Genomic DNA, 288,358 nt, shown 5'->3' with positions numbered 1-288,358 from the left:
TCTCTCCTCTCTCTTCTTCTCCTCTCTCTCTTCTCTCTCTCTCCTCTCTCTCTCTCTCTCTCTCTCTCTCTCTCTCTCTCTCTCTCTCTCTCTCTCTCTCTCTCTCTTCTCTCTCTCCCTCCCTCTCTGAATTGCCTCTCTTGAGATTTTTCTTTTTTTACTTACAATGTAATAGTGTTTTTTGTTGTTGTGTTTTCCCTCTGTCCTTATGTAGACCTGGGGCTATGTTGGAAACTCAATAAAACCCCTTGATACACTGTATATGGTACTGGGCCCCACAAAATAACTGCAAGTAGGTAAAAGTTACTAATTTAAGATGTCATGATAGAAGTCTTAACTAAAACATGTGCCGAGTGGAATGGTTTGACATTTTGGAAAGTGAGATTAAGGTGAAGCCAGCAGCTTAAAGGGATAGTTGCCAGAAAAATTTTAAATTCACCCATTATCTACTCACCACTGTTCTGATGGAGGCACAAAACACTTCCTGAGTCTCAGCGGTAAACAGTGTTTCAACCAAGGCGACCTCTTCTGCAGACGTTATAAAATAACAGAAAAACACAACATGCCTCCATACTGCTTGTGCACCCCGCTCATGCCCTTGGGCGAGAGTGTGTGGGGGTTCCATGAGCCTGAGGGTACGTGAATGCGCCTACGACATTAATGCTAAAAACACAGTGTAAATGACGCCGCTTTTCGAGTTGAATATGAATGTCGGGACGAGCAGTAAGGAGGCATGTTCATTGTTTTTTGGACTCTAACACTTCACCAATTCCTCCGTCAGCATAGTGGTGAGTAGATAATGAGTGAATTTAACTTTTTTTGGTGAACTATCCCTTTAAAAGAATCAGCCTGCCACCACCTCTTATTTTGATTCTTGTACCATTTGTTATTTAATCATTAAAAAAATTGAAATGTCAAATTGTCTTTTTTAGACTTTAATTCTGATTTAAATAAACATGTCTGTCTTCTTCACACTGTCCAGTACATACACACAGACACACACCTACACACCTACTGCTATTAACACAAAGAATCAAGAATAGGTGAACACAGATAGTTGCGATTCAGGCTGCTAAAGGCATTCCCCATGGATTCTCTTCTCTTCTCAGAACTTTGAGTCCATCCCTGACTGCCTGCCGCTCAGATGGACAGGCCGAGGCTTCTGAAAGAGGAAGCCAAAACAGAGACGCAAAGACAATATCACTTCGTCCAAGCTTTTTGCACTTTGTAGCCCAAATTGCCCATGACAGAGCCCGAAAATTGCCTTTTCTTCCCAATATGACACTCTACCTGCCATCTTCCCCGGGTGACAGCAGATCAGTAGTAGAAAAACAACAACGTGATAACGTGTCAAAATCATCCTATTTGAAAAATGTCATGCCATTAGCTGCTGAAAAATATCGAATAACATCCAAGTTCTCGTCTCAGCAGGAATAAACTTTTGTAAAATGTGAAATAAAGATTTATTTTTAACTGGCACAAACATGCAGAGATGCTGTAGAGGGGTTGTCAGCCTTGAATTGACAAAATAAGACAAGTTGGGCTTTGCAGCCAGCCAGTGGTTGTCATATAAGACTAGGTGACTGTTGTTGGACCTATTTTGATGCTGTTCAAACGTTATTTACATCACACACCCTCCTGTCACGTCCTGTCCCTGGCATGTCTTGTGTGTGTGTGGGTGTGTACGGGGGGGTGGGTTACATATGTCTTCATTTGACTGTGTGTGTGTGTGTGTGTGTGTGTCAGTGTGTGTGTTTGTGCAGACAACTGTCTCCCTGATGTTCCATCAACCCAAATAATCATTCCACAGTCATCCGTGAGATGCGATTTCCTTTTAACAAAAGCAGGCCGGCTCGCCTCGGTGACCCCCCGACCTCTCAGGCTGCGGCAAAAGAAACACACACACATACACACGACACACACACACATACACACGACACACACGTGTGTCCTCTCAGCTTGCATTAACTCACATTTACACTTACATTTAAATACACACATACACAGCCTCCCGCAGCTCAGCCTCCACGGGGCCAGTCGTGATGACACAGTCTCTTTAGGTTGCTGCTCATTTAGCTGCCTTCTAAGCAGACTTAATAACCGGGGCCTACTGCTTGTCAGCACTGCCGGTCTAGTTAGACCTTAACTATCGGGTAGTTAGAAAGACGCAAACCAATACTATTGATTTCCCTGCCAAGGGAAAACAGGAAGAAGCTATTGTGAATGTCCCCAGACCTGTCTTTAACAGAAATTATTGTAATTAGGTTGAAGGGAGGGTCGTGATGAATTTGGTTGACTAACTTAAAGTGCCAGGGACAACAGATGCGGCTGGCTCCTCAGCCTGTTAACACAGACATGATGCATCACTGCAGCAGATGGACAAAATATTTACATTAGGCTTAAAATCTTTATGAAGTAATGATGTTCTTAGATCTGTGGTGTGTGTCAGATGTTTATCCCATTTTCTGCAGCTGAGTTTGTTACGTCCACCTGAGTCTCCAGATGCTCTGACGAACGGTTGTTCTAAGGCTAACTCCACACTACCACACATCTGTGTTTGGAAGTTTGGAAATGATGCTATCCACTGATTCAGTTTTAGTCTGGATGGGCAGAAACAGATATTTTTGGTAACGATGACGTTGAGACTTACAACTGTTTGCTGATTGAGTCTTTTCGGTCATGACATAGTCTTTGCTGATTCGTCAAAAACAACTGGCAGTAGCCCTGGCCACCAGCGTCTACCACAACATGGAATACCAGTTGCTCACCCTGTTGTCTTTGCTAACAAATGATTCAGTGTATAAATTTAGGCGAGATGTTAAAAGACAAAGACATGCGCCACATACCTGCTTTATATACCCAAAATGGAAATATTTCATTACGTGAGCAGTAATAACAAATCAATGATTTTGCAATGGGGAAGGTGACTTATGGCAACGGCTAAATCAATTAAAATGTTAAGACCAGTGTGAAACAGGAACCTGAATGTATGTGTCGCATGTGGAGACGCATTCTAATGCCGTGTTTGATCAGTTGTACTCAGAGCGGTGTGAACAAGGCCTCTACCTGCTTGTCAGTTTGATATAGACTGATATGTACTGTACACGTTGCTTTGTCTTTCTCAGTAATGTGAAGCAGTTCAGTTTACATGATCAAATACAGATTATTCTACCATATTAGCTGTGGTAGTGCATTTTCATTATCACACATCACTCTTACGCTGCCATCACAGCCGCCAGGGGGAGACTGAACTCCGAACTTCTGGTTGGCGGATGAACCGCTCTACCTCCTGAGCCACAGCCGCCCGTACTCAGATTGTTAGATGTAGCTTTTGACAACAGTAAAATGTAAAAAGTGACATATTAATGATGTGTCAGTAGTAACAGTCTAATAATGGGATATTTTGTAGTTTAGTGGTCACTGTGACCCTTTTCCTGCTGAATTGCCCCTAAGCACATTTTGCTGTGAACACCTGTGTAGCCTACTTTTTACTTATTAATAATTTCCCCCTTATTTGTAATGGAGAGATTTAAATTGTTAACGTGATGGCCCATTTTACTTTAGTAAAGGAATCTGAGTAATTCCATCATTATTATCTAATCTGTTCAACACAAACAAGGTTTACTAAAGTGGAATTATGATACAAAAAACCTTTACGGTCAGTGTAATGGTTGATGTTCCATATCTATATAGGGTGTATATATTGAATGCAGGATATTCTCTCCCTGAAGCATATTACACATTTCTATTAAAACAGTATGTGGTTATCTTTCTAATCACAAAACCATTTGAGTTAACATACTTGTGTTACATCTTATTGTTTCACATCATAGATGGTGGATCTTCTCTGTGCAAATTGAAGGGACACTTAGCGCCGATTAAATCAGAGAATTAGTGTTGAATTAGCGTTGCAGAAAAAGTCAGGACTTTCACAGCTGAGGTCCTTTTTGACTAATTATCGCGGCAGCATGACTGGCCTCTAATAAGAGTACACTGGTGCGATATGGACTCAAGTGATCCCAGAGGAAAATCTAACATCCAGCAGTCAACCAGAAATCACTTCCTCCAAGTAAAACAGGAGCAATAAGGCTGCAGACAGAAGCCGCGCTGCTCCAGTAACATGCTTTTAAATCCTAGCCTGGGAAAATTATGGATCAAACTAGTGTGTCATCCCTCTGTTGCCTCCATCGTGCGTGACCTCTCTGGCAGCAGTTAATGAGATAGTCAGTGAGCTGAAGGGAGCAATATGCTGGATCTACAGAGAAGGATAATATGGCACATCAAGCAGCCAAGCAGCAGCGACGAGTCCCCTCCATCATGCGCTGATTCAACCTCGACAGCCAAGTGATGGATGGCTACTGGAGATCCGACTTTTTCAAGGTCAACTATTCATCGGGGAGCGTCGGAGAAATTGGCCAATTTGGTGATTTTCAAGAAAAGCTCACGTAAATGCCATCCAATTCACATATAGAGAATGCAGCAGGAGATTCTCCGGGTCAGACGCCTTCACAACAACCGGAACAATCAGGCGAAGGGTGGCGTCTGGGCAGAGGATGCAGGAGGGAGATTATATTCCTCTGTGGAAATTACATTTGTGTTTAGGGCATGTCAATGGTCCTATCGCCAAAAGCTCTTGAATCTCTTCTTTCCAAAGTAACATCTTTGTCGGTGTTGTCTTCATGTATGGCACCTCTTTTTCATCTAAAGATATTTCTATCACACCCTATCACGCGCTGGGAATCTGAAGACCTATTCCCTCAGAGCAGTGCGACAAGGCCGTCACATTTCGAGGGCTCTGTCCTTTTGACCCAGAGAAACAAAGGATCAGGCGGGTAGATCCTTTCCCGGCCCAATCAATCCTAGGATTCATTGATCTTTACTGACAAGATGTCCAACGCTTGAGTATCAAGCTTCACCTCAACCGAACAGCTCATACTGCAAATGTTTTAAAAAACAAGGGGCATTAAAAGTTTTTCGTAGTGTCTAATTTCAGCTGTTGCAAGGAAACAGCAATAAGGACGGGACGCATTCGCGGTCTTCGCGGCCAAAAATGGAGGAAGTCCTTGAGGACCAGATTGAAGGATGAAATGAGCGACCGCTACTGAACATGCTCAGAAGGTTCATCTCTGGTATTTGACCGATCATTGATGTGGACTTTATCGATATCCTGCTCTGAAGCCGCATTCGCACATGGATCACAGCGGACATTTTGGCTAAAACATGACCGTTTCGAGAGTTGCATCTGTTTTGACTGCAACACGGTTTACCCCTAAACTCAAAAAGTGCTTTGTGGACACAAATACTCCACCCACCCCTCCATCGGCATAGTGATGAGTAGATAATTAATGCATTTTTTGGGGGGGGTGAACTATCCCTTTAACCCCCACCTCATAAAAAGACAAAATACAGAATAAATTAAAAAAACTAAAAAAAAAAAGAAGTGAATAATAGAATAGGATGTTCTCAAAAACAAACTATGATACAAATTACACAAATATTCAGTGCTTTGCGTTTGTAAAGTGTCGACGCAAGATTGAGTGATGTGATGCCTCTGCAGCGAGGTGAGGTTGAATGACTTCCTATTGGAACGTGTCCCGCAGGCGGATCAGTACCGTTTAGAGTGAGGTGCTCCTCTGTGCTCCTCCTCAGGTCCTGACAGACATGTTCCCTCTCCGGTCTCGTCTCCTCCCGGTGCTCAGGCTCTACCTGCTCGGGTTCAAGGTGCTACTGCTCCAGCTGTTCACCAGAGCGTTCCGGCTGCCAGGTCGGTTCCACTCCCGATAAAGTTGTCCGCTGTGCTGCTGCGTTCCTTCACCTCCACGCACAGTCTATGGTTCACCCACTGCTGTGTTGTGTCCCTGTCAGGTTGTACTGTGAGTGATGCACGGCCGTTAGTTACACATCGTAACGTTACTTTGTGCCTGTAGGAGCCATTCTTTAAACCGGGCTGTCACCGTGGTCCTGTAACGTGTGTCAGACGCTAAGCTAGCCGCGTTAGCTAGTTTTTAGAGAGAAAGGAGTCAAAACACTAGAGACATTAGCCTCTATTTGGTGTCTTATATCAGCCGAATTCACCAGAACAGCTTAACAGTTAATTTTAACATGAAGTGATCGTTTTCAAAGTGTCTGCGTTTGTCAGCAAGCTACGTGGGCTTAAATAACCACTTTTTATAACGTGGCTTGGTCTGTGGTGGCTGTTCACGAGAGGACAGAACGTATCACAGCCACAGGTCAATGATGAGGCTTGACAATGACGTCAACAAATCTAATATGAATTGTAGATTAAAAACTATATTTTGCAGCAACTCACTTCACATGAATGTTTAGGTTATTATTGTTTTTGAATGTTAGACCTACAGTGACAAATGCCTGTATACTGTATAGAACAGGTACACATGTCATGCAACATGGTCATCATCATATATATACATAAAAATATGACTTCATACTTATACTATTGATATAGAGTTATACTTGTAAATATACTTTTTCCATTAACTATAAGTATAAAGTATATACTTATACTATACTAGTTTTATTTATTCTATACTTATACTTATATAATATATAAAATGACGTCATACTTATAACTACATTTGAGTAAAAAAAATACAGGAGTTTGTGTTAAACATCTCTTACATACAGTGCACTCCAAAGACATTTAACCATACTGTGAGTGATATGAAGTGATTTAATATAGGGCTGGGCGATATTACCCAAAATGATATCAAGCAGTTATAATTTCGTTAGTGGGGGCTTAGACTTTTCTGTACAATCAGAAAATATCTATTGTGTGTTAAACCTCCTCACTGTGCTGGCACAATGCATAAATGAGCATGCCATAGATATTTATTGAAACTTTAATATATTGTTATAAATGAAAATTATATTTATGATTACTGATATTAATTTATTGCCCAGTCCTAAATATATTTTTCAGGAAAGAGGCAGGAAGTTAGCAGTTATACAAAATTATTATTCAGGTGATTTAAGAACACACAAGCGACTCCATTCATTCATCGTTTAAGAAAGCTAGGGAAAGTCCTTTCACAGTACAACCTGCATTAAAAAAACTAAATAAAGTCAGTTTGAGATTTGCACACTATCTACAAGTGTAACTACAAGGACTTCTCTTGTTTTGAAAAAGTGTCCCATCTTGAAGTAGCTTCCTTATCAAATGACATTCTCCCTGATATCTGTGTGTCCTCTTCTGCCTCTGCCAGAGATGCCCAGACAAGATGGCAAGGTTGCCATAGTGACAGGAGGGGGCAGGGGAATCGGCTATGAGGTAGTCCGCCACATGGCCAGACTGGGCGTGCACGTTATCATAGGTACAGTATGAGACCGCCACACAAATGAGACACACAAGCATGGCAGGAGATACAGGGTAAACACACGTGTATGTCAAAGAGATTTCCCCTCAGGCTTACTCACATTTGTTTTCACTCAAAAATGAAATGGTAATATTAATGATAACCTTTGGTGCTTCACAGTTATTAAACAGCTAATACAAAAAGAGAAAGCTATAAAACATGTAAGAACACAATAAATGATGGACAAAAATAAGCATGGAGATAAGAAGATAAAAGAAAAGAAAAAACGTTGGTTGGTGAGCACTGTTCTTCAAATGGCAGACTCTCAATTTTCTGAGTCACAAACCCTTTTGTAAGTTCTCTCTCATTCTCTCGTTGCTTTATAAAAGTTTCTTTGAGGAGGAGTAGCCTTCTTCTCCTTTGTAATGTATTTAGCCTTGAGAATTTATGAGGAGAAAATATTATATCGGGCTGAAAACCATGGATTTGTGTGGATGGACTCCAGCTTTTAAGACAAATAGATATGTCAACACTTTTGTAACTGTTGCAGCATTACACATAAAGCCTCAATAGATCTATATAATGGCGTATTAAACCAAACATGTGTTGGTTTCTGTCAGAAAGTTTATCTTTCTTTAGGCTTGGGACTAGAACAGAATAAAATTGTGATTTTGTTGAGCCTGCTGGATGATTTGATACGTTAATATATTCAGAATATTTTGACTTTACATCCATTAAAGTAAATTATGCACAGGTTATAACCACCTGCCCACAGCAGTGAGCTTGACAAGGCAATCTGTCAACGCACTCACAGCTTAAGCAGGTGTAAAGCTGGTGGCACAGCAACCTTAGAGATGATAGTGAAAACGCCCTTAATCACTGCTAAATGGGCCTAAATGAGTTTTCAGCTGGGTGATCAGCGGCAGCACAGGGAGAACCCAAAAGGCTTCTGTCAGGCTGTGTGTAGTAGGAAATGTCAGCACATTTAATTGAATCCCTGTCAATCAATTTGAAAAACGACACAGGAATTGTAGTTAGGAGTAATGACTTTTCGTAAACAGCACCATAAACACAATAATCCACTGTCATCACAGTGCCTTTTTTTCTTTTACCTTTACTCTAAAATAGATGCAGATGAAAGCAGTTGCAATCAAGGTCCTTGGAAAGTCTAGGAGGCAAATATTAACCCAGACAATCAAAGCAAATGCTCTATGGTCTGCATGAGGGATATCAAAAGGAAAACATGTCAAAATACCTATTTTTGTGAATCAATCAGTTGTATTTAAGGCTCCATGGGGTTAAAGAGTGTTTGGATGTTTTCATACCTGAAAGTCCAAACCAAGGTTTCTTTCTTTGTTCCATTTGATTCAATTAGTTTTGGTTTCAGATTGCAATTCAGGGATTTTGTATGACATACACCTTACATGGATTGTGTCTACCTACTTGACATTGATTGGTTTGTAGGCCGACGTGTTTCTGACAGTGTTGTGTGTTGTCAGTTTGACAGGTGATAGTCTTTCCCGCTTGAATGGAGAAAATTAATGAAATGGTTAATATCGTTAATTTCCTTGCCACTGTAATATCATGATGGTATTATTACCAGTATCACAATCTTCAGGTGCAGTGCAGTAGTCAGAACTATCAACCTTATTCGATGCAGTGCCTATCTTTGTATGGTGTCCTGGTGTATCATGTACTACATCCAGTTTAGTTGAAGGAGGATGGCTCTCTGTTGGTGGAGCGACAGCGAGGATAAAAGGCTTCAGAGATATACCCTTATCAAAAGCAATGCGTATTGTACAGTGAACCAAAATGTTGAAGGAATCATCTGTGTAAAAGCCTGTTGCTGACAGAAATCCTTAATTAGTATCAGAAGGTCAGTGGCACATTCAGATGCCTCTCGACGCCCCGCTGATCCGTTTCAAGGTTTGTCTTCATCATTAGAAAATATGTGATGCTAAACTGTGAGATGATTTTTGAGCTCTGTCGGGATTTAAAGGTTAATAACCAATTGAGTGTGAAATGCAAATTTACGTTTTGCATGAAACAAGGTCTTGTATTGTTCCATGGTTATTGTTAAATATTTAGTGGTATTTGCTTTTGGAAGAGACCCAGCGAAGTCTCAGAGTGGAATGGACTGAATTTCTTGTAGTATGTGAGAAACGTCATCATTTTACAGAGCACAAAAATACTGACTACCTACAAAGTATAAGTATTTATTTTTAAATGTGTTGGTAAAAAAGGACAGCTTTTATTTTAAATATAATAAATAAAGAAAGCCTGTGATAACCAAACTCTGGACATTGTTGCTCTTTTCAAAGGATTTGCGTAAAAGATTATAAAAAAACAGATGAAGAGCGTGAGATTGCGTGTGTGCGTGTGCGTGTGTGTGCGTGTGCGTGTGCGTGTGCGTGTGCGTGTGCGTGTGTGTGTGTGTGTGTGTGTGTGTGTGTGTGTGGGTACTGCGCAGACATTATCAAATGAATGAACCCCTTATGTCGTATACATTTATATGGTGCATCACTTTTTTGCTTTCCTCCTTAAAGTGCCACTTTGTACCTTCTCACCAAGGAAATGTTCTCCATTGATCACTCCCTCATCTTTTATTCCCCGCAGCCACTTCCTAAAATATGTTGATCAAGATCAGTACCTATGATGTCCTCCCTGTCTCCCACTTATATTAACAGTTCAGCTCATGTGTTTTGTTTATCATTTAGGGTTTGATGTTGATGCCAGTGAGCCGGAGCTGGAGCAATAATCCCACTTGTGATGTCAGTGGGTGTTTGTTGCCCTGTGGTGAAACTGATGAAAATAAATTCCACTGTTAAAGAGGGATGAATGCTGCGGTCATGTTCACATGTGTGCAGTTTGCTCTTTCCACACGCTCTGGACTATATGTTGATATTTTTTGTGCATTTCAAACTTTTCTTCTCAGTAACAGGTTTAGCAGAAATTTAAGTGTGAAATTATTATTACAGTAACAACCCTATTCGTCAAAGTTTTTCTTAAAACATTGACACTGTTTCTTTGATATCCTTTATCATGATCTACCAAACAGCTTCACACAAGCTGGTTATAGCTTTATCTTTGTTGGAGACACATTGGTGGTAAGATTCCACTGTGTTTAATTGTTTGTATTATTGTGCTTTGTTCTTTTTGTCTGGAGGGTTCTGTCATTGGAGGAAGTGCGTTTTCCCGTTTTTCCTCCAACATCTCTCTCAGCAACACCCCAGAACTGGCAGCTGAGCTAACTGCCATTAGCAACTCCTCAAACGTAGCGTCCCGTAGGGACTGGTGTCGTTTCTGCTGTGCCCATTAAGCTATCAGGATCCAGTTTGACTCTTTACTCTATTTGTACAGTCACTGGGTTTGGTTTCAGCTCAACTCAATCATCATGTTAAACCACTGAACTCCCTGTGGTAGCTGTGATGGGTTAGTACTTCACTTGTTGACAACAGCTACTTAGGGATTTAATATTTTACATTCTGTATAAATACCCACTTGAGTTTGATCACCTTATTTACACATTGTAGAGAGGTTGTACTCCTTGTCCAGAGACTGCAAATGCAAATTAACTGGAAGATAATGTTGCTCATGCACATTTGTTAATTGTGTATTAACAATTAAACAGTAAAGTAATGAAGGCTGGAGTTTAAGAGGCTTTCTGAAACAGTCTGAACTCTTGATTCAGCACCTTGGAGAGCGCATGGTCTCTGCTAATGACACAGAGGCCGGGGTCTTTCTGTTTGGAGTTTACATACATGTGCTCCCTGCGGCAGTGTGGGTTTTCTGCGGATTACTCGAATTCTTCCCACAATCTGACTGTTTGTCCTATGTTGGTCCTGGGATGTGCGGTGACCCGTGCAGGGTGTTTTCATCAAATGTCAGCTGGGATTGGCTCCATCCCCCACATACAGGCTCCACAATTTCTCATCACAGTTAAAATATGATAATATTTGCCAGGGCTTTGCAATATGAGTATACATGTTGGCTGACAATAGAAAAACTAAATGTTACCTTTAAAAAAATCTCTCTTTACAGCAATATGAATATATGATTTGTGTTCTTCTACATAGCATATGTTCAGGCAGAAAATGAGCCTTCAGGCAACAGAAGAAGCCTCTCTTTTAGAAGGGAGCTCTGTTGCCTGAATGTGACACACAACACACACATCACAAATCCGTAGTGGGCAATTTGTCCCCACAGTGGACTGAAACACTATTAACTTAGGTTGCATCTAAAAAAAAAACATGGCCCCAAAGTTTTTCTCGGTTAAGAAACTAATGAGTATCGATTTATGTCGATATCTGGATGTGACAGGATCTCTCATGGGATGTAAGGATTTATTGTCCAACCGTATTATGTGCCGATAATAAAATGTTAGTCTTGTTTTGTGGTATTTGTGTTGATGGAAGGGAGGTGGTCGAAGGAGTGGAGGGGGCTTGACTTTATGGGAGCTTTTCACATCACTCTGTTTTGCGATGATTCCTGAAATACAAATAAAATGGGTTGGCAGAGAATATTTTAAAATAAATTTTCTTAAAATACCCACTTAAGGTGCAGTACATTACTGCTTCAATATGCTGTGCACAGTACAGCAATATGTTTTAATGCGGTTTGGCTGCCAGGGTGAGACCGGTTTTTCCATTCAGTTCACGAGTTTGAAAACTTTGAAGAAAAGTCAAGCTTTATTCATTCCGAGTACACCGCAAAGTCCGTGTCAGAGTATATCCTTGGAGACGGTTTGAGCAGAAGATAACGAGACTTGAGAGCTGTGCTCTGTATGATTACACACACACACAGAATCAATACATGAAGAACTTCAAGTGTGCGTGATAGACACAGACAATTGCGTGTGTATTGAAGCTGATCTTGCAGGAAAGAGTCTATCTCCATTTTCAATTTCCCCCCCACCTCTTGAGATAATATTTGGTGGTAAAATAGATCCGACTCTCATAACGGAGTGGATGCATATTTCAGGTGGAGTGGGAGCAGAGTGCTTGCGTGAGGGGAGTTAATGGTTTGAGCCCGTGCACCGGCAAATGCCAGAGATGGAGATTTATCAGTGTGCAATTTGCCTTGAAGTGTTTTTGAGTAGGTTTTGATTGAAAGGGAATATATTTAAGAGAAACAATTACACTTAAATTATTCTGTGTTGGAAAATATTGTGCTCCTGCATAAACACCAGTACATCCCACTAAGATAATAAAATAAAATAATAATCTGTTTAATCTGAAGCTGTACTCTATCTGTTTATCTGTTTGAGGCTGTACTCTAATATTGTGTTAGTTTGTTAAGCGTTTACACACATTTACTTTAATGCAATGAGCTTTATTTTACCCAAAAAACATGGATAGATCCTTTATCATTCTCTCAGCTACTATAACTGATGTGATAAGGGTACTGATGGAGTTTTAAATCAGGTACATTTTTAAAAGTTATCAACATTTACAGATTTCTTCTTCTTCCATTTCCCCATTTTAATTCCTTCAAAAGTTCAATGCCGATGATAATAAATTCTTTAGCAGCCTCTCAAAGACGCCGGATAGCAGCTGGATTAGGTTTTCCATGAAATGACACATTGTGATATGTGGGATCGATAAACAGGACGTACAAAGGAAGCCATCCTTGTCTTCTGTTATCACATTTGCTTCCATGGAAAAATAATCCTCTGGAGGCCAAATTGGTTAAATGCGACTAAATTAAATTTTATCAGTGAACTATCAGTCAAGCTGCTGCATGATTGTTTTCCTGATCCATTACCCAAGAGGCAAGCAGGTTTGCAATGTTTTCCATGGGAACATTTTCTTATCCATTACAGTATAAGCCTAGTTTTGTAAATGCTGAGAAATTCACTCACAAAACACCCAGAAAAAAAGCTGCCTTTTTATAATCTTCGTCATTTAACAAAAAACATCTCATATCAGAAAAACTGAAACCGACTTTTTGTGGGACAAACTCTCATTAATCTGACCCATCATAAAAAATTAGTTATGAGTTATAAGTAATTTTGAACCTTCCAGCACAGTAGAAAATAATTCCGTCTTCTGAAAAATCATTCATAAATACATTTTTCATTCAAAGCAATCAGTCTGCTCCACCAAACCTGAATAATGTCTCACTGACAGACCCTTGTTTTTCTGCGTGATCCAATCATTCACGTATAGATTAGCAGCAGATTGATCAAAGCGCCAGACAAATGATTTCTCTGCTTTTGATCGCAGCCACAGCACACAACATGATATCCTGTCATAAAATGAACCCACTGTTTTATCAGAGTCTCTCTCGGGGCTAAACCAACCACAGCATTTTAAAATTCAAGGTTCTTCATCAGATTGTGTCACAGGACAGGAAACCGACACACCGCTAGGTCATTTTTATGTGGGGTTGTTATTAGAAAATATGTTTGGATGTCAGACTGTTTCGAACAAACGTCTGACACATGTTCTATAAGAGTGTTTTGGGCGTAACATGCGATAAACCAATTTGAGTGCCATCTCCTAGTAAGGTCAAATTGACTCACACTTAGACCTTGGCTTTTAATGATGGATTTCCAGGTATCAAGAGGGAATTTGACTTTGCTGAGGTGCAACAGTGCAAAACAGACATCTAGGTGACAGCCGCAGCCATAAATAAAGTCCAGAGAGGAAAAAAATACAAGATACTCAGTTAAATTGATCAAAAGCTGTCCAATGCCTTGATTTAGCAATGTGTCAAAAATGTACTAAGACCAACACTCCCATGTTCCTTCAGAAGGTTGCAAGTGCGTTCGCTATTTAAACAATGTGGGTGCAGGATGGGAATGCAACCACATCAGTTGGACATTTGCTCAGTGCACTTTGTGCTGCATGTAAGATTTGGTTTCAAGCTTTAGTTGAACTGATGCCTTAGCTAGTTTATAAATATGGGGAAGTTTACTTGTAACTTTCCTATTCTGTATCATGCTCAGCATTTTGCAGACATTTTGATGTGAAAAAATTAGGTTATGTTTTCAACCCCAAGCCCAAAAATATCTAGTAGGCAAATTATTTCCTCTGGGCATATTTTTAATCAGTGGCTATTTTAATAGAGAGCTTTTACCAGAAGCAGAAATGTAAGGATATGCAGCATTTTCATTGAGGGCCGGTTCCTGAGCAGAGAGGCCTTTTGAACAACAGCTATTTGTGTAAAGAAAGAAAACAGCTGTATGTGTGTGAAATCTGTGTGGGTCTGTCCTGAATATGTGTATTTGTGTTACCCTTGTAACACGTCATCCTGAAGAGCCACATCGAGCCTGAACCGCAGTGCATCAGGGTAAATGATGCTGTGCCCTTGAAAAGGCCTGCGTGATAATCCAAGATTAGTGTGTCTGTGTGTTTGTGTTTGCAAAGAGAAAATGAGAGTGAGGCTATTTGTGTGAATGAGTTTGAATAGGAAGAGAGTTTGCGTGTGTGAGTATACATTTTTATGTGCATTTATTCCCTACATTTGAGAAGTGAACAGTTTATATTTAACTGCTGTTTTGTAGATTGACTGAATTGACTGGAACATCTAATTGATTTATTGTCAGCAATAATTTGTTGGCAATAAAATAATAATTTAGATATAAGCCCCGTTATCTTCCTCATCCTCCTCTGTCTCTTCCCTATATTTGTACCTTGCTAATTTCTTTCTTATCCTATGTAATAGATGCGAAGTTCATTTGTATGCAGTCGTTCTCTGTAAACAGTCCAAGTCAATGACGGCATCTCACACCCGGGCATTTGCAGGTGTTAAAAATATTAAATGATCTAATGTACTGTATCTGATGTTAAAGTACAAACATATTTTTGTTACTTTAACATTTTAAATTTTTTCTAAACACTGAACCATTATATAATATACTTAAAAATCTGAGTGACAAAAGACACAAACACTATTATTGTATAAAAGCCTCTAAGGGCTTGTCAAACATTGTATTAATCTGTGTGTGTCTCTCCTTCAGGTGGGAGGGATGAGCGTGAGGGCCTGGCAGCCGTCAGAAGGATCTGTGAGGAGTATAAAGAGGCCAAAGGTAACATTGCGAACATCCCTAAGAACAAACACACAACCACCCACAGACACACTAAACCTTTGTGTACATGTGCGTTTGTTTTAGTATGCCAGTGTTTGAAGATAAAGGGCAGAGGTGCATCTGTGTGTCCCTAAGGCTTGTTTTTACAGTCTTTTCCAGACACAGACGTAATTGCACACTTGCAGGCTTACACACACACAAACACAGACAGCGCTTTCATGCCAAGTATACACTGTCAGGATTGTTGGTTGATGCACTGTGAGGAGAAGGAAAATATAGGGAAAGAGCTGAAAAGAACACGAGGGGAGAAAAGTAAACGAAAATGTGAGGGGAGTCGGGAGAGACGTAGAAATGGAGGAGGAGAGCATGAAAAATTTACAAATATAGGAAAAAATGACGGGAGATGGGTTAAGGAGGAAATGGAGGTGCAGACGAAGAGATGCATATGAGAAGAGACAAATTATAGCCACAAAGCGATGTACTACCATCCATTACCGAAACCTTAAAGTGTTCTCTGTAACTCACATGTTGAGGAATGGATGCAGCTGACCTTCACAGCATCATCAATTCCACCGTAGTCTCATGACTGAGATGCCTCGTGAGTTATCCTTCTGTGTACCAAACATCCTGGAGTCTGATCCACCTAGCAGGGTTTGTCTGCAGCTTCTTAACTCAGAGGATGCTCAAAGATTTATACCACTGCATTAATGAGGTATGATCATTACGTCTGAAGAGGTCCTTAGTTTAGCCTACTTCATACGTACTTTAATCGAACACTGTATTGTCTGTAGAGTCAACAGAGAACACTGTTCATCAGGTAACATTAAAACCACTGACACTGTGATCGTGAGACTGATTGGTGCATCCAAACCAAACGTGAGGCTACTTCTTTGCGTGATGAGATTTCATACAAAGTCAATACAAAGACACAAAAAGACACAACTTTAGGGTCTGGGCACGTTTACAGATACGTCATTGGTTAAAGTTCACCAAAGTTATACTCCATGCAAAGCTACACAGCGGATTTGCTTCACGACAGGAAGTCGATTTATTTGCCTCCCCTGATCCTGAGGCCACTTGCAAGTAAGTAAAGTGATCCTAATATCATTTTGCGTTTGGTGCGAACACACCAAGAATGACGTCTGCAAATATGGAGTATCAAAACACAGTTTAAAGGCCTAGTTAATTGGATTTGGGGGAATCTATTGACAGTAATTTAAGATAATATTAATAATTATGCTTTCATCAGAGTATCGTTGCCTAATTTGTTCTAATTTACTTAAATTAGAATGAGCTCTTCAAATCCTTGAGTCCTCCATGTTGCACCACAATGTTTCTGCAGCATCACAAAACAAACAACCAAAACACTGGCTTTAGAGCGGACCTTTTTCATTTTTACATCACTGGAATCTTTTTCACATTACCTTCCCCTCGCCTCCCAGCACTCCTCTTGCATCACTCTCTCCTCCCACAGGAAAGGATGAGTGATGGGAGGGCTTTTCAGTTCGTTGCAATCTGCAACCTAACCATTAAGATGCCACTAAATCCTACAAACTGGACCTTTGATGAGAAGCTCGGGTCATTGCCTGGCAGCAAGGAGCCGAGGCAGTGACAAAATGGCAAAAAGCCATTTCTTTACTATTATTACTTTTGTCACTATATATCAAAACTTTAAGCTGCACTCGTTCTCTTTCTTTGCTGTCGTCCTATAGACATACTGTAAGCTATTATAAACTCTCCTCTTCTTCACATTCTTTCCACTTGAGCCTCATGCACTTACGAACGCTTGTCCCTTATGCATCAATCAGACAGGATAAATACATGCTGTCATTCTTCCTGGTACAGTTGGATACAGGTTAGGTATGATGTAACGTGTAGTGCTGCCAATTGGGAAGCAAGCAGTGGTTTGTCTTGCCCGGCCTCGCAGTGGAGAGCAGCAGAAAGATGGGTGGCTGGGTCCCTGCTTGTGTGTAAGTGGCTGTCAGGTACAGAGACAGCAGCCATGTAGCTGGTGTCATTGAAGTCGATTTCCCTGGACGGGGCCGTGGTGGAATTGATTACTTCTTTTGTAATTGGCAGGCACTGAGGCATAGGGGACAAGAGGGGTGTCTGTAGCCAGATGCTTGTGCACTGAATGAGAATGTGTTGGCGTGTGGGTGTGCATGCGTGCGTGTGTGTGTGTGTATGTGTGTGTGCGTGCGCATATTTGAATGCAACAGTAATGGATTCTCATTAGTATGTGAAGCAGGAGCTTTAAACATCTCTGTCCATACACCCTTTGGCATCTTTCCTAGCATTTGCACATTAGTCCGTTATGAAATGGGAGACTGCTCATGATATACACCAGGGGCGTGGAACGCCTGGCCTACGGGCCATATGTGGCCCGTGACGCAGTTTGATTGTCCCGCAAGGCAATCCATTAATACAAAAAAGCAAATCAGTAATATGAAAAAAATTCTTATTAGCAATAACGTTTTTTTTTCTAGAATAGAAATAATGTAAAATAATAGAATATTTTACTTCCTGGCTGTATGCCTGGCAGGTCATGGTGAAAGACGAAACACACATGCAACTCTTCCGTCAATCATCATGGGGACTGGCAAGGAAACAAAAGTAGATTTGCACTTGGACTTGGAAAATGGACAAATTATTACTGATCACTGGCAGTGATGAAAAGGCCAATCTCAAGCATCATTACAGCTGTTAACGTGCAGCTAAACTGAATGAGTTGAGAGGACAAATGCTCTTGGATAAAAAAAAAACATTGAAGGACTAGCAAGAAGGTTTTTTCTCTCTGGTCACCAGAATCCATTTTTTGTCTTGCCAGGCCTTATGGACATTTGCAGAGGTCACTCAAGAGATTCCAAGTTGTCACTACACACACAGATTAATTTCACAAAGTATGCTTATATATTGTATACAATAGAAAATAGAGACTGGTCATTTGAATCACCTTTAATGCAATTAAAGGAAAAATCATTAGTCTTATTCTGTTTTGAACCCGGACAGGCCACCTTCGAGATTCAGGAAATGTAAGTCTAGTGAAAAAAAGCTTCCAAGCCAAGCCATGTTGATGTACAACCACACTAGCTGCCCAATCACCTCCACTTGCTGGTATATCTACATTTCCTATCAAAGAATTGGTATTTTGAGAACTATAGCATTGCACCATTCATCTAACTCAAGTGTATATATAGATATATACTTTTCATCTCCCCCTCTCTCTATCTAACAAACACTAGATATAAATATGTGAAGGTGTGTTTGGTACCATTTGGTGCCATAATGGAGTGAAACAAAGGTATAAGGCCCAGAAAACCTCAAGAACAATCTTGTGGAAATATGCTAATGACTTAAGACTGCAAGTGAGCTGTAGTCAATGAGGCTTTAGCTATTTCACGTAAAATTATAAATTCACACATTTGCACACAAATACACATCACATGCAGTTACTGGGTGTATTTTTGCCACAGGCAGTGCAGTCTGTCCACTACCTTTAGTCATGCTGCACTTGAAAGTAACACTTTGCCGCAAACTATAGGCCTAGATTAACGGTGTGAAGCAAGTCAACCTGTGTGTGTGTGTGTGTGTGTGTGTCTGTGTGAGTGTGCGTTTGCATGGTCATGGTCAGTGTTTCTGCATAGCACATTCAATTATTTTTCATTTCAGGTGCTGCTTCCTTCCACCAAAAGCTTCAGTTATTTTACCAAAGCCTTTTCACTCCAATTAACTTTTTCAGCCTCTGATTACTTACTTTTTTATAAAGACAAATTTTTATTTAAAAAGTAACACTATAACCCATTCAATCAAGAAATCATTATACCACTTAAGATCAAGGCAATATTACACATTACACCTGAGCTTTTTTTCTTTCAACTGCAAGTTTCATTCACTATTTTGGTCTAGTCATGATTGAGTCATCACCCCTGCAGTAAATGTTTGCAGGCTTATTTGATTTGCTCAAAATAGATAATAACCCAGACTGCAAACCCCCGGCAGACACTGAAGTCAGTGTAGGAACATATTGGTTTCATATTATGACCTATAATTCATTTAGTCTTGCCTTAAAACACAGTCTTTATGGCTCTATATTCTGTAATTTGTAGCATAGATTTATTGATACACTTGGACACATCATCAGTGATAGTGTCTTGGGTCATCAGGTGTTGTGGGTCTTTCAACTTCAGACATTAGACCACAGCTTGACCCTCCTGATCCACAGCCCTCCGGAGGATTTCCCTGCTGTCTCTGAAGCTCTGCTGCTGGCTTCTTTTTTTGTGTGCACCAGTGATGCCCAGGAGGCTGTCAGCTTTGCACAGAGATTTTCTTGCAAAGCTCCTGCTCGTCATTTAGATTGACATTCACCGTGCGTGCGGCTCTTCTGCAGCACTCCTCCACCAGTTCTGCATACTCAAAATTGTTTCACTCCTCTCAGGGCAGTGTAAGCTCCAGATTGACCACCTGTTTCTGTGTTTCTGAGGTCATCCCTGTCACTAAAGGTGGTGTCCTCAATTTTCTCAAGGAACCTGAGTGGCTTTCCCTACTCCACCTTTATCAACTAGTCATGTACTGTTCAAAGAAAGTCTGCTTGGGTTTTTTAGTGGAGATTTTAATATTCCTTCTGTTTTCACAAATGCGATTCCACACCTTGGTGTCCTGAGATGCTGAATTTGGTAAATTAGGCTACAGATAGACCCAAGATATACATTCACCTAATGGTCATGGTGCCGGCAATAGAGACCAATTGGATGAGGAATTTGCAGAAAGGTTCATCCTTACAAAGCTAAGACTATGAGATCCTATTATCCATTGTATGTTGTCCATGCACCTTGCTGACACATGCTTACCATCTGGCTTGGGTGTGAGTCCCATACCTTAATATCCATCTGGACCAAGTCCCACATCCCATTACCCTTGGTTTTGTTGGAATGCGGCCTGAACCTGCTGGGGCCAACTGTCACTGATCGCACCACATTTTTGCTGCCGCCGAGATTCTGCTCGCTCCACTGCCTCTCTTCACTACCAGTCTTCACCACAATGCCAAGGATCATGTCAACGAGTACGGGAAGAGTGTAATGATTACAGACAAAAGCACAGTCCAGCTTGGCCTCAGCAACATCAGCTGAAGTCTGTGGAATACTGGCTAAATGCCCAGACTTTAAATGTGCAGGTATCCCTATGTTGTTTATGAGACAGTTCAAAATGAAACGATTTATACTTTATTTTTCCGGGTCTCATAAGAGTTTGTTGCAGAACTTTTCATTCCTCCTTTTGCATTTCCCCTCTTTATATTTTGACAATATTATTATGAAGGAGAGAGATGAAGTGAGACACTGGTGTGATTCAAAATGTAATAGGAATACAGAATATCCTGTGACTTGTCTACCATTTCATACTGTGTTGGGTTTCAGGCACACAAAACACATTCAAACATTTCTGAATATGGTTGGACCATATTAAATTCACATATTATTTCTGTCAGATGCAGAGCATGTGAGTAATACAAGATCTCTGGCCTGTTGGGAAGCAGAGGAGGAATTCAATGGGATTTTCCAGTGATGCATTTTCATATCAGAGTTAGGTATAATCCGGCTTAATATTACCTGTGCTGACAATCAGGATGCATGATGCATGTTTAAGCCAGGTGGATTGAGGGGATTTCTGATAGAAGAAGCAGGAAGTTCTCCCTCATTATATTTTGTATAAGTTTTCGCAAAGAAGCACCAGCTAAAGCAGAGGATACTATTTATACCTTGAACATAATTGTGCCTCTTACCAATTCTTATCACCCAGATTAGTCAGTTAAATGCATTAAAATTCCTAAATTTATTGTCTAAATTTAACTGATGATTGTATTCGTTTTATTTGTATAACATGTATGACCTTCGTTAAATCTTACTTTTGTTAAAAGCTGGATGAATCTGGACGCTCAGTATAATGAGTTATAGAAGGAATCTCAGTTGGAACAGGATGTTCATTTTTTCAGTGTCTCTTTTGTCACTGTAGTTGCTCTAAATGTGCAATGATGTGGCAGGAGCCATTTGTAATCACATTAAGTGTCCACAATTATAAACACAGTTGTGAAACACTTGCGTTTGCTTTTCCATCCACACTGTTGCAAAACTCAGGTGAAGGCAAAAGGAAAGTAGTGAAGGCCGTTACCCCACTGTATGGCCAGATTGTGGTAAAATTTTGAAAACTGGTGCAATGTCATCAAACTAAAAGTGGAATCATTGTAGATTTTAGCTTGGTGTGAGAGAGAACAGTTAAAATAAAGATGCTAATCACAATGAAATAAGGGATATGTCAGTTAAGATGCATACAATTGAATAATATGGACATAAACAACCTTTTATGGCTGCTTATGGCTTATACCTAAACATACTGAAAGATCAAGTTGAATGTCATAGAAAACGTCTGCTTTCCAAGAAGTCAGGCCGACTTCAGATTACATAAAATCAACTCGAAATTGGTTTCAAATTCAATGATTAAAGTAACCCTTTAATTTGGTTTCCTCCCATGTTAAGTACGTTAACATGAAGTTTGATGAAATAAATGGAGACATGAATGGATTCAGTGCACGTCTCCATAGGCAGTTTCTGTCGACCAAAAACACAGTCAGGGTGCGTTTGGCTTTCGAGCTGAGGAAGCTGAGCTTTATAGAAGCTCCTGGGATCTGAATTCAGGGCTGACAGCAACGCCCCGATCGATGGCGTTTCACTCCCAGTGGGCTTTCTAGATATGACTGGCCTGTCAGATAGGGACTGGCCTCAAGGGAGCCCAGTGAAGAGGACAGGAAAGGAGCAGCATGCACCAAACAGACAAACGCACAAAGGCACGTCAGGCCAATGCACATGTGCAAACACTCAAATTTACTTTGTAGTCATTTTTAAATGCATACATATTCTGTTACAAACGTATTTTCATTGACATGAACACACATACTTCTCTGCTTGTGTTTCTTTCCTTTCTACGTCTGTGTTGCTCTCTCTCTCTGTCCTTATTTTTCTCACACACAGAAGCACGCGCACACACACACACACACACACACACAGAAGCCCACACACACACACACACACACACAGCAGGAGTTGAATGGCGTGGCTTGGAGATAAGGCGCTATCAAAGCTTCATCGGGGACGGCTGCACTCTCATCTGTGGTGGTGGCCTTTTCCTCTATCAGTTCGATCAACTCTCCTTCCCCTTGCTCCCTCTCAGGCCTCTTCCTGTCCTTGTCCATTATATTTGACCCTCTACACACTCACTCCAGTCATTGGGGGGAACAAGATATTATGCTCTCGATATATGAAAGATATGGCCCTTTTTGTATTCTTCCTGCAAAATGTTAGTGCCTTTGTGTTGCATGGTACCTGATAAAAGATTTCTCAAAATTATTGTATCCCAGCAAGGTTCATGTCGATCTATAAATATATAGCATATTCCCCCTGTCACCTGCCTATTCAGAAAATGGAATACAACGTTACTTTACTTGTGTAGAATAAATCGATGGTTACACCTGCCAACCTAAGAAACCACAGTAGAGAATGCGTTGTAAGAAATCATCAGTCAGGCCATACTGCAGGTTTCTTACTGTATTATTCAAATTTGTATATTATTCTACTGTTTTTATGTTTTTAGTTGCATTTCTGTGATCTAAAGAAAGAGATGAAATCTCAGTGACTGAAATGTGCTGTTATTACATCCGTGCTAAACACTAGGGAATGAACTAGGGGAGTAACACATGTGAAATGAATCCAGATCGAGAAGGAAGACGAAAAAAAGTGATGTTTTGTCATCAAACAAAAATAAGGTGAAATGGCAAATGTAAGTGAAGCTCTTCAAAAAAGGAGAGGCCAGTACCTGTAACTGATAAGAGTTTGTGCAAAGCCCGTAGTTAAACCAAAGATTTACTAATGTCTATGCTCCCAAAGGAAGTAGCCTAGCACAAAACCCACAATGTACTGGCTATGACTATGTCTCAAACCGACACAAAACAGTATATTGTGCGTGTCCACAATATACACACTTCTACAGGCTGGAGCAATCATGTGACAGACAGACACGCCCATAAATCCCACAACCCCATATAATTTGCTGGCCATAAATAAGAATATGTCTAATTGCTTTGCTGCCTTTATCTCAGTATATTACAATTGCAGTGCTTGTTTAATATGATTGGGGTTCAGGTAGAAGTATAAGGTTTTATAGGATGTAGAGAGAAAGTGTAGCACTGCCAGTGTCCTACTGTAAGGCCCCACCAAGTCTCATGATTAATACACTCTTTGATGTCGTACTGCCAAAACGACTAGCAGAAATAATCCGTTTGCAATGGCTCTAATGTATGTGCTTCTCTCTGTGTGTGTGCGTGTGTGTCTCTCCATATCAGTCGAGTTCAAGAAGCTGGACCTCGCCTCTTTGCAGTCTGTCCATCAATTTGTCCAACGCTTCAAGCAGCAGGGCCTGCCACTAAACATACTTATCAATAATGGTGAGTGATGGAAATGTCTTGTTCCCGCCACATGTGGATTGTCTGCAATGTTAGATTATAAAGTAATTAGTGAGGAAAATAGGGATCCTCGAAACAGCAGTGTAATTTAAATGCTATCACCTGAATTTGAAGTATTAAACTCGGCTTTGGACTCACTGACAAATCTATAACATATAGTATTTCCCATTTAAGTACTGGAAGAAGAACAATGCGGTTGTTTTTAATCAGTTAGTGACAGCTTATTGACCAATGAACTCTCCCGGCCGTGTCAGATGGCTTAAATATACAGTATGATAGAAACAGTATGATAGAAACAGTGTGATAGAAAAAGAAAATTTGATCGTCTACAGACAAATCAGTCAGACTCTGCCCTGAACTGAAGCCCTCTGGAAGGTCTGTGTCCTTATTGATAAGCAAGCCACAGAGGATTTTTACCGTCACCAGTAATCAAAGCTCATGTAAAACCTTAAACGGAGGGATTTCCATTTCATGTTTACCGACTCTTGTTTGAAAGCAACATGCCAGTTAAAGTTAATGTAAGAATGCGCTGTAAAGAACACACGTCAATAGCTGGGCTGACCACTCCAGGGATATTAGAGACTCTTAGGATTTAAAAATATTGATATATTAAACAATTTGTAAATTGTTTACATTTTATTCTGCACCATGCTTAAAATAAATGCTTATAAAAAAGCTGACTTGCCTCTTTGTCCATTTTCTATGTCTAGCGGGTGTCATGCTGGTTCCCGAGCGCCGCACTGAAGATGGATTTGAGCAGCACTTTGGGGTGAACTACCTGGGTCACTTCCTGTTGACCTGGCTGCTCCTGGACACACTCAAGGATTCTGGGAAGTGTGGTCACTTCTCTCGTGTGGTCAACGTCTCCTCCTCCGCCCACCGCATCGGCGAGGTCCGACTTAACGATTTAAACAGCCGGTAGGTTCAAACATACACACACACGCATTCACACGCCTCCACACACTCGCATGTTGTGGTGTTTCATTTGAAAGAATATTTTAAGCCCAAAATTTGATATTTGTGTTTATCTCTGGCTGAAAACTACATGAGAGAAATGTTCAGGGAACCTGTCAAGAAAAGAGAAGTGAGTGTTTGGGCTTCTGTACTGTTTTATTTGGTTAAAGATTTCCAGGGCAAACCTGTCGCGCTCACCTGCTCACGCTCTGTACTGGCATCACAAACACAAGCTCCTCAGTTTCTTCTGGCGTTAGTAGCTGTTGGCTCCAGTTGGTTCAGTATCCTGCCAGAGAGCAGCACTGCTGTCCGGAAATATCAGCAGCCCCAACGTCTTCATTGTGTTGTTTCATTTGCCATTGGGCTGGTCTGTGGATCATGGCTGTGAGCAAAGACTCTCACATGTTATCAAATCTGAACAAGTCTGTTGTAGTGATCTGTAGGATCTTTGGAAAAGGATAAAACAAACAAAACTCTCCCTGTATTTCTCCCCAAGTCCTGTTGTCACACAGGACTTGGACTTAGATTTCAACAGGCAGATCATCATGGTGGCTGTAGGTTGCTTGTTAAAGACAAGGACCCTTGCAAGATATAAAATATTTGGTTACCGGCAACTTCTGGAATATCTTAAGGAGGAATATCTTCCTGTGTGTTTTCTTGCATGAGTGGAAGAATGCACCTTATTACCTTGTTATTACTTTTCAGGGATGATCAGATCTTCAAAAAAAAAATGCAACTGATTATGCAAACTGCTTCTCTTCTGTTTTCTCACTCAAATTAAAATGAATCCCGAGTTGGGACATTGTCCTCAATTACCTTTCTAGTCTAGTTTGTGTATATTGTATCAGTGTTAAGTTTCCAGTGTAGGACAAACTCATCCTGCTGAACAAGGATAAGTTCTTATTTAATGAGAATTGTATTTCTATTGTGGCAGTAGCTTAATTGAATGAACTGAACAAAAGCGAGGCAGCTGTTTACCTGCCCTCTACCCTCTCATCCTTTCATACAAATGTCTGACATTCTGTCTTACTTCCTCTCTCTCTCTCTTCAGCCAGTGTTATTCAGCCCATGCTGCTTACTGTCACAGTAAACTGGCCCAGCTGGTATTTAGCTCCCACCTCCAGCAGGAGCTACAGCACGGAGGCTTCCCAGTGACTTCATGTGCTGTGGACCCTGGCATGGTGGACACTGCTCTCTACTGCCACCTCTGGAAGCCCCTCCACCTGGCACACAGCGCCCTTGCCCCCCTGCTTCTGAAGGTAAAACACTGGGGTGACTTTCATCTGCTTTATTCACCCATAGATCAACTTTGATTGACTTTTGTACTAAAAAAAATTCAGTAGCTTTGCAGCATTCATTGTCTGCATTCCTAGAAGGGAGCTGCGTCTGTCACTGCTGTTGTCACCACGGTGACCTGAAACACCGACTCGACTGCAGATGATATTCTAAATTTGAAACACAAACACTCATTCATGCGCACACAAATGCACACGGTCCCTCCACATAGCTAAAAATGGAAGTGCAAAAAAAAAAATCTAAGCAGGCTCTTCACTGTGTCGTATATATTTAAACATTTCCTGCATAGCTGAAAGCGCTGGCCGCAGGCTGCTGTTAATGTCTCTGGGATTTAATGGAAGGAGACGTGTGCGTGTTTGAGACCAAAACCACGATTGTCACAGGCATTTGTCTCCGAGCGCAACCTGTGGGAGGGTTCTGCCCCACATACACAAACACATGCATCACACAAACTCATGCATGTAAATCATCAGCACACACACACAAAGTAAAACAAATTAAATAAAACTGTAACAGGTGTTTATTTAAATGTCTGAGAACCACTAGACCTATGCTATTTTATTGAAATACAATGTGGAGTGCTCCTAAGGGCTTATATCCCCCCATGAGCCACCACTTGAGTGGGTCTTGTGTTGAAAAAAAAACTTTCCTTTTTTTCTGTGCAGCACTTTGCAACTTTCTCAAGAAAAGTGACATAAAAAATGATTTTATTATATTATTTATCTGAATGTGATGTGGCCACATGCTGCCTCTAATGTATAACTGATTAATGAAAGCTTTTTGATTTTCTGACGCTCTTTAAAAAGAATATGCAACCAACATGTGTCCTCACAACACCAACATGTTGTGAGAACACAGTCATTGTTATTGGTGAATATTGTTGAGCAGCATCTTTGGTAGTATCAGATACAACAATATAACAATATTTTTTTTAACAGATTTTGGGGAAATATTGAGGAGAACTAAGGCATATTTATTCAAACACACACACACACACACACACACACACACACACACACACACACACACACACACACAGAGTATGCCTTTGTCAGTGTTGATGCTCGCAGAATGTGATCCCCTCTCTGCTCTGAAACTGCTCCTGGTCTCACAGCTGACACTGAGATCATTGTTAAAAAGCATCAACTCTAACACTCACGCACACTTATGCATGCAGACACACGCACGCACGCACACACAGGCACACACACAGGCACGTACCCTGAGCCTTCTTTTCGCTGACACTAACAGACACTGACATTAGCCGTCCTCTGGCGTTCATACACACACACACAAACACGTTCTTTGTTTTCGCGGCGATAACTTGTTGTTGAACTTGTCATCCTGCAGACTCTCTCATTCCTTTTTTTATTCAGCTGGTGCATGTGTTTGTGTGTCTGTCGTCCACAGACCCCTGTACAGGGCGCTGCCACTGTGTTGCACGCTGCCCTATCACCAGCCCTGGAGGGGGAGTACGGAGAAGGCTACTGGTCCAATGGGTGCAGGGAGATGACAACACCCCCGACCTTTGACCCCCAGCTCAAGCTGAGCCTCTGGGAGACCAGCCTCCAGTTACTGGGACTGCAGTAGTACGATAACCTCGATAAGGACTCCTCCCCGAAGAAGACGTCAGACACAGACCTTCAACTCGAACAAACCAGCCGCTTTCCTCTTCCTCCCTTTTTTTCAGTTTTTTTTCGCTGTCCATAGCGTTTTATTTTGACAATCTTGCATCCACCACGGACTGTGATTGGTTATTTGGGAAGTCAAGACCTTGTTTTTGTTCCAGACCCGCCAAAGAAGGGCTACAGGGGACGGAAGACATGTTTTCTGTTTGTCTCTGTGAGCGAGCTAACATACGCACATGTGTAAACACACTTGAGGGTTAGATGGATATGTGATTTTGCGGCCATAGATACTTGGAAGTTGACATCAGATTATTTCCTGATTTTAGCAGATATCTATATAAAAAAAAAAAAAACACAATGACACATGCTCCACTTTGCCTTAATGTCATTAGTCTGGATTTCAATAAACAGTTTCAAAATACTTAAATAATTTTCTGAGGTTTTACAATGCAGTTATTGAAATATTATTACATTCAATTCTCTTTTGATAATGGAAGTAGATTAAAACGCTAAATTCTGGCTCTATACTAGCTGCAAAATCACATGTCGGTCAAACCCTCACATACACAAACACACACATACTCATACACCATGAAAATTATTAGATTCTTCAGATCTGAACCCAACTTGCTGTGGGCGGAGGAATATGATGTCATAACTTTGCTTTGACACATCGTAATGGTTTTTCGCAGCTCATGTTTCCATCCCCTCCCGTTTTACTGGGAGCACCTTGTTCCTTTTGTAACACCCTTGTGCTTTTACTGGTTACTGCTGTACTGAGTCCTCATGTTGACTGCTGGTTGTAGTTGTGTGTGATATGCTGTGTTTTGGGGATGCTGGGAAAACGTCATCATCAGCTCCTCCGTCCTTTGTCCCTCTTCAACTCAGCACACCAACAAAGAACATTCCTACAGACTGAAGGGGGATTCGGGAAAACCCTGGAATACAGAAGAGATCCCATGTAAAAGCAGGGCAGATTTGGAATGATTTCCTCTGTAGACTTAACAATGACACGTTTGTTTTTTTATTTTGGATTTGTTTTTATGGCCGTCTGTCCCAGTTTTCCTTTGTGATCGGTGTTAATCGGTTTTTACTGCGCCTGTGATAGATGTGTTTGTGCTTTATGCTCATCAGTGAAGCATCGACTCATGCTATAGACCCAAATCAGTTGAAAGATAGCACAACAATGGCCGGTCCAGGAGGAACAGCAACAGAAAGGAGAGCGAGGGAAATCACATTTTTTCCATTATTCAAGCTGTGATGGTTCCTCATTGCTGCTGCTGCTGCGTCTGCTTCTGCTTCCTCATTTGGCGCCGCTCCCAGTGCATTGTGGGATTGAGATTTCCCAGTGGTGAGAATCAAACTCCATCTGCCGAGCTGACACACTCACTCTCAAACATTGGATGCAGTACTGTATATCCAGGCACAGGCTTATCTAAACAAGCACACAGCACGTCTGTCTCTCATTCAGGAAAACACTCACCTACACACACACAAAGATATAACACACAGCCATAAAACCATTGCCACTGTGATTAACCATTTTAGCTGTGAAGATGAAAAGTTTTATCTCAAACTGACTCGATTTGGCTGAAAATCCTTCCACCCAGTGCCATCCCATCGCTGTGTGTGTTGGATTTTTGTGTTGTTGCTTTTTACACTGCCACAGAGCATCCAGCGTTCATTGTGATCTGCCGTGTGTGAAGCAATAGTATCACCGTGGTACTGTGGCTCCTTCAGCCAGTAGCACAGACCGGGACATTCAGACCCGGGACTATGAAATTCTATCAAAGAAAAAAAAAAAACTCACACAAATATCACGAATTCAGAATTTCTTTAGTGACAGTAACGTGCATGTCCCCAATTTCACAACCAGTTTGACGACCTGTAATTGGTCTGGTTTGTGTGATATGATTACCCTTGATGGCTCACATTAGCACGTGGACCTGGTAGAAATGACATGATCATATCATTTGACCAAGATAACCTAAAAGCTCCGTTAAGCAGCAAGACAATATTTAATGGACGGTAGGGTCGTGTGCTGTGATGTTTGAACATGGACTCTGTGGGTCCATTTTTAGACTAATGCATTGTCCATGTCATAAAGAGTCGAAGAGGGCAGTGTTGTTTATGACAGATCTAGGCTGGTAGGAGATGTCTGTTCTGGCTTTGAGACGTATTCAGGCAAATACATTAAATATTTATAATATATATATATATACAACAGCATCATTACTCAGTTGCTTGGATAATAATATGAATCAACTTGTACAAGTGGGAACCTGATAACTATGATGTCACATGAACGCAGCATAACTAGCAAAACACAACACACCTTGAATTGATTCTGATTGGCTCTCATTATAGAGCGAATACAATATGGCCAATCAGGACCCTGTATTGTTTGTTGGATGGGTGGACCTCCACCAGCAGATTTACCTCATTCTAATGAGAGTTAGATTTTTCAGCCAATCAGGGTTCAGTCTGACGAGAACTCCGGTTCAGTTAAATTCAGCTTTTAGTGTACTGGTACCTACGTTAAATATCACGAATGGAAATCCAAAAGAATAAAATGGGACATTTAAATTCTAATTTAAAGCAATCATGAGTTAGATTAGTTTTTCTATTGACGCAGTCATGTGGGAACTGACTGTAAATGCCAGCAATACTCTTCAGTTTTTAAGATGTTATTTTGTGGGTCGTCCAACTGCTCATTGCCCCGGTGCTTCCTTGTTTTACTGTGGATCCTTGAGGCTCCCGTAGAGTACTGACAAAATAAACAACAACCAAACCTAGTTCTCTAGTGAAACAAACGTGTGTGTGTCCCCTTCACACAAAGGACAAACACCAGCTTACCACTCAGCAGCACTCATTTAACGTACAAGGCTTCGGTGCGAGCTACATCACCGTGCTTTCCCACAATCCAGCTGCTATGATAGATGTTATTTAAAAAAAAAAAAAAAAAAACTAAGGGAGGGGGGAGGGGAGGGGGGGCATCTGCACACAAGATTTTCCAAAGAATGGGTTAGGAAGAAGTGTGAGGGTCTGTCTCTGTGTTGTTGTTGGGTCAGCGTGACGAGTAGAGGAGTGGGGGGGCTGCTAAATTATCGATGATTACCTTGTTATATATTTAGCGGACTTGTCGAGAGCTCTGCGCAGACGGAACAGCACACTGAACTTTCTGAACTTGAATTGCAAATATAGAAGAAGAGCAACAAAAAAAGTGACGTTCCGTGATATTGTCTGTATGTTATCTACTCGTAAATTTCAAAAAGCCGCTGGACTTGGACCAGTGGAGCTGTATGTCGACTAAAAACGCTCTAATAGCTTCTTTTCTTCTGACTGACCTGGGATTACATTTATATTAAATGTTCTGGTCCCAAGTTCTGCGATTCCCTAAATGTGTATATGTAAAGGAAGAGATCATATGAAGACGTACACAGTGGGAAGGTTTCCAGATGAACTGATTTCTTACTCTGGAGAAGATATGAGAAAACACATGCAGACATTTTTCTGTCCTTCCATCTTTTTACGCATGGGCCCGTACACCATTTTCTCCTTTTGCTATGAGTGTGACCTTTAGCTCGAGACCCTGCGGGGGGGAGCTGGAGAGGCAGATGTTCCCACCTCAAATCCAGTGTAAACATTCAGTCCATCTGGGAGCCAGAGGTTTTCCTGAAGATGTTCTTATTTTCTAAATCGTTATTTCGTCGTTGTTGAGATTTAATACATTTTATTGCTTTTGCTGTGCCTATGAAGAAAATCTCCCTCATATGTGTATACTGTGACATTTTTCCATGTAGAAATGAGCTCGTAGAAACTGTGATACTGTCTCGTCCTGTGCATTTTGCTGTAAGTTCTTTCTTCTCGTGTGAAGGGAATGAAGAGTGTGTGTGTGTGTCTGTGTGGGTGTGTGTGGTTGAGTGTGTGTGTGTGTGGTTGAGTGTGTGTGTGTCTAGATTAGGGAGTCCATGTCCATGTTTCTTGTCGATGGTTGTGACATTCCAGCAGCAGCCACCACCTTTTCTATTATCCAAAGCCTCTCAATAAACATATCATTGTGCCACTCGTGCTCTCTGTCCTTTGAGGCGTGTGTGAGTGAGAAACTGTTGGCCTGATGACGCTGGGCATGAGACGGCGAGCCCCGAGCACACGCTGAACTTTGGAGACATTCTCAGAACCATCAGTAGAACTCACACAGACACAAACACACTCTTACTAGGTCACCGGGATTAACTCTTATCACATTTTTCCTCTCGTTAAAAAAAAGATCTTTGCTCTGTTACAACCTGAGTGTCTCAAACCTGACGCCTTTAAATAGGATTATGTTGGCAGACACTCCGCGAACAAAGCAACCCCCCCCCCGACATCCGTCAGGACTAATTGAGGTTCGGTGTCTTGCTTAACAAGGACACTTGGACATGTGGACCACGTTTCTTGCAATTAAGGGCCAACCCGTTCTATGACCTGAGCTACAGCTGCCTCAATTTGTCCGTTAGGTTTTCAATCCGAGCCTCGGAGCCTCGCCCCCTAAATTGCATTTGCTCTGCCACCTTAAACTCTTTAAAGTCCTGAAAGACCTGATAGCATGTGTCCCTTCACTTTCAGACAGAGGCAGGCAAAAGCAGGTTTCTCCTTTATATTATGCAACTGCAACTCATCTTGCTGAAGCTAAAACTGCATGAAAACTCCACAAACGAATACAGCACTTTTTGAAATGAGAACAACTTTTAAACAAGTTTTGAACAACATTGCTCCCGAGTTTTATGGAAGAATAATAATACAAATTCCATCAGGTCCAATTCGGTGGCTGGTTTTATTATTATTATTTAACATTTAGAAGCAATAGTTTTTCGGGCTGGACTAATTTAGATGAGGCAGTTTTATTACTAAGCTCATTTCATACACAGACCTAAGTTCAAGAGGCTTGCAAAAACAACACAGAAACCAAATTAAAATAAAAGAATTTAAAATCAGACAGTATTGAAAGAGGTTAAACAAATAAAGTGGATACATCTGTATAAAAAAAATCTATTTATAAGGGAGAAACAAAGTAGATAATTACTGCATAAGTATAATAAAAAAAGTATTTGAGTGAAATATACTGATGGTAGGCTATAACCTCATAAAATAGCTAAGGCAGAAAAGGTAAACACAACTCAGAAAGTCCTGGAGAGGCTGATTTATGATCCAACATTCTCCCATCTGCCAGTAACTCATTCGGTTCACATCCTCCAACACCTCTGCTTATGTGATATATCTCTGTCTGCACCGGAGGGTTCTGATAAATTCACAAATTCATTCACATGAAGGTAAGAAAGCTTTTCACAGGTCATCTTACTGGGAAAGTACGTCCCTATAGTTTCACACAGGTATCTGTTAATTAATGTCAGATAGTGTGTCTCAACCGAGAGGTTAACGTCGTGTGGAGAAGCAGGAGCTTGATCTGGATGCATAAAGAAAATATCACCAATAAAATGAAATAAAACTACAGATTTACTTTCATCAATAATAGCTTCAAATGCAGAAATAACTACGACCTCTCTTTTCACTTATCTACCTTCTCTTTCCTGTCCTGCTCTGGCATTTAGCCTCAGCTTTGCCACATGTTTAGTCATTTCATATTTGCACAATTAAGAAATCAATAATCCTGTAAGTCCAATAAGATAGTAACATATAATAAAGGTAACAAGGAGAGGCAGATGTTAAACAATTTAGCAACCAAAATACTGTAGAAGAATTCATAGACTTAATATATATTTTCCTTTATATATATGTATGATCAATATTTCTGATAAAATCATATAACTGTGTGTTTATATTTTTTAATGATTTCACAGTTCACGATCTCTCCTCCTCTCTTCTCATTACAAGCCTCTCTGCATCGTAACAATGTATTTGAGTGGTGATACTAACTTTAGTTTATGACACACTCATGCCATCATTAACACAAGATAGAATGTACGAGGAGCAACTGCACCATCAGCCCAACATATTAAACTAGTGAGTTCTCTGTAGTGGACAGTTTATCAATCTGTTCATGGTCAGGTGGAGTTAATATCCTCCATCCTCTTCCATCAGTCTGTTCTTTCTGCTCGCTCTGCCCCGTTTTTCAGGCGGATCCGCTTTATCTCTGCAGCTGGGATGTTCCCTGTTGTGATTCTCTTTCCTCCCTCACACTGAAATCTGAAGCTATATGAAGCACAGACTGTATATAAAGATGGACAAAGCGTCTCCACTTCCTCCCACTATATGGAAGGGAAGCCCAATTATCCCAGATTTGAAAAACTGCCATCTTACGCCGATTACGCCATTTTCCACTGCAGATATATCAGGTAAATACACAAAAACAGAAAGCCTGTCGGGTTTGGGTCAGGCTTTGGTGTTTTTGGGGTTGGACACAAAGAAAGAGTCCCAAGCTGCAATCTAGTCCCATCTGCCAACATGGAGGAGGCAGGGTTTATGACCTGTACTGCATACACCAAACATAAATACATACATACATACATACATACATACATACATACATACATAAATGAAGAAATCCATGTCAAACAGTTGTTCTGTTCAAAGTTGGTTCTTTCGACACAGCTCATGTCTCAGCAGCAGAAACACAGGTCAGCTCAAAAAATTGAATAAACCATGATGAACAAACTCTACACCAAGATACACGTATACTTCTCAATATATTTGGTATTATGCAGCATTTCTGCTTCACTCCTGGGGCAAGGACACTACTTGAGGCATATCTAACCCTGCCAGACGCTCTAAAAGAGTAAACATAATCATTGTGTTAACCTTTGTTTGGAATGAGAGGGAGGTTGTTAAACCTGAGATGAGGCTGTGTGAGACACAGATTGAGGACGGACGCCCTCGTGGAGTCGATGTTTTCGCTGCTCAGAGGACGAACCCTCAGGGGGACATGATTGGACTAGTTAAGTTCAGAACCCCAAAAAGATCCCTGCAGGGAAAATGTTTTCTTACAAGCACTTAACATTCAGTTAGGATATTGGCATACGGGTCACGATTTGAACATCAAAGTAGATTAATGTTAATTTAACACTGAATTAACCAGATGTGCGAAGGTACATGGATACAAATGGAATATGGATGAAAACCTGATTCAATTTCAAGGATAACAGAAAAAGTTCCACATTTTTCTTTTATGAATAATGCGATGCACAAAAACTGACTGTGCAACAAGACAGAGGAGCAGCAGGCAAAAGACAAAGAAGATAAACTTCACAAAGCCTCAGAGGATTAAGGGAATAATCAAGGTCCAAAAACGGGCAGACGTCACACACAAGCTAGTCTGCAGAGCGAAGGCAATCTGTCCATCAGGAAGTGAACCAAAGGGCGGGGGGATAAATACACTGAAGTCAGATTGGATCATTGCAAACAGGTGACCAGAAAAACTGGCGGGAGACTGATCAATAGCAGGAAGTTGAACTAACTGAAATGCATTAGAAGAAGACTTAAAGGTTCAGTATGTAGAATTTAGTGACATCTAGTGGTGAAGCTGCATGCTGCTGCAAAATACCCCTCACCCTCCCCTTCTCAACATGTAAGAGAACCTGTGGGAGCCTTCTGTTGTCATACAAACTCAAAAGGTGTTTAGTTTGTCCAACCTGGGCTACTGTAAAAAAAACATGGTGGCCTCCGTAGAGAGGAGCCACTCCCAGATGTAAATATAAAGTACATGAATATAAATAGCCCATTCTAGGGTAAAGAAAATTAACATTCGTACAATTTAGATGAACCACACTAGTGAAAACATCACTAGGATTATTTATATTAAATTTCTGCCAATAGATCCCTTTCACCTAAATCTTACACACTGGACCTTTAACATAATAAAGTCATGAATAAAGTCAGTCCATAGTTTCCATGTGAGTCGGCGCTCTGGAAAAGCAAATCGCTGTGTATGAGGCCGGGAGACGTTTGTTGTCTATAATGGAGAGTTTGACCAACACCCTCCTGTCTGTGGCTTCAGAGGGTCCAGTTCTCCTCCTGCTCTCCCCCAGGACTTCCCAGGGTCCCCCCCCCCTTACCCCCCCACACACACACAGCAGACCACAGCGTTAGAAGTCAAAATTGCTTCATTCATGAATTCAAAGCAGTGAGCTCCACGGTTTAATTTGCAGCTTATGTCAAATTCTGATGAAGGAATACATATGGTTCACTTACATATGGACCCACATCGGGGAGATCTGAGGGACTTAAGAGTTCATGAAACGATCGCCTGTTTTAGTCAGGCTTGCATCACAATGTCTCAACTCACTGACTGACTGGAATGTAAATCAACTTAATCCACTGAGCTTCAAAAGGCTGAACACGATCCCAGTCTATAGTGGTTTTAACAGGTTTGATCTCATGTGCTTATTTCTCTAACTGCTGTGAATCTATTTCAGTCCAGCATCGACAGTGAAAACACGCTGACCCACAAATCTGCATTCAAAGGCAAGATCCAGACACTGACGTCAGACGTGTGTCTCTGATTTGTTCCCACTCCTGACATTGTCTGTGATGCCACCTGCATCAGACGCAACCATAAGCATTTTATTAAATGTTACCCAATCACCAGACAGTATAATATTCTTATATTATACAAATATTCAACTCTAAACCAGATATAACGTACATTATACCTAAAGCTCAACTTTGGTCAATCAGGCTCTTTTTGCAGAAAGTTTTTTCTTCCATCATATATTTACCGTTATAGTTTCTATCCCTTCACTCACACTACAAGATACTTTCATATTAAGCCCGATAGAATGTAAACATAAAAACATTTAGTAAATCATGTCACATCATATAAGAAAAAAAAAAGAAGACCAGTAATGGTGATACAGTAAATGAATCATGAACCTTTTTAGTTTTCCAGGAACCAAAAGATTGAAACAAAAACAAAACCGTGAAATTGAGAGCAGCAGTTGAAAAGTCACCATTCCAAAATGTTATATTTATAATATAATTTTAGTGTTTGAATTCGACAGAGTGAGACACTTAAGCGAGACTTACTTTCCACCGAGTAAAACTTTCCCTCATTGCGTCTGTCTGCACAGATATCAAATAGCTATTGTGTAGAACAACAGTTGTGTATCCAGCTAAACCTGGAGGATTACAGCTGAAGGATGTGTTGCAGTTTTACCCCCATTGTGATTAATAGAATGTTCGGGGGATTGCGTAACTGCAGAGACTTTGGTTGAAGGTTATATTTTATAAAAGGAAAACACACAAACCCGAGAATCATAAAACAAGTCTCTCTCCTCTGATTCCCAGCAGCCGAGCTATGAACTTGAATGCAGAAAAAAAATGTGAAAGATGAATCAGACATCTCCCTTTCCTGCACATGTAACAGCAGACTCCCTATTAGAACAGGCAGAGAGGAGCCGTCATGTTGTATTACAGAAACGACTCTCGATAAGGCGGCTGAGCCAACATGACTGAGCGACGCTGCAGGAATCAAAATGCAGGAAGAAATGTAAAACAACTCATCAAGGTGCAATTGAATGACAGGCGGGTTGTCTGCGGCGCCTTGTTAGAATAAGTATCTGACACGATGAGGAGAATGAGGTGGCTGCCTCCGCGGCGCTTTGTTACACGTGGACTCACAATACTGTGTGATTTCAAATTGACGGTCGTCTGAGCTCACTCGAGCAGAGAAGGAGAGAGGGAGGGAGCGACCTGAAATGACAAAACGATCATCCTCATTAAGTCAACGTCTCGGTAATTGACTGTCACATACTTGGGACAGATTATGCTTTATAACAAAGAGTATAATCCACAAAGCATAATTATAAACACACCTAATAGGCCCTTATTCAACCATTAAGAGGCAGCTCTCCCTCCGTAAATTCCTTCAGGGAGATTTAATGAACTCATTGCATGCACACTCAGAAACAAGGAGGTGGCTAATAAGCATTCATTTATTTAATTACTCCCAATTGACTGAGAAGACATTATTATTCATAGCATTATTCAAGAGGGACCTGGTCATACACAGTCACTCACCTGTGCCATACTGTCGCCAAATTACTAATCTCAAAAGTTATATTACTGCGTTAACTGTTGCTCCACGGGGGCAGTAAGTGATTACTTAAACAAATTAGTTGCCTGTTTATATCTCAGAAATCTATTAGCTGCCTCCCGAGGTGTCTTCTCACAGTCATTTTGTTTTGTGAATGAATATGACGGCAACAAACCAGAAGAGAATTCAAAAGGAAATATCAACCGTCTCATTTTGGCCATTTCTCCTCTAATCTAATATTGAGGTCAGACAATAGTCTTTATATAAATCTGGACAGCTCCAAAGTATCTCATCGCCCCCTAGCGGCTAGTTGTAGTATTGGTCATCAAGTGTTATTTTTGTCGTTAAGTTTGGTTTTAATTACTTATTTGCTAACCCTATGAAAATGGAGCATGACATCATGATTGACAGCTGAGGCTGACTTGTAATTGGTCGAGCACGGCTCCATTCCCTGATGGCTGCTGCACAGACTCTGGCTCCAAACGCGAGATAGCAGAGTTCATAATGGACATATTTAGGCTTCATTTGTGGATAGTGGGAGGACATGGACACCCGTTGTCCATCTTCATTTATCTACATATGGGTCACACCAATAACAAAGCAATTTTTTCCCATGAATTGATTGCATGCAAAGTAAAAAATGCAAATAGCTGTGAATCCACGCCAGACCTGTCACCCTTTGTGGAAAATGACTGATGCCTTGTCCCAAAATCCCATCACGGTTTCCGAAATCTAGGACAAATTTATTGTCCCAATCTGTTTGCAGCCAGACTCATGAGATTTAAAGGGGACATATTATGAAAATTCCACTTTTGTAGTGCTTCTACATGTTAATTTGGGTATCTGGCATGTCTACCGTCCCAAAAACTCTGGAAAAAATAACTCCCGCGATTTGTTGTGGGTGAGAGGGGGGGGGGGGGGGGAATCTCAAAACAGGTCAATCTGAGGAGGGCTGTTTAGACAGGGTAAAAAGGTGCTGTTTTAAATGATCCTTGTGGTATTTTGACCAAATTATGTTACAGACATTTCATTAAGACCCCAAGGAACCATATCAACTGTGGTAAAATGGGCATACGATGGATCCTTTAACTCCTGTAGCCTACTTAAAAAAGGAGGACTTGAAGAAAAGGCATACAAGGTAAGGTTCTGAAAATACGTATGCCGTAACGTTATTCAATCTATTCAAACAAATAAAGAGGCCATAATCACACAAATCATTTTTATGGAAAAAAGGGCTTCAAATTTGGCCTGAACAAACCGTAACATCCAAACTAGCTGGTCCATAAGCTGGACTTGGGCCCAGCAATGCTCTGGAAAGGCTGAGTGTTATTTACTGTGGTCACTTTTTTAGCTAACCGTGCTAGCATGCTACCAATCTGCAAATTTAAATTCCAAATTTTTACCAGATCACAGCTTCATGAAAACTAGCTAGTTAACCAGATTTACTATTTATTCCATAAAGAACATGAGTAAAGGTATCAGAGATTCAGCCCGACACAAACTGGTGGACCAACCAACAGACTGACATATAGAGCCAAATTCAGTTTTTTTACAAGATAATATCAACTTGATGTTAGATAATTAAAGGGTGAAAAAAATAAACATCTCTTCTGTTGGTGTACATAATTTTACTTTCAGACGTTAAATTGGAATCTGTTGCTAAGGGGCGCAGTGTATATTATCGCTTCCCACCCGCTGCATCCAAAACAGATGAGAGCTCAGTGTGTTGCCAGAAGGCAAGTAGCCGTCGAGAGCCGGATGAGGAGAACGCATTCGCTCATTTCCTTAATGCATTTTCAAGGATTCAGACCAATGACCCTCCAACCACGAGATGTCTCCACGACTTTTGCTTAAATATTTCAAACATCTTAGTTAATTCCTGTTTAAAGGTCAATGTGCTTAACAGATGTGTCCAACAGATGTCTAATTAATGCACTGATTAGTTTTTCTCAGTAGCCGGAGGGACGACCTTTGCTTTGACCTTCTTACAACAGGATTGAAAATCACTGTCACAGCACCGGAGTACACCGAGCAGGTGAAGTCTCTGTGCAGGGTTTCTACAGAAGGTGAACAACAAACATCCCAAAGCTACCGCAGGTTTTATTTTCCTGTGGATTCTGTGAGAGCCGTGTCTGCAGGCCCGGCTATTAGTGCGGTGTCAGTGTCACATTAGGGCAGCCATTAATCTTCCAAGCTGCAGTGGCTTATGGGAAAGGCCTGACAGCCCAGGGCTAAGTGATACATGTACCTTGTCAAGGCAAGATGATGACTTGATGGAGGGATGGATGGGGCGGACGAAAGGACACATACCCACGCCTGCTGCACCTGGTCTTCGAGGTGTGTATGGAAAAAAACACAGACTTTGAAAACATTGAGAATTGCAAACACATGTAGTCTTCTGCTGTTTCTTTATAAAACATCACAGGAGAGATACCTTAGATTTTAACCAAATCCAACCTTCATCAAGTAAACTGTCAACATTCTTTAAGTAATAAGGTAAGTTCAGGGTTGAGTGTGTATGGTTTGGTTTTGTACAAATGGAAAAGTCCCTCTCTAGAGCCCGTATTTGCTTTGTCCGTTCTAGGCTACTGTAGAAACATGGCGATGCAACATGGCCGACTCCATGGAAGAGGACCTACTTACAATGAAGATTTAAAGGGCTTATGCTAAGGTAACACAAATACCATTCATTTAAGGTGATTATACACAAATTAAAGCATAATAAATATCATGATCCTCTACATCCTGCTCACTGGACCTTTAAGTTTATTCATTTTCGACATTTCAAGAGCAGAGGTCACTATTTCAAAACAAATAATAAAAACGTAACAGATATTTGAGTAGTGACTTCCTCTTAAAACCAGTTTCTTCTGTGCAACATTTACCTTCAGTCCCCTGCCACTTGTTAGTGATGTAGAGATATGAAAAACAGGAGTTCACACTCCTACAGAATCTGGAAGAGGTTTTTGCACCACATCCAGTCACCTGAAACATATTTCTCATCTCCGTACAGAGGGCTCACAGTTTTTCCTTCTCTGAAGCCCTAGTTTGTTTGGGATGCATTTCAATTAATCTAGTTCTAATTATGGACCATTCTGTGCTTTCTAATTGTGTGGCCAGATTGATTTGGTTAGGACCCAGGTGTATGGTTGGCAGCGTTCTGGAGGGAGGCCAGTAGAAATACAGATGGCAGACTCTACTCTGTGGTTCTGAAATATGATTTGCCAGGATCAGAGGTATTTTGGGGTCATAGGAGTTTTTTTTATATATAGAGATTCACAATGGATTTCAGATGTGATACATATTAATATAACTGTGTATTTCTCTTAATATTTTTCTAAGAACCATGCAATTTACATGAAGTAGCTATGACATCACAGTGATTCTAACAAGTGCTTCTTTCCTGCATGTTGTGGTTTAAATCAAACAACCTGTTCTGTTGTTTTAGTTGTTGCTTTGCAAAGATACATCAATTGACACTTGTCTCCGATAGTGGTTATTCCGGTTGTACCTCAAATAGGTCTGATTTCTATAGAACCAGCATAGCCAGTAACAAACTGGAGGGGGACTTTTGAGCCCATACTGTCACCAACGCAAATGCCCTTTTCTCACAATGTTGAAGATATGGAAAGAAAATGCCAGATCTGCCAATACTGCCAGATCCTTATCTAATCTGTTCCAAAAATTAATGGGTTTTTCCTTGGCCCATACCCAACCTTAGTTTCAATAAAATCACTTTATCAGTTTATGCATATTCCTGGTAAAAGACAAACAGCAATGAAAACATCACCTACTTGGTAGAATTAAATATGCTTCATCTCATCAGGATGCATTTATGTGGGTAAATGGTCCGTGCTCGAAGAATAATTCATCTGTATTATGCATTGAAAAATGTCACGATGGGGGGTATTTCCGTGTTTCTTTGTCTTTCATGTACAGATGTAAATGAGGGTTAATGGGGTCGTTCTCTCGCTGCTGTTTGATAGCCAATGTTGTCTTTAGGCTTTTGAAGTTTGCCTGCGCTGTTTTTGCATCGAATTGAAGTCAACATATCCCATTTATAGAAGGAGTAGAATCCAGAGTAGAAAGAGAGATGGCACACCTTTAAAGTAAAGGGTTCAGATTGTGAGGCAGGTTGGCCGTAGCTGTCAATGTAAGAAGATTTAAAGTCGTTAAATAAACAAGTAGCTAAAATTGTGAATATAACAACTGATTTACGGTTTTATTTCTGACTTGATTTTTTGAACAAAACGTCAATGGGCATTAACACTGGATTAAGGTTAGGGTCGGGTAACGAGTATTGATTTGCATGGATTTAGGAAGATTTGATTGACAGATGTAATCATCTTAGATCAGTTAAACAAACCAGTGTAGTCACTAAAAATAAAAAAAAGGACACAGCCCATCAGCCAATTGATCAAAACAATGCAGGCGCTCCAACCACATCTCTGACCAGGCCGCTTGCTGTGGTTTTACTTTTCGGTTTAAATATTCATGTAAAAGACACGGAAAAAAATAAATATAGCTTCGGCAGATGCTGGTGTGTTTACAGTGGTGCACAAGTGATGGTGTCATATCACAGTCAGTGTGTTTAAGAATTTAAAGTATGAGGGTTGAGAAGGTGAGTGGCTCAGCTTTGGTGCCCCTGTGTGTGTGTGTGTGTATCCCATACTATCTCTTTCAACACACCCGTACTTACATACACATCCAGGCACTCACTGTAGGAGCGGATGGGATTTACGGTCTAAAAATGGCCAAAGAGGAGGAGGAGGAGGGGGTGGAGACGGAGAGGAGGAGGAGAGGGGGAAACAAGCAGGGTAAGTGAGAAGATACATGGTGGAGAGGCAAGGGGGATATAATTCTCTCTGAGCTGACATGGAGAGGATTGGAAGAATAAGAGGAAAAGAGGGGGGGGACGAGGGAAGAAAAGGAAACTTAATCAGAAAGAAAAATAAAAGAAATAAATGGCGGAAACAAAATCTAGAAACGCGAGAAAGTCGCTGAAATAGAAAATGAGCTGTCACGTTCTAAGTAAGATTTATATATATTTGCAGGGCGACGATGAACCAGTAACTTGGATCATTTATTTAAGCCCGGTAAAAGCGAATGTCCATTTTTCTCCTTGTGTAAGGGGCTCTGCAAGGAAACACACTCGCACACATACACACGCACACACACACACACACATGCATGTACACACAGTCTGCACACATGCAGGGTCTCGCCCGTCTGAAAAGCGGATGGCACAACAATCTCCAGGGCACAATGCTGTACTCCACCCACTCATCTCGGCTGAGAGATAGAGAGGGGAAGAAAGAAGTGGGAGAGGGAGAGTGGATGGAGAGAAAGAAAGAAAAAAGCCCACAGAGGGAGAAGAGGCACGCAGAGAAAACAGCAAGAAAGACAGGAGGGGGGATAGGGAAGGAGGGAAAGGAAAGAGGATGAAGAGGGGGGGGAGGGTGACACAGCGGTGTGTGGAGAAGGAGGAGTGCATGTTTGCATCACATCTGCAGTGGAGGCGAACTGCCTGACAGACATCAGACACCTCCTGAATGACAATCCCCTCTCCTCTGTCAGGTGGCTGCCGTGTCCCTCTTTAGCCTTTCTTTGTTTTCTGGGTAGAAATGAGCAACTCCGCCTTCCTCGACCTCCAACGTCCTTGAGACTGGAAGCGATGCTCTGACCGTGCTCCCAGCGGCCGGGGCGACCTCGCACCTGGCCGTCCATCGCCACTAAGAAAGAACGAGCTCCTGAAGCTCGTGTGTCGAAGCCGTGGCCGTGGCATCATGGTCGATACACAATTACAGCTGAATCAATGCTCGGTGTGAAACATGAATTGAGTACCTTCGAGGTGCACGTGCTGTGATTTACACTCAACAGCTGCCACTGTGTCCAAGCAAGGGAGAAGAAGGCGTCGTTACTGATGATGGGGATGTGAGTCCTCTAACAGCCCGTCTAGTCTCTGATGGGCATTAACAGTACAAGTCATTTTTACACAACAGGTGCCATTAAAAGCGACATGTTTTTTTGGACATCACTCCCAGAGACTAGTGAGAAGATCAATAATTGAAAGATTTCTATTCCTTATAGATTGAACCAAATATCTTTGTTCCCTTGTACAGATTTGTTCTGATCTGACTGCACTGTGTTTTCAGATCGGCAAGGATTAGGATTCTTTCAGTCTGAACGAAAATCAATGTTGTTGCCACTGTATTATCGTTATGATATTACTACCAGTATCACCAACCAAGTGCAGTACTAGTCCACATATACCTAATGAACATCCTCATTAGCATTTTCTCGTCAGGGCCCAATACTACAATCAATCCTGTGAGCCTGGCCAACTCAGTTTCTAATGTTTAATGATGTTTCAACTTCCTTTTATTTGGTTCGGAAAAAAAGAAGCTAAAATAAAGAACAAAAAAAATAAGGCTCACTCACTGATTCTAACCGTTTGTCCTTTCAAGGAAGTCAACTTTATTACCAACTGTGATGTCCTGCTGACAACTCAGCCACCTCTTTATTTCCATAACTGTCATCTGGCCGGGCTGGCGTGCAGCGGGAGGAGCCATGTTTACTTGAGTCTCATCACTGTTAATTAACGGGAGTAGCTGATGACGTGCTGCTCCGAAGTGGGTGCGACTATTCTTAACAAACTGGTGGACTGTTATCAACGTTCAGGGTGTTAATAAGTTATTTATTATGACAAATAGAATGCTTTCCACTTGGTTTAGATTGTTCTGTTGTCTGATAAATCGTACTAAGGCCCAGATTTTTATAATAGGTAAAAATCCTGCAGTGAACGTAGCAGAGAAAATGAGCTGCTGCCATGTTGATTCTGAGACTAAAGCTACAGAAAAGTTACACCACAAGAGACAACTCACCTCTGAGATGTTTGACAGCCACATGGTGTCAATTTGTAAAGTTATCATTGTGCAGCCAAAATTACAGAGTTTACACAGGAGCCTCTAGTGATCAGACTTCATCCTGAAATCAATTAGGAGCCTGTGAAGGAAGCAGACGACTGTGGTCCCCTGGTGGTGGAGGCTGAGAAACTACGTGCAAGTGGCCAGTGGAATAACTGCACAGTTTCAAACACTTGTAAAACACTTTATTATAGTTAGTTATAGCAGAAACTATCTTTCATTTAACTTTTGAGGTCAAGGGGACCTACACTGCCTTTACACTAATAAAAGGGAATCATTTAAAAATTCAATTAGACAAGCCTGTCTTGTAACAACTTTATAAGTATGCTAATAACCAGGGTCCTGGTTTAAATGTGGATTATTACTTACCTACGTCAATGTTAACATGCTCTAATGATCAGAACACATCACTTTCCTCTATGTCTATTGCTGCAGCTCCTCTTTTCAGCCTCTGTCTGAAACACTCTGCTTTAACACCTGTCTTTAATATATATTGTATTCTTCTCCTCTTGACTCCTCATACCGACAGACATCGCCACCTCCATCCAAAAGGCTACCATCAACTCTCGGTCAACTCTGAGCAACGTGTGTGATATGTATTCAGCAGCTACTTATTTTTTTATTTCTCCCAATTGAAGCTCCATATATCCCCCAGTGTTCTTTCCTTATTGATATGAAGCCTCTCTCAGTAACTTCAATCAGGAGGACTATCTCTGTGATTCATTCACGATTCTCTCCCCCTCTCTCCTGACCTAATCGAATCAGCTGACTGTTGGGTGTTTACGGTAATCCAATCGGATTTGGCCATGATCTCAATCAGCCAATCGTGTCGTTACTGTCAAACTTCAGAGCCGTTCTCCACTCGCTGGCTGTCAGCTGTCATTCCGGTGATTCACTTCGACCTTCCTCCGCCGTCACATCCAGTCTCCATATTAAGTGTCCACTCATGTCATTCCCATCCTCAACATTCTCCAGAATCAACACCCTCTGGGGGAATTACCTATACTGCCCCCCCCCCCCCCCCCCCCCCCTTCACCCTTGACGACACCACAAGGTTGCTAAGCGCCTAATGGACTCATTTACATCACATCACTTTAAATAAATGTTCTTTTTTTTTTTTACATCGAAGTTTCCCCTGATTGGAATAAACCATCTCAGATTGAAGGGTTAGGGCACATTACAATTCTTTGACTTTCATTACTCTCCTCTCCCCCGTTCACTTACTTTGAGAGGAGCCAGAGATTATGGAAAGATTGAGCAGATTAAGAGGAGGAGCGAGGATCAGGAGGAGAGGGGGTCTTTGAGATGAGATGGGGGGAAGCGGGGGGGCATCATTGGTGAGGGGAGTAAAGGAGCGAGAGAGGAAAACTGTGGGTGAAACAGTCGGAGGGAGCAGGGCCGTCCATTAAACAAGCCCTTTGTTTGGGTGGGGGAGTGCCGAGGTGTCCTTGAGCCTCGGGTCAATAAAACCATTACCTTACAGTTACACGGTTGCACACAAATACTGTGAAGGTTGTCTCCCTACCTGACATGTGAGCGTGCATGTGTGTGATAGACAAATGAGTGGCACCCTATGAACACGCAGTCTGCTACAGAGACAATTTGTCATCATGTGAACGCGAGCTCTACCTCTGACAGGGACTCACGACCCCCGGGGCTCCGGGTTTCCGATATGCTCCCATCAGAACCCATATGCTTTTAAAGAAACATTCTGCCATCTCTCATCTACAGCTCTGTGTGCCTGTGATAAGGACAGCATTGGATTAGCTGTCTCCGTGTTTCATGTCACCCAGCACGATCTGGGAAAGTGTCTCAACTGTGACATGAGAGAACTACAGGCACTTCTTATTTTAGACGTAGATGCTCAATTAAAACAGGAAGTTTGATGTTTTATTGTATTTCAAGTGGAATATCTGAACATACTTGGCTGATATGAGGGTGTGGTCGTCACAGACAGCAAAGAGTGATTGTAGAGAAATCCTCCTGATGTCAGATTAAAGCCCAATGCAGACATCGTACAAATGTTTGTATCAAATAGGACAACACAGTCCAAGAAGTTATCTACCATGATGATATGTCATGTTGGAGCCTGTCGCCTGCAGCGCTTCATTTCCTCCCTGTTCTCCCTCTCATTTTTTAAAACTGCTCTGCTGTGAGAATGGCACAGGGAACGTCAGAAGCTAGTTTGTAGTGTCGACCACCTTTTATTAAATTCTATTTATCAATATCAGTGTTTTGCTGAAATGAATCGGAGCCAATGAATGAGAAAACTAATAATATTGCAGCTTTTCATCCATCTCGAAGGAAATGTTGCATTTCATCAGTTCGTAAATAACATTTTGTTCGGTGTACACTTCGCTAAAGAGTTGTCTCGTAAATGCAAATATCAAGGAGAATGTGTTCTGTATTTATTACTCCATTCAGGCAGTGGAATGAAAACATTTACTCAAGTTCTGCACTGTCGTACCAAAAGATAGACAATGTTCACACAGGGCAGCAAATCAAACACCAAAAACGACAGACCAAAAAAATATATCAAAATACAAACATATTGTTATCTGTGAGTCAAGGCCAAAAAATCCTAAACATTTCTATCTAGCTGCTGTAATAGAAAAGATTTAAAGGAAAATGTTAGTTGATATACAGCAACCAATAGAACATTACATATCATTTAGCTGCAGCGTATATCCAAAGTGACTTACAATAATGTACATTCAACCATGAGGGTACAAACCCAGAGCAGCAAGAATCATGTAGCTACATTATCTTCAAAAAAGCCAAACTATAAAGTGCCACATGTAAGTACAACTAACTTTTTGGATTATAGACCCTCATCTATTTGACCAAGGTGTAGTCGGAAGAGATTGGCCGATGCAGAGTGAAGTGGACTGGCTGTGTTGTGAGGTAAAATACACATTTGCATATCTGGCACGCCTCCTAACAAAGCCAGGTAAAGTGAGAGCAGAGGCCATCATTTCCTACACTTGCTGGATGAGTTTGGCCATTCACAAAAGAGTTGGCCAGCTGGGCATCCAGAGTTAGAGCTTTATCAGGGGGGGACAATGGACAATATGAGGAATTAAGAACCTGAATGTGTATATAAAAAAGGCCATTTTAAATCGGATCAGTAGCCCTTTGTGTAATCCAGAAAGACATGAACACATAACGCCCTTGGTGACGGTAAATATAAAACAAATTCCAGTGAAAAAGGGGATTAAAACTGGATAAAAAGACAAATATGATAAAGCTAAATCTGCACGACTTCCTCAGGCATCGTTCCTGAGCCTTGGGGCCTTGGCTACAAACACTGTCCACTTCAGTGTGTAACTGAGTCTCTGGAACAGATAAAATACCTCGGAACCTCTAACTAACTACTCACCCATTTGGGAATAAAAGGTCATAAACGTATGAGGTTAAAGGTGATGAGGCGTCTTAAAAGTAAATCCGGAGGATCTTAAAAGCAGCTGAGCTCTGCCGGTCTGGAGTGAATCAATAGATTTTGTGAACTCCTTTAAAAAGGTATAAAATGTATCTGGAACTAAAAGAGGGAAGTGAGGGGCTGTGTTGGCCTGCACCTATTTTAATTACATTGAATCATTTGCTTTGTTTATTATTGTCTGGTAAAAAAAGGGCTTATTATATAAGATTATTCTTCTTTCTGCTCCTTCTCATTCAACGTTTGAAATTTTGTGTTTGCATTTAGCTCTATTTGGTCGATAAATGAAAGACACTTGTGTCTATGTGTACTTTCACAGAGCCTCTACTTTAGAAAGCAGTATTATACAGCTAAATCCATTTGGCTAAGGTTCAAGAAAAAACTCATAAATTTGATGGCTCTCAATTCATGAAAATGGACATTTGCTGCTTGAATGGCGATGTTTTGAAATGAATAGAAAAGAGAGACTGAACTCTGATCCTCACAGCGTATGAGCCCGAGAGTTATTGACTTATTTCACCTGGTGACACCTGCACAATCGTCTCACAGACACTTTTTTATTCCACTTCAACTTCTGTTACTTTAGTTTTGAAGCAGTTTTTCACAGGTGTGTGTGTGTGTGTGTGTGTGTGCAGAGGCAAGGGTGCGTGTAAATCTGTCAAACCTTCATGCCGCCTCACTTCTTAGACCCATTTCTTTTCCTCCAGAGTTTTTCTGTCAGTCACTGAGGCTCTGTTGTGTGTTTGTGTGCGTGTGAATGACGCGGCAACACATTTCTGAGTTTGTTTTTCCGAATTTGATTTGCTTGTGCGTGCCTGTCAGTATTCTTGTGCTCTCTTCAATTATCTTTGATCTGTGTGTGTGTGCGTGTGTGTGTGTGTGTGTGTGTGTGTGTGTGTGTGTGTGTGTGTGTATGTGTGTGTGGTCAGCCCCCTGTGGTGCAGTAATGAGACATATTGCCTAAACAGAGCTTTGGGAAGGTCATGCTAAACTGAGACACGGATTAAGAAGGGAAGGTGTGACTGCGAGCGCTTCATGACAAATCATAATAACCGGCACTAAATTAGCAGGCGAATTACATCCTACATTGACCTGGGGAGGAGATAAGAGAGGAAGATGGAGAGAGGATAGGAGGAGAGACGGACGAGAGAGGAGTCATTTAACGGCACGGCATATGACGACTCAACCTGTCGTCCATTAGTCACCGAAACCTTGAGGACTAAGCGTGTGGGTTGTGAAAGAGACCAGGAATATTGTCACATTATTATCGAGTAATTTGAATAGGATGATATAAAACATGATGCTGCCGTCATGATGGATTCCAACGCGCAAAGATCAACCAAAGTTTACTGGCTGATTTCCAGCCCCTGGAGCTCAGCCCTCCTGGCCCACATCCTTCTCCCACTGGGACAAGAGCCTTCACATTTCTTCTCCTGCTGGACTGTCGTCGAAAAAAGATGCACACGGAGATGACCACTGTACTGAACAAATACTGCCTGCAAAATGAAAAGATTATTTGAATCAACCCTTTTCATCCAAGTTTTTCTTCACCCTTTTCCAGAGTGTTTTTATTGCCTAGAACAATATGGAACTCAGAATGTGAGACTTGATCTCCAGTACAAAAGTCCCCCCCCCCCCCCCCCAAAAAAGTAATTTCTAGGGCATGAAAGTCTTATTAACTCTACCTCCTGGCACATCAATTACATTTATTTTCTTAAGGTAAGTTAAGATACTATAACAAAAGATAAAATAGAACATGCAGAATATGCAGTGTGGGGTTATACACAGTGAAATGGATTGCACAGACTGAAATCAATATTGCACATGTAAGAGAGTTATACAAGTGAGTTATATGACAGTTTTAAAGGAAAACAGGGAAGCACCCAAACACCCTTGTTGTAATGAGTCCCTTGTGACATGTGAAAACCCAAATCTCCTCCATGCAGCCCTGATTGTAATCACAAAGTAATCGTACTTCCCTAAGAAGTATTTTTTCAAAAAGTAAATGAGCTGTTTACATGTGTATTTGTGGTGGGAAGGTTTGGCTCCTGCAGTGTTTGGACCATCACAAACCTGCCTCCAGGTGGTGGTTTGTTGTCTCCTCGTCCGCTGAATGATTTATGAACTAATTCTATGAGTCATACCAGAGCTCCGTCGTGACCTTGGAGGAAACTGTCCGGTATGAGGGAATCCGACCGACAGCCCATCTTTATGTCACCCTCCTCTGTCATTTCTGTTTTTGAGGGGGGGGGGGGGGGCCCACAGCACTAGCATCCCGGAAAGGGACCTTGTAGAACCGTACGAATCAAGGGGGGGGGGGGGTGTAAATAACAGGTGGACCCTCTGCTCTGGTAAAATATCACCTCATCATCTTTTTTTACTTGGAAAAGTCCTCTCACTGTTTAACTCCGCTCACCTTCAAAGTACCCCCCCCCCCCCCCCCCCCCCCCCCCGTCGCGCAAACTGGAATTCCATCCGTGTGATATCCTCTGACGTGACGTTATTATTTGCAACTCATCGAGCGCTGCATTAGCATTCTCCTTACAGCTGCTGATCAGTGGCACACGATGCAGCTGTCGTTTAGCTGACTGGTGTCTCGCTGATGGAGGCTCAGTCTGTACTGGGGAAGGTGGTGGGAAGCGAACACGAGTTACATCAAGTGTTCATCTTTGTTCCTCTAATACAGTGGTGGGAAAACACTTTGCAGCTGAACATACATCGTCTGAATTTGGATTTTTGTATGGGTAATGAAAGTTTTTTATATTGTAACAAAGCCTTTTCGTAATGATATCATCATGACATCATTCAAACCATCAGACGACCACGTTTGTTCGATCTAAATAAGCCGTGGTTCTTGTTTCTCTGTTCATTGGTTTACTGCACAATATATATAAAGTCGTTTTTTTGACTTTATAGTGACGTCCCGGTGATGTCATTTCTACCGTATGATCCAAAAAAATGTCAAACTATTAAAGCTTTAGGTTTATAGTCCTATAAGATGCAGAGATGAATTAAAAAATGTGGAGTGATGTCTTTACGATTCCATTTCCTGATATATGAGCTTTAGAGTGTCTCTCTAACCGATTTGTTTGCCGAGTGACGGTCAACAGACGAGGACTCGGATGAAACACTCCACACAAGGACAAACACTCTTTAATTAGACTTGTGTCACGCTCACACACAATACAATCATTTTTCACACAATAAGATTACACACAAAGTCAGTTCAAAGACAGGAACGGACGTGGACTTCATTAAATTTGCCCTTTTACATTGAACTTATGGAATCAAGTTGCATTGAAAGGTAATGTTATCAAAATACAAAGTGGAGGTTTTAGGAGTAATTAAGATAAGACAGCATGAGAGCACCTCTCTCATCCCATCATCGGATACACCCTCCCAAGTGATAGAGCCAAGGCTGGTAAAAATCTATCTATTCAATGTACACACACACACACACACACACACGAAAACACACACACACACACACCCACCCACCCACACACACACACACACACACACACACACACACACACACACACACACACATACACACTCACACACACACAACAATACCCTGCCTCTGGCTAGACCGGTGAGCAGGGTGAGGATTTTCTTATCCCCACTTTTTATAAGAGACTTTTCCCATCTGATATGAAATGTAAAAAGACAAGAGAAGAGAAATTGCAAATGGAAAAATGCATTTGTTATTATCAGGCCTTATGTGAGCTTCAATTTGACCTGAAGCTTGGTCATGTGAATGACTTTTAGGGAACAAAGCTGCGAGGCGGTGCACAATATGATTGGTTTTATGTTACATTTTCCTCACCTAAGCAAAATATTCCTCATATATTACTGATAATTTGTCGACTGTTTGCAGACACACATTTGCCTTTGTGTGTTTAAAGCTACTGGATGCCTACATTTCCTTCAAGGTCTATTTATCTATTTTTTAAACTGTTATTTTTTTTTGATTGATGCTGGAAACACTGCATCAATTGAACTTCCGCAATAACCACAGTGACCTGAGGATTTGTACCACATTAGAAATCTGTGAATCTCTGTTGTTTTCAGAAGCAGTTTAATCTTCAGGGTGTAGAATTTACACTAATATGAAGCCATTCATCATCAGTGAGAGCAGCGAGCTTTGAGCGAAATCGATGATGAAAGGAAAAAAAAGGAGCAAAGCCGTGTGTGTGTCTGTGTGTGTGTCTGTGTGTGTGTGTGTGTGTGTGTGTGTGTGTGTGTGTGTGTGTGTGACATGGTAGATAGATAAAACAGATCTCGGGGGAGCAGAGATTCATACGGCTGTCAGCCAGGGGAGCAGAGGCACACACAGCGTGAAACTGAGTATCATGGGCATCGCCTGCTCTTCTTTCTGTCACTTTGCACTCATACCTCTCAACTCACCTTTTGTATCTGAAATCTGAATCTCTGTTAAACAAGTGACAGGAATCCTCTGAGGCTGCTCATCATTTGTTTGTCTTTGAAACATACATTTTCAAAATGTTTACTATAATGACCTTTCGGGACAAATCCTGATGCGAGGTGATCTGTGCTGGGATCAAGGAGAAGATCAACTGCAGCCCATTGGGTGTCAATTGTCGGCAGTTTAAATTGGGGTGGGGGTGTCGGACTGTATATGAGACTTGTTATGATTGATATTTTTTGCAGTGTGCCCCTCCCTCCCTGGTCTCTAGTTATTATTCTATCCCACTCCGCTCGGCTTTTACTCTGTGCAGTGGAGTGCCAATTATTATGGTAATGACTGAAACAGATATCAGATGGGTTTCCCTGCAATAAGCTTTTCATATTTCACACACACCACTCTGCTGCGTGTGCACAGTATGTGTGTGTTCATGTCTGCATGTGTGTGCGTGTGTGTGTTTTTATTGTGAGAAAGCAGAGGGAAGCGCGCTTGTTGAACAATTGAGTTTTCTCACCTCGCTGGGCTGAATTAAACCTTAAAGAATTCATAGTAAACAACTCAGCTCGTCACAAATACGATCCTGTGAACAGACTGACATGATTTGGAGGGATTGTTAAAGGAGCAGTTTCCAGGCTTGTGACAGAACTCGGACGTGAGACGTGGAGATGTGTTGACAGTCTCGGTTTCCAAGGTCATTGCTCCGTCTCGCTCTGGTTTCATCGTTGCTGCCTTTCCGCCGGCTCGTTGTGATCCTCACACCATTGTGGGATGTGTTTCATCAAATGTGTTGGTAAGTCTCAGAGATGAGAGTGAAGTCCAGGTCCATCATTTTGAGAGCAGGCTTTGTCGACCTTGGTTTGGAAGGGCAGGTGTGTGCTGCTGATCCACTGGATTTAGGAGCAGGGTGATGGCAAACATCGTAATCTACTTTTCTGACTATATATTCAGCACATGATCCTTTGCTGTGTTCATTGTCCACTTATTTTGAAAATATAAAGTAATTATTAGTCAAATTACAAGTTTACTCATTTGACAGTTGTTGATTTTAGTTGAGACAAACTGATATTTCATCTTTCTGTTCATAGTCAAATTCTAGTCAAATTTGTATCATCCCTTGTTATCTGCCCAGGAGGTTATGTTTCCGCCCCTGCCGGTTGGTTTGTTTGTTTATTTGTCAGCAGGGTTACGCAAAAACTACATTGATCAAGAAAGAAGCAGCAACACTTTGGCACATATCTGATCAAAGGGCTTGATTCAGGATGTTTGGTATGGATCGAAATTTACATCTGGATCAAACAGATTTAACCACGGTTTCAAAGAGGGGTAGCGTTTCTTTGGTTTGTCTATATATCAACCTCTCATATGTTTACAATGGAGATTTTGACTTCATGATCTGCATTTTGTTGGTTCAGTCTGTTCTGGATTCAATTTAAAGCAACTGTTTGACCTGGACAGAGGAATGTGCTCTACTAAGTGCCATTCTAGTTTATTGATTTCTAGAATATTTAATTTATTTAATGTTTTGATGAAATTCAATGCTCCTTTTCAATGTTGGCAAGTTAAATGGGATAAAAAACTATTTTCAGCCCAGTTCAAGGGCTCTGAGCTCCGATTTATTGCAAAAAATAAAAACTATAAAACTCCTACATAAAAAAAATTGATGTGAGAGACCCAGACACAGTGTGGGTTGTGAGGGATGTTACTGGAAAGATGACAGGAAGGTGCAGCACAAAGAGCGGTCCCACACTCAGACAGTCAAGGACATTGTGTTTTCATTCTACATCTCTGAGTCGTTGTGTTTGGAGCAAAACGATGACGTGCAGCAGAAGTTACGCTTTGTAACTGAATCATCACATCGAGTCGAACGTTCAAGTAAAATAATATAAGAGCTGCTGATCGCGTTGATCCAAAAATCAAGGCAGAGCTGAGAGAGTTCATGGAGGAGACATTCAAACACTGTCACGACCCTGCGTTCATTTTCGAGAACTCTCAAAAACTTTACCTCTGTTTAGCCTTCGGAGAGAATTCTTGTTGTCCTCCACATGAAACTTATTTCCTGCAGAAAAAAGAAGCAAAGCCTGATAATGAACTCTATCATCGAAGAACAACATGATTAGTGTCGGTATCTGATGCAACTGTCGCAACAACAGGCATAAAAGATGCACTATTTTCATAATGAGTTCGTTAAGCTTCTCCTCCTCCTTTCATTGAAATAGGCCACTTTGCATTCATAATACATCCGTGACTGTCAGTGTTAATAAACCAAGGCATTTGTTTTCGTTCCATTCACATCTAACACGTAGATCTGCTTTGGGAATGATCAGCTCTCAGATGGTCACAGCGCCAGCGATGATCAGAGCATACAAATGCAAAGAAATAAACAGGAAAACATATCAAAATGACTTCATTGGTAAACATTGATACAGAAAATCCGGAGCAGACTTATCAACAATGTCAATAGTGAACTTATTCTTACATTTCCCAGGAAAGTCTTAAAGACTGACAATAAAGACAAACAGTCCCTTTTATTAACATAGTCAAGTGTTGTCTTCTTTTGTTCCACCTTGTATTTGACTAAACCTGATTTCTTATGTCAAGTTCTCTGAATTGTTCCCAGGGAAAATCAGTCAAGATAAAAAATCCTGATGTAAATCATCTCCTGATCCAGATTCACATAGATTTATAAGAGTTCCGTGGTTAGCCTTCCTGTAGCTTCGTGTTAGCCTAACTGACATAAACACAACACCCAATCCTTGAGAGATGTAACGATCACTTTGAGAGAAAGTCAGAAGCTCAGTCACATCTATGTCCACTGCCGTCTGGTCTATTAAATTACATTCAAATACTTCAATCAGCAACAAACGCCTCTGATTTTGTAACAGAAGCTGTTCTGTTCAGTGTTCTCATTTCGAACAAGCACTCATCTTTCCCACCAACGATGTCACCTCATCCCTCGCTCACTAAATGCACTCCATTTATATCGAGATTATCTGGTGTGTCTCCCAGTCTAAGCACTTCAACTGTTATGTACACACACACACACATTGACATGCACACACTCCACATGCTGATGGGGATTTCGGCACAATAGGAGCCGGTAGGGACTCGGCGTCTTGTTCAAGGACACTTGGACACAATCTGGAGCAGTTGGCGACCGCTCTGTCTCCATTTATAGAGCTGGCTCTGCTGTTACAGCCCAGTGCAAAACCCATCACGGTGAATTACAGGGAAACGTGTATTGTGTATCATATATGCATTTTGCACATTTGATTTTCTGCCGGATCAAAATGTGTTTTTAATCAGACGTGATGGAGCCTCAAGGCGAACGCTGTGATTGCAGCTTTAAGTGTACATGAGGAGGAGGGTGATTTGCTTTGATCAGATTATCTTGTTATTTTCAGTGAGGTGCTGTGGAGGAGGCCTTAACCTGACACTCTCTATTGTACACACACACGCATTTCTGCCAAGAACTGATGGATTAGCTCCGCTACATGTATTCTGATTATTATTTGAATGCCAATGGCGCTTCATTACACGACTCTGTAAATTCTGTAAACATTTCAGTACATTGCATTAACGATGGCTCTGTCCTGTAGCAACATTTTTTTAGGGCACATCCAGAAGCAGAAACACACTGGATGAGAGTTGGCATTACATTTATATTTCATGAGCACATGGTGGAGCAGGCAGGTGTTAGAGAAGGTGGCTGGTAGGTGCAGCGTGGCTGTGGCAAAACAAGTGAGCATGTGTTGGTTGGTTGTAGCAGGCGTGGAGCTAGGAAACAGTAAACAGTCCCAACACCAGACGATCACTGACAGATTCAGGAGAGCACAGCGACGAGGCCGAGATCAAACGAGAAGCTGCCACCGAGGTGAAGAGGACAATCTGAAGATGAGCCGCTGGAGCTCTTATACTGCAGGTGATGAGACGATTAGAAGGAGGTGGAGGTAATCAGGGGAGTGAAGCTACGCCCACAGTGTGCAACAAAAAAACACACAAACACAGACATACACACACACACAAACACACACCTGTGCCTTCTTTGCTTTGTGTGATCACCATGTTTGGCATATCTGTTGATACTACTACTTAAACTATATTTGAAAGTAAGGTTGGACGATCTAGCCAAACATTATGTCAGAATCAAAATGTTCATGTAAGTCGCTTTCTATAATTATTATGATAAATGTCACATTGATCACATTGATAGATTTTGCTCCTGAGTGGTGTGGTGTTAAACTTTCTTCACTTGGCAAAATACTAAACATTTTACAAATATGAGATGAATCAATTATGTGTTGTACTTCCTCTGTGTGCTTACAAAATGTTTAATAAAAATAAACCTTTGCCATATTGCCAATATATATTATTGATTTCATATTGCCCTATATGACAGTACTACTGTCAGTCACAGATGTAGGTGGACAGTCTTACATATTTCACATTTAGATCATGTCCTTGAGAGCTCCTGAAATGTTCTGTGTAATTTTCCACTCTGCAGTTATCTGGCGTCTCTGTTGAATATTGTTGTTCTGATGTGATGAATGAGCCGAATGTGCACAGGAACAAAGAGTTGGTCTGGAGGTCAGCGATGTCCTGGGACATGTTGTGCACATCAGAGGACGTTAGACGCAGTTGGAACAGGAACTAACGGCACATAAAAAAAAAAAAGTGTTGCTCTTTTTTTACACTTGGCCATCTCTATCATGTCATACACATTCTTTCAAAATAAAAGTATTTTTTCAAAAATATTTTTAATTTTGTCCTGTTTTCGGAAAATACAGACTTTCTACTTTGTTTTCTTTGAGCCAATAATTATAAATTCCCCTCATTTTACCACAAACATATTACTACAAACAGTTATTATTAAACACTTCACTGACATGCTTTACATTAGCAGTACTCAGAATAGTACAGCAATGTTTTCATCAATGCGACACTGAAACAACAACGCTGCACAACAGCGTGTGACACTAATGTCAAATGCAAACAAGCTGCATGCAAATTAGTTCCCACTCACTTCTGTACGTTTGACTCTCGTGACTCCGACCTACTTCACCATCACGAGTCTCAACAAACTGAAATCATGCTCAACAAGTGAATGTTTTAGTCCTTACTGCATTTTGACAACAGGGGAAAAAGTTGTTCTCTTTCGCTTTTCTGAAGCAGTTGCTTGCCTCATGCTTTTATCTCGTTGTGTCACGGTTATCAGGGACGGATCCTTTTCTCCGAGCCGCTGCGATGATGAGTTACTCTGCCTCCCTCCATGTTCCCTTTTCTGGACTTTTCAATTGGGAGGGATGAGGATGTTTGCACATGACATGGATGTGGGGTAGAAAAATAAACTTTCTCCTTCCGCAGGAATAAAATATTTAATATTTTCGTTTTACGCAGCATGCAGTACACTTCATGTGTGTGCAACGTGTTCTCTGCAGATGACTGAGACAAAGTGTGTGCTCGTGTCGAACTGGGTGTTGTTCCCTGTCAACGCGGAGAATTTAATCTCCTAAATGTTGGCAGTTAATCCCGTCATTAATGGAGGCGGTTTTACAGCAGTGTAGCCCCGTAAATTAATAAATTTTGTTCCTTGTAGGGGAATGTGTCTGTGGGTGTAAATCATTCACCTCATATGTGATAGTTTAAGTGATACCAGTACAGATGATCGATTGCCAACCCTGTGACCTGTTAGCTACGACCACATTGATTTGTCTAACAGCTGACACTGTCTCATGTGTGAGATACGGCCCAGGGATGATAAGACAGATATATCTGACATGGGGAGGACAGAGTCAAGGACAGCACGGACTCCAATTTAGGCCTGGATGACAGCATACAGTGGTTTAGATGGGTCGGCCTAAGATGAAGGCATGCTCCCCTTCTTCCGGTTGTAGAGATGTAGGCAATAGAGGATAAGATGGGGAGGGGGGGCTCAGATGGTGCAACCTGCTCGCAATCTCCTTCTCATCACGGGGAAGATTACGGTGGTGTAGCTGGTTGCGGTCAAGGTCCAGGACCTGCAGTTTTCCAACCTGAATTTTCCACGGGTGAGAAACAACTTGTTTTTTCGAGGGCCTGTGGGAAATGATGGCGAGGCCTGGTATTGCAACCATGCTCCCCTTCTGAGAAGTCCTCCAAGCAGCAACCATATTTGGAAGATCACAGTTTCAGAGCTGGTTACCAAAAAGCCGGACCTGTAGAACCAGCACCAGAAGTTTCCGGATATGCTGATCATATTGTCTTCCATAGCCCACAGGCTCTAGAGGAGGGTAACAGAGAGTTAAGTTCGTAATGCAAACATTCATCAAGGACTTACATGGATACATCGTGAGTCATCCTCACATGACGTTTGACAGCAAGTGAAGACAAGTTTATTTCACCTCTCTGGGATTAAATTTTTTTTGGAAAGCAGCTATTTTTGAGACCCATAAAACCCACTTTCAGGAACATAAAGTTCCTCATTAAACTCTGTTGGTGGTATAACCATTATTCCTTGTTTTAAGATTGAACCAATTGGAGCCGACGGTTTCTCCGGCCTGATTTTAGGTTTTATTGTTCAAAGTTTTATATCCAGCTCATAAATAGAGCAGAAAATAGTTATTTATGTGTGAATCAATTTTTTTTGTTGCAAAATAGACAGAACTTGTGCTTTTAGATACAAAATGTGAAATTATTGAAAAGCCTGAGTACCTTGAATTTATGTTATGTCACATAAAGGATCCATTTCTCAATTGAAGAAATGCCCAAAAGAGGAACTACCTTCTCCTGCTCAGTTATGATTCACAGTGAGAATCCAATTTGGTTTGAAAACACAGAATGATGAATAATTTTCATGGTAAAATAACATATTGAATTAATGCTCAACAAGAATTAACCATTAGATCAATGATTCTACTGCTAAATAATAACTCCTTTCATGGAACATAATCTTCTAGTATTAATATGTAGAAATGCCTCTAACACTGCAGAAAATGTTGGGTCAGGGTTCAGAAAGGAAGGAAATCGATGTACCAATATAATTCATCAATTATTAAAAAAAAGAAAAAGGGTTAGTAGCATTTAACTGTTCAAATATGTTATGTAATATTTTTTTAAGTGCATTGGAATTGGATCGGTACTAAGTATTAGCAAAAACCCAAAGTTCAGGTATCGGAGGGGGGAAATATCTCTACATATGTTGAATGGTACAGTATGATAAGATATGATAGAGGAAACATTAGAAGATGTTTGCGAGGAATTCATTATTCATTCTAGTCTGGACACATTTGGATTTAATAGGAAGCAGAACACAGTTTGTCTCATTTGGTTTTATTTCAACACAATTTAATCACATTTTCTCATTGTTTCCCATTTTGCTGTTTTAACATTGGACGAGCTTTGTGTGCAGATTTACAAGATGCATTTGTTTAGACAGATTTTAAAAGTCACAACAGTGGATGTTGACTCTGTGGCTCATCACTTCAATCCTTCCAATCTGCTCTGCTCATACAAATTCCTTCATTTCGTGCTGGATCCTGTTTCTGTCTGCTGCTGCTGCACTGACCCACTTTCTCCTCAGCGATCTGTGAATCTCCATCGGATCTTATGTGCGCTCGCATACATCCAGTATGCATCCAGAGTGGGTTTTGTGTATTTTGCAGGATGCTAAATGTCTTCCGACAGCCCCCCCTCCCGCCCCCTCGGAACTGGGTCTTGCATCGGAGGGAGGCTGACTCGCCCCGGCTCCCCCGACTGAAGTAATGACAAACTCACCAGAGTGCCTCGCGATGCATGACTCATAAAGATATGATTTTTTCTTTAAATGCTAATGAGCTGAAGATTATACAAAGTGGAGGAGAAAGATAGAGCGAGGAAGAGTGAGCCAGAGACAATAAGACAGCGGGACAGATTAGCCAGGAGCTGACAGTCATGGTTTCCTGCTGAATGTATAGGAGAGTTTCTAAATAATCTCTATTTACTCTCGCTTTAGTATGACTTTGCGATGAGTCAGACAGGGAGAGAGGGAGAGAGAGAGAGAGAGAGACAGAGTCGGAATTAGGCAGGAAAGCCTGCAGCAGTGTGAGAACACGCTTCTTACTTTTTTCTCTCTCTCGCTCTCTCTTCATCGTGTGGGTGTTCATCTCCAGTGCAGTGAAACAGGGCTAAACAAGGATAAAGAGAAGGTCAAATACACATGGACACAGTTAATCTTCCTCCTGTCTTCCAGCCACATGAGACAGTGCTCCTGCAGGAAGGACTCAATTATCGGAACATTAAAACGACTGTCCCACGGTACTACCTGAAAATGCATTATGGGGTAAAGTCGGGGTGATGCTGCTCGACTGAAGCCAGATCAACAGGGCAAGTGTGCTCCCATTCCTCAATCGAACTCTCTCATCTAATTCCCAGTCTTCATCCCAACCTCTCCCTGTTTCTTCCCATTTAACGTACGATTTGTGATCGGCCACATATTTTCTCTCTCACCACCCTCCCACTATCCATCCCCTCACCCCACCATCCTCTCCCCCTTCTTTTCCTCTGTCTCTTCATTTGCCTCCCTCCTTCAAAACCGTCTCTCTCTCTCTCTCTTTTTCTCTCTCTCTCTCTCTCTCTCTCTCTCTCTCTCTCTCTCTCTCTCTCTCTCTCTCTCTCTCTCTCTCTCTCTCTCTCTCTCTCTCTCTCTCTCCCCGTACCACTCTGCTTCTGTCTTTTCCCCCGTCTTCCGGCACGTAGAGCCTAGTGAAGGTCATTTTAGTGTTAGGGATGGGGGGAGGGGATGATGCAGCTATATGCAACTGCTGCTCCGGATAACTGCGGGAAGATGGATGGATGGACGATAACAGCGGGAACATTAAAGCAGAGGAAAGGAAAGACAGAGGGTGATGGGGGCAGAGTTTCCTGTGACCTCTGTGTGCCTCCTGATGGGGACACGGGCTCGTGCATGCCTGCTACCCACATGAAATTGTACCTTTTACGAGCGCACCAATGCATGCGGCGGCCATTTGTTTTCATTAGTGGTCCATCATGATGGTAACTCCTTCAAATTACCTCAGTGTCAGGGACAGTATCATCTCCTTCCAGGGACGGTTCACTTGGAGATCTATTCACAGCAGAACTCAGAACACAATGAGTTGTTTAACAGGCGCATCACCAACAGCACATTAGTAGTACATTATTAGCTAATAATATTTTGAGTAAAGTGGTTGCATTAAACAAAAGACTTGATGGACAACATGGCAGTTACCCAAAGGTGAAGCCAAATCACCTTGGTCCCCCTGGTGGCTGGCTGCAGTATACATCATACACCACACCTCCTCCATGTTAGTGGATGGACCATTGACAAAACTCAAAAGAGAAAAAACTTTATTCTGTAAAATGGTTCATATCGTTCATATCACACTGATGTTTGTTTAAGTGTTCATTTTTCCATTGAGTTTGGTTTAAATGAATTGTTTGAAGCTATAAAAATGGGCTGAAATCGCGTGATTGACAGCTAAGACTGACTCATAATTGGTCCGTCTTACTCCTTACATCCTGTTCTGTTTCTTATGGAAGTTAAAAACTGTTTCAAAATCGGACAAACCAAGGAAAAGAAAAATAAATCAGTGTTTTCATTAACTGCTCAGAAGCTTTGTTGTCTACTGTACTTTAAAATAGACTACATCAATATAACACTTTCCTGACAAGTGCTATGGGTAAAATATGATGCAAGTGTAAAGACCCACTATGCGGAACACAGCTTTTACATACAAACACATTAATAAAACATGTTGTGCGACCGGGAAGCTGCTGCAACATTCATATTTCATTTAAGTCAGCATCACACCAATCTCCATGAATAAGGTTGTTGTTATCATCGCATGTTGACAGGCGCTTGTGGGATTGCACGCTGGATCCGTTTGTTCCCCTCTCAGATGAACAGCTGAAAAAAAGACCACAGAGTTGTTTGGATTTCACCAAAGATGTCACTTCCCCTGCTGTGTCATTGTCAGACAAACACAGCAGCTATCTCTCCTTTTACCCACAGGCGGTGAACAGCTCGGTTGTTACCGCAGGTTTATATTGGGCCGGTATTTTATATATATTTTTTGCAAAACTCGAAGCATTCCCTCCCGCCCTGGAAAAGTGAATAAAAGGGGATGGAGTTGAAAGAGTGTGGCAGCAGAGCCGGAGCCTAACCCCTATCCCCACTGCACAAACTGATGCACCGAATCAACATGAGTGGAGGCAGCTAGTAATCCGTGGAATTAAATGAATGGGAGTCACTTCCCCCTCGCGGATGTTGTAACTTGACAGTATAATACCGATCCGCGGCACTCTGGAGTAGGTGCATGTTTTTGCATATGGGATTTGGCTTAGAGATGAATACCTGTGGCGCAGTAGGAATATGCGTCTCCACCCCCTTGTCCGTCAACCAGGCGCCGAGCTTCTCCTACTCTCGGGGACAAGAACTAGGACGACCCTGGCATTTACACACTAATGAAAACAATCATGGGAAATTTGTTAATCTGCCTGACTGTGGTTGGCTGAAACAAACTGTGCTCTTTCAAAAAGGCCAGATGCTCCTGTGAGTAATCACCTATGGCAACTGAATCCATTTAACCATGACCGTTAGGGCTCTGCGTTTGACTCATGCATGTGATGCACTGGAGCATGTGCTGTGTTAGATAGATTGATGTCTGTGTGGGATTCTGGTTTTTCATCTGACAGAGATAAGATCATGCAGTAGCTTCTCTCACAGGATTTTTATTGACCTGAGTAAAACATTTCAAGATAACATACGAAAGAAATAAATGATGCATTGTTACAAAACTTGTAAGGTTATTAATACCTCATAGGAGTGACTCTGTACAACAGGACAAAGTGAAAAAATCATCAGTTTTGTACAGTGGACTAATCCTGGTAAACCCGAACGAATGATGAAATGAGCTGAGCTCTTCTACAGAGCAACGTTTGCTGCTTGAACTGGGCTGATAATGGCTGCGAGGGATGGAATTTGTCAGGCTGGCAGAGACCTAATATGGATAATCATAGAGGAATACACAGCAAGGTACGTGCACTGTATGGTGAGTACGCGTGTAACGTCCATGTCATGCAGATTTACATGAGAAAAAGAAAATGCCTGTGCACTTGAACTCTTGTACAGCCTGTAGGAAATGATGTGACTGTAATCCCATTTAGAAAAAGAATAATAAAGAGAGTCAGTGTTAAACACAAAATGACAGTTTCAAAACAAATACCAATGGTTTATAATGTTTACAATGAATACGATTTACACACTCCCAATATGAGTATCCACAGAAAACCAATTATATGAATCTAATTAAATATATAAAGGAAAAATGAACCTATCAAATATAAATATATATATATAAGTGTAATAGCTGGAAGCAGGGCCTTATTATTAAGTGTCCACAATAATAGAAAACAAAACTTAAGAAACACGCTAAGGAGCAGAGAAATTGGGGTTTGTGTCTTGAGTTAGATACAATTATCAACCAGAACTTTGTTTTAAAAAGTGTTAAGGTTAATTAATGAAAAGTTTTTAAAATGTTTACATGTTTGGCACATATTACAACGGTCACCTTATATGAGAGGTTCCTTCGGATATAACATCAAAACTTCATTGTCTTTATCTTTAATGTGATGTAAGTGCAGTGTAAAGTTTGAACATGTTCCTGTTGCGATCTCAGATATAATTTCCAGGTTCAGTGTTAACAAGTTTGGACGCCCCCTTCACTGTCACCAGTACAAATGCATTGGTGACATGTGTCATCCCGTCTGTTACTCTCAAATGTGAAATGTAATTTTAATAAAGACAAACAGTTGCCTGAGAGAGAAAGTGTGTGTGTATTCGTGTGTGTGTGTGTGTGTGTGTGTGTGTGTGTGTGTGTGTGTGTGTGTGTGTGTGTGTGTGTTTGCGTGTGTGTGTTCCTTAGTTTGGCCAACAGGACCAAATGACGTCAAAACCAGGATGAGGATGTATTTCTGTCCCCAGACTTTTTTGGTAGGGGGGCATGTGGGTGGGTGACATGTTGCCAGGAGCAGAAGTGACAACCTTTTGGCTGAATTATGTCTGCCAGACAGCCACAGCGTCCTGCTGTGTGTGTGTGCATGTGCGAGACAGACTCTATTTAGTCATGCTGAGGGGCAGGACAAAGATATAAAAAACAGAAGCAACAGTAAGTGACAGAGGAGGAAGGGCAAAATTGGAGAGCTTAGTCATTATCAAGTAGAGAAGTGTAACATGCACACACACTTTACCTTTTGTGTGCGTGCGTGTGTGTGTGTGTGTGTGTGTGTTTAACAGTGGCCCTCCTCATTGATGCACACAGTGGACCAGTGTGCCAAGAGGGAACATCCTGGCGGCCCACTCAAATTATGCCTTAATTATGTGTCAAATCCTCTGGTAACATTATTTTAACTTATCCCCAAGAGAAGACCTGCAGGTATTAGTCTTCTTTAATGGTTTTTGGGAAAGCAAATGAGAGGAACAAATTAAAATGCCCTTCTGAAGTGGATGTCCCAACAACTTTCAAGTTTCATACTCTATTAGGAAGATATGGGCAGGGCAAAAAGATCAAATCTAACAGAATAACAACAACACGAATAAGGTAAGGAAAAAAACACAGACCATTTATTTTCATTGGAATGAATCACTCAAAACAGGTTAACCTTTTTACTGTACAGATATAAGAGCAATAGACTTTATATGAAGATAAACAACTTCAAAGCTTCCAATAAGTGAAGCCAGAGCATCTCGGTCGCCCCCTGCTGGCTGGCTGCAGTATGAGTCACAAATCTTGCCTCCTTCATGTTATTCGATGAGAAATCTCAAGATACACTAAAAACTTAAATAAACTATCACACCGATGTTACTTCAAGTGCACAATTTTATGGTGAGTTCAGTTTTAATTAGTCATTTGATGCTACAGAAATGAACTGAAAGATAATGATTGACAGCTGCGACTGAGTTATGAATGGTCAAGCATGTGAATCGGTGGGACATTGGAGCTGCAGCTTCACCCCCAATCGCTACGGCTCTGGCTCAAAATGACGTTAGATGGCAGGAGGAAGTCAGGACTCAGCAAAGTGTCAATGCAGACCCAATCCTGCAGTGGAGGAATCGTGTGTGTTTTTATTCTTCACCTTGGTTGTTGCACTTTTAAAAATTCAATGAGCCTCCAGCACAAAAGGTTGAACTTACAGGTGCACGTCCCCCAAGCAGTCCCTCTAACACTGCGGGCTGTTTGTGGTGATAATCAATCTGTATTTCCTAGATCCTCTGAAAGTTGGCTTTAGATGTTGGACTTGACAGCAGATGAACAAAAGGAGAAAATTCCAGAGTAGTTCAATATACTCTATTTGAACAGAGAGGCTTCAGCTCAATTTTTTCTTCTTCATTGACTCTTTCCTTTGGATATCACACTTCAAAACTCAGTGCATCTCATGGGGTTCAAACTCACAACTCTAATTACCAAACAATCCTCCAGCTCCCCGTGCTATCTCACCTGTGAAGCTGAAGTTATTCCTTACGCCTTTGAGTCTTTCCTCTGGGTATGTGTCCCGGACTACAAAGTACGGCTGAACCCCACAACCTCAAAACTTCTGAATGGTCTCGTTAATCGAGTGGCTTTTCACATCACCAGCATGACGTGAAACGGTAACAACTTTTCCCAGAAGTTCTGCTATCCACACAGCTCATAAGTGTGTAATCAGACAGCTCAGGGTGTTACGTGTTGAGGTTGTGACTTTAATCCTCAGGCAACTTAGTGCATTTTGAAGTTGGATTTCCAAAGAATGGACACACAAGGTTGATATATACACATATGTGGAAACTGTTGGAACCTTCATTCCAGTAGTGGCACAGTATATAGTCTGTGTGGGTGGGTGGGGGTGGGGGAGCAGTGGAGCCAATAGTTCAAAGGAGACTACCAAAGGACATGAGAAACATATTTCAACAGAACTTTTTGAGGGGAGACTGAGAGCTGGTCAGAAAAGACAGGCTCTGTATGATGTTACTTAGGTAAATTATCACAAACTCGTTCGTAATGGCCATGTTTGCTATTTTCAGAAACTAGACAGAAACATGGCCCTCTAGTGGATGTGTTTTGATTAACAACAACGTTAGGATCCATGGAAGTACTTTATGTGGGCAGTGATGGGTAAGTAGTTGAAATGGACGCATCTCTTTTCACAAAGACTTGTTCCCAAAGGACAGACTAAAAAAGTGCTCAGCGAGAAGCTCCCAGTACAATCCACAGCATGGTGTTTTTTTTGTTTTTGTTTTTACCATAGGGCACCAGTGGTACAAATCCTGCCAGTGTTTGGTGCCTGGCCTTAACCCCACCCCCCATGGAGAGTCCGTTAGCATCGAGAGTGGAAACAACAGGCATGCTGGAAGATTTACCAACTAATTATAACCCTAACATAGCCACTATATTTTAGCCTTTTACATTAGCGGGTAATAACGTTATATAAACTACGCATAGTTATCATTTACCTTTGGGACACCCTAAGCTATAGTGCAACACTACATAACAATATAATATTATAGCATAGAGTTGCAAGTGCCCTCTTACCATTTTTAAAAGAAAATTAAATCACGTTTGTATTTCTTCATCTCTTTTTCCAAAATGATAAAGAATAATGGTCTCTACTTGGTGTTTGTAATCTCTCTCTCTGTGTGTGTGTGTGTGTGTGTGTGTGTGTGTGTGTAGCCTACAGGGTAGACGTCTTTGTCCTCCGTTCAATACTTGCTGTCACCGGCCCATGAATTATGGAAACGTTTGGAAGTGACAAAGCACGGCTTACAGCCAAGAGACACTTTTATTGAGTTGTGAGATGTGTGTTTGTGTGTGTGTGTGTGTGTGTGTGTCTGTGTGTGTGTGTGTGTGTGTGTGTGTGTGTGTGTGTATGTGTGTGTGTGCATCTGTATGTTTTGAACCCTTCCCCATGGTTGTGATAAAAACGACACAGATCACCCCCGTCTCTCTCTGTCTCTCCCTCTTCATCCCCGCGTTCCTCCTCATCTCTCTCGAGGCTAACGTCGCAACCTCTCTTGTTTCCACCATCGCCTGACATGCAGCTGTCGCAACAGAACAACACTGCTTTGTTCTTTACTGGCAGCGAGGAGCAAGAAGTCCCAGTCATTCAGGTGATAACGTCTCCATCCCCCGCTCTGTTTTCAAAGTTCATTCTCCTCTCATGATGGGAAAGTGGTTTGAGGAGCCACTCCTTTATTATCAACAAGTCTGCACGTTGGATTCCTGAGTCCTTATTGGTCCTGACTGAACAAAAACAGGTCATGTCACATAAGGTAAACTGTGGATGTCATTTCTGAAAGCACTTTGAGTCTTTTCTACCACAAAGCTGTGCCACATCGCGTTACTATAGCAACACGAATGGATAGAATTTTTAAGAAGAAACTCTGCAACGTTAATAACTTGATATGGAAACGAATTACGGGAAATGAGCATTTTTCTCCATCATTAAAGAACTTCACGCCAATAATTGATTATTTCCTTGTTCGTCACATTAATGCAGAGGTTGTTGACGATGGGCCCTATAAAGGCCAAGGAATGGTAGAGAAGGCATGTTTTAATGTGTTTTGAATACTGGATGCAAGATTTTAGTTTTTGTTAAATAACCTCTAAGATATATTTATATTCGCTTTTAATTTCCAGAGGGACATTTAGGAAACGCCAAAGTTAAATAATACAAAAACTTTATTCCTCTAGCACTTATCTAAACACTTTTACAAAGGCCTTCCCAAAATACCTGGCAAAACATGAATGAATAAAAGGTATTCAATTCAATTCAACTTTAAGGGCCAAATCAAGGTATATTGAGGTCGAGACCTTCAAATTTATAGAGAAATCCAACAATTCCCACAATGAGCAAGCACTTTGGTGAAAGATTGTTTTTCCCTGTTGCGTCGTCCAGCCACTGATCACATTGATGTTTTCCAGTTTTTTTCAAATTGCTGCTCCAAAAAGAAAAAAGCATATCTTAACTTTCTGTCTCCAGTGATAACTTTAATGAAAACATAACAACATCAATAAAGAAAAGAAAAAGAGCCAGGAGCCCTTATAAGCACCACACACACACCCACACACACACACATGTGCTCTGGGCATAAATGGAGTTTGTTCCCTGAAATGCCCTGAAGTTGTTATCTTAAAGTGGCATCCTGGAGCTTGAGGGTGGGAGGGTGCGTGACGTGTGGAGTAGATTTAGAGTGTCCCCAAAGAGTGTAGTACACACTCCACACACACACATAATTTCCTACATGCACAAGCAAATCTACACTTGCTGACGCACACTCATGGTTGGGCATGTACCATAATAAAGAGATACCCCTGAGAATTCAGTTTTTTATCATTCATACCTTTTCATCTATTTCCTGAGGGGGGGATGTGACACTGTAATTGATAATATATGCAGGAAAATCAAATGAAAAATATATTATGTAAATATTGTTCTGTTTTTGCTCAGTAATATAATATTTTTTGCATTTTTGCCCCTCATTTCATAGCTGACAGGCAGATAAGGAACATGAGGGGTCTAAGGGGGATTGTATGCACAAAGGTCAATGGCTGGAATCGAACCTGGGACACTTACGTCACCTTGCATTGTTTTAGAATTCTGAGTTTGCCCTGGTCAACGTCACACGTTCAGGACAAGGAGAAGAGCGGAGGCATGGACGTCCTCAGCTCACCTATCTCTCCTCGTCCCCGTCACAGCATTTATATTTTTATAGCTCTAACTTTCTAGAACCATCCATAAAAAACCCACTGAGGCTGAACCTGAGGATGGCACAATAATAGCCTCATGAGATGGAGCAGTAAATGGAACTGAAAAGACGAGGAGGGAAATGTATGCACCTTCTCTGCTGAAGTGGAAAACATTGACCCAAGTCTAAATCATTGACGAAAAGTGAGGGAAGAGCACTTGAAGAGAAACTTGCACAGAATTACAGCGGATTTTCTAGATTTGCTATATATTTAGGTTCTTATTTTAATTTTTCAATCTCAAGCTATGATTTCGATTGGTCTTTTCACTTTAAATTGCACACAGCAGTTATATAGGCTACTTTCACTACTTGCGGATAGCTACTTCCATTTTGAGTCTCAAAGTGTACCTGGGCAAGACACTGAACCCCAAATGTGCCGGCAGTGTGCACTGTATGAATGTGCGTGTGAACGGGTGAGTGGCAAAACTGAACTGTAAGGAGCTTTGAGAGGTTCAAGATTAGAAAACCACTTTAAGAATACAGCTCACTGTTTTATCTTTTTCATCAAAGAGACAGGGGAAAAACGTATAAAGCTCTTTCTTACCAAATCTAGTTTAAGCACGAGGGAAAGATGAATAATTACGTGAAAGTTAAATCAGGTTATAGACGTAATAGCAGATTTAAATTCAAATTCAGTCTCATATTTAAAAAGAACGATAAGGGGACTATTCTTCCCAGTGCGTTTGCTCATAATATCCATCTCTCAGTCCATTATCTATACCCTTATCCTTTGAGGGTCTGAGGGGGAGCCGGACCCAATCCTAGGGGACATTGTGCGAGAGACGTTCTACATCCTGCAGGGCCAACATATAACAATCAGAGCTCTCACATTCATACCTACATGCAATTATGAGAGTCTCCAGTTAATCTTAGCCCTATCAACATGCACTGTGGGAGGAAACCCGGAGAAAACCCACACAAATATAATATATATAAACTAAATAAATGTTTTATTTTCACATCACTAGGCACCAAGTGATCTGTAGCATCAGTTGACCACCGTGACATTAGGGATGCTGCACCACATCACTGGGCGTATGACCACTGTCACTGCACAGGTCAAAGCTGTCTTCAGCCTCTGCACTTCATTTCCCTTCATTAGGCCGTCTCTCTGTAAAGCTGTCCACAAGGATTTGACATCAATTCTAATTTGTTGCACTTTGAAGTCTCATTAATTCACAATTACAGGGAGAAAAAAGCTGGGGAGAGGAGGATGGAGAGGGCAGCGAGGACGAGTGGGCGTACGGCGGGGAGAGAGCCGGAGAAAGAAATATCGGTTTCTGAAAACTGATATTTTTTCGGTAAAAGATGCCCTCCACTGACATTTTTTGCAATTATCTTTTGTCATGCACAAAATAAATGACACTAACGGCACTGTAACTGAATGGAAATTAAACAAATAATGGGTGCAATTCAATCCAATATTATTTTCAAGCGAACCGAGTCCCATCAGAGGTGGAGCGCAATGAAAGAGCAGACTTTCCAATAAAAGGCTGATCTGAATACATCCTGTTCACAGAGTAGGGGTTGGGGGGGTGAACTAAAAGATGTGCCGGGCCATTGTGAAGGGGAATTACTGAGTCACATCCAACATTATGAGGAACACGGTACAAAGATTACTGTGCTGTTAAGAGGAGTGAGAGGCGAGAGGTTCATGCACGGGGCTTAGGACCGAGTGATGAGAACAGATATGCAAAGAAGTTCATCCTCCTTGCAATGAGACTGGAAGCTCACACTGCACAGCATCTAATAGAGGTTGACCTTTGCAATGTAGAGCTAATCATTTGCTGCTGAATCCGACACTGCAGGGTTAAGTCTCAAGCTGGATTTTCTGAAATCGGAACAGGCCAGAATGAACTGAAGTTGGCAGCTTGTTGGAAAAACGTTAACTCTCTATTCTCTGTATGTTCTTCATGCCAAATCCAGTGACAAAACAGAGGAGGAAATTGTCATAGGAATGGAGGAAGAGGAAAAGAGAAAGTGGCAGACTAACATCGACCTGGCCTTGAATTGTTGGCGTAAGCTAAAAGATGAGAAGACACAAGACAGATTCTAACCTGGACATATTTTCACATGATTAACTTTTAGAGACGACCGGGCAAAGGAAAATACACATGTAAGCGGATCCTGCCTGCCTGCAGAGGATGGTAAAACATTTAAGGATGTTTTAATGAGTAGGACCAAGACAGTATATGTTGTGGTGTGACAAGGCTCAAACCACTTGTATTTACGTATTATGCGTTCCAGCTGTGGGTGAGAACCGTTCTTCCAACATTACGCTTAAACTTTTAACTTTTTTTTGTTTAGCTTTTCTCCAAGATTATGATTTGTTGTAGATCATACAATTTTGTTAGATACAGCTCAGGGAATTCCCTTATGTGGTAATGAGGCTTCTGCTGCTTTAATAAGTCTTATCACCTTGTTGCAGTGGATACCATTTTGCTGTCAGTGATTTTTTTTATCACACTATGTGCTGTCCATAAAATTATGCACAATTATTCAGAATATACAGTATCGTAAAATTGAGCAGTAAAAACTGACTTTGTATTTGAACAGTTTACAACAATCTAAACAGCATGTACAAAAGCTTAACAACACTAGAATATTGTCAGAGTGTTAACAAGCATTTTTATTATTTTGTTATTTGTAGAAGTTTATGCTGCAATCTTAAAAAAGCCTAACAGAGTGCAGAAATAGTAACAGTGTTGACGTGACCTTTCTGTCGCGGCTCACAAGTAGCAGAGGTTTTGGCTCTTATGTCTTTTTGTGTCCCAGCACAGCGTCGTAGATCTTCCCGGTCAGACGATGCTGGATGTCGGTGAAGCCGGCAGCTGCCAGCAGGGCAGCGTACTGGGCAGCTGTCCTCTCCCTGCCCTCCGTCTGCACCAGCATGTTCAGGGAGTAGAGCTGCGCCGTCAGCGGGCCAGAGCCGTCCTCATGGAGCAACGCCTCCACCAGCAATACGCCGCCTCCTGCAGGATGATCCAAAAGGTCTAAGCTTTGCGTTTCTCTCTATATCAAATTAACAACAGGATTTTTGGCAACACTTACACAATCAACTGATTGTGGTGTTTTTAGTTGTTGAATGGAGGTTTCTCTGTGCATTTTCTGTTGTGTTAAAGTAACATGTCTGCTGTGAGTAAAGCCTGATCTTTGAATCCACTGAAAACGATGTATCACAACTTTATTTCTTTGTCTTTCTGCCTCATACAGACACATGGGAGGGTTTTCTGCATCTGCTGCTATTGAACGTGTGAGCGTCAGTAAGAAGGACTGATTTCTCGGGGATCAGCTGCATTGTGGGATACAATCTGCCATCTCAATGCAAGCAGGAAAAGGAAAAATAAACATTTGTCCCTTTAACACACAGACACACAGACCTGGTTTGCAGGCTTCATAGACTCGACTGAGAAGCTCTATGCAGCGTTCGTCTGTCCAATCATGGAGGATTCTGGCAAGGACGTAGAGGTCAGCCTCTGGCAGGGGGTCTTTGAAAAAGTCCCCTGAACACACACACAAAGACACACACTTCAATGCATTGCACTCCTAAGACACTGTTGTATTTGATTTAATTATTTCATGTAGTTATTAATTCTGTCGACATGTCTTCCAATAGTAAGACAATGATTATTTACTTACTCATACATAATTACTACAAACAGGTTATGTGATGTCTGCTCACCCAGCAGATGGTAAAATATTTCCATCAGCAGTGAACTAGTTAAGGCATAAAAAAGGTTTGTTTTTTTAGTATGGTTGATGGTGTGTATGAGTCGCCTCAGGCTTATCCAGACACCAGACAAATGGCGCCCCATTCTCTCCACCTGCCCACCAGCAACCTTGGATGCAAGCAAGTCAGCATAAAACACCCCAAGGACCAGGGCCGCAGTCACAGGAATGACAAAGTGATTTGGATCTGGCTGTAAACTGACATACCAGCTTCCTCGATGAATCAACCGTGCTCGCCCATGAAGCTCCGTCTGCATTGCTGAACGATAGGGACATGAACACGGAGACATGGCGTAAGAAGTGGCTCTGCATTGCACTTGTGCGTTGCACTGACATGACGCCACCGGCCTGGTTCCTTTGAAAGCGATTTCCCATCCTCTGGGGTGCGTTCTCTGCTTTGCCTCAGGCATTTGTAACAGCTTTGATTTCCAGTGCAAACACGTCAGCACGGAAGATTTCTGCAATCACCGCCATGCTCTTACTGAAAACACCTGCCTGACCCCGAGTGATCTCAAGGAGAGTAGCCCAGTTTGCATCTATCAAATCCGCCACCATTTTGACGATCTTTCTCGAGCACAGCCTCAAATTGTCTTAATCTAAAGCGGATGCTCCTATGGTTGGTTCCCATCTCTGTCAGAACCGCTTGGCGCAGACGAGTGGCCTGAGAGAATCGGCTCATTTAAACTGCAGCTAATGCAGCCAACTCAGGGGGATTTCCATGCTTCTATGCAACAGCTTTCGATGCCCTACGGACTTGGTTCCCTTCCTTCCAGGAACCGGCGTGCTCTCTGGGATTTGGCTCAAACTGTCACGATTCTGCACTGCAGCATGTCTTATGGTTTTAGTTTCTAATTTATCTCTATGGTCTTTTGACTTCCATGTGCACCTTGTTTTCTGGATTATAATCTCTGACGAACACCCCTCCTTGTGCGTCTCTAGCACAGTTAAATTACTTTCTTTTGATCGCTCATTTACATTTTGACAGTCTCTTTACTACCCATTCCACCTGCATCTCGTTGTTGGTCACTTTTATTATTGTGTTTCCCGCCCTTTTGGTTGTGTGAACCTATGTCCTAATACCTGTGGTCACTGATCCCTTTCAACATTTTTGTATTTTCCTTGCGTTCCTTTGTGAACATTCCTCGAGGTTCTTATGCTGCTGGCTTTTTCCCCCTAAGATTTCGTTATGTTTGAGTATCGGACTTTAAATTTGCTTGACTGCTTTATTGAAATTCCACACATTACACCAGCTTTGTCGAGTGTCATCTGCATTACGGTCCTCACCCATTTTCTGGACATAAACATTTGTTAGAGCTGATAAGATTTGGGGGTCAAGGTCACTGTGACCTTACAATGGATATTTTGGGCTAGAGCTCAATAATTAATTTCTTTTACAAAAACTTAAAACCTTGTATTAGACTCCTTTGTTATTATGTCATCGTTATTAGGTTATCGTGTCTTCTTTTCCTACATTAGATGTGGCTGCTATATTTTTGTAAAATTTTGTTTGGGAAGGCCAGAAAACTGCAGGTATTTATTTTAATGAAAACATGTGTGTGTGTGTGTGTGTGTGTGTGTGTGTGTGTGTGTGTGTGTGTGTGTGTGTGTTTGTGTGTGTGAATGTGTGTGCAGGGGTGAACTTGAACCGGCTGTATACGTTTAGAAATGTCAAGTGCTTTCAGACAGTTGTAAAGACGTATACCTTGGTGGAAGCTTATCCTCAGGTCGGCCTCGCTGACAAAGTGTTCCCTTGAGGTACGCACTACCTTGGGGAGGTCAAAGATCGTTACAGTGCATTCTGGGTAGGCTGACGTGCACTGTTTGGCTAATGCTCCACTGCAGCCTGGAGAGGGAGGGAGCGAGAGAGAATTACTTTTAGTTACAGCACAATTAATACACAGAGCCTTCACTAACAAGGTAGTGCATCACACGCACACACACACACACACACACACTTTTAGGTATGTTCCCGTTATTTATTTGCATGATTTGGAATCAGTTTTAGGAGGCAGCTTAGGGGATATTGTTCATCTACATTCATGCGAATAAGCCAGAGTGAATTGAACTTAATTTAGTGACAGAGAGACACGTGCTTTATATAGAAGCAGAGCTGCTGTCTAGGAATCCTATTAGGGAATCTAATATAAGGAAAAGTAAACAAGCACACACACGTGGACACAGCCGCACACGATTAGATTATCTTATCGTATCTTATCCTAAGCTAAAAATTATTTCATGTGCTTCTGAAGAAGCCTTACATTGAACCGCAGTTAAAAATCCTTGTGTTAGGTCAACATTATCGCTGTAGTGAAGGAAAATCAGTCCATCAGTTGTCATCACATTCTTGGTCCACACTGAAATAACTGAAACATGGTCACGCTCAGACCCTTTGAAGCATGGCAACATTAGTCGGAAATTCACACGATAAAGGATCCTCTGTTTTAGGAACTTCAATGGAGGCAATCATACCGGGGAGTGGATTCTAGCTTGGAAACAAAGGATCTCGTCTTTCATGATAGTCCGATTCAGTGTCAAATGAGTAGGGAGGAACTACTTGTGACCTTGAACTGCCGTTTAATATCTTGACTGCCGGCAAGACTGCCATGAACTTTTGTATGGACATTTCTGGTTCATAGAAAGAGGAGTTACAATCACTTTTGTGAAACCTTCTCTTTTCATCTAGCACCATCAACAGGTCAAAACTGCAATTTGGCTAATACTTTGGATTATGACCAAATGCCAGGAGATTTGCATCAGCCTTGCCTTTGCCTTCTGTTAAATGCAAATCAGCAAATCCCAGAACGCAAAAATGCTTCACAAAATGGCAAAGCTAAACATCAACATGCTAGAATTATAATTGTGCTTGTTAGAAATCTGATAAGATTATTTAGTTCAGCCCTATGACCTTAAATAAGGTGGATGACTTTACAGCAAAAACATCTTGATCGCCACCTGGTGGCTGGCTGCAGTATAGGCCATAAACTCTACCTCCTCCATGTTAGTAGATAATAAGGTACGAAGTAAAACGACCAAATGTGTTAAGGCCACACATGTCTGTGAGGGGGAACATTTGGATTCAGTGAGAACACGTACAAATTTGAATATGATCCTTTGGCAGCACTATCGTTGTAAATGGTTCATGACGTAAAAATGTATTGAAATCAGAGAAAGTGAGACAAAGTGACAGATAGTGATGGAGAGAAAAGGAGAGACGAGGAGGAGGAGGAGAGCAGTGGATGAAGAATTTATAAATGGAGCAGAGTGATTGAGAGGCAGTGAGGGGGAATACAGGATCAAAGGATCTGACCTAGACAAACCTACAAAGTGTGTGTGTGTGGGTGCGTGTGTGTGTGTGTGTGTGTGTGTGTGTGTGTCTGTGTGTAGGGGCAGACTGCCTCGCCCTATAGCGCCTTCTTCCTAACATGACCTGCAGCTACTCCATCAGCCAGTATTCTAACATGACCTTTTTCACACACATAAACACACACAAACAAACACACACAGTGGCTCTTACATCAAACAGGGGTCAAATGAGGTTGAAAATCAAAGCGCAGCAGGGAATAGGCAAACAAACAACACTGTGTACAAGACCCCGAGCTCACCCTACTGCCTCCCTTTGGTAATGAAACTGTTTGATGGGAGGTTTGTGATTGTAAAAGTGCAACTGTGTCCTAATTATGTTTTCTTTTTTTCTCATTCCAGCCCTTCGTCTGCACTTTGTTGAGGGTTTCAAGTATATTAAACTTATTTCACGGTTTTGTTCAATAAACATAGCAACATGAAGCAAATAGCAGCCGCTTACATTATAAAGACATTATGCGTCAGAACCATGAATGTAACCTTTAAGCGGATCTAATATTTTTAAACCTGTTCCACTGAAGTGTGACTGAAATGTCACATTCAAATATATTTAGATGCTTCCCACAGTCAGTGCACCTTCATCATATACAAGGTTAGTGTTGTGGCTGGACCAGTGTAAATGATTTACATTTTGAATGTGGACTCAGGCTTGGACTGAAGTCAGCGGGTTGGCAGAGAGCTGGACAGACTGAGGACAGAGAGATGGAGCACCTGCACAGCAGGTGCGTTCAGACACAACAGATGTTGCGTGAGAGACACACAAGTGTTAATGGGACAGGGCAGTCACGCCCTTCACCCTCCTGCTGTCCACTCGCACACACTTTATTTTGGGTGATGCACTGTCATGCATAAACATGAACAGTCAACACCATGCTGAGACAGTCACAGAGAGTGGAAGAGAGAAGACAGGACAGATGTGTGCAAATATCCACACCTGTGTATGTGTGGCTTCACAGCGCCACTGTGTGGTCAACCGAGGTGTCACACATGGATGTAATGCTGTGAACTCACGGTTTCTAACCTGACTGAAAGCAAAGTAGATGATATAGATTTTTTAATTATTAAACTGTAGAGAAATTTTGACATTTTAATTGGCTCTTTATTGATTTTGTAAAGAAAAGCCATTCAGTCTGTACAATGCCTGTATCTAAACCTTTAACCCTGATGTAATGCATTAATACGGGATTTTCATTGGTCATCTATTGGATATTTTTAAACCTGATCATCACTGAGCATAGTCTTGTGTGGCTACAGCTACAGATTCAATTAATTGTATTTAATTAATTTCATTATCATCCATTATCTGCTAGTTTGGACCAGTTGAGGAGAGAGACAAGAGACACGGTTAAGTTTTCAGAATTCAGGATAAGATGAAATGAGAAGCTCATCATTTCTCTGACAAAAGCCTCTTTCCTTTTAAATATCGTAAAGTTTTCAGTAGCAGATCAAAACTTCTTTTGACAGAAGACGATTAAGTTTATCTTTTTTCATCCCTTCTTTTTGATCCTGCTCTATTCTTGGCTTGTCTCTACATTTCTCTGGAAGCCCTGGCTTCGCATTGCGGAGTTCATGTCGTGTTTGTTCTATCTGTGTTTCTTTCCTCGTGCTTTTTGCTCTCAGGTGTAAATCATTTTATGAGGAAGGTGCTGTTCAAAGACGTTTTATAAATAAATCTGACTCGACAAAGCTGAACACGGAGAACAGCGATGAAAGCTACCTGTTTAAGGTCTAAGTATCTACAGAGGACTGACAGAGCTGCAACATTTCCCTGCAAGCAGACCTGAACGCAGCATTAATCTGCAGAAACCTACAGGTTTCTGGGGATAGGGTATTAACATCACTATCAGTCTGTGCAAAAAAAAAGAAAAAAAGAATCGCATCAAACTGGTAAGAAAATATGTCCACATTAATGCAAATTTATGACAAAACAGACAGTTAATTTCAGTGTCCACAATGAAAAGCCTCAAAATGTCTATATTCTCTTCTCTTGGCTGTCAAACTACAAAGCTAGAATGGCACACTCCTCTGCCAAGGCCTGACAGTCCCCTACAATTCAATCAGGCGGCACCACATTGGACATTTTGTTCCCATCAAGATTCACGTAAAAAACTAAATGTAAAAGAAGGTCAGAAAAAAAAAGATCCTGGACCCACCCCCTGATCTGGATCCACACCAAAATGTAACCAGTTCATCCCTCACCCAAACCACTTCTTTCCACCAAGTTTCATGGAAATCCGTTCAGTTGGTTTAGTGTAATCTGGTTCACAAACAAACCAAGAATAGAACAGAAATGTTTGTGGTCTTTCCCAGAGCTTAAGAAAGTGAAAATTGACTTTAACTGTTTTATTTATTCAAATCTGTAAGAAAATATTCAAATATATCATCATGACGTTTCACAGCGTATTATAATGCAACAGTGACACAGTGAGTGTGGCTGGTTAACAAGGGAATCTCCAGGTGGAGGAGTCTTGTTGTGAAGGTTGACTGATTTATGAAGCGTCATTAACTCACAGAGGCTGGGGGCAATACTGTAAAAGGTCACTATTGATGCTCTGCCTTTTTTACACACACACACCACAGACTCTACTGTAATGTGTATGGCCGGCTGTCACTCAGCTAACACGACACAAACAATTTGAAATGTTAACGACTGTGAACCCACAACCTTATGTAAATGACAAGCGATGACTTGATATACACACACACACACACACACACACACACACACACACACACACACACACACACACACACACACACACACACACACACACACACACACACACACACACACACACACACACACACACACACACACACACACACACACACACACACACACACACACACACACACACACACACACACACACACACACACACACACACACACACACACACACACACACACACACAAACTTACCTCCAAGGTCGCAGATAACCTTGAAAGGCGAAAGGTCAAAGGCTGTGACCACATCTTTACCGCAGATGTTCCAAATGGAGTTCATTAGCTGCATGAATTTCACCATCTCCTCGTCACACCTGTGCGCACACACACACACACACACACACAGTGTATGTTTACAAGTCATTGTTATTTTGACCTCTCTTTTATCTATGTCTTTCTCTATAGTGGCAACATTTTCTCAATCGTTTTCTGTAAGCGGTCAAATAAGGGGCAACTGGATCCACAGAAAAGATGCGTGCATGTGTTGTGTGTGTGTGTGTGTGTGTGTGTGTGGGTGTGTGAGTGATCGTCCATGAGTGTGAGACATGGTGAAACAGAATGGATGAGCCTGTAGTGACTGCTGCTGCTCTGCGGAATCTACACCACACCATGACATCTCTTCCCCCCCCCCCCCCACACACACCTTTACACATATACATATCCAAACCTAGAATGTCTTTAATCCAAACTCCTGAACTGTATGTAAACGATCCAACCCCTCACTTCCCTGTAGCAGAGCGATCAGCTTCAGATACATGAACTTTGAAAGTGACTCATTGCTGCGGCCTCAGACTCTGATTACATCAGAAGCGAAGAGATGAAATGACTGTGAGGCCAAACATCAGACTGCCAGCTTTAATCTGACAATTATAAATTACTGAATTGCCCCTCCCCCCAACGACCACAGCTGCAGCCCCGTTTGTCCATGATGAAGAGCATTTAAATGCACGCCTTCTTTTCCTATTTTCATATACAGGACTAGAAATACTGAGGTTGTTTGCCTTCAACAACCATTGCAGTTCATTGTACAGTACAAAAAAAAGTCCAAATTCATGAAAGGTCACAGTGACCTTGGACTTTTAAGTGCAAGGGACAACTGTTCGGAATTTGAAGATATTCCCTCAAGGCCCACTTGAGATCTCATGACCTTTGGCCATCCAAATATAATCAGTTAATCGGTGGGTCTAAGTATATTCCCTCTAAAGATGTTCCTGAAAAGGCTTTTTAACAAGACCGAAACGTGTTTGACCTACACATGACCCCCAAATTCTAATCAGTTCATTTTTGAGTCCAAATAAAGATTTTAATCATTTTTGAGGAAATTCTCTCACGGCGATCTTGAGATATTTGTTTACAAGGTCTTCGACCACTGGCTTTCTACGGCTGGGAGACATAAAAACAGACGTAGCCTGGTTATGTCCGTCCTTGTATGTGTCATTATACAACAAGATGTACAGTGTAGTCCTCAGCATTAATGTCAACTCTCTAGTGACCGAGTTACGGTTCAATGCTGGATGGTATCACTGCTGCTTGTTTTACAGCTCTCCTGTTGCCTTGGCCTCTTTATCAATGGAGGACCAGATTGACCCGACAAGCTGATTCATACCTTTGTCTTTTCACACCTGGACGACAGTAACAGACCATTTACACGTACCAGTCAGTCCTCAGTGTCCTGTCTTCACATATTACTGACATCTCTCCAATGGTTGCCAGTTAAATTCAGGATTAATTTTAAAAGATTCTTTTATATTCAGTTATATTATGGAGCCATCTCCCTGTGATCCAAGCCGCAATCCAAGATCTTCCAACCGGCACTGGCTCACAGTTTCTAAATCAAGGCTAGTAATTATGGGTGACCGGGCTTTTTCCCATTAGGGTCCCAATTCCCTGAAAAATCCTCGGCTGAGATTAAACTTGCCAGGACTCTACCTGTTTTTAAATCATAGCTTAAAACACATTTTTTAAAAGGAAATACTTGAAATCCTTTACTGGTTTTAAATAGATGTTGTTTGATATAAAACATTTGTTTATGTTATCATGTTTTGTGTTTTTATGTGCTGTTTAACTCCCATGTATTTTGTAAAGCACTCTGTAACCTTTTTAGATAAGTGCTACAGAAAAGCATTGTAGTAGTTTACTCATTGTTTGTTGAAAAATCTCATTAATATCAATGTCCCGGACTCAAACCAGTGTTCTGTATTGACCTGCGCTGATGTCAACCACAAGGCCTTCACAATTAAAGTAACAAATTTTAAAACTAAACATGACTTTCAGTTTCTACAGTTACGAAAGGCAGTAGTGTTAAAAATGCTGTTTGATCGATATTTGAAAGTGCCAAAATTATACATTATAGAGATTATTATAAATATATAGAGCACGCTTTACAGCATTAATATAACCCATGTTTCATAACCAGAATTAAGATTTTATCAGAGCTTGTCTGCAGGATTTATATTTCCTACTATGCAGTGCTTTGAAATCTCAAAACCTCCAAATCCTCTCTGCTGCCAGTTTCCTCAACAAATCTCTTCTGCTTTCTTGACTATGAGGAGGTGAGCTGAAGATGGGACTTGGCTGTAAATTATTCAGGTGCACTACATGGCTGGTTAAATGGCGATGAGTAAACAGGAGCCTGAGTCACCAAGCCAGCTTTGACTCATCCTACACCAAGAATGCAGCGAAGGATTTCACTATTCGTTTCCCCCTCTTTGACAATTTGCCCGTGGTATTCACAGGGGAAATCAGTGGGGACAAACAAGATATTCCACACATTAAATCAATTGTGCACAGGTGTTGAGTGTATGGGTGTATTACATTGTGTGCTTGGTTTGTATTCTGAATGTTCTCATTTTGCATACATCTTCTTTTAATGAGGCCCTTTCTGTGAGATCGGCAGGTGCTTTTTAAAAGAACACAAGAAGAATAATGTTAATTGAAAAAATACAGAAATACAGCGATACATGCACAAGCCCCAACCATCAGCGGCATACAAAAAACTAGATTGCACGATGTGTGAAAACTGGAAGATGACAAAGTGCATAGGAAAGCAAATGCAGAGACATTCCACATTTTTCTATTTTACTTTGACACTGGAGGGGGTGAAAGCTGAGATTCCCCACATCAAATAGGAGCTAATTCATACAGTACATCTGCACATTGGTTCCGGTACATTTCGTTTTATGATCAAGATGTAAAACAATGGAAATGTGCACTTCAACGTCTGTTTCATCTTCCGTTCTCCTTTCATCAGCATACAATAGTTTTTCACATCATGCCATAATGAGGATGAGGAAAGAAGTTATTCCAGCATGTTTCGGTTTTGATGGACTCTGCACCTTCCAGTCGGGCAGCACAGGGCCTCGGGCAGACGGATCAAAATCTATTAGCAATCAAAGTGGGAAACTTGAGCGTGTGACCTCTGAAAACTGCAGAGCAGCAGATCGGTGAAGCGTTAAAACTGTGGGCACCAGATACTATAAACACACAAGACCTCAAGGACACTGGCAGATGTATTCTTGCTCCCTGCCCCCGAGTTTCCTCACATCACTGCCCACACACTCACTTTCTCTCTCCATCACACACCCTCTGCCTCCTAATGAATCCTACAAGTCCGTTCTTTTTAGGAGGGACGAGAGAAAAGATTGACAGGCCAGCTTAAGATGGAGTGACAGGGAGGGAATGTAAATGAGAAAGAAAAAGTGTGTGTGCGTGTGACAAAGATAGCTTCTTACCTGTAGAGAGCTTCAAACAGATCCTTCGAGCCGACTCCAAAAGCCTTTTCATACTGGTTGCTTCCTTCTCTGGGACATAAGGGGGGGAAAAAACACACGTCTGTGACTTCAGAGAATTTTACTTGTACTTAAATTGATTTCCTGGACACTTACTCCTTAACCATAGTTACTACTTGTCTATCCCTAACCTTAAAATATGTCTTTACCTCAATATTTCATGATTTACATTGTGTGGACTTTATTTGTCCTCATAGACAAGTCCCCCAAATGCATAAACGGATTAAGGTCCCCATAAAACACATACACACACACACCTAAATGATGAGTATTGATGGTCTTAAAATGGGCTTGAGCTTGATCTCACAGCTACAGTTGAAGTAGTTATCATCAGGTGTGTTAATATAGATTCACATGTGTACACTATCTTACACAGATGAATTAGTAATCTGCTTTAAGATGCCTTTATCCTTCAGACATCCTCTGCACTGACGTTTGTTTCAGTGATTCTCACAGATGGACTTTACTTGTCAGCCTCGGTGAATCCAGTGCTGCTGTGAGAGAAGAGCTCGACTGAACATCCTGCCTCAGACATAACAATGAGACTAAAATCAATCTTTAAACAGAGGGATTCATGTCCTCGGGCGATGAATCTAACCTGCAGCTCCTCGCTGTGCAGCTGTGTGATTATTCTTTACTTTGCTGGTTCATTAAAGTGAAGAATTTCACTACTGCTACTGAGGCATTAGGTCCTTTATTATGACTGTGGTTGCTTTTAGTTTTACAAAGAGTAATGTAAATGTAGGCACTTTGTTTCACTTCAGTTATTACTTGTAAATGGAAAAACATCTATGGGAGCTTAGGGTCACTGATGGCAGAGCTGGGATATAAAACATTATCAATAAATGTAATATAATGTTTTAAAACCCATTAAATATATTCTATTGATCAAATAATTTCTGGTATTTGAAAAAAATAATCAACAGAATAATAAAAACATTTGTTGCAGCTCTCATCTTTCATCACTGACAAGGAAAAAAGGTAAAGATGTTCTAATGTAACAATCACAGCAATGTTTCCCACAACTTTCACCGAGAGCATCAAGGTTATAAAAACTTGAATGATGAACCTTTTAAATACTATTAAATATAAATAAGTAATACTTCACATCTAGCCAAGACAGCTCCTCTCGATATGAATACTAAATACATTCGTTCTATTATGAAATGTTTCCAGACTTCATCTGTGCTCTGTAAACTGACCTGACAGCGTCGGTCAGGTAGTGCCAGCAGAAGTAGATGGTTTTTGAGCTGTACTGGATGGACTGGAAAAGAGATACAGGACTGGAGCGGGTCAGGTAGACTCTGGCCTGCTCTGTGTTACTGTAAAGCACTGGACCAGGTGGTGGGAGGAGGAGGAAGAGGAGAGACAGAGGAAGAGTGACTGAGAATGAATGACTGCAGGTGACAAAATGTTAATAAAACTGTTCGATAATATAAAAAAACACTGCAACAAAATGTAAGAACATCATCACGGATGGTAGTCTTTGTGGTAGAAATACTTCTAAATTGTGTGTGTGTGTGTGTGTGTGTGTGTGTGTTAATGTGTGTATCGCTGACCTCGTCCATCGTCCTGGTGTGTGTTGAGCAGCTGAAGGCCCCTGCAGGCGGCCAGCAGCCTCTCTGTGCCATCCAGACTGGCTCCCACCTCCTGACTTATCTCCTCCACAGACAGGGGGCGCTCTGCAGCCAGCAGCACATCAAACACACCCAGCTCACAGGCTGTGAACAGAGTCTGGCGCAGAGAGAGACAGAGGAGTTCAGTGGGGTAGAGCAATGTTGAGTAGATTACAGAACCCCCGCACGTATTCAATTCTGTTTGTCAACACTTATTACGTGTTTACATTACGACAATTATATTATGATGCATCTAATAACAAAGCCGCCACAGTTTGTGGTCTTGTTTTTAATCAAACTGCTGAGTGACAATATCGATTACTGTAAAAAGTCACATGACCAGAGAACCTTAGGAACCTTTTTGCATCTATTTCATCTACTTAGTTTAGTTTCTTTTTGCACACACACAAAAATGCACAATGCAACAGGTAAATAACTTGACACACAGATTTGGTTTCGTGTAACATTCTCAGTTTTAATGGCAGGTTTTGATAATGGTTTCACACATTTTGTTGCTGTATTCTTCTCATTAACTAATTTAATAACTGAGTTAGTAGTACCGGGAGATTGCTGCTGCGGTTGTCTGAGAACAGGCTTAAAGGCTGCTGATTGCTAATTGGACTGCACCATGTTCCTCATATTCATGGGGAGGGACAGTGTTTCCGACTTGGATTTTTGTTGTTAATTCTTTGATATCTGCTTATTTACATTGATGTTTAGTTATTTTTCCTCAGTTTATATCAGGCAGCATTATACAGGCATGGTTTGTGGTTATTGACGTTTGTTTAAACGTTAGTATTTCTTAGTCTGCCTGCCTCTGTGTTTGGCCTGATGAGCCACCATGTATCAGTTTACCCTAACCCTAAAAACATATTTCAACAATAAATATTAATGAATGTATTTTAAAGATAGAATTCTTATGGCTTTGTCCTTGTGCTACTGCTGCAGGATTAATTCATATCTTTAAAACTACACTGTTACTTTTACAGAGCCACAGCGCCCTCTGCAGGCATCAATATTGTGCTCCGCTTCTGAGTGTTTTTTTCATGTAGAGAAAAAGTCTGTCAATGTGTTGAGTTCTAACTGGATGGTCCCTCTCGCTGAACTGAAACACAAACCAACAGTGGATATTCCCTCATGACTCTTGGCTTCCTGGAACCAGAAGAGTTGCCGATGTCACAAATACAGCCAACTCTGTAAGGATTTCTTCCATTTTAAAAGTTTCCTCTCTTAATATTGGAGTTAAACACGCTTTTTTAAGTATTTTTAACTGATCTTCAGTTCAGCATTACTCTTGAACCTGCTGGATCCGATCCGACAAGCTGTGATTGTCAGTCAGTTCCACACTCACACTCATGTGTCAGATAGAGCAAGAACGGACACTAAGGTTAGGGGTGGGAATGTGCCAAAATGCTATACTTACCCAAGTTAGTGAACCATCCAATTTATTTTAAAGGAGCTATCTTAAGGAAGAGGAAACTGTTTAATGGCTTCTTTATAACAGCTAGTATGACCCGGCATAGTAGGAAAAGTAAAAAGTACTTCATAAAGAATGAGTTTCTTCATGCTGTTCTCTGTTACTCAATCTTGCACACTTGAACAGAATGCAGCCATCACTTTTATGCTTCAATAAACACTTCAGCAGTGAAACAGGTCTAATCTATAACAGTGACATTAAACTGTCAACAGGTTTGCTAAACGATCCACCATGAAGATGTGTGCACCCTCTCCATATGCATGTTACCTTTGAGACAAGAAATCCTTCCATATATTCCATTATTTTTCTGGGATATGTGTCGGCAGCAGACATCCCCTCAGTGGAAGTCATCTCCTGACTTTCAGCCATGGCCTCAGCTTCGACAGGACACCCCGTAAAGAAAAGAGTTGTGGTTTGTCCAACTTCCCTTCAGGTCCGTCTCTCTGGACTTCAGGTGGGAGTGTGAATGGCAATGAGGACGAAAGCGGAGTAAAGCCACAGAAAGTGCCCACCGAGCTGGAGGCAGTCAGAGTAGCAGTGGGCTAAGCCGATTACAGCCAGATAACCCAGATTAGAGCAGGGGTTCAGTCTGTGTTAGACAAAGAAACAACTCTGTGGCAAAACACTGCCGCCTTGTTCCCCGTGTCCCACAAAGTTTTCGTGACCCCAAAAACACGTTCAACAATGAGGAATAGTCAAAGCTCTGAGGGAATCTGTCTTATGAAAGATGTGCCCCCCCCCTCCTCTTCTCCATAGGGCCTGATTGCACTTTCGCTGAGAGACTAATGGTAGAATCACATCTAATGATACAGCCTGCTGCGTCACCAGCCTTGATGAGATTATATAGACATTAATCACCGTGACTACTAATTATTCATCCACACTCTTCATTAGAGCAGCGTCGTACAGACAAGATACAGATATGACAGCTGGAGTCGTCACTTTGGTCCCTCACATAAGACCTAGGGGAGCTAAATTCACATGATGTATATAGATAAAGATATACAGAGAAGAGACCCTGGTTCCAACAGCATTAAACTATAGAAACTCTAAATGAATCCAAGAGTCCAGGAGAACATTAGTACTAAATTTCAAAGGTTACTCAAGAGGCAAATAGGGGTTTTGTGGGGTCATAGTGAACTTGACCTTTGACCAAATTCTAATCCAGTCACTTTTGAGGCCAAATCTGCATTTTCAACCAAAGTAAATGGAAAGGAATGTTTGCTAACGCAGTGATTCCTTCAGCCTGTTGTCTGTGATTCCATCTCAGTCTAAAGAGAAGAAACGATTATGTAAATGAGTCCTCTGATGTGTGACAAAGTGCCAGGTGGCGGGATTACCACGCATCATCATTTCTGCCATACTGGAAAATCCTGGAGGAAATTGACTATTATCAGTCATGCTGATGCTGCTGAAGTAAATGTTTGTGCCAGATATAATGCTGTTCCCAATACATCACGTTCAGAAGAACAACCACCAAATTTAAATCAGTTATGGGCGGGTTTTTTTTATCAACTTCCCAAGAAGGGGAGGGATAAATGCACCCATGAAGGCCCGACAGTCGCCGACATGGAAGCATAAGAACTCACATGCGTATTTGACAAATTATTCAAATGTTGAGTAGAGAAAAGAGATTTCAGAAACTGAATATTTTAACAATTGATATTTCAAAGCTTCTTATGACAGAGACAAAATGCACACATTTTTAAGAAAAGTACATCTTCATTCAAAAGTTGTCAGGTTGGATTTTTTATTATAACCACATGTATGCAAGACATTCGGTAGTGGCTCATGAGCATATACACATCAGAAATGGGATTTTCTATCACAAGTCACTGTGTCAAAGTACAAATGTCATCAAAAGGGAGACGGACTTCTCGTAATGTAATGTGACAAAAGTGAGACTGACTTCTCCCGCCCTCAAATCCAGTTTCAAGAAAAGTCTGTACAGCGACTAGAGCAAAAGAATCGTATCCAGTATTAGAATGTGGGCATAAGAGCAGGAGTTACATCCCAACATCTCATTTGTACTGAGCTGGTTTGACCTGAATCCCAGAGGCTGGTTTCCTAAAAAAATGAAAATCAAAAAAAGCTTTGTTCTGAACCTTTAAAAAAACAAAAGAAAAAGTAATGGGCAGCACTTGCATTAAAGATATTTGACCAAGGAAAGAGGGAGTGCACTGCTTCCTGAGTCAGGTTACTTATTAAGATCAAAATTAAAAGCCGTGTCTGAAATTCCCTCCTCATAAAGGACATTCATCCTTTTAGAGGATACATGAAGGCTACAGGCATAATGATGTTTCCTCTTAAAAACAGGGTTTTAAAACTAAAACGATCACTGTCCACACCAGCGTCTAAGCTCCACATCGGTAACCTTCCCTGTCCATATGAACACGTGACCATTCACGCAAAAACAGCATTGTCTCCTTTTTTGCGCATCCGGACTACGACGCAGCCCCAAAGTTTTAAATCTAGGACCGAGGAGTGTGGATGTAGCTTTACCCACATATAATATGGTCACTCAAAATGTCAAAGGGCCATAGGAGATGGAGCACAATATGGTAAATAGGGAGGGAGTTCAGACAAACTGACAAACTCAGAAAACTGAGAAGATCAGTCTTTTTTAATTGAAATTACGTGATTATCAAAAAAGTACGTCCAGGGTTGTAGTTGCGTGTTTATCAACATCGCCACTCCTGATGCCGAAAGCAGCTGAACGCGTCGCAATATCATCAGTTAATCACAGAGGTTCGAGTCTTTCAGCCTCTGGAACCGTCACGCTTGTAAATGAGAAGCTGCCTTTCACTTGAGTCCATCAGTTAACTGGTAAGTCTTCCACACCAGTGGCAGCCACGAGGAACAGATCAGATGCTTCATTCTGTCTTCAAGAAAATCTCTAGCTAAGTTATACATGCACAAAACTGGAGATATAAAAAGGTAATTGGTGTGTATGGAGGATCACTAAATCCAGAGCAGATTTTCAGAGTTGAGTTTTTCGTGTACTTCACAACAAATGACTGGTGAATAACACAAAAATCGTTCACACGCTGCAAAGAGCAACATTCTCATGAAAACCAGAAAGTAAAACTGTTTTTTCTTGTCATTAAACCTCAGGTTGGTTTATCCTGGAAAAACTAGTGAGAGAAGACTAAGACAAGTGCAACCGATAAATCCCCCCCCCCGATCGACGTGCTCATCGAAGCGCTGCCCCATAAACATATGAACATGCAACTGCCGTCAAATGCTAGAAGCAAACTTTTCTGTGACTCTCTGCTTCAGTGGTGTACGTCTCTCCGGCTGAAGAGTGCGGTCATGGCACAGGCATGCAGGTTGGTTTGTGACGCAGAAGTTCTCGAGCCAATCATTTCATTCGGTCCAAATAAAATGATTGGTTTAATTGTCCTGTGAGGGCCCTGGACACCTTCTTTTTTCCTTTTTGGACAACTGCATCATGGCTATTCGGACGTGAAGAAGATAAAAAGTGTTTCAGAAGCAACTAACTGGCCTGACGTTTAAAGTATGAATATCTGAACAAATTAAATTATCTGCAACAACATGAAATGTGGAGAAAAAAATTACTAAAACAATAAAAGCAGCTACGTAGACTGACTTGCATCTTCCATGCCTTTCACATACAATGGGGCCCGAAATACTTTCAAGTTGTCGAACATTTCTGCGCCCCATTGTATATGGTGTACATACATGATTCTGTTTGACTTATCGAATTTTGTCCTTTCATTATCTGGTGCAGAACCACATTGCTTAACTTACGGACCAAAAATATCTTAAAATATCAAAGACACAGACGACGCCTCTGAGTTTAGCGTCGTCTGGAATCGCTCCTGTCTCTACTGTTGCTGTGTCTCCTGCATCTTCGACTGTTACTTGTGTTGCTGCCCCTTGAACCGGCTCGGCTGTTTCTACGGTGACGGTGTCTGTGACTCCTCCCCTTGCTGTAACTCCTCCCACTACTGCTCCTGCTCCTGTCTCCACTGGAGCTGGTGCTCCTGCCGCTATGGCTACGCTTCCTGCTGCCGTTGTGACTGTAGCTCCTTTTTTGGCGACTGGAGCTCCTCCTGTGACGACTGGAGCTCCTCCTCCTCCTGCTATTGCTTTGGGAGCGCCTGCTCCTCCTCTCCCTACTGCGGGAACTCCTCTCTCTGTGGGAGTGGTCCTGGTCCCTCGCTTGCTCCCTGCCGTACCTGCTCCTTCCCAACTCCTCTTTCTTCTTCTTCTTTCCCTCCTTGCTCTTCTTCTTCTTCTTGTCCTGCGCTCCTCTTTTCTCGTGCATTGATCTGTTTTTCCCTAAAACATGGGCGTGCTCATTTGATTTGGACACACGTTTCTCTTTGCCCTCAGCTGCCTTTCCTCCGTTCACCCGCTCCAGAGCCCCCAACATCGCATCAGTGCCGCCAGGAGCAGAGACCTCCTCGGACGGTACAGGGCCGTCCTGGTCCTGCGTGCCTGGAGGTCTCTTCTTCAACATGTTGCAAAGCAGTTTCTCCCTTAGCTCCTTCTCTCTACGCTGGAGCTCCAGTGCTCGCTGCTTCTCCACCTCCACCCTGCGAAGCTCCTCCTCTTGCTTGCGTCTGCACGCTTCCAGCTTCTGAAGTCGGGCTAATTCCTCCTTCTGCTGAGCCTGCTCCTGCCTTTCCTGTTCCTCGCGTTCAGCCCTCTCTTTCTCCTGCTGCTGCTGCTTCAGGGCCTGAGGAGGAGGAGGAGGAGGAGGAAACAATGTAGGTACAGATAAGAAAAAAACAATAATATTAAAAGGTTTTTTATTTTATTTATTATTCTCTGAGTGAAACTGGTCACACTACATTTTGTGTCCACTGAAGATTGGACTTCATCAATATTTGTGTTTGCATTGTGGCTTGGCTCCCTCTTCACAACAATGGTTCTGGTACAACAACATCTAACAGTGACCCTCCATCTTCCCCTCACTCGAGAACAAGACCCTGAGATACTTGAACTCTTTCACTTGCTGCCCAAAGTTCTTCTGCTGTCAAACAGCTAACCAGGTACTGTCCAAAGTTATCAAACCAACCGACCAGCACTAACAAAGCTCACCAAGTAACACAATTTGTTAAACTACAGATTTAAGATGACATAAGAGGTTGTGTGATATCAATGTTCTCATCTAACTCGCCAGAGGAAACCAAACAAGAACTTTTCTTAAATTGCTCCTTTTGTAATGCGAACTCTCTAGTACTGAACAGTAATGAGTCTAGCAAAGTTTAAAATGGTTAAGCTTAATATACAGTTCTCTCACATTTGGTTAAAATATTTTTGTATAAATAAATCACAGTACTGCTCATACAATCAGAAGTGTATTACTTGTACTAGATGGGGTACATGTGTATACCCATTTGGAGTTGTTTTTGTGTGTGTGTGCCTGCCGTACCTTGGACTTGGCCAGCAACTCAGCAATAAGCCGTATAGATTCCAGGTTGCGCTGAGCCAGCAGGAGCCTCCTCTCCTCCATCGCAATCCTCATCTGCAGCTTCTTCTGCTCCTCCTCCTGCTGACGCCTCATCTTCTTCACGTTCCGCTTCTGCTCCTTCTCCTGAAACTTCTGCTCTCGCTTCCGCAGCCTCTCGTCCTTCCTCTTCTCCTTCTCCTCTTCTTCCTGCTCCTTGTGTTTCCTAAAAAGGTCAGTTGGGCATTTGTGAGTATCTGTTGGTATAGTGCGCAATCTTTTTTGCTCTTACTCCTGCATTATTTTTCTCAGGAGCACAGAATTGTTATTTCAAATCCAGCTATAATAATCCATTTGTGTTCCTAAACACTTATAAACAAATACTATAACTTATAATATAATAGCTAAGGTGAATTATGTTAGATCACCAACTATTTTAGATTATCGTTTTACACATTTACATGAATATTCTGTTGCTCTTTTTTTTACATTTTCCCGAGTTTCTCTTCCGTCCTCCATCATACCTCTCCTCCTCCTTACGACGCTCCTCCTCCTCCTTCTCCCGTCGTTTCTGCTCCTCTCTCTGCCGCTCCAGCTCCTGCAGCTTCATCCTCTCCAGGTTTCTCCTCTTCAGAGCTAACTCACTCAGGTGCTTGCTGGTGTCGAAGGTCACCTGGAGAAGAAACAAAAAGACACATAGTATTTCTACCATGAACAAGTTGCAAAGTGCAAGATCATTTTAGTTTTCTTGAGAAGAAACCAATCCGTGTTTGAATGTCTATTGACTTTTAATAAATCTGTTGTTGTGATGTGGTAAACATGATGTAGCTAATTTCACTCTGTCCAGTAAAACTCTGTCTTGTCACAGTGAAGACTAAAACACTTTGAGTAAGTCAGATTCGACTCCCTCATGTTTCCTAGAAATGGCTCCTCAAGGTTTCAGCACCTCTGACATGGCAGATCATTCCCTCCAGTGAAGAACAGATGGCAGGAAATGTTGACCGTAGTATCATGTTTGATAATCTAACGATTGCTGATTGTCACCATGTTTTTGGTAAAACTGACTTGGCACAACACTGATTAGTCTAGATTATGTCATATGCAAGATCTTCTAATTCTGTACTTAACAACAGAACTTAAAACATCTTATTATCTCTCTCATTTCTTTGATACAGATCCTACTTCTACCCTGATTGGGACTCACAGTGAGGCTTTACTCTGAGGATTAAGAGACCATGCTGTCCCCTACTCTCATTACGTTGCTTGTAACCACGATGCAGATTTAGTTCTCATTCCACTGAAAGGTCTTAGGGCTGCTATTTAATTCTAAACAACGCAAGCTCATTGCAAAATTTCAGCAGTTGCAATTTACCTACATGGATGTGGGCGAGGAGCTGCAGGTATGAAATTAGATAAAATCCAGGGAAGCCATATTGAGAAACACATTAGTGAGTTTATGAGCTGATCAGATAGTGGTTTATGACATTATGAGGAATGATCTAATAAGTGTGGAACGTCAGGGACAATCAATTTGTCCTCGTCGCCACAGTGGAGATTACGTTTTAGTTCTTCTAAAGTTATCTTTCAGAAATATAGTTAACAAGTCTCCATTTTGTTGGTTGAACATGTCATGGTATAATATGAGTCATTTTAGACATCGCTCATTTTCTTATTCTTATGGTCGACCTGTTTGACTGGAGCTCTCTGTGTTGGCCTCGGCGCCTGGCTGTTTACTGACGAGGATGATGAGGATTTGATGTTGATTCAGTGAAAAACGTTGTAGCTGTTTCTTTAAGATGTTAATTAAAGCACTAAACCCTTCACGCAACTTCAAATGCATCAGAAAATGAGGCTGCACGCAGTGGAATCTAACGTTAAATTACTCACTCATTAAGAGCTCTAAAGTCACTGAGCCTTTTCTTGTTAAATGACCAGTGGAATCGGTATCACCGCTATTGTCACAAGTTCATTAACTGACGTGAAAATGTCTAATGGAAAGTGCAGAGCTATAAATCTACATAGGGTTGCAGTACCTTGATGTTACAAGCCACCGCCTTCCCATCGTCTCCTTTGAGCATCAGCTTCATGCCGCGCAGAGTGTCCATGGCCTTGGTGAAGCCGGAATATTCCTGGTACTGAACGTAAGCCATGAAATTCAGGTGACCCCCGAAGCTGAATGTATTGAAGTTCTTGTCCAGCATTTCCTCTCTGTATGGGTCCAGCATGGGGATGTCAACATGTCGCACCTACAATCAACAAGAATCAAGTTCATAATCTAACTAAATACATTGGAGATGATTTACAATATTTCGAAAAGTCTAACTGCCTCCGACATTAACTTAGTTCCAACAGACAAATAAGATAACGTGAGTTGTAAAAAGCAAAAAACAGTAAACAATGTACCACCTTGCCAAAAGTCTCAAAGACAGAAATGAGGACCTCTTCAGAGGGCCGGTCGGGAAACTGACTGTCCTTCTTGTTGAACCAGCGGCAAGGAAGCCCCTCCAGGTGGATGGTGTCAGGTCTCTCTCCCGGCATCGTCTCATTCATGTCCTTGGCGTCGCGGAAAAATGAATCCCAGTCGTGACGTGTGGGGAAGTCCACCTTATTCTCTACTGCGCGAACCTGAGGAAAGGAGGGGGGGGAAGCACAGCTGTAAATTCAGCTGCCAGATTTCAAGGGAAACCTAGTTAAATCCAATTCAGTGAATTCATCAACCCTGTAATAAACCATGGCTTGAATAAAATAACAGTGCATTTAGAGGCTTTAGTTTGTGGCACTGTTTGATTGTATTGTTTTATACTGGGAGGTGTTTCTAACACGCAAAAATGAAAAAAAGTATGATGGTGATAAGAGCTGACACCGGTGTCGGCTGTACCACCTCTCCCCTGAATAATGCAGAGGATATGTCGCTGTTGTGAACCTCCCGCTGCATTGTGCATGTGTGAAAGTTAACTGTGACTTACCTTCAGCACATCAGTAAATCCACTGAGTTTGATGCACTTCACATCCAGACGGCTCAACAGGCTCTTGACCACCGTCTTGTTCTCCACCTCTCCCTCAAAGCGGATGAAGTCCATGGTGCTCTTGGAAATTCGGAGGGCTGAGAACTGCTCCGGAGCCACCATCGCCTTCACCCTCTCCATTACCTCCCAGTTGGAGATGCTCTTGCCTGGAAGCTTGAGCTGGGGCAGTGCCACACTGACGGTAATTTTGGCAATGGGCTTGAGGTACAGGTTGTATTCAGTAGAGAGGCACAACGCCTCTGTAGTATCATGGACGATGGTCGTCATAGTTGCAGATGGGTGGGGAACCTGCAGGAAGTTTGGAGACAATCAGAACTGTTAGCACATAGTAACATTTTAGTGCTTTTCCATTCCAATATATTAAAAACAGGGACAGTGTTTAGACTGGTGTTAACATATGTCCTGAGAGATCTGAGGTCAGCCTCAAGTACAGGCCTGAACACAGGAAAATGCATCCACAACACAGGATATCAAATCCCATAGATAACACAGTGCAGCACAAATTGCCACCGTTTGTGACCGCGACCAGCAACAACCACTATTCGTCCACCATTATCGACTTTGGTTTTTCAGCTGTAAATCCGTTTGCATTGTGAATTTGACAGCTGAACATCCCAATATAGACCTACAGCCCGCTTTTCAAACACTCATGCCACGCACATAGTTATAATAGAAGATTCCCTCTGCACACTTTCAATACGAGATTATCCAAATGAATCACCTTACACAAAACAATGCATGAACTTCTCTAAGTAACCTGTTAACTGTATTCTTATTATTCATAGTAAGGCAACGAAGTGTATGTGTGTATGGGGCACATGTCAGACACCAGGGCTTCTCGAAATGGTTTTGTGATGCACAAAAATATAAATAAAAAAGGTTAAACAATACGTAATACGATGCGAAACCAAAAGGTGGCAGATCAGTAAAAACATCAACTAGCTTCCACGATTTTCACAAACTGTCCATCTCCCGTGTGTTTTTAGCTAAAAATCAAATCTATCGTCGGGGATATGTCCAGATCATTTTCGCGGTGTAAGTTTAAAGTTTGAGCTTTTTAACGACGTCCGACTTCTTCTACGTGACGGTAAAAACAATAAAATTAAAAAACATGGCTGTTGGAAACCATTACTGAAACACGCTCCTTCGGGCCCTGGACGCCATCACCGTTAGCCGCCTACACATCCAGTTCAATTCGCGGCGCAGACACAGAACCACACATTCACTTACAGACATGGCGAAGATGGAGGTCCACTGTGGAGACCACGACCCTTTAAAATGTTGAACAAAGACCAACGAGGTCCGACGCGTCTCCTCTACGCGGCAGCCAGCTACTTCCGTGTTTATTAAACCGGCCCGGTCACGTGACCACCGCAAAGTCACATGACACTGCAGCGTTTTTTTTCAGTTGTAGACTTTACGTATTCGTCTATTTTTTTTAGCTTTACTTACATGTGAGCACAAGATAAACAGACACACAATGAAATCATAAATAAATAAATGGACGAGGTAAAGAATGATCTTTGATGAAAAACAAGAATGTTTATTAAAAGAAATCTACAAGTATTTATTTGTTGAACATGGCTTATAACGCCACCTAGTGTTTCAAACATAGACTGTATATATAAACCGTATTGGACTTTGAGGGGCTAGTGCTTAATGTAAGACAAGTAACAAATGTGAACCATAGCTTAAATTTGTTGAGTCTTAATAGAGACCCAACAAAAACAAAAATAGATAAGATTAGATTCAAATTTATTGTCATTGCACAGTACAAGTACGTATACAAGGAAATGCAGTTTAGCATCTAACCAGATTGAAAAATAAAATCAATGGTTATAACAACGTTTAAAATTATCCATAGTATCTGTTTTCTCTGATATATCAGCAGAATCTATTTCATATTTTCAGTCACTTACCTATCATTTAAATCCAATTTATGTCTGAAATAAACTGATTGTTGTACATTTCATTCCCTGAATTGCATTTAACATCGATACAATTAACATTGACATTGTAATAATTTAACATAGTAAAACCATGACAACAGGTGAAGTGGATCGATGTTTTAAAGTGAACAGCGGGGCAGATGTAGGGTCAGTCTGTTATTTCTTGCATTAAACAAAACTGTGTGGACTTCACTGTTCTTTATTGGATCCCAAACAGTTTTCATTTCAAGATCATTAATACATGAACTTCATTCTCTGATCACCTCTGAGCTCATGATCTAACAACGCGTTAGCACAGCGCAGGTTCTGACAGGTCTCTGACTCAGCTTCACATCAGAGGTGACACAGAGGAGAACGTGACTCCATGTCTCTTCTCGTGATGGTCAGACTGGAAAACACTTCAGAGCTCGTGAACACGAACACAGGGAGAAACAGCGTCAGCTTCGGTCCCGACGCGTCTGAACCCCAATGTCTGTTTATGTGTATAACGGGACTCTCGAACTGTCGGTTACTCGTCCAATCCAATCCAATGGCTCTGTAAACCGAATATTAACCACACGACTATTTCCTCTCAACACGTTCTACAGCGACAAATTAAGTGTATTGATTTTAGAAATATCAGAATAGGTTGACTTACTTCAGCCCAGTAAATCCATGGATGAGAGACTGGATGCAGCTTCCGCATTCAGTGAACTTTGACTTCGGGAGAAGCAGCAATGTAGCGGTGTCATTTTAGAACAGCGAGACCATGTGGTATTATCAAGACACAACATGTACAGGGAAAACATGGTCTCATAATAAATCCATGTGAGGGGGAAATAATAACACAAATAATAATAATATTTATTATTACTGTGAGGATCTTGGCATCTGGTTTGATAATAATATTAGTTTAGAGAAGCACACCACTAAGCTTGTACTGTACAGTATTGTTTTTAACAATAACGAAATGTTTCAAAAACACTACCTTTATTTAAAAGAACAGAACATGAAAAACCAGCAGAGGCTGAATTCTGTTCATAGACACAAATTAACATTCAACAGTGCACATTTGTAAATAGCCTGATGCCCATTGGACACTGTTGGTCACAAGTTACACTTTGTACGAATGCCATGGTCACTGTGGTTACCAGCATGTTGTGAGAGATGCAGAGAGATTGGGCAAATAAGTTGGCACAGTTTCCCTGAATAGATGGCACAGGAATTTACATAACAGTCGTCACTCCCCTCCCTATGTATGTAGGTCAGTAGCTGCTGCTCTGTAGTGACTGACCCAGTGCAGTAGATCAGTACTTGCAGTACGCCGGTGTGGCTGCTTGTCTCTGTGAAGCACTTTGAATTCCCTTGTGCCTCTTCACTCTGTGCTGATCAGTAGTCATCTGACGGAAAAGGTTCTCCATCCTGCAACGCTATACTTGCAGAGTGTAAAATCATCCGTTCAGGGACCTTGACAAATCTTATTTTCTCACGTTAAAAATTAAAGGATAAAATGCCCATCAGAGGAACATACTCTACCCGCTTTACATTGACACAGGCCACACATTTGTCATAAAGACCATTTATATGTATTCCTACTTTTATATGGTTGATTTAAAGTGGAGTTGAGTCAGAGAGATGGAAGATCATCATTGTTACAGGAGGATTGTCAGAGCTGTAGTTATCTAATCACAAGTGGTACTGAGTGCAGAGACTGGAAATATTCCATATCCCTCCCCGCCCCTTACACATATGTAGTGTCCACTGCTTTTTTGCATTTATGCCTCTTATGACCTCCGTAAAGGAGGTTATGTGGTCATCTGTCATTTATGTTTATTAGCAGGATTACACAAAAAGACACTCAACCAATTTCTGTTAAATGTTATGGAGGGGTGGTGCATGACTCAACAAAGAACCCACTCAATGCTGGTGAGGAATCCAAATCACTTTCTTTCACATTGCAAGCCCAGGCCTTTTTCGACACTTCCCTTGAATTCTCAGACAAAAAAACAGACATGTTTATGGGACTGATATTTATGACTGTGTGCAATTTGGTGCAGATCCAAATAACAATCTGGCTCTGGTGAATTTAAATGTGGTTAAATTAGGGGAGTGTTGGGCCTTGGTGTGGGGGGGGGTTGCGCTCTAATGAGTGTCATTCTAATTTTCGAGACAGCAGGCTCAGCCACATGGCTAGTAGGAATGTCGCTTCTTCTTGTGCTCAATATGCAGAATATTTATGGAAAAAACTGATACCTGCAGTTTAAAATGTGAATTGAACTAAATGTCACGTTTTACATTCGAACCCATTTTGACCCAAACCACTGTAGATATAAAGGTCAGCATTTTCAATGTGGAGTCCCTGGAACAGTAGAAGTGTAAATACACACACACACACACACACACACACACACACACACACACACACACACACACACACACACACACACACACACACACACACACACACACACACACACACACACACACACACACACACACAACAGACAGGTGCATGAATGGGGACTGGCTGTGAACATATTGCATCCAGCGTCTCATGGGAAGCCTGTGGACAGGAAGCAGAGGATATGCTGTAAATGCTGGACTAAAGCTGGCACAGCGGGTCACCACATCATCAATTATTCAGCATCACCAGACAAGGACAATCCCTGTGGTGTCAGCAGGGACGGACAGATGAAGTAGCATGCAGGGCTTTACGGCTTTTTGGTTGGATGACACTCCAGCATTCATGATTGTTGTGACATTAAAACGACCAATGATCAATATCTGCCCTCAAGCAGTGTTCTAATTCCGTGATTTAACTGAGGAGAGCAGCGAGTGTGGTTTTTGAGCAAATGATTATTGCTTTGACATATTTAAGAAAGAGACATGAAGATAAAAAAAAGACATAACAACTTCACAGTTTTCCACTTTGATGACACAATGAATTAGAGACAGACATAACCAATGCACAGAATTTACATTTCCCATATTCATGCACCTGAAACTTGCAATATCAAAGTACATCTGTGTAATAACGTTTTCAACATCAAAAGAGTCAGACATAACATTTACTGTTATCCGAGTACAAAGCTACAAATCTGCTACAAAGGGAACAGTCGTGAAATCTAGGATGTTTCACTGAGAAAGAAAAATTTCACATATTCAGGGAAAATGGTTAAAAAAAGTCAATGTGCTCCTCGGTTAAACACATGTAACATATTCAAGTCTAGACTCCTTAATATTCACAGAGGACACAGACGTGGTTAATGAGAAAATGCAATGTCAGACTAACACACATAGGGACAATGTAGACTTTATATTCAATATCATGCAATGCAGGTTGTGTGTTTGCATATTTAGTGTTAAACTGATCAGTGTCACGCAAGGTGTTTAAGTCTGTGGTCGTCTGGACCTTTAACCTGAACTGATTATCATTTATATTATGTGTCTATATACCGGGGATTGGTCAAGTTGAAATTCTGCATGAAATAGTGAAACTGGGCCAATCTTTCCTCCACCGCGGAGGTTACGGTTTGTCAGCATGTGTTTATTTGTTTGTGACCAGGATTACGGAAAAAGTCCTCAACCGATTTCCAAGAACTTTTGTTGAGGGGCGGGTCATTGTCAAATGAATACACCAATCAATTTTGGTGTGGATCAGCATCAAGAGATGGATACAGGATTTTTTTCCATCCTATTTAACATTTCAAGATATTTTCAAATTTATTTTTTTCAAGGGGACTGTTGGGCCCTGGGAGACGTCAGCACTCTTCAGTGTGCCATTGTAGTTGTGAATATTCTTTGACTGAAAATAGTCAAATAAGCAGAATAAATGTATGAAAACACTGTAAAATACTGCAAATGACCACCAGGGACCCGTAACACTTTAACCCAGCCCCCTAAAAAAGTCAAATAACAATAAATTTAAACCCGACTCTGAGTAATTGAGGTTCATCATGGTCAGTAGAAAAAGGTATAGAAACATTGTTAGCACCCACTGAGCTTCCACCCTTTGAAACAACTGTAGTGTGTAACTGATCAGCGCCTTTATAAAAATAACTGGATCCAACTGAAGCCATGACAGCCTGGAAATAGTCCCCAAGTATCGATCAACAGAAGTTAAGGTAAAGAAATATTTCAGTCTCATGTGTACTTATAGATCCAGCAGATTGCAGCCGAATTGGATCACCCAATTCTATAGGATATCAACTATAAATGTAAATATGAAGTAGGACCAAAAACAGTTGCCATGATTTCAGTTGAAGGGATTTTGTCCAGTTATTGCATGCTATCTTCAAAGTGACAAGTGCAAACAAGATGACTGGACACACAATAATTATGTTGTTACAACTGTTTGAATATTAAAATCTGCTACTTTGAATGAAAGAAAAAACATTCACTTGAATATACTTTAAAAAAAATCCAGCACCGTCCAATCAGAGGAGGTTGAAATATAGAAAATGAGCTCTAGAAATATATTAATTTACTCTGCAATCAAAAAAACTGGATTGTGGATAAAACCGTGTGGCATCAAACCGAGTGCTATTCTCAAATCCCTCTCCACTGTGACTCAAATCATAAATGTAGACGCAGTACAAATCCTGCCCGCTGCTTGTGAATGTGTGTGAAGGTTGTTGCATGAAAGGTATTAGACAAAAAAACAAACTTGTGTAATATTTGCTACCAGCTCTAAATAAGAGCCTAAAAATTATAGAAAACACCACTAATGCAAAAATCAAAGATTCACAGAGCTTTAACTTAGTTTGTGTCATGATTAAAAAAAAAGTTTTTAGTGGTCAACATAAATCTAACAACTGCAATAGGAACAAAAATAAGTTATATATATTTCTTTGAAAAAATATTAGATTATTCTTTTAAAAACGTATAATAAAAAGACTTTAAAAAGAGCTTGACACTGTATTAGGATGTGTCATTTAAATTTTGGTGACATCCGGTCTGACTTACCAGATTGTAAACTTTATCCTGTGAATCAAAACGTGTCAAACTGGATTAAAAATTGTGGCAGATTCATCCAAACAGGTTGGACAGTGGTCGGGTGCGGAGGGGAGTGCTGGGCAGCTCCTCCCCTCGCCCCACCTCCCCCGCGTCCCTGAAGGAGGCGCTGTGGATGATCTGAGCCCTGTGGCGCCCTCGGTGCAGCCGGGCGTTCAGCCGGCTCAGAGACGACTTCCTCTGTATGCCCCCTTTAGTCTTCCCGGCCTCCTCCGCCGCCTCGGCCGGGGGGTTCAGCAGCCGCAGCGGGTTCAGGTTGCCCTGGAGGACTCTGACAAACCTCCAGCCACGCCCCCTTCCGCTGCTACTGCCGCCATTCGTGTTTTCACTGTCTGACTCCGCCCCCGGTGAGGTGACCAGTCCCTCCTTGTGCAGGTTGGCGGCCAGCGGTGGGGAGAGGTACTGGATGGCTCGCCTCCCACTGTAGTCTCGAGCCTCGGGGTCGGCCTCCCAGTCTGACAGCAATACGCGAACCACCTGTCCACGGAAATTCAGACACTGGAGTCATGTTACCTGACATTTAAGCACCTTTTGGCTGAGCTTCGTGTTATAGCAGCTGAAATATACATGAAAACACTATTAATCTAGCTTGTTACATTAGGAACATGCTTGATCGTCCTCTCTCACAAAGGCTGTTTTCAGGCTGAGGTCCGGACATTTTCTGGAGTTTGCTTTTCGCATATGAAGAACGCAGCTGGCAATTTTCTGACTCACACTCATCCATAACAATAGGAACATGATCTTCAGACTGTTGTAGAGCATGCATGAGGCCGGACAGGACATTAAATCAGGTCTTTTTGTTTACTGCACGTTGACACTGACGTGTTATCAACAATTCAATCTCATTTTCCTGCTGGATTCTAACATGGGCTCACTCAGACATTATCCAATGTCCGCAGCATCCCGTTTTCAGTGGGGCTGCGTTTTGGATTAAGTGCTCAAAGTGAGCACACCTCCAACAGGGTTAATGCCCTTTCTTACTATGTTTAAGAAAGTGACGAGAATCTGGATCTGAATGTTTTTAAGGCCCGGTCACTCATACGAAAATGCATCAGTGCCGACCCTTCACTTTCCGTTTACTTCCAATCTGTGAGCGCGAGGAGGTGAAACATTTGCTTCCTGTGGCGAGGGAAACTGCGCTGTGGCTTCACATGGAGATCCACTTAAATGAAATTTGACCCAGGATAGTTGCTTCACATTCGTGTATGTGTGAGGGTTCTTCCTTATGTGATGTTCCAACCCTCCACAGAGGTCTAAGGAATACCCCTCGGTAGATTTTTTATGAGACAAACTAACAAACAAACAATAATTTACAACATAACCACCTCTTTGGAGGTAGTAAGTGAATAGAATATGTCACAACAAATTGGGTGTAGCTTCTAGATCAAGTTTTCACTCTTGTCCTTTGTTTGTTTGTTGGTTTGTAAGCAAGATTACACAAAAACAGCTGAATGGATTTTCACGAAACTTGGAGCAGAGTTATTTTAACTTTTCTCAGCTTACCCAGGGAATAACTCGGCACATTAAGGGAGCTGATATCTATGAGTATGGAAAATCTGGTACAGCTTGATTGAATTCAAGGGGACTGTTGGGTATTGGCGGACCAGTATGCTCTACTAGTTTGCTGTGTTTTGAAGACGACCTCTCAGGATTTCAGCTCAAGCAGACAGGGTGTAGCTGCTCATCCGCCGCTTCACCGAGCAGACCTAACACATGACACCCCACTTAATCCACAGCCGCAGCCACCTACCTGTGTGTGTCCGTGCATGGCCGCCAGGTGCAGCGGCGTGTATCCAGCACTCGACCTCACGTTCACATTCACAGGTGTAGCATTCTCCTTGGCGAAGGCCAGCAGCTGGGAGATCAGCTCGGCTTTGCCCTGCTTGGCCGCCCAGTGGAGGCAGGTGAAGCCCGTCACAAAGTCTCTCTTGGCCACGAGGCTGGGCTCGACAGCGAGCAGGGGCTGCAGGCTTTCCCACAGGCCGTCTGAGGCGCACAGCATCCACTCGTGCTCCAGTGGGTCCAGGGTCACCGAGGCACAGTCTTCGTCAGTGGCTGAGGAGAGGATTGATATCGTGTCTCCGTCACTTCTTATTGAGTCCCGGATGCGAGAGCCGCGGTTGATCAGGGACCTCCGGACCTGCAAGGGGAAGAACGCGGGAGATTAAAGTGAAGCACAATTTACATTCATTGTTTTGTGTCACAGCAGATAACACAATAATGTTAATACCTTGCTAAAATGGCTCTGCACAGGATCTCAGTAGAACCATAAACATTCAAGATTATTCAAATTTCCCAGATTTAAGGAAGCAAACACTTTCAAGCACATTGTGTACTGAACATTTGAATTCTTAACAAAATATTATATTTACTGTTAGGAAGTGACTAGTTTATTATACAAAAAACTACTGACAGGATAGAGGTACTTTAGGGGCCAATCAGATTTCATTTGAAGTCAGTGCCCTCCTGGCCCCGCCCTCAGATGGTTACACAAATCTAGATTGCGACACTGTGTCAAATCTCTTGGTTACAGAATTGTTAATTACGTGTCATGCATAACCCTTTTATGATCACACCCCAAATGGTGTTTTCCATGAGCTGGTGAGAGGCTGCGCTTTTTATCATGCTGCTACTCACACAGGGAAATCCTGATAGTCATTTTCAGAGAACAACCCTGCTTGGGTCACATTGTGTCAGTTACATTAGCAACTCGCATAATTCAGATAGTATTTCCTCTTCATGTGTCATTAAGGTTTTGTAGCACACCCAAAAGGTGAAGCACTCGCCATGACATCACTGGCCCAGTATGAACATGGGTTAAAGTTATGCACGACCAAAGCAGAGCAGCAGCCATTTGAAGAGATTGAAGTCTGTATATTTATATAAAAATACTTCCTCCCAAGCTCAAGTTGTTAATCATGTTGACATGTCGACCTGCACCGGATTTGCACCAAAACTTAATGGATTATTCTCTGATCCACAATACGTCCTTCAACCTAGTCTCGTGGTAATCCCTCCAGTAGTTTTTGTGTAAAATTGCTTACAAACCAACCAACAGTCTACTTGGGAGTTTTATTCATGCCAGAGAAACACCTACCTGTGGAGAGCAACTCATCATCAGCTCTATGAAGTTTCTGCGACTTCCCTTGGGCGTGTTGATATCTCCGACGGGGTCCAGCCCCTCCAAGGTGCTGTCCTCTGACAGGCAGCTGGTCAGCATGGCCCTCTGGGAGCCTTTGGAAACCCTCCGTGAGCCTCTCACCTGCTGGCTGAGGGACCACCCGGGGTGAGCCGGGTCCAGGTCTGGCATCCCGATGACCGGAGCCGACTCCCGCCTCCTCCTGTCCCTCAGCTTCACCTCCCCTCTCCCAGCAGACGTCGGGGGGCCTGTGTTCAGCTTCACCTGGGAGGAGGCTGCAGGTTGCTGGTTTCCATTTGACTGTCTGTCATTGTCCAGGTCTGCACCAGGTGGACTGGGAACTCCTGCGAACACAAATGTCTCGGTCACTGTCATTCAGCTCAGATGTGGTTTGTTGATTACATGTACATTGAGGAACAGGGATGCATGAGTTTAGTCATGCTGTTTCTGTTATTATAGGGATGGGCAACAAAATACCCAACATAAGAAATGTATGAATAGGTAAATGTAAAATTTTAACTTAATATCTGTCTCCTAATATCTATTAACTGTAAGAATCTGGTATGTCCGTCACTCTTACATAATTTGACCTTTATCTTGGCAACATTTTGTCCTTTTAGCCCAGTGTTATATTATTATTATCCTGAATTGTTGTAGCTTTTAATGATTGACATTGAAGAGGTCACAATTCAATTAAATCACATTAAATGAACAATGGCAGATTTGCTGCAATTTGGGCCAAAACCAATTCAGAACCAAGGCCAAACCCTGTTATCAAACTTGTTAGTGTCAATCAATTTGCTTCATTGTACAACATTAACAAAGGTAAACAAATACTAAACACATTCATAAGAATATAACCTTGGTTAAATCCTATTTAGGGACCTGCAGCAGCTGATGTAGTGACGTCCTGTAGGAGCGTGAGGAGTAAACAGGATGAGGTAGAACAACACTGACACAAAGGCAGCCTCTCCTCTCCCTCACCTGTTTGGTGCGTGTTGTCAGGGTTGCCGTTCCCACGGTGCTCCGCTGTCTGCGGGATGTTCCCGTTGCACTCCGCCCGCTCGGGTCCGTCCTCACGCATCACCGCCTCCGCGCTGCCCTCCGCGTGCAAACACACGAATTTCACACCGTCCTCCACCTTCACGAAGCCCACGCTGTCCACGACGCGTCTCAGCCCCTCGCGGTCCACCCCTTCCCCCGGCTGGACATCTTCCCCCACCGCCGCCACGGACCGTGATAGGAAATGATCGATCAGCTCCATCTGTTGGACCCTTCCTCCTCTCTCCCTCACGAACTCCTGCACGGCTCGCTCCGTGCACCGCGCCGCCATCATCGCGCCGGACGCAGCGCAGAGATGATGGAGGTTGGGAAAGCTGCTTTTTAAAATGACTCCATGTTCATTCTGCTGTCATTTCACTGAGGTCAGTGACGACAGCATCCTCCTCTCTCCGGCCTCCTCCTCTCCTCCATGCGGGAGCACCAGTGTCAGGCTCCGGTCGATAGGGGGCGCACTTGGCTGAAGCTCATACCCATATATATATATATATATCTATGCTCACACCCACCAAGGGGAAAAACTGTGCTGTGTCCAAGTGCTCCTCGTAAACTCCGACTTCTGACCATTTAAACAATATTTGGAATTATTTTGTTATTTCTTCTTACTAAGTACTTGCTCCTAACTTATTTGTAGGTGTTTTCCTTCTCATATTGTCTAAATAACCCTTTGTGATATGTTTGACAACATTCATGTTGTCTTTGTCTATACACGTGCTCTATGCCTGTGTTTTGTATGAATTTTTTGTGTTTTAATAAAAAAGAGCATTTTACCTGTGGCAAGACATTTGTCGATTTATCTTTGATAAGGTTTTTCTAATATTGCACTTCAACTGGGAAATATTTTTTTTTCATATTTAGCTATTTTTATGATTAAGTTGAATTCTTACTATTTGCACATACTGTGTAATAAACCAGAGTGAGCTTTTGATTAATGTCTTTCAAACCTAAGTAGTCAGAGAAAAATTTGGAATTTCCATATTTCTTTATAATATTTATTACTATTGAAATTGTAAGGATTATTATTATTCAGGCAAATGAATTGGCTTTTGAGGGCTTTAACATGTTGGCAAAGAGAACAAATTAAAAAAATATATATTAAAAAATAAATAAAAATAAATACATATATTTATATTTAATTATACATATACATATATTAAATTTTTATATATTTTTTTTACAGTTTGTTCTCTTTGCCCACAACAATATGTAATCCTATGATATCAAGACACGTACATTTTTGCTGGAGTTCTCCACTTACGATGAAAGCAACTGGGAGAATAAAGTTGAGCCGAACCATTATAGAGAGGAGGGGAGGGGGTGGGATGAACTACCAGAATAAATCGATATTGCTTGAATTCAGTTTCTAATTATAATAGTGTATCCTTTATTCCCAGTTAAAATAACAGGTATTTGAAAACGCTTGTCTATTTTCTCCAGTTTACAGGATGTCCATTTTAAAGCGCATCTTAAAAACGAAATATTTCCCCTCATTCCTGCATTGCTCTGGTTGGTGCGGTCTGTCCAGTTGTCGACTGTGGACGCTGTGCGGCGCCTCATCCTGATCCCACTCGAGAAGAACAAGACTTTGGTCTTTATTTTGATTTGTTTCCCCGACACTCTCCCTGGACCCGTCCCGTATCAAACCATGGCTTCCTCGGATGTTGCTCGGCAGCCGGTTTGTATTTCTCCCTCCTTGTGGTTCGACCAAACGACTCGGTTCTTTGACAGTTGCGTAGGGAGTGTCCGGTGCTAACGCTGCGCTAGCCTCAGTTAGCCCGGTGAAGAGTTTCTGCCTGGGAAGTTGTTTTCAAGTTAAAACCCTGGCGGTGTTTCTAACGATAACACACTGTGTAACTCGCGGGTCCTCCACGTCGACGGATACTCAAGAGTAACATGCGGGCTTTTTTCAACTGTATTGTTTTAATAGAGGGATTCTGCTCAACACCTTCCACCACAATACACTCGTATGCTGCTGAACTAATTAGCACTAGCTTGCTAACTCAACAGTAGCCAACCCAAACGTTTCAGTAAAACACCAGTTTAATGATATGCTACTGTTCCCGACACCGAACCACCCAACAGAGATAACTACTCAATGTTTTTTCTAATGAGTGAAGGAAATCACCGTAGCTCCTCAAACGTCACTAAATCCGCACTATTATGAATGAAGTTTGGTGCTCACACATCCCAACAGGGGAATCTGACCAGGGGATGAACACGAAGTAGAAACAGGGAACTTATTCAGAACATGTTTGATCTTTAGTTCTAGTTCCCAACAGCTACTTGTAAATGTGTTACCTGAAAATCGCAATAATATAGGGAAGTGATTGTAATTACTCACAATAGGAAATGAATGAATAGGTGACTATTAAAGCTTATCCCTATGAATCTAGTGTGTCAGTCACTCCTTCAGGTAGCTCATGTAACAGTGCTCACATGAGGCAAGTGAACAAATAAGAGTTTACGTTTTATTATTGTTTGGTGAAATAATCCCACATCCTGGGGTTTATCCTTTTGTGAAAAAGTTTATAAAAGCTGCAGCTTCTTGAAAGTGACCTGTTTGATTGTGTGATGTGTTCCTCAGGATAAAGCAGTCCGACCCCTGGGACTGGATGGCCATGTGGGTTTTGACAGCCTTCCAGATCAGCTCGTCAACAAGTCCATCTGCCAGGGCTTCTGCTTCAATATTCTCTGCATCGGTACATATACTTTATACATAATGTAACACACACACACACACACAACTATGACATTGTGAGGATGCAACAACTTAAATAAACTTTGCATTCTCTTTGCACTACATGTACATTGATACATGCTGTTCCTTAGGTCAGTCTGATCTTGAAGAACATTTAATTTCGCACCATAGTTGGAATACACTCTTTTGACTTGGCAGTAATCACTTTTTCTTCTGTCTCTATAGGTGAGACCGGTATTGGAAAGTCCACTCTCATGGACACTCTATTCAATACCAACTTTGAGAACTTTGAGTCGTCCCACTTTGAGCCTCAGGTGAAGCTGAGGGCTCAGACCTACGACCTGCAGGAGAGTAATGTCAGACTGCGCCTCACTGTGGTCAACACCGTCGGCTTCGGAGACCAAATGAACAAGCAAGAGAGGTAAGAGTGTGTAGGAGGAAAGATGTTTGTTCAAGTGAGTTTTTGTGATGATGAATGTGATTTGAGAATCATTACTTTGAAAGACATCCTGTGTTCACGTCACTGATCAGCTTTATGTGTCTTTCCTGAAGCTATCAGCCGGTGGTGGACTACATCGACCGACAGTTTGAGAGCTATCTGCAGGAGGAGCTAAAGATCAAGCGCTCTCTGCACAACTACCATGACTCGCGCGTCCATGCCTGCCTTTACTTCATCTCCCCCTCAGGTCATTCCCTCAAATCCCTGGACCTGGTCACAATGAAGAAATTAGACAGCAAGGTAGGAGTACAATCACTTTGTGTGTGAGCTTATTTAATGTATATTACATTAGATGGACTTTTATTTATTTTGTTGGATGTCTAAAGCAGCATTTTAGCATTTTAGAAAGCAGATTGGCAAATAACCAATTTGACTGGAGCACCCATGAAAACTGCAAAAGTTCCGCAAATTAATCCTGACACTTTTTTTCATTGGCCGGCTCAAAGTGTGATCGCACATAGTTTGTAATTATTGAAAAAATGCTTTAATTGCAGGTTTTTCTGTGAGCAGGTCAGCTGTGAAAATCTGCGTGACTAGTATTAAATGTGTGAATGCATGGTGTGAAGCGTGAAGTCAGTTGGCAGTGACTCAATCTAGCAGCTCTGATTCATAGATTCCTGGGCCCAGACTACCCAGGTGTGCTGCATAGCTGCGAAGGTCTCAGCTCCACCCTCTGATTTCCAAAAACAAAAGAAAAAGCTCAGCCAACTACAGAAGACAACAAAGACAGAGCCAACTCCCTGGGAACTAACACTCCTTATAGATTCATACCTAAATACAATCATTTAAATCCGGTTAATCATATTCTCAGTAGGCATGGGGGAGCATAAAAGCAGCAGAGTAATAAAAACTAAGATCAGACAAATCGACCATGTACTTAAAGGACTTGTACGTGTTGACTTAAAAGAATAATGGATTCAAAAGCCGTTAATGTCATTGTACAAGAGAAAGCAGTACAAACTAATCAGAGGTGCTACATTTGAAAACAGTCAACATTTATAAAAGCAAGTTTAAAATCCAACAAATGACAACCAATAAATAAGAGACCAATAAATACTTTATTTTGAAGGGTGGTTAGCAATTTGTTATTGCAAAGAATGGAAATTGCACTTATATAGCAATATATCATATTTCTGAATTAGTGGAGTTTATAGTTCTGATGGCCCAGGGAAAGAAACTGTTCTTGAGTCTATTTGTTCATTTTGATGCTCCTGTACCACCAACAGAGGGAAGTGATCTACATGTTATGTGCACAACGTTTCATTGTGGGATCAGTTCAGTTTTGAATTATGTGAATGAACTTGAATAACTATCATACACTGAGGTATGTGACAGACAGCACGATGGATGGATAGATGGATGGATGGATGTACTTTACTGATCACAAATTGGGAAATTATTGAAGTTGATAATTGAGATAGAGTCTGCATGTCAATGTGCGAGACACTGAAACCCAAATAACCCGACTGTGTGAATGACGTGTGATAGAAACAATAAATAGAAGTGCTGTATGAATGTGTGGGTGAATGAGTTGAGTCATGAGGACGTGAAAAGTGCTTTATAAACGTAGTCCATTTACCAATTGTGTATAAAAGGCTCGACTCTTTTGGCCGTTTTTTGTCTCCGTTTGAAGTGGCTCACTATCCAACTGCCTGAACCCCTCCCGTCTATCTCTCCTAAAGTGGTCAGAAACTTTCCCATGCTCCCAGTGTGCTGTGACTTTGTGTGTCTTTGTGCGTTTGTGTGATTTCACTGCTCCGGAGTGTCAGTAGCCCCGGATTTGCGTGTGAATGGAGCAGAAAAAGCAGCGGAATGCTGTAATCACAGTCGCTCACACACACTCGAGTTGTCCCTTTGTGTCACTGTACGGATCGAACATAGTAAGAGCCGTGTGTTGAATGTGTAGCGCACAGAGAGTGAGAGAGACGGGCTGTTTCTCAGACAGCTGCTGGAATAGATCTCCTGGTATTGTTTTGTTTTCTCTGCTAGGATCAGCAGTGCGTTCTGTTTGTGTGTACTGGTGTGTGTGGTCTGGCCCAGGAACTTGTGTAGTGACAGTAGCTCATTCCAGGCCTCTCGCTCTGGTACGACAAGATGACGGACAGGCAGGAATGTGGGATGACTTGGACAGAACAGTGGGCTGCTGGGCCGGAAATAACATCAGTAAACTTGGTTTATATAAGACTTATCTAAAAACAGATTAAAATGAGGAATTTTACATGTTGGAATAGTTGTATTTTGCCAGTCCCTATTAATTATTTACTTTGTCTGCATGCATTTTCATGTTACTGTGGTCAGTGAGATTAGTTTGAAACCGTTCATGTCAAACTGGATAAGGCTATAACTTAGTAACCGGGTTAAATCATCCAAAACTACATCCAAATAACAGTGAGAATAACTCTTGTATTTATAAGAACCAAGTTGTTAAACATTGAAAGTGGTTTGTTTGTCTAACCCTTTGCTGCTATTAAACTATTTATAGCTGTGACTCATTTAAACCTCCCCACCTGTGGAAGAGTGCAAAAAGACTAAATTATCCTCACTTGTATATTCAGATGTTTTCTTTTTACATTGATGGTCCCAATTTTGTTTTTCTCAAGCCAGTATATTTGTAATAACTATTAGTAGTAGAGGAAGGAAATGTGTTTATGAACATGTGTCCCTTCCTGCTGTAGGTGAACATCATCCCTGTCATCGCCAAAGCTGACACCATCAGTAAGAGCGAGCTGCATAAGTTCAAGATTAAAATCATGAGTGAGCTGGTGAGCAACGGCGTCCAGATCTACCAGTTCCCTCTGGATGATGAGACCGTGGCCAAAGTCAACACTACTATGAATGTAAGAAGATGCACACACACACACATTAAATAACTTAAATTCTATTATTTGGCCTGAATAATCTCGAATACAGTTCAGGTCACAAACTTGTCTTTAGAGAAGTCTTTTTTTGGTGGTGCTGATTATTGCAGTCATCAGTCTGACACATCCACACAGTGTTCGAGGCTGTTTGTACTCTTGTGATACAGAATTGCTGAGCGAGTTGGTGTAAAGGACAATAAATGTACATGTTGTACCTGAAACAATAAACTTGTTAGCAATTTTTTTTTTTCATCCTGCTTTAATACCGTCTGTTGTTGTAGGGTCATTTGCCATTTGCTGTTGTCGGCAGCACAGAAGAAGTCAGCGTTGGCAATAAGATGGTGAAGGCTCGTCAGTATCCCTGGGGTGTAGTTCAAGGTAAGAGGGATTTCTGTGTGTTGTGTGCCTAAGATCCTGCTGTTAATTGACACTATGAAACTTCTATTTAACTTTTTTTTTACACTTTCTTTAAAACTTGTCTCATGTCTGTTGATTTGTGTTTCAGTGGAGAACGAGAATCACTGCGACTTTGTGAAGCTGAGGGAGATGCTGATCTGTGTAAACATGGAGGACCTCAGAGAACAGACACACACTAGACACTACGAGCTCTACAGACGCTGCAAACTGGAGGAAATGGGTTTCAAAGACACAGACCCAGAGTGCAAACCTGTCAGGTGCGCTGTGAACTCACAAACTCCTGCTTCTACAGTACACAAAGCAAAATGTACTGCTGACTAGACCCACTATTGACCTTTGTGAAATATGTATAACACACGTGTGTTTGTGTGTAGTTTGCAGCAGACTTACGAGGCCAAGCGACAGGAGTTCCTGGTGGAGCTGCAGAGGAGAGAGGATGAAATGAGGCAGATGTTTGTGCAGCGGGTGAAGGAGAAGGAGGGCGAGCTGAAGGAGGCGGAGAGAGATGTATGCATGCACGCACGCGCACACGCACGCACACACACCAAGTTTGATGTAGATTGAATGAGCTGTCGACATTGAGACATTGCTCTTTTTTATTTAGACTGCACCTTTCAAATACAAGGTCACTCAAAGTACTTTACAGAGGGCAGCAACTTCTTCTTAAATTTAATGAAATGTTTGTGTTCTTCATTCCATCAAAACACAGGCATATCCGTAACCTAACCTTGTTCCCTGTCGCTGTTTGTGTGTTTTAGCTTCAGAGCCGCTTTGAGCAGCTGAAGCGCCTCCACGCAGATGAGAAAGCCTCCCTGGAGGAGAAGAAGAGACACCTCGATGACGACCAGAGCTCCTTCAGTAAGAGACGAGCTGCTGCTCACCTCCTGCAGGCCCAGAGTCTCACTGTCAACGGCAAGAAGGACAAGGACCGCAAGAAGTAAGAGACTGATGCTTGTTATCATGGATTTATTAAAGATCCTTACTTCTACACATCTGTTGGTTTGATGATGAAGTGCACAGGCGTGCGTGGACTTTTTAGAATCTGGGTGTTTGATGCCTGTTGTTGGAAACTGCTTGCATTTGATTATTTAACTGTTTGGTTTAAGTTTAAGAAAGAGAATATATTTAATGGAAAAGACCCTATAGGCTGAGGACGTAGAGGACATTGAAGGTGTTTATTGGTCATATCACTGTGGCTCTACATAGAAGAAATTCAATAATATAGGAATTATGTTTTTATGTTATAATGGATCCTCAGCTTACTGATCTGCCTACATCTGCCCCTCTTCTCTCCTTTAGTTCCGGCTTCATGTGAAGACTCTCAAGTACACTCCACTAAGACCAGTATAACCAGTGGCTTTCTGCCCACATCCTTTCCAGCCCTTTGAGGCCAGTCTCTAACACTAACCAGGGAAACCCCACACAAACCAGCAGTGTGTGAGTTTGATTTTGTGCCAAAGTATATTGACTGTAGCCAAGAATCCAATGTACCCTTTCCTCAACGGTATTTTTAATCCTCTTTGTGTGTGTTATTCCTCTTTGTGGAATATTTTATATTTATCCATTTTTATATAAACATTTATTTCCCATATACCTCCTTTTTATTGCCCAGACTGAGTGACACCTCAGTGGATTGATCCTCACGCAGCCTCCTCACTAGACGATGTACACAGTTCACAAGACATTAATAGGTACAAATAATACAGTCTGAGGGACCTCATCACTTACAGTTGATCTGTTTCTATCTGTTTAATCTAAAGACTCATTGTGTTTTGTTATGCACCAAACTAGTCTTGTGACTTTTCTAATACGAGCGTTTGTAACATAGTGTAACATGCCTATAATTTATTCAAGAGCCCTTTTCAGACATTCACCTCATCCGGTAAATTAAAATGTTACATGTTAATCTAAAAGTCTGAAAACAGTAAGTTTCCTTTTTCAAAAAGTAAGTTGCAGTGGCAGTTTTTCTATAACACAACCAGTTGCAGGATTAATCTAAAAGCTCAAACAGGAGAGGATAAAAATCCTTTTGTTTTTAATGCTCAGTGAAAATAAATCTATCGGAATTTGCCAAATACTGTGAATTAGAGTTAACTGATGTCAATTCAGCAACTTTTCAGCCGGTAATGTAATGTATCGTTATTTATCTTCCTCCGTATGTTATTCAGTCAGGACTGTTTCTTTCATCATGACTACAACTGGCATTTCATTGCTTTGGGAATTTGGACTGACTTGTTGCACACAAAAAAAGGAGATTAGAGGAGAAATCTAAGTCTAGACGCTTCACATGTGCACAGAAGCAGCGTGAGCACGAGAAGAAAAGCTGAAACGGAAACTGTCGACTGCCTCATGGGGGGGGGGGGGGGGTAGTCGTAGTTGTGTCACTCAAAGTATATTGTGAATATATTTACCTCCATTCAGACCGTTTGTTTAAATTCAGATTTACTCCTCCTCTATCCATGTCTATTACCATCAGGTGGCAATCTAAAGTTGTCTCCGTCAACCAGAAGGGAAAGATGAGATGATTATTTTTAATAGCTTTACTAAGACTTCAATCAATAACAGCCACCATCAATCAACAATTACAATTACACCATTACCATTATCCACCATTGGAATGGTAATCAAGTGCATAATTGCAAATGTATTAAGCTACATGTTTTTTTATAAGTAAGCCAATCAGTGTAATTAACCCATGTTTTGAGAATCACCATGAAGCCAGAGGGTGATAATACATCATAGCCTAATCACAAATGACAAACATGAGTACATCAAAGTTATTACCTGTTATCCACTGTCCCTGTGACTGGAAAACCTACGGAAGAAAAAATAAACAGGAAAACAGCAGTGTGTATGTTCACACTGAATATTATTCAACTGCAAAACTAGAAAAAGCATCTTGTATTTCCATGTAATCCCAGTGCTGCCACTGCACTGGGAATGAATATACAGTGAGCAGATGCAAGCATATTGTAGATCTACTGTGTGATAAAACAGACTGGTAGCTGAATCCTGCAACGTTGCACGTTCAGTGTCTGAAAAGGGCTGAAGTTGTATCCGTGATGATTTCTGAAGCTTCATTTAGTGCATTCATTCCTGAACAGTTGTCATGAGCATGGTCACAGGGCATTAGAATTACCTTCCCTTCTTCTGTATATTGTTTTTACGCCTCCTTGATGCTCTATTAGCTTTTTAATATGTGCACACCAGCATGGCAAAAAGCTGCAGGAGTCACTGATTCTCCTGTGGCTGTTCCAAAGGGAAAGATTTACTTCGAAGTGTTGAACTTCTCCCATCCAGTCACAGGTCTTTTAGGAGGTAGTACAAGTTACAACATATTTATATTTTTATATATATATATCTCGTTTTACTTGCTCTCGTTACTGTTTCTGCTGACACAAACAGTTGGAAGTTTGCAAACCAGTCTGTCTAAAAAGAGCTGACTTGTGGGGAAAAAGAAGACATATCAAGCCAGTGTTTCCAGAGGGAGTTAAGGAAGAGCGGGAGGAAGCATTTGCGACTTTATTTTAAGCTTGTTTTTTTATATTCACGTCTCTGTGGAGTCACGACTAGACAGGGTTTCACACCTCGCAGCCTTTTTTTTTTAACCGTACAGAGGGAGCCAGGACGCCGGTGCTGGTTTCCAGTAGGGGTGTGATTTCTGAACACTTAACTCACAAACACTGCCACTTTATATTCACACTAGTGCTTGAGATGTGTTAGTGCCTTACCTGTGTGAAATTACTTAGAGTTACACATATCCACTTCGACATCCAGGGGAACACACCGATGCCTGATGGAGTCAAGTTTGTTTCACATATATACTACACTTGTATTTAAGGAATAAACAGTGTTATTTGGGAGCTTTTTTTTTTCCTTCTTGCTAAATAAATCTTTGTATTTTTGTCAAGACACTGTCTGCCTACCCTGTCTGTTTCTTTGCTCTTACAGTTAACCACCTTGGATCTGTGGATGATATCATGCACCAGCAGGAAGTCAAAACATGTTTTAAAAAAGAGAATTATCTTAACTGTAGATTTCACCCGGGACTTCACCTTCCAGTTGAGTGCCAGAAATTTAAAGAAATGTTTAGTGTTTTGGGGACAGTCAACAGTAGTGGTGACAGGCAGTGACGAAACTTTGATTTCAGAGGTGGGGGGGACACAAATATTTTTTATAAAACTCTTCAGTTCACTGTGTTTTCTAGTAGTTCTTCTAGTTTTCTGTTGCTACTTTTAAGTTTACTGTTCCCTTTTTTTGGTTTGTCTGGTTGTAAAGCATGTAGCAAAACATTATCACCCAATTCTGTGTTTCACCTTGTTAGTCAACTTCACTCCATCTCAGTAGCACCAATTTTACACTTATTTTTGGAATATATGGTAAACAGACCTCATTTACATAGCACTACCCAGTGGTGGGCAGGTCAAACTGGGAGGAATATCACAGGTGGGGAGAAATTGAATAAAATGTCCATAATTCAGTGTAAGTAGTCAAGTGATCAAATTTATTTAAAATTAATGTAACACAGAACCACTGTCATTTTAGGCAGTTATAGTAGTTTCTCGTCTTGTTAAGCCTTACAGGATGATCGTGGCAATTAAGGTGTGAAAGGGTGTATATTTATAATTACACGGTTTGTCTGATAACACTGTATTTGTTATCTCTTTGTTTCTTTCACACAGTGGCGAGGTTAACAGATCCACCATCTCTACTATCCGTCACCTGACAAAAATATATTGATGCATGACATGAGCAGTGGGACAGTTTGGGGTGCAACAATCATCAATTTTAATGATACGGTTATAGAGGAAAAAACTTTTTTTTTCACAATTATGAGTATTGATGTATAAAATCACATTTGTAATCCGAGGTTTTATTGTATTTTTCCCTAAATCTTTCATTGTTAGTGTTTTACAACATAACATGTTGCTGCCTTTCAACATAAAAAATAATACATGAAAATAAGTGTATCTCTTTGGCATTAAATATAACCTTTTTAAAATCTGTTGCATTGTTGAGGCTCTACTGTTATAATAATAATGATAATAATAATAACAACAACTAGAACATTTCTAAAGAAATTTTGTCAGGGCCTGGTGGAGCCCACCAATCAGAGCAGAGCAGTCACCCGCAGCGGCTCCTGTGACATTTGACACCGCTGAGAGACAAACCACTGAAACCGAAGCATTTTTGGCCAAACTGTAGTTAGTTCCTATCATTGAACCGGCTTCACTGTGAGCATCCTGAGCTCTTCCTGAACGTCTGCATATATATTTTATGTGGCTAAAGTTAGGAAATGGGGTTTTTAGAGCGATTGATAGAAACTGGTACCTCTGCTTTCTTCCAGAAATTTTCGCGCCTTTTTTTAACAACAATACATTTTATTTATCAGCACTTTCAATAAAACTCAAATACACTTTACAAGATTACTGAGAGCTTTGTAATTGATGAGGAGGATCTTGAAGTGGACGTGCTGCTCTATTGGGAGCCAGTGAAGGTGTCGCAGGATGGTGTAACGCATTTCTTTGAGTAACTTGCACTTTGACTTTGAAAGAAGTCTCTTATGTCCACTTTTCTTTTTTTAGACATCCTGGCTGCGCCTAATTACCAAACACACACACACCGATTCAAACGTTAATGTAAATGAAACCTCTGATATTACAATCCTTCCAGCTGACGTGGCCCAGGCAAAACAAACGCCCAACTTACAGCGGAAGATTAACACGGCCTCCTCCCCAACTGGCAGACCGGTGTGCGTCCTGGTGCTGTTTATAACCTGATGGAGTGACAGCGGGGACGGCCAATCACACAAGGAATGCAGAGCCAATGGAGGAGCTTGTGGGCAGGTCTAAACGAAAGCAAACTGGCTTCAGCTCGAGCGGCCGTTTCCGCTTGGTCCTAGTGCCTGACGAGTCTCTGTTTACCATAGCGTAACATGGTTTCCGGACGGTGAAAACTGCAGGGGACCAGAACGGCCTTTTGAAAAAGCGCAGGGGACATGTCCCCTGTGTCCCCCCCCCAAATTACGTCCGTGGTGACAGGAAATAAGAGGACAAAGAGAGAGACAGAAAAGAAAAGACACGCTTCAAAGGTGAACCAGGGACATTACTGTTCACAGCCGATGCCCTCAGCCCTATAGGTCAACAGAGTGCAACCAGAAATGTGTTGGAAATATTAAAGTCATATCAGAGGGTTCAAGGTTTCATCAGCAGCACACTAACTGAGTTATTTTCTTATATCATGTCACTTTACATGGTAAGGCTGAGACCTCACAATATCATAGAGAAACCCAACAGTTCCCACAACAACCCAAAACACAGCGAGAGAATAGAGAGGCAAGGAACAAGGAATTGTTTACTAATGCAGATCTAGATCCTGCAGCTCTTGAGTTAGAGTGAGAGAGAACAAAAACTATGGGAGAGAAATAAACACAAAGTTGATGTCATGTAGTAAAATAAATGGGGGACGGAGAGATGGAGAGAGAGAGAGAGAAGTGCTCAGTGCATGATGGGACTTTTCCCAGCAGACTAGGCCTATGGCAGCACAAGTAAGGGAGGGTTCAGGGCTCATCTGTCCCAGCACTAACCACAGTATAAGCTTTATCAAAGAGGAATGTTTTAGCTGTGTACAATTTACTTTTGGTTTCTACTGCTGCACTAAAACAGTTTTTACACCTTATGCTTAATATTAAAGTTAACATTTAGAGACATCCACGTCTCTTCCAGTTGTTCAGAAGTCAAGAGAATAAAGGATTACCACCGATTTTCGACAGCACAGCATCTTCCCAGCCCACGCACACATAATTCAGGGACTGCTCTACCGCCTGGTAGAGGTCTTGTTCCCTGCAGTGTCTTACCCTCTGGCTCGGCTGCCCTTGATGTGACTCTGGCACACAGACAGGTAGACAGACGGGTCTAGCGTAAAGCTGAAGAATGCTGATCGATTCCCCGCAGGAGCCTGCAGCACCTTGTTGTTGGGTGGGAAAAAGAACCACAGGGGAACCATTACAGCAAGACAAACTCTGGAGAAAGTGTGTATGTGTGTGTATGTGTGAGTAAAGACACCTTAAGTTACCCTCTGGCTGGTTCAGATATTGGATGCAAATAGATTTCTCCAAGTTTTTTCTCCCGACATTGCAGAAATCAGAAGAAATCTAAATTTGCTGTCTGCCTCCTGCTCAGCTTTAATATACTAGTTAGTCAGTATGTCTGAGTCAAGATTTTTCAGAGTGTGCTTACATCCCAGATAACTGTCACACTCCTGCCCTGGCACACGCACACACACACACACACACACCCTTGTCACCTTTTGCCACTCACTCTAAATGCAAATGGGGGTTGATGGTTGGGAGACAGGCCCGGCTGGCGGAGAGATGAGGTTGTCATGCGAGGGGGGAGCGGCGGCGGCGACGACGCGCTGAAATTACCAATTACACACTTCGGCCATGCTGGTGGTTGGATGGAGAGACAGAGGGAGAGAAGGGGGGAGGAGGATGGAGAACAAAAGATGGGAGGGAATAATGAACAGACAGCAGGAAGTGTCAGGATCACACGGATAATGATACACGTCGTCAGATAACCTCACCTGGAGTGTAGCGCATAATGAGAACACATTGAGAGTGAATAATTGGAATTAGAACAGAATACAATGTGATGCTCAGGCTGAATCATCTGGGGGATAAGTGTAAAATCCTAATGAGCTATACAGTGTTTGTTATGCATTAGATTAAACAAATCATTCTGTTAAATCTCTATCACAAAGCTGCAGCAGATGCAAAAAAATGAATAAAAGACACAGAAATTCCGTTTTAAAACAAAGGCATTTATTGCGAAAAATGCACTTGACATGAAAAAAAAACAATCAAATCCACCACGGGTCATCAGTACAAGACGATGTGTAATGATCACATGGTAGCGCGCTGGGCACGGTCAGCGCAGAGCATGACTTCAATGGCACAAAAGGCCTATAAATATTCTGCACAATATAGAATTATATATACTTTCTTTTTTTCTCTTAATCTCTCCTTTGCTGCACCGCTGTTCTCCAGCAAACCGCCTCCCGAGAGCCGATGAGGCATGAGCGTCCACGCAACAGCTTGTCGTAAAGTTGTCTTTTTTCTGTAAAGAGCTACACACAGAGGCTCCCTTCCCTCACACACGTATCCATAGGAACAAATATGGCTGACATCTAATTCAAGATGGCTGGGCGAGTGCTCTGGCTTCCTGCAAGGAAGAGGACAGCAATTTTGCCAAAATGTCCCATGAAAAGAAATGTTGATGTGCAATGGTGTTGTTGTGTCCACGTCCAGCGGGGGGGAAATGACCACCCGCTGTTATTGGCTTGTTCACATGTGGTTTCAAGCCGTCACCATGAGCACTCGAGTGGTATTTACAACCAGGAAGCTGAGGCCAAAAGACAAGCTCACGTCACGGAAACAAAAAAACACAAAGAATTCAAACATGAGTGAAACCTTATGTAAAGTGACCACTGTGCACAGTGGTTGTATTCCTGATGTTTTGACTCTTGTAAACGCTCCTCCTCCTCCTCCACCTCCTCCACCTCCTCCTCCTCCTCCTCCTTCTCCTCCTCCTAACAGCATAAACCTCGCGACAAAGAAAAAGAAAAGACAGAGACCCGTTCACCTCCGACACGAATGAGGACTTGTGCTTAAGTGTGACTCAGTAGAAATTAGAGTCCTCTGTTCAGCGGCCATACAAACACGCAGAGAAAGTCTCGCCCGGGATGTTTGTGCAGAGCTGCTCTGGGACCTGCTGGTTTTTAATCGTTGAGTCAAGCAAAAAAAAAAGCAAAAACAGGCTGTTGTGTTAGATGCAGTTTGTATTTGTGTGTGTGTGTGTGTTTTGGCATTTGTAGGCACTAGGGTTTGACTGACAGGTTTCACCGACGCTTTTCACTCTGTGAGATTTGTCTCGCCTCCATGTTTTTGTTCACGTTCCTTCACTGTTCAAAGGATTCTATTGAATTTTCTTCTCCTCACAATCTAATCATGGTGAAAGTAACAATACAGATTTACTGTGCTCTTTCCGATTAATCTTCTGCAATTTATTGGCTGTGTCCGGAATCACTCACCGATCACTTGCTTGTTTCTGAGGCTGTCCCAATGTTTGGTCAAATTTCTTAAACCCTTTATCATACATTCGTTGTATCCCACAGTACATTGTGAAAAATACAGGACAACCAATGGTCACTTACTGAGCAATATATACCATCATGCATTGCGCTCCTGTTAAGTGTTCAAATTTAAAATTAGCCGGGCAGCGTCCCAATTTTTTAAAATATGAATCTGCTGCTGAGCTCACTACACAGTCCTCTACATCCCTCTGAGTGAAGTGAGTAGGGGTCCGAGGAGGAGTGGCTGATTTTGGACACAACAATCTTCTTTACCCGAGGTGACTCACATGTGCTCATTCACTGACTCCAGGTTATGATTCGATTGCAATGAGACAAACGTGTGCTCGGCCAATGAGTGAGCCTCACCCGTGTGCTCGGCCAATGAGTGAGCCTCACCCGTGTGCACAGGGCAAGTGGCAGTTTTGTGCTTTGAGAAACAGGTGAGGAAAGCCACCGCTGCCCCTGAAACTGCTCTGGCATTGACACACACACACATACGCACACTGAGCAAGTCAAGCTTTTGAGTTTTGCTGTGCTTCTATCTCCAGAAAAATAAAGGTAGATGGTTGTGGCGGATGTAAACTAGAGCTGAATCTATAAGCTCAGGAACGTAGAAATTGACAAAGCAGACTGACACTACGCTGTTCAAAAAAAACACTCGTTAGAGGTCTAGCAGATGAGGAGGAAAAGTCGTCAACGTTTGGCAGTCGTGTGATGAAGAATTTGCGTCCCTGCCCTCGGACTCACGGGGTGTTTCCGCCTCGACTGTACATTTTTCCACGGCCATGAAAACTGCACATCTTGTACTTCGATATTGCTGCAAAAAAAACTTTCAACAGTATCTCCAGAAAAGGCTGAGGAGAAGGAATCCCTGTCGCTGCTCAGTGGTTATTTTCCTCCTACCAAAGGGATTTGTGCCAGCGTAAAGACAAATGTGCTTCCTCTTAAAATATGTGAAAAGTAGCAATGGATATCCCTTCTGTCAAATATGAGTGTGAAATACTGTGTATGTCGATATATTGGCAAGTTGTATCAGATTTCATCAAGTGCATTTCCTTGTCTCTAATTCCATTTTCAAGTTAAAAACACAACTCTATAAATACAAATCCATTTTCATTTTCAGTACATTCAGCGAAAACCAGTTTAGTCAGGTCAGAGGTCGACGAAGGAGAAATGCAAATTAAAAATGGTCGTAGAAATTCTATATAAGATATATATAATTAGAAAAAAAAAATGAATCACTTAAAGTCATATTTTACTTTTTGCACCCATTGATTTTGAAATGAAAAATCCCGTGACCGGTCATCACAGCATGGCTAGTTTGGGACAACACAAACAGCTATTTCAACATATACAAAAAAACATAACAATGCTACATGCATTTAACACATATCGAAAAGGAAACACATGTGCTTGTTGTCACAAACTAGACACAGGTACGTGCCTACAATGATCCCGGCGGGGGGGCTCACACGCTTCCCCTCGTCAACTGGCGCTAAAGTTTTTCCGAACGCATCGAAAAACAAAGACAGCACCCGAAAATCAAGTTGTGAGGTCTCAGCGGAAAAGCAGAGCTAATGCCTTTTTTGTGCTAGTGTTTGCTGGTGGATGATGCCAGGGAGGGGGGGGGGCTGGGAGGCGGGCTTTAGTCTCTCTGTGCTCTTGGAGTCGGTGGGCCTTCAGTAGTCAACATCACGAGTCCGCGCAATGAGGTGGACAGGGACCAGGACGACTGGAAAAGCCGCCCAGCTTCCTGTGTGGTGGGGCTGGTCGAAGCTGGAGCTAACTTTCCTGTGTATGTGTCTGTGTGTGTGTGCGGGGGTGTGTGTGTGAAAGCAGGTTGGACCGATATGGGTTTCTTCAGACTAGTAGGCCGGCTGAGTCAGTAGCTTCCTGTGAATCAAAGCTTGGCTGGTCACACATTTCTGTCACTCATTGAAGCTTTATATTCTTTTATTCTATATGATTGAGTTATAATTATGTGTTTTTACTTGTGCGTTTTATTTGTAACTTTGTTTTGAGAAGTTGTTAATAAATAAAGATATTATTGTTATTAATCAATAATATTAATGTTGCTTTGTGACAGTATTAAATATGTTTTCATTTCAAGGTCAATTTTTAGTGACAAATTCTTCTTGGAAAAGCTCTTTAAAACCAAAGAACCTTTTTTTAAGGTCAGTCTCCACATTTAATCCAAAACCAAAATCGGCCCAACCCTTGTGTGTGTGTCTGCATCTGTGTGACTTAGAAGCATGTTTGTGTGGGTGTTGTGTGACTCAGAAACAGGAACAGTGTGTGTGTGTGTGTGTTCTTTTGTCCACTCTTTCCAGTTCAGAAGCTCTCGACGAAGCTGCTGGGAAACAGACCGGTCTGCCCCGTCCTCTGCAGCGTCCCTTTGTACCAGCCGTCCTCCCGCTTCTTATGGACGAACACCACGTCTCCTTCCCGCAGCTCGATCTCCGCCTCGCTCTGCGGGGGGTAGGGCACCACCACGCGAAACCTGCCGCACACACACACACACACACACACACACACACACACACACACACACACACACACAGACAGAGGTGTGAATACAAGGAAACATTGACAATATCTTTGATGAGTTCCAGGAATTATCTGCATTTCAACTCAAGTTTGAAATATTTGTTACAGCAGTAGAATATAGCTCCACAAATTGACTACTGTTAATTATAAATATAATATATAAATAAACAGATAACGTGTTTTTCTGTTTGTTTGTTTAAGAGTGACATTCTAGTTTTGGTAAGCATTGATTTTCATATGCATTCCTGCCACACATTTCCAAATTTGACTACTTCAACTTCGAAGGCTTGGATAAGCAATCTTGAAAAGCTCAAATGTGAAACCACCAGTATGTGTGTTTGCCCTCAGCCCTGTTCCCTGTTATATCTGCAGCTATCGGTGCATATCAGATGTTACTGTAACCATTGCGTCTGTGTTTTGGTGGTGAACCACTGTCCCACTGGGTTTGATTTGACCAGATATTGGGAAGACAAGATGGTTTTCTCTCTCTCACCCACTCACCCAGACTTATTTAAACGTAAAAAACAACAACACAGAAACACAACAATCCCCCATACTGCTCATAACGTGAATCATCAATTTTAATGTGAAGACATGTTTTAAGGGCAGGTTTAGAATCAGTTCGGTTAGCGTTAGGCAAGAAGTAACTATGGTTAGATCAAGTCAATGTGATGTTTCTCTGGAATCAAGGAGATGTGTGTGTGTGTGTGTGTGTGTGTGTGTGTGTGTGTGTGTGTGTGAGTGTGTGTTTGTGTTTGTATCTCTCTTGCAGGAGAAAATAAAAAGGAAGATCGATGATGATTCAACTCAGTTTAAAGTGTTGCTCCTGGTCAGCAGTAAGGAACTTGCTGGCTAACAGGCTTCAGAGTGAGAACTATCACCTTGATTAAACCCTGGTGTAACTTCCCCACAGAGTGGACTCACTGGAGAGCTGCCTTAATGGTTCTAAAGTTGCCTCTGGCTGATTCTCCCTGTGTCCATTTGTCCTCTTGTGCTTGAGCTTTTGTTATCAGCAGCTTTAATAACTCTCTCAGGACTGTTTCTCTCTCTCTCTCTCTCTCTTCACACTCTGGATCCTGATGGTTAAATCCCTCCAGCCTGAGATTTCACCACTTTGTCAGAATAATCTAATATTTTCTGTCAGGATTAATATGGTCACTTGTCAGATGAAATACTTGAAGTGCTTTGCCCACAGTATTTGGTGTGGAGCCATTATCTTACACACAGAACTTGACTGAATAAAGTGTTTTAATCACTTTATAAAACAAAACCATGATTGATTATATAATGGAAACCTGTTTCATTGAACCTTAATATTAAAAGAAGTCAACAGCGGCCTATGAAAGGAGACTCTCTTATATTTGATCAGGTTAAATCTCTCTGTCTGTCCAACCGTCCATTTATCCATTCGTCAATCCATCCATCTGTCGGCCTGTCTACCTACCTGTCTATCCATCCATCCCTATCCGTCCCTCTATCTATCTATTGGTCTATCTGTCCGCCTGTCTATACCTTCATCTGTCTGTCTATCCATCCATCCATCTCTCCAGCCAATCATCCATTTGTCCCATCTATTTATCTGTCCATCTGTCCATCAATCCGTCCGTCTAGCCATCCATCCATCCATCCATTTAACCGTCTATCCATCTATGTGGGCCTACCTCTCTCTGGACAGGGGTTTGGGTTCAGGCCGCAGCATCGACAGAGGGTTGCCGGCTGTGCAGGGGGTTACGGGGGGTGACAAGGGGAAGTTGGTATCCAGGGACCCGGACTTCCTGTGCAGCGGCTCCAGCCCTATCGCCCCGGCCATGTCGCTCTCGATCGGACAGGAGCCGGCTCGCCCGTGCGACGCCATCGGGCAGGAACCCGAGCGGGCGTGATGGTGGTGGTGGTGAGGATGGTGCGCGGGGTCCGTCGCCACGGGGTTGCGGTTGGGCGGGGAGGAGGGAGGCGAGCGGGGTTTCTTTTTGGACCCCGCCCCCGATAGAAGCTTCAATAAACCTCCCGCTTTCCTCTCCTTCTGCGGACGGAGGGGAGAACAAAACAAACAAACAACAAACAGAGAGAAACGCTGGTGAGGATCATTGCCTTCCCGAGATATACAAGAAGAAGTGTATTTAATTTCCTTCTGCCTATATATACAAGCACAGAAGATAAATACACCTACCACACAGTCATCAAACATTTGTCAAGATTTTAAAGTACTAATCTACTTTATAATTATGAACCTGGATATGAGCATACTATGTCTCCTATATGGTTTTTTAACTGGCCGTCACATGGCGGCTATAGCATCATGTGGAGTGTGCTTTTTGTAGAAGCTCAGTCTGCAGTACAAAGTGAAAGCAGGCAGCGTGATTCATCTCTCCTCTCTGCTGCCCTCCACTCAGGCCTCAGAAAGAAGAAGTCATTCCACCGAGCGGCTGTTTTTCAGCGTTCACAGTGTGAGGCGCCTGCTCAGTTACCCTGCGTGTGGTTGGCTTCATTCATGACCCTTCAAGCTGAATGCCTGCGCCTCTACTGGAGTGGCCTAAGAATAAGGTGCAGTGATTATAGTCTACGTGTTTCTTAATGGCTCCTACGAAAGCCGATTCATGATTTTTCCCATTCAAGGCTTGAATATGCAGCACTGTGTGAAATATACCAGGAGAACAAAACCACTTCCGCTCCTTTGCCACTTGTTGCTGATTTTACACTCTCAATCGTGACATCGTGGATCAATACTGAGCACGGCCGAGCGAGATTACAATCTCCAGGCGATGCGGGGCGCCTTCATATCAGCTTTGTCTCCACCGCGGCCATTTGTTTCTTAAGCAGCTGCCTGCCGGAACGAGCAGTCGATTTGATTTCAAAACCAATTTTCCATCAAGCACCGTCCGAGTGGTGCAGTTGTCATAAACATCACAAGTTGTTGCAAATATGAAAGAGAAAAACTAAATGGAAAACTCACACTGTTTTGTTATGATTTGTCAAAGAGAAAAAGAAAGCTTGCCAAAAAAGACTAGATTTTATATTGAAATCAGAATAAAAGAGACAGGACGGCGGCAGACGATGCTTCAAACAAGCACGAGAGAGAGAATGGAGGAGAGAAGGTGGAACATCAAGAGACGTATTAACCTGCTGACCACGTAGGCCTCCAACAAAGCTCATTATTTAATAATAGTCACACAAGATAAACTCTCTGCGTCTCATAAACACATTGAACCAACATCACTAGCAGCATGGAGATGTTTCACTGCACATTAAACGTGTGTAATGTTTCCTCTTCTCACCATGAACTCAATGATGGAGCAGCTATCATTTCAGAGAGCGTCACTGAAGACAAAGACCAACATAATAGAAAAGCATCCATGTGTCTTAGTGTCAAGAACCAAACAGCAGCAACATGTAGGTTCAACTGCAGAGAAAAAGACTGTTCAACTTTAAGAGCCCCACAGTCCTGGGGCTGAAAATTACTCCTCAGGTTAATATCAAATTCAACTGCTGCAGCTGCACCACCACATAAGAGAGCTACAACTGCATCTAGACTGAACACAGCCATAATACACAGCCAGCAAGAAAGCTCCAATACTATCCTCACATCAAAGGAGCTATAGATGACAGAAATCTACCCCTTCCCAAAGAAATGCAGTGTTAATCCCCAGAATAAAGAAGAATATGAATGTAAATTTCCAGATATTGGTGGTTTCAATCGTACAAATTAATAGACGTACGTTGCTTCTCACATAACCAAACTACTGTGCCATGTGTAGCTTGGGACACTTCAAGAAACAAATTCCCAATTATTCAACCACAGGAACCTCCAGAGCCAAGTTCATAACCTGAAGCTTGTGTGTGTTTGTTGGTTGTTGTTTGTTATTTGTCAGCAGGAATATGCAAAAAAAAGTGCTGAGCTGATATGCAGTAAACTTTGCAGAGGTCATGGGACCTGGGCTGGAGAAGATCCTGTAATTTTTTTTGTAATTTAGGTTAAAGAAGCAGATCCAGGGATTTCTTTTTTTGATTTCCTTAAACATTTCAAGATCAAAATTATAAATTTGAAAAGCTAAACAGACATACTGTATGTATAGAGCTGTTTGGCCTTGGCGGAGGTTTGCGCTCCTCCGAGTGACATTCTTGTTTTCTACGAGATTACTTTCCCAAGGTTCTGGTGTTTGAGTGGGAGCGCGTGTGTCTCTGCATAAACTCTCAAGCTTCCACCATCTCAACTTGTAAAGACTCTTAGAGGAAGCATCTCTGCAATCTTGAATTATTCTGAGGATAATCCTAATAATATTGCACCTTTTTCTATATATTTTACATTTTGGAAACATCTGTGTCCCATCACTTTATCTACTGTGGTGAGTTCGTCAAGCAGTCACACCAGATTTAAATGCCTTAGCAGATGGTTGTGTAAGACAGTCGATTAACATTCAAGCTCCAGATAAAGATTCAAACCAAGACCCTTCTTGCTGTAAGGCAACACACCACACTTCCACCGTGCCACCCAGGTCTCTAACAGCGATATGATTACATATGACAGGAAACTCACCTGATCACATTTTGTGATATCTGATTAAAATCAAATGATTCAAAAGAGGAAACAATATTGGTTCAGAGCCAGATGTGGAAAAATTACAGCACTCTTTGTCTCCCCATAAATGCCACTGCTTTAGAGTTATGCATTTTCCTATGTACCATTATTTCAATATTTCTCACAGCATGCAGAAAAGTGGATACTCTTTGTTTCCCATCATTTAAATGTTTTCCCCCCAAACCATCAATCCCCCTTTTTCATAAAACCACTGACACTCACTGCCTGGAGAAACCAGTCGCCTCCAGTGTGCAGAGTGTGCGCTGGCAAGGTGCTGAATTATAACGCACACAAAACTGATTTCCTCCCTGTCATGCAAATAAAGCTTGTTTGAATTTTAATTTGGGAGAGGGAGGAGATGATGGAGAGCAAAATAAAGATGAGCAGGAGGGGAGAAAGGCAGAGGGATATGGAGGGAGAGCGGAGCGGTGGAGGAGGGACTCAGGGAGGGAGAGAGGCAGAGGGGAGGACAGGGAAGAGAAAGGAGAAGAAAGGAGGAAAGAAAAGACGGCGAGGAGAGAGAAAGTAAGAGGCGAGGAAGGAGAGCACAGAGGGATGCAGGGAAAAGCGAGGGAGGAGAGATTCTTTCATCTGCAGGCTTAAAGGCTTAATCTGCCGCCTATGAGGGTGTGTGCTCGCCTGTGTGTCAGTTTATATTAGTGGGTCACACTGCTGCTGTTGTTCCAAAACGAGCCATTAGAGGGCAGCAAACACTCGCTCTTTAATCTGATTCTAAAGCCCACAAGTCTAAAATGAGTATAACAATGGAAACTAAACATAATTCACAAATCATCAGATCAAAAACCAAATACTATCACAAGCTTGTCAGCAGGCCCAACAACCTAGTGATGAAACAGAGGAGAAAACACCTAAATAAATAAATAGTTAAAAAAAAAATTCTGCTTGAATAAAAGTGTCATTCGCCGTCAGCTTCAAAAAAACATTCCACATCTATTTTCATATTTGTTGACTTCATCATTTCTTTTTGCAACATGTACTTTTCAAAACCTTTTTAAAATTGATAAATAGTCAAAGAATCCACATCCTCAGCCCTAAAAATAAATCATTTTCCACACAGATTGCGAATGTGTGTGTGAGTGTGTGTGTGTGTGTGTGTGTGTGTGTATGAAGATGTCGCTCATTCTAACTGTATGAACACACACGCAAATGAAAAAAACATTCAGGGAGGATTCAATCGTCAAATGTTATTTAACTGAACCGGGCTTAAGGTCAAGTTGATGTTTTTTTTTGGTTGTTGCAGTTTTTAGTTTTAACTTCCTGTTTCATTTAGATTTAAACACGACTAACCTCTAGGGAGTAACAAGTAAGGACATGTCTGCTTATAAGATTTTGGTGATATCGCCGAGTCAGGGCTGATATGTCTTGGACACCCACAGAGTTAGGTACTCTTTGATTCCTTTCATTCACCCACACTCAGCGCTTTTTAAATGCTTCTCAGGTAAATTATCTGATAGAAGTTACACGTTTTAAAAGAAGAAAAGAGAAGTGGATCATGGGAGCTCCACTTTTTGCTTCCTGTGCTTGTTCTCACTCAGCAGGAGGCATGACATTGATTCTAGGCAGTGAATTTACTTTTTAATACTACTTAAAAGTAAAATTTTAATTATATAAGCAATGCAAAAAGTTTTTTTAAAGTGTGCTCATGTGAATAGTTGGTGTCTGTAGTGTCACACAAGGCAGTTCAATGTAATATAATGCTAACGTTATCTAAACTCGAGCCTTGTTTAAACATGGCTTTTCTGTTTTGCACACTCGTCCTACATCCAGTCATTTGGCCATCGTCCTGCCTGTGCAGATTTCTTGGAAACTGTCTCCAAACACGTCTGACGTGATGTGTGTGACTGGGTGACGCCGGCTGAGCTCCAGACAATGTGACACTGTGTGGAACGGAGATTATCCAAACGGTCTGCCAGACAGTTATCATAACCACTTCATCATTCCCTCTGTAACAAAGATGGACTCATCGCCGCCCTGACTTCAAACCTCAACGTGACAAAGGCAGGTAGTGTGAACGATGGGTTCGGCTGAATGTTTGTTCACAGAACATGGCACTGCCTTATCATTTCGTGCCAATACTGAACCCTGCTAACAAAAATTCAGTGTTCAGGTTTTCTGCAGATTTTTAATTTTGTTAGAGCATTTCGACAACAGATTTTTGGCGGATCATCTGATTGAAAAATTTAAATAGAAATATTTTTTTTTATATCAGTGTGAAATGAGACTGTACAAACGGCCTAGTTTTAACCAATGTTCAGCTGAGTGAAAGTTCACCTTGTTGTAATTCACGAATGTACGATATATATAATCCTGAATCTGGCCTGTTATTAGAAATAAGAGTTTCAGAGATGAGAGAGAGAGAAGATGTAAACAAGGCTGCTGCCTGTTGTTCCATAGTCAATGAGCTGCTTGTCAGCTAGCCATGTACTTAGATGAGCTGTCCCAGACAGTGGAGCCAGCGGTGAAACAAATGGAGCTGAGACAGATGCAAGCGTTCGGTGCCATCCGTCACTGTCAGAGCAGCCTGACTTAAACTCCACAGCTTTAACGCCGCACATCTCACAAGGTACATGATGACATTAGTGCCAGTGAGGGACACTTGCTGTGGTAGAGGTGGACTACTGGCGCATCACGTGCACACACATACACACGACAGATTTCACATACACTATACCATGTCAACACCAGATGACGTAACGTGACTTTATGAAATGATTCTTTAGATTTTAAAATGTTGATTGGAAAAAACAAGCATCATCAGACAGCAGCTTGGACTTTATAACATTGTTAATGAGCAGGGGATGAAGATATTTGCGACCATAGACGTAATACTGTGCACTTTCACTTTGAAATGTCCTGTTTTGCTGCGTCTGTCAATATGTACAGGTTTAAGTTTATAAAACCCATTTTCCACTGGTCCAAAAATCCACCAACACCCACTAACATCTGGCTTTTGTCTGTAATGGGACTGGATATAACAATCTGCAATCACTTCCCGTCAAATGACTCAGCAGAAGACAAGGGGATTTATCAGCTCTGATCCGCAGTGATGGAAACAAGACACCTGGGTGAACAGGCTAATTTCCTCTTCTTTTATATTTTGGCAGTCTAGACGCTGATGCTACACTTGTTCCACAAAACTTTACAATGTACAAAGAACCCAGGTGTTGGCGCGTACACAGCCATGAACATTTGTGTACAACAGTGAAGGAGTCAATCGCCATTTTTTGTATACCTGTCTAGTCAGGAAGTTGCTACATTCAGCTCTTGGTTACACATTTCAAGAAAATAATAAAGAAGTAAGACATTGAAATATTCTCTTGGAGAAAAAGTTCTCAATGCTCTTATTTCTTGTAACACAATCAAACTCTAGAAAATAATTCAGCTTAGTTAAGGCCACTCAGTATCTGTTTCCACAGAGGATTTCTAACAGGATTATTGTTGATGCAAAGCTGAAGGTTATTGTAATAATTCATCAAGAATCTCACCTTCTCTGGTTTGGATGCGAGGACGCCGTGGGCGGGGGCGTGGGAGGGGCCCGGGAATGGCGGCTGCAGCGGAATGGCCGACTCGCCGTTGAGGAGCACCGCCGACACGTTGGGAGGCGTGAGACACGAGAGGGGTGACGAGAGCGGGAGGAGGGGCCGCGAGGCTGGGGAGGAGAGGGGCGAGGGCCCTAAGCTGGGTCCCGGAGACACCATGGAGAGGGGACGACCCGACTGGCCGGGGCAACGCGACGGGGAGGAGCTCTGAGTACGCAGGGGAGACAGGGCCACCGTCGGGCGCTCTGGGCTTCCGGCAGGGGGACTGTGGACTGCAAAGGACACAAACGCACATGGATTAGTACAAATGAGAGGGGTTGTCACTGAGTGCAGCTATCAGTGTGTGGTAGAGCCAAAGGGAACATATTGATCCTCTTAGAGAATGTCTGAGGAGAGAATTGGTTTTAAAATAATGTGTCTCTGAAATAAGGCTTCTGTCTGTCTGTATGAGTCATGATAAACAGAACCAAGGACACATTTACTCTTTGGCTTCTGGAAGATACATCCACACGACCAGAAAACATCCCAGAATGCACTGGGCGGAACGCAGAGAATCAACAAAATTCCAAAGCGTGAACAGAAATAAGATTTAAAAAAGCAGTACCTTCATTTAATTAGGAAATTAGTCACATTTTTTATTCTGTGCCACATTGACTTTTATGTCATATGGACTTAACAATGAGTAATCAAAGTTTAAATTGAGTTCATAGCTCTGATGTAAACCCTGTGTAGCAACAACAACTGGCTGAGACTGTCAATGCTTTTTAGCCTTCAAATTGTACGAGGACATTTGGTGCTTTTAGAATAAAAATACACAATAATACACACTCATAAACACACACACACACACACGGTTGCTAACCACCTGCTCTTCTACACTGCAGTACCGTGCAGAAATCCACAGAGAGGCGAATTGGTCATGTGATAAAACCACTAAACGCCAGAACTATGCACATACTTTATTTTGTAATGGAGACCAGATGCATGAGTGTGTGTGTGTGTGTGTGTTTGTGTGTGTATGTGTGTGTGTGTGTTTGTGTGTGTATGAGAGAGAAAAAAGGAGAGAAAAGGGAAAGGGGTGGCGAGCAAGAGAGGGAGGCATGAAGCTCTGTCATTACGCCTCCATAAAACAAAAAACACAGTGATGTCATTCCACTGTGTGTTTGTGAGTCTCTGTTCATTTGTGTATGTACGTGGGAGTACAGATGTGTGTGTAGCTGTGTGTTATTCTTGGCAATGTTCTTACACTGTGTACTCTTCATCCTCACCATTATTTTCTCAGGGAGACAGAACAGACACAGAGAGGACAGAAAAAGGGATGCTGGAGAAATGAATAGACTCTGAGTGGAGAGCGAGGCTGATATGATCTAGACCTTTAGCAGACGCAGGTTTGTTTGTGCGTGTGACTGACCAATAGAAAAACACCGGCAGTGAACATTGTGCAGATACAGCCAATACCACAACCCTCTCATATACACGACTTTGCAGAAAGAAATATATGCAGAATTTATTTACAACAATACAATTCTGTTTCAGTGGTCACAGAACGAAAACATGGTGGCCTTATGTCATCTCACAGTAAGACTCCAGCAGCCGTCTGCATTCTTTTTGTTGTGGGGTTTTCATGTTGTCATCTATTTTCCCAAAGGTCAGTCCCATGCAGGGTAGGGGTCTCCTCCTGAGCTACAGATGTGAGATACTGGCAATATAATTGCAATGTCCCTGGTTTAATTGCGGACCTTTGTCTCACGTCATGCGTCATCTCTCTCCCCTCATTTCCTATCATCTCTGTACCCTCTCTGCTCTTTAAAGAGGCTATTAAAGGAGACATATTCTGCTCATATTCAGGATCATAATTTTAAGGTGGGTTATTACTTAAAAACGTTTACATGCTCTAATGCTCAGCAGATGCATCACTTTCCTCATATTTTACGTTGCTGTAGCTCCTCTTTTCAGCCTCTGTCTGAAATGTCTCTTTAAGGCCTCCACTCCTGATGAAGTCTGCTCTGATTGGCCAGCGAGCACCCTCTAAGTTGATTGGTCCCCTGCTTCCGGAGCATCTTGGCCTTTGATTCAGCTTTACATGGACGTACTTCAGGTGAGCCACGAGGCATCTATTATATCAATGTGGAGTATTATGATGTCATATGCATCATGATAACTAAACATGATGAAACCCAGTCTGCCCTGATTGGCCAGCAGGCCCACTCTATTGTGATTGGTCAACTCTTCCTGTGTAAGTATCGGCCACCACTGGCTTATTGCTTGTTAGGGGGCGTGTCAAGCCGGTAGGTGCGCTTTATGCAAATGTAATGACATCACAATGTCACATGACGATTCCATGTGAGTATCGACCAGGCAACAGATCGTCGTTTCAGGAGCAGTGTTCTCTTTGTGGGAGAGGAGCTACCATTACTATGAACTTTGGCCTTTTACAATTGGCTAACTAAGTAATAATGATTGTAATAATAAAACAAATACAAACTAATAATTCATTATATGTCTTCTCAAATGCCCACGGCTGTAAAATGAAATATTAAACATGTTTGTGATGTTTGCGTGTCCACATACTTTTGTCCTTGTATGTTCCAGCATTCTCTTCATTCATGTTGGCATTTATCCAGCTTCTCTTTTAACACATGACTAACAGCACTGATGAAAGTGGAGGTCAAAGACGCTGCTGAGAGCATATGCCTGAATATTTGTACATGGGGTGGAGGCTACTTGAATTAATGACCGATCAATATTCTATTATCCTGTAATCAGAGACTACGGGCCTACAACACTGCGAGGTCCCACATGATCTGGACTCTGCTCCTTTAAGGCTGTCGGCTAATGAGCCATCGCAGGGGGTGAAGTTGCAGAGGATTGAAGTTTGGAAAACTACCAGAGACGGAGACGTCTACATGTCATCAATACTTTCTCTTCACTTACTTTACATCTCTCAGGAGGAGTGTAACGAGATTCACCTCTCCTTTCACAGCAGGCGGTTCGTCTTTCACACCAGTACCTCGATTTCTGAGTCCTCAATTATGTCTTTCTTGAGTGCCACCATAAGTGTGTCTGTGTGTGTGTGTGTCTGTATGTGTGCGTGTGTGTGTTATAGCTCACCCAGCTGCATTGAGGTGCGTGCCTGGTTTGTGTGTTGGCTCGAGCGCAGGCAGTTCTTCAACTGGGCAGCGGCAGATTGAGGCGAGGAGGCGGGACTGACGGCGTTAACAGAGTTGGCTGAGTTTACCAGTGGGGTGGAGGAACGGGGCAAAGAGGGCCCCGGGGACCCCGGAGACGAAGGGTCAGGGACTTTGCTCCCCACCTGACTACACCCTCCGACTGGACTGGACAGACAGCTGCGGGTAGCACCCACTCCAAATGGAGCCCTGCAAAGATGAGAGAGTAGAGAGATATTGACTCGTCAATTTTCAAATGATCTGATCTGATGTTTGGTGGTTTCCGTCAGCTCTAACCTCTGTTATCGGAAAAGAAAAACTGCATGTTTAATATTAATAAACTTTGAATGCCCAGGTGACCAGAGCTTTGATGTGCTGTTGTTCGAAAACTGAAGACTGATCAAAAATGACAGAGATTTCTAAGAATGGAATTTTCAGTTGGAGATAGAGACCCAAACACTAGGATACCTTAGACGATATCATGAGTTATGATAAGAAGTTCAGTCTTATCTGCATTTAACTCTAAACAACAGCTAACTGTCCGGTACTTATAGTGAAATGTATCAACAATAACCAGGATAATAGCACTAGCTCAAAGCGACAAAGAGCCTATAGGTAGAGTATATCCTCACAAAGCCACTAAAAAAGTGTGGACTCTTGTTTAGAAAAAAACTTTTATCGCTGGTAGTTTGTCCATAATGGCAGAGCAGGAGCGACGAGTGATGTAAGTGCCATTATCTGACTGGTGGATCATCACAACATAGGGTCCTGCTGTACCTTGCATGGAGCTGCAGGCTGCAGAGCGCTGAATGGCAGAACAGTGAGGCGAACATCATTGACGCAGCGGTATTCACACTCTTATGGCTGCCCATCGACTTCCCATCATGCACATATCGAGTTCTGGCTTTCTTAGGGTGTGTGTGTGTGTGTGTGTGTTTTTTTTTTTTCAACCAACAGAAACAGCAAAGATATTCACAGATTTGTTGAGTTGAGGTTCTCGATGGACAAAACACATTTATTTAACTGCTTTTTAGATATGTTGAGATTTACACCTGGATTTGTAAACCCATGGATCCTGATCGTGGGTGGTAAGGCATCGTGATCGTGGTGGCAGCTGGCACTAACTCCTCAAATTCAACTGTCATTGCTTCTCCCTCCATCTCCATCAGGCATTCACTTATGTATACATACGTTTAACATTGACACACCTTTCCATTATGTTGATAACTGTTTCTTCTAATCAATGTTGTAAATATGGTAATTTTGTTGATGTGTTCAGCTACACTCAGCATCTTTTTTTCCTGTGTTAATAGGATAGTGGTTTTTCCCTACTCTTGTTGAGGGTTAAGGACAGAGGATGTCACACCTTGTTAAGCCCTATGAGACATATTCTTATTTGTGAATATGTGCTATACGAATTAAATTTGATAAATACATTTGAAATGTGTAAAGCCACATATTGATGTATTCAATGCTTTTTGTTAAGCCTTAATACAGTTCAAAAAGAGGAGTCAATTAATGAAAACTCATAACAGGGTGTAAAAATCCTAAAAAATCTCAAATTAATCTAGTAAAAGGCTCCGTTATGCCCAATTTTGGATAAATACTTAGCCGGAACCTTCATTCCAACTGTATTTGTGCACATTTTCTAAAAAGCTGCCACTTGGACATTGCGAGTAGTCAAAAGTGCAAGTGACACACTAAGATATGGCCAAACAGTTTGAGGAGAGGTTAAGTGAGTTGGTCAGAATTTAGAATCTGCCCTCTACAGCTTCGCCTCGGCTGCGCTCATTAAGAGGGACATTGTTATGACCTCTTCCTGCTTCGTCTCGTTTGGTGTTTTTTTTGGGAGTCGTGAAAGTTTCGAGGAAGGAGAGGAGTAGCAGCTCGAGCAGCAGTGTCGACAGCTGAGCTTGAGGAAGGGGGAGGTATGTCACAGAGAGAGTTCACTTCTTCATCTCATGTTGGACCGAATGACTATTCAAATTTAAAATAGGCCTAAGCAAATGGAGGCTTTAGTGCTCCCCTGACCTGGCCCTTTGCTGCGTGTCTTCTATCGCTTACTGTCTTGTCGATAAAGGCGGAAAATGCTGGAAAAAACTTCTCTAGAGAAAAAGTGCCAGCCCTGACAGTGGACTCACTATCGCCTCTTAAGTTACGAAGTGGTATTACAAGACGAGATGGGCTTGGGCTGGTAGGTTAGCATAGGTTTCCACATGATGCTGTTATTTCTTCACATTGCTTTATTTCTTCAGTTAATTAAGTTTAGATACTGTCTCATTTAAGTGCATTTTAAAAAGTACGACATGTCCATACAATCAGCATGTATTGGCTGGCTGTGCTTGTGTGTGTGTGCACGTTTGGCAGACCCTCATTATCATACTGAGACATTTCTGAGCTGCACTGCAGACAAAAGAGGGGAAGAGGTTGGGGGGTTCGGGCGGGGGAGTGGAGGAAGAAGGAGAGAGTAGGCTCGTGTAGAAATAACAAATTACCTCTCATTTGATTACTCGCCCATTCTACCTCTCTCTTTCTCTCTCTCTCTCTCGCGCTTTTTCCGAGATTGCGTAACTGCAGAATGTGAAGCAGCCATTCATATCCAGTGAAGAGAGACACCTGCTGTTTTTCATCTCTTTGTGCCACTCTCTTTCTTTTACCTGCTCCTTCCACCTCCTCATCAAGTTGTTTCTTTGTTTTCAACTCATCTATTTCAGTTTTCCTCCACCTCCTTCTATTTCATCACCCTTTTCCTTTGAGCCGTTTACCCTCCCCTACCTCTCATTTCTTCTCTCACCCCCATCCGAGTATCCCGCAGTACCATATCTTTCACATCATCTTCTCATTATCTTTCTCTCCCTCCCTTTTCCCTCTCTTTTCTTTCTCTCCAGCTATTATCCTAAATCTCCCTCGCTTTCACTTTTCTTCTCCTCTTATGTTTTTTTTCTTTTTCAAATGCATCACGGAGCAGAATACAGATTAGATAAACAGCCACTGGAAATGTTTTCATGTTCAGTCATAATGAGGGAGACTAAATTCCCCAAATATGCTTTCAGAACACTCATTCTTCTGTTTGATTTGGTTCTAACAGCTGTGCTCTCCCTGGTCAGGATGCCAACAGTAACAATGATGATGATAATCATCTACATTGAATATATAGTGCTGGCCAAACACTAGGAAAGCCAGTCTGTGCTGACTGCTGTTTTGCATATTACATAATATTTTATTCAAGTTTGTATTGAAATCAAATTCAATGACTTGTATAAATGTATTTACCTTGTTCCACTATGAATTGTGAGGATTATATTTTTTTACTGAATTCCACTCAGAGGTGGCGTACATACCTCAACCACGGCCCGACAGTCCCCTTATGAAACAACATTTAAATTCACTAGATCCCTTTTCTCATCAAAATCCATGAATTATAAAATTGTCTATCAATGCTTGAAAAAAGGGTGAACCAAATTCCTGGATCTGCACCAAAATTCAGTTCCGAGGTGTAAACATAAGCCTGACATGTGGGACACAACAGACCGAAGCAGGAACAATGCATTATCTCCATGAGGAATGCAGTATGTGCAGATTACGACTCAGCTATCAAAAGTCCAGAACATTGGTTTGTCTTTTGGCCTGCCTGTGAGATAAGAGGCAGCCGGAGAACACTCTGTACGATTCCCTCCTGACACAAGTACCTAAATTACGCTGCTCAGGCTGATCTGTATCTTTAGTCGGAGCTGGGAAATGAATATGAAAAATGACAATTTTAATCATACCTAATGTGTTAGTGTTATTGTGTTTGGATAAAATTAGGGACCTTGGCATGATTGTATTCTGTTGTTCAACTCACATGATCGAACTAAATAAATGGAGGTGAGGTTTGAACAGGACATGTGGCCTTGGGGAATTAACTGTGCTCACACTTCTGCAGCAATTCACTTCTCACATCGGGCAAATGAAGAGCTACTTCAACCTCCATCGCCAACTGCACAGCCCTATAGGATATGATTATAATTGCTACTTGCGTTTATCTGGATGTGAGGGATGACATAATCCCCTGGGAGGCTGTGTCACCTCAATACCCATCCTCCCCCCCGCCCAAGCCTGGGCTCACTGACCTGGAGACGGGGGTGACATAGTTTCCTGGGAAGACACCGGAGGCAGCTGTTCTCAGCGAGGTGCCTTTGAACCATCCGTCTTGACACTTCTCCGTCACCCGATACATCTCCCCTTTCCTAAGTTCAAGCTCGTCAGCCTTCTGGGGCTTGTAGGCGTACAGAGCCAGATATCTGGGGAACAAAGCCGACAAAATGAGCAACAGACGAAATGGGAAAGTGAGTCAAATACTGTCGGAAAAACTGCAGCAAACATTGTACGACAGATAATCAAAAAAATTTGCTTCATTCCATTTATCTCTCGTTGGGCGTCTTCATTTCAAAACCAGTGGATTAGTCCTAATGTGCTGTTTGAGCAAAAGCAAAGCCAGTCTAAATGCACAATTATGAAGTGAACATTAGTAAATGAATCCTTTCATAAAATGAGTAGAAATTACTGTCAGTGTGTAGAAAATGGTTAAGAGAATTTAATTTTCTCCGGACTAATTAACAAAAATGAGCCCAAAATAAGATTTCACATCTGGAAGCCTGAGCAAAAGTTTGTGTCTTTTTTACATTGTAAACAATTGATCAAGTTTCACATTGAAGTTTATTGGGGTGGACTAAATAGTATTTTTGATTTACAGTACGTCATCCCCCATGTGGGCTGTGTCGGACTGAATGATCTCCACCTCCCAAACAGTCCGGTAGTGAATGGCTGCCTAATCAACACGTCCTTGTTAACGTGCCTATAGAAACAGGCACACTGATGAATGGAGTATTTAGCATCTTCCCACAGACTGAATTTATGTATCATGCGTATTGTTTATTTCAGCTGCGTTATCACATAACCGAGTCCCTGGTCCTGTCGCTGGGAGACACTGGTAGTCAGTGGTGCCAGACTCCACCAGAAGACGATCAGACCAAAAGAGTAAACAAGCAATATATGCGCTGCCTCCCGTTGCCATGGTAACAGATGTGGGAACTGTCTCCCATCTCCCCATGGCAACAGACAAGGTTGCCAGGTCAAGATGGAAACGTCCGACCTCATCAGTGGGACAAACCTGCTCCGGACGAACATTCATCGTGTGTGTGTGTGTGTGTGTGTGTGTGCTCGTGTATTAATTGTATGCAATTGTGTGTGCATGCATCTGTGTGGGTACGTGCACACAACAGAAGTGCGTTTGTACCTGCAGCACTGCTTTAATAAAATCTAACCATATTTGATTAAATGTGACTGTTGCTGTATTTGACTCAGATCCTGCAGGCGGGACACGAGATGGTATTGAAGAGCAGATTCACTCATTTTTACCTCCATACCCCTGAAGACCCTGACTGGCACTTCCTTCCCTGTCCCCTTTTAATCCGTAAAGCTAATTCTAACCTCGGAAGAAGGGAGAACCGAGCAAATGTCATCATTCTCCACAAATATCCCAAAATATCCTCCCTCACCTCTTGCTCTAAAACTCAAACTAGTCCATAAGCTCTGTTTGAAGATGCCCATGACTTTCTGGCAGTTACCTGCCACATTAATTACGAGGTAAATTATAGAACCCTCCCGCTCTGCGCACCGGCCATCTGGATGTGACTGGAGTTGTTACATTTCCATGAGAATATAATTGTGCCCGTGAGAGTGTGTCAGGTAGATTTGGGCCCTTAATCTGTTAAAAAAATGATCGGCCCGTGTGAAGTTGGCGGAATCAATAGCAGAGCCTCTGACTGCAGCTTGCACAGTTTGTCCTGTGTATGAACACCGAGTCATATTAGCCTTGAAATATCAGTGCAGAGCTACGGAATTAGATTTTCTAGCACATTAGTACAGGTACATTTTTGACAAAAAAAGAACACCTGCCTGCCTGAGTTCCTGGTGGCCTGAGGGTTTAAGATGCTGACCGTGACATTGGAACATTTGCAGTTCAAGATTTTTGACTCTCTCTCTCTGCTCCCTTTCTCCATCAGCTGTCGACTGACCATGATTAGAAAATAAAAGCAGCATTTCATAAAAGACGACTCAAACATTCCACGTATGCATCTGAGGAATTGAAGTGAAACTGATGCAGTTAGCACAGTGCAGAATGTGCTTTGTTTGTCTGCTGTTAGTTGTAAGGGAGAAAGAACGTAAGGCTGATATTGATGTGGACTGTGTCTCTGCACCCACATTTTTTACCAGGAGAATTTCACAACATGAATTTGTAGTATTGTACATCCACAGCCGAGTGTGAGTGAACAACACATCCAATGTTATATTGGACATAATTAACAAGATGGACAGAATATCTACTGACACACATGTCCACACAATTGGGTCTGGACTTTCCTCTGAGTTTGCCTTTCACACATGAACAACACGGCAGAAGATTCTCCCATCAGACACGTGCACAACAACACAGAAATCCTCGGTGTGTTCAGGTGAGGGGTGGAGAGAGAACATGATTTTGTATGTTTTTGTTGGTCCATATTTTCCATTTTTAGATTTTTTAGTATTCAAACACGCCTTTATCTGTGTGGATGAATTCTCTGTTCACTTTTGTTTGCTTTCCCTACTCGAATTGTCCGTTAAGTGACGAATAACATATTTTGATTGAATTGAAACAACATAGCTGCAAATGTTCACTTGTGCAGCTTCCAAAATTTTCCTGTAATAATTTTTGATATGTGAATCTATGAGCTACTGCCATACTGTATATAGTTTTTGTTTTAGGTTTTCAGATTGAGGCTCACTTGTTTTCTACTTGTCTTCGTACCACAATGTCTTTTCCAGGGTTTCCTTCAACAATCCTTAAAAGCTGAAACATCAAAGCACAATGCTCTGTACTGATTCTAAGCTTAATGTATATCCAGTGCTGCATTGGATAGTAAAGACCTAAAGTCACATTGTTCCTGGATCATTTTGAATTTCCCAATGCTCATCTCTACAGCTGTTTTCAGAAGATTAGGTCATTTTACAGACTTTGCCTTTCACATATGAAGAATGCAGCAGGAGATTGTCCGGAATCTCAACATCGACGTCGGCTCTTATCTTCAAAACCTATTTGTCTGTGTCTTCTATGTGTATAAATATTTGTATTCTTTTATTTTTAAGTTTTACATCCATCGTGTGTTAAAAACGTCATCAACACGCCCACCTACTCGATGTGAATTCTCCAGACAATATCCTGCTGTACTCCCACATTCTCACTTGGACATTCTCTGGAGTTTTTACGAGGCGGCTGGCAGTAAAAATGTTTATTGTTGTGTTCTCACATCCAAAGTATCAGGAGAAAATCCAGAGTTCAGTACGTGTCTGAAAACAGCTTATGAAAGCAAACAACACACCGCAGAAAAATGCAGAGTACGCACAGTACAGACTGTGGCAGTGCTGTTGAAAGCCTTGTTATGAAAGACTGATGTAACTGTACTTGTGACTGTATTGTCGTTTCTGAGGATTTCATCCTTGACCAGTGGAGGAGTAAATGTAGTTTCAGAGGTAGTGGAACATGGCCAATATCTCTGGGCACAGTACAGAACAAATATTTTTAACACAGCCAGAAGCTGGGTTCAGAAATCCTACTTGCTTCTCAGGCACAAATTCACACATTAATAAAACTGAAACAGGCGGGCGTGAGGCGGGACTAAACACCCAGGTAGCAGGTGTGTTGCTCTGACAGCACCCTGAGGCGTACTCACATGTTGAGGGGCAGCTGCACCTTGGCATGGGCCAGCAGCTCCGAGGTGATGGATGCCACTTTGGGGGGCACCAGGACCCCCGTCGAGGAGGGAGAGGGACCAGGGGGAGAAGCATCCTGAAGACAAACACAAAGATACATGCAGAGTGTTGTTAGTTTTTTGTAGTGGGGGCCTGCTTCCTTTCCAGCTTGGCAGTATGCATCCTGGGTATTATTCAGAGACAGCAAAAACACTTATAGCACAGGTGTGAATGCAACCACAGGCAACGCGTGTGCAGTTGAAAGCTGTCAGAGAGAGGAATCAATTTATTCATATGCAAGTGTCAGAATGGATGATTGGGGGATAGTTTATATTGAGGGAAAGAGTTGCCAAAGGGAAATCCGGTTTGCAGAATGAAAGTGCAACGTTTAGAGTCTGAATATGAAATATCAGCAGGACAAAGTTACTCATGTGCTTGACTAACATACAGATTAATTATAAATAAAAAGCATTTTAATGATTCGCTTTTCATGGATAGGTTTTTACATATAAGATCCATGACCAGCTTTAAGACATTTGATACAGTTAAAGTTAGAGGCAGAACAAGCAGCTATTCTCAATGTGGACGTCATGGCAGCGACCACGAAGGGGAGGAAAAGAAGAGGAGGAAAGGAGAAAGTGATCCAGTGAGTCATTATCTGAGCATTTCCTTTATTGCTGAGCACTGAAAGAGGCTAAAGGATGCAAGACAGATGCCGACCTGGCTTTGTTGATATTTGAAGACCTAACTTTATTGCTATGTCTCCTTGGGATGTGTAAGTGACATTTTTGACTCGTTAAGTTTATCTTCAGAACACAGGTAAACCCACTCCAATAGAGATTTAGTTTTAAAGTGAGTCAAACTAAATCTCAATACATATTATTATTAGAGAGAAAGAGATAGTGTGTGTGTGTGTGTGTGTGTGTGTGTGTGTGTGTGTGTGTGTGTGTGTGTGTACCTGGATGCGTGCAGCAGCTCTGGGGTCAGAGGAGCTGATGAGCACTGGGTGGGAGATCTCCATGCTGTGCCTGTTGTTGAGCTGGGCGGCCCTTTGGCTGACGGACAGCGCCGAAAACGAATGTCGCTTCTTGGCATTTTTCTTTCCTTCCCCTCGCCGATGGCCAGAGCCGTTCCCATTTGACGGGGAGGCACTGGGGGAGGGGCCGGGAGAGCAGGGGCCCAACGGGGCGGGTTCGGAGCTCGGGCCTGGAGCGTTCGTTGGCGTCGGTTTGTCGATCTCCATCAACTGCTTGGCTGTTTCGTTTAGCTGAGAGGAGAGGAGAGGTAGTTCGGGTGTTAGATGTCAGTCCTCAGTGGTTCACACACAACATCATAACAAGTGTGTTTGTGTGGCCTCTCCTCACTTCTTCTTCTTGGCAGCTTTTCAAACTGTGTGTAACCATCATCACTTACAGCAGATGGTCTAGAGAGAGTAACACACACTCTGACCATTTCTCCATCAAACACACAGATACAACAATAACTCACAGAAAGGTGAACATCCCTTTCGCTTTTGTTGGTTGTAAGAATCAGATTTAACCTCAGCATGTAGGTGGATTCCAGGAGGAATGAAGGACTACGTCTTGAGGTCAACAGCGGGTTTCTCAATCAAAACAAATAACAAATTTGATGGCATGAGGCAGCGTGGAATCATGGGAGTTTTTGTTATCACCATTTATTGTCCCACAATCCTCCTGGGTCACTTGTGCATTGCAGTTTGCTGGAAGTGCTTTGGCTACCGGAAGGCGCAGCAAACAGCAATTAATAATCGGGATTTGTTACCAGTGATCAATACAAACAATGGAAGAAAAAAAACAGCTGACTGGCTAACTAGCTGGGAGTGTGTTTTTCCTTCATGATGCATTAATTGACCAACATGTTAATTCAGAGATGGGCAAAGCCATGGATACAAATATATTGTCCAATTAAAAGGCAACCAAAGTTAAATCACCTTGAATACAAATGGGGATTTTTGGTTTGAACATCTTAGAAAACATTTTGAAAACTGTGATTGCACAAGCTTAGTTGTTTTGAGACATTCACATTGTTTTATTAATTGTTAGGTATTATATCTGAGATCATATGGATGGAGCTGCATGCTGAGAATTTGTGCAATAAACTACACAACCCTCAGAAGTAATGGTTGACTTTAAGATCTAAACATCTTACTCTTTCTAACATGGCCCAAAAGAAAAGAAGCTTTTAGCTTTATTGTGTTTTTATCCTCCACAGCGTTAAGGGTATGCCAGGGCTGGGCGACTGTGATCTTCTGTTTACCTTCAGCATTAGCAAATAAATCCATCTCTACAAGAAGTAAACATTCCCTGCAGCACACAGTGCATAATGAATTGAATGGTCCGGTCACAGCCCTGGATTTTAACAATGGTTGGTGAATGTTGTTTTGTTTTTATTCCACCAGAAACTGCAGAGAAAGAAAGATCGACGTCTGATTTAAGGTCACACCGCTCACTCTGACATTTAAAGTCTTGACTGGTTTTATGTAGAAGTGAAACAGAGGTGGAGGAAAACACATCTTACTATTGTGTATAACAAGCTCATGCAAAGATGGGCATTAATTTAGATGTGTAGAATTTGTAGTCATGTTCCTTAGCAGCCAATAAATGATTTGATTCATTAAATTTGTTTCCTCCGCTAAGGAGTCTGTCTGTCTGTGTGTTAGTCAGAAGGATTACGCAAAAACTACTAATCGCATTACAATGAAACTTGGTGGTAAGATGCTGCATTGATCAGGAAAGAACCCATTACATTTTGGTATAGATCTGATAAAATGGGCTAATCCAGGAATATTGTTTCACTTTATCTGCAGCGTTTCCTCCAGAATGAAGTCAATCTAATGTGTAATAGTTCGGGCGGAGGGTGGAACCAGCACGTATTGGCTCTAACAGATTCAGAGTGAAAGTTCTCCAGTCCAAGTTCTCCTGTGAGAGAGAAAACTGCAGGGACTGCCACTAACTTGTACGCCCAACGCTGCAGATGAAAGTCTGACTGCATGAACCGTAACAACTTTATGGACGGCGGCGCGGGCAAACACATGAAAAATCGCTATACAGTTTGTCAAAGGAGAAAAAGACTCAGAAATCTCTAATGCTATTATGAGAATTGTAAAAAACAAAATCGGTTCAGGAAAATTGAATATAGTGGCAACCACAGTCCAGATAAATAACGGGAAATACGGCTTTGACATGACTTTGACATTAAAACGTTTTCAGATCTGCCCTTTTAAAAACACTTATATATATAAATATATAACTGTCTTGATTAAACGAAAATATCATGGTTTTAACACCCAATGTGGTGAATTCCTGCAGCTAAACGCAGTACACCACTCTTGGCACTCGACAGTGACACTTGAGGGAAAAAAGCTATTTTGCTTTCATTACGAGGACGTTTTGTTTACCACCGGCCTCAGTGAAAACTCTGTAGTTAACATTCTCTCTCCGTACTTATCTCTACAGCGTAAAAAGCAAACGAGTAAAGCAAATGTCACACCTACAGCGAAGGTGTGTTTAATGTCCCTAGATTAATGTTAACATCCTTGATGGACAATTCTTGGAGTAAACTTCGTAAAACTCTGAAGGTCGTGGTCCAATTCTGGTGTAAAGATATAGTGGGTCATGAATTTAGAGCAGGCCCCCCCACACACACACGGAGAGAGAGAGGCCAGATTGAAACAGGGTAACAAGAACTAATATGTTGACAGTCAACATCAGCTTCAGCCCTCATTTACATCAAAATCATGTCTGTTTAACGTAACCTCAAACTCCAGAACAATCCCTAGAGAGGAAGCCAAGCACCATTTTCTGTGTGTGTGTGTGTGTGTGTGTCTGTGTCTGTGTGTGTGTGTGCGTGAGACGGAGATTGCAGGGCCGAGCCGTCTCAGCTCAGTGTTGGCGATGTAGCATTTCCATATTAATAGATATGCTAATCAAAGCCGAATCATATGCTAATGAGCTTGATGGATTGATGCTGCAGATATAACTCAGTTTACTCTCATGAGGACACGCCAACTTGCACAAACAAACACACACACACACACACGCACACACACACACGTACACGCACACACGTACACGCACACACACACACACACACACACACACACACACACACACACACACACACAAAGTCCAAAAGCACTCCAAAAACTTACTTGAAATTATTTCAAGTTACCTTTTACACATACATTCAAGATGGTGTCTCCATATACACACACATACACACATACCTTAGTTGCCAGTCTCTCACACACACACACACACACACACAGCAGTGTCAGTTCCCTCTTAATGACCAACATTATAGTGCCCAGTAATGCTGCAGTAAAGGAGATAAGGGAGGAGAGAGAGAGAGAGAGAGAGAGAGAGAGAGAGAGAGAGAGAGTTTTTCACCCGCTGCCGTTTGGCTGAATTTTTGGCCTGAATGAAATCTCCAAGGTCCTCTATTATGTTGGCCGCTCACTGTACACTGTGTACTCTGCGTCTTTTGGAGGGTGAGCGATCTCTCCAGGTGATATCCAGGCCTGAGCTGATGAGCTTTTGTCTGCACTGTGAAAACGGTAAGCCAGCGAGATACATGCATGACCACGCACGCACACACACACACACACACATGCACGCAGACAAAACCACTGGCAAGTGGCTTCTCTCTCCTGCTGCAGAGACGGTAAGGTGCCTAAGCAAGAGCTAGGAAGGAAGGAAAGAAGAATAGAGAAAGAGAGAGAGAATAGAGAAAGAGAGAATGAGAGAATCCAATTGACAGATCTTTAAATCCAAATCTTCCAACAGGGATCCTAAACCTTTGCAACACACACTCATTAAATCCTCACATGTAAAACTACACCAATCCAACCAAATTCTAACCAAAGTCAAGTTTAATGATAATTTCTTCACAACAGTTTGATATAAGCTCTGGAGGTGTTGATGAAATGATCTGGACCCGAACATCTCCAGTCAACACATCTGTTGCAATGGTGGTAAAGTGGAAACTCATTTATCTGTAGTGGTTATGATGGTTATAAGTAATGAAATGTTTTAAATGGATTCAAATAAACCTGCACAATCTGAAATTTCAGCACCCTCCTTTTCTCCACAAACCATCCAAAATTTCCAATTTGAGCTTTGACCACATTATTTCAGTCGCAGTTTTTTCATTACACCCAGAGCATAGGACAGAGGAAAGTCTCCCACACCGAGAAAGGATTATTAAATTACTGTTCATAATTTAAGAAGCAGCAAACAAAACCTCAGTGGAATGACATTTCATTTGCAGAGATATGGTCAATTCATTTTCCACAAGTGCAGCCATAACTACTGCCAAATCAAAGTATCATAATAAAAGTTTAGAAGCCAGTAAAGGCAGAAAGCAAAGAGATATGTAATGCAGATCGTTAACAGTAACAGTGAAAACTATAAATGTCCCACTGATGCATGGAGCCATAAAGAACAACAATAACAGTCTTTTTAAACTTTTCTAATTCGGCTGGTGGTTTATTCCATCTCAAGACAAACTCATAAAAGTCACCTGATCATGTTTCAAAACATTACATTGTACAAAAAGCATTTTTAACTGAATAATATTGTAGAATACTTGTAAGTAAAGTAAAAACAGTTGGGGTTGTAGATCTCCTTTCATTGTAAATTGCTGAAACATGTTTTAAGCTGCTTCATAACATTTCTTTTGGAGCTTCGGGGGGGGGGGGGGGGGGGGGGGGGTTTCAAAGTAAGATCGCAAATGTCAGTTGCAACGTACATTTTCTGGAACACTTCCATCCAGCCCCTTAGTCTAACGTCCAAAAAATGATCTAAGGAGAATTCACAGTGAGTGAGTGGGTGTGCTGATGACTCCTCTACTGGTGACGAACACAAAACTGGGAAAATAGAAAGATCTCAGGGGGAGAAAACAGTTGCTTTAGACTTTCTAAGATGCGAGAGCTTTTGGTGATTAGGACCCACGCCTCTGTCATTGTGCTTGTTAACAAAAACACGTGATTTCCAGAGCAGAAATCTGTGCACGTCATGTTCTTCTTTCTGCATGATACATCCAGGCTCCGCCCCCCACCCTGAATGTACCGCTCATTTTCCTGTAGTGTCTTCTGATGTGACCCTTTTCCAGACCTGCAGCTGATTCCCTCTCTGTGGCTGTTTCTAAAACTGTACACAATGATGCTTCATCCTTCAGCTTACTAACTCCTATTGGTCGGAGCTATTCTAGTCTTATAAAGTCTTATAAACCACTCAAAGCTCTTTACATTACAAGTCGCACTCACCCGTTCCAGCACACATTTATACACAATGCTTTTTCTATCACACAACATGCAAACACTGTTGGCACAGCCATCAGGGCTAATTTGAGGTTCAGTATCTTGCCCAAGAGCACTTTGGAAACCAAGAGTGGAGGGCCCAGTCTGGTGGTGGGACTTTTTGGTGGCGTCCCAGTCATCTGCGAAACACTCCTTTCTAGGCCCAATACCAACACAAGCATTCACAACAAATTCTGAGTGTGACAAGAGGTACCCCGTGTCACCACACACACACACACAAAACACACACACACGCACACACAGCTCAGCAAGAAATCCAGCTGGGCACCCCCCCTCGTCAGCTGCACGCACACAAACACACACACAGACACACACGTGTACCCCTGCAGTGTCAGAGTCATGGAGACGTCTAAATTATTGATGCATCTCTATTTAATAGGAACCCCTGTGTGTCTGTGTGTGTTTGTGCCAACTTTCCTCAGTTTATGGCTTAATCACCATTACCTAAGAGAGTCGTTTGGGCTAGCAGCTAATTTCAGGGGCATGATTGGATAACCAACACTTCAGCACTATATAGGGTGCAAATCCCGGAGAGAGGGAGCAGGCAATAGAAGCCGAGAGAAAGAGTGAGAAACAGTGTGCAGGGAGTGCAGTGTGATTAGACAATGACCAGAACATTGATTCCACACGTGTGTCTACATGGATGTGGAGATTAGCTCATGTATTGTCCTATAATTGTGTCTTTGTGACTGAGTGCATGTTCACTTAGTAGCAGATGAAAAGCAATAGAGAGCAACATTTAAAACCAGCATGAAGGATGAGTCATCCCATTAGACTCCAGTCTCCAGTCTCGTCAAGTCTCTACATTAATGAGCCACAGTGCACGAGCACACAGAGTGCAGAATACACTAGATCTGACCTTATCATATAACACAAACACATACCTCCACACACACACACACACACACACACACACACACACATAGTGATACTTTCCAGTGTGAGTGAACCTCCTGTCTTTGAAGGTTTCATCATTTGTTTTTGACAGGGACACATTTTTGGTGACAGAGAAGAGAAGCCTTAACAACAGCATGAAAGAAGGATTTACACATCATCCTTCCCTTTTTCACAACCGGCTTTTATACCATCCACAGCGAAATGTGTTTCCCAGCTGCACAAGGATTAAAGTGAACTAAATTTCAGTCTTGAAAGGAGTCGCATTTTGAGAGAAGCTAAAATGTTTGGGGAGCTGGATTTTACTTTCATCCTTTCACAGAGAGGAAATCCCGGAAAGAAACCTTTGACTTGGGAACAGAATTGTCAATTCAATTTGCATTTCTGCAGACATTTTACAGTTCACCTGCCTGTTTAAATACGTAAGTGATCAAATATACAGGAAACATCAAATAGAAACAAAGTCAAACTGGAGCAGAATACCATTTAGCTCAAATATGCTGTGTAAGAAACATGGCAGCAAGTGCTAACTCGCATGTGAACGACAAAGAACCCGAAAAGTTTATATTACATTTCCACACATTCCAGGAAATGTTTGCGTCATCCGTTATTGCTTTTAAATCCCTTTTCGACTTAATTTTGATGAATTCTACACAAATAAAGTTTATTACAATAAAATAGTTATTATTATAGACGTTTTCTGCCCTCCTCCTCTCTCCAAGGTAGCGGCATTTAACAAATGAAAATATTATTATTATTTTTCTGTAATAAATTGATATGTGATAGCTATTATTTTTGGCACGTGAGTGTGTGTGTGTGTGTGTGTGTCTGTGTGTGTGTGTGTGTGTGTGTGTGTGTGTGTTTACCTCCACGTAGAGAATTGGGAAGATGCCGATCTTGTCTCCCAGCATGCCCTCTGCCCAGTTCTCGTCCACTCGCCTGATTACTGTCAGTACCTCATCCTGAAGAGCGAGGAAATGAGTGAGACTACTACACACAATTATACAGTACACACACAAATAAACACACAACTGTACAAAACAAATTGCTATTTACTTCTGAATGAAGGACTAAGGAATAAATTAACAAGAGAAATGACGTCAAGGGTTAAAATGAGCACTGTGATGTTCTTGCAGATCATTGGCTACTAATCAAGCGTCGTGCAAACACTTTGAAAGCAGACATGTACGTTTTTAGATTGATGGGAAGCTACTGGTTTCGGATCATTTCACCTGATTTCATTTCAAATGTTTTTCAGCTCAGTTCATGACAGATGCCACTGCTCATCCTCTCCTGTGCACAGACAGACTCACTCAGCGCTGCAATATTCCAGATTTTTACCAAGCCGCACGATTTCCTTTTGGTTTTGTAGCAGCGGTGGGACGTTTTGGACGATTGCAATCTTTAAAAATCAAAGTCAAACCTGCTTAAGTGAATACAAAACTGTGAAGGAAGATGAAATCACTCTGCTCGAAACATTTAATGAAAAGTCGCTGTATTTGATTTATTGTGACCTTGGCAGAGGATGGGAGGTACTGAGTGACACCACAGACTTTGCAACTAGAACCAAAGTAAACTACCACTATGCTCACTAGATACAATACAACTACTGTGTAAGGTGTCCTCCTTTTCAACAACCTAGATTTCTTGTGCAAATTCATTAAAAGGAGAAACTGAAACATCACGTATTGAGATCCTTTACTTCGAACTGTTGAGGTAGTATTGGAAGTGATTCCAGGCTAAGGTCTGCTTGGTTATGTCTTAACAAGCTCTACACCTGGTTTTGGTGGATTGTCAGATTCTTCCCTGCAGATTCTCTCCCGCTCTGTCACAGTTCATCATTTCTCCGGTCTGTCCAATGATGTTCGATGACTCTGACCCATAGCTTCTGGGTTGTCTCGGCTTCGAAGCTTAGTTTCAAGCTAACCCCTCAACCTGCTCTGAGGTCGTGAGTGCACCGGACCATCAGGGAAAGTTTAATGCAATGTCTTCTGCACCAACAGCTTTCAGGTTCACCACATGTCTAATTAGTCTTTTTTATCCCTGATGCTGAAAAACAGCCACACAGCAGGAGGCCATCATGACCATGCGTCACCGCTGGGATGGTATTTGTCAGGTGATGGGCAATTCCTACTCTGGTCCAGACATGTTGACAGGTCAATCTGGGTTTCATCAAACCGGAGAATCTTGTTTATCACAGTCTGAGTCCTTTAGGTGCTTTTTAATGGCTCTTTCCCTGAAGAGAGGCTTCTGCCTGGCCGTCTGAACAGAACTTGGGAACCTTCTATGCAGAATTCTTTCCCCAGAACTTATAGTAAAAGGTAAATAGACTAAATTCATTTTTCTTAAAGACCACTAAAAAACACCTACACTATGAGTTTAATTAATTTACAAACACATCAGCACAATTCTTCATTAAACTACACATGGGGGGAAATCATGGGCAAACTGGGTTTCAGAATTTTGCCCACGAAGAGTCTGAAATGTGGAGTGGAGGAACTTATTATCAGATGAACCCCTGTAGAGCCCCTCATTGTGAAAAAAACATATGTCCAAGATGAGCAAGAGGAACCTGAGTTCATATTTAAAGTGCAAAGAGTCTGAATTAGGAATGTTCATCATTAACCCTTTAACCACTAACCAACAATAAGAATTTTGACCAATCAATAACAGCTATTAATCTGTATTTAAAAAATCCTTGGACATCTGTACCACCTGAGTGGGTATTCTCTGCAGTGGGTCTCATTTCTCAGACTGCACACAAACTGACCCAACAGCATGTGGATACATTGGCATTCATAAATGATATTATTGATGATATAACATTTTTGTTCCCTTTTTAACAAATGTTCATCTTCTGAAATCGCATTTTCATGAGAGAATAATTGATTTGAGCAATTTTGACTTTAGATTTGCAAGATAACAAAATGTGAAAAAATGAATAGGTCTATACTTCACAATAGATGCACCTCATATGGGGAAACAATATGTTCCTTTATCACAGATATTAACACATACACACCCACAGACCTCCTCTCGAGTGCATTTTTCCCTCTGCTGCTCCTCACATAAATATGAGGGTCTTGGCAAGGCCATTAAGGGCTGGCGGTTATAATGGCAAAATGTCTGTGTATTAGTCATACTAAGCTATTACCTCTCACACTGAGAAAACAATATCACCCATAGTGGTTCTGCATGACAACACGCGCACAACACACCACAGGGTTCGTGCCTCTCGAGTGAGAGAGTGTGGCTTCGCGTAATTACTCCAATCAGTAACCTGTTGATGAGTTGAGCAATAGAACACCACGCCAGCGACGGACGCTGGATCATACGCTCGTCTCGATCCATGGGGCAGCGTGTCCGTGAGGCGGAAGCTGGGACTCTGCTTTGCAATGCGGCGATCTGACTGAGAACATCTAGTGAGGAGAATCACAGCGCACTGTAATTTAATAATCTTCCTCTCTCCCTCTCGACTGACACTCGTGCAGAGAGTGGATGTGTCAGCGCGGAGACAGAGTGGATGTGTTGAGTGTTCAGTTCTAGCACAAATGAGCCTGTGTAACAGCAGGAACAAAATGATAAGGTTTGAGGAACAGAACGGCGCAGGGAATACAAATTACTGTTTACAACAGACCCGACCGGGGAAACACACTGAGAGGCTCCTCTCATCTTTGTCTCTTCATCTCCATCCTTTTCAAAGTGTAATTTAATAACACCAGTGACAAACGGGATTTATTTTTGAAACGGCACACACTCATGTCCTCCAGCTCTCATAGAGGAGGAGGTTTTCATGGGTCCAAAATATTGGTCTCAGGGCCGAGTCAGATAGAATGTGACAGCGGTTCAGCTGGAACTTATTCTTTTCAAAGGCTTATGCCACGTAAGGACAGTTTTTTGCATCGGCAACAATGTTGAACGAATACAGGCACATCCAATGAATACCAAGCCTGGGCACAGCATGCACAATGGAAGATAAGCTGACATTGTGTGTGTAAGATCCCCAAATTCTAAGATTACACGTCCAGACCTCGGGTGGAAAGCCGCATCATGCAAACACATTTCAAGTCACACAGGCACGTCAGATGCATTTCAACATATTTAATAACTTTTCCTTCCAGACCATCACTTTTGTACTTACGCGCTGCCAAAAATCATGTGATTTGCAACTCAACTCTGAAATAACAGACTGCAATAAAGCTGCAGGTGTACGTTCTTAGAGTTTCAAAATAAAGCTTATATAATACATTGGGCTCTTTCAAATCTCGAGTTTCAATGTTTTAGAATTTTTTTCCCAGCGTACGTGAACCAGTTTTCAAACCTGGGAAACAAACTGATGTACTGGGAGAATAGTCACAAACTTAAGGCTGAAATGTGTTTTTTAGATTTCACGCGTTCAAAGCCTCTTTTTCAGTTTCGGAACATAGCATAATATTTACAGAAAACTTAACAAGCTAAACTAAACTCAAATTAGCTCTATTCCCATCAGCCGGCATAGCACAAATTGTTTTTCTATCTGAAAGGGCCTTCAGTCTGAAACAATCCAGAGAATACCCACTGAAGATTATATTTTCAAAAACAAGAAGAGATCAAATCCAGAGGGGACCTGAAGTTCGTCAGACACAAGGATAATTAGTTCTAATCCCAAAGGCGGTCGACCTTAACTGATTGAAACAGAGACACCGATACTGGCAGCAGCATGATGCTCAACTAATTAACACGGAGCCTTGTTAAGTCAGAGAGAGCATAAGTGCATCTTCTTTTTCCAGCGCTCTCCACTTCACACTTTCCCATCTCCTGTCAAAACACAATTCTCCTCCTGCCATGTCGATGAAGCAGCATGTGATCAGATCTGAGTTCACACGCACACACACACACACACACACACACACACACACACACACACACACACACACACACACACACACACACACACACACACACACACACACACACACACACACACACACACACACACACACACACACACACACACACACACACTTTCAGGATTTGATGACACACAGACCTGTGATCTGCACAGTAACAGACCCACATGACCTCATTAGACTGAAGATAATTTGGACCTGGCTAACGCTGAGTCCTGGGTTCGGGTCTAGGAACCACATGGAATGATAAAATGAAAACCCTTCTAGATGGAGGTTCCACCACAGATATCCTTCCAATGTGGATAATTCTCACTGTAGCTTAAGATGCTACTGGACTATCTAAATGAATGTGTATATTTTAGTAATTTCATTGAGTTTCATGCTGGTGTACATACAGTTTTAAAGGCTCTTCTATCTTAAGAAAAAACAGCTTTGTTTTCCTGTGCAGCTCCTTAAATCTTGAATGTGAGCAGAGAGAATATCAACTGCCAGCAGCGTCATTCCAAAAACACGTGTGTCAGTTTTAAAAAGAACTTCTGCCAAATCCTCATGTAGACTGGCTGTGAGAAAGACATTTTACTGTCTGCAGCTGCTGGATATCGTCTTCACCCTGGAAATACCTCATCCAGCGTCAGACCCACAGACTAACACAGAGCTGATGACCAACAATCCCTTCCCATTTGAACAAAACCAGTGCAAATTGTCAACACAGGATAGAATAAACCAAAACAACACAGCAGTATTAACTTATAATCTGAAACTTGATAGAATTCAGTCTGTTTACCTGTTATAAATATAATTGCCAAGATACACAAGTCTGAATCAGACACAATTAACTACTGAAAACTAGCAATTGTGGCTGGGCGATATGACTTTAAGTCTATATCACAATAATTCCAATTTTTTACCTCGATGACTATTAATGAATGATTATTTTATGCCATCCAATATATATAATATCTGTATATAAAGTGGTTTTCTAGTCCTATCCAACAAATTCACACGCACATTCATACAGCAGTACAATATACACAAATAATTTACACACTGCTGGAAATTTGTAGGTTCAGTTTCTTGCCCCCAGAACCCTTCGGCGTGCAGACTGGAGGATCGAACCACTTTTTACCCGGTTTAAAATGGCTGTAGTTCACATTCTGAGACTGGATCTGAAGTGAGGCGTCAGGACTTATAAATGATTTGTGCACTACAAAGAACCAGCCTGGTTTTACACCACAGATAAGTGTTGGCTGCTACTTCCCTATTTATGCTGCTGTAAATTCTGTCCATCTCTCACATCTCCCCACTGGTTCCTCCACCCACCCTGTCCACACCACATTATTCTGTGTCTAGTGTAAAAATAGTGTCCACGGGAGAGTGTGTATGTGTGTACAGATTGCGCTACCTTGCTGAAGGCCAGACAGTCTTTATCCTGGTCTTTGTCTTTCACCTCAAAGTCGTACAGCGCTTTGCCCTGGGGTGGAGTCTGGCTCAGGGGACGCAACAACTGGATGTAACTGGCGGGCAGGAACCCGTGGCAGCCATTGAGCTCGCCGTGGTACCAGTTGTCGTCCACCTTGCGTCGCAGGATGATGATGTCGCCCTTGGAAAACTGGAGGTCGCCTGGTTCTTTTCCCTCGTAGGAGTAGAGGGCCTTCCCACAGGGCAGCGCCGGGATATTCTGAAAAATACACAAAAAGGCACACGAACCCTTATTGTACAAGCGAAGCACTTTTTAATACGTGCACTTGAACAGACGTCAAAACAAAGCAATAAACATGTCCTTATGTTCAGTGTGCTGGAGAGGAACACGATTTTGTCCCGTAGTGCTGAGTCAGTTTTTTTTTTCAAGTGGTAATGGTCTGAAGCGACAGAAAGATTTAAGTCTAAACTTTGACGAGAGCGAAGAGGTTCAGGCATCACTGGTTAGCTCAGCTTTTCTCTGACCCTGGTTCTCACTATGGGGTCCAGAGACTGCTTTGAAAGACACTGTGTCAATTATAAAGTTGTTTGTAGCTCTTCAAGCCTCTGATTTAGAGTATAAGTTAAATCAAGACCATCTCTAAGACCCATTCATTCGCTATTCTCTCTCCTCGTCCCCTCTAACCATCTGACTGTTTGGTGTTTACAGATATCCAATCCGATTTAGCCACAACCTCAATCAGCCAATCATGTTGATGTTGTCAAATTTTCAATCATGGGACGTGCTCTGGTTTCTAAACGTTGTGTTTTCTCAGACAGCGTGCAACACGCAGCCTTTTCTCTCATATGGTAGGTATGTCAAAGGTGTTGCCAAATTAGCAGCAATGTTTCTAACAAACAGATACACATTGGATTCTCAAGTTTTCTGCTGCTGCTTGGTGCTAAACACGCATTTAAACCAATGTCATTTACCTCAGAGGTTTCTTTCACAAGATCGCAAGAATGGCCTTCTCAGCTTCCATAAATTCAACACATGTGGCGTCATACCACCATTTACTTTCAAGTAACCATTTTGCTACATTTTGTGCAGCTGAACAAAGCCATGCTTTTATATCTCTCGCTGTGAACTCTCATTTCAATGACTCGCTGCGACCCCTCTTCACTTCCCCACCTCCAGTCTCCATATCCAAAGTCCTGGTCGGGCCCAGATGATTTCACTCATCTCTTTCTCTAGATGCCATCAACCAGCACGAGCGTCTCCACCCCCTGGAGGGAAGTTTCTATTCTACCCACAGCCTCACCCGTTTCAACCTTGATGACATCACGATTGGTCTAAGCACCAAAAGGACTCTCATTCACATCACACAACTCTCTTCTCTTATTGTTTACGGCAATACATTAGTTTAACTAATTTTTCAATTGAAATTAAACAATCAAATGAAACTATCTAATATCCACACAACTAAATCACCACACGCCAAGAACACATATGAACCACTAAACCAGTAGATTTAAGCTCTTTCATGCGGCCCTTTCAACTGGCTTTCTGTGAGCAGAGCAGATTACCTACATGATCCTAACCAACACTTGAAAAGAGAAAAAGGGATGTTCATCGTTTGAAGTGCTGCCTAACATCGGGATTAAAATACGGTAAAAGGTGAGGTGACAGGTGTAGAGAACAGCGTTAAGTTCATTTTCAAACCTTTAGAGAGTATTAAAAGCAATCCTGTCAGGCATTAGCGTCACCGAGTCGAAATGATGACAGATAATTACACCGTGCAAACCTCAGGCTTTACAATTTTCTGAGTTCAGTTTGAGCTGCTGCGTCACTGTATCCCTCCTCTCAAGGAGCTGGGAATTTTGCCTTTGTGCCATAACTGGAAACAATTAGTTTCCAGTTTGTTATGTGACAGTGGAAAGACATTGTCTGTGTTGAATTGCTGTGCCTGTTTGTGTTATTCTCAACTCTTTTCATTTTTTGCGTTGGTGCAGCCCTGTATTTGAGGAATGAGGCAGCGACTCCTGCAGCGACCGGTAAATTAATGGGGGGGGGGGGGGGGGGGGGGACCCAGGAGACAAACTGCAGCAACTCAAAAACAGTCGAAAATCCAATATGTTGCCCTGGAGACAAATTTGTGAGCATGGATAGTTGGGGTATGTGTTCCAAGTTTCATTTTATTCCCTGCAGCAGTACGTGAGATATGACTGATTATTAAAATGTTTGTCAGGTAATTGCTGCCACCTCCTTGGGCTAAACACTGTAATTTTGAAAATGCCACAGTGGTGTGATGCATGACTCCCGGGGGTTTCATCAAAATCAAGTCTGCGTTGTCTCACATATCACAAGTCACGGGCGGACACACACGGACCAATTTACTGTGCCCGAACTGATTTCTCACGTGATGCTGCAGAAAAAGGTCCAAACATTTGTTTTGGTGGACTGCTCACTACTCCATTCTCTAGACAGTGATTGTCTGATCATAGCTTAGCAACCTTCACTTTGCACCGCAGGCTTGTCAAGCTCTGTACGACGGCGATCACCCACGGCAGTCAGCCAATGCAATGAAAGTTCAATCATTTTCTATGGGATATGAATCAATAGCTTGCAAGGCATTGTGGTGTTTCTATGACCCTGGCCTCTAGGATTAAATATAAAAACATAACTCAATGGTGGCTCAATGTTTGCTGAAGAACAAGCTACTCGCTAACAGTCTGCATGGTGTTAAAGAGTGCACAAATAAATATGTATCCACTATCCAGAAATGAAGCCAAAATAAAAGAGTCATTGGGTTCAAGGGATGGAGCCGCAATACTGAGGTCCCCCCAACGCGTTTGACCAATCATGAGTCAGTCTCAACTGTCAATCGTGACATTTCACCACGTTTTTATAGAACCAAAACTAATTATAGCAAAACTTGCAGGAAAAGTAACAACTTGGGCAAAATCTTTGTGGAAAGTGAAAAACTAAAATAGTTGGGGTACAGAAACCATCTTTAACATTTTTTATCTGATGTGTACTTTGACATGTCCCATTCATTAACATGGAGGAAAAATACATTGTGACCTATGCTGCAGCAAGCCACCAGGTGGCAAATGAGACACTTTGGCTTCCCTTTTGCAGGCCAATCGAGTCATCCATCTTTATATACAGTCTATGGGCTCTAGCTATACTCATCTAAGTGTTTGTTCACTTGCTTTCAAACTGCAACAGCTACAGAAGTAATCACAAGGTCACATCTTCTAATGAAAACGATGCTACTGATGCTGACTTTTCCCCTGCATGTGAAGCTTTAGCCTCAGTCTATTGGCATCAAGTGCCTTAGATTCTCTTTTAAAACTCATTTGTTTGAAAGATTAAAAAGTCAGCGGGAGAGCGCGTTAACAACCAGCTCCCAGGGCCGACATTATCTTAGTTTGTTAATTTGATTCAGCTGATGAAATTCTGTTAACGATTGCTGTCATTTCATTTGAATATGAAAACTGCTTTTTTCTGCCTTCTGTCTGATTTCAGGATACCTTTGTTTCACAATTTAATGAGGATTTCCAGTATTGTCACGGCACGAGTGGAGCATCATTTAAGATGACGTTGAATTTCATCATTTTAGATTGACATCAGTCTGTTTGTGGGGGGGAAAGGGGGGGGGGGGGGGTGGGTCCGCTCCCAGCCCCCATGAGGAATAGTTCTGTGTGCAGATAGAAAATGATGAGATGATGAGTGCCCTTTGAATGCTGCTAACTAAATCGCAGGATCTACAGTTTATTTTCCAAAGGTGAAACTGCCTTCTCTATCGAAATTTGCGTTTGTGGGACCCCAAAAAAAAAAACGGAATAAAAGCAACACCCTCATGCATGAAGATGACAGTTGAGAATCGACAAACTGTAGTTGCAGTATGGAAAATCTATCAACAGAACTATAGAACTATAATATAGACATGTAAATGTTATATGTCAACCAGCTTCTACAGACCATTTAAGGCTGTGCTCTTTTTTACAAATGTTTATTGTGTCAGAATTGATTTAGTAAAAGTCCAAGCGGCCATGTAAGTTATGGGAAACACTGCCTTAGTGCACACAGACTGGTGCATAAAATGTAAAGGTGTGTTAGGTGTTCATTCAACCAATAAGAAACTGCTGAAGACATAAAAGATACATTTCTATATTAACTCTGGGATCATCATCATCACAGCCCAACTACATCCTGACTGCATTCACATTTCCCATCACGCACACACACACACACAAACCTAGTACACTCTCAAAACACTGACTGAACTTGAAATTGAAGGAAACACTTATTAAAAGGGCAAATCTTAAAGAAAATCAAGGTAAACAAACCGCAGCGCACAACACAAGAGAGGACAAAAACAAGAAAAAAATAAAACAATCTCTTATTCTCAGAGAGGCAACTTACACTAACAACACAAATACGTAGTTGTGAACGCACACACACAGTTTCTCCCTAGATGCTACGATGAAGAGAACAGCCTGAGGTTTCACTGGCTGACTGTACTAAGATCAGCGGTGATGCAATAAGTGGAAACACAAACACGTACCCTAATATATGGCCGCACTAACGACAACAAAACACAGTGCTACTACTACTTTTAATATTATCACTGCCACTTTTATCTTCTACTAATATTTACTACAATGCTACAAAATGAAATAGTAACTTCTGAGTTCTGTTCCAGCAGAACGAGAGGCTCACTCACAGTCTCACTGACGCTCTCACCAGCTCTGTTGGATCAGAGTATTTATAGGCAGCATGTTGTGTGGCTTGCTGCCACACTTGGAATGTTTTCATTGGAGCTGTATTTAATTTTTTTTATGTGCTCATGAAGTAATTGATGTTTGACTTCATAAAATCATTAAGGCTCCACTTTATTATATAAATTACGGCAGTGAATGGTTTTCAGCAAACGGAACACAATTAATTGACCAATGACAGCATTGCTGAGATTGCATTGAGTTACAGAAGCCAGTTGAAGAAGGTTAGAACATGACTTTGGCTCTTTATAAACAACGTGATGTAAACATATGTAAATTAAGTTCTTTGGGAATTAATTGATGCTGAGCTTGGTACAAAGTCCGCTTAGAATGTTCAAGAACGGCCTACACGGGCATTTCCACAGAATCCATTCAATCAATGCCGGTAGCGAGCGTGCACGCCCACTTGCATGAATGTTGCTCTCATGCGCAACAGAGAGACAGCTACACAGACGGAGTGAAAGACAAGTTCAAGTGTGAGAAAGAGAACTGCATTGCATGCAACCGCAGCTGGAACTATGAAGTCTGCCCGTCAGCGTGGACAGCAACAACTTTATGGATGATAGCACGAGTAGGAGAGTGAGCATGTGGCAAATTGGTTCATTATGAAAGTGTGGCAGCACAATTTAGAATAGGCAGGTAATTAATGGATGATTAATGGTAAACACTGCACACTGTCAGTTTGTATGTCTGATTTTAAACATGAAACAAACTACACTTCTAAGCCAAGAGAGGAAGAATGGAAAAAATACTGCATGGAGGAGAAAGAAAAGATAGAAGATAGGATTAGAAGAAAAAAAGAAAGGGGAAATGAAGCTGAGAGGAGGAAGAGGAGAAGAGAGGAGGAAGAGAGACAGATAAGAGAGATGTAAGCGTGATTCTGTAGTCTGCGATTCAATATCTGGCAACCCAGTCATATAAACATTCTCTTAGTTTTCCTGGGGTTAGAAACGACTTGTTCCCCTGATAATGTTGATAGGTGATAATCTTTTGTGAGTGAAAAAGAAAAGCTATATTGTGGTAGCACATAGATGTGAATGGAAGGAGTTGTTCTGAAATGTGGCTCAACAAAACTCTGAGTGCCACTAGTGTTTTTTGGCAACAGCAGCACATCAGGAAAAGATTGTGGTTTCGCTGAAATGTTGGTGAAGTGAAGCAAGTCCGTGATCTGTCCCTAATCTTAACCACGCGCTGTGGGAGTCTAAACAGAACTGGGTAAAATGTTTTATATATGAGCAGCAGGATTAACTCTGTCTATTGCACTAGTGAGGCTCCTCTGAACAAAGCCATCAGCAGCGGCTCTACCGGAGCAGATGGAGGTGAAACCCCCCGCCTCCTAAAGAAGAAAAGGTGCCCTCCTAGAGGAGGCTGCAGGGCCTCATCAGGAGGCTGCTGCTGCTCGATGCTCAGAAGGAAAGACGTCGATGTGCTCCCTCTCTGCCGAGAGACTAGGAACATGCTGCTGACTGATATCTCTGAGCTCGGGACATGAGGGTCAAGCTACATGTAGGAAGCTTGTATTTTAAAAAAGGAAAGATCCAACCTTGATCCATCTGAACAATGGGCCCGGTCTGTAGTTTGTGGTCTTCTACCATTGGATAACTGATTAAAGTCCACTACTAGTATTATCAAACTTTGAGCTTTAAAGATGCACAATGGAAACATTCTCCTTCTAGGTTAACATGTGAATGATGGCTAAATATGATGTAAGCCCAATCCCAGTTTGCCCTAACCCTCTTTTTTGTGCACTGCCCATGTAGGTTAGGGTGCAACTGTCCTTAAAGGCTCAGAAATTAGAATGGGACGGCAGATTCCTGTGCGAGCTCAACCAAGCACAAGAGAAGATTTGCCAAACCAGACATGAATCGAACAATAATTCAGCTTTTTTGGTCTAAATCAGATCTGAGCAAGACATTTACCCAGATTACAGGCACTTGCAGCTTAAAAACATCTAGAAAATAATTCCTGCAAACGTGACTTGTCAGGACCAGTTGGGGACCATTGGGAATGATTCCAGTATCCACTCTCTATTCCAAATAGCCCTAAAAAACGTGGAGTCCCATTTCTCAGATAAAGATTTGAACCCCTACACCTTGTAGCTCTTTCCAGAAGGCCACTACCCAGCCAAGGCTGCACCAAAATTTATTGTAGTGCCTAATGGGGGGATGCGAACTGGGCTGAACTGGCATTTCATCTCTTTAATTATGAAACAAGACAGAGAAAAAAATACGTGTGATACGTAAAAGATCTGCTGAAATGATGCTGTACTTTCTCTTTTTTCTTTTCACCTAACCTCATATTTTCTTTCACTGTTGCTTTTTATTTGTCTGCCTGGTAGGCCCACTGAGCTCCATGAGCGACCGGGGGCAGCATTAGCGCTTCGCTTAGCGTCTTTACAGCACTGTAAAAACTCTTTAACACGTCCACTTTACTCCATAAATGTTCTGGCAAGTTCACTCGTTGGCATGAAGTTTTAAAGGGACGTTTAGTCACTGTTAAATTCACTCGAAGAATGTCCCAGGAGGGAGAAACATCTCTGCAACGCTTCTTTTATTGCTCAAGTGAGAACAGCACCAACAATAAAGGATCCTGCATACACAGAGATGTCATGATGGTATAGAGGAGTTAATATCTGAATGCACCTATATTCTACACAGTATAGGTTACTGTATATGCAGTATGTTTATGCTGTGGCACCTTCTCCAGAGTGCAGAGTAATATATTTCAAAATACATTCACATTTCTATGCACAGAAATATATAGAATCCATTCAAGTTTTAAATACATCACTGTAGCAGCCTGTTAGATAAATAAAAAACCTCTTACTTTAAAAGTACCAGTGTCTGCCTGTTTTCCGGTGCTGCCGCCACAGTGAGAGCAGAAACTAATCTCCACCTCGTGAGAAAAGACAAGAGTTGGATGAATGACAATAACCGAGAACCAAGACAGGACTGTGTAGCTTCACGAGGGTGACAATGTTTTTTGTTTGCATTGTACCTGTCAGCTGCACAATATTATCTTCACGTAGAAAAAACACACACAAACATACACGTGTGTTTGTGTATAAATGTCCCTCAGGGCAGGACACATATACACACTCTTACTCTGAATGCCGTCTCACCCCTATGGTGCAGTAATTAGTGTTTGTTACTTCCCTGCATGCACAGAAGGGGTGTGTGTGTGCAGCAGATGTAGGAGGTTACTTGTCCAACATGGGACTGATTGTTCCATTCAACAGGGCTTCTATGACACACACACACACACACACACACACACGCACACACACGCGCACACGCAAACACACAGAGAGAGAGAGACCTTAACAGATGGGAGTGTTGGTAGTGGCCGATGATGGGACCTATGTGTTTTTGTGTGAATATCCCTAAGGGCAGAATGGACGGACACACACATACACACACACACACACACGTTTGTACAGTTCTCCTAGTGAGAACCCTCATTGGCATAATGCATTCCCTAGCTCCTAAACCAAACCCTTAACCTGACCGTAACCTAATTCTGACCCTAACCCTTAACCTAACCTAAAACGTACTTCTAATTCTAACCAAAACCCTAAAACCAAGTCTTAACCCCCGAACAGTCCATTAAAGGGGGGGGGGGGCAAAAGGACACACACACACACACACACATACACAGACACACACACACAGACACACACACACACACACACACACACACACAATGGGTTATTCAGCAGACTATTATTCAATATTTGACGTGTAACTTATAAAGCAAAATTCAAATATTTTTAAATGTCAACGAGCGTTATGTGGAAACCATACAAAACAATATAATAATATATAGACTAATACAGGCAAAATTATCATTCAGACTTTCAATCAATTATAAGGTTTGTTCAACCATCTAGTGAAAGACGTCAGCTTCATAAAAACAGATAACACATTTAATGTTTTATATCTTTGATGCCCATCTCATCCCCCCCACACACACACATACTTCTCACCTTGACCTATTATACTGTGGCATCTGTCAGATTGTTCTTCCAGCGCACTTCAAACACCATTTAAATTATTTCTCCCTATATTATATATAAATATGTGTGTGTTAGTGTGATTATTAAAATAGATGGCACGCTGTCAATGTCATTTAAAGTTAAAGCCATAGCACAGGTGTTTTATTAAGTCTTGGGCAAACCGACCGCCTCTCTCACACACACACACACACGCACACGCACACACACACACACATGCGCACACACACACACACTTTTAAGGTACGCATGCGTGCACAAACACATATGCACACAAACCCATACAATTGGATTAGAGTCTGGATGTGACACGTTCACACTCACGCTGAGCTTATTAAATCAATAATTAACAGCCACCCTCCGCTCTGTGTTCGCGAGGAGTCAATAAGAAGCAGTTTCATCTTCTGCAACAATGCACCGCGACACCCACCTCTCTTATCACTGTCGATCTACACTGACACCTCTTTTCATCTATCATATCAGACCGGCAGAGGATTCAAGAAAGCCCTGGAGTGCACGCGTATTAATCGTCTTGACTTTTATATGCTGTGAATAATGGTGCTCCAGTGTCAGCTACTAAAGGCAGTGCTGCTATTCTCTAGACTGGAAGCTTTTTACATGTTTGCTTTCATTTTCATGATTTTTATGCAGGAATCGGCAGCTGACGCACATTAACCGTTCAAAGCTGAGGCACCTTTTGAAGCAGTGGGGACACTGAGACCCAGCTGAGATCTGTGGAAATGGTAGCTGCATCATGAAAAGTGTTTAAGTGCACATAAACGTTCAGGTCTTTCTCTTTTCCTTCAGAGTTTTACAGCATTTTGTCCATGCAAATGTTCTGCCAAGTTAAAAAGGCCAAAGTCTGCCGCAAAGGAATTCCTTGACGAAATTCTGCTCCTGACCCGAGGAGTCTGGCTTTGAGCTAGTTTGGCTCAAATTTACATAACAGCATGTGATTAATAGTAATTAAACCAATGGACTTATAAATGACCAGAAATATTAGCACTTTAATTGAAATAAGAGGGATAAGTTGATAATAGATTAGGTTGTTCAGTCTGAGGGATCATTTCCGCCTTTCCTATATGATGCACGTCTACTTTTTTGTATTGATTCATATTGAATATATATATACATATTACATTATAGAGTGGCATGTTGTCAAATATTGTGACCCAGTTTAAAAACAACAATACACATCATTAACAACAGTCGTAAATAATCAAGCATTGGGTCCAATATGAGCACAAATTCAATTTGAAAACAACCTCCTTAGCTCAGACAACTGCTGGCGTTGCACTGCACATTAGGAAGAGTTAATATCACACATGAGAGCTGCAATTTTTATGCAGCTACTGCAGCTCCTGTATAACCCATGTGGCCCAGCTTATAAAGACAAAAGCTTTGATGTGTGGTTATTTATCCTGTAGTAGCTACATATAAATCTTGCATTTACACCAGATTAGCTGCGTATAAAAAGGTAAATTATATAATATAGCTTCAGATTTTACAGTACAAACTTAGCTGAAGAACATCATTTATCATGTATTGTATGTAACCTGCTCAGCAGCAAATCTGGAACGTTGAATTGCTTTTTGGCTCATTGTCTTCCTTTGAAACTGAAGCCGTGAAAACCTGGAAGCGTCTGAGATGGCAGCAGTGAGTCATTGAGGAGATCTGGTCGATCATGTGCTCCCCCAGCAGAGATGTAACTATGATTACTCGACTCTCCCATGTGCCTTTTCTCACACTTCCCCTCAACACTTGAACTCCTGCCGCCTACAGTCACCCTGGCGCCTCCAGTGGTCACAGGAGCAAGTGTCTGGACCAGAGGTAACATTTCTAAAATAGTGAACAGATTCCACAGGGTGAGGAGAAGCTCAGGCTGATTTATGAAACCATCTGCACACTACAACCTAAGACAGTGAACCACTGATATTATGCTCTGGTCAAATGCATATAAATGTCCATGTCTATTTATTAATTGCAGGGGAGACTGGTGAGCACTGTGAGAAACTTCATGGAGTGTGAAATGGAGCTGGCTGCTGGTGATTTTGGAGGAAATTGAGGTTTTATTGTTTGGTGGTCAAAGCACTGGGGTGACCAATAAAGGAAAATCTGTTCAGTGGCAGCAAGTCACTCCTGCAGTAAACACTACTGACTGAAAAAAGCCAACCTTTCTTTTTAAGTTACATTCTTTTTTTTTAGACGGCATATAAAGATGGATGACACGTCTCCCCTTTCTTCAACCATCGGGACATGAAGCTGAAATATCCTGAATACAAATGCAGCCATCTTGTGCGTTTGGAGCCAGAGTCTGTGCGGTGGCAATCCGGGGGGATGGAGCCACGGAAGCGAGGTCCTGTCAAAACATGTGCTCGACCAAAAGTCAAAAGTGAAAACTTGGAGATACATCAAGAAATACCTCAAATGACAGAAACCATCTTTGCGAAAACATTATTTGACTTCTTTGTTTGGTCAATGTCTCATCCATCAACATGGAAGAGGCGGGATTCATGACCTATGCTGCAGCCAGCCACCAGGGGGTGATCGAGATGTTTTGGTATCACTTCTGTCTTCCATGCATATATATTTTGTTTTTGTATAAATGTACTTAGTAGTTTATTTTTTATTGTAGCCTTTTCTTTCCTGTCTTTGTTTTCCATCCTTGTATTTATTCGTTCTAACTAAATCGACTGAGAGAGAACGAGGGTATTTGGGGAGTTCAGGAGGAGGTGGTTCGATATCAAATCTGACACAAAGAAGACGCATGAAATCAGTGTTGTAGTTTCCTCGGGTCGGGGGGGATCAGCAGTCACCGGAGCGCCCTGCTTTTAACAAGCGTCTGACTGCCTCATCTCTGCTTTGTTATTCAGAGGAAGGAAGACAGAGATCTCATGGTGGAGGAAGCTGCTGCAGTGAACCACATAAGCAGGGTGCCCGCCGAGCGTGAAGCAGGCACCATATTACACACTTCACAGGTTGCTCCCTACCGCGCACGTCTTCTGAGACAAACAGTGTTTAAGGCTGGTTGTTCATCTTATCCAGAAGAAAAGACAACTATTTGAAACATTTGTCTTTGGCACCAAATGTGCTTCTACTTTAATCAATACAGCGATCAACAAAACATCTTCACTTACAACTTATATGCAAAAGATAACAGTGATCCAAATGGTCAATGTAGGTTATAAATCCACAGACCTCCTGTCACGTGTTATTACAGTGACAGTGATTGTCCACTGGGTTATGGGACCAGCTTAAAAATACCACCAGTTTTAGACTGGATCGACCTTTGACCAGGTAACATATACTCAGCACCAGCATCAGCTCTGACTCTTATGTAACTGAGAGACTGTACCACTCACCGGCCGGTCTATAAGGTCTGCTGCTATTTAAGTTGCATTTTAAAAATCACTGCTTGTCTGTGTCGTTATTGTTTAAGTTGATTTGCTATTCCAGCTGAACTCAATCAATTCCTTGTGGATACGCATACACATTATATTTCCTTGCATTTATATAACAGGCTCATTTTATTTTACTGTTGTCTGTTTTTTTAAAGTCCTCTTTGCTGCTTTAACAGCAAATGTGCCCACTGTGAGACTTATGTAGTATTTTCTTATCTTAAAATACAGAAGTGATTTTACTGAAACTTGGTGGAAGGGTGGAACTGCCCGAGGATGAACTCGTAAACTTCTGGAGCCGATTCCATTAAGGGGGCGGACCGCTTTCCTTAATACTTCGAGCCAGGGCGTCAGCCTTGACAGAAGTGTGCGCTCTCCGGGTGGCCTTCTAGTTCTGAGACTCAATACTCATACTTGGCATAGGGCTCACAAAATGTGGACTTGATAGCAAGGCAAGTGAATTCCCACTTCAAACGCTTTATGTGAAAATAAACAACAATTCTGATAAGTTTTCTTGACAAAGTATAAATATTTAATATTTTGAATCAAGACTTGGGACACAAAGCCTTTATAGACCATGTTGGATTATAATGAATTAGTTATCTAACATGCTAGTATGTTATCATGGTTAGCCACGTCAGGTACTTTTCATCCCCTTTAAAGACAGCACTTGCTGTAGCATGAGACTCAAACTGGGACTTTTTATTGTGGGATCCTCATTAGAGAGTGGGTATGCGGATAGTGACAAAAATGTTCTACTTCATTTTATAAACTGCATGTGAAAACACCAGGCCAGTCCTGTGTTCTGACACATAAAACAAAAAGCCTGTCAGTTTCAGGTCGAGCTCAACTCACACTCTGATCCTAATCCTTGAACCAAGCTGAATTCAAGTTTCTTTTCACACTGAGTCTGTTGCAATCACATTTCACTATCTGTTTGTAGTACTGCACAATTCTATTTGATACCCTGGGATTCCACGGTTGTGCCACAAATCAATCAAAACTGTGGCATAATGATCTGACATGCAGAATGCAGCAAGTTGCCGGAATAACTAACCAGTGCAGGTGAAGAGAGAAACCTCAGAGAGCGTCTCCGGCTTCATGCCGTGCACCTGCACTCCAAATAGAGCCCAGTATGTTGCAGGAGTCACATGCAAATCCCTGAGGCTGCATTTAATGCCTACACAGTGTTTTTTAAATGAAGCAGCACATTCATTAATATGTAGACACTTTTTCAATATTTGTACAATTGGAAACAAAAGCCAAGCTGAAACAATACACCCACACGTTACCACCACACACACCTGTGCTTTAGAGTAGAAGGGAGTATGTTGGGCAACACTGAGAAGATTCTGCTTATTATAATGGAAGATAAAAAAAACACTCCAGCACATAATAAATCCATGGAGACACATGAGTTTCATTTTCAATGAACTGCACGGGTATTACAGTAATGTGTGCACTGTCCGTTGGGAGCTGACGCCACCATTTTTAAGGTTTAACTTCAAAGAAAACATTTGCATTCCGGGTGGAGGATGTGGAAGAGCTTCAGGTTAAGTGAGCTTTAAAAGGAAATCAGGAATTAAAGGGGACTAAGTGATCTTGTTTGGAGAGCCGGCGACACATTCTCGATCCTGGACTCACTCATCTGTCAACTCGGGTGCCGGACAACACCAACATTCCCACGCTATACGCCGGAGTGTGCAGACGTGCACGTGATGGATGCGAGGTGGGACAGGATGTTCCACTCTGCTCATACCCCCCATCCATTTATCCCCTCGCACTAAACCAGTCTGTGTCCCCTGTAGTTCATCCATTCACCTCCACAGACACAAGCCCACTCGCTCTCTCTCTAACTGTGATTACTCTGCTCGCTCCCCTCTTGCTCACTTGTCCTTGGAGGGGCACTGGGCCATTACAACTTTTTTTTTTACCTCAATGCTTGTGGGTGCGTAGGTGGTTGTGTGTGTGTGTGTGTGTGTGTGTGTGTGTGTGAGGTAGAGCGAGATAGAGTTTGTGTGTATGTGTGTGTTGTAATAGCATAGTAAATCTGCAGAGGTCTTTTTCCACTCTGCTGTGAGAGCGGCGTTCTATCTTGCTGTGCTGTTTTATCGGAGCAGACACTCCAGTACAACACAAACACAAATTCATGCACAGAGAGGAAGGTATTACGTTTGTTCATTTTGCAGGGAAAAATAAGTAAACATATTTACATTTATATATATGTAAAAATAAACACAAACACACACCATCCCAGGGTTATAGCAGATTACGTGTTTGTAAATAATGCCCTGTGTTCAGTTAAAATGTAAAATATAAAACCGTAAATCATGTGAACATGAAACCTCACTCATGCAAACAACGCACATTCGCACACACACACACACTAACGCACAATCACACTCACTGTCTGGAAGTAATTCAGCGCACTATTGATTCACTTTCCATCTATAATTCATGACACAACACACACCTCAGGTTAAGTGGAGACATACACACAGACTGGCAGTTTCTGAGAAGTAGGAAGACGAGAAACACAACACCACTCACTGTGTATAAGCTTAGATAGACCGACACACATCCACACACACACAAGCATGCACATACACATGCACCCATACATTTGCGCACACATACACACACACACACACACACAAACACACACGCACACACACAGTTCACTCAGTTCATTCATCTCAACCTTGTCTTCACCTCTACATCCCTCCCTCGTTCCTCAGCCATGTCTCCTCTCTTTCAGCTTATCAGCACATCAGTCCAACTTAGTGAGGGGACACATCTCCTCGTCTTCTCCCACTCATTCCCAACAAAAACAAATGTACGTACAGTGCCTTGCATAAGTATTCACCCCCTTTGGACTTTTCTACATTTTGTCATGGTATAACCACAGATTAAAATTTATTTCATCGTGAGTTTATGTAATGGACCAACACAAAATAGTGCATCATTTGGAAGTGGGGGGAAATATTACATGGATTTCACAATTATTTACAAATAAAAATCTGAAAAGTGTTGAGTGCATATGTATTCACCCCCTTTACTGTGAAACCCCTAACAAAGATCTGGTGCGACCAATTGCATTCACAAGTCACATTTGCAAGTCACATAATTAGTAAATAGGGTCCACCTGTCTGCAATTTAATCTCAGTATAAATACACCTGTTCTGTGACGGACTCGTTCATTACTGAACAAACAGCATCATGAAGACCAAGGAGCTCACCAAACAGGTCAGGGATAAAGTTGTGGAGAAATATGAAGCAGGGTTAGATTATAAAAAAATATCCAGAGCTTTGAAAATCTCTCTGAGCACCATAAAATCCATCATAAGAAAATGGAAAGAATATGGCACAACCGCAAACCTACCAAGAGGAGGCCGTCCACCCAAACTGAAGAGTCGGACAAGGAGAAAATTAATCAGAGAAGCAACCAGGAGGCCCATGGTTACTCTGGAGGAGTTGCAGAGATCCACAGCTGAGGTGGGAGAATCTGTCCACAGGACAACTATTAGTCGTCTACTCCACAAATCTGGCCTTTATGGAAGAGTGGCAAGAAGAAAGCCATTGTTGAAAGGGATCCATAAAAAATCCCGTTTGGAGTTTGCCAGAAGCCATGTGGGAGACACAGCAAACATGTAGAAGAAGGTGCTCTGGTCAGATGAGACCAAAATTGAACTTTTTGGCCTCAATGCAAAACGCTATGTGTGGCGAAAACCCAACACTGCCCATCACCCTGAGCACACCATCCCAACAGTGAAACATGGTGGTGGTAGCATCATGCTGTGGGGATGCTTCTCTTCAGCAGGTACAGGGAAACTGGTCAGAATAGAGGGAAAGATGGATGGAGCCAAATACAGGGAAATCCTTGAAGAAAATCTGATGCAGTCTGCAAAAGACTTGAGACTGGGGCAGAGGTTCATCTTCCAGCAGGACAATGACCCTAAACATACAGCCAGAGCTACAAAGGAATGGTTTTATGGATTAAAGAATGTTAATGTCTTAAAATGGCCCAGTCAAAGCCCAGACCTCAATCCAATAGAGAATCTATGGCAAGACTTGAAGATTGCGGTTCACAGACGGTCTCCATCCAATCTGACTGAGCTTCATCTTTTTTGCCAAGAAGAATGGACAAACCTTTCCATCTCTAGATGTGCAAAGCTGGTAGAGACATACCCCAAAAGACTTGCAGCTGTAATTGCAGCAAAAGGGGGTTCTACCAAGTATTGACACAGGGGGGTGAATACTTATGCACCCAACAGATGTCAACTTTTTTGTTCTCATTATTGTTTGTGTCACAAAAAAAATTATTTTGCACCTCCAAAGTACTATGCATGTTTTGTTGATCAAACGGGAAAAAGTTTATTTAAGTCTATTTGAATTCCAGTTAGTAACAATACATAATGGGAAAAAGTCCAAGGGGGGTGAATACTTATGCAAGGCACTGTATATCTACAGTGGGAGACAACAGTGTGAGGCTGACAACATGTTTTCTATAAAAATACCAAAGTTGTCGCAGAACAACACATTTGTAAACTTAATCACTGCATGATGAAATTAATTAACATATTTTGAATATAATATACCTATATTAGTGGCAAATGTGATCACAGTTGCAATAAGCAACTGAAAATAATCGACAAGAGAAGAGACACACATACGTAATGCAAGTGAGATTCTCTGTTCATTTGCATTATTTTCAACACGAGTACACGGTGAAACCTGGACACCGCTGCATCCCTGCTCCCCAGTAAGTCACCTTCCATCATAATGTTGTATTGCCACAGATTTGATGTCCTTCCAAGGCATTACTTAGCTTGTGCTCAGTGAAAGTGTATGCATGTAGGATCAGGTGGAGCTACACTGAAATCCCCAGCCCACTACACAGTAACAATCTATACACTTTATGTGAGAATACAGTTTTGCTCATATGATTCTACAAATCCCTCTTCACAGATTTACACAAAACCTTTACGAACTAGAAAGGCCCCATCTCGCCATGTCATTGCAGCGTATCCCATTAATTATGTAGGCTGTGGCGGCCCCCCCGATAGCGTCCCTAGACGAGAATTTGTCTTTCGCCTTTTAGTCTGTGTACCTGTCACTGGGAAACACTGAAGGAAGAGTGAAACAAATCCATATGTTTATTCAGACCCACATCAAAATGTAGTGAAGTCTTTCCTGACCCACACCACATCCTTCCATCAAGTTTCTTGGTAATCCGTCCAGTTGTCTTTGCTTCATCCTGCCAACTAGACTAGATTAAGCAAAACAAAAACATACTATATACCTGCTTGGTGGAAGTACTGAGACCTACAGATTAGCAACACTATGTTATATACCTACATTTTAAATCTTATAAATATGTATGATTGTGCAACGAACCAAGAAACAAACGAGAATAAATGCCACACTATCGCAAAGCTGAGACAAAGTCAAATTAACTTTTTAATTGTCACACACACACACGCACACACACACGCACACACACACACACACACACACACACACACACAGTTACCTATAATCTGTCCTCAGACATTCGTACAATGTCAAATCAACTTTCATCTTCGCATTGAGTATTCTCTACGAATATCATCCGCAATGTACTTTCATGACTTAATGTCAGGCTCGGGGGGGGGGGGGGGGGTTGACGGAGTGAGTGGCCGAGGAAGATGCGACGACCAAAAAAAAAAGAAGAAGAGAAACACAGCGCAAGATGGGAAGTCGCAGCGACAGCAGGCTTTAGTGCAGAAAGCTCTGGGATCGCATGCATATTCATAAGACTCGTATCCATCTGGGCTTTGAGGAGAGAAAAAGAGTGGCTGTGTAAAAAAAAAAAAACACACATACACATATAGCAGCGCCTGTTAAATATGCAAGCTGTTCAGTGCTGGTGGAGTTGTTAAATAAGATGGATGTCTTACCTGATCAAGTATCCAAAGCGGGGAAGCAGCAGATATCGGCGAAGGCAGCGAGGAGAGAGAACACAAGAGAAGAGAAGAGTTAGTCTCATTATTTACTGACGGGATTTATGCAAAACATGAGACCAAAAAAATGAATGTAACTTACAATGTACTAACTACACACAGCTCCACTGCAATCACAACAAACCGCGTATTAACTGAATAGATTGTAAAAACTATGTAGTTGTGATATTGATCAAACTTCAAAAGCTCTAACAGGCTATTAAAAATAATAATCATGACTGTCTGATCACATTAAGCTCTGTGTTTACATCATCAAGCAAACGTAGCAGCTACATGATGCAATAGTTTACATAAAACATGACATGTCCCCTGATGGTTATCATGAGGCATATATGACAACATCATATACCATAATTACATCATGATATGTAATTGGTTTAATTTGATATCATCTTATGCCCAGATGCTATAATACATGTGGGTAATTGTCATGTTTTCCTACATATGTTATTTATTTAACAGATTTAACCAGATGTTGTTATGTTACAAATGGGCTGAGAACAAATACAGTAAGCCTGACACTTCCCGCCTGATGTAACCTTACACATAAAACCATCAACATAATATAACTGATAATTACAATAACAACAATTAAGGAAAAAAGAGAAAGATCAGATATCATGAACAGACTGGAACTGAGCATAACATTTACATAATGAAGCTGCTCTCTCCTGCTGCCTGTCGCTGTGGTTCAAGTAGCTGCCCCTCTGACTGGGAATGTGCTTCAGGTTCTGATTCAGTTTTCCACTGTCAGAAAGTTTCAATGCACGTGTTATTAAATTAGACTTTAGAGGCTAAACCTATTGTTGTGGGACTTGTGCACGTTTCTTTATAGACTAAATTCAGCCCTCGTGAAAGAGGAATAGAAGAAAATTAGCAATGAAGAAAGGAGAGAGGTGCAGGGGGCAAGTGAGGTTGTCAGGGGTGATAGGTTGTCATGGATGTGCCCTTTCTCCCCCCCCCCCCCCCCCATGCTACATCCCCGTTACTGTGGCGACAGGGGGCCCTGAGTGACAGATGGCTGCTGAGGCGTGTCGGCGGTTGTTAAGAGTACTAAATGTGTCAATCACAGTCACAGATATAAAGAGCTTAAAGGATATAGTCGCGGGCGAAAGAAACAAAAACACAGCGAGTCTCAGTCTAGAATAATATACATGAATATACTGTATATTCTCAAGGCTTTCAGTAAATTGTGTCATTCTGCAACAGTTTGATAAAACAATTTCAACTTCATGCTGTTTCTTTCTCTGGGCTCCAGCTCCCAGCCTCCCTGAACATGATCTGTGGCTCCCTGACCGGGTGGATGGATGCTCATTAATAATGAATTATTTAGAAACTGAGCTCTTACCCTTTTAACCCTTCCAGACAAGAAACAAATCCCCCCGGAGAGAGGATAAACGTTTTTGTATTTCGAAATGTTATAATTAAGTATATACAAATTGTAATATTCAAGTGTATATAGTAATTTGAAAGTGCTATAGATTATTATTATTATCATTATTATTATTATTATTATCATTGGATGACCTATACGATTTAAATTGTTTTATTTGGACAACGTTTGTTTACAGGCATGTGGCTCAGATGCACACTGGAAACCAACATGAAGGCAACACTAAAACATGGAGGAAAGTGAACGTTACACAGAATTATGTAACTTTGAACAGGAGAAGGACTCAGACCAGCCAAGAGCAAGGATGAGCTGATACTGACAAGTGGGGCGACCTCTGTTGCGTGGATGTCGTTTGGGTATGAACACAATCATCAATGCTAAAGAGAACAACACTAATAATATAAATCCACAACCAGAGGAACATACACCAGGTTAGCCAGCTGCCTCTGTCTCCTGTTTTGAATTAACGTGAGCACGCAAATTGATTGGCCGGTGCCTCCGAGACGTACCACTCAACTTCGGTTGTTCGACCCTTCAACACCAAGGACCCACAATGCAGTTCTGTGACACGTGATCAGCTGTTGCCTCCAGCTCTGAGGCTAAAGAGACACTGACCAGAAACCGTACTTGTGCCACAGACGGGTCCCAACAACAGACTCATACACCACAAACCTCTTTTAACACCTACACACCTGCAGAGAGAGAGTCCAAGGAAGAGACTGCAGGATGTTGACCTCAGTGTCAACACATGGGCGGGGGGGGGGAATGGTACATTGCTGCACATTAACTTAAAGTCTTGAAGTAAATAGACCTACACACCCACACACACAAACACACACACACACTCAAAAGCAAGTATACACATGCACCAGCACTGAAGTCAAAGGAAACCCAAACTGTGGTTCTTCCCTGAGGCTTCCCACTTGTTGAAAAAAGAGATTCCCCCACCATGATGTCAGCTGTTCACACAGAACACCCAGTGGTACACAAACACACACACACACACACACACACACACACACACACACACACACACACACACACACACACACACACACACACACACACACACACACACACACACACACACACACACACACACACACACACACACACACACACAACGATGATTGGAGGGGGGGCTGCTGGCAATGGCCAATCAGCTTCCAGTACCATGTGATGACAGCAGTGTCTATCTCTTCCTTCTTCCTTCCTCTTTTCAACACCTCCTCTCTGTGTGTCTCTATCTTTAAATCACATTTACACATCCCCCCCTCACATCTCTCCCTCTATTCCTGTCTCTTCCCGTCTCCTCCGCCCATCTTCCTTCCTTCCTCCTCTTTCTCATCCTGTTGCTCGAGGCTGTTACCTTTCAGTTTTTCTTTTGTCTGAAGCTTTGGTTCAGTTTCAAAATAAAGGGTTTTCTTTGACAACAAAATAAAATAAAAAACGGAAACAAAAACTGCAACTGATGCATGATCAAATAATAATCATACAAAGAAGCATTTAACAAATACTAGACATTTCTTAAATAAAAATGTTAGACCTGGTAATATATCCGCTTCTAATATGATGGATATAATTTCCCTCAGTAGAGCTGATACCTAACAGGCCCAACAGTCCACTCACATTAAATCAGGCAAAATTACAAACTCATATACCTGATGATTTTCATCAAGCTGCTCGCTGGGAGATTGGTGAAAAATATTTGTCGGGATCCACGCCAAACTAATGAGGTCTCTCTTGGCCAATGTTTCGTCTTCCTAACAAGAATGTGGACATTGGTTCAGAGGTTTTTCTGCACTCCTGCTGACAAACTAACTAACCAACCAACAATCTTGGCAGAGTTAACTACTTCAACAAATTAGCCTCTGGAGGCCACGGACAATATTTTGGAGCTCCTGCTGTCTGCCAGATAAATTAAACAGCCTATAGCTGATGCATTTCAGTCGATGTGTTTCACCTCTTTTGTTCTCTGTGCAGGCTACATCCAAACGTCTATGGCTTCTTTTCAAAACGCACTAACTTTGCTACGGACACGCCCGGTATCAAAACTACTCTGAGAAGTTTGGAAACACAGCTGGCCGAGTTGGAGATTAAAAAAATCTTTAGGAATGTGTTGTAGTCAGGACAAAAAAAAAGAAAAAAAGACATTAGCCCCGGCTACCATGATGTAACGCAAACTTGGGAAATCACATTAAACATTGCTGACCCGGACGTCTTTGCCAACAGCTGTTGTGCAATGAAATTCTGCGATTTACAACGATACAGCTGCTCACATGCTTGGGAGGCATGCCTAGTGTAAGTGACTGGTCACATATGCGTATCCAGGCATGTTAGTGGATTGACTGAGACAAAAAAAAATTGAGTAAACTAAAAAAGCTCATATAGACGGAGTTCTGAAACGTGATTGGTCAAACGAGAAATAGAAAGCAGATTATGTCCGACAATACAATCTATTTACCACTGTAAAATAACATATTGAATCTGTTAAGAGATTAATCTTTGATAAAAAAAAGTGCAAACATGGACCTAGAGTATGAAGTGTCCCAACAATCAATATTTCTATTTAGATATTTTAATACTGGTTTTCTCAACTGGTGTTGTCTGCTTCCTCTTTTTGACAGAACACATGTTTAAGAAAGTTTCAGAATAATGATGAGTTATGAATCTAGAGTTAAAGTTTCAAAGTTATGCCCTCCTCTTTTATCTCCCCCATTACATGCCTGATTAGTTGCATTGGAAGTGCATGTGAATGCTTAGGTATTATATGGACTCCGAGGGAGTGCAGAGGGGAACGAAATCACCTCCGCAGCACCGAGTTAGACATTTACTGAGATTTAACTGCAGGCATGGGAGTCTTCAATCACCAGGAACATGGCCGAGAGTGAGCGAGGAGGAGAGGGACTGAACTCCAGCTTGACACTGAGTAATAACTTCATTTTTCTCCTGGTGCCTTTACTGTATGCATGTAATATAAGAATGACCCGACAATCTGATATATATCTGGTGTTGTCCAATTTGTCAGTTTTAAGAGAAAGAAGGTAGTTGACTTTTTCTTCTTCCAAAGGACTAAGTTCCAATGGTTAATGTGCCTCATTCCAATTAACCATGTGTCTATGTTTGTTGCCATAAAACTGGTTTCCTCTTCTTCCAGTTAACTAGAGGCTGCAAGATAAGATAATAAATTCCTTGTTTGGTGAAACTCTGAGACGTATATTATGAAAATTAATTTGACAACGAGTTACCAGCTCAATCTGCCACGAGGAACGTCCAACTCTCAGCATCTCACACGCAGATATAGTGCGAGTGTGATTAATTGTATGCAGCGTAGTTTGACAGCAATCATTAATTCAAGTCTTCATTACAGCTTATTTCTACTAGAGGGGAAAAACTCCCGGACGAGCAAACCTAGTATTTAATGCAGCCAATGGGAACGCTTCGTCAAAGGGGCTATGGCCTATACTGCAGTCAACCACCAGGTGGCGATTGAGACATTTTGGGCACACTTTTAGGGAGCAGTCATGTTGTCTTTATAAAACAGTCAACGGTAAAGATAGTGTGACATTGTCAGAAAAAAGACATCGGTTTGTCTCATGTATTCAGTAGACAGAGATAAATTTGACAAAACCTTGAAGACCAAATCAAAACAACCAAATCTATTTTGGCTGAGACCAACCAAACCTTTCTAGATGCAACAGAGAACAAAACCCATTCAACATAACTGCTAACCCTAAAACCGAAGCTACTCATAGCCTTATATTGAACTATCTGCAGCATTAAAACCTCCTGTTCACGTCTTCTAAAATATTCAGAAAATGAATGGCTGATTATTCGGCAAATTGAACAATAACAGGAGCGACAAAATCCATTGCTACAATAAACGTTTTCTCTGGTGAAAGAAACTTCCGGCAGCACTGAGCAACCGTCCACATGACACAGCTGTAGGCTTTGCAACTATCTGTTTATTGTTTGTTTTCCTGGCTCGATCTCAAATGTAGCATGTGACTGTGAGACTCTGACTTGCAGCTGACTTGGAGGTCGCTCTGTGTTTGGCCCTTTCAACAACACATGAACGCAACATTAGCTTTGGCTAAAAATAAAACCTATCAAACAGCGATATAAGAAGAACAGAATCTGTCCACACACTGCAGCCATATTTGTGTACTGCTTCTTTTTTTGCCCTAGTACACATTGAATTTCAGCATTCTTGATTTCATGTAAATTTTGACATTTGAAGCTCATGTAGGACGTTGACAAAAGTCCCAGAAAAGACCTAAAGTGCATTTGTGAATGTAAAACCATGTGTTACACTATTATGCAATTCTACTTTATGAACAAACCCTGAACTAAAACGAAGAAAATAGGAGCGTAACAAAAAATAACATAATCTCCTCTGAGTGAGTGAGTGAGTCAGTTGGTGACACAGTGGAAATGATCAGGGCCATTTCAAATCCTCCCTCTTGTGGAAAAGTAAACAGTTCCACTCTTTATGCAAATCTACATTTCAAAGTGCCCAAAATGCATAATTCTTTGCCTCTTTGCACCTTATTACTTTGAAATGCTAATGGTGGCTGTGGTTCATGGTGTGTGTGTGTATGTGGGAGGGGGGGGGAGAGAGAGAGAGAGAGCGTGTGTGCTTGAGTGTGTCTGGTTTGCCATTCTTTGGACTGAATGACAACTTTAGCTCTTGCTTCCCATTTGCTCTCATTTGTCAAATTCACACATTCACTCTCTCCCTCCCTTTCTCTCAAAACACACACAGACACAGACACACACACAGACACACAGACACACAGACACACACATACACATACACACACACACACACACACGCAGACACTAGAGTCGCCCAGTCTTCAAAGGACATTACATTGATTTTCTGAAGTTATGCTATAACTTTAACCATAAACCTAACCAACAACATGCCTTCCTCTGAACATTTAATGACTTACATTACGGGGACTTGGTTTTTCCGTACCCATAAGGAAGAGGAACACACACAGCCTTGAATAGAGGTGAAACCGGAAGACTAAATGCTAATAACGAGAAGTCGTCCTTTACACAGTGAGGAGATAATAGAAGTAACAGTGGAAACGAGAGCGAGAGAGAGAGAGAGAGAGAGAGAGAGAGAGAGAGAGAGAGAACACTGCTGCAGCGAGAACATGAGAGCAGCCACTTTAGGACAAAGCCTGCCGATTGACCCGACCATACACAAAGGGAACAGATAAAGTCCGATCGCAGCACCTGAAGCTACTCTATTCAATTCCATTCTTTCATTTCCACTTTCCATCTCTCCCTTTTTCAATTCAACCTTCAACACCATCACATCAACAAGGAGCTGAATGAAGTTATGAGGATTATCTTCACTTTCTGCTGCAGGCGCTAACCACAGGCCCCCTTCCCTTTTCAAAAGGTCAGTCCCCCGCCACTTGTTAAGTGGGAATGCACCAATCGGAGCAGTCCGTGCCACGTGATTAATGAACACTACATAGGTCATGACCTTTTCCTTCATAACTTCATAGATAAAAAGTGTGTGTGCGTGTGTGCGCGTGTGAGTGAGAGAGAGATGTATAGGTGTAATAGCCAGCGAGGCAACGGAGTATATGACTTGATATATGAAGAGAAACGGCTGATAGAGTGCTCAGAGCAGCGCAAGGCTATGTGTGTGTGGTCCAGGCATTACTCATGTTGGGGGACCCAAGTCTATTTACAGTCACACTTTGGGGACTTGTCTTCATACGAGAATAAAAAGCAAGTCCCAATAACGTCAGTCATATATTTTAAGGTTAGTAAAGGTTTGGGTTAGGCAAGTTGTAACTATGGTTAAGGATAGATTAAGTCTCCAGGGAATAATTGCAAGTCAATATAATGTATTCTGAAGTCATGGTGGTGGTGTCTGTGTGTGTGTGTGTGTGTGTGTGTGTGTGTGTGTGTGTGTGTGTGTGTGTGTGTGTGTGTGTGTGTCTGTGTGTGTGTGAAAGATGGGAGAAAGGAGAAAGATAGATGTCGCAGCTGGAGAAAGACGCTGGTTTATCTGCAGAGTCTGTGTCCTTGGGGTAAGAAATACTAAGAATGCCAAAATGAAATGTGTTCGCCAAGTGATCTTGAGGAAACAGAGTGCAAACACACGATGACGTGAAGCAATGATCTTGAGTGTCGATACAAAAATAATGGGCACTGCCACATTAAACATCTGGGAGCTCACTTATAAACAGTGAATGTGCACAAAAGGGCGGTTTTAAAAAGATCTTCACACCACTTTATATGGGGTGCGTGTGTGCTGCTCTAAACAATGGGCGGCACCAGCAGTGAAGTGCTTTAATGAGCCTCCTGACACAGTTCACTTCCATCTATATCAAACGACTCAATAATTATACCCTGTCACAGGAGACATCTAGCTAATCAGTGTTTGTTTGTTGCCGTTTCAGAAACGAGATAAATGACAAGCGGCTAATGAAGTGCGGTGAGAAAGGAGCAGTCTCTTTAGCTCCTCTCGTTTTCTGTGCGTGTGTAAAAGTCAGATTAGCGACTGTGGAAAACCTGCGAGGACAACAAGCATCACACAACGGTAACATGTCCACAAACAAACACAGATGCAAGCTTTGGATTACGGGGGAGCGGAGGGGAGCTTGCATATCCTGAAACAGATACCAGATATTTAGGGGGAGCTCTGAATTATTGATTTTCCCTCCAATGAGGTTCCTGAAATAAATAAGATACAAAAAATATGCCAATGTTTTTTTTTCTAATTAAAATACCAATTTAAAACATGCTGAGGCTGCACTGCCCTCACATCATGGAGTATGTTTTATCTCTAAGTTGCCTCCTGACATTATCTTCACTGAGTTCACGCTGCTGCGCTATTTAAAAGGTAAATCACTAAGTTAGAAAAAAAAACCTAACTTTATTCTTTTGAACAATGGATAGATAGTGTAATAGTCTTATCTCCTGATGACTCTAAGCACCAGCTGGCCCAAACCAGAGTGGGATTAGCTTCCTTTGTCGCTTTACACACAACTACTCACGGCCCCCCTCTCCTACAGACGGAGGGAAAGAATGTAACATCAAAAAACAGATATGTATGTAATTTACCTGATAGCTCATTGGTGGCTGGCTGCAGTATAGGTCAAAAGCACCGCCTCCTCCATGTTAGCAGATGGGACATAGGCCTAATTAAAAAGTTACTCTTTGAAAACATTTTGTCAAAGATGGTCTCTAATCACTCTGATGTTTGTTAAAGTGTAACATTTTTCCAGTAAGTTTAGTTTTTATTAATTATTTGATGCTATAAAAATTGGGGTATTCGTCACTATTGACAGCTGGAGGGGGGGTGCAGATGCATCATCCATCTATACAGTCCTTCATATTCCCACTCCTTGCGTTAACTGCAATAAAAGCTTGAAAACAAAAATCACGGGTACCTCTGAGACCAAAGATGGTCAGGCATCGATCACCCCATCGCATTTGAAATTCAGGCCAAAATATCAGTGGGAAGGTTTTTTTTTTGGCCGGATCACTCGCAGCCCCCCCCCCCCCCCCCCTGCTGTTACAGCTGCACCCACCGACATGCAGAGGAGAGCAGGCTTTGACCCATCTTCATTTCAAAGGTTTCATCCTGGCTTCATACAGACTGTCAACTTTCATCAAGGAAATGAAAAAAGGGAGAAGCCGGCTGAGGCAGATGTTCAAACCTTGGGCAAAGTCTTGAGAGTCAAATTTTTTTGGTATATTATATTCATTTAATATGTTATCATGACTTAAGGCCCCAAACTTTTCCCTTTTTGATTATGGAGACTCTCTGGACAAAAGTGGTAATGGTTTCACCGTCTCCTGTCGGAAAAAACCTCGGTTTAACCAGCACGTGCATTTGTGCAATGAGGTAATGCATTTTCTTTGTTGCTGTATGATTGATAACATGACACATGACATCATTTTGTTTTACTACCATTCACACACGAACCCGAATCCTGACGTAAATCTTTCCATCTGACCTTGACGGTGGTCAAGCACACACAGAGAATAGTTTAAAGAAACAGCCAATTTTCTCCCCCAATGTCTTCTTTGCTGTTGAAGATCATAAAGAGGCAGCGATATTAAAATGAGATATTCCATAACCAGTTAAAAACTCTTTGCTGTATATTTAAATCAAGACATTTCTCTGTCAGAACATCTTACACCAAGTTCAAAGAGTCCAACACTACTTAAATGACCAGTGAACAAGCCAGCCCTGAACATAGATCAACACAAATATTTACAGATATAATAAGTGTAACTTTTACAAAGACAATCTTACAACCAGGACGACATTACTAACATTTTCACACTGTACTAATAGGCCAATGGTATTTGAGCTAATTGGGGCTATTCGAAGAAACACCTGCCGTGTGTTTGTGTGTGTGTGTGTGTGTGTGTGTGTGTGTGTGTGTGTGTGTGTGTGTGTGTGTCTGCTGTCTTACATGTGACGGAGCTGACAGCGAGAAGAGGATTGGGTGGCAGCATGTAATGACTTAAGGGGCCAAGGGGTGGGGTTGATCAAGTGGCAGCTGATGTGGGTGGGCCAGTAGTACACACACACACACACACACATATCAAAATATACAGTACATAGTAATGTGTAGCAGCTGACAGAAGCAGAAAGACACATAAGTCTTTCAAACACACACACTGCATGTCCAGATAATCTTAATCAACAACGCTGCGGTTTCAACTCTGACCTTCTCCCCAGTCACTTCGACCTGGTAATAACCCTGAACCATTAGCAGACTGTGGACATGAGCGCACGTGTGTGAGTGCACACACACTTGTATCCTCAGCTGTTCGGCTCGTTCAATCCTCCCCAGTGAGCCTGTGTTTGACTGAGTTCTCTGCAGCGTCTTCACAGCTCAGCTCACACTGAGTTCAGATTCAGGGCATTTTGTCACATGAAACTACGACAGGAGACTTTGGAAAAATAAAAGCAAAAAGCATCATGATAAATATAGATGTAGCAGCTGTAGGGGGCATTACCTTTGTCAGCTCAAAATAAATAGCAGGGTGACGCTTTAATATTTTCTGGAGATAAATGGTCGAACGTGGACATTTAAAAGACCATTTTAAAAAACATTTCTTCCATCTTATGACTAATTACTTTTGTTTTTCTCATCTGTCACAAAAGAGGAATCTAACATTGTTGTTTTAGAAGATAAAATTAAACCACTGGTTTTGAAAACTAAACACAAAACTAGTAATTAGAAGAAGATAAATGCACTACTTGTTAGTGATAATTAATGTGTAGTACAAATTGCTGCTCTGAGTAATCATAATGTATTCTACGACTTTTGAACCGAACTAAAGACTCACATATTCTGTCTGAATCTGGGGTTATTTTATTATTTCGTCTCCTGCGCGCACTCACACTCACACACACACACACACACACACACACACACACACACACACACACACAGGCATTGCTCCGTTGCTGGAGATGGGAGAGAGAGCGATCAGTAACAAAGACAAATATTCATCAAATCCCACCAGACAATGCATTATTCATCACATGAGGATCTGAATTATATATATTGATCATCAAATATTTACAGTATTTGCGTTTTTCAAGAATGTGAGCTGGATGTAATCTTTCTTTGCACTGGCTCGACGTGTCGGAGCAGAGAAAAAGATTAAAAAGTAACATGGGATTTTGGTTTCACAGGGATACAGTACAAGATCATAAAAAAAAGAGATTGAGTTTGATTTCACCCCCCCTTGCCCCCATCTTCATTTTAAATGACATTAGTGCATGTTGTTAACATCACTTCTTTCTGAATTAATTCTCTGTTATTGGAGTTTTGGTTTAGTTTGGTTGTGCTTGCAATCGGGACTGTTTTCTAATAGCTAAAATATTTTTGATTTGTATAATTTTGAAGTACTCAGTAAATTTAAGGCCAATTAAAAAAGCCGGATGACGGAGCTACTAGTTAGGGTTAAACTATTGTGAATGCTAATTTATGCTTGTAACTCTGTCTGTACGTTCATTTCAATCCGAATTTGTCCACGTTTCCTAGAAACCTACAGATACAGCCGAAAGAGACAAAATGCAGCAGTACCACCACCAGCCACTGTTGCCTCTTTCTAACATTATCACGACCTCCTCCGCTACGTTTGTTATCGTCAGAAACCTTCGACTCTGCGTTGCCCTCTAGTGGATTTATTGCTTAACAACCATACCAACGTAAAGGACGCATGGCGGTACTTGGTCGTTGACATAATTCGAAACAGAAGTATCTCTCTTTTCGTACGGAGAGGCAGCGCAAATAAGCCTAAAAATGTTGCAGACATCTACACACACAAGACACACAAGACACACACTTGTCATCCAAGCCGACCTCATGTCAGACAATAAGATGAGCTTGATCTCTTTGGATTTCCAGCCAAGAAACACAGGTGGGCAAAAAAATGGGAACCTAAAGTCTTAGAATAAATAGTATTTCAATCTAATAAAATAAAAATGAGCACAAGCTTCATGAAGCAATACAATATTATTTATAGAATGTCTGTGTTTTTGTTGTCCAACCCTGTTTAATTTGCGCCAATGAATCTAGTCCTCTGAAAAAAGATGGATTTTGTGACGATAGGGAGCAGATTAACTGTGTGTGTGTTTGTGTGTCTGTGTGTGTGTGTGTGTGTGTGTGTGTGTCTGTGTGTGTGCGCGCATGCACATAGGTTATAGTTCTGTTTAAAAGAGATTAAACCTTTATTTTGGCAAACATCTTAGTCAAAATCCTGCTTCTTAAACACACACACTAATGTGTTGTAGGGGAGCGTGACTGGGAAGTGGGCCAGATGAAGGATGGAGGAAAAGTCGCCTGCTGGGAGAAGAGAGGGGGAAATAGAGAGAGACATTAAACAAGGAAAGAAAGATAGGGAGACAAATAGGACAGATGTATCAGACCGCAGTGGGTCAGATAACACCTCACTGATAGGAAGAGGGAGACAGAGAGAAATCTGATCCGCTGATATCCTCTCTCTCCTCTCTCTCCCTCACTCTCTCTGTCTGTCTAGGTCTCTCTCTCATGGAGCCACTGAGTCTTGCAGTTGAGCGTGCAGCTGTCAGCGCCCCCCCCCCCCGTCTGTGTGTGACAGGTCAGCAATACGGCACCGGTCCATCCCAAAACTGGACTGTAGTCTACTGTGACGCATACTGGGAGGAAATGGTAAACAGAAAGTATAGTTTGACATATTTTAGGGGCAGCAGGAAATAAACTGAAACACAAGAAAACATGTGTTGATAAATTTTGATTATACATGAGTATATGATCAATAAAAAACAAGAGTTTAGAGCCATGTTATTGGCTTTTGGAGTCATGAGCTCAGCGACCATGCACTCACCCTAAGAGCCTAAACAGTAGGGAACCTTGCTTGATTTGATATTTGCACTTTTATTTTCTATCCAATACACTTTGTATGACGTTAATTTAAAAACTAGGTAACCTGCGGCTGTTGAGTTTCTAAAGCTTCTGTTATGTTAGCGCTTTCTTTCCAGCTGGTTTTGGATTTGTTTGTTACGGTAGTCCTCAGCAGGGCTCTGGATAATTCCTGGTCCAATGCAGCCTGGGCTGCTGTACATGAAGGAACATCATCGCAGGCTCCAGATTTATGATACACTTTATCTTTCAATTTTCTTGGAAGCAACCCGCCTTGAGCTTGATAAGAGTCATGTTTAATGAAAAAACTTGATAGGACTTTGTAATAAAGGAAGTCGATTAGTTATGAAGAAGAAAAAAAAAAAACACTTTGATAGGATTCACGATTTAATGAGGAACTAGATAAGAGTCATTTCACGAATAATCATGAAAAGGGGGGGATATAAAGTGTTGATACTGGACAGCTGCCACAACCAAGTTACTTGGTAACACTACATTGGGAACTCATCAAAAGCGATTGAGCTGTTACAGTTAAATTAATCTGGCAATTTGTTAAAGCTTTGGCAGAGGTGACATTAAAGTGATTGACCAAAAAACATCCTTTATCTGGTATGTCATTCTGAGATCCATTTCTTTCCCTGAGGCGGATACAGTAGAAAATTGCAAAGTTGAAGCTTGTCGCCTGCCTTACCAACTCATTTGCATTTAATAATGACAACAGATCCAAAAGCTGATATTTAATGGATATACAAACTAGTTGTAAGGTCACTTGTATGCATGGATTCGGCAGTTTGGGGGGAAAAGTGTTAATTTACTCTAAAAACATGAAATAATAAGTGATAAAAGGTCACATTAGAGAAACACTAACTTAAATGGAGCTGAACGTAGATCAAGTTTATTTACTGAACCATTTTTCACAGGGGAATATTCGCTGGGTTTCAAGACCTCTTTCATTCTCCATTGCCCCAGTAATGTTCAAACATGCACTAATGAGAAAAGGCTGTTCTTTTCCCACCTTGTGAAGCCAAGCATACGTTCATCTGGGATTTAGTTTTTTAAAAAATTACACAATATCCAGATATACTGCATTTCTATTACAGAGATAAAGAACACCCTGGGAGCAAAAGAGGGGGGAGATTTCACGACGAGGGAGAAACAGGCTGTGGTGTCAGATGGACAGGCAGATGGTTGGAGGGTGCGTTTCCAATCAGCCTGGTGATGGTGGTGAATCCTCCCGACACTAAATCCAGAGAAATCCTTACTTTAAAAAACACAAGGCTATATCCACCACAGGCAAGAGACCAAGTTCTGAGTTTGTTAACCCCAGAGTTGGAGGAGCCTCTGGGTTTTCCATTCAAGAAACTCAGATGTCTTTAGACACAGAGTCCTTAACAGTGGTATCTTACTCCGTGAATCCAACCTGCTTTCGGCAAGGTTTTCTTTTTGAAAAAGAAACATGCGCTCCTCTCTGTCCCATTCAATCCGGCTGAGCCTGAAGAGGCTGTCTGCTTCATTTCCTCATTAACACAGTTGATATCAAAGTACATAACATAGCAGTAAAATCCCAACTGGATCTTAGTCTGTAGCCAAAAACATGTCTTTAGAGAGGTTAGCACTTCTGTGATTAACCAGTGATTAATGTAAAGACAGAGACACTCATAATATGCACCACGGCTCCATCCTCAGCTCAGAGTAACATCTACGTCTGCCAAACAGTGACTCTGTGGACAGTAAGCCGACTGTCAGGTTGTCATTGACAATGCATTAATCACTGCAAAAGCGAGGTGAGGCAATAGACAGTGTGGTTGCATTGCTGGGACTAGAGACAGCATGTAAAGAAATGTCTCCACTTGCTAATTGAAGATTCATCTGTTTGAATTACTGGAACCATCTTTGTATTTACACTTTGCACTTTGTCCTTTAAGTTGGTCCTTTTCCTATCCACTTACATGGAGGAGGCAGGGTTTATGACCTATATTGCAGCCAGCCACCAGGGGGCCATCGAGATGCTTCGGCTTCACTTTTGGAGGTCAGTCTTGTCGACCATCTTTATATAAAGGCTTAGCTCAGACGATAATGAATTAACAATAACCTGTAGCAAGCTCAGGGGACTAAGGGCAGTCAAAAGACACAGTCTGCAACGTTTTGAGAATGTGCACACCAACAGATGTAGAAGACATAAAGAGACCCTAATGCACAGTGATGGTTTTTTTAAGCATGTTTCAGATCTTTCAAATGTTGTCTTTAACGTATTGAAACAAAATCAAAAAGTTAAGTCACAGGTTGGATTTGAGCGCTCTGGAGCCCACAGATTAAGTTAAGTAAATTACACTAACCACAGCTGATAGTTATGGGTGGACTTAAATCTAAAATAGTCAGAACAGAAAACTCAGAAAAAAACCTGTCAGCAGACGAAACTGTAAGTATGAAAAGATGAAGCAGCCAAAAGGAATGAGGCTCTTAGAAGGGATCAGGAGAAGCCCCATCAGGAGAAGACTGCAAAACCAGGCTGTGGCAGAATGAAAGAAAGGGAACTCCTGACAGAAAGAAAGAAACTCCAGGACAAGAAAGAGAGAGAATTTCTCAAAGCACATGCACAGAAGCTTAGACTTGAGATGGAAGGAAAAGCTCTGTCAAAGAACAACCACAACTTTCAGACATGACCTGCGGGTAAAACCCAGAGAATTGGGTCTGGACATTGCTTTTCAAATATGCACAACTCAGCGGCAGCTTCTCCAAACAGACGCCTTCGCAACAAATCCTTCACATTATCCAGGCCGAAGGTGGAGCAGCTTGGTGCAGGCAGGCGGAGGCAGGCGGGAGTGACGTACCAACTCCGCTGCGGGGATCACGTGATCATGTTTACAGCACCATGACACCGGTGTCGGCTCTTATCACCACAAACTCTTGAGCAAAACAAGATTGTTGGGAACCAACAGGCAGCCACAAGGAAGGAGCCGACATCCACCACAGCTCTGTGGGAGCAGCAGAGGCTGAACCGGCAAAGCAGGAGAAGAAAGATGACAGTAGGGCGGCAACAGCTCAGTCTATCTCCTCCTACAGAATGAAAATCATCAATGAAAATAGCATTGATGGAGCAACTGATGGACTGAAGTTACGTTGACAAAGAGGTTGATGACAAATGAAAAACTGCTGAATAAGGAGGAGTATGATGCTGCGCTGAGGAATGCAAAACAGAATGATAAGAATGTCCAGCATGAACTTCACAAGGTGACAGAGAATCAACGGTGTCAGCAACGCCATGAGAATAAGGAATAAAGAGAACAACAAGGTCGACCTGGGATAAACCTTTTACCCCCATCCCAGCAGCTTAGGCCACTTTAGCTGGAAAAGGTTCTGCTGAAGGAGGGCTGGATCTTGGTTTTAAGGGGTCCAGTTAACTAGATTATAAAAAGGGTAAACTCTGATGATCAAACAACAGAATGAAGCTCAGATATGGAGAAACCACAACATGTCTCTGCTGCTCCTCTCGAGCTGCCGTCTGTAAGCTCCAGCGTGCCTCTGGATTTCTTCATGATTTGCTAATGCTGAAAAAGGATAAAGGACCATTCCAGGATCAATTTGGCCCAAGGAGAGAAACATTAAAGTTTTACAGTGAAATTGATTGTTTTATCTGATAAAGCATATGTAGGTTCTCTGTTAATCACTTGCCCAGTGTTTCCCTTTGAGAAAAGCCTCACAGCTAGAGGTTAATATTTTATAATTTTCGGGTTTCATGATGGTGTCCCCTGGTTTGACATCAATTGTCAGAATGTCATCCAGTATCTTTCAAAGTAGATGAAGGCCTACCAATCAAATGTTGCCCCAAGCCGAAACCTGTGCACTGTATAACAGGAGGAGCCGATGGTAACAATGAGCCAATCAACAGCCTGCTACATGAACCCAGATTAGCCGTCCTGCTTATGTCTCCTTCTTATCCTTTCACCAAAAATGCACCTGTAGTGATACATACAAGGACATCAAAACCCAAAAAGTGAGAAAGAAAGAAGGACAGACAACAGGAGAGGATGATCGTATAACAGCTGATGGAGAGAAAGAGTGGGAGGAGCTGCGGTGCAATAGATGTCACTGATGCTGCCTCCACAGAGATTAGAGGAGATCAAGTGCAAGTAAATAATCAGAGAACAAAGTCACAATTAAAAAACGTATTAAAAAGTGATGTTAACATGTTTCAACTAAAAAGCTAAAGAGTACAACGGACTAATGAGAGACTGAAGAATATGAATTTTAGAAAGGCCTTGAAGAAGATCTGAGTCAAGGAGTCGGCTGATGACGAATCAGGAGATAGACAGCTTCTACTTTTTTTCTATCTGTGACAAAATCACTCAAATACAGAGCCGTGCATCAAGTCAATTATTTTCCTTCGAGCCATCTCCAGTCAATCCCAGCAGGAGTCTGACCCGTCATCTATTCACACCAAGCTCCCTACCTTCACCCAAAAGGTGAACCATCAATCCATAATGATTCAAAAGATCCATTGTGATATAAAAGGTAAATCAAGTCAATTCTCATCTCCACAGAGTCTCAGGTGCAGTCCTTAAACACACAAAGGCAGTTATACATTTTCTGGAGCGAAACAGATGGTGTGAATTTGTTGAGGCCCGGTTTTGCTCTAGGCAGGCTGCTCTGGTTGTGTGGCTTTGCATACATTTTGTGATTCGCTGCGACAGTCGGAGCGGTGAGTATTCACAGAGCTGTGTGTGAGTGTGGGAGAGTCACCACAGGTTTTTACACACGTGGAAGTGACCTCAGGTGGTGTTCGCTCTTCAGAGGATGATGAGTGACAGAACTCCTGCACGCTGTCAACACCCCAGTAAAGTCAGTTTTTAAAGAGCTATGTTAACGGTGGACCTGTCTTACGTTTCTTTCCCCTCTCTACAACTGGTCGAGGCGTCCATCCACATTGAATCTGGTTCTGCTTAGTTTTTTCTGCCATGTGCTCGCTCGAAAGTCCACTTAAAATGTTTCTGCCTAAAATTACATTTGTTTTCCCCAAGATCCATGAATTATTCTCTGAGAAATTAGTGAAAATGTTGAATAACACCCTCGCAGTGTTAAAGAATGTAAAAAAAAAAGAAGATTTGGACCCCCCCTACCTCGAGAAATGTTATAATTCCTTCCCTAACCCCAAACCACATCCTACCACCAAGTTGCGCGGTAACCCATTCAGTAGATTTTGTGTAATCTAACTAACAAACAAAAATACAAACCAACCAACAAGTAAGCGGTGAAAACAAAACCTCCTCGGGGGAGGTAAAAAAGAGCCAGATCTATTTTCTATCAAGAAAATTACAGAGTATAGGGAAATGCTTTGTTAACTTAAGTGTTGAAACCTCATTTCCAGACAATTCTGATGAAACAGAACTAAAACTGACTGAAGCAGAAGTGTTGAAGTTGAGACAGGTAAACATCAGGGGCGTGTGTTTCTGTCACTTCGGGGGTGACGGGTGGTTTATCACTGTCATCACTGGACTGCAGCTGCTTTCTGATATCACTACCCCAGGAGGACTCAGAGCAGCTGCAAGGCTCCGCAGAGAGAGAGAGAGAGACATAGAGAGAGAGTGAAAGTGAGAGAGGGGGGAGTTTGGGTCACCGAACTAACTAACCTCTGAGTATATCTACCTCACTTCCTCTATCTCGTTTTGTCCTTTAACGATCACAAACCTTTTTCCCGGGACAAACGGACAGAAAGAGAAAGTTTGATGAGTTTCACTTCGGGGCCTCACCGACGTGCTGCCAAAAATACACAGGGAGAGAAGATTGGAGCCATAATTGTGGTCCAGTCAGTCTGAGGTGCATGAAACCGACAGCGATCACATACGCACACACACGCTGTATATTTACTATAGAGGCGCACTGCAGACTGTGGTCAGACACACTTGTGTTTAAATAGATTGTAGTAAACCGTGTGTGTGTGTGTGTGTGTGTGTGTGTGTGTGTGTGTGTGTGTGTGTGTTTGATTAGTCTGGCCAAAACCACAAAGCAAGGGGATGCTACTGCTGGTGCAGACGGACACACGCAGACAGACACACACACACACAGACACACACCTTCCTCCATCTGTCCACTTAGTGGTTCAATCATAACCTCGTTCATGCAGAGAGAGAGAAAGAAAGAGAGAGAGAGCAAGCGAGCACTGGGACCACTGACACATCCACATCCTCACTATCTGAACCCAGCTAGTCTGAGCCAGATAAGACCGGACTGAAATGGGATTATATCGAACTGAACTGGATCATGTGGGTTCCCAAACTGATTATAGTGAATTAGTGGATTATCCAGAAGTAGATTATAGTGGGCGGATGAAGACTGTACGGAGAGACGAGGAGGAGATGGGGGTGAATTAAAGCAGACTGAATCTGATCAGACCGGATTGAACCCAATTTCGCTGCACGGGGCGAGTTTAGCGGTAATTCAGTTTTAACGGAATAAAAAGGGGGTTAGTTCAATGAAACTATAGACACCTCGGCTCATGTACACGTCTGTCGCCTCTCTTCCAATTTGTTCCGATTCACTCCAGCACAGTTTTGTCTGCTCAGCCTCGGGGAAGCAGAGCGAAGAGGCCTCGACTCGTGTCCCTGTCGCAGACTTTTAAAAATCAAGTTTATTCATGACCAATGCTGCATTAGTCAAAACAGATTTATCAAGAATATAACTAATCTGCAGCTTTTTTATCTTGTTAATAAATCATTTTAATCTGCGTATCAAGGTTGTTAATTTGTAACGTGATTCGCTGGGAGAGTCGGAGCGGTAAATATTCACAGAGCTGTGTGAGAGTGTGAGAGAATCACCACAGATGTTCATACACATGGAAGTGACCTCAGGTGGTGCTCGCTCTTCAGAGGAGGATGAGTGACAGAACTCCTGCACGCTGTCAACACCTCAGTAAGAGTTGTGTCATGGGTTTTGTTCGTAACGGAGACACTGAAAAAACAACAACAAACTGTTTAGTGATGTCACTTCAGACTCTAGGGGCTGTTTTTGACATCTTTTTTCATTTATAGAGAATTATTGAAACGGACGGTATATTGAGTGATACTGAAAATGACCATTAGTTATAGGACTACACCAAACAATACATTAAATACAACATGAACTAATATGAAACTCATAAATAAAGTTGTAGATTTCACCCCTTGTGCAACCGGACAGGGATGATGAAGTTCACAGGTGCAAAAAAAGTTAGCGCTTTCTAAATATGTCTATTCACTTGAAGTAATTTCAGATTTTTTTTAAATATGATGAGTTAACTTTTTTTGGGGAGAAAATGGGAGCTTAAAGCGAATGTCTAGTCTACAGGTTTATTCCGATGTAGCTTATTCCTTTGTGCTGTAGTGAAACTGGGTGAGCACACGCACACAAACACACAATGGGATAGGGGCCCTGGAGCGAGACAGTTATTCCCACGATGCTGCTCAGTCTCTGAACTTCAGAAAACTCACGAGTTCTCCACAGGGAGGATGGGGAGAGGAGCTTGTTATCGTCTGACATTATTGTGATAAGCCTGTTTTCTTTGTCATATCTGGTACTCACTTTTGGGGGGGTCATCTTCTCAAATGTGTTATTTCAGACAGTCTTTTCCGATAACTTGTGTTGTTTTAAAGCATACACTGTATATTCACATGGTCATAAGCAAAAGATTATTCAAAGTGCCTGAATTCTCTCAAATGATCCATAAAGAAATCTGATTCTATAGAAGTCTGTTAGAAAATGATTTTTTTTTAATTATGGTCCCATTTGGATCAAAACAGACAATAATATATGTCGTGTACCAAAGCATGGATCCCATGTGATTGACTGCTGGTGCTGTCCAATGGATACAAGTCCCAAATGTAGATGGGTGTGCACTTTCCTTAAGCGCTCAGTCAGGCTCCACCCCCTCCTCCTCCAAGGCTTCAAACGGCATGTACACTGTATAATGTTGGATTAGTATATATTACTTCCTGGGTTGTTTGGTGTCATTTGTGATTTTTGTCGTCACGTTTTAATAGGAAATAAAACACAAAGAATATCAACATTCAAATACTGATTTGAACAATGGTTACCGTGGCAACTGTCGACGCTTCAAGGTATTCAGGTCAGTCCTAATTAAAGTTTATTATATTTCACTGTGCTCTTCTGGGATGGTGATGTGAAATACCTCATTTGGCTGGCAGGTCAAACAAAGATAGCCAGGCATGCACACAACCACACAAACACACACACACAGAAAGCTCAGATACCCAATACAGGGAAGCCACCGACCAGAAAGGCTCCAAATGTCTCACTCACACATACATCTGTAGAAAACAGACTGTGCCCCCCCCCCCCCCCCACACACACACACACACACACACCTAGCCATTTACAGAGCACCAGTAGCCAATGTCTGTCATTAAATTAAAACAAAAACCATTTTATCTCCATGTGTTTCTGTGTGTTGCTGTTCTGCCTCATGAACCACACACCACTCATAAGATTCAATTATGAAGTACAAGAGATCTTTATTAACGATTGACGACAGCGACACGCACAAACATCTGCGGGGTTCGGAGCCATCTGTTGTTTCAGATAGCTCAATCAACACGATTTCTGCCAAGTCGTGTGTGAATACCACACATCTTAAAATTAGACATTTAAGCCATTGTCTTCTCAATGTGTACATATGTGTTTTTGGAGAGTGTGTGCAGCTCGTGGCCCCGTAACGCAAATAGGAATGTGAGTCAAAAGTCATTATTCCAAAATGTCCCATGTAGGTGCCCAGTGGGGTTGAGATCTGGAGACTGTGAGGGCGGCTTTTAGGGAAACTGTGTTAAAAAAGGTTCACTTTGGACATGTAGGAATACCACTGAGCAACCGACTCCACAAGAACCTCGTGATTTTCACTCGACTTAAACCATTCAAACTGTTTTTCTGACATGCTCTGATCTGCGCCAACTTGTCCTGCCAGCCCCCTAGTAAACTGTCAGGGAAATGTCCAAGTGATACAAAAGTAAGATATTTGGAAAATTCACAGCAAGTGAGTGGGAGTGTTGAGGATGTTTCTAATATAAACACAAAACTAGAAGAATACAAATATTTCGGGAAAAGGTGTTGAACATGTAGAAGACACAGACTGAGATGTCAACTTGGAATGACAACGAGAATTTAGAGTTTCTGATGATAAGAGGCAATGCCGATGTCGATGTGTTCATATGGTATGTGACAGGACATTGGCCGGAGTTCATGTTTGTAAACGGCTTCAGTGACTCGTGCTTCCTGTATTGAACCATCTCAGTTTGTTTTGATTCCCCACACTTAATCAAGGTTTTCCCTTAATTCCTGGAAAAGGGCCGGCTAACCAGAAAGTGGTCGGCTCTATCCTAGACTTCCCCGTCTGCAAGCCGAAGCGTCCTTGGGCAAGATACTGACCCCCGAATTCCCCCCTTATAGAAAAGTGCTGCGCATAGATGCACTGTGTGAATGTGTAAATGGCAATAAACTGTACTATAAAGCGCTTTCGTGGTCATCATGACTAGAAAAGCTCTATATAAATACAAACCATTTACCATCTCCAAACTGCAAACAGCAAAGCACTGCTTCGGTGATAGAGGAGGACATTTACTTATAAATCAATGCGTCTCATTTTTACGTGATCTGGATTTAACAAAGCAGCGCTGACAACAAAGACATCTGGAGCAAGAAATTATAATCCCTTTCCAACAACATCAACAACAACAACACTGTGAAGTATAATCAATAAATAAGTAAATGTGTGTCTTGATATTCAAACTCAATGATCCTCAGCATTTGATAAAGCACAGTGGGGATTTAGCCTGACGGCTGTGTATGAGCTGGGGTAGTCCTGATCAGTGCTGAACAGACAGACAAGTGCAAATTCTTATAGAAACTGATTTAGAACTCTCACCCTCCACCTTCATGGCTTCACACACACACACACGCACACGCACACACACACACACACACACACACACACACACTCCTACTGTATTCAGTACTGTATTCCCTCTGCTGAGTGTGATGTCCACTGACATATTTTTCTAGGCCAAGTTTCACACACTTCTCAGAGTCAACATTATGTAATAACTTTATGCGGTGTAAGAGCTGAGTGCTCGGGGCACACCAGAGTCTCACTGCACTCCACCGAGCTGACACACCATTCACAGGCCAGCAGGTGAGAGCAGGATGTGATATGAATGGACTTAAACAGACCCCCATTCAACAGATTGTACAGTTAACTGTTTCAGGACTGCAAATAAAAGCTTATTATCTAAGTACGGTCTAAGTTTATTACAACGTCAACCGTCAACTTGCTATGTGAAGCATTCGGGTGAGTTTCCAAGCTAGTTGTGCCACAGTTGTAAACCAGCTTAACATTGTGTGTTTGGCACACTGCCTTTGTCTTGTCATCCTCCTATCTGAAGTATTCCCAGTTTAGGATTCAGTTTGAAGGTCTTGAAAGCTCTAAATATAATTCTTCCTTCAGATGTTTTTCAAACCCTGACATAAATACAAATCTATGTAAAACAGTGACTACTTGTAGCTTTGGGCGGTTCGCTTTTGCTTTCAAAGTTCAATCATCTATTCATACGTATGGTGTTAAAGTTAAAATAAGATGCAAAATAATGCAAAACAAATTGTGTGTCACTCGATAGTCATTTGAAATGGATTTTTGGAAATAAACTGACACGTCTAATGGAAACATATGGAGGATATTAAACATCAGTCGTCAACTGTTATTAGAAGTTGTCAACAAAAACAATAGTGTTGGCATTAAAAAGCCCAATTCAGCCGCACGCCTGTGTGTATATGTGTATCCTCCGAGGGATGTGACTGATTTATCTGGGACAGGGACATCACAGAAAACAACAGCAGTCAAAAATTCAATTTTCTGGCAGGGCTAGAAGAGAGGGAGCGTGAGCGAGAGCGTGACTGAATAGGTGTGACTGCAGAGGTTTCCCTCTAATACAGCCAAGATCACACAATACACGGAGGAGCGGGACGCCACCAAAAGCCTTCCCGCTGACATTGTTTCATGTATTAAAATGTGTGCGAGAATGTGTGAGCGCCTGTGAGGCAGCGGCAGCAGCTGAATCCAGGAGATATAAAGCAGAACTGTAGTGTCACTCAAAACCCGGAGGGAGAGACAGAGCGGAGAGAACAAAGAGGAAGCCAAACAACGAGGCAGCGGCAGAACAGGAGAGAGGATATTAGTCAATTGAAGAGGACAGCTGATATCGCACATGTTAACTATGTTTACTCCTTCTCACTGGTGTTGCACTTCCGACGGCAGGTTGTTGTCCGTCAGCTGCAACAGGTACAAGAACTGACGCTGAACACAGGATGTGGTCACATTTGATTACGAAAACATCCGTCCATCAATTAGGAATTAAAAAATAAGTCAAACACTAGGAATGAGACACTTATGTCAAGTTCTACGGTGGCCCTGAGGTGCAAATCACAGCCACAAATAAGAGAACAAGGCAAAATAAGAAAACCCAACGGCATTAACTTCTGACCGAAAAGGGGGGGTATCTGATTGGATAGATGCAATGCCCGTCCTTTTAAGAGGAAGGATATCCAGAAATTGTAGTTATATCATACTGGAGTTTTGCAGTAGATGAGATTTTCTGCTTCTTTATACCACCTTTACCCGGTAATCGGAGGAGGCGGATCAAACGCTGATTTGGCTCTGATCTGGGGGTTTTGTCGGCCACTTTCAAAAGTTGTAGAAAATCAAGCTGAGAACTAGAAAGTCAAGTAGAGTATGGATTCTTTTTTGGACCTTATCCCGTCCTTCTACCAAGTTCCATGGGAATCCATTCTGCTGGTTTTGTGTTATCTTGCTTACGATCAAACCGTCCATCAAACGGACAGTGGAGAAAACATAACCTTAAAAGGTGGACGTAATCATGGAGTGTGAACAAGACATGAGAAGTCACAGAGAATCAATAACGGCGCAACTGTGAAACTCTCCAAAATGTTAGAATTTTCCATTGTCCCAGAAGTCGCTCTTCACAATGTGCGTAGACTCAGACTTTCTGTCAGGGGTGTTTGGAAATAGAAAGGAAAAGGGATAGCGTGTAAACGTAAACAGCCTTCAGGAACAACATTTCCTGCTTTTGAAGCATCACTCGGCTTACAGCGCATTACAGCCAGTTCAGCATCATAAGCGTCTGGGTTTATTTTTGTCAAAGTTGTGTTACTGTATGATGAAGGGGCTGAAAGCGACAACTGTATATAAAAGCTGTTGTCGTTTGGTATTGATATCTGAGGATGATATCTTCATGATTCAGGTGCACAGTGGTTACGTTGGACTACTTCTGGTTTCCTTTTCAGGTGTGTAGTGTGACGCACACAGAATCGCACACTGTCAGTGTGTGTGTTAGAGGTCGGTGTCGGGTGGTAACAGTCACATATGCTCTGCCGCTCTGCAAATATGTCGCCTATGTTTCTAGATTTACTTTATCACCAATTAGAAATCATTACACATCCTTTGCAAATCATTTCAATAACTGCATTTGCATTTACAAAATAAAACTCAACCTGTACGATAAATAAAAATTAACGTGCGCGTACCAATGTTGGCAAGCATGTTTATGTCGTTCAATTTGAACAGCCTGGTGCTGCAGGTAACCACTGTGCTTTGATGATGCAATCCATTCAAATTAGTGACTTAGATAATCACAGTCCTGGTTGAGGCAGTTTGTTCTTTTACTCACGTTATTTTCTTTTATTTTGTTGATATGCTAGTCTATATTACTTTATTGTATTTTGCGTAGTGTCTCCTTTATTGTCAACTGTGTTTTTTTATGGGCCAAACAAATAAATAGACTTGACTTGATATACAGCCTTTCATGAAAAGGAAAAGCCTTCAAGCCGCTGTGAATAGCAGCCGCTTAAATACTCACTTCAGGATTGTGTTATTGTAGTTCAGTGTCTTCCAGCGTGTTATCTTTCAAATGGCAGCTTGTTAAACAGCACTCAAAGCTGCTTCTGCAGTTGCAGGTCTCCTTTCTCATAAAAGGCACAGACATCCATTGCATTCTTTTAATTCCATTCCTAGGGATCTGTTAATTTTACCTCTCATTAACCGTCACTTTTACAGCACACTTGTCATTCTTGTCATTACCAAGCAGCAGGATGGAACGGAACAAAGCCGGGATACTGGGGAGCCACAGAAAAAAAAAGAGGAGGCATGGAGGAGGGTGAGATAGAGAGGCGGAGCGAGCTGATGAAGAGAGAAATGGGGTTAATGTATGAAAAAGTGTTTTCAGAGAGGAGGAAGAGGGAAAGCCGTGGCTGCGGGGTCTGACACTGTCCCAGTTTCACTACAGCGCCAGTATCTCCTGTGGCTCTCCAGCACATTTCCACCCAGTTGATTAATGCTGCCATCACACAACCATCACCAGCCTCTTTGAAGACCACGACGATCCACATAAAATTTGTGTTAGGCGCCGCACTCCACTTCAGCCTGGTTCTAGTCTTGAGACAAACAGTTCAGGGATGTGATGGGGTGATGCTGGAACCAGGCCATGACAGGATGTGAACGGCTGTGATCTGCGTGCGGAGAGGGACTCGATAGTAATTGATTCTTCGTCACAGACACGGATAGCCTCGGCTGGGATAGATCATATGACAGAATGATAAAGGATTATAATCAAAATTAGGGTTGGACACTGTTGGGATGTAACTGATATCAGTGCTAAAATCGAAAAAATGGTAAAACTGTTCCGGTGCCTTAATGGTGACAGAAACTGTTCTCTTTAAAAAAAAAAAATTACAAAAATAACGACAATAAGAGCGACTTCCTCATTGCTAAGGCAATTCATAACAATTTGTAACAAATCTACATAATAAATCAGACCTTACCCAACTACAATCATTTAACAGTAAATAAGAGTTTTAATGCCTAATCCAATAAAATATTCCAGCTCCAAAATCAACATTAATTGCCTCCCCACCCCTGGGACCAGGGACATACACACTCCTTGATAAGGTCACGCAATCAGTCAAATTGTTTCCAACCATTTCCTGGTTAAACGTAATGTTCAATACATTTCAGTTAATCGCTCCAACAGTAGAATGAGCCACAGAAGTCTGCGGTGTAATTCAGTCCCTTAGGTACCAGCCATGTAGGAGCCAGTTCCTAATGGACACCGGATTTCAGCAACCAACCATAATAATGACGGAGAATAATCTGTGTCAAGATCACAACTTTGATTTTTTAAAGCATTAATCATGACCACAACTCAGCCACATGTGCATTAACCGTCAGATTTGTTGCTCTCATCGGCTTCCTGATTTCTCCAGTAGCTGCATTAAAAAAACCCACAACTCTGCAGTCAACCACATGACAGACCGTGCAAAGCAAAAGAGGAGTGATACCGAAACAAATCCTACATCCTAGAGGAGACAGACGGTTAGGACAACAAAGGGAACCACAGACAAGAGAACAAATTGATTCATAATCATGGTGATCAGAATGGAGACAGAGAGGAAAAATAAGTTTCTGATCCCAGTTCTTCGTCGGACATTTTCAGATATAAAAAATAACAATGATCGTCAAAGACAAATACAACTGGTACTTTGCAAACATCATGCGGTGCAAAAGACACCACTGATTATTTAACTGAAGGGTTAGGGTAACTGATGGATTAATATCAACCTTTCAAGACTTAAAAACTATACACTGGCCGAGCTACAAGAGTGTTTTCCCCAAATTTTACAACAGACTGACAACGGACATGCGAAGAGTTTTCCCAAATGGCGACGAGGTGCAGCCGGTGCCAGAGAACAGCGTGATGACCCGTGGTGCTTTACCAGCGCTGGCAGGACTCGAGCAAAGAGAAACTGAGACGAGTTTGGAGCTCGGCCAACGGGACAGACGAAGAGAATGAACGTAGAGCTGAGATGTGGCGGCTGGAGGTCCCCCCGTCTGAGAGGACAAACGTCAGTCAGAGACAGAGACGAGCATTATGAGAGGGAGGAAGTGGAGACGCGTGAAAGAGAAAGGAGAGAAGAGAGAAAGAAGAGAAAAGAAAAGAGGACGAACTGCAGCTGCAAACTTTGAAAACGCGATAAATTTGACAGACAGCTCCGAAGCAAGAAGGATGACAGACGAACTTTTTGGTGCTTAATGAGTTTACTGTTGTGTATTCCTGGATTTAATTGTTTATTTTCAGTCCTGACAATCAATCTAGATAATAAAAGAAGTTTAATGGCATTCATTCTCTGAGTGTATTTGTTTTTCAAAGGGTTTAACATGAGCCAGGCCACACAACACTTATTTCCCGACATTGCAGAAAACAGCTCTTTGCTGCTTGAGGTAATTTTACATATTGACAGTTACAGACAGACGCAGGATATTTGGTTTGAATGTAGCTTTCATTAGTTGCAAAGATACAGCGCGATGCCAAGCTGTGACTTTCTCACATGCAAGTAGCACAGAAAGCACAAGGAACAGGATCTATAGTGAACTGAAGTGGTTTCAATGCTTGGCCCTGTTCTCTTAGGACATTTTTTCTTGGGCTACATCCTGGGGCTTGTAACCATGAGAAGAATTGTTCATTTCAATTAATATTCAGGTCGATTAGAAATTGATCTTTAATCTCTTTGAATTTGTGTAAATAAATATATAATAAAGAGCTACAGCTGGATAAAGTAGTTTGGGGGCAATTTCTGAATTCCAGGCCAATGAGGATGGAGTCAATATACAAAGACGGACGTGTAGCGCTCGATGTCCCTCTTCCAAAAGGTAAAGTTCTGCGATAGATGAACTTTTTGGTGCTTAATGAGTTTACTGTTGTGTATTCCTGAATTTAATTGTTTATTTTCAGTCCTGACAATCAATCTAGATAATAAAAGAAGTTTAATGGCATTCATTCTCTGAGTGTATTTGTTTTTCAAAGGGTTTAACATGAGCCAGGCCACACAACAGCATCAATAACTTAATTACTTAATTTTCTAAATGCACTCGTATTGGAAAGCTACTCAATAGCGGAACCTCTCTAACTTTACAATTCCCATGCTTTTGGAAATTCGTACATGTAAGTACATGCATATTAAAAGGTAACAGTAATATATTATTCATAGTTCTGCTTTCTAGCAGCTCAGTCTTTAGCCATTAAAGTGTAGTTTGACATTTAAACAATGATACATTTTACAGTGCAACAATTATGAGTTTGCTTTTTCATCACAGTATATGGAGGGCGTTGATAAAGGCAGCCTTTTGGCCAATGTGTCACTCTTGATGCCCGGCTGTGAGAAACAAAATGGGAATAAAAAGTTGGAGGATGGAAGATGGCGAGTGAGAAAAGTCTGCGAGATTGATTCCAGCCGTGATTTACAGCAGAATAATAACAGTGGCATCGCAATCTGTACATTCACACGAATTAAAAATAGAGTTGCTCATGCAGGGGAGGACAGTTGTTTTTTCCTGCTACTTCTGCGAATCCTCTGAGATAAACATAACTCGACTTTTTGTCACCATGATCGGGCTGAAGCTCCTGAATGAGTCAGTAAACTGGTGTTTGTCTCATTTGCGTGAACGATCTTCCTTCACTGACACTAATTGGGTCACGCAGAGAATGAACAGATTCATTTTCTTAGGTTAAATGACAAATTAAGCCGCAGACGTCCCCAAGCATCCAACCTCTGAGGCTCTAGATGTTCTTTTTACACAAATCATGTCTGACAAATCTCCTGAAAACTGTGAAGAATCCGCTTCAGCTGTCAAAATGCTGCATGCAAACAAAGTACAACCTTTTAAGTCCGATTTTTGCTGTTTATTTTGGCATTTTCAGAGTTCATACACATTTTGACTAATGGATTCTCATGACTTTTCAATAACTTTAAACCAAATTTCCATGACAGAACATTTTGTGAAATCTCGTTGTATACGAGAAAAAGTGACAAAATGTAGTATTTAAACTAACAATGAGAATTCCAAGGCATACAGTATACCTTAAATGACACAAACCAAAGTATGCCTGCTTATATTTTGAGCGTATTTCTTTAAAACTATATGAATTATTTAAAACGCAGCGTAAATGAACGACATGAAAATATGAATATAACAAATTTCCACGACTTTTCCAAAGCTTTTAGGATCTTATTTTTTTCCCATGACTTTTCCAGGCCTGGAAAAACACATTTTAAAATTCCATGACTTTTCCAGGTTTTTCATGACCGTAGGAACCCGGCATTTTATTCCCTTTTTCCATTTTGTAAAGTTTCCATGCAATAATTTCATCAAATCTTCTAGGCTGCAATAAATGATTGTAGGAAACTTTTACTACCACAAGCATAAACACGGACTGGAAAGTAAACTCTCCCTTAAGACGCTGTAGATGTTTGACAGTGAACTGATCTGTGCATGTCGCCATGGTAACAAGTACCTGTTGATGTGTCTCGTCCTCTCTCACTTCCTCCCGTTCCACCTCTCTCTTCCTAAAGTGACACTTCAAAGACAAGAATGAACAAGTCCAGTATATACCGGAGACAGTGACAGTCAGCTCAGGGTCTCTGGAGAATGTGAAGATGTTTTTTTACATTTCATTTGACCAGTGTTCCCACTGTTCCCAGTCTAAACACAACACATCCGGAGGGAGTGTGGTATTTGGCCTCGCTTGTCCCTGCTTACATAATCCCTGTCTCGGAGGGAGAAGACCTCAAGATCACTGTAAAACACAGCAGACGCTCAGCCTAGAAGTCACTAGATAACTGCCACAGGCTTTCACGTTTAACTTCCAACTTTCCCTGCACCCTCCCTTTCTGTTTAATGCACTCCCATGACCAGATACACACACCCACACCCCCAGACACACACACACACACACACACACACACATACACTGCGTTAGACAAGTTCAGTTTTAGAAAAGCTTGAGAAATTCTGCATAAAAACATAAAGCAGCCAGACTACACCACATATACACATACACACACGCACACGCACACACACACACACACACACACACACACACACAGTGATTTATACACTTATTGCATGCATGCATACATAGCAAATACATTCCCACGCACACACAGAAACCACCATCGAACCCCACTTACGCATGCATGCGCCAAATCAAACATGCACACATAGTATTTATGCATACACAAACACACATATGCACATTTTGCACACACTCTCTCTCTCTCTCTCTCACACACACACGGAGCCAGGAGTGGATGTTTGGACACAGACGTCAGAGTGGAAAGCTGATCACAGTTGTACTGCAGCCATGAACACTGTGCATCAGAGTGTGTCCCGAAATAACCTGAAATGCTCTGATCTGACCCCCAAAAATGTCACATGCAGGCGGAACACATTTCAGAAGAATGTCCCATCCGTCCTCATCCAGAAGACTTTGTATTCCAGTTGTCACAATTTGGCCGGGGTAATGCTCATGGTCGCAGTTAATGGAGGCCATATGCTTCACTGGTGGTGCAATGGTATCCCTGCAATGTTATTGGGCCAGCAGTGACATTTATACTGACCTAAAAGTATTTTGGCCTCATGCAATCACCACACTAATACAGTGTATACATAGTGTATTTATTTTATTACTCAAAACCACGTTTTAGGGTTTCTAGGATTACATTTGAATATCTCAATACCTCATATGTGAAATTAAAGTATCTCTAGTTTGTCCTGATGTTTTATCTTTAGTGTCTCTTGTCCCGCTTTTCTAAACGTAGTTTACAGACATTGAATCTGCCAAAAAAGCAGAATAAACCTGTTTCATTTTTAGGGCGGAACTTAACTTCCTCTAAGTTCAATCAGTCCCGGGGGTCAAATAAGAAAACTGGGAAAAGAATGAGTCCATGAAGATCCATAAACACCGCTGGTGATGAATTGAAGTTGTGAGCTGTGAGAATGAACAGCAGGTCGATGAAGAGGGCGACCCATATTCGCTGCCATGTTCCCCAAATTCTCTTAAGATGTGTGTATCTGGCAGTGTCTGTTAGTGTGTGTACGTGTGTGTACACCGATCTCTCCTTTCTACCTTAGCCAAGACTCGGTCTCCTGCCAAGTCTAACGTAGGTGGTGGGTGCATTTCTGCATCTCTCTATAACAGAGAAAGATGAAGAGGTGGAGGATGGAGGAGGCTTTTTTTGCAACAAGATGGGACGGAAGTGAAACATATTCACACACACACCAACACACAACTGCACACGCACACACAGGCACCGTCTGACACCTGGAGAAACCACATTGTGTTTCCACGAAGAGCTTCCCCCAAGAGAACCGTTCTACTTCTCAAAGCACATCACCGCTGGAACCTCATCCCTTGTTTCAATAGACACACACATTATGTCGCATGCTCCTGACGGGAGTCAGCAGAGTCTGAACACAAAAATAAAACTACCTGGAGGCTCAAACTATGACTCCGAGCACTTTTTCCCGACATTGCAGAAAACAGCTCTTTGCTGCTTGAGGTAATTTTACATATTGACAGTTACAGACAGACGCAGGATATTAGGTTTGAATGTAGCTTTCATTAGTTGCACAGATACAGTGCGATGCCAAGCTGTGACTTTCTCACCTGCAAGTAGCACAGAAAGCACAAGGAACAGCATCTATAGTGAACTGTGGTCATTTCAATGCTTGGCCCTGTTCTCTTAGGATACTTTTTCTTGGGCTACATCCTGGGGCTTGTAACCATGAGAAGAATTGTTCATTTCAATTAATATTCAGGTCGATTAGAAATTGATCTTTAATCTCTTTGATTTTGTGTAAATAAATATATAATAAAGAGCTACAGATGGATAAAGTAGTTTGGGGGCAATTTCTGAATTCCAGGCCAATGAGGATGGAGTCAATATACAAAGACGGACGTGTAGCGCTCGATGTCCCTCTTCCAAAAGGTAAAGTTCTGTGATAGATAATAACAAGACTGTCAAACTCGCAGCAAAGAGTATGCCTTAAACTTAAACTCTCCATAACTTACCGATATTGGAAATCTTTTCTGCAAAATATCAGCATCAACATCTGCAACCAAAGATTCCTATTGGCCAGGATTTACATTCCCAGTTTATATTATTCCTCTTTTCTCTGTCTTCACAATTTTGATCAAATATGCACCTACGTCAAACAGACATAAAGATATGTATAAACTGATTTCTCTCTGAACTGCTCGATATTGAAATGTCTTAACGTGATGTTAGAATATCTTAATGTTTACATGTCACGGCTTCATGCTTTTTAATTCAAACCTTTAAAAAAAGGCGCCATTCCTCTGTATGAAATGTTCTGGATTGACCGGTGGCTTGTGACATCTCACCCTCATCTCCATAGTAACAATGGCATCAAGAGTGGGGGGGTTAACCCTTTAACCTATTGTGCGTGTGTATGTGTATGTGCCCATGTGTGTATTTGTGCAACTGGGGGAAGGGATTGATGAGATTCCAGCCATCCACCCGTGGGAATAGCAGTCAAGCTCCCAAGCTTGTTTAGGCTTCAACACCCATTACACATTCACCCCCCCCCCCACACAAAACTAAACAACACACACTACACTCATTACCCCATCTCCCGGGCTACAAGCTGCCCGCAACCACCACTCAGCCTCCATCCATCATGTGATGTGATCAACCTGCATCCATCTCCAGACAGGGCCAAGGATGAGAGTGATGTGAGATGGCATCACCCAGATCCAGAGCAACATGGACTCAAGTAATTAGGGCAACGCTGTTATGTAAAGAAGCTCCATAATGAGCGATCAGACGAAGGCCCCATTCTGACAGGAGTAGATTATCAACATGATAGCTAGAGCTGCGTTTTCAGAATCAAGATCAACGTGAGGAGCGAAGATAATTTGCTGGCTCCACAACCAGCACTAAATGGATGCGTAATCTGTCATTTAACCCTAACCCCTAACCCTAACCCTTTCACCGTAAAATTACTTATTATCCGTCCATCCATCCATTATCAAAAATAACGCTTATCCTTTTGAGGGTCACTGGGAGAACTGGAGCCAATCCCAGCAGATTGTGGGTAAGAGGAGGGGTACACCCTGGACCGGTGGACAGCGTGTCACAAGACTGACATACAGAGACAAACAACTCTCTCATTAATACATATGGACATTTCAGAGTCTCCAATTAACAAAACCCCAATCTGCATGTCTTTGGACTGTGGGAAGAAGCGGAGCAAACAGGGAGAACATGCAAACTGAACACAGACTGGGTTTCGAAATGTATACCCTTCCTGCTGCTGACAACATCCCCATTCCACTGCATCAAATCCACCATTTGCCAGGGACTCTGTTGGAATTTAATTTTCCATATTCTTGTTTATTTGGTATTTTTAGTATCACTGTATTTCAAAGCAGAGTAAAAAAATGAATGCAATTTCAGAGGCTGTTTCCAAGCCAAAAAGAACAACAATCCGGGGGAAACATTACCACGGTACATCTTGGCAGGAAAACGGTTTCAACAACATTGTGAATAGTGGACGTGGGCAGCTTCGTCACAAACCATTCAAAATCCGATTGTGCCTTGTACAAGACGTACAGAAAAACACAACTGGCAAACTAACGTTCAGGCCTGGAAATAGATGAACGCACACTACACGCCTTCATACACACATCTTGAGCACATATACGTAACAAAAGCACAAGACAGCATCGTGTCTAAGACATCCCCAGGAACACAGAACGCAGTCGTCTTGTTTTAACTACTGCTTAAATGGCACGGCTCGTGTGTGTGTGCATGTGTGTGTGTGTGTGTGTGTGTGTCTAAGGAAGCTTCATGGTGTGGTAACGCTAAAATTCATTAAATTCTCTGCACATGAACATCAGAGAAAAGGCGAGAGGAGGATGAGAAAGAATGAGTAAAGAGCGAAACAGGAGAAAAATATGTTTGTGCGGGTGAGTGTGTGAATTAATTTAACCAAGAACGGTTGGGATGGCAAAGAGAGATGGCTCACACGTGCGCGCACACACACACACACACACACAGTTCATCCTCTCAAGTCAGAGAGGATCTCACTGGTCTCATTTCTCTCTTTGTGTGCGTGTGTGCGTGTGTGTGTGTGTGTGTGCAGCGGGATCTAGTACACTATAATATGAGGAGGTTCAAAGGATCATTAGAGGTATTGATAACAAGCTGTTTCCTTTTTGGAACACCCATCTAATCCTCACACATGCGCGCACACACACACACACACACACACACACACACACACACACACACACACACACACACACACAAGGGAATGACAGGGCAAAGCACTGTCTCGCTCCAGAGATGAAAGAAGGTGGCGTCTTCGCAGTAGTATGTTGCCACGGAAACCCCAGGTAAATACAGGTTATGGGGAGAAGATCAAAGGCTGAGATCATCGTGACACAAAGCTTGATGCAAAATGGACGAGCCGCAAATATCCCCACTGTCACAAAGAGGTTTGTCAAAGGGAAGCTCTAATTTTTTTCTTGGTGACTATGCAAGTAAAATTAAACATAATATTGTTTATTCACACACAGGGTTTTATACATGAATGTTACAGCGTTAAAGATCTGATTAGAAAACTGTATTTTCAGAATAAAGGAGCTGATAACATCACGTTACCCTCTCTGAATTAGTGTCACATTTTGATTGTCAGGTCCTTTACTATTCCATCAAGGTGGTCTTTACCTGACAACAACCCAACTCTGGTTCATATAGAAGACTATTGATCACATTAAAATGATGAGATAGGCTTTATGAATATGAAACAGGGCCAACCGTTTGTCACAAGGGTGTAACCAATCCATAAGCCCCCACTCTTTAAAAAACAACCCACTCTAATATACAGTATATACCTAACAAAGCTGACCAGGCAAGGCCAGTACAGATTAAAAAAAACTCAATAATTTATTCAACACTGCAATTGCCAGGTATTGATTTAGTAACAATGTAAAACCTTCGTTATCTGGAGTCTTGTGTTATAAGTGTTAGGGGTTTGATGTTGGACACGTCACACAAGAGGCTGGCGTTCACGTTGAGTGGGCAGATGTCATGCGTTGTGGTTTTGTTTGTGTCACGATACTCGTGCTGTGTACGGCAGAAGTTGGGCAGAGACAAACTTTTAATGCAGAGACGGCCGAACCAGCCACTGAAGTGGTGTTCAAACAAATACTCTAGAGCGGCCACGAGCCAATCAAATCACTCCAATGTGAAAGCGGACACAGCTGCCTTACCTGATGTGTGTTCATTCTCTTTAGCATTGTATTAATAGTTGTCATGGTACGTTAGGATGAAAGCCGCCCATGTAGGTTGTGTGTTTCCAATGCGTGAAACTGTGATTGTTGTCGTTGTCAGGCAGGACCACTGTCATGCATTGAGCATTAAGCTTCAGCCTGTTTTGCAACTTTTACCTTTGTGACAACTGATGTAAAGCTGATGTAAAGCATCGTCTTGAGGTTCAGTCCTCAGGCCATTAGCTCAGTCTGAAAGGCGACCTAAGCACAGGATTATTACCTCACTGTATCCCTCTAAAATCTGTTCTGACTCGCTGTTGGAAAATTACTCCATTATTGTGTGAATACTTTCAACTGTTTCATTGCTTTGTATGTGTTCTATTTGGCCAAGGCCGGGATTTGCAAGGAATGACACATGGCAAAAAGACAACTGTGGGGTTATAGAAGGCTCAGTCTGAAGCGGTTTTTCTTCTCCTCCGTACAGAAATAATTACACAAACTACAAAGCACTCACAGGCTGCAAACCTTCACCAAAACTGCATGATGTGACAAAATACGTTTTGTTAGTCGTACTGAATTTGGTTGATGGAATAATAGCTCAGTATTCAACAAAATGATACACAATCATGGCATAGGTGTGTCAGATCTCTGTGTTACGAGGTTGATGCAGGGCTTCGTGAGAAAACAGACAAGTGCTGTGTCTCACAAGGTTAAGAAATAACTTCAACAACTAATAACTGCATTCTCGAGCCATGGACTTACAAAATTTAACTGAAACCTGGTATTCTGGTATTTGTGGGAAAAACAAATGAAAAACAGACGAACAGAAGAATAAACACCTCTTTGGCAGCAATAACAAGACAACTCCTCCGATCTACAAAAACATGGATAATAATCACATCATATGCCAGAGAAAGAGCAGAAATAACTGATCCACTCTCTGTCTTTGACAAATTGCTTGTTAAATGCAGTTAAAGTCTGTTGAAAGTAGAAGGTGTTTTTTCAACAATCTGTGCTTTGCTCCATTTTCTTTCTAAAATAATACGGCATGAGTCAGAGTGAGGACGTGAATAACTAAAGCAGAACTGATGAGAAGGTTTGGGAAAACATTTTATAAAACATCGAGCTGTGAAGATGCCAGCCTCATCAAATACGACTTATCAACGAAATTAGCAGTTGATTAGCCTGGTGGCTTCTGGTGGAGGAGTTTGACCCTTCAGATTTATATTTTCCCGTAATTGGAAACTAAGTCATCGGAAGCAGAAAACGAAACACACAACAGAAGAAAGCACAAAGGACGGACATTCGTGACAAAGTTACTGTAGTTTTAATTTTATGTCTTTTGCTTCAGTCCCTTTGCAAACTCAAAGGTGACTGCACGTCTGGCCAATGTTGGATTTTGCACACAAAAAAAAGAAATTGCTGTTGAAAGCAACAAGTACTCAAACGTTCATGGCTATTTTTTACGAGATCTCCTGGAAGTTTAAAGCTCCTTCAGCGTCTAGAATCCCAAAGGAAAGAGGAGGGCTGAGAAATGATCGTGTTCAACCAGATGTCATGTTTCCATCGCCGCGGATCGGAGAAGGAGCCGATAAAAAACGATGCAGATTGTATCAATGAAGCTTATCGTAAGTTCGTTCAGGAAGACTTTCCCCCACTCAATCAAACTCAATTCTCTCACTCTCTTTTTGCTTATTAATCTGCTCATTGTGGGCGTTTGTAGACAGCCAATCAAAGTCTGTCACAGTCTCTTCCAGCCAATCAGGCGGCTGCTGTCAAACCTTAAATCCCTTCCCCTCTTTTCTTTAGTCAGCCGTCTTACAGTGATGTGTGTAACCCACCTCCACCCCAATCTCCTCCAATCTTCAGCAGAATCATTATCACCTTATCTAGATCCTCAACCACCAACAGTGTCTAGACCCCCGGGGGGGATTCCTGTCCTGCATTCTGCTCCACCTCCTTCTAATCCTGATGACATCACATAGGGGTCTAAAACACCGAAAGACTCCAACATTCACATCACTCTCTCTGTGCACGTATCAATAAATGTTTGTCAAGCAGTTGAATCGAGGTCTCTCCTGAATGAATTGCCGTTAGTGGGTTTTCTTAACAGTGAAAAGCGGCCAAATTAAAAACACTTTTTTGTCCCATGGGAAATCTGTCCAAGGCCAAATGGGTACAGCAGCTGCAGAGCAGTACATTGTACAACAAACAACAACAAAAAGAGATTCATCAGTCCCATCATTCTCTGTACTGTATGGCTGCTTCGTGGTTAAAACAGCTCTTTTGTCTGCATACTGCATGAGTCTTCACTCTGTGAATGGGCGAACAAGTGGCTGGGCATTTGGATGACAGCTGATGTACAACACTGCAGCTGAGGGACGAGGCTTGCCAAAGTCATCAGCTGCTGACGGGCTCAACAATTTGTCTTTGGGCTGAAAAAAGAGAGAGAAACCAAGACAACAGACTCTGCAGATGAATTCTTGACCCGGTCACTGATTTAGCACGGAAAGCAGAACCGGAAAGACAGGATGAAACATTCGGAGGAAATTCAGCGCAGGTATTGTTCTTTACTACCTTTTGGCAAATTGCCTTTTTTCTGAGAAGTTAATTTTACAAAGAAGCTGTCAGAAAAGGGAAAAAAACGGAGAATTGATCAGCCTTGATAAAATCTCGCTGGTCAAAGCACAAATTCCGGCACCAGACGCTCCAGGAGCAGAAGAGCAGGTGAGAGAGCTCCACTTCCTCCTGACTCAGCACGTCTGCCTCTTCTTCCATTTCCATAGCAACACATTCATTCTTATCTACAACCCTTAGCTCCTGGTGTTCAGCGTGTGACCCGTTCGACTGCTTCAGTGGCTGTGAGAGTGCGGCGGTGCTCAGTCATTTAGAGACACACTTGACTCCAGCAGGAATTCCACAGCTCTTTTACCCCATTTACACCTGAACTTAAAAGTGTGACAGGGGTGATCGGATTGCAATTAAATAGAGCTTGACCACACAAAAGGACAAGTTTAAATGCAACCAAGACACACTGTGAAAGGGCTGTGATCCGATCAGACGCATTGTGACCACACTGAATACGAGTGTAAATGCATTGTCCATATCCAACAACTAGAAACAGAAGAGTGGGACTCAGAGAGCTCATTCCTCAGGACAGTCCCCTTTAATTCAATCCAGTCATACCGAATGACAAACACTCATAGATATCAGTTCTCTAAATTTGTCAGTTTTTCATCCAAGATCCATAATTTATTCTCTTAGAAATCAACAATAATGTCAAAAAACATCTTAATCACGGAATATTGAAGTAAGTGAAAAATAAACAACTGCTGGATCCGCTCCCTGATCCAGATCCAGATCAGAACCATCGTTCTTTCTTCAGCCATTCCACATCCTTGCACTGATAATTCAAATACATTCAAATCAATTTGTCAATCCAAATTCGTTCAAACTTGATTTTCAGAAAAAGTGTCCGCCCTTCTGGAGACACATGTGGAAATGTAATCAGGTAATAATCATATCCACACACAATGCGTGATGCATCTTAATGCTGTTTGTAAGTTGAGTCTTCGTGTGCAGAGAGACGCACATCCCAATGCATAGACACACACACACACACACACACACACACACACACACACACACACACACACACACACACGCAGAGACACACACACACCTGAGTAAGATGATTCTCTCTTACATCACTGACCGTTGGTCCCAGGGGAGCCTGGACGAGACCTGGGCAAAGTGACTGCAGGGCATGGCTGAGGGTAATGGGCTGTGGAGGTGTCTGTGTGATACTGCAACTCTTTCTTGTCATCTTACTATTTCTCTTATTTTTCACAATATAACACGAGTCATTAATTCGCTTCGTAGAAATGTCATTTATTCTAGTTAATGTTGTCCAGCGTAAACTGTAGACAAAGATGTCCCCTTGGGCTGGAGAAACTTATGATAAGCATTCGTCTCTAAAGTATCCCGCACAGTGTGACCTTAACATATTCTGGCTGTTAAAACTCTGCATTGTTGTGTCTTTTTGTATATGTGCTTTGTGTCCTCATGTGCCATCCGTAAAACTGCTCTGCAGGGACCGGTAAAGTTTATTGAGTGAATTGAAGTGGGGGGATAAGTGCTAGTGGAAATGTCACTGAGGGTTTGAATTCCTGTTCGTCGCCATGAATGAGCGACCGCTCGCTGCCGCCGCTGCACTCCATCACGCCAAAGAGCTCCACTGCCTCAATCAATGGCTCACACGCCTGATAAGTCTTGGTGTACTCAGTGGGAGGGTCTGGGAGCTGATGGCGAGGCCTTTCTTGGCCTGATAATTTACAGCGTTCTTCTTCATTGGGGGTATCGCTTAACTCAAAAGGAGAGAAGAAGAAAAAATACAAACAAGAACATGCCTGCCCACGACCACCCTCATGCAAATCGGATTTGCACTAATCAGAAAACACACAAGTGGAGCTCGCCTTAGACAAATACAGTATAGCCAGCTCAGCAAGTTACAGCACGAGCCTGGAAATGTTGTCTGTCTTGAAAAGGAAAAGCGTGTAAGAGGAAACTCTGTCAAAGGGATGAAGTCATGGCTAGTGTTTCCTCTCTTTTTTTATATCACATAAATCATTGTTTCTTTATGCTCTCACTGACACCTGAGCAGAGAGGAACTGCTGGCACTTTTTTTTTCACTTTGTATCTCGTATGGATATTTGGGGATTTCTTTGCCGCTGGTCAGATGAAATTGACATTTCTGTGATTGCATTGTGCTCCTGGATGCATTACGGGATAGAAAAAAGGAATTCATGCTCTGAAAGGAACAATATCACATACATCTGTGTGTTTTTCATTGCAACACCAGATCCTGCATTACGTTATACTAAGGATATGACGAGATACAATAAAACGACTCATTTATGCAACTGCCAGAGGGTGGGGGGGGGGAGAAGATTTGAGATTCCAGTTGGAGGCAAAAGAGGATGTTCTCTCTGCATAACAGAGTCGATGATATCACACTGTCTGACTCACTGCCTCATTCCCCTGAAACATCTCCCATAACATGCTTTGAAATAACAGCGCACTGGATGTGCACTAGTCTGTGCACTGCAAGTAAACAACGCTCCCCCGCTCCTCACCCACTGAGCTGGTGGGGTTATGAAACCTCACGCTGCTGCAGCCTGGGGGCAACTGGGCTACAACAGGACAGGTGACCTCCCACCCCTCCTCAGTCTCTCTCTCTCTCTCTCTCTCTCTCTCTCTCTCTCTCTCTCTCTCTCTCTAAGTTCAGTTCAGCAGCATCACAGAAAAGATGATGTCAAAATGCCTTCACATCATCACAGGTACATTATTCTGCAAAGGCAACACAACAACAGCCAATGCATCATCTGTGTCATCAGCAACAGCCACAGCAACTCACGTCTGCGTTTCATTAAATATCACTTCGATATTATGGTGATGCAATGTTTTTCTTCCTCTTCCCTCTCATAAGTTGGACTCTGCTTCCAAGTTGTTGATTTTCTCCTCCTCATCCTCATTATCAAACCATCTCTGCTGCAGTCAGCCAGCCTCACTCAGTGAACACACTGTTCCCCCAGTCCCAGCAAACACACAGCGGGGAAATCATCACAACAATCGGCCCTCAAAAACACCTTCTCCCCCTCAAAACACATGCGGATCTTCCGAGCAGCCGCACGGCCAGCAAATCGAGTGAATGCTGAAGTTGTGTTGCAGTTGTTTTGTTGACAAACGGTGACTAAAACGTGGAAACATTTGGACATAGTTTGGCTGCTCCACGGAGAGAGCTTGCGGGGTCATGTGGTGTGTATAGTGGGAAAGTGACAAACCTTCACTGGGGAGCTCCGGGTGGCTACAGGCAGCTCTCGGATCGCGATGCCCGGAGGGGAGGCGGACAGCCCGGCCGCGTATCCCTGCAGGGAGCCGCCGGCCAGGGACTGCCTGCCGCCGGCTCCCACTCCTCCTCCTCCCCCGCTGATGCTGCCTCGCTGCGGCCGCTGCTTGATGCCGTCCAGCAGGCGGACCAGCAGGATGTTGGCAGGCAGGTCGTCCACCCCGCAGTCCACCAGGATGCGGCACTCCGGGCAGCGGAGCTCGTTCCGCGAGCTGACGATGTTCTCCAGGCAGCGGCGACAGAAGGTGTGCTGGCACGGCAGCACCTTGGCCGTGGTGTCCAGGCGCTCCAGGCACACCGAGCACTCCAGCAGATCCAGCAGCGACGAGGACTCGTCCATGTCGGCGGAGAGGGCGAGCATCTGGGCTTCAGTGGCCGTGGGGACGCCGCGGGGACTGGTTCGTGGACCGCAGAAGAAGGAAGGAGCCGCCGCCGGGGGCACAGAGCATGCCGGGCAGCAGCGGAGCGCAGCAGCGGGAGGCAGCTCACGGACGCCCCCGCGACGGAGTCCCCCGTGCGCCGAGCAACGAAGTCCCGTGTTGTGTTGTGAGTGTCTCCGCTGGTTCGATCCTCTCCGCGTCTCCCCCAACTTGTTTCTGAGGCTCGCGTCCTCGCACTCTCCCTCTGTGCTGTGCACCCCCCTCTCTCTCTCTCTCTCTCTCTCTCTCTCTCTGTCCCTCTGTACTGTGTCTATCTCTCTCTCTCCCTCTCTCCCAGCAGCTGTGCAGAAAGCGGTGAGGTCACGCTCTCATCATCACCATCATCCGCGCGCCGATCACAATTGCGGCGCGCGTTCACGCACCAAGGAAAGATTGATGGGAGTCAGAAACACACACACAGACACGCCTCACACAGAGCCCACAGGTTATCATCAGGTATTGTCTTCCTCCCTCCAGAACAATAGTCAGTTGTGTCGGAGTCATTTGTGCAGACAGAAGCAGAAGATCCTTCTCCAGCAGGTGTGTGTCCATGTGTTGTCTCGCCCTGTGACGAGCACCTGACAGGAGCACACGTTCATCTCCTCTCAACTTCATCCAGCTGAAGAAACACATGAGCTGTGGGGTCGCGAGAGAGACGGCTTCTGGCGACACCTGGTGGCCACTTCTCCATTGTTAGAGATATAGATGCTGCACAATGACAACATGAAACAAGATTTTAATAAACGAAATACTTGTCATGTGTGATTATATATAGATATTGTAGTCAAGTAAAATACACAAATAAACATGCACATACATACATAATAGCCTATATTATGGCCTGTATACAAAAATACTGTCATGTGTAATGCAATATGTAAGACGAATGATTCAACGAGGTGTGTACATCACGTTGTAACTTACTAAAATAATATGAGCCACATTACTGTATCGTGTCCAAGACCACATTGTCATCAAAGGTAAGTTGTCTCATATTGCGAAATGATTAAATGGTAAATGTTAAAATCAAGATTAAAAAAACAGAGCATTGTGTCTGAAATATTCCTCTAGGATAAATATTATCATGTGTGATGGATACAACAAAGATGTCTGTGTGTGTGTGTGTGTGTGTGTGTGTGTGTGTGTGTGTGTGTGTGTGTGTGTGTGTGTGTGTGTGTGTGTGTGTGTGTGTGTGTGTGTGCTGTCAGCCATGACTTGCAAGCTCCCTTCACCTTCCACCTGTTCAGACCTGCTCAGCGCTCACATTCAGGCCCACCGGGATATGGAGTGATTAAGACCCGTGTGTGTGTGTCTGTGTACAATTGTCCCTGTGTCTGTGAGTGTGTGTGTTGGTGTGACACAGTGACGCCTTCCTGGGTGGGTGTGGGTGGGCCCCCGTTATTTACCACCCACGGTGAAAAGCAGAGGGTGAACTGCTGAGGCGTAGAAAATAGGGAGGAGGAGGGTGAGCATGTGGTGCAACCTCAGCACTGATATTCTTTTCAAAATAAAACTTGTAGTATTGCCATGGTTTGTTATTTGATTTAATTATGACAGTGTTATGCTATTAACACTGAGACTAGACTACTCTCTGACTTCACAACGCCTCCAGACATTCAAACTACTTTGTTGTTGTGGTTCTTTCTTGTTTTTGTAGTTTAAGCTTCTTTATCTTCTTCCAGCACTGTTTCCTGGTGTGGTTTTCTTACTGGAGATGGTATCATACACCGCAGCCAAAACTCTAAAACATGACCTCCCTGGCGGTCTGTCAGTCATGTTCAGAACTGTAAACTGTAAACTGTCAGTTAGCCGCTTCAGTTTTGAAGCGCTGTAAGACCCATCCCCAGAGTTCCTGAACTTTAGAAAATTACTACCCCCTGGCTATAAACCCTGGCTCTTAGTTCAAGGGGAAAGTTCATGCACATTCTCTATAAGATCCTAGGTGATGTTTCATACAATGACAAGGCAAAAAACAGAGAATGGAAATAATTATAATACAATTTATTAATAAATCACCTTTACAGGTGCTTTGACATCAAAGCAAAAGACAGGATAAATAATAAAATTGGGCGAGAAGCAATGTGACAGGGAGGAAACATTTACGTCGTCCAATACTATATAACATACAAACTATAAAGCAGTAGAGGGACAATCAAATAATTAAATAATTAACAGACAAGGTGATAAGAAAATGAAAAAAAAGATAATACAACATCACATGAAAGCAAATCTAAAAAAAATTGTTTTAAGAAGTGTTACAAATGAAGTCACTGACCGTGCAAGCCTTATCTCATCAGGTCGTTCCACAGCAGAGGGGTCCTGATGGCTAAAGCACCTTCAGTTTTCAGCCTCGACTTTGGAACACCCGAGAATCTGAGCCACATAAGTTGTCAAGACTTCTGTGATGTAGCTTGGGGCCAGATACCGGAGTGCTTTAAAATTATCAGTAAAATCCTAAAATCCATTCTAAAACAGACACGGAGCCAATGGAGAGAAGCAAGGATGGGGGGGGGGGGGGATGTGATGATGTCTGATAAAACCAGTAAGAAGCCTGTGGCTGCTGCGTTTGGAGCCAGTTGGAGGTGGGAGTGTAACTTGAACCGAATCTAGACCCCTGCAGATCTTGTTTAGGTCATATACAGTATACAGTTTACACATATATAAATAGTCTCTTGTGACTAGAATCCACAAGGGACCCACAAAATCCACAGATAATCCAGACTAGTGTAGTAAATTCAAGAGGTCCTTGAATTCACTACTGGTCTGGAAGAAAAACGAATTATTCTAAAAATGAAGTGAAGGTCAAGTCTTTTGTTCTACTACTGTGGTAGACTTAGACGCTCCCTTTGCACTTCATCTACAGAGAGCTGCCATTTCCCTGTGGCTGCAGCATACTGGACTTCAACAGCGTTAAAGGTGTGTGTGTGTGAGTGTGTGCAAGTTGTCGTACCCTGACTCTGAATGGCTCTCTGCAGCGCAGCGGCCCACAAGCACTGGCAACGAGCCCAAGCTCACAGCTCCTCTCTCTCTCTCTCTCTTTATCATACCCACTCATGTCAGGCCCAGTGCGTTTCATCTGCTTAATACAATTCTCCACAGTCAATGATTCAGAATTAGAGGGGAGCTACGGGGAGAAGCGGACAAATAAAAAATGATTATTGGACGGAAATCCCCTCAATCCATTTAAGCGGCATAGTCGGGGCTCCCTGTAGGAAGCCGGCGTTGTCAATAACAGACAAAAGGTGGATGCTGTTAAATAGCGGAGGAGCCAATTAGAGGCAGAAACTAGTCTTTCAGAGATAGAAGGGGGGAAGAGCTCTGTGTTCAAGTGGGTAATGATGAACTCTTAAACCATGTAACTGTCCAACTGAGCAGCTTGTTTCTTATACATACAGTCTCTATACAAAATGAAAAGAGCATCTCCGCAACTACATGGTTTTCATTTACAGTGTGTTTGTGTGGATGCGAGTGACAACCTCGCCAGCTTTCCTCTAATGCTTTCCTCCTCAGTTAGTTCATCTGTGTGTTTTCAATTTTCTTATCTAATTTTCATTAACTTTTTCTATAACCTCTTATGTTTGGAGACGTACCCCGAGGACTCTTTTTTTACCTATTTTCCCCTCTCCTCAAAATGAGCTCTTTGCTTATTTTTCCTTCATAAGAGTAGAATCAGAGTTTGGTGTTCAGTTTGCTCAAGACATGGCAAGGTGCGTTAGATAGGCCTATTACATTTTTCCAATGGGCTTTTAGCGTTTTATGCTCTGTTTTGAAATAAAAGAAAGAAAAGCTTCACCGTCTTTATTAAATGTAATCAAATGTTTTCCTTTGGGTGATCCTTGTTATGAGAAGCTATATGAAAATAAATACGAGTGGTGCCAGAGATGTTTTAAGAACTCGGTTGTGTGTGTTGACCTGACATCAACTGCATCTACGTTCATATTCCTTTTTTTCTTCTGCGTGAACATGGTTTACCTAAAGACTTCTCTATCAATAATATCAATAATAATTCATACAATAAGATAGAATAATGATCCTATCATGCCACAGAGAACACAAGAGTCTCCCACAGTCTGCGCTGGAGGAAGATGAAATTGATCAAATTTAATGAATATGTATGTGTGTGTGTGTGTGTGTGTGTGTGTGTGGTTGTGTTTGTGTGCCTGTGTATGTGTGTGCCTGTGGGCTTGTGTGTGTGTGTGTGCGTGAGTCTGTGGATCCTCTTCGCGCACCTATACCATACACCTCTCTCTCTCTCTCTCTCTCTCTCTCTCTCTCTCTCTCTCTCACTCTCTCTCTCTCTCTCATCGACCAATGTCCTTCGTTCACGCAAAAGTAGGTTAGCTGACACAGCAGTTACCATGGCAACTGGCTCTTTGCTTCCTTGTAGTCAGAGGGTGAGTGTGTGTTCTCGCCCTTCTATACACAGTCTACGGGTCTCACAGACCAGACAATGCACACGCGACCGGATACTAACAGGGGCACTAACAAGGTCAGACAGTTTGAAATAGGTTCATTTGTGGAGTGGGGAAAAACACACACACAGGGGAAAACTGAGCGTCTATTTGGAAAGTTTGATTCAGTGTCAATTCATGAAAAAGGTGTTTATCTGTGAGCTAATGCATCATGTGACCTTTTGTTGTTGTTTTCATTTTGGGGGGGGGGGGCATTTGCTGTGTTAGTACAATAGGAACACATCTACAGTTAGTGATTCTAACAGTTAAGCTGTCAAACTCTGCATGGAATAAATTATGTATTTAATCATAATTCAGGTAAGAGTTTGCGTGCACAGTGATTGGAAGTCATATTTATCAATAGGATATCATTTTATTATTAGAATGTGACTCAGTAAAGCACATACATCTGCCAAGGCCCATCAGTCTCATTATGAAGACGTTTAAATTTACGCGATTTACATGGATCTGCACCAAATTGTACACATTGATTATTTTATCAGTCCCTTAAACGTGCCTCGTTCCTTTCATCAAGATATATGGATTATTATCTGAGAAATTTATGAAAATGTTGAAAAAAGCCCTATCTGGCTGATTTAATCACTTTTATTAATCACTTATTTACTTCTTCCTTGGCCCATACTACATCTTTCAACCAAGTTTCATGGTAATCCAGCCAGTATTTTTGGCGTAATATTGCTTAAAAACAAACACCAAATGGGTTTAATATCAAACATCATTAGTTATTTCAGTTTATCTTTCATTCTTTCATTTATTAAACTTCATTTGGCTCTATCCTCTGAAAAGTAGTTAACCACTGGACCACATTTCCAACTTCTCCTCCCAGAGTTCACGTCTCCGCCAGGGGAGAAACATGAAAAGCGATAGGAAGTTTGTTTTTAATGATTTTTGCTGCTGAATTAAGTTCATTATATAAGGCAGCAAATGAAGTCTCAACTGACTGCTGTCTTCTCTGGGTCCCTGCACTTTGATGTGCTGCTCGAGGGGGGAGGTTAAAACCACGATACCCAGTGTGTGACAGCTGCTGCACTTTGAATCTTTGAAACTCTGATCTCCTACATTAATTCATGTTGAACTCGAGACTTTATAGAGACTCAAGATATATTTCAATAATGATTCATTTCATTCACAGAGCAAATCATCATGACTCCAAACCCCGATTTGTTTAGGACCGTTTGATAAAAGCACAGCCACTAAATAGAGTTTAAAATAAACAGGGAGGTTGTAGATTATAAATGTTAATTTTTTTATTCATTAGGATCCCCATTTTTTGGTGTCCAACTTACAAACACAAACAAACTTAAACCATACAAGTTCGAATCCTCAAAATACATAAAGACAATAATCTTTTTTTGAAATCATACAATAATGTAAACACACCCAAAAAGACTAATGATGATAAATCCGTCAATCCTTTATCTGCAACACATATAAATAGATAAAGATAGTTCAACAGTCCAAATGGTGCATTCACACATAACACATCAAAGAAACAAAGAATTTACAGAGAGAAAAGAGAAATTCCTATGAATATAATTATATTTATATCAAGCGCTATTTTCACTGGCTGCAGAGGGCGCTGTTGCTCAGAAAAAGTTACACAGGGTTGCTTTACAGTAAGCACGATTTTCCAAACAGGGCCCGGTGTTTCAAACACTAAACACAATCAGCACAACCACACACCCAATCAGCAGAACACCTCAGATCCTTTGCAAAATGCAACACTCTTGTAAAAACTATACAATTATTTATCAAAACCATATTTTTTTGCCCTATGAAACAAACACGCTTCATATTACTTAATTCTGCTTTAGCCAGTTACACACTGCTGTTGCTAACCTTAAAAAACTTTTAGCAATTCCAGTTCTCAGTGATTAGAGTTCTATAAGTGAAGTACTCTGAGAAAGTGCAAATATACAATAAGTTCATCAAACACTACACAAGACCAATACTGCAGTCCCATGAAAATTGAATTTATTTCTCTCCATATCCCCAAATCAGTCAACATGTCAACATGGAGAATCACAACAAAACATGTCCCAGTTTTCATGCTACTACAGGAGTGTGCATAACACTGTAAGCTCGACAAATATCAGACAACAGAAAATTCTGTATCCAGTACAGTTTCAATGAGGGGTACCTGAGCCTGGGGCTGGAGATCGTAAACCCTCCACCGCCAAGCCGAGAAAAACTCTTTGATTGGGTTTAGAGACGGAGAGTGTGGTGGAAGGTATGGTACTGTAAACTGTGGATGGTGTTGAAACCAGTTCTGGACCAGAGCAGAGCGGTGGAATGACTCATTGTACCAGATGACAATGGATTGCATCTGGTGAATGTGGTTTACTGCTGTGACGATGTTGTGTAATCGGTCCAAACATTTGAGAATGTGAGGTGTGTTGTGAGGGCCCATATGGGCGTGAAGGTGGAGGACCCCATTCTGTGTAGTCGCAGCGCAAAGGGTGATGTTACCCCACGTTGCCCTGGGACATGGATTATAGCCCCGTGGCCAATGATATTTCTGTCTCTCCTTCTTGCTTTTGTCAGGTTGAACCCTGCCTCATCTATGTATATGAATTCATGTGATTTCCTCAGCATCATCTGTAAAACTCTCAGAAATACAGTGAAAGACAAGACTGTGTAGTTCAGCATAGGCCTGGAATACAGTACCTTTACATTATGAAAGTTATGTGTGCCTCACTCTTCTTCTTTTTTGAGCACAAGCTCCATTTTGGTTGAAAACAGGTGAACTAAGCTGCTGCATTGCTATAGTGCTTAAACCTGATTGGTGTGTCTACAATTGAGCAATGCTGTGTTTGAACGCCAATTGGTTAAACATGGTGTGTTTAACCAATTGGGCCATAGGGGTGGTCATTTGACAGGCAGTGCTTAGGAATTGCAAGGAAGTGACATCTTGATATACTTCTGTGTTTAATGTATACAAGTGTGTTTAGTGTTTTGCAGATCACTGTGTGTATTGTTTTGCAAAAAGTGTGAAGCTGACATTGTGCTTATAGTGGTTAAGATCTGGGCCCATGTTTTGCTCCTTGAGTGTCAAGTTTGATAATTGTGTAATACTTTTGATTTTAGTGTTTATGCAATCAAAAAAAAACTGTAAAGGAATTGAAGCAAAGGGGGTTAGAGGAAGCTAATGGGACTAATAGATCAATGGAAATTCTGACGTGACAATAAGCCACACCCCTCAACTTTGACTGTTACACAAAAATAACTCATCGAACAATTATATCCATTAGTCTGGTATTAGGCTTTTGTTTCACAGACAATACGTGTGCTTGCGCATTCCACTTGGATCGACCTTGTACTGCAGTACCTAACCCTACCTTGTCCAGAGGAGCCCATCACATCACTAACCCTAACCCTAACCCTAACATATTATTTGGTTATTCAATATGGCCTTGTTTTTTCAGTTTTTGCCTGTTATTCGTTTATTTATTCAAATTGATAATTAGAGTTAGTTTGTTAAGAAAATAAATATATAAGTTGAAAATATCCTAGTGTGTTTTTTATTTATTTATTATTATTATTTTTAATTTGGTAAATAATTTTGGCGATGGGTGCCATTTTTTGGGGGGTTTGAGCACCTGCCCCCCAAAATGTCTGTGCACGTGCCTGTTGTCTTCCAAAGATTTTCTCTCTTAAAAAATCATTTCTCATGTAGACTGACATGAGTGTGTTCAAGTTCAAGAAATAGACTTCAATACTGATGAAGAACCTTGTTTCCTGTTCGTTTTTCCAATCATATCTTGATTGTAATTGATGTTTCTTTGTTAGATTGCATTTTATCACAAATAACGAAAAGCACCTTTATTCATAAATGTGAGTTAATAGGGGTAAATGACAAATATTAACCATATATGCTGTTTATATTGCTTGTAATTGGGATAAAGTTAACATCTGTTAAGTATTTTGACATATATTGTTGTAGCTGTATTGCTTGAAAGATCGAATAATGCGGTGGGTCCACCAGACCCGTGAACATTGGCTGAGTGACCAAAACACGAACACCACACAATTTTTGTGCTCCATCTTCAATTCCAGTTTTACCTTGAAATTGTGTTTATTTGAAATACAGCAATGCCTAATTTAATAACCAATGTGTAGGTACACTGAGTGGACCTAATGCAGTCCCATAATGCCATATATTATATAAGAAGACATTTTACTCCAAAATTGAAAAAGTTGAGATCTCAAATTTCCTTTTAATTTAAGACAAACACAATGAAGTAACACTTTATCCATTTACGCTGATTCTGTGCAGCAACTGTGACTCTTATTCTGAAAATATCTGAAAGTTAGATGCTTACTATTGCTATTTGATCACCAGCCATAATGAGGTTACTCTCCTCCGCCTTATACAGCTTTTGGGAGCTAAGTTCAGGTGAAGGTGCCGATGGCTGAGGAATTAAAGGAAGAAACTTGCACTTGAGAAACAGTGAAATTTCAGCTTGAAAAACAGCAAAACTTTAGTCTGAGTGGAATAAATACTGAGAACAAATAATTCCATTTTAGAAATTTTATTCATTTTTATAAATGTTGGGATAACAGGAGCTCCCTGAGAAAACCCATTGCAGAACTTCAGACTTAGTAAAAGCCATGTCAGGAGTAACATCATCCACCTATTATCTCCTGAAGAAGGAAGAGATGCCTGCTCTTAAAGAGGAGAAGAAGCCAGGCTTTTTGCATAGGCGTCTTCTCACAATGGAGATTATTAATATCTCAAGTCCTGGATCTCTTCCAAGAAGGGAAGACATTAGCGTCTTTGGAGAAGGCCACTTCTTACTCAACTCCTTGTAAATGTTCATGTCAAGGCTTCTTTTCAGGATGTAAGGTGAGTCAATGTCTTTGACCTCGGCCCATATTCTCTCCATCAGATGACGCCTTGTGTCATCATCATTACAGGTCACCTTTGCCTTTTTATAGATTTGTGTGACGAGCTTGTCCGAGAGAACACTGACATACGTTTTATATTTGACCTCTGCCTGGATCTTTTCAGTCTTCTCCCTGGCCCTCCTGTCTGATGATCCTGTGTTCTCACATTCTTTGCTGACTTCTGATGAGGAAGACTGCTTCGATCTTTTCTTCCCACTGCTGCTGATCACTGCTGGTGTTGACTGCTTCGGTCTTTTACTCCCACTGCTGCTGACCACTGCTGGTGTTGACTGCTTCGGTCTTTTACTCCCACTGCTGGTGACCACTGCTAGGGTTGACTGCTTCAGTCTTTCCTTCCCTCTGCTGCTGACTTCTGAGGATGAAGACTGCTTTGATCTTTTCTTCCCTCCGCTGCTGACTTCTGAGGATGAAGACTGCTTCGAACTTTGACTCCCACTGCTGGTGACCACTGCTAGGGTTGACTGCTTCAGTCTTTCATTCCCTCCGCTGCTGACTTCTGAGGATGAAGACTGCTTCGAACTATTACTCCCACTGCTGGTGACCACTGCTGGTGTTGACTGCTTCAGTCTTTCCTTCCCTCCGCTGCTGACTTCGGAGGATGAAGACTGCTTTGATCTTTTCTTCCCTCCGCTGCTGACTTCTGAGGATGAAGACTGTTTCGATCTTTTACTCACACTGCTGGTGACGACTGCTGGTGTTGACGGCTTCAGTCTTTTCTTCCCTCCGCTGCTGACTTCTGATGATGGTGACGACTGTTGTGATCTTTTATTCCCCCTGCTGGTGACCACTGCTGGTGTTGACTGCTTCAGTCTTTCCTTCCCTCCGCTGCTGACTTCTGAGGATGAAGACTGCTTTGATCTTTTCTTCCCTCCGCTGCTGACTTCTGAGGATGAAGACTGCTTTGATCTCTGACTCCCACTGCTGGTGACCACTGCTAGGGTTGACTGCTTCAGTCTTTCATTCCTACTAACCAGAATGGGATCGTCAGAAGGGTCCTGTTCCTCTGAGGAGATAGCCCAACTTTGCTTGACCAATTGGTTGATTCGTCCGTCTGTCTTTAACGACTCGCAGGCATAACAGATCATCTGTTGGACTTTAGCGGGGTTAATAAGGCGGGTTGGGATAGGCTTCTCAGAGCTCACACAGATGGAGCTCGCAGACAAGGTGGAGTTGACTGTCTCTGTCACCTCCTCTACAACCAAGTCTGTGAGCTTATCCAAACTCTCAGACGTTGTTGTGCTGCCTGGTGAAAGACTGTTGTTGAGAGTGTCTCCCAGAATGGACCGAACTTTATCCTCAGACACGGGTGAACGAGGACGTCGCTTTACAATGGCATTTGAAACAGACGTCATTAAGTTCAGCAGAAGTTCTGCCAACATAAATGTTGTAGCTTCATCCGGTTTGCATGACTTCAACCTCTCCCACTGCTCTGCTGTGAGCTTCGTAAAAAAGCCTTCAAAGTACGGGCGGACAGTCTCTGCATTTATGTCCATTTGTTTAACTTTCTGAGTGAATTCCATTGTGACAGTTTTTTTCGCTGTTTGAAATGTGTTTTGCATGAAAAATCTCTTGTTCTTCTTTGCTCTACCAATTGGCTGGTTGCTGCAGACTGATTCTTCAATGAAGCAAAGTGGACACTAGGAATTGAGGCAAAGGGGATTAAAGGAATTGAAGCAAAGGGGATTAGAGGAATTGAAGCAAAGGGGGTTAAAGGAATTGAAGCAAAGGGGATTAGAGGAATTGAAGCAAAGGGGGTTAAAGGAATTGAAGCAAAGGGGATTAGAGGAATTGAAGCAAAAGTGGTTAAAGGAATTTAAGCAAAGGGGGTTAGAGGAACAGAAGCAAAGGGGTTAAAGGAATTGAAGCAAAGGGGGTGAAAGGAATTGAAGCAAAGGGGGTTAGAGAAATTGAAGCAAAGGGGGTTAAAGGAATTTAAGCAAAGGGGGTTAGAGGAACAGAAGCAAAGGGGGTTAAAGGAATTGAAGCAAAGGGGGTGAAAGGAATTGAAGCAAAGGGGGTTAGAGAAATTGAAGCAAAGGGGGTTAAAGGAATTTAAGCAAAGGGGGTTAAAGGAATTGAAGCAAAGGGGATTAGAGGAATTGAAGCAAAAGTGGTTAAAGGAATTTAAGCAAAGGGGGTTAGAGGAACAGAAGCAAAGGGGGTTAAAGGAATTGAAGCAAAGGGGGTTAAAGGAACTGAGGCAAAGGGGGTTAAAGGAATTGAGGCAAAGGGGGTTAAAGGAATTGAAGCAAAGGGGGTTAGAGGCAGTGTTAATTTTGGCAGCTATTTTTGATTTAGTCTTAGTCTTAGTCTTTTGACGAAAATTAAAATTAGTTTTAGTCACATTTAGTCATTTTTATCCTTCTTAGTTTTAGTCTAGTTTTAGTCGACGAAAACGAATTACATTTTAGTCTAGTTTTAGTCACATTTAATAGCCACATTAAACTCCTTTTCTATAAAAACATATAGCTGCAGCCTAATAGCTTAAAAATATATATTTAGTTTTAAATGTGAAAACAGAAAGTGAGAGCTGGTCAGACTGGAGGCGAACACAGAAACTGAAGCTTGGTTCAAACCAACTGCAGCTTCAGCTCTGATCAAGAAGCTGCGGCGCTGATCTCTGAGCAGCTGAGACCAGAGAAACTCTGTGTTTTCACTGTTTCCATAGTTAAGAAGCAGTCAGTCACTGAGCGGCTGCTCCACGAGAACGAGCTCTGCTTTCACTGTGTCTCCCTGAGCGAGTGCCCGGGTCGGGGGGCGGAGCTACGGACCGGTGCGCTATCTGGGAGCGCACAGGCACACACACACACACACAGACTCACTCGCCCGCTCCTGATACTTCATGACGGCCTGATACGATGATGTTTACAGTTTTTTTCGATTGCTTAAGCACGATTTTCAAAACAGGGCCCGGTGTTTCAAACACTAAACACAATCAGCACAACCACACACCCAATCAGCAGAACACCTCAGATCCTTTGCAAAACTAAACACTCTTATAAAAACTATACACTTTTTTATCAAAACAATATTATTTTGCCATATGAAACAAACACGCTTCATATTACTTAATTCTGCTTTAGCCAGTTACACACTGCTGTTGCTAACCTTAAACACTTTTAGCAATTCCAGTTCTCAGTGATTAGACTACTGTAAGTGAAGTACTCTGAGAAAGTGCAAATATACACTAAATTCACCAAACACTACACAAGACCAATGCTGCAGACTCATGAAAATTGAATTTATTTCTCTCCATATCCCCAAATCAGTCAACATGTCAACATGGAGAATCACAACAAAACATGTCCAAGTTGTCATGCTACTACAGGAGTGTGCATAACACTGTAAGCTCGACAAATATCAGACAAGCAGAAAATTCTGTATCCAGTACAGTCTCAATGAGGGGTACCTGAGCCTGGGGCTGGAGATCGTAAACCCTCCACCGCCAAGCCGAGAAAAACTCTTTGATTGGGTTTAGAGACGGAGAGTATGGTGGAAGGTATGGTACTGTAAACTGTGGATGGTGTTGAAACCAGTTCTGGACCAGAGCAGAGCGGTGGAATGACTCATTGTCCAAGATGACAATGGATTGCATCTGGTGCCTGTGATTTACTGCTGTGATGATGTTGTGTAATCGGTCAAAACATTTGAGAATGTGAGGTGTGTTGTAAGGGCCCATGTTGGTGTGACGGAGGAGGACCCCGTTCTGTGTAGTGGCAGCGCAAAGGGTGATGTTACCCCCACGTTTTCCTGGGACATGGATTATAGCCTCGTGGACAATGATATTTCTGCCTCTCCTTTTTGATTTTGTCCTATGAACCCTGCCTCATCTATTTATATGAATTCATGTGATTGCTATAGTGCTTAAACCTGATAGTTGTGTCTACAATTAAGCAATGCTGTGTTTAAATGTCAAATGGTTAAACATGTTGTGTTTAACCAATTGGCTCATAGGGTGGTCATTTGACAGGCTGTGCTTAGGAATTGCAAGGAAGTGACATCTTGATATCCTTCTGTGTTTACAGTTTTTTTGGATTGCTTACACACTAAAATTAAAAGTAGTACACTATTAGCAAAACCTTACACTCAAGAAGCAAAACATCAGCCCATATTTGCACAACTATAAGCACATTGTCAACCTCACACTTGTTGCAAAACTCTACACACAGTGATTTGCAAAACACTAAACACACTTAACATACATTACACACAAAAATCTATCATGAAGTCACGTCCTTGCAATACCAAAACACTGACTGTCAAATTACCACACCGTCCAACCAATTGGTTCAACACAGTCATTAGGTGTGCAAACACTCGTTTGCTTAATTGTAGACACACCAATCAGGTGTGTAAGCACTATAAAAAGTAACAGGTGAGTTCATCGTTCTTCAAGCACAATGGAAAGAGTCAGAGAAAGAGCAAGACGAGGAGGAGGAGGACGAGGAGGAGGAGGACGAGGAGGAGGACGAGGAGAACGAGGAGTTTTACGAATGGATGGAGAGGAGATCCAGCATGAGTTCATTTACGTAGATGAGGCTGGGTTCAACCTGAAGAGAACACGAAGGAGGGGAAGAAACATCATTGGCCACAGGGCTATAGTCAATGTCCCAGGGCAACGTGGGGGTAATATAACACTCTGTGCTCTGTGTTACTTTATGTCGTGTTATCTCAACGTATCATCTCGTTAAATCCCATTTCACCTCATTCCGAGTCACGTGTGGGTTGTTGTTGCACTGTCCGCGTGTGTAAATGCAGGTTTTAAGTTAATATGTATTTCTGTCTGGTCTGTGACAGCTCAGTCATCATTCTCTCAGCAGAACTCATCACGCTCCTTGTTATCCCCCTCTTATCCCCTCTTTTCATCTAATCTCCGCTCATCACATCCTCCTTTCTCAGTCAGGAAGCCCCTGGATCGACATCAATAACACTGTGAAAAAAACAGAGGGAGACAGAGAGAGAGAGAGAGAGAGAGAGAGAGAGAGAGAGAGAGAGAGAGAGAGAGAGAGAGAGAGAGAGAGAGAGAGAGAGAGAGAGAGAGAGAGAGAGAGAGAGAAGAAGAAAGGAAAAGAAGAGGAGGTTGGAGCAAGAAAGGACCAAACAGATGGACAGAAGGCCGGGAAAAGTGGAAGAAAAAAAGAGAGTGACCAAGAAAGAGTGATGGAGATAAGGAGGAGGAGAGAAAGAAGGTGCAGAGAGGAAGACAGAGACAGGGAGTAAGTAATTACAGGACTCCCTGTGTTTTCAAAGCTCCTCTTTTATATCCTCCTTCCTGTGGTTGAGAAGAAGAGAAGCAACCGGAAAGAGAGAGGAGGAGGAGTAAAGTCCAGCGTTAGTCCTTCTCAGACAACAGGCACCAGAAGTCCAGACACACACACACACACACACACACACACTAATTATGGCATCTGTTTCAAAAGATTGAAGGTGAGTGTGTCTGTGACAGCACTGGTAGAAGTGGCCTTAGTAATTGTTTTGAGCTGGAAGGTAAGTTTATAAGTACTTTTGAGAAAAACAATGCAATTATTTGACACTTGTACTATCTGTCTGTCTATCTATCTATCTATCTATCTATCTATCTATCTATCTATCTATCTATCTATCTATCTATCTATCTATCTATCTATCTATCTATCATCTATCTATCTATTTATGTATCTATCTATCTATCTATCTATCTATCTATCTATCTATCTATCATCTATCTATCTATCTATCTATCTATCTATCTATCTATCTATCTATCTATCTATCTATCTATCTATCTATCTATCTATCATCTATCTATCTATTTATCTATCTATCTATCTATCTATCTATCTATCATCTATCTATCTATTTATCTATCTATCTATCTATCTATCTATCTATCTATCTATCTATCTATCTATCTATCTATCTATCATCTATCTATCTATCTATCTATCTATCTATCTATCTATCTATCTATCTATCTATCTATCTATCTATTTATCTATATATCCCAAAGCAATATTAATTCTGTCTGTACTTAAGTATCGCTTGATACTGATTAATTACTGATGCCTATTTCTGACTCTTATATATATATATACACTCCTGATCAAAATCTTAAGACTAGTTAAAAAATTGCATGAATTTGCATTTTGGGCTCTTGTTCCCATTTCTTCTTTTTGCATTTTGAAGCTCTACTTAGAACCTTCCTAAGATCCAACAGTGCAAAATGCAAATTCATATATATATAAATTGTGGGACTAATAAAGGATTTTCTTATCTTAACCATCTATCTATCTTTCCATCCACCCCAATGTAAAGTAATGTAATGTAAAGTCCAACATAAGTGGTGATATATCTCCCAGTGGTTGAGGTCGGACTTCACCTCTACGCACAGTCACCGCCTCCTTGTGGCCACTAGATGGCGCAGTGCAGCGGCTGCCCGCAGCCTGCAGCCCGTGCCCGTGCCCTGCAGACAGTAAGTCTACCTGGGAATCACTAATCTGTTTCTGACTCAGGGCGGAGAAAACTTTTCCCCCCTCATCGAGGAGGAGCCTGCAGACACACACCGACACGCAGCACAGTGGAGGCTGACGCACAACCTGAGCAGCTCCAGACACACAGCCACTCAGTCCCACTCAGTCCTCTCGGCGATGCTTACCCGACTCCGCACCACAGACTGATCAGCGACCACCGCACAGCCGACCACCCTCCAGCTGAGCCCTCAGTGCAGCGGAGAGAGAGAGAGAGAGAGAGAGCGAGTAGAGCAGCGCCCCCCCTCTGAGCTCCAGGTGAGTAGAAGCAGCTCCGGCTCTCAGGAATGTCAGGACAGATTGCTGCAAGACTCCGGGGAAATTCCTGAGCAACACTTATTATGGCAAACAAACATGTGCTTTGCTGTAATTTTGGATTGTGAACTCTTTCTTTACTCTGAAAAATACATGTTCTTTAATAGAGAAACAGCCACTGAAGTGTATAACAGTTCAGTGTCAACATGTGAATCAGTGACTTTGAACACATCCTTCCAACTTTTGCTTGACATCTTTTTTATGTTGCTGATTCCAACAAATCAAAGATCTACTTCTCAGGTTCTATATGCAGATGTGTTTGCTGTCAAGTGAATGGGTGCTGGAGCAATACATTTCAAATGGTATTTGCACAGACCTCATCTATAGGCTACATTCAAATGCATTTTAAAACAGTTTATGTGCAACATGCATTTCTTTATATACATTGTGAAGTGTGTGGCAGGTACTTGTGTGTGTTGGTGGGAAGGTTTCAGCCAAAGGAGGAAGTCAATTGAGATTGTTTTTAATTTCTCCCATAACTAGCTTTGTAGATTAGGCCTCATTGACTAAATGACAATGGTGTGATTTCAGTTCTAAAGCACAAAGGAAGTAAAGCGGTGACTTTCTGGTGCTGTGGTGATTTTGCTCTGTTTGAAACAGTTGCTGTTGTCAGTAGAGGGATCAGAATCATTAGTTTATTCATAGTGAGTTAATGAGGAATGCTTTTCACTTGTCATATCTGCTTTAATTGTATGTCTACTGTATGACATTTTATTTTAAGCATGTGGGTGTTGAGGCGTGTGTGTGTGGGTGTGTGTGTGTGTGTTTGTGGCCTTGCACAACTTTCTCCCCCTGGTCTGCATAATTGTTTTCTTGGTGCCGCCTGACTGTCCCGGGCCCCCGGGCCCCTGGGGGAAGTCCTGCCCGCAGACAGGCAGCTCGGCCCCGGCTGGGGGACATGCCGGGTCCTGCCGGGCCTCTGAAGTCTGCTGGCTGGCTTTGAACTGTAGCTGCTGGAGGTGGAAATCAATCCGTCTCTTTTCTTTTTAGTCTCTCTCTATCTTTGCGTCTCTCTTCTCTCTCTCTCCCCCGGCAGCCCCCTAGAGCAGCCCATCTCCGCCGCCATCACATCTTTCATGTTCACAGGTAGAAAGGCAAAAAAGGAGACACGGAGAAGAAGCAGGGGAGGGACTGTAACTCATCTTCAAAAGAAGTTAATATGGTTCCTGAGGATTAAAGAGATGAAGGCAGAAAAAACACACAAAGCCAACGCCTGCAGTGGAGATCATCCAACACTAGGCCAGAGAGAATAGATGATTTGTTTACTTACTCGCCTCTCTGTTGCTTTACGCTGCTCAGCATTTGGAATACACACAATAACTCTATTTATTTTGGAGCGACGTGAGGAAGGAGAGGGGGGGAATCATGTGTGGCTCTTGTGAAAGTCGTTGCCGAGATTTATGTTCGGTGTCACAGCTGATTCCAATCCGCACAGCATATCCATTTTCCCCCATGGAGAAGTTTATCGAGCTCTGGGGGCCTGTTAGGCTTCGATGTTTCATAATGCTTCACACATCTAAGACAGAGCTCGACTAAACACGTCATCCGGAGTGCACTTGTGGAAGTGAAGTTATTTCAGCTCATTTGGTCGAGGCTTTCATCCAAAGTGCCCCAACAGAACCAGGACCACGTGGAATGGCTCCAGTAATCCTGTGTATCGTGTGTACTGCAGAGAATTGAATTCATTAACCACAGGGATGTAAGAGTTTTAGATTCATACGGATTCTCAGTTGATCCAAAAGATGATTTTAAGGAAGCTAAAATGTCAGTGTCAAGTTCAGACCTACAGGGATATTAGACTTAAGGGGTTTAAGTTTATTAAAAGTTTAAGTCAAATACATTTACCTAGTCCTAAAAGTTGTCATTGTAAAACACAGAAAGGCTGCTCACAAAACATGTAGCATTTTTAGTCATGAAATCATGAAAAGTACTTTATTAAAATGAATTTTAAAGAGCCAATTTATAAGATAAATAAATGGCCCAGATAATAGTCGTCAAATATGTTAATTAATTTATTGTTAATTATGCTAAAGATAATAAATTAGGATTTCTTGAGAATGTAAATATTGATTCAATTTTGTATTGACCTTGTATCAGATAGATTAGATCCTGACAGTTTTCTAAAAAATTAACAAAAATAACTGAAATCTTTGTTCTTCATCAGTCTGCAGTTGACGCAGCTCAAACCAATGCACATTCCTCTAAAATGCTAAAACAAAAGGATTTATATTCCAATATAACCCATTTTAGTGTGCTCCTAATCAGTTAGCATCACACTCACATCCATGACAAGGTAGCAGCTGAGGAAGGGGCCAGCAAACTCTTCATCGCTCCCTCGGGGGTTTCCAGGAGGTCCCCGAATGGCCCAAAAAGGAGAGGTAGTAGCTGCGTTTCATTATATTTTAATTTGGGTGCAATAATCCCAGCGGAGCGACATGAAAGGCATAAACTTTCCTAATCATACGTTTCACTCTCAGCACTGTTATTTGCCCCCATGCACCGTGCAGTCATGCTCAACAAAACCCAATACAAAAATAAACTGTAGAAACGTCTCCATGTTGCCCCCCCCCCCTCGGGGGAGGAAAGTTTAATCTTATTGGGGTTTATGGTCTAATTTCTGTCTAGTTAAGTTTCCTGCACGTGTGGGGAACCTATCGGAATTGGTTCCTTCAAGTCCGAGTCTGTGGAGGGACCAAAAATAACTGAAATACTGGGTGAGGTCTTGCAAATCACAGTTTATATCGGATGCACAAACACAGCAGAGTGTGCCCCCCCGATGAAGGACAGACCAGTTTGGGCTGGGAGAGGAATTCTTGCACACGTTGCAGGTTTTATCCCCAGCTGTGGTGTTCCTGGTGTTTTTGGTGAGACAGTTGTCAGGTGGGAGGGCGGTGAGGGATCAAGCTATTTGCTGGAGCACCCGTGCAGAAGTGCAGAGGACCTGGATGGATGGTGTGATATGTATTACACCCCCCCCCCCCCCCCCCCCCCGCTTGCTTCTTTTGGTTTGCAAATTCCACACCTCCGAGGAAGCTGTTCTTCAAATCTCAGACAATTGACTGTTTCAGTGGGTTGATGAGGTTTTCGTGCTTCCCCCCCCGGCTCCGCGGCCACATCCGTCCATCATGAATTATCCTCCTGCGAGGAGCGTTCAGATTTGTCTTAGAGAGAGAGAAAACACAAACTTACACTATATTACTATGATGCTGACAACTGCAAACATGAACAATTTTGATTGACTACCGATTGGTTTAGCTCATAATGGATGTTGACTCTTTGAATAAGGTCATTTATATCCTAGTTATTGCTCAAGTCTAATCTGCGAATCACAATAAATAAAGTTATTCTTACCACTAATTATATGTTTTTTACCTGGAACCATCATTAAGGGTGAACCCAAAAGAAAAACATAATTTTAGTGCAGAGTTCCGCATTGTTCTGCAATTGCTTTATTGTAGGTGCTGGTTAGAGGAGATGCAATGAGACATCTCCATGAATTCCAGTCTCGCAGATTAAGGCTTCCCACCTACAGCCACCGCAAAATAAACAGAGACAGACACAGACACAGGGAGGGAGAGAGATGTTCTGCCCAAGCTGAGCTGAAGAAGGGAACAAGGGATCAGGGAGAGGAGACGATGAAAGACAGATCACCGGCAGGCAGGGAGTCAAAGAGCCTACTGACTGACTGGAGCTGGGAAAGGTGTGTGTTTCAGAAGAGTGTGTGCGTGTGTGTGTGTGAGAGAGAGAGAGACAGAGAGAGAGAGAGAGAGAGAGAGAGAGACTTCTTTTCATGTGCCCTAAGAGTTTGTTTTTCCTGTGCTCTGACAGTAAGTCTGTAATTAAAGCAATCAAAAGATGAAGAGAGATGAATACACACATACAGGCACACACACACACACTCAGTCCTTGAATGTAACTTGGCATTAACATCAACCTGTAAATTATTTAAGGATTTAAGTCTTTACATCATGTCCTCACAAGTTACTTCCCTTTATCAATGGCTTTATACACACACTACTTACTTGTGGACTACTTGCAGATGATATTTGAGCCGTGAACCTTCTTTGTGATTCCCTCTTCCGGAAGTATTTGAAGTCGTGTGATTTGTCGGCGGAAACTCAAGTTGCCGCCGAGCGTTTTATTTTGACACTCTGGTGAGGATACAGTTGGATGGATATTTAAGTTTTGGAGTCGAGGGCCGGCTGCTGTCTGGAAATCACTTTAATCATGGCTTTATTTTCACATCAAACTGGGACGGTAATCATGTTGGAAATTAGGCGTATTTGTTTCCGGCTCATTTGGCTCCTGATAAATGAGCCTCGGTGGCTAGCGTGTTCAGCGAGCCTGACTTCCTTTAGCGCTGATAAAAACTCACATGAGTAAAAAGTTTGGGAAGGAGCCGCGTGAAACCTGCTGATTCAGACTGATGTGCACGGTGACATCTCTGTTCCTGGGTCTGTTTTCGAGACCTCGTTCAGGCCGAGGTGAGAGCGGTTGGTCTGATTTGACTGACAGCTGCGCGGCCGCCATCGTTCTGTTTACTCTCCAGCTGCCTCCAAATCACAGAAAGGAGATAAAAACGCCGGCAGCACATTCCTCCCTCCTACTTCACTTCAGGAAAAAGAAAAGAGGAGACAGGACAAGCCACTTATGATTACTTAAAGGTGGATTGACAGAGGAGTCCTGAACACACACTAAGAATTATTACTGCGAGCCGCAGCCCAGTGTTCACATGAACCGGGCTGCGGCTTGATCCCCTCAATGCCGATTGTAAAATAATTAGAGGCACATGCAGATGGTTATGACCACTGTAATCACATGGTATTAAACTAATTGTAAGTGTTTGATTTATAGTCCATTGTATTCTCTCTCCGCTTTGTAATAATCTCATGTTCAATCATTCACAATCGCAGCATCAGGATTCACTTCATTCCCATGGAGGCTGTTTTCTTTAAGACTTTATGGAAGTAGGAAAACCTGACGTGAGACAGAACAAAGCCAAGACACAGGCATCCTGTGTAAAGATACAAAATAATTGACACCATTGATAGAGTGCCCTGTTTATCAGAGGTGGTGGAGGTTTCAATGACTCATCCCCTGACTCCGTCACTCATTCTTAACTTTCATAATACACCAGCATCTATTTAATTCCTTTATTTAACTTCTGAAGGGAATGTGATAGAAAATGATGCTACAATTAGATTTAGAAGATTATAATTATTACATGAAAGGAATTCAAAATACAACATTTAGGTTATTGATGTGTTTTCTGTGAAGGCCTAGAAGGCCCTCAGGGTTCCCCACTGCTCTGTATTGACATGTGCAGGCCAGTGAAGTGGGGACATGTTAAATATATACACTGAGCTTCAGCTGACAGGAAAACAAATGGAAACGATCGACGTTGTGCAACAGTTGGATAGATTTTTTGATTTTTAAAAAAAAACACCCTTGTGTTTAATGTGAAGTGATGCTAATGTTAAACATCTCGTCCTCTGTCAGGGGATCAAAGATGCTGGAAAACACCAGGGTCTGAGGTGTTGTGAGCACATGTATGCACGCACACATACACACACACATACACACACACACACACACACACACGCACGCACACACACACAGACAGACAGACAGACAGACAGACAGACAGACAGACAGACAGACAGACAGACAGACAGACAGACAGAGAGACAGACAGACAGACAGACAGACAGACAGACAGACAGACAGACAGACAGACAGACAGACACACACACACACACACACACACACACACACACACACACACACACACACACAGACAGACAGACCGACTGGATAACATGTGTTTGACATCCTGCTCGGATTTGGCAGGTTGAGCCCTGCTTCATAAAGAGATAAAATAATTGGCCTTTTTCATTAATAAACTTTGGATGTTTGGAACGTTGTCCTGGAAGCAGAGGGCTGATGGCTTCGCTAGACTAAGCATGGGTCAGAAATAATCTTTTTATTATGAGTAGGCCATCATGGATATGATTTGATTCATCAACTGTCACTGGAATATTATAATCAGAGATGTTCAGATATCATTTTCCTCCTTTCTAATACTCATCCAACATATTTTAACAGCTTTGTGCTTTCTTGAGATGCTTGTCATGAGTGATATTCAACTGGATGAAAAAAATAAATCTTGGTTATTTTTCAAGATTTCATACTTTGAGGCCAGGTGGTTGGGCTAAGGGATGAATAGGGACAGGGTATAAGATATGCTATAAGACAGATATAGGACAGCACATTCTTGACAGGTTTGCAAATTCTAGCTAAAGCTGCACCACAGAAAATCAGGTCTTCATCTCTATTGTAAAATCTTGACCTGCCAGTGGCAGTACAGCACATTTGCCTTTTTAGAGCGGTGAGGATTAAGTGATTTCTGGGAAAAGAAAATTACAGTTTTATCCGGGTGAAGCTAATTTGATGCCAAACCCCCCCCGAAGGCTCCCGCAGTTTCAGAGGCATTTCTGATGCTGGTCCTGGATCATCTGTAATTTTATTGTCATTAGTATATAATACTACCTGAGCAATATGGTTTTTAGTCTCCTGTTTTACCTGTCAAGTCGAGCAATGAGGCCCTTGAGCTCCAAAGCCTGGTACTTATAATATGGAATATAATATACTGTCAAACAAGATCAGCTACTGGCATCTCCAGTCAAACGGCATCAGCATCAACTCTCCCGTCCCAACATGTGCAAGTTCATTTGTATGACAGATGTTCTTTATGGATCATTTCAATGTCAGATCAGGCGGCAGGAGAGGAAGCTGCCTGAGAGCAAAGAAAATACTTTGAAAAAAAAAGCAAGTGGAAGATTTCAAGAGAAAACAGATTTTTCATTTAGTAATAATAGAAGCAGGATGACAGAGACCCCCTGGCCGCTGATTTAATTGTCATCAGAAATTAAGTGCTGTGGAAAAGCCCACGAACCATCCTCCAACATCATTGTTCATCTTCTTCATCGGTTTGCTTCTTGGCCACATTTCTTGGCCACTGATTGGCCCATTATCTAATCATGCAGGAAGTCATTATCAGCCGGCGTAATGATAATTTTTTATGGGGTCAAACGCTGATGGGGAAAAGTCTTTTCGCACAAACTCAATTTGTAACAGTGTTTAATAAGGATAGAGACACAAAGAGATGTGTGGCATATTTCCTTGGGAAATTAATAAATGGAATTAAATCAGTGAGACAGGGATTATTGCTGGATTCTAATCACAAAGCGAGATATCCGATTTTTGGGGAAAATAAACACCCTGCAATCTTGAGAATCCCACAAGGTTGTTTAACAAAACAAGACCCAGCTCTGGTTCTGAAGGTATTTCCCAGAATCCTCAGAGACTCGTCAACCCACATGGATGAAAACATATTCTATCCGCTGCACGATAAAAAATTAATATTTGTACTCCGTTTCATCAGTCGCGAATCCAAACATAGGTGATAGCCAGAGGATTTAGTGTGAGGAAATGTGAGGCTGATCTCTGTTGTTACAATGGAAAGTCTCACCTGAATACGAAGGTGAATGTGATTCAGTATCATAATGAACACCTTGAAAATATAAACCAAAGAGCCAGACAGAGGTTTGATATATATATAATGGTTTTATCTTTTATTTTGAAACCGTCCGGACGGGTCTATCATAACTGTGTGTAGGTTGCTGGGTTCATCTCTTGGTTTGGTTCAGTTGTGTGTTCCACTGAAGTTATTGTGTTAATGTTGTTGTATTGGTGGCTGTTAATGGTTGATGGTGGGCTTCACATGAGGGGATGGGAATATTGGTGGTATTATAAAAGTGGGAAAACTGGTCAACCACACATTGGTTATGTGTTAAAAATCTATGTTATCTACTTATTTGTTCTGCATTATTCTCTTTCCAGATGTACAACCGTTATTTATTTTCAAGTAATGACTATGGACGACATGACAGCTGAAGCCTGTATAATAGCTGCAATATAGGTCATAAAACCTGCCTCCTCCATGTTATCAGATTGGACGATGAATCAAACTGAAAAGTCCCATCAAATGATATTTTATCAAAGAGGATTTCTGTCATTTTAAATCGTTCTCAGTCTGTAAGTTTGGTTTGAATCAGTTATTTGATGTTAAAACATGGTGAAAAGTCATGATGGACTGGACTGTTCAGTAGGCGGGGCCTCAATACCGCAGCCCCATCCCCCAATCGCCACTCCGCTGACTTGGCTTCGTTTCTGTACGGTGGCAGGAAGTGGAAACGCATCATCCATCTCGGAACACACTCTATGGTAATGACCAATATGCAGGGCAATCTCCGGTGGTAGAGCTGGTTTGCGGCTGTTTTCTGGTTTGGCAGTTCAAGCCCTGGTTTCCCTCAACTGGTAAAAAAAAAACATCCCTCTGCCACATGAAATATCCGGACGGTAATGCTCTGCTGTGGCGACTCAGGGGCAGCCAAAAGACGACAACATTTTCCAGCAGTGACTAACAATGAACAGCCCATTTCCCATAAGAAACAACTAATCACAGAGCTTGTTCTCCGTTAACCAAACATCAGCCGAGCAGTGGACTGTTGGCGGTCTCGGTTCCTCTGTGTGTAACGCTCGGCTGATACAAAAAAGGAACGTGCGGTGTGTTTGTACAGTAAGTATTACCACAAAGCATACAAACACATCAAAGAAGGAATAACCAGAGGTTGAGTGGCAGTAATGGGAGGAAGCTCTGCTCCGACTGCCAAAAAAACCAGAGGAAGAGTGTGAAGAATTAACAGGAGGGAGGCAGTCACTGTGGACTTAATATATGCGTTTGTTGTAGCTCGTCTATGGGAATTTCCATACGGCAGCCACTCCTTACACCTACACACTCTAAACATCCCCATAATGACTTTTAGTTTATCTACCACATTGGGCTGTCATATATCGCTCCAGTCTATTTCAGTGCAGACATTAAACTGCTTTGAAGTCGTCCCGTGGATTCCTAATGATATTAAGGCATTATGCTTGTCACTTTGGGCAAATGAGCTTTGACGGAAGACGTCCTCTTTTCTAGTTGATTTGCTTTGTATGAAATTTTGAGGTCAACAGTTTGGTTATTGTGCATTTTCGTTGCTGACAGAAAGAGCTGTCAAAAGCACCCAAATAATTAAAAGCAGGGATGAAAAGGGAGTTAATGGGAGAGGAGGAAGAGGGGGGGGGGGGGGGAGTTGCAATAATCTTGACAGGTTGGTTTTCCTCATCCACGCCGCCTCATTCTGAGAGTTGGCCGAAGTGGCCGTCGTGTCCCTGCTGGCAAGGCGACGTATCTGCAGTGACTCCACCAGGTAGAGCCAAAGACAGGAGGGTTATTTATCAGATTATGTGGTCGTTAGAAGATAATTACCCTCGGGGGGGCGAAAAGTCTTGGGCTGACTTTCATCTCAGACCTGCCTCGACAGAGAGAGCGAGGGTTGGAGAGACACAGAGAGAGGGTTGAAAGAGGTAGAGCGGAGTGTCAGAAGATACCGAGTCTTCAAACACCGCAGCGTCGGAGTGTGTGTGTGTGTGTGTGTGTGTGTGTGTGTGTGTGTGTGTGTGCGTGCATGTGCATCACTTTAACCCCATAATGAGTAGCCTGGAGGGGGTCCACAACCATTTGGCAGTTCTTCATTTCCTGATTTAAGAAAAAATGCGCTATTTAACCTTTTATCTTTTCAACAGCGAGACACTGTCCCACACACCCATGCAATCATGCACACACACACACAAACACACACACACACACACACACAAACACACACACACATACAGTACGCGTATGGATGAATTAAATCACACACACTGGCTGTGGTCTTACCACAAGGACTTGCGCAATTAAGCTTATTTTGCCCTCACAGGCCAACTGTGTGTGAGTAGTTGTAATCCATATATCTATGTGTTCATGTTGATGAGTGTTGTTTTTATTGTGTGTGTGTGTGTGTGTGTGTGTGTGTGTGTGTGTGAGTGAGGAGGCTGTAATTAAGCAAGATCAAACCCTCAGGGTTGGGGAATTAGCCATGACTGAAGATCAGAGGTTTTTTCACTCCAGTCTGCGACATGGAAGAGTGAAATCAGAGGTTTGGAGCCAGACAGACAGATTCTGACCGCAGATAGGAGATAATGGCGGCTTCTTCCTGTGTCTCTCTCCAACAAACACACTTTGATGCTTCCGACAGGATGGATTTAATTTTCATCACTTCATGTGTTGAATCAAACTGATTTGACCTAAGGTCACACACCACAACGTGCTGCATACCACATCCTTCATAGACCCCCCTAGATATATAAATATCTACAGATCAGGATGGACATTATTCTTAATGATGTTTATCTTGTCAGGATTCAAAGCAGGACTGGAGATGTTTCATCCCTCCTTGACAGAAAATATGATTTTATTTTATAGTAGATAAAAATCTCTGGTAATACAAAGACAAGTAGTCAGAGCACAGATCTTCATCACAGTATTTGATGAAGGTGAAAATTCAGCTTCTCTATGCCACACGATTAAAAAGTAATCTCGGTATAAGTTCCCAAGAGTTTTAACAAGTGTAATCGTGTTTTCTTTCCTACCATGACACCTTAATAGCGTAAGTATTACCTACAAGTACCCACAGGTGTGAAACTAGACCCATGAAAAAAAGGCTTTGTTTGAGTACATTTGGGGTTTTGACGTCAACTTTAGCCTCTTGACTAATAGACCTAGCGCAGAATTGGACAATTAAGTAAACGGTATAAGTGATATCACCAACCTTTATTGAAGCAGAGGTTAGCCAACGGTGATCTGTGCTCGCACACATGAGCCAGAGGAATGCCATGGGCTGTTCTGCTGCAGTTACATGTTTATGGGCGATGACGTGATGCTAACAGGACAGTGAACTCATCAGGACCACACACACACACACACACACACACACAAACACTGACAGCACTACTGTTGGCAGCTGTGCTTAGATTCATGACTCTACTGTTTCGTAAGTGGAGTTTGGTGCAGGAGCAGGAATGTTTGAAAGGATGGCGAACAATTAACGCTGTATAAGCGCAAGGATTAATTCTGTCTTTGATCTCCATGTCCCCCAGGAAGAAGACGCAAACATGTCAGAGAGGAGAGGTCAGAAGAAGTCCATTTTCCTGTCATTATTAGTAAGTTTTTGTTTTTTGTTATCTCCTCATTTCCTGTCTCTACTGCCTTAATCCCCTCTGTCCTCCAGCTTTAATACCCGTCTTCCGCTGCTGTCAGGCTTTCTTTTGTATTCCTATCCTATCTTTTTCCAATACTATTTATTTTCCTCCCACGCTTGATTAACGCTACACTTAAAACTTTCAACTTTAAAATTTGAATTTAGTCAGTGCAACACGTCGTTTAAAACTCACACAGTGTTCCTGCCAAACCCTGGCAAGAATGAAACACACTCAACCGGAGATAACCGGATGCGGTGCACATGTGCAGAGATGAGTGCTGAATTTACCGGGGGCCAGGCTGACGGGTCCTCTCAAGGCATTGTGGGATAGCTGTCTGCGCAGATCTAGCATGGTGTACTGGTATGACAGGAAGTTTGTTTTTTCCAACTGTGGAAAACTAAGGAAGTCAAGATTATTATTGCAGCGTCTTCAAAGACAAAGCGCAGCTCATGGAGAGAGTTTATGTAAACAACGCCTGCCGGTAATTGCTCGATAAATACTTACAGTGACCCTTAAATGTGTCAACACACCAACAAAGAAGAAGGGCAGCGGATGTTTTGTACATATTTAAACATATTTAAACAAATAAGATGCTTGCTGGTTGCAAAATAAGGACCTTGTTGCCATGTTAAAGGGGCATTCCACCAAATTTGTTTGAGTATTTGCCGTATTACCAGTAAATACAGGCCAAATTTGTTGAAATCCGGTTTATACCTCAACAAGGTTATTTGGCCTGAAATGATGCAACGTAGATTTGTGTATTCACTCACGCAGCGTCCTGCGTCTGCTGTCATGGGATGAGGAAGAGAGGGAGATGTTATTAAAACAACGGAGAGAAGATGGAGAGAATTAGTCACGCACTCGCTTGCTTTCCCTCCATCATTTTCTGGGCTGCAGATGATTTCATAAAGTCAGTTAGTTTGTTTGGAGAAGCACGGAGTCTGCTGGTAAAGACATGAACACCAGCTGCTACTTATTACAAAGAGCCACTAGGACACAATGCCACACACACGCATGCACAGAGACACCAATACAATACACAGACACACTCAGGCTTATTCCAGTGTTGTGGAAACTGTCTCATTCACACACACAGACGGTGATCTCCACTAATCTGAATTGATGAAGTCTGGGTTGTGATGTTTGTTTTCTTTGCTGTTTGGTTTTTGTCAATTAAAAAAAACGATGATGCTGATTCTGTTGAATGAATCAGCATCATCATCCGGTGCAGTTGTTCGTCTCTGCTGCTGCTGCTGCAGTTAATCTGCACATCACATGAGTGGGTGTGAATTTGTGAGTCTTAACAGACACATTTTACAACATGTTGACTGACAGTCTTACATTTATTTGTCTCTCTGTCTCCCTCTCCCTCTCCCTCTAGGTGTGCTGCATGTTTGCCAGTGCAGAGTATTCCAGCTGTGGAGAGTACGAGTTCTTCAACCAGACCAGTAACAGCTGCCAGGCCTGTCCTCAGTGCCAGCCTGGACAAGAGCCGCACATGGTAAGACAAACACACACACGCACATACGATCCAACAATTAAAGGTGAACCCATAAATTTAAAAAAAATTGATAAATAGCATGAAAAAGTGACCTCATGAACCCTCATGTCATTTTTGCTCAGACCACACACAATCACACATAGCTGCAGTGAAGAGTGCCTAAATTGTAATTTCACTATGGTTTATTGCTCCCATTGACTTCCACGTGAAGGCATGCATTAGAGTGAATGACTTGCAGTAGTCACATAGTGATTTAGCCCCCGTCAGTCAGTCTGCTGGCAGCCAAAGAAAACACAGAGCAGGTAAGCGCTTCAGCGGGCACCCCGGGGTGCCACACCCTCTCAGGATCGAGAGGCAGCTGCAGGGGAGAGAGCTCAACAGAAATAACTCTTGTTAAAATAAAAAGTGTTTATGTCTGGGCACAGACTTTAGTGCGGCCCTTTCTATTGCATTGTTTACAGATGAATTACAGTTGCATCTGTACCTGTATCTGCACCTGTAGACACATGCAGAAATGATCTGCCTACTTAGACCACAAACATCTGTCTGTCTGTGGAATGCACATCCTTCGGGAACCGTTCTTCTTATCGGCCTCTCATTCAACATGAATCGAAATTTGAATAAACAGACGACCAGTGCTCTGTAGAAGTCGGTGGGGTCCGGGGCACAGACTGATCTCAATCTTGACAATAACATTCATCGAAAAAAACTTCCAATTTGTCTCTAAAGTAAACACACAACTGTCTTTTGCTGCAGTGCTTTCCATTGAGCCGAATCACAGAGCTTTTACTCTGCTACACAATAACTTTGCGAGAGAGAACTGAATATGCTCAATAAAGCCCCTTAAACCTGGTTCAAACATTCATTAACTGTCACTATGTGGCCATAAACAATTTCTACATTTCTCTTTGCCCAGAAGTTCATGATATTTGAACAACATATAGTGATCACAGTTTGTTTCTGCTGCCCCAAAAGGAGCCAAAAAGAAATTTGAAGGCTACAAGTTTAAATATCAAAACTGTGAAACTTTCCGCCCGTTCTTCCTTTCCTCTGTCCTTGTCTCCTTTACCTCCATGAGCTGGACGGCATTCAAAAAAAAAAAATCAAAACAAATCGCATGAAGGTTCCCACCGTGTCGGTTTAATTTTCCCTTCCGTTCCCACTTCCGACCTTCCTGACCCTGTGTTCACTGAGCTTCCAAGTGCTCAAAGTAAACATCCCAACAATGCGTTGTGTTTGAACTTGTAAAATCAAGTGATCCACTCGTCTCCCCCCCCCCCTCTCTCTCTCTCTGACGGAGACGAGAGGTTCAGTCTCAGGGCTCGGTCATGAAAGGGTAGTTTAACCGTTTGTGATCGTCAGAAACATGAAGGAACAAAGAGGTTTAATCAGTGAGATGAGAAGCCCCTTTGCACTTTCTCCTGCCCGTCTGATCCCCTTGGTGCCACAGCCTGTAATTCATGTGTTCTTCTGTTCCCCTGAGTTCCCCCTGCATGTGTGTGTTGACTCTCTTTTAATCATGGAGTAACCATAGGGTTTTTCTCCGCACTACAGAGACTTCAGAAAGTACATTGCCCCCCCCCCCCCCAACACACACAATGAAGACGTTCAAGGCCGCTTTAAACTTGCATCTTGTATCCAGATTGTTTTCTGATGTAGCTGGAGTACGTTTCCGTGCCAGTGTGCTGTACATGGTTGTGCTGTAACTGCTGGAGTCAAACTTATATTTTTCTAAATTTTCCTAACTGTCACTGGGTGAGGCAGGAAGTGTCTGTAAGGTGAAGAAACATTAAAGGACGGGGTATTGAGCTTTCACACATCAGCTTTCCTGATGTGTGAAAGCTGCAGGCCATTAAGAGTATGGTCCCTGCGGTGGCCTCGTGGGCTGGCGGTTGGAGACGTTGCACCGCGACTTCCTCGGCTTGATAGGTCCCGGGAGATTTGTTGCATGTCATCACAGTGTCAACTCTCTCCCTTCAATGTCAACCTTCAAAATAAAAGCCAGGAAAGTGCCCCAGAGTCCCCTGTTGGTTTATAATTCCCTGGTTCTATCGACGTCCGATATCCAAGAATCAAAGAGGCACCGACTTTGCTTTGAAAAGAAGCTTTCGATTGGTCCAGAACGGCTTTGATTCAGCAAACAGAAGCAGAGCCATGGTGAGCCTGGGTAGGAAGAGATCCAAAGCCATCTTTAACCCAGAGCGACAGGATCCTGTCGATGGCTCAGCACAGTGTCATATCAAACGATCGCAGCGAGACTCGCAGACGTCAAACAGAAGATAAGTGATATTAGATTTCTTTAAGAATCGGCTCTAGCCCAGAGCGAAGAGGCATGGGCTTGTTTTTAATAGACGGATGAAAGTAAAAGGGAACTGAGACATGAAAGCAAGGGAGCAAAAAGAAAGAGAATGAGAATATGTTTTGTATGTGTGTGTGGCCTGTTGTTCAGCCTCCCCGCTGTGAGGAATTACCACGAGGAGATGGGAGGAGATTGATGCAAGAAGACAGAATGATGAGGTGGTCATTTTAAACACTACCAGGCATGGAGCGCTGTACACACACACACACACATACACACACACACACACACACACAGGGACCTCCGCGACCAATCAGATGTCTATTTTGTCATTTCAACAGCAATGCCAGATTTGCTCAGGATATGGGCAGAAACAGATGTGCTCGAGTGTTTTTTTTTTCCCCCTCTGTGTCCGCAGCACACACACATCGATCTGTAGAGCGTTGAGTTCATTTAAAATTGCATTAAAGGTTTTTATAACTACTGATATACACACGTCTTTATGATCCTATGTGCACGTGTGTGTTTTGCAGACCTGCGGCTACGGTGTGAGGGATGAGGACTTTGCCTGTGTGCCCTGTCCTCACGGGAAGTATTCCAAGGGGAAGTACGAGATCTGCAGACGCCACAAAGACTGCGACGCCCTCTACAAAGCCACGGTGCGGGCGGCGGGGACTCCGGACAGCGATGCCGAGTGTGGGCCGTGTTTACAGGGGTAAACCACACTCAAATACAAGCTTCAAACCCCATTTGTTACTGTACAGAGGACATATAATTGATTATTTGTGAATATGTATTACACGGAGATTTACATGGAACAATATGAGTGCTCAGATCTTTGTGTAGATTTCTCCATACACTTGCTTTAGGGTAGCCTGAGCTGCCATGTGAACAGACCACCCTGCTGCCGGCGGTCCCATGCGTCCCCCTCGCTGTGCGCACAAACACACACTAAATCCTCCGCTCCTCCATTTGCACATGACAGCTGTGGATGCAACCCCTGTCACTTAAAAATATTAAGTCGGGGGTTTAAATGTTACCAGACCTCCCTCTCCTCCCTCCTCCCGTTCCTCCCCCGTCTCTCCACTGGCTCCTCTCTGCAGACGGACTCAGTTTCTTTCCGAGAGCGTTCGGCATGTTGTTTTTAAATCTGGCTGCTGAGGCACTTGATAAAAATCATACTTCATTCGATATGTATGATTAAATGTGAGAAATGTATAATTAGGTGGGTCTTGAAGGCAAAAGTATGAGAGACTGATGATTGGGTGGAATTGGACGAACCCTCCCTCTCCAATAAGGAGAGCGAGTGTTGAAATGGTTTCCTCTCATCATTCATCTGGATGCTGTCCGGCTGCCTCCTACTTTTCTTGGCTCTCGCTCCACTTCCACAGGATGTTTTTTGTGCTTTTGATGAGTGTGATCGTTACAGGAAGCAGCGTGCACCGGAACATAGTGTTTGGTCATGTCGGGTGCGTATGTGTGTCTGTGTGTGTGTCTGTGTGTGTGTGCGGCAGCAGATAGAGGCAGTGCGTGTTTGATGCAGAGAAGAACAGGCCTGAACATTTGTTAAAGATAAAGCCTGAAGCTCAGCGGAGGTGAAGAGTCTGATACGACTTCAGCAGCACTTTCACATTATGAATAAACAACTAAATAAATACTCAGCTGGTCACTTTACAGTAACTATGTTTCGATAATACATAACAATTGTTTAAAAGAGATGAAGATCAAATATTTGTGCAGTGAGAAAATATTGTTGGAGAAAATTTGAAAACAAATATTTGCTGTATGACGCATGTTAAACTTTGTAGGGCTCATAAAAATAAGAAACCATCTGTAATGATCTTTGGCAAAGAAATTCATTCATTAGCTTTTGTCTAAATATACAAAAACATATAAACTTTTGTTATTTTTAATTTGGTCCGACTAATATAAAGTAATATAATGTGATTATGTTATTCACTGACATTGTTGTTTATTGTGCAATGCTAGTGTTGGAACTTGTGCAGAAATTGCAGTTGAAAACCATCTGTCTTCAGGATTTTTGCAGAATATCTATAAACATTGAGCACATTTCTGAAAGAAAAGGAATTCATATAACAAACGGGAATAGCACTCAGAGAATGCAGGACTCTGCCAAGGCCAAACAGTCCCCGAGTGAAACACATTTAAACTCACCAGAGACACTGTTTTATTTGGATCAACACCAAATTGCACAAACTCATAAATATCTGTACCCGGAACATGTCAGATGTTTTTTTCATCAAGATCCACGAAAATCTGGAGAAAGTTGAAAATGAAAATGTTACAGAATGTGAAAAATGTATCCTGGATCCAATGTTTAATGGGGTTTTCCTTTGGTCATTTGTGTGTAACACTGCTAACTAACAAACAAACAAACAAAGGCACAACTTCCTTGGCTGAGGCCATCATTATAAAATATTGAATTAAATGCATTATTGAAATTTCACTGAAAAGAATCCAAAGCTTGTTGATTTCAAATGCACAATATTCATTCAGCCTGATCTTTCAAATCTGTTCCATTTGTAACTGTGCTTAGTTATTTATAGTTTAAATATAAAATCCCTCTCCTTCAACTACACATCCACCAACATCCATAGAATTCTCATGGAATTACACACAAGACCGAACCAGTCACTGTGACATACAGTACAGATATGTGAGGGCACCTGCAGGCTGCACAACAACTCTGTACGCAGATACCCATGGATGCTTCTGCTCTCAAGCCTAAATGATTTAGCACCACTGCCACTCATTCACACATTCAGGCCCTGGCTGCCTCGCCCTCCGTTCTCCTCTAATAAACGTTGAGACGCTGGAGACTCAGGGCGATGTCTGTACTGAGCCAGTGTTTAGTGCCTTCGGGGCGTCAATTATGTACATTTCTTCACGGAGTCAAACTTTTCACCTCAGCTGCTTCCCCATACCTCAGCACTGTGCATGTTGAGTGTGTCTCGAAGGTAGGGAGGCCACGGATTATCCACACCTGCCACGCTCACTGGTGTTTGCTTACCTTTAGGAATAAGTAGAACTTTTAAGAGATCCATCCCACTGATAGAAGCCTTGTTGTCTCCTATAGGTATTACATGCTGGAGAACAGACCCAGAAACCTCTATGGGATGGTGTGCCACTCCTGCCAGAACGCACCGCGCAACACCAAAGAATGTAAGAGCTGCTTCTCCACACTTTCATTCCTCCCCCCCTCCCTCCATCCCCTTCCTTCCTTCCGTTCTTCATCCTTTGCAATCCTTCTCCACCGCCGTCCTCTATTTATTCTCTTCTCAACCATTAATTCCCCATGTTCTTCTTTTTCAACACTCATCTTCACAGCTTTCTCTGCACAAACACAGATCTGGTTTCCGCCAGATTAAAAAGCCACCAAACATTAAAGTTTTCTGTCTAAATGAAAGGAAATAAAAGAGGACAGGCTGTTGTTAAAAGCAGATGAGACTGTGTGTCAAAAGCCTGGCCGAGGTTTAAGGGAAACAAGTGGGGGTCAGATGTTGTGCCGAGTTCCCCCAGCCAGGTCGCTGTCCTTCCTGTCACCGGGCCTCGCTGGTGGACAGAGGTGGACATTCCCCTCTTCATTAGCATCACTCATAACCTCACTGCCCCTCATACCTGACTGTGTGTGCACAGTGTGCATGTGTGCGTGTCTTTTGGTGCCAGCTGTTGCTGCGACCACATCAGTGCACGATAATATCTACCAGAGGTTGTCTTCGGGGTTTTTTCTTCTGTTTTCCATCTGCCTGAGCTGCTCATAAACATTTCTATACACTTGCGGCACAAAGAGTGAATGTTGTCATGTGACACGTCGATTTGACCGTCACACATTGGTCCTCTGTGATTTCAGGCATTGTTTTATCCTCAGTTTTTTTGAATGCTTTTCAAAACCCCAGCAGATGGCAGTCAAGGGAAAATTAGGTTTTGATAAGTTGTAGATTTTATATTTACATTTGACTGAGGTGATAATGCACATAGTGATCGCCAACATATGATTTAGTGTTTATAGCATATAAGCATTTCTGCTAACTGAGTCCTCACAACTGTAGTGTATTATTTTTAATTTCCCAATACTTTAACTTAAATTAATTGTCACTGACTCCTCTGGAGATTGACCATAAACAGCCACTGCACATTTTTCAGATTATAAACGTCATTAATAGTTTTAGTTTACATTCATCAGCTTTAAGTCTTTCTCATGCACAGCGTAGTTGGATTCATCTGTTTTTATCTACCTACCAAGATGTGTGCATGTTATCAAGCCATTTAGTCTGAAAATCATCCTCAGTATTTAATCAGGGAGATTAATGGATTTTCATTTTAGCAGTCATCTTCTGTAAGGTGCTAATGTTTCAGTCAACAAACTGTCAGAGCAGTTTTGCTGCAGAGAGGGAGCCAATTATTTAAGTTTTTTCCTGCTGAGCCCTGAGTGGCTCTGTCCACATGGGACAAACAGTTCACACTGATCGCTTCAACATATCTCGACAGTGTTTTGGGAATCTCACTGATAAATACATATATGTAGATCTATATATAGAAAAGTATAGATCTAGATATAGATGACAACAGGAACATTATTTATGGGCTCTTAATTGCTCAAAATTCCCCTTTGAGTGTAATTGAATATCCCAGAAATTAATGGTGTTGTTGTTTTGTCACATTTAATGAGTGCGTTTGGAAAGATGAAAACCTCAAAAAGCTGCCCCGTCCTGCAGCGCAGAGGGTATGACGGAGGAGTGTGTGTGTGGAGTGTGTGTGTGTGCGTGCGTGAGTGTGTGCGTGCGTGAGTGTGTGTACATGTGCATGTGGATAATGAAATCTCTCCCAGGCATGGAAATAAGTGATTGAACGATGGTGTGAAGATGTGCGAGTAAGATAGATAGAAAGATGAAAAATAATGTCATTATTCATGGTGTGTTCAAATTTATCAAGGTTATTTGGGGTATAGTCCTTCTTTGAGTTAATTTAAATTTTTAACATTTAAGCAGCTTGTTTCCCAGACATGTGTCTGTTTCCTACAGTTTCCATATCGATTCAGCTCAGGATATTCACATCACTCTTGTTTCTGGCTGTTCATGCAGCAGCTGTTTACAACATGGTTTAGTTTGAAGGTGCAGCTGTTCTAACACTTTGGTTTTTGTATGGTCCAAACAAACAACCTGTAATGTGAATATTGGTAATCTTCAGAGGTGCAGAGGCATTTTCACACCACTCACTATACATGGCCATCAATATCAACTAGTGGCCTTATTCAGAATAAGGCATTATTTCCATTATAGTTACTTTCCTTTACTATTTAAGGTTTGTCAAATTTTTCAAAAGCTACAACTTTTTTATTCTTCCGTCTTCAGGGCAAGCGTAACTTGGTAACTGCAAAATGCTGTGAAACTCCAATAGGATGTTATAATGTGATTACATGTGTCAGTAATAAGTCTCGTATTCAGACTATTGTCTTAATGGGGTTTATATTGGAACATAGGTGTCCATGTAAACATAGTCATTGATGGGACAGAGCCAGACTGGCTGTTCTCCCCTATTTCCACTCCTCCAGGCTTATCCAAGCTAAGTGGCTGCTGACGACAGACATGAGTGTGGTATCAATATTCTCATATAAACGTTGGCAAGAAACGCAAACAGGTTTCCCAAAATGTGCAACTATTCATTCAAGAATGTTTTTGATTTCTGCTCCAGAAAACCTAAAATGCGTCACTGCTTTTCTCGTGACCTGAACCGGACAATTTATTGCTTTTAATGATCTGACACAGATGTAATATCACTATTGGGTCGAATCCGTCGGTGAGACGGATGAGAACTGTCAACGCAACCTGTTATCTGAAATAACTTTGATTTGTGTTGATAGAAGATAACATCGCACAGAGCATCCTTTATTTCTCTTATGTCTGTTAAATCAGCTTGTGATACATTTTAATTAAACGCCTTTAGATCAGAACCGCCCACCCGCAGCAGTAAAAAGAAAAGGAGCTGAAAGCTGGGAGTTCTCCTGAAGGCAGGCTGACACTCGCCGTGTAATCTGTAAATTACCCGGCTCCTGCCTACCTCTGTGTCTGTGTGTGTGTGTGTGTGTGTGTGTGTGTGTGTGTGTGTGTGTGTGTGTGTGTGTGTGTGTGTGTGTGTGTGTGTTTGTGTGTGATAATTAAAACTTTAGTGGGTATGAGAAAGAAAGATGATTAACATGTTAGTGCTTGCGCTGATGCTACTCTCTGGCAGACAGACTCTAAAGTCTGTAGGCATCGCTCAAATTCCACTATCAACTTTTGGCTTTTTATTGACTTTTTCCCGATCAGCTGCCTATTCACATAAAAACTTAAAATAGATAAGTGTATAAGTTTAAGAAGAGTTATGCTCCCCCCCTCAGAGACACCAGACACACGTGGGACTATATCAAAGTTTGATTTATCGGAGGTTAACCTTCGATTCATCCCCACTTAAAGACGTATCACGCTTCTCACCTCAAACAAAGTGCCCTTTTTTCATGTCGATGCCGCTCTGTAATTCTGCTCCTCTCAGTTTGTTTGGACCCGAGCATCCAGATTGCCCTGCAGTATCACCGCTCTGCAGTACGTGCTATTCAGCCTTTGAGACGTGATTAAGAGATGAAACCACAAGACGCTAAACAAAATTCCAGTTCAGACTCATATCCTTGTCCCAGGGAGTGTAAACACATACCCGGAGTTAATGTCTGCAGCCACAGGGCACCGACGTGTGTGTGTGTGTGTGTGTGTGTGTGTGTGTGTGTTTGTGTGTGTGTGACATGACTCTCAGAGGCCATGGGAAGTGGAAGGGCACATGCCAAAAAGGTGAACAGTATATCAAGTCGGGGGAAATAAAGGACTGATTAAGAGAGCAGATTTACGAGCTGCCAGGGGTTTTATAGCTCAATTAGAAGCGAGTAAAAACAATTGATGAATAATCCAGTCGCAGAGACGGAGATGGGGGGGGGGGGGGGATGCATAAGAAAGAGAGACATCTGGACTGCGGGTTGTTTTCTAGCGCCCGACCTTCACTACAGTTCAGGACAAACTGTTTGTGTGGATAATTTGACATTTTAACGCCTGCAAACCATTTTGGGGGAAAAAACTAAAAGGTCCATAAAATGCGAGGCCAAAGCTAACACGCCACCACCACCACCAGTGAATGATCGGATGTGAACTCTGCCCGGGACTAATTGAAATGGTTTGTGGTGGAACAATCTGCTGTATTTGACATATTTTGGAAGAAAGTAGTCATCCGGTTAGAACAAGGGTACAATGCTTATTCTGTGTCCTGCTGGAATTCAAATGAGAAGATTGATTCCACTGTGTGTGCAGTACATGTGGTACAACCAGTTAGCTTAGCTTAGCAAAGAAATCTGGCATATTTTAGGGGGGGAAATGTGGATCTAGGGAATTTAAATAGTAGTTTGATACGGGGACTGATGGGTTTCCAGTCCTTGTGCCAAGGTGATCTATCTGGCACAAGCTTCATACTCACTGCAACAACATTATAATTGTACCAATCTGTTCGTCTAACTGTTGAGGGTAAACAACCGTATTTCCCAAATGAGAAACGGTTACTTTAATGAAAGTTGGCACCGTTTTACATTAGTAAACTGGGACTGAGGTGTGTTTATGTTTGTGTGTTTACAGGCAAGCAAAGCATTAAACCAAAAGAGAAACCTCCGATTGACCCTGGCAGCACGACAGTGTTCCCTCATCTGGATAAAGGTAAATCCAAATACACCCCCATGAAAATATACAGTCATCCATCATCTTTTATCATTCCTTCTCTCACACACACACACGCACACATGCAGCCACACACTCTCTTACACAACTTTCAACCATCAGTAGTAACCATGGCTCCATGTTTCAGGTACCAATGGACAGGGTCACCTAGCCACAGCTCTCATCATCGCCATGTCAACCATATTCATCATGGCCATCGCCATCGTCCTCATAATCATGTTTTACATCCTGAAGGCCAAACCGAGCGGCCAGGGTGAGCGGGGCACGCACGCACAACCACACACACACACACACACACACGCACGCACGCACAGGTGGGCATTTGTGATTAATGATGATTCATGTTTCTTTGTGCTTGTGTGTGTGTTCTGCAGCGTGTTGTTCCGGACAAGTTGTGAAGGCAGTGGAGGCTCAGATCATCAAACAGGAAGACAAGAAAGATGTTCCAGGTGAGACAGGACAAACACGCGCACACACACACACACACAGACACACACAGACCCACACACACACACACACACACACACACACGCACACACACACACACACACACACATTCGTTTGTACGTCTATCTACGTCGAGGACCCTTACCCTAATCGTAATCATCCAAACTAAAAGCCTTACCTTAACCCTAACCCTTAACCTTACCCTAACCCTAATAAAACCACTCTGTCAGGTCTATGCTTACAATGGTCCTCACAAAGATAGAGGTACAGGAACACACTCACACTGAATTAGTAATGAGACGTGTTATTTAGGCGTCTAATAGAATCCTGTTTGACGAGCCTCACAACCAGAACTTCCTCAGTTCCACTTTGTAGCCGCAACATTGAACAATGAATCTGTTTACATGCACATTAATCTCCTGGTTATGAACCTCACCCTGGTTTTCATTATAATCTGGATGTGATGTTTACATGAAACTTAAGTAAGGTTGTTATTCGTGTCCTTGTATACATGATCCTAATATTATCCACATTTTTGGCCATATGCATGAGAGGAGGCACGCGTTTGACTCAGCGTTTCATCGAGCATGTTCAGGCTCCTCCGAACAGCCAGAAGTGATTTAATCCAGGGTTCTGAAAACATATTGTGATATTTAAAGATATTATACGTTACAATTCTTCTTTTTTTTTAAGACTTACGTTGCGATTTTTGTGCTTCCACATACAAAGTGATTCAAAAAATGTTCAAACCCAGAGAAATCCACAATTTCCTTCAAGGCAGTGGAGCGTTTCTTCTCTGTCGACATCGGGTTTAACTTCCAGAGCAAATGATGTATGACGCTGGAAGAACCCACTGCCGGCCAGTTGGCCAGTTAGCTGTTTGTATTGGTCACTCGTGATGGATCAAGAGTATTCGTTGCCTTCTGCTAAGGTTCTGTCACAAAGCTCTCAAACATACAAGAGACAAGAAACAGTGTTGACGACAACAAATCCCATGATCCCACACTGCTTCACGACATCATCAAACTAGGTCTTTTGAGTTTGTCTTGATTGAGAGACCCCTAGTGGCAATTACATATTATATTTGATTTAGATAACTTAAGTGCATTTTTTCACTCGTAAACCAAGGATGCCAATCAAAGTACATTTCCCCGAGATTAGATAGACTGTGAGATAATTATTTTGTAATTTGTATTGCACAAATTGATATATTGAAATTGTGTCATACAACCTGAAAAAAGGGTAAAGCGTTAAATTACTCTAATATAGTGAAAGTTTTTTTTTTTATACTCTACTGTGTGTTAGCAACATCTGTTTCACGTCTCCTCTAATGTTCTCAGTGTTTTCCAATCCGCGTAAATATAATAAACACGCCGGCAGACACCGATCATCACCACGTCTCCGTAAACTCCACTCACACGTCGCACGGCCCCTTAATGACGAATCGAGCGCTCCAGAGCAGATGCACTTTACACTTGAGCCGCTTCAAAAATACACTCATAATAATAACACAGAGGGACTCGCAGCTCCGTAATTATAGCAACAAGGCAAACTGTATTTTTTTTTTACTCCTGTACGACAAAAATAATCACAGTGACCCAGCACACAATTTGCGTGACAGTCAGATGAGGCACGAACACGCACCCCCCAGCAGTGATTACAGCGACATGTGTATAATTTGACTCAATCCTCTTCAAGCTCGATTCAAGTGGCTGCGACCGGCTTACCTGCTAAACCCAGACACTTCATATCATCTGTAATCAGGCTTATAGTCGCTTCAGTGTTATCCAACCATTTCCTGTAGCGCTGTGGGCTTCGATTTTCTTTATTTCTTCTTTTTATTTGACGCTGCATATATATTCTCTGGCACACGGATGTTGCATCATGGGACATTTGAACTCCTCGCTCATCACATCTGCGTTGAACATGTTATCGGACAGATCTCATCCAATCTGACTGAATCCCATTTGAATGTTAATGCAGTGTTGTCTCCATGTGTCAGCCTGGTATGTACATGTGTGTGCGTATGATGATTTCAGCATGATTTATGCAAATGTATTGGTGTGTGTGTGTCTGTGTGTGGTGAGGGACCTGCAGCGGGATGAGTACCTCGTGGTGGAATGCGAAGCTTCCAAAGCTAAAGCCATGCGTCGCTTTAGGCACCGTCTCTCCTGACAATGATGCTCTGTTCAATTCCACTCGCAGACTGACTGACTAACTATTTACATGTGGCGTGGATGGGAAAACACACACAGACACACACTCTCACTCACACTGCCACAAACACATTGTGTGTTATGACAAGTTTGCTCAGTTAATGGCTACTAAAAATGTTTTATCTGAGTTGTGAGTGAATGTTGTGCGTCTGTGTGTCAATACATTTGGGATGACGGGTGTGTGTGTGTGTGTGTGTGTGTGTGTGTGTGTGTGTGTGTGAGTGAAGCTCATTGCTTGAAGCTCTACCGGAGCTGTCTGTCACTCATGTAGAGACAGAGTTAATAAGTTTGTGTGAAGAAAGACACACATGCTTGAATACACACACACACACACACACACACAAACACACACACACACAAACACACACACACATACACACACACACCGTTTCTTTGTTACACTTAAACATTCATTGCTTCTTCAAGGTATGAAGCCTCAGGAATTCCAACTTTTTAGAATGGGAACTTTTAATTGTTTTTTCTGGATCCTCTCCCGCTGTGTTTAATATATTTGAGAAAACGAAACGCATGTGAACGTGTGTGTCTTCTCGTTTTCTCTCTTAGACAATGTGGTGATCTACTCAGAAAAGGACGAGTTTGACAAACTGAAAGCCCCCCCGCAGAAGACGGTCAAAAGGTGAGAGACGCCGGTTGATCCGTGAGCAGCTCTGCTCCTCTCTGGTTGTTACGGAGTTTGATGAAATGGTTATTAGTGATTATTCGTTAAATCACAACAACGTACGCTCCTTGAAACAAAAGAACTGGTACAAAAAATGGAAGATAGGATTGTTTATTGATAACTATGGGGATATGGAGTTGTAATATCATTTTCTTCTATATCTTGACAAATACACAAATTCAGCATTTTCACATGATAGAAATGGAAATAATGAAATTATAATATATACTATACATACTATATACTATATACACATACTATATACATTGGTGATATACTGAGTATATATAGTACGTGATTTGTTTTTTAAACACCATTGTGTGCTTATCTTTGTGTGCGTCTCTGGGTTTGTAAGTGGCGACACAGAGACGCGACACAAAAGAAAGAAGCTTTCATCATTTTTGCAGCATCTGCCTGTAATTAAGCCCTAACAAAACAAGTCACTGCAGTAGGAGCATCACTGCTGCTGGCGTATTTTGTGTGTCTTATCCACACAAAGATGTGTGTGTGTGTATGAGGCATGTTAAACGCAAGTGCAGTTGAGGTTTTCTTTTGTCCTAATGAAGCAGACAGCTGAGACGTGGGTTTTGGGGGGAGGGGGGCTGAGGTGGAGTATAGATGAGCCCTGAAGCCTAATCTAACCCTGTTGGAGCCGATGGGGGTATTTATTCCAGGCTTCACCTAAAACCACCACCAGGTGAAAGCACATCCTGGCAGACAACAAAAGGACGACAGTTTTTCTCACCTTCATCTCTTTTGCATATATTTCATCCCCCCAAGTGCAGACAATGCTGCTTTATGGGTGCTGGTAGCTGATGGATGGGAGAGGTGTGGAGACGCATGATTGCGCACAGCACAACACAACACAACACAACACGACACACAAACCTACAGTCAGCTTTTCTGTTCAAATGTTATAGATCTTGCACACAAAAAAAAAACATACTTATATTGACTTTCCAAGCACAGGGAAAGGGTCTAAATCAAAGAATAGATGACACACACACACACACACACACACACACACATCTCCATTAATAGTGTGGTATAGCATCATGCCAAAGGATGTGCTAACTCACTGCTGTAACTGCCAGCGTGGGTGTTAGATTTCCAGGAAACAATGGCATTTTGTGTGTTTGTGTGAGTTGAGGAAAAAGAGCATGGGACTGGGAAACAATGGCGTTCTCTGTCAACAAGGTGCTTTTGCGAGAAAAACCCAGAGCAGGCGCAGCGAGGGGGATGATGGGTAATAAATATTATATTATACGGTATCATGTTGTTAAATCACAGGGCTATTTCAGTCAATCACGGGTAACAGCCACGAAACATCCGCAGCTATGGCAACAACAGAATCATTCTTCTACGAGACGTTTTTCATTGGTCAAATTGGGCAAAGATCATGAGTCATTGTGTGTGTGTTGGCTGTCACTCGCACCTTTAATTATATAGTAGAGCAGCAGAACTACACACTCTGCCAATATCTCCAAGGAGTGCGTATTCATTGATATGTCTGAGGGCGAATCAGAACAAAAGTAATCTTACATCTGAGTATAATAACAATTTATCCTAAGTAATTTTGTTTTTTTATTAAAAGCTTTTATTCATGACAAAATATCGTCATGTCCTTGCAATGAAAATAAGCTCCAACACTTTTTATTGTGCAGTTTGATAACGTGTGTGTTACTTTCCAGACTGTATGTTTTTTTTAATGTATAATGAGTACTGTAAAATAGATTTGTATAAAGGTCCAGTGAATTTAGGGGGATCCATTGATAGAAATGGAATATAATATTAATACTAATTTTTTCAGTGTATAATCTCCTAAAATAAAGACTGATTGTGTTTTCATTACCTTCAAATTAGTCATTTATATCTACATTGGGAGTGGGTCCTCTCCCACAGACAGCGGTGATTAAAAGTTAATTAGTACTTTGTTTTTAAATAGTATTAAAATGTAGAAGTACTTCTGAGTGTAAAGGTTAACTGCATCATTATATCTGAGTCACGGGTGCAAGAGGCGGGGTCTAATGTTACCTGACTGCTCTGATTGGATCAGTGGACCAATTCTCCTCTTGCTACTGATTTCATTTAAAAATATAGAAACCTAGAGAAGGCCTTTCACAGTTTTGTTACCTGAAGGCATGTTTTAAATGAGTTGCCTACTAATAAAGCTTAAAAAACAGAACACAAGATCTACAACTCACGTATTGCATTTAATGGTAAGTTGTATAAGAGTTAAATGTAAAAACATTACCTGCCTATAGTGTTAAGAATGTAGGAGCTCAAAAGACTTACTGACAGGAGACCATATTCCCATTTTAAACGTGTTTCTGGTCTCTGAGTTTTATGTAATACCAGAGAATATGTTGCACATGTGTTCCAACGAGTGCTTTTGTCTGTGCAGTGAAAACGATGCATCGTCAGAGAACGAGCAGCTGCTGAGCCGCAGCATCGACAGCGACGAGGAGGCTGCGTCCGACAAACAGGGATCAGCCGACACCACCAACACCAACCAGCGCCTGGTCAACCTGGGCAACAAGCCCGACCTCTGCCTCCTCTCTCTGGGGCGGCATGAGAGCGACCACGCCTGCAACGGGTCCCCCACCATCACGTCCGGCCAGGCCAACAACGGCCCGGGTCCCAACCACATCGCCAACAACAACCACATCAGCAACATGAATGCGATCAATAACAACAATAAAACCCCAGGGGTAAGGAAGAAGGACCCTTTAAAGAAATGACTGCAAAAAAAATATGATTATGAACAGATCTCCAGCTCAGCATCATCTGGAAATCACAAAGTGATTTTTTTTTTTATCTCGCAGATGCTACAGAGTCGAAGGAAAAAGATCCTGGATCTGTACGCCAGAGCCTGCAATGTGACAGAGGGTAAGGCTGGTTTCCCTCAATACTGTGGAGGAATTGAACTTTTTCTATGAACTGCATTTAAGTGTCATTTTCAAAAAAGTATGTTCGTTCATGCACTCATAGACAAAATATATATAAAAGTACTACGGACACTAAGCCATGGTCCAGTCTTCCCCATGATTGTGTTTACAAATAATGAAATAGAACGAGAGATACACGGTATTTATTATGAATGAATATTAAGTTACTTGAAACCTTAAATACAAAAATGCTTGAAACATTTTAGTTTAAGTGTAATGGGTCTAGGATATAAGAATTTTTCATATTCTTATATAACTGTGAAAAAATTATGAACTTTATCCCGATATTAATATTCTTTGAGATGCCCCTGTAAGGCCGCTCTAACCCTCCTGTCCCTCTGCAGGCCTGAGCCCCACGGAGCTTCCCTTCGACTGTCTGGAGAAGACCAGCCGCATGCTGAGCTCCTCCTACAGCAGCGAGGCGGCCGTGGTCAAGACGTGGAGGCACCTGGCCGAGAGCTTCGGCCTGAAGCGCGACGAGATCGGCGGCATGAGCGACGGCCTGCAGCTCTTCGAGAGGGTGAGCACGGCGGGCTACAGCATCCCTGACCTCCTGACCCGCCTGGTGCAGATCGAGAGGCTGGACGCCGTGGAGTCGCTCTGCTCCGACGTGCTCGGCTGCGGCGAGACGACGGCGGTCAACGGACGGCAAGGCATCAGCAGTTTTCACAGCCAGCTGGTGTGTCAGTCCCAGTTCCCCTCACCCTCCCAACGCTGCGCCAGTGTCTAGACGTGTGGTGGAGCAGAGACTTAAGAGACTTGGATGCCTCACAGTATACATTTCAGTAGGGGCAGATACTGCTCTGACCAGGAGGAGAGCACATATACAGCAAACCTATTACACCCATCACATGAAGAATGTCCGTGGACCTTTGCAGGCACAGTTCTTTTTTTCGCCCATCGTGGTTCTCTCTCTTTCAAGAAGCTAGCAATGTGAAATCGTTTCCTTAACTCCCGTCTTTCTAAACTTTTACAGATTTTGAGAAAGAAAAAAAATGAACGATTGCTCGAGTTCACATTATTCTCGTTTGGTTGTTTAGATATTTTCTGCTTTGCAGGAACAAAACAATCACGATTCATTTTAGACTTTTTTACTTTCTCAAATTCCAAGGAAATAGTTGCGCTGGATGCAACACAAACAATATTTCGTCCACAGTATTAAAAAAGATACACAACTATAGTCAAGAGTGGAATCTGGGAGTTGAATGACTTATCTGAAGAATTGATTAAGTTTGCTCTTGTGAGAGTTCATACTACATAATTCGCAGAACTTCTCTGCTGCTCTTGCGAAGTATGTAAATCACACTCTTGCTAGAGCTACTTCCTCAGCCGTGATCCAGTCGGTGACCCCCCTCACCCCCTAGTCATTCTTCCAGTCTATCCCCCCCCCCCTTTCCCCTTTCACCCCTGCGCTGCGGTCTAGCGCTGCCGCCAGTCCTAATTATTTGGCGTGTGGCTTGCCGGGCCCCTAATAGGCTGAGGTGTTGTGGTTTACAGAGCGGGTGCAAAGTGCCTGTGATTTCCATCACCCAATTAAGCATTTAGGGCCACTTAACCACTGAAGGCCCGGTGGAAAAGCTATAAAAAAAATACGTGCATTAAAAAATAGAGATGCCACAGCAGCAGGCATGACTAACTGCCTCCGGGGGGGTTCTGCACTGCGAGCCGGCCGTGGTGGAGGCTTTTTGTGGCTCAGTCATGCTCAGACAGGATTTAAGCTCTCCTCTACCCTATGGGACCAATATAGCAAATGAGAAAAACGTGCAGTCGTGTTGGTCGTCCACTTCTGAAAAGTAGCCGAGGCCTGTTGGGGGTGGGGGGGGGGGGGCTCCGAACAGCATCAGGTTAAACTTTAGGAAGGGCGTCACGTTTGATGCACTTCATTAATAACAGATTAGAGCCGACAGATAAGATGCTGGTCAACGTCCGGCTCTCTGTGCTGGTGAAGCTCCAGAACTCAGCTGGAACCAGCGATGCCAAGACGGTCTTTGATCTCATTGCTCGGGAATGGGACTGATCTTTATCTGATGCCTGATGTTGTCAGCATCGTGTCCCATGACTGATCTGCACGGAATCAAACACATCACCTGCTGCCAAGTTCTCCTGTTGACTGCTTTTTGTTCATTCTTTTGTTTAATACTGCAAACTCTGGGGCTGGACCCTCAGGTACTTTAAATGAATGTGCATGTTCATCAAGCATCTATTCATAGTTTTTTCCTTTTTAAAATCTCTTGTCGAAGCAAAGAAAAAGCTCACGATAAATATAACTGCTTTATCAGAGCAGGGCCGTCTTCATCAGATCCAGTACGAAACATGTTTAACTAGTTATTTTGATGATGTTTTATGCTGTTGAGCTTTGTAAATAATATAATTGCTGGACTGAATTGAAATGAAATGGATCCGAGCCCTGATTCCAGGCACGCAGAATCTTGCCTAACACACAGTATATTATGCTGATAGACAGAAACCAAACATGGATTTCTTACCTCAGTAGCACACACATTATAGTAGAACATGTAGAAACACACATGCAAAGCCATCACAGAACCAAAGTATAACTGTATATATAACTTATTATTGTACATAGTGTATACATTAATAAAGATGTAATGAAAAAATGGCTTGGTGTCTGACTTTTGTTTGAGACGAGTGACGATGGACTGGACCTTCAGGACTTCGGGAAACTTCTGATTGTTAAATGTTGTTCAGATGTATCTCAAATGTAGCTTAATCGAGATAAGCAGTAGGTGGCGCTCTTTCAATTACATGCGTTAGAGAATTACACAGTAAGTATTCATCTATAGACTTACTTTGATGCGTTTCTGCCGCGATAAAGTCATTTCCCTTCTATGATAGACCGACTTAAGACTTCATCAAACCTCCTGCAAACAAAATAACTTGAAGTCAGACTCACACTGAGGGAGTGACTCATGTCAGTGATTTGTTCCCACCGGGACACTGACTTAACCAACCTTCAAACAAGTCACTGACATAAATCACTCACTCCAGTACTTCTCCGTGCCCATTGGCCCACTGAGAGCTGCACTGAGCTGAGAAATGGAGGGATCGTTTCAGGAAGTAGTTCATGTCCGTTCATTCTCACAGATCCCTTCATGAATAACACTACACCAGACCTCGTATGGCTCTACTGAAAAACCAGGAATGAATCTATCCAGTTTACGCTGTGATAAGTAATTTATTGAAAAATTATATGAAACATACATCATGATGAAACATTGGATAAATATATGTACAGTAAATATGTCACTAAGCGCAGGAGGGGTCATGGGAAATATTTAGCGGGTTCTTGCAATAAACTTAATGACAAATATGATTGTTTCAAAATATCATTAGCATATACAATGTAACAATGTGATGAATTACTTTCTATACAATCTACAGTAACCCTTAGCACTTATTAAATACACATACATGAGGTATATCATGTTTAACAAGGGATATTCTCCATCTTGTCCTGTGTTCTTAAATACATCATGTCCAAGGTGTAGGATATTGAAACACATTAAAGGTCCCCGATGGACTTAGGACACATTAGTAACCATTACAGAAGACATTGACAAGGCTGGTTAATTGATTAGAGACATGGAGTGGAAACATTTTCCAGAGCATTCAAAACTCCCACAGTTAATTATAGGTCATTAAATGTGGCACATTACCTCAATGCCTCATTACATAAAAAAAAGACTGTAGGAAAAGATTAATGGGCCGTAAGTACATTCAGGGATTAGTTCTGGCTTTCACATGCACTTTCATCTCGTCCAGTGGCTTTCCACTGCAGGTCAAGAAGCCAAACTACTTCTCCCGTCCAGATTAAACATAACTCATTTCTCCCTTTTGAAAAGCACTATTTGTATAAAAGCTTTTACACACTCATCATTATTTATTGTTAGCAAATGATGAAGAACAATACAGAACTCCATTTATCTATCACAGGATTAATATACGTTGCATCAACAGTACAACGTTTTCTCAACTGGGAGGAATTTTCTCCTGGACAACGTTAATGTAAATTCCTCTTCTGCCCCCACTTATCTTTCTTTATACTGAAGACTTTTTTTCCCCAGCTTCGTGGCATTAGCTTCTACAGATGTCACCTCACCTCTATCATCAGGCTTTCACTGTGTGTTTGTGCCAAGATTCCCGAGGCCTTAGCTAAACAATTAGGTGTGTGTTTGTGTTTGTGTGTGTGTGTGTGTGTGTGTGTGCGCTGGCTGGGGATCTTAAGGCTGCTTCATTGAGGCTCTGTCTGGCAGTGGAAATGCCAGTGATGCTGCTGTGGGGCATTGGGGCAGCATTGAGGTCTTTCTCTCATCATGTTTCAAACTCTCAAAATTGCCCACAAAATAATCCATCCAATTTGAAGAGCCTGTTACTCTAATAACACAAGGGTACACATTTGTGTGTGTGTGTGTGTGTGTGTGTGTGTCTTCAGGGTCTGTTTCTGCGTCATAAGGGCTCGGCTTGGCTTGACTTTAAATGAGGAGGAGGAAGCCGGACAGGCTCTTCAGGGCAAGGAGTGCCAACCATGACACTAATTCAACCCCCCCCCCCCCCTCCCCCCTCAACACAAAACGTTCATGCAGACACTCATCCCCTGTCAGCCACCTGCAAACACATCAAACAGTGCAGGTATTAGTGTCCACACCTCAGTCAGGTGTATTTCCTACTGAACGTCTAAAGCACAGGATGAACTGTTGGCACTCTGTGTAATTGCATTTCTTTCAACTGCCATTTACTCCAGTACAACTTTGGAAAAATCCTTTGAAAGATGCTATTTATAAAAAAAAACGTCAAAAAGAAATAGTTTAACACAATAATTCCCCCGTATAAGATCTAATCGCTTTTATTCCAATAGCACAGCTTAACCCTGACTATGACTACTTAGACTTATAAATAAACAGATATGCCTAAAGACGCTATAGACTATTCAGCTTTTACCTTTGATGGACACTCTTCATGTGACATTATATCTGTATAACGACTTTATAATGTGCAATGTTCTTTTAACACATACTTGTTTGAGATGGGCTGTTCTGTTCGGCCTGTGGTTATGCTGGTTGCAGCTTTCACGCTGAAACTGTCAAAATGACCTGCAGCTATCGAGCTGCCGCAAGTAAAAGAAAACAGGCGGCAGGAGTCGATACACAGAACTCTGAAGCTGTGCCACCGCGGCTGCACATAGAGCTGCTGCACACAGAGCTGTTCACCTGTTTATTCTGGGTTCTGTGAAGCTTGACTCGGGACGCACAACCCCGAGCTGGAGAGTCAGTTGCTGCTGTCACGGTCTACAACATTGATGAGTCCCAGCCGCGCCTTGTTTATTCTAATTTTATTCATATTGAGTTTATCAAAATGGATAATGGTTATTTAAGATGGTGACTGTGTGCCTAACATAAGTCTGACGAAGAGCCTTCTGCTTGAAGTCTATTGCCCCTGACCTTCTTCCTCTTCTCCCCCATCTTATCAACACTTCCCTGTCAACTGGCTGTTTCCCTAACTCTCTGAAGGAGGCAAGAGTAAACCCTCTCCTGAGGAAACCCCCCCCTCATCCCGTGTGAAGTAAACAACTACAGACCTGTCTCTCTTCATCTCTTTCTTTGCAAAGCTCTAGAGCGATCTATCTTTAATCAACTCTCCTCCTGTCTTCACCGTAAAACAACTTACTCGATCCTCACCAGTCTGCTAGAGCAGTCTCTCTCTCCTCTGTCCTCCTCCTTCTAGACCTCTCTGCTGCATTTGACACAGTGAAGCACCAGATCCTCATTTCCTCCCCTCAGGATCTGGGTGTCTCTCCCTGCTCTCTCCCTGCTCTCATCCTACCTCAACGACCACACCTACAGGGTAACTTGGAGAGGATAGAAGAAAGTCTACACGTCTTCCATTGAAAACTAAAAACGCACCTCTTCAGACTATATCTTGAATAAATACTAGCACTTATATGGCACTGACTTATAGAACACTGTAGTTAGGCTTTCTTGAAGAAAATCCCTCGATTCTTGTTGTTCCGGGTTTGTCCCCTCACGGTTGAATAGACTTATAGTAAGTCACTTTGGATAAAAGCGTCAGCTAAATGAAATGTAAAAAAATTGTCAAATAAAATAAGTGAAAACCAAACAAAATGTAGGAGCGAGTGCGATCCCAGCCCGTCTGCAAAGAATAACCCCCGACAGCTGCTTCCACTCTCAGCTCCTTCAAACACTAACTTTATTTACAGCCAGGTATATTACCACAACCTCCACGTCCTTATTGCATTACTCAATCAGCATATTTATGCATATTGCGGCTGGTGGAAATGATATACATTTGGTGGTCTGCCACGTCAAATCGCCGTTTGACTTGATTTTATGGTTGTGCTGAAGTGGAACCGCTAATGTTTCCCCCTGCCAGCCTCCTCCCACCTACCAAATAACATTTTAATGAGGTTTACCAGCCAGACCAGAGGAGGCCGAGCCATTTTCCGAATTCTTGGTCCACTGAAAAAAACCTCAAACATAAATCAAGATCAGCACATAAATCCCTGTGGGTGAGAGTTAAGCGCGTTAGAGAACACGGACCAGACACCGCTGTGCTGAGTGCAGCGCAGACCAGACCTCACTGAAGTCATGAAAGTAAATAAATCAGCCGTCGGCAGTTCCTGAAGGAGGCATATAGGCAATAAGACCTTGTTAATGTGATACTCCACCCAAAATGCATTTCCTTGTCAGAGACTCATTCCCATTGCGCTTGAAAAGCAGTTGTGGGAACTTGTGTAGCTTCCTTCACCTTGAATTCAAGTCGGCTAGAATCAAATCCCATTTTAAACTGTCAATCCACTTGCTCATTGTCATATTTTTGCCAAAATACTCTGCTTCTGTCTCTTTTATCTGCAGTATTTTGGTGAAAATACACTCTTCATTCTACAGAAATGTCAATTATATATATATATTCTAATTTATAGGAACACAAAAACATCAATATGGGACAATTAGTTTTAGCAAAAACCACAGATTTAATTTAAAGATAACATAAACATTTTTAACTTTTCACTTCCTGCAGTAGCTGCATAAAGAAGCTAATATCATGACTGTGGCAAACACACTGTGGTGAAGGTATGTTGTCTGGATCAGCTATCTAAAACTGGGTTCAGGTTGAGGAAATTCTGTGCCCATCAATACAATAAATGTCAAGTGCGTGAAAGTAGGACGTTTGGATGAAGAGGTGTTGGGCTGGAGGCTTAGTTTGGACCTTGACACTAAAATGTAAAAAGATCCGTATAAAGCTTTTTCCACAGATTTCAATTGCATCTCACGGCTGTCTGAGCACATTGTCCTCACTGAAAGTGCTCGTGGAACATGGTCCAAAACTTTGAGTTTAAAAACATATGTTTGTGAGGTCACTGGCGGTGACTGCATCCTACTGAGAGGTGTTTATAATTGTCCAAGTGGAAGTGTTTGTCACCGACGTCTGTCTCTGTAACTACAAAGCGTTTCAGCATCTTCGGAGCCAGCAGAAAGTGAGAAGACAGCGTGTCACATCAGGGTCATCTTTAATCAGTGCCAGGCTGGGATGAGTCAACGGAGAAACTGATGTTTAAACGATAGTAAGGACAAAACAGGAAAACATCAGGACAGTTGAGTTTTCCAGGTCTGACAAACAGAGATGTGCCCAAGTCTTGCTGTGCCTGGCTCGATCTGTAGCCTGGCATCGTCACATTCATTCTCTGAGTTCGATGAACAGCCCAAATCTGATAGGCTGTCATGTGTCACCATTATGCTCAGTGGCTCCAAGTTATTGCTTTGCCAGAACAACAGATGAGTTCATAGAGGCAGTAAGTGACAAGCGGCTTCACACTAGACTCCTGTTTTCAATTAATTTGTATTCTGTCTGCAGAGCCGAGGCAGAAGAAGTGGATGATAATCTTATGAGGGTTTTACACAGTGACTGCACAAACCACCGCATCTGCCTTAAAGTGACATTTTCACATTTCCGAGGACTGACATGGAAAGTTTCACACAGTCGCTGAGGACAATCTGTGTGGAGAAAGATTTCTAAGTACAGGTGTGAAAGCACTCAGGTCGGATAGAGGTCCAATATCGCGAGTCCACATTCTTTTAGTATTGTGAATGCTGATTTGGTCCTGGTCACATTGAAGGGCGGGACTGACATCCCCTGTTAAAGTTGAAATACAGTGTTTAAGTGCAGGAGTCATTTAAACTATAGCACCAGGCAACAACAACAGAAGTTATTTGCTCTGCCTTGAACGCGTTGTCTTTGTTATTTTGATTTCTTCCTGCTGCTTCCCACCATGCATTGCATCTTCGCGTGTTTATTTGCACATGGGGCGGTGAAGTGAGGTTTGATACGAGATCTGATCACGACAAGCACGCGGAGTCACGCACTCACTTGTGATTGGATCACATCACGTTAATGCCAACCAATTCAAGATCTGAGGCTGTCCGAAGGCCGCCCTCTAAGGTCGGGGTTAATGTCGTGTTTCCTGGGCGACTTGATGAAAACTAATTCTTTTTTTTACGTGGCCTTTATCTACAGTTTGCTCCTCTGTTGATCATAAAGCCTGTTGTTTCCATTTGATATCATCCAGATGTGACAAAATTCACAACAGCCCCAATGAGGGAGAAATGTAAATACTCTCCTCCTCCACGGTGCTGCCAACAAAACCCTCTTTTATCTCATAACACAATCTCCTTCTGCTTGTGGCTGTTTACAGCCAGTGAAGCGGGAAAAAAGTAACAGAGTAAAGAATTTAGTGTAGGCTAAAACTTAATCAGGCTTACATGCTTGGTGGGAAAGGGGGGGGGGGTTGCTCCATCTATGCCCTGGTAATTTAGTTAAATCCACTGAAGAGAATAAAATGATCCCACTTATAGGATAACAGCACAATAATTGTTTAAAGGGGCAGTAAAAATAAGACTTTTTCCAGTCATCTTGCATATCAACAACTTCTACCATTGTTCTTTTACCATGTGTTCGAGTGCCTGCCACATAATAACAGAAGTGGTTAAAACCCAGAGTAATTTGGGGTAATAACATTCCTTATAAAACGGGCTAAACTATAGGCTACAGCTCATTCCTGAACCTTTATCACCTCGGACCATAAGCTCCAGAACCTTCAACACAGATCAACATGAGAGTGGCTGAGCTTGTTTAATGGATGCATGATGTCGTAAATTTGTCCGATTTCCATTTCTGATTCTTTCCATGGTTATTTGCCTGAATATTGCCCGTTTCTATTACAGTACCAGCGCGTGTCTCGTTTTCCGCCCGTGGGACTACTGTATTATATTAACCATAATGCTTTGTGCAGATGTAAACAGTTTGCAAGCGTCTGCTATCACTCGAGGATTCACTTCAACTCAAACATCTAAAACAGGTTGCATTTGTTTTGGCAGAACGTTTAATTTCAAACATCTTTGTTCTCATAAGTTTTCTCCAGGAGGCGGATTGAAGCCTTCAGGTTAAACACTGACTGTCACTCTTCTTCAATGAGAGAAAATACAGCTTTTTCTCAATTTTTAATTAAAAAGGTTTATTATGCCCATTATTTAAACAAATAAAAACTAGAGTTGCACATAGGGAGTGCGTATTCTATGACTGATTGGCCACTTTATCACCATACTGCATATACATGTATTCTTATGGATGGAAACAATGTGCACAGAAATGTTCTGCAGACTAGTTACATGAAACCCTCTGATAATGTTGATAGGAATTGATGTAGCAGAAGAAATATCACCCCAATAAAAATACTTCTTTATCATCAAGATCTGCAAAAAAATCCTATTAATTTATATAAGCACTTGACAGATGGTTGATTATTTTTTTCATAAAGATCTCTGCTTTGTTTGAAGAGAAATTCACCATTTTTTTGAAAAGCTGAAGTGGATCAATCGTTTTTCTACACCAGGATTGTTTTTGTGCAATCCTGCCAACTAACAAATGCTTTAAAACACATACAATCTATGCAACCAAACTCATTAGGCATAATTTATTTATCAGTACTGATATAAATAACAGATGCATGGGTGAACCCTGTGTAAACTAAAATCAAAAAAAGCTTTTCTTTAGACCCGAGTCTCTACAGAAACTCTATCTAACTCTTTCCCCCCAGAAACAAGCTTTTTCTTGCATCAAATGTTCGTCTTTATAAATTTCGGAATTTATGTGATACCGATGTTTTTTCGGCTTCAGGGTTATATTTTCAAATTCTGCATTCCTGTTCAATTCAAGGGCTTTGCACTTAATAAAATAGTCTACAATAAAAGGGATCCAAAGACACATGATCCAGTAAATCCCAGCCTCTTAGAACCCGGCCCTGAAAAAGGTTTTAGAATTTAACCGGGTTCTGGAATGCAGATCCTCCGGGGCCTTAAAAAGTTAAGTAACCCTTTGTAATCCTGAGTGGTCAAGCACTTCCCATTGGTTTTCTATAAATATATTTTAAATAGCAGCTGTGATTGTTCCAGTCCCCCCAATCTTCCCCATCAACCAATACAACCAGTGTGTCCCATACTGAGGCCATTACTCCCATCAACCCACCCATGCAAACAAATAAGACCTTGATACAAAACATATGCATTTTGGCATTTTTATTTGCAGTCCGATCTTAAATGTTCTTTAGTTCTTTTTTGTTTATTGCCATTAAAAAGCCTCATAGTCACAGGCGCTTCTCCTCTGAGCACATGAGACTCCCATTAAGGCCCCTGAGAAGCATGACACTCATTTTATACAAGTTCTTCCACCACAGAAAACACAAAAACATCAGATTAGCATTCTTGGGACACAGAAAACAAGAGGAGTCACAAAGCGCACAACATACACAACGTTAAAGTACTTTTGACAGACAAGAGAACTTCAAAAACATCGCTACATAAATAAAGAATGTGGGTGTGCGTATGTTATAGAGAGGCACGGAGCGCAGAGGAACTTTACAGTCGGACATAAAGCAATTACTGTTGGGGTGGACTTGAAAGACCGAGCAACGTGTTCAAGAGAATAGAATTTTCTTTAATCTGAGCTTTTAAAGAAACCCTCCACTCCAGCAGATGTGTGTGTGTGTGTGTGTGTGTGTGTGTGTGCGTTATTTAAGGTTGTGGAGAATGGACCTGAGGTTGAGGCAGAGGAAAGTGTCTGTGTGACTGGTTTTGAAATGCAGCTCTTGTATCTGGAGGTGGAGAGAGCTCAGCTCAAACAGACGCCGGTTCTTCCTGGACAAAATGAAACCAAACAACCAGCAGTCAGTCAAAAGACTTCACGTGTCTTCACTCTGTGCTGATAAAATATCCCTATGCACATTGCATAATTACACAAATATAAGTGAGTTACAAGACTTGACAGTAGCTGAAAAGAGTGGAAATAAACTGACAACAAGCTATGCAACATTTTATCGTGTTCAATGGGAAAAATAGACAAGACGCAAACAGCAGCACAACGATGAGTGGTGTGTTTCACTGTTCCTACCTGTCGCTGGAGAGTTTCTGCAGAAGGATAGAAAGCTTATCCAGTGATGGGAGCTCCAGACGAGGGTGTTTCAGGAGCTGGGATGCTGTTCGGAAAAAGTCCTCACAGCTACACGCCTCCAGGAAGGGATTCAGGTAGCCTGCACACAAGCACAGCCAAAGAAGACAGAACTTTTAACAAAACCGTTTTGCTGATGAGCACCACATTTTCGACTTATGTTAAAACTTCTGAAGAGATGGAAGTGGTTAGGTCATACTTTTTAAATTTGCATAGAAATGAAAACTACATGGACACGCAAACAAACCATGAAAAACTTAAACGATCAAACTGAATGAGACAGCGACACAGATGCTGGTCAGAAGGATTCTGGGATTAGTGTATTTGGAAGAGCGTCCATATTGACACTGTTAACTCTGACCTTCCCTTCATCAAACAAAAACCTCACACACAGGGAGATGAAACAGAAGAAGGACATCAGCATCAATCCACACAGATGGAAGCTGCACATTTTTTACATTAATAGGAGCAAATGTCAACCTCATGAATCCTAAAATTAGTCGGTTCTTAATAAACAAACATTTGTTTCTACTAAAGTCACATTCCTGCTCCTTCAAACAAGCAACTCTTCGCTGTTTGAAAGCACGTATGTGGATGAGGGAATACAATCGGAGACACTGAGGCCCTTTTTCTTTGCAGCTCCATGGTACAGCAGTTTTGTTGGCATTAAATCACAGGAGAAGATTGGACGAGGAAGAGGAGGATCAGATTCAGATAAAGGATACGACAGGTAGGATCTGATACAAAGAGAAGGATAAAGAAGGACAGGATAGTTTGGTCCAGGAACAAAATCACGGTGCCCGATAAACGGTGGCATGAGCCCTACTGCTGCCTGGCTCTTTGTTGTTTGTCTTCCTCCCTTTCTCTTCCCATTTCATGCTCTGCTTCCAAATCAATAAGGAAAAATTTTATAAAAAAATGCTCAGCAAGAAAAAGAAAATAACAATACACCAGCTCGCAACTGCATAGAGTGGATGTAATAAAAATTCACACAAAAGTCAAAGCTGTTTACAACCAGCTTGTTTTTTACGGAAAAATTGAAGTAAAAGTTCTGAGGCACAAATAACTTATTTTCCATCTTGTCTTCTGATTTTGATTATTCTGATCTTCTTTTAAATGTGTGCCACAACACATACATTCCTCATGCGTTTCACGATTAATAACATTGGTGCAGGGATAAACAAATAGTAAGAAACGTGAAACTGCAACACTATCAAAACATACAACGGCAAACACATCTTCTCTACTGTGGCGAGCTTGAAAAGAATGGAAATATACACAGAAAGTGGGTCCATATGTGACCATGGAAGTTGAATCCACTGTAAGAAGTTTGGTTAATGTACCCACTGTTTACCATCAGTCAAAGCCAGTAAAACACTGTTACCAGAGAGTGTTCGAGTTGCACTTTGTGCCAATCACACAATGTGTTGTGTACATTTTTTAGTTTGTGACTGAACTTTATACAAGCCGTCAAGTTGTCGCAGTAGGACCACAGGCGTCTTGTCTGTCCGAGTGCTTTGTGTCGAGCTAGGCCTCTTTGTTTTGTTTTATTGGCAATATTCAGGTGTAAGCCTCTCTCCCCCTCTCCCTCGCCCCTTTACCGTCTTCCCTCATTACTGCTTGTAAAACCTAATCATTACCCATTCTTGCTAGACTTACAGTCCCCCTGACATACACAACTATGTATACACGCACAGCTCTGGCCTCAGCCGCCTCTGGTCTACAGCTCTGCTGTGTGTTAGCGTACAGCAGTATTAAATGATATGGTTCATATCCCTGCCAAATACCGCTATACCATGCAAACACACAGCAGCTGCTCTCTCCTCCACGTCCATCTACATCAACTCGTCTTTCAAACAAAAAAAGAGTCCAGAGGTGGTGGACGTCCAAAGTTTTGTGCGCTCAACCTGTAAACTTGCCTGACCAGTGCTTATGATTGATGCTACTGCAGTAAATTTTACATATAACATGTGGTTTTCATAAGAAGAGGAGGGGTGGAGAGACACTTCAGCAGGATCTGGTATTAATCAAAGTAAATAGTGATAGTAAAGACAGTCTATAAATCTGAGTGATTACAGAAGCTTTCAAGGCTTCATCAACCACAGATGATTTTTCAGGCATAGCTCACTGAGTCATTTTAAAAGTGACTCTTGAGGTCACAGGTAAGGTGCTATTGAAGCACTAACTGACTCAGGAAACCACACAGAGCGTTACTGTCACGTAATTGTACCTTCACGTACTGTCAAATTACAGTTCAATTAAACTTGTATATGGTGATGGGACATGGACTAAACTAAAGCAATGGAATTGTTTGTATAAAAGATATTTTGACTTAATTTACAGATAGAGGGAGAAGGTAAATACACATCATCCATCTCTATATACAGTCCATGGTCCTAAACAGCAGTTCCAGGGCACATGCTTACGAGACGGTTCAGTTAGCTGCATCAGGATGTCTATAGGTGTGTGTGAGCCACGGCCCGCCCTCAACACCATGAGTAGCACACACACTCCTCCATAGTGGATGAACAGGCCTCGGCTCTCCTCGGATGTCAGCTCGCTGTGGAGGCTGTCCAGAGCCTGGGCCAACACGTCAGCTGCAGACAGGATGAAGAGAAACATATTATCATAAAGAGATTCTTGATTCTGTTTTACATTAAATGTAAGAGTCATTTTCCTCTTGCAATGGCAATATAGTCTTTCAGCAGACACAGATTGGGACTTCAAGATAAATGATGAAATAATTCCAGGGAGACAAATCTTATATTGGTCATATATACTGTATTCTTATTGTTGTGTCTGCTCAGAACAGGAAATTACTCCCCCACCGATCCTTACACATCTTTACCCAACTAACAATCTGGTCATAATGCCTGTCATTCTTCTGCTGTTCACTTTAAGTCCAAAATCCATCACACCCGTCGAAATCAAACATATGATCTGCGATCAAATCAAATAATCCTGAGAATTAGACGTGTGAGATTTATACCAGCTGACATGAGAGAATATATTTCTATTGGATAATACTCCCACATATACGAAGGGTAAGAATTATCTCACTATTATAACTAATCTGGTTTCACATCAATCCAGACAAGGGTAGAAAGCCAACCTGGTGAGCAGATGGACAGAAAATCGTTTTATATGGCGACATAGTGAGGGAGCCCAAAGCATCAGTAGCAGATGTAAGGTCAGTTTCGAGGAGAGTTCCCGAACTACATCAGGAAATGGAGGCTGCATCCACTGTGTGTGCCCTGAGTTTTATAGAGTCGGGGGTCAGGGGGCAGAGGAAATGTAGCTAGAAGCTCGACATCCCTTTTTAATTAAAATGAGCTTTGCAATGCAACCGATTGAGATGTTTCACACTTTCCAAACTTGTAAACACTCAGAGCATGCCACATCTCATCCTGTTTAAAATGTAATTATGAGATGATCATCTAAGCAACGGCCTCACTCATACATGTGTTGCCTTTTCTGTGCAACGTAGCTCCACCACTCGTTTCCCTGTGGTTACAAACCAAAGCACTAAAATAACTGACATTTTAACCTGAAGCTGGTGCCTGAAAGTTAAGAATAATGAAGGTTATTATAATTTATCCTTTGGAGAATGTGAATGTCTATACCCTGTTTACCTTCATTCAATACATTTGAAAACACCTAATTTAATTTAATTTATTATGCTTCTACAACCGGCCCACTTAATTTTAGGAAATCTTGACCACTGGGTTTTGAGGTACATATTTTGGGTATTGTATTGTGGCGCCCAATATGGGTGGAAAATACTTTGGTTGGCTTATTCCCAGCAAAGGCCTTCAGATGTCTACCATGGTTTGTGATGATTGGGCAAATTCTCAAAAGAGTTATGGTTAAGACAGACAAGTGCAGTGAAGCACTTTTCAGCTGCAGCTGCCTCTTCACCCTCAAATTTTATTAACACCACCAAGGAAATTTTAATTGAAACGAGAAGTTTACACAGCACTGCAAGTGAGTGTGATAACAACAAGGCCCTGTCTGCGGCTTCACACCTACACACCTACACACCTACACAGGTGGGGTGCTAACATAGTAAGATGTGATAAGTGTTAACAGATGTACTGCTCATATTTTCAAGGTCCAAGTTAAATTAAACCAACCACATCTTCACCTGCAACTAATTTACTTCAAATCAGCTTTTTGACTCATAGAGATATTGCTACACGTGTGTTTACCGTTTGCTGAGATATAAATAACTTGAAACCCATAATATTTCATCATCTTCCCATTAACAAGAGCAGGATATCACATTCAGTTTTTTTCTAGTATCTAAATTAAAACCAAAGTCTAGAGCTCTATAATATAATTTATAACTGTTGTTTCTGTTGACTAATGTCCGCTCGGTTTTGATTAAAATTCAGTCAGTGATACCAACCCTGCTCTAGTTTTTTCATCAGGCACAAATTTCAGCATATCCCAAGTGCAAATCTATCATGTGTGGAAATTCAGATTCCATCTCAAAGCTATGGTAACAGAAAACTGATCATTTCAATAAGTCAAATCATTTGCGGTTTCCTGAAATGTGGGGATTTATTGCTCTTCTTACATTATTTATTGTTTTGATTACCAATATAATGAAACATTGTTGGGTTTTGGACTCCTGGATGGACAAAACAAGCTATTATGTGGATGGGAGAGTGCCAGTGATATATTTCCTTGAAAATAATAGTTATATTCTTTGCTGATTCATTAGTTTAATTTCTAACGTACCATCTTACTGAAACTCACAACTTGACACCCATTTATTTTTCCAAATATAATGCCAAAGATACAATATGTACAAGTGTGTTCAGTAATTATACCTTGTGTGACGGTGCGGAGGATAATGAGGGTGGAGAGGATACGCGTGTGTCGACAGGTGCTCCTGTAGAGGGGACAGTTCCTGAGCGGTCCAGCAGTCACACTGCAGGACTTGGGCAGGTCTGGATCTTGCAACACAGGAGTTGACTTCGACACTTCCTCTCCTATCCGTCGCAGAGTGGCAGAGAGGGCTACATGCTGTGTGAAATACACATGTATTGGTTAAAACACATAACAGTCCAAAATATGGATATGACTATAATCAGCTTCTTCAAAGTCTGTATAAAAAAAGACAAGGTCTGCCTGTCAGGGAGCCAGCAGCTAATAAATCAATGCATTGAGATACAGCTACCATCAAAGATGTGTGTATTCCCAAAGAACTGGAGAGATGGTGCTTTTTCAAACTCACTACATGTCGCTGACTACCATAAGAGTTTAAATAACATCTTCCTTCCTCCATTTATGTATTGTGGCCCCAATAGTGGTTGGTTTTTGTCTTAAAAGTGAACACATATTGCATTAATAAGGGAGCATGTGATTCCGGTTAAACATCAAGCATGTCACTGAGCAGATATGACATGGCCTGACAAACAAACACAGAGGGGCGAGCCTCCCTGCAGCAGAGGGCTGGAGCCGGGGACTGGAGCTCGGGAGCTGGAGGGGAGAGCAGAAGTGGTCCAGAGCTGACGGATGGAGCCTGGCCCATAGCTGGAAATAAGAGTTTAGATAGGGAGCTAATGGGGGATATGGGCTGGAGGGTGTTATACTGGTTTGAATAAGATGGAGATTGCAGCAAGTTATCAAGCCAATTAAGTAGTATCAGAGTGATGTTGTCCTGTCACCCGTCACCCCTTCAACCAGCAATGGCTGATGCACAGTATCTGTTATGGGGGGGCTGGGGGGGCCTCTAGCCATGTGGCCGTATAATGGAGCACGACACAAATCCTCATTGAAGCCATAACACAGGAACAGCCTGTTCTAGTGCAGACTCTGGTTCAAAGCACAGACACAGGCAGGGGACTTCAGATAGCCGCGCCTCTCGACGGAACACAAGATGGGACTCGACAGGATCTCCAGCCGACGATAGACTGGATATCCCCTGCTAGGAGTGCATGTGTGCTCCTCTCTGTGTCGAGGGAAAACTGTGTGTCATGTCTGGTTTCTGTGGTAGGATGTTGTGAAAGAGAACCAGCAGCTTTTCTGTACAGTTACTTTTACCTGCTGTAAGAACCAAACAACACAACTAAGAAAGAATCATGTATTAAGAAAGAGGTTGGATGTTGCTCTCCAGCAAAGCAAACTAGGATATGTCTGACACATTTACACATAGTGGTTAATGTATATGTTAATAAATTCTCCCTTTTAAATAAAACTAAATTTAAGTTTTAATGTATAAAATCACATTTTACTAGTCAGCCCGGTAATGGTATGTAAACAAGTTTAGTTTGACAGTATTTGAGAAAAAATAACAAAATGAAAATACATAGGAAATCTCATGGTGTCATGTTTTATTGTTGCTTTAATCATCCTGTAGCTAGTTTTACCCTCTGAAATAATAATATCCTTACTTGTGTGCTGTTGTTCATGTGTCTCAAGGCCCAGTGGATGAGGCGGAGAAGGTTGAGGAGAAGGTCAGGTTCGGTCAAAGATGTGTGATGAAGCTGATCTGCTAATAATGGCAGCACCTGAGCGAACAAAGAAAACTTCTCATTATGACTGCAATAAAACTTTTTGGGGATCATGACAGCATAGGTGACTGATGAGAGTTGTAACAAAATTCAATGATCAGAGTGAAGCTGGAATGAAGGCGCCACCTTGAGGCATCTGTCATTGAGCACAGCCTCCGGAGGCAGACACTGCCCGACACCTTTCCCTTCATTTCCTGCTACTGATGAGAACGTCTGTCTGTCAAGGACCCAGTCCAATAAAAGTGCCAGGAGCTTTAGTGAGGTGGGACTGGAGCTGCCCTAAAGGTAGGAGAATCAAATAAAGGGTTAAAACATTATTGCCAAATTTGTCATCTGCAACCTTCTCTCACTATTTATAGTTCAGTCATAGGACATGCAGGCGTATTATGTGAATATTTCATGCTGGAGCCTAAAGGTGGTCATTGCTGTGAAAACCACGGTCGTTGAAAGTTTAACTCAATCAGTGTTCTCTGAAGAAAGAAGGGGAAAACGATGTTTAAATGAAAAATGCATCGATATTCAGCAGAATATTCATCTTCATTAAAAAGTTATAATAAAATCATAAACTGTGATTTATCATGCAGCTAAAAGGGGTGGAGTGTGGAGATATTGAGGAAACATTTTCCAGTCTGAATATGTGTCCTAGTGCCTCTAGAATGCAGAACGTCCAGTGGTTTACCAATGAACGCATTAAAAATCAAATGAAGCAATGAAGCAACAACTGGGGCAAATGTTGCTGATACTTAGAACATTTAACTGAAACACACACACGATAAAATACCTTGATGCTGGGTCTTCCAGAGGCAGCTGCTCTCTCCTTTTTGGATGATTTAATACTCTGGATGCTCTCTTTCTGACACCCTCTTGATGCTATGCCGTGTTCATATTTCCTCTGAAAAATGAATTGGTCAATTAATGTATGAAAGATCATCTGTTTTCACTTTTAACCAAACATTTGTGTTCGTATATGCCATCAAACTGGGTTTAACCTGTTAAATGGTTGATATGTTGTTACCTGAAGGTTCTCAAGTCGAGCCTGCACCCTCTTGGACTGACTCTCCAACTTCTTATTCTGTTCACTGATCTCATTCAGCTGTTGATATAAAAACAGTGAATATCAAAAGGTCATGAAAAACCAAGGGATATAAGATCAATTATTATATTTCCTAACAAATTAGCTGTTGAAGCAGAGACTTTTCGATCAAAAGCAACAAGTTACTTCTAAGTTCCAAAGGACACAAAAACGTAATTAAACAAGAGCAAACCCAGTGACCCTAAATCAATGCAATGTTAATTTGATCATTTTTTATTTGTGAAGCACTTCAGAGAATGAATCAATGAGCAAAGATATTATTATTACTGTCACTACTCAACATCCAAACGCAAGAGGTTTATGTTGTAGTGCCCTCTAGTGGTCCAAATACTGAAATAGCTTGGTATGATCTTTGTTCTCCATCCCTCTATGTAATGAATATTTGACCAGTGTATTCAATTATTACAGATGCAATATCAACACTTCTGACCTGTTTCTTCATGTTGTCATTCAACTCCTTGATGGTGTCAAAGCTGGATTTGAGCCTCTTGTTCTCTTTGCTCCTCTCTCGAAGAAGATCCTGCAGCTGGCTGAGCTCCTGCTGGTGTTTCTGATAACATGTCAGGCTAGATTAGGTTGTTTGGTCTTCATGGAAACAACTCTGGGGTTCAATTAGACTAATAAACATTGTCTAGAGCATCAGTTGGATTATTTCTTTCATTGGTTAGTTTATACCTGCAACCCCAATTTACGGTTAGATTTGGCTTTGAAGCAGTGTGTTGTTCAAAGTCATCTTTTCACATCACATGTGAAAAGAAATATGTTTGTGTTTGGAGACAATAGAATTACTTCCTCAAGGAGACATGGGAACAATGTGTGGTTAAAGAAATAAAAAAATCTTCCCTTGTGTTAAATGTGACAGGATTGAGTCGTTGTGTCTGTCTGACCTCCTCTACAGCCAGTATGCGAGAATGGAGCAGCTCTTCCATTCCAGCCAGCCTCCCAAAAGCCTCCTCCTGTTGTTTCAGCCTTCCTTCTCGTTCATGCAGCTCCCTCTCCCACTGCTGCTGGCCGTGTCGCTCTGCCTGTAAACACACAGGCACTTTTAACTATCATTTATATACAACATTCCCTCTCTAACACAAACTGAACCTGATATATCACTGAATACCAGCATGGGGAACAAAATGGAGAGAAAGAAACACACAAGAACTGTTGTATCATAACATTCTCTGCCTCTGAGTTTGTGTGTAACGCTGGATACATATCTTTAAGTGTCATCTGGTGCCAAATCAGTAAACTTACACCTAGTTGATCGCTCACCTTTAGCTGTTCATAGATGGCCATCATTTCCTGATAAACCTTTACTTGTACCACAGATGAGGAGCAGCATGAGTCAGGGAAATGGTTGATTGGTCTCTGCAACTCTCGGTCTGGCTCAGTTTCATGGGACCCAGGGCTATTATCCAGACAGGATGGAAGGGTCACATCTGGACAAATAGAGGTAAAGTAGAGTCCAAGGATTGCCAATTATCTTCTGCATTTATAAAGAGAAGGACTGGGAAGAACAGTTTGAAATTTCTACAATAATAGGAAAGTAAGAAATTGAATTGCAAGAACTCGTCTAAGGAAATTCAAGCACAAATCCCTTGAGGGTTTTTTTTTTATATGCAAGACCTCATCAAGTCAAGGAAAGTCATTAATTTTAAATAATTTCCTGCAGGAAATTATTTTATCAGCTGCTCCTTTGAGTTTGCTTTAAAAGTGGCCAGTTATCATTTACATTTGATTTTACCAAAGAAAGCACAAACAGTCATGACCATTACCCTGCTCTGAAACACACTCACCTGTCTCTGTGAACAGCTGAGAGTCCTGTAGTGGGGCAGCTGCAAAGTCCTCACTTAGGTCCTCATTACTCCCATGCAGACTATTATCATCGCTACCAAACCTGAGAAAAGACATCTCACCAGTCACAAACATGTACAGTTGTGATTTATAGCACTGTAAAGTGAAAAAACTTACTGTTCAGGGTGGTTGGTAACTGCTTTGAACAGCTCATTTAAAGCTTTGCTGTAGCATTTCAACTCCTTACTTTGTTGTCTGGGTCGGTGGGACAAGATGAGCCCTTGTATTGCTTCTAAAAGAATCAACACGAAGCTATGTTAGACATATGAGGACTTTTTTCATGACAGTTTTTTTTATGTATTTTGTATTATCTTGTAAATGGCAAAGATGGTAATGTGTTGATTTAAATGTGTTTATTGTACAGATAAAGCATCCATCAATCCAATTAGACCTCAATAAATGGTAAATTGAATCCACGTTATTGAATGTGCAAATTAGAAGACGTGTCATCACCTTTCAACTGCCTGACACCAAAATCTTAATCCAGTAAATGTAACTGGTTTGGTTTTGGTTCATAAGGGGACTGGTGAAAATGCTCTGGACTGAATCCCACTCTAGTTATGAATATGACAGAGTGTGCATAATGATGGAGACTGAATCCAGAACCCTTCAGGTCAAGGCAACATGTGAAGGGTCATGTGTGGTTCACGTACCATCACTGGTTCCTGAGGGAATGTCTTCTGAAGGTGGCAACTAAAACAAAAACACATGAATATATCAATATATACAGATCAATATATAAACATGAATCAAGGATGGACTTTTATGTCGTATCTATAAACATAGCTGATAGAAGACAAATTCAACTTTTAAAAAGGTTGTTTTGGCTCAAGAGGGCATAAACAACAACTACCTAGCAAATTTGCACAAATTAGGGTTTTTCACAGTTATCAAAGAACAGGAGCTGGTGAGTTAACTAGGTTAACGGTGGCAGTAACTATTTTCTTTGTTTTCTTCAAGTCTCGTGTCGTTTTGTTTATACTTGGTAAGCTAACGTAAAAGTAAACACACGTCACAAGCTCGACAGTGTTAGCACGCTAGCATTGTTTTGGTGACAGTAATCTCACTGACGTGTTGTTTTATTCACTGTAACCACGGAGGTGTCTCGTTTCTGATCGTTAAAGCTCAAACCTGTTTCCTCTTCTTCTCCAGATATTTCTGTTTGAGCTTCTCCACAGTTTCTGCTACATCCGCCTCAGTGTCTCTAACCTGCTGGTTCATAGTTACCGCTGCTACAACTTCCTCAGACTTGATTAGCTGCACGTTCAGCTGCCTGCGCTGTCACCTAACCTCAAAGCGAAGCAGACCTGCGGTGGGGAATTTCAGAATAAATCGTCTTTTATAATTATGTGCCCACTCGTCGGATACGTGACATGATTTATTTTGAAATTCTCATCATCGTATTTCCGTTATGGCTTGTAAGCGACTTTGTGTGTGCGTGTTCGTGTCTGTGCGTGTGTGAGTGCGTGTTAATAGCATCTTTCACAGCACGAGTAGCGCCATCTAGCGGGGTAGCAGGACATAGATGCCATCTCTGTATCATTGATTAGAAACAAAAAGCAAACCTGTACTTTTTTTCATTTATTTATTTAATGGTTTTTTATTTTTTCCAACTTCAACATGAGTCAATATGCATAAGAAGGAATAGGGGGGGGGAAAGCAAACAGTCAGAAAAATACAAAAACAAATATAACCACTATCCTTTCCCTCTCTTATGATGCTTTTATGCACCATATACCTTTATATGATGTTGGATCCTGATCATGGATGGTGGTAATGGATCATGATTGTGGTGATGGATCACGGTGAAATCGATTTAAACTGTTTTACCAAGGTATTCAAATAATTCCTTCAGTTTCTCCTCCCTGAAATATTACATAGCTTACTTGTTTCTATTTTAATTTAAATTTTTTAACTGTCGTTATTGTATTGGGAAGTCAATGAAGCCCTTTGTTCTATTGCATTCTCATTTCCATATGATTTGGCTGTGACCTCCATCTCATGTCGGGCTGCATTCATTATTTGTATCCTTCTAAAATGTTGGGAGTTAAACTCTATAGGTCTCCCTACATTTCTAACACAGGCTTTTAATAGGGTTATAATCAGGTATCAGCATATTATCAGTCAACATGTCAAAGTGTCAAAAGTGAGACGATTAACCTCAAGAAGCTATATTGCATTTTAGAAGAAAGAGACTATCAAGGTTTTCAGAAGCTCTATTAAGCATATAAATGTGCACATTTGATCTCATTTCAGTTTTTAATGTCCCTGAGGCGTACTGGGTTTTTCTGAGGCTGATGGATGGATGGTCTATTCCACTCAGACACAGTGTAGTTTCACCAATGAGCCAGCAGGCGTCAGTGCCTCATCAGAGATAACAGCATCCCACTGAGAAGGCCCAAGTGACCCCTCAAAACCTGAGGGGTCGTGTCGTAAACGGTCTGTGTTTGAAAGCATATCAAGAGAAAAGGATTGCACTAAAATGACTGTGATAACAAATATCCCCCAAGAGACAATTAAGTCTGAGTCTAAATATACTGTAAAGTGCTTCATACAGTACAGCAAAAAGCATACAGCTCAAAGTATTCTAGGCCCCTTGAACCGCTGATATCCATTCAAAGAAATACCTTTAAAAATGTTTGGGAATAATTTAATTTCTAGTTTTAGAACATTCTGATGACACAGTTATGAATGGTAGGATACAGTAATGCAAACTCGCTGTCTGCGCACTAAACAAAATCCAAAGATCCATTCAGTGGAGCTACAGAAAAATACATTAGAGTCCATCTGTGTTTAGGGTATCCACAGATTAACCTCGCTGCACCCCGAGTCCCTCACGAGCCGCTAGCGTAGCATTTAGCCATTACGTCCGGGCAGGCGGTGCTAAGTTTCAGCCAGACTTGAATGACCTACAACTAGGCTTTCACGATTAATGCCCCGTCTCTCTGTTTGGCTAATTAGCAGCCAGCACCATTAACACACTTCCTCATGTTCCATCACTTTGTCCCTGCAGGGTATCACTGACACCGAGAGAAATCAGCCGACAAACATATTAACAAGTGATCTTGATTCAGGAGCTGTTTGCTTTGTCCACTTTGAAAGGAAATTACACACATTTTATTTTAATTTTTAATACAAGTTGTTCATTTAGTGCTGTTCTATCAATTAGTGCCAAAAAGAGACAATATTGGACACATTGGTGGAGTGTGTGCAGAGGATAATCATGATCAGGTCATATGTTAACGTAGAGGGTTATATTCCTAGTCCAGATTAAAGTTATAGGCTTATTAGTCAATGGAAAGTCCCCACTGATACAGCAGTAGCCACCTTTGTATTTTCGATTATGAAATCCTCCTGCCTGTGATCACTCTGGTGGTTCTCTGCAGCCAAATACCAAACTAAAACAACACTCAGGGTCGGAGAGAGTCAGTGGAGATATTCCTAAAGGGCAAACATGGCTATTTTGACTCTACGCTCCAGCTATGTCTCTGTTGTCACATATTGCAATTTGATGAAAAGCAATATAACTGCAAATAATGGTAGGATAAGATAATTGGGTTTGATTCCCACTGAGCAGTGGGATGCTTATATCAAGTATAATCCTCCTCTTTATTGTAGCAGAGTTTATGGACCCCTGAGGCCGCTGTATCTCACACGCAGCTGTTTGTGTACTGTAAGTGTTTGTGTAGAAACTGTTACAGACAACACTAACGGGATGTGGCCGGCAGTTACCGTCCCCCCCCCCCCAGGTTTATTTTCTTTTTGACAAACACGTGAGCCTTCCCATGGGACCACAACTAGACAAAAGCAATCAACGCCTATCATTGAATTAACAGCATATTGCTATGTTGTAACGCAAAAGCAATTATCCCCTGTTTCATGACACAAATCCATGCACGTACTAATGCATGCACTCTCACACTCAATTAAAGAGGCGGTGGCAGTTCTCTGCAGTAGAAAAAAAAAAAAGATTGCTTTTCAATTGGCATGACTCTTTGAGTCCACAGAGCAGTATTATGTATGCTAATGCAAGCTGTAAAGATGGATCTGGGGTTCAGGGGGAGCCCCCGAGCAATTACACAGTCTCAGACCCAGGACAAGACACTGTGTCCCTCGGTATGGGGGTTGAACTTTAACGGGCTTTTCCATATATTAAAAATATATTTGAAACATTTTCGGAATTAGCCTGTAAAAATGTGTAGCCTAATAGATAACGCAGGGTTGCATCAATAGGGGGCAATCATGGATTCTGCATTTGGAATGAGGCTCTTTCATCTGTGATTATCCATATTCACGTTTTCCCAGATTTCATTCATTTCAGAGCAATAATCACTGAGGACTGGAGGATGAACTGCAGTGGTTTGATCAGAGGAACTTTGGCACATTATCTCCGATTGATACTTAGACTTTTATCACTTCAGCTTATACAATGAACAATGTCACAGCAAATATTTAATACCTGTAAAAAATGTAAAATAAAATGATACATGCTACATGATACAATGGGTCTGTTATTCAAATGAAAGTAACAGAGATAACATTGTTGTGTTCATATATAGGTTAGATTTTATGGTTGCACTCTTTCCATTTTATGGACAATGAACATATTGTTTGTATCCCTTGTTTACGATCTGTTTAAAATGAACCAGCATTATGGTTGTCCAGTTCCACACTGTAGATTAGTAGTTGGATCTATTCATGCAATCAGCATTACCACCAGAGCCCTGCAGGATTTATTCTCATAATAACTTCTGCTGTTTAAGAGCCCGTAATTGCTTTGTCAGGTTATATTTATTAGATTAATTTCTAAAGATTTAATCGATGCATGAATATTTTAATGTTTACCCCTCACACACTGTACAAGACCTTTGGGGCCTCTGGAAACTGGGAGGAGGAGTAAAGTAAATCCACTTTGCGGGAAGCCCCCTTAGAAGTTACTTTTCTTTTTTTTATGGAAATCTACGAAAATGTTGTAATTATTCAAAGGCTCCGGAGTTTCATCAGACTTTTAGATTAGTCTAATTATTCTGCTGAAACACAAATGAGATTCACTGATTATAGTAAAGAGGGTGAGAGTTCCACTTGAATAAACGTGGTGGAGCGATTAGAAAGTATTCTGTTCTGGTGCGCTTGCCTTTTGTTGTTCTACATTTGGTCTGAAATGATCTGATGCCCTGTTCTGTCCGTGAGGGAATATTCTCTCTTTGGACTCAAACCCAGTGTTAAGAGAAAATGTGATGATTCACAAGCTGTCGATAT

The 288,358-nt window shown here is 41.9% G+C and overlaps 8 protein-coding genes across 13 annotated transcripts; 3 read left to right on the top strand and 5 right to left on the bottom strand.

Annotated features, from left to right (window-relative positions):
• The first annotated feature begins 5,607 nt into the window (after nt 1-5,607).
• On the top strand, nt 5,608-31,795 carry LOC128455852 (dehydrogenase/reductase SDR family member on chromosome X). The gene is made up of 7 exons (XM_053439771.1): nt 5,608-5,764; nt 7,224-7,331; nt 15,277-15,345; nt 23,732-23,833; nt 24,562-24,769; nt 25,857-26,064; nt 27,512-31,795. Exons 1-7 carry the CDS (start codon nt 5,662-5,664, stop codon nt 27,689-27,691), a joined length of 978 nt encoding a protein of 325 aa, XP_053295746.1. The 5' UTR covers nt 5,608-5,661; the 3' UTR covers nt 27,692-31,795.
• A 40,280-nt stretch (nt 31,796-72,075) lies between these two features.
• Nucleotides 72,076-86,387, bottom strand: asmt (acetylserotonin O-methyltransferase). The gene is made up of 8 exons (XM_053440316.1): nt 86,286-86,387; nt 84,485-84,659; nt 84,128-84,257; nt 82,869-82,937; nt 79,333-79,451; nt 74,753-74,893; nt 72,702-72,824; nt 72,076-72,293 (listed from the first exon to the last, which is right to left on the bottom strand). The coding sequence occupies exons 1-8, from the start codon at nt 86,385-86,387 to the stop codon at nt 72,076-72,078; spliced, it is 1,077 nt and encodes a 358-aa protein (XP_053296291.1).
• A 1,364-nt stretch (nt 86,388-87,751) lies between these two features.
• akap17a (A kinase (PRKA) anchor protein 17A) lies at nt 87,752-97,145 on the bottom strand. Of its 2 annotated transcripts, none has more exons than XM_053440098.1 (7): nt 97,050-97,145; nt 94,404-94,751; nt 93,844-94,062; nt 93,471-93,683; nt 91,962-92,110; nt 91,423-91,663; nt 87,752-90,723 (listed from the first exon to the last, which is right to left on the bottom strand). In XM_053440098.1, exons 1-7 carry the CDS (start codon nt 97,095-97,097, stop codon nt 89,839-89,841), a joined length of 2,103 nt encoding a protein of 700 aa, XP_053296073.1. In that variant the 5' UTR covers nt 97,098-97,145; the 3' UTR covers nt 87,752-89,838. The 2 variants fall into 2 exon arrangements, with proteins under 2 accessions (XP_053296073.1, XP_053296074.1); XM_053440099.1 differs by lacking the exon at nt 97,050-97,145 and adding an exon at nt 95,694-95,824.
• Nucleotides 97,146-101,419: 4,274 nt separating this feature from the next.
• On the bottom strand, nt 101,420-105,879 carry sowahca (sosondowah ankyrin repeat domain family Ca). The gene is made up of 4 exons (XM_053440404.1): nt 105,528-105,879; nt 104,502-104,887; nt 103,155-103,544; nt 101,420-101,881 (listed from the first exon to the last, which is right to left on the bottom strand). The coding sequence occupies exons 1-4, from the start codon at nt 105,877-105,879 to the stop codon at nt 101,420-101,422; spliced, it is 1,590 nt and encodes a 529-aa protein (XP_053296379.1).
• A 1,239-nt stretch (nt 105,880-107,118) lies between these two features.
• Nucleotides 107,119-115,989, top strand: septin10 (septin 10). The gene is made up of 10 exons (XM_053439643.1): nt 107,119-107,277; nt 108,187-108,301; nt 108,526-108,721; nt 108,853-109,039; nt 111,475-111,636; nt 111,939-112,035; nt 112,163-112,331; nt 112,449-112,581; nt 112,833-113,011; nt 113,374-115,989. The coding sequence occupies exons 1-10, from the start codon at nt 107,248-107,250 to the stop codon at nt 113,387-113,389; spliced, it is 1,284 nt and encodes a 427-aa protein (XP_053295618.1). The 5' UTR covers nt 107,119-107,247; the 3' UTR covers nt 113,390-115,989.
• A 7,186-nt stretch (nt 115,990-123,175) lies between these two features.
• On the bottom strand, nt 123,176-216,800 carry LOC128455939 (E3 ubiquitin-protein ligase SH3RF3). The gene is made up of 10 exons (XM_053439910.1): nt 216,375-216,800; nt 156,352-156,627; nt 150,927-151,022; nt 143,785-144,093; nt 142,808-142,923; nt 139,166-139,336; nt 134,998-135,263; nt 131,833-132,158; nt 125,415-125,773; nt 123,176-123,706 (listed from the first exon to the last, which is right to left on the bottom strand). Exons 1-10 carry the CDS (start codon nt 216,798-216,800, stop codon nt 123,538-123,540), a joined length of 2,514 nt encoding a protein of 837 aa, XP_053295885.1. The 3' UTR covers nt 123,176-123,537.
• Nucleotides 216,801-232,721: 15,921 nt separating this feature from the next.
• edar (ectodysplasin A receptor) lies at nt 232,722-264,725 on the top strand. The gene is made up of 12 exons (XM_053440670.1): nt 232,722-233,002; nt 244,148-244,210; nt 245,631-245,750; nt 248,583-248,764; nt 251,147-251,232; nt 255,717-255,794; nt 255,943-256,068; nt 256,190-256,264; nt 259,043-259,115; nt 261,562-261,868; nt 261,983-262,046; nt 262,450-264,725. The coding sequence occupies exons 2-12, from the start codon at nt 244,163-244,165 to the stop codon at nt 262,833-262,835; spliced, it is 1,545 nt and encodes a 514-aa protein (XP_053296645.1). The 5' UTR covers nt 232,722-233,002; nt 244,148-244,162; the 3' UTR covers nt 262,836-264,725.
• Nucleotides 264,726-271,864: 7,139 nt separating this feature from the next.
• LOC128455987 (coiled-coil domain-containing protein 138) lies at nt 271,865-284,371 on the bottom strand. 5 transcript variants are annotated; one of them, XM_053439984.1, is made up of 15 exons: nt 284,231-284,371; nt 283,753-283,792; nt 283,217-283,331; nt 283,021-283,142; nt 282,518-282,684; nt 282,142-282,279; nt 281,685-281,804; nt 281,177-281,254; nt 280,943-281,053; nt 280,288-280,440; nt 280,042-280,158; nt 278,476-278,671; nt 276,067-276,237; nt 273,584-273,722; nt 271,865-273,330 (listed from the first exon to the last, which is right to left on the bottom strand). In XM_053439984.1, the coding sequence occupies exons 1-15, from the start codon at nt 284,318-284,320 to the stop codon at nt 273,204-273,206; spliced, it is 1,884 nt and encodes a 627-aa protein (XP_053295959.1). In that variant the 5' UTR covers nt 284,321-284,371; the 3' UTR covers nt 271,865-273,203. The 5 variants fall into 5 exon arrangements, with proteins under 5 accessions (XP_053295959.1, XP_053295961.1, XP_053295960.1 ...); XM_053439986.1 differs by having other exon boundaries at nt 283,042-283,142; XM_053439985.1 differs by having other exon boundaries at nt 283,217-283,319.
• Nucleotides 284,372-288,358: the final 3,987 nt, after the last annotated feature.

The sequence above is a fragment of the Pleuronectes platessa genome, chromosome 14 (genome assembly GCF_947347685.1).
Source record: "Pleuronectes platessa chromosome 14, fPlePla1.1, whole genome shotgun sequence".
NCBI classification, from domain to species: domain Eukaryota; kingdom Metazoa; phylum Chordata; class Actinopteri; order Pleuronectiformes; family Pleuronectidae; genus Pleuronectes; species Pleuronectes platessa.
This window is presented reverse-complemented; position numbering and strand designations above follow the sequence as displayed.

Coding starts and splice junctions, on each gene's coding strand:
- LOC128455939 (XM_053439910.1), bottom strand. CDS start 216,800: ATGCTCGCCCTCTCCGCCGACATGGACGAGTCCTCGTCGCTGCTGGAT. Junction 139,337..142,807: donor GTGCAGCTGCCCCTCAACAT/GTGAGTACGCCT, acceptor TTTGTTCCCCAG/ATATCTGGCTCTGTACGCCT. Junction 123,707..125,414: donor AAACCCCTGTCCAGAGAGAG/GTAGGCCCACAT, acceptor TGTGTGCGGCAG/GTTTCGCGTGGTGGTGCCCT.
- LOC128455852 (XM_053439771.1), top strand. CDS start 5,662: ATGTTCCCTCTCCGGTCTCGTCTCCTCCCGGTGCTCAGGCTCTACCTG. Junction 5,765..7,223: donor CAGAGCGTTCCGGCTGCCAG/GTCGGTTCCACT, acceptor TGCCTCTGCCAG/AGATGCCCAGACAAGATGGC. Junction 7,332..15,276: donor GGGCGTGCACGTTATCATAG/GTACAGTATGAG, acceptor TCTCTCCTTCAG/GTGGGAGGGATGAGCGTGAG.
- akap17a (XM_053440098.1), bottom strand. CDS start 97,097: ATGCGGAAGCTGCATCCAGTCTCTCATCCATGGATTTACTGGGCTGAA. Junction 94,752..97,049: donor CATGGATTTACTGGGCTGAA/GTAAGTCAACCT, acceptor AACTTCCTGCAG/GTTCCCCACCCATCTGCAAC. Junction 93,684..93,843: donor TCTTTGAGACTTTTGGCAAG/GTGGTACATTGT, acceptor TGTTGATTGTAG/GTGCGACATGTTGACATCCC.
- sowahca (XM_053440404.1), bottom strand. CDS start 105,879: ATGATGGCGGCGCGGTGCACGGAGCGAGCCGTGCAGGAGTTCGTGAGG. Junction 104,888..105,527: donor TGACAACACGCACCAAACAG/GTGAGGGAGAGG, acceptor TTGTGTTCGCAG/GAGTTCCCAGTCCACCTGGT. Junction 103,545..104,501: donor TGATGAGTTGCTCTCCACAG/GTAGGTGTTTCT, acceptor TTCCCCTTGCAG/GTCCGGAGGTCCCTGATCAA.
- asmt (XM_053440316.1), bottom strand. CDS start 86,387: ATGGCTGAAAGTCAGGAGATGACTTCCACTGAGGGGATGTCTGCTGCC. Junction 84,660..86,285: donor AAGGATTTCTTGTCTCAAAG/GTAACATGCATA, acceptor TCTCTGCGCCAG/ACTCTGTTCACAGCCTGTGA. Junction 84,258..84,484: donor ACACCAGGACGATGGACGAG/GTCAGCGATACA, acceptor CACCTGGTCCAG/TGCTTTACAGTAACACAGAG.
- septin10 (XM_053439643.1), top strand. CDS start 107,248: ATGGCTTCCTCGGATGTTGCTCGGCAGCCG. Junction 112,036..112,162: donor TCCCTGGGGTGTAGTTCAAG/GTAAGAGGGATT, acceptor TTTGTGTTTCAG/TGGAGAACGAGAATCACTGC. Junction 112,332..112,448: donor CCAGAGTGCAAACCTGTCAG/GTGCGCTGTGAA, acceptor GTTTGTGTGTAG/TTTGCAGCAGACTTACGAGG.
- edar (XM_053440670.1), top strand. CDS start 244,163: ATGTCAGAGAGGAGAGGTCAGAAGAAGTCCATTTTCCTGTCATTATTA. Junction 255,795..255,942: donor GTTCCCTCATCTGGATAAAG/GTAAATCCAAAT, acceptor TCCATGTTTCAG/GTACCAATGGACAGGGTCAC. Junction 259,116..261,561: donor CCGCAGAAGACGGTCAAAAG/GTGAGAGACGCC, acceptor TTGTCTGTGCAG/TGAAAACGATGCATCGTCAG.
- LOC128455987 (XM_053439984.1), bottom strand. CDS start 284,320: ATGAACCAGCAGGTTAGAGACACTGAGGCGGATGTAGCAGAAACTGTG. Junction 283,143..283,216: donor GTTACCAACCACCCTGAACA/GTAAGTTTTTTC, acceptor GTCTTTTCTCAG/GTTTGGTAGCGATGATAATA. Junction 273,723..276,066: donor GCAGCTAACTGAACCGTCTC/GTAAGCATGTGC, acceptor GCTTGTGTGCAG/GCTACCTGAATCCCTTCCTG.